At 38.7% G+C, this 288,358-nt stretch overlaps 2 protein-coding genes across 3 annotated transcripts; both read right to left on the reverse strand.

Moving 5' to 3' along the window:
* Positions 1 to 1,007: 1,007 nt before the first annotated feature.
* On the reverse strand, positions 1,008 to 24,385 carry MGP (matrix Gla protein). 2 transcript variants are annotated; one of them, XM_053721075.1, is made up of 5 exons: positions 24,237 to 24,385; positions 16,701 to 16,818; positions 10,056 to 10,091; positions 7,131 to 7,203; positions 1,008 to 1,359 (listed from the first exon to the last, which is right to left on the reverse strand). In XM_053721075.1, exons 2-5 carry the CDS (start codon positions 16,759 to 16,761, stop codon positions 1,218 to 1,220), a joined length of 312 nt encoding a protein of 103 aa, XP_053577050.1. In that variant the 5' UTR covers positions 16,762 to 16,818; positions 24,237 to 24,385; the 3' UTR covers positions 1,008 to 1,217. The 2 variants fall into 2 exon arrangements, with proteins under 2 accessions (XP_053577050.1, XP_053577051.1); XM_053721076.1 differs by lacking the exon at positions 24,237 to 24,385 and adding an exon at positions 19,896 to 20,046.
* Positions 24,386 to 69,133: 44,748 nt separating this feature from the next.
* ERP27 (endoplasmic reticulum protein 27) lies at positions 69,134 to 197,924 on the reverse strand. Its single transcript, XM_053689003.1, has 7 exons — positions 197,731 to 197,924; positions 156,601 to 156,692; positions 146,205 to 146,342; positions 133,652 to 133,768; positions 115,028 to 115,153; positions 104,323 to 104,520; positions 69,134 to 69,248 (listed from the first exon to the last, which is right to left on the reverse strand). The coding sequence occupies exons 1-7, from the start codon at positions 197,828 to 197,830 to the stop codon at positions 69,207 to 69,209; spliced, it is 813 nt and encodes a 270-aa protein (XP_053544978.1). The 5' UTR covers positions 197,831 to 197,924; the 3' UTR covers positions 69,134 to 69,206.
* Positions 197,925 to 288,358: the final 90,434 nt, after the last annotated feature.

Here is a 288,358-nt window from a genome sequence, read left to right on the forward strand (position 1 = left end):
TTCCAAAGGGCACAAGAGAATTGTGGGGTATTAACAGAAGTGCAGTGAATGAGGTTGAGCGGTTTATGTGGGAAAGATTTTGGGAGTGTCAGTTGGGGTTGTGAGTAAAGGGAGGAAGAGGATGAACCTGTGTTAGGCAAGACATCGCCAGCTGCAAGGAGAAGAAAGATGGTAAGAGAAAGGAGATGAAAGTGTGTCTTATGTGAGTGTCTCATCTTAGTATTAGTGGAGCATGATTTGCTGAGTGATGTAAGATATGAATAGATAGCATGTGTGTTGTAGAGGGGGAAAGGTAGAAGAGAAGGAGATATATGAATAGTCTGAGTGCTGTTTGTGAAAGGAAAATCTTTGACTTTAAGGAGAAGAGAGGAGAAGTTAAAGGCAGGCAGGCAGGAGAAAATATTGCATGTTTAACAAGGGAAAGTTGGGGAGATTAGAAATAAGTACCTGTTTAGAATGTTGTCCACTACTTTGTCCAACTCTGTGTATAACTCCAAAACACACGTATAAACCCCACACATAGGGTTGCAACCTTGGCCATGTTTTCCTGGACAGCTATGAGTTACACATACTGCAGGGAGGAACATGACTAGTTCTGTCCAGGGTCACTATTTGTGTGCTCTCCACAGGTGCAATGCCTGTTCCCTTAAGCACACCCTGCAACATGTGTAACTCATAAATGTCCAGGAAAACATGACTGAGGTGGCACATGCTGAAAATTACATATGCAATAACAAGCTAACTCTAACAAGCTAGAGCAGTTACATGATCATAATTAGCATAGGTTATAAATTAGGGCTGGAAGAACACAAGGCCTAAGCAAACAATATTGATTTATTCATATGTATTTAATGCAATTAATTGTAGAAATGTTACTATTCCTGATATTTTTATCAAAAAAACAAAAAACTTTATTGTATACCTGCCAAATAACCAAAAATGTAATTAGTTTAATTGCCAAACTTGTTATGCTATTATGCTGCAGTAAAGTCAAACAAAAGAAAAAATAGACAATAATTATTTTATTTCTTAAGACAGAGAACAGTTTTATTAGGACAAGTTACAGAGGACACTAAATTCTGAGATAAAACAGAATAACAAAAAGCTACTATTATCTGATGTTGCAGAGCTGTAATATGTAATTGAGAATGTTATCTTATAAGTCAAAGACTTAGCAAGCGTTATGACTTTAAAGCCCTTCTGAAGAGTTTTCTGCCTTATTTTTCAGCACGACTTTGACCAAAGAAACGTTTGTAAGCAGCATTGAATCCATAACGCATGGCATAGCGTTCACAGGGATCGTAATCCTCGCAGGTTTCTCTCTGGCGTTCCCGAGGACTCTTAACACGCTCACGCATTCTACAAGAGATAACATATTGTGACGGTTGTGAATTTATATATCCTTAATATTTCGCAAATACAGTCTTGTCTTGTATAAACAAATAAATGAATTAAAACTTAACATGCTTAATTAAAGAGACAGCTTTATAAAATTGTTTTTCTCTTAATGAGTTTTCAGTGAGAGCAGACACCCTAATCTCTATTTCTATACACAAGTCTCCTTATCATAACTCTCTCTGTTTACACAAAAACAATACTTAGAGGGAGCAATTGAAAATTAACATTGTAATACCTATCTATCTACCCCCCCCGCCCCCCCACTCGGAGTGTACTTTCTTTGGCTGCTTTTTTGTTTACATAGCTTTTCTATAACTACTTGTACTTAAATTTCAGTATAGGTGGGTATACAACTGGAAAAAGCAGCTTTTTCAAATGACAAAATAATAGTAAAAGGAGCTGTAGGTTATCAATTTAATACACTCAAGCAAGTAAACCTGGTCACTGGAAACAAATTAAAGGGATAGAAAGGTCATTATTTAAATGTGCATAAATGCATTTTGATTCAAAATAGAAGCATTTTTGCAATATACTTCCTTCAGCTAAAATGCTTCTAGTAACAGATATTACTGTTTTTCCTGCAGCATACGCACATATCCTAAGAGGGCCTGGGCACCAGTATTCAAGCTCAGAGAGATCCATCTTTAGACATGTATACCTATGTATATTAATGTTAAAGCCCTTTGCCTGTTTTTTTTTTTTTTCTAACACCTGAAACCTCATATCTTTGAGCCTTAATAACTTTTTTGAGCAATATTTTTTAAAAATATTTTTTATTAGATAATGTGAGTGTAAGTGTACTTTGTAATGTATTTTTATGTGTTTTTTTATTTTATTTTTGTTTTTGAAACAGTTAAAGGGACAGTCCACTCAAACATTGTTTTTTGTTTTAAAAGATAGATAATCCCTTTTTTACCCATTCCCCAGTTTTGCATAACCAACACAGTTATATTAATCTACTTTTTTACCTCTGTGATTGCCTTGTATCTAAGCCTTTTCTGACAGCCTTCTGATCACTTGACTTTACTAACTATTGACTTGCATTTTAGCCAATTAGTGCAGTGTCTGCCACAACCCACGAGTGTTAGCACAATGTTATCTATATGGTTTACATGAACTAGCACTCCCCTGTTGTGAAAAGCTAATAAAAAAGCATGTTAAAGAGGCTGTCTGTAGTGGGTTAGAAACATGAAGAAATGTAGAGGTTTAAATGTTATAAACATAATAATATAACAATGTTGGTTGTGCAAAGCTGGGGAATGGGTAGGAAAGGCGTTATCTATCTTTTTAAACAATAACAATTTTGGTGTTGAGTGTCCCTTTAACCAGAGCTCTGAGGTCGTGCTAACCTGACTTGCTTTAACTTCAACTGTGTTCAAGCGATCACGTTTACTTTCAACTTGTCATACGAGAAGAAAACCGATGCGTACAAACAGCCATGATAAACCCCTTATCGCTTGCGCATAACTGCTAATGCGCCACCCGTAATCTGGCCCCAAGAAAACCTTGTGAATTATTTGTCTGAGCCAAGAAGCCAAAGATACAGCAGTATCTTTCTGATCTTTAACAGCACCAGAATGGTCAACAAACAGGCTTGAACTTTGTCTAAAGTCTTTAGTTACCTGAAGATAACATTTTAATGCTGTAACCCCATCCAAATTATAAAGGAGTTATAAAGGATTAGAAGAATCAGGACACAGTGAAGGAACAACAATTTCCTAGTTAAAGGAACATGAAACCCACATTTTTTTTTTATGATTAAGAAAGAGCATGTCATTTTAAACAGCTTTCCAAATTACTTCTATTATCTAGTTTGTTTTGTTCTCTTGACATTCTTAGCTGAAAACGATCTCTAGATAGGCTCAGGAGCTTCTGTTTAGTGGCTGCACTTATATGTTTCATGTTATTGGCTCACCCAATGCATTAACTAGCTTCCAGTAATGCTTCTTCAATAAAGGATACCAAGAGAATGAAGCAAATTTGATAATAGAAGGTAAATTGAAAAGTTGTTTAAAAGGTGTATTCTCTATAAGAATTCTGAAAGAAAAAATTTGGGTTTCATGTCACTTAAATGTTTTTTGAGAAAACAACCTTGTGGAGAAAATCATACTTAGTTTTGAGAACTGCCTTATGTTTATGAAAAACTCAAAATGGAGATTCACAAGATAATGCAGAAAGTTCAGATTCTCTCTTAGCTGAGGAAATGACTAAAAGAAAAACAAATGAGCGGCCAGTAACTCACACACACCAAGTGGGATCAGGAGGGTTCTGACTAATACAGTCTCCTTTCCTACTGGTAAAAAATATTAGATTTAGTCATAAAAAAATGTAAGGAATTGTATGTGATTTATTTGATTACCGGCCTCAAATCTCAACTATTTCAATATATAGCAAAACATCCTAGAAATAGGAACAGAAAGAGGCGCCCAATAGGATAATAACGTTAAGGCCAATAACACAACTGTAGAGTACTCCTATATACTCACAAAATGAGTTGCACATCCAGTGCTATATTCAGCAGACCGAGGCTTCAGTCCTTGGACCTTTTTGAATTGGTTTGGCAGACACTTGGAGGAAACTGCTTGCGAGTGTTCAGAGGAGATCGAGTTCAAGTCAGCCGAGCGGCTCTGAAGCCTCGGTCTGCTGAATATTGCACTGGATGGGCAACTCATTTGGTGAGTATATAGGAGTACTCTACAGTAGGGATGGGCGAATGTTTCTAAAAATTCGAAATTTAAAACGAATTTTGATACATTCGTTCGTTCGAATGGAATTTCGAATGTTTATATAACATTCTAACATTCTATTTTTGAATTTTCGTTTTTGAATTTTTCAATAAAATTCGAAAATATTTGTTCGAATAATAGAATGTTTAGCTATGTATTCATTCAATTTTGAAATAGTATTTCTAGTCTAATACTGTGTTTTAAATGTGATATTCGATTTGAATGTGATATTCGATTTGAATGTGACATTCGAATTCGAAATAGTATTTGTAGTCTAATACTGTGTTTTAAATGTGATATTCGATTTGAATGTGATATTCGATTTGAATGTGACATTCGAATTCGAAATAGTATTTGTAGTCTAATACTGTGTTTTATAAATGTAATATTCGAATTTGAATGTGGCATTTGAAAACTGTAAATAACATTCGAAAATCGAATTTTTAAGAATATTCGTTCTTATCAACATTCTATTATGTAAATTGAATTTCTACAATAACATTCCTTCTAAGATTCGAATTCGGATATAAACACATTCGCCCATCCCTACTCTACAGTTGTGTTATTGGCCTTAACGTTATTATCCTATTGGGCGCCTCTTTCTGTTCCTATTTCTAGGATGTTTTGCTGCTTCTGATCCTTTTTGAAGAGAGCTGCCCCGTTGTGTGAACACTGGTCTTCCAAAGAGAACGTATAATTATACCAGTAAACTATCACGTTGTTTTTTTGATTAACTTTTGCATCAAAGTTTTCAAGTTTCACATTCTATTAATTTAGACACTTGTTTGGACACTTTTTTAATAATACATGGGCACATTGATGAATTATTTACTAAAGCAGGAATTGGATGAATTGTATTATCTTATATAGAGCCACAAATTATTCACTTATATTAATTATCAATTATTTTATCAACTATATTATAGATTGTATTGATTTTCACGTTAGATGGCGCACCCTTATATCACTCTGTTTGGTTCGGGTTTTTATATATACTTCAATAAATATGAAGAAATAAGTACTTTCTTTTGAAAATGTACCTTTTGGAGCATTTTAACGATTTGTTGAAGACCCTAATCCTACAATGACCAAATATTTTAGTGTGCGGAAGAAAATATTTTTAATTCAGAGAACACATCATGAGGTCGACCATAATCTTATAGAAACGCAAATTGAATGATTTTAATCAGAAAAACACAATTCATTGTATGGGAATTTTTGTAGCTAAATTATTTGAAAAGCTTTTCTAAAGGAATGTGATTGACCCCCATAGCTTTAGATCATCTGGGGAGGGGGTGACAAGAAAAAAAATATGGATCATAAAGAGGTATTTTGAATTTTTACCATCAATATTCTTTACTCCTATGGGAGGAATAAATAATTACATGTGAATTTATTTGTTTTGTTTTTATTGCTTTGTCTTACAGTAATTTTCATGGAAAAAACGATAACCTGTAAAGGATTATGGGAGATTTAAAGGATCCTATTTCCCAAATGTTTAATCACTTGAAAGTGATTCAGCAAATCTGTAAAAAGCTGACTAGAAAATATCACATGAACCTCTCTATGTAGAAAGAAAAATATTGTACCCTAAAATTAAAGTGTTACCTCAGCACTGATGATGCTGATTGCCTGTATTTTCCCCATCATGCAGACATATTGAATTGTAAAACCAGTTACATTACATAATACTAATACATCTCTGTAGCTCCAATATAGATCTGTTGCTAAATATCCCTAAATAGTATTGCTTCAGGATTATTAAAGGGACATGAAACCCAACATTTTTCCTTCTTGATTCAGAAAGAACATACAATTTTAAACAGCTTTGAAATTGACTTCTATTACCAAATTTTATTAATTTACTTGTCATCCTTTGTTGAACAGCAGTAAGGTAAGTTTATGAGCATACATGTGTCTTTAGCACTATGTGGCAGCAATGTTATACATTAGCAAGAGCACTAGAGCGCAGCACTGTTTCCTGTCATGTGGTGCTCAAACATGTGCACTCTACCTATCTAGATATTTCTTCAATAAAGAATAACAAGAGAATGAAGCAAACCTGATAATAGAAGTGAATTGGTAACTTTTTTTAAATTGTATTCTCTATCGGAATCATGAAAGAAAATGTTTTGGTTTCATGTCCCTTTAAGTGAATGTATTAGGGATGGGCGAATGTTTCGCAATATTCAAAAAATGTAACGAATTTTAACACATTCGTTCAAATCGAATTTTAAATGTTTACATCACATTCTAACATTCGATTTTGAATGTTCGGTTTTGAATTTTACGATTACATTTGAAAATATTTGTTAAGAAAAATTTGAATTTATATTTCTAATAGTATTTCTAATGCTTTCTTTAAATGTAATATTCGAATTATGCAATATTAGAATTTGAAAATTTTTAATTTATATGTTTGTAATAGTATTTCTAATGATTCTTTAAAAGTAATATTCAAATTATGCAATATTCTATATAGAAACATTTGAAATTATATATTTGTATCTATTATGTATCAATTTACTAGATACCCTCCCTACCACATGAACTATTGAACTTCTGAATAGTATTTGTTAAATAAAATGTTCAATTTGAAATTTCGAATGTGGACATTTGATCTAATTAAAACATTTGAATTCAAAAGTGACATTCGAAAACTGTAAATTGCATTTCATTATAGAATTTTTAAGAATATTCGTTCATATCAACATTCGGATTTGTAATTCGAATTTCGGTAATAACATTCCTTCTAACGTTCGAATTCGGAAATTTACACATTCACCCATTCCTAGAATGTATTATGGTTGAGATACACTTAGCAAAATTCCATTTACAAGTTCAAGGGAATCTATGAGAAATATAATTAGAAATCAAACACATATACACAGTTACTTAAAACAAGATGTAAGGGAGATGATTGTTGACAAGGACTTAGTGCTACCAACTGTAATAAGTATCAATAACAGTATATTGAAAGTGAATATTATGTAATACATTTCCTACCTTTCATTCATACGCTGATTTCTTCTCTGGGAATTCATAAATGAGTTGGCGTTCCTTGAGTTAACAAATGGATCTAAAATTTAATATAAAAAGAGAGCTCATCTTTTGCTTGTACCCCAACGGAAAAACAATACAAAATGATACCTGCACATAGAGGGTGCTGTGGGCTACCAAGTCTAGTCTAGGAAGGTCTTTTGTCCCAGATGATAAAACTTCAGGAGATGTAAGCTGATTACTATGCAATTGATTTAAAGGATATTCTTTATATAAACCTGTACTACAAAATGATTTATTCTATAGATCTGTAACCTCTCCTCATATTACACATTATTATATTATACAGTATATACCAGACATCCCAACTCTCCCTGAAGTTCAGGGAGTCTCCCTCATTGTAATAGCGGCTCCCTGATGCCCGCAAATGAAATGCAATCTCCATGAAACTACAAGTACCATGATCCAATGTGGCCCAAATCCAGTGTTTCTTAAAGGAATGCTTTGTCATCTAGCAGGAAGGCATTGTCACAGCAAGTCTGTCTTTAATTTCAGCGTATTGTGTGTCTGCCACCCTCCCTCTTGCTGTTTAGAGGCGGTGATAAGGCTCTTGGGGGAGAAGAATCAGCAGCAGGCAACAGCGGCTGCTGCATAGGCCAAGCGAGAACTGAGAAAGAGGGCAAAGAGTATGTACCCCTGTGAGGTAGAGATAGACACCCCTGCTGTCAGGTCATTATAAAACTGACTCTACTGTGAGTACAAAGCATAATAACAAATAGCCTCTCAAACTCAGCATGCAGTGCAGTAGCCGGTGAAGCCACCTCCATGAAATGAGTTTTTGCAGGTTGGGATGTCTGTATATACTAAACTGGAACACTTGATATACAGCTATAGTTTGCAATTTGGTATTGCATTTATTGCACAGTATAAAGGTGAAGCACATTGCATAGCAGTATTATTCCATTATATTCACTTAGATATTCACTTATCCACATTAGAAAATACCTCACTTAAAAGTGACACTAAACAATAAATAAAAAAAGGTTAGTAATAACATGTAGATGCATTTTTTTACAGTTTCCTTAGTGGTTTAAATATTGTGAAAATAAGTGTAAAGTTTTAGGGGCCGATTTATTAATGTGTGGACGGACATCGATAAATGCTGACAGCATACTCTGTCAGCATTTATCATTGCACATGCATTTCTAGTGAAATGCTTGTGCAATACCGCCCCCTGCACATTCGTGGCCAATCGGCCGCAAGCAGGGGGTGTCAATGAACCCAATCGTATCCGATTGGGCTGATTGCTGTCCACTGCCTCAGAGGTGGCAGACGAGTTAAGGAGCAGCGTTCCTGAAGGCTTGTGCCGAAACAGATGCATAGCATTAAATACTATTGTTTAATAGTGTCTATAAAACAATGGGAGCTGCCATGTTGTAACTTAGGTAACCTTCTCTGCAGTTATAAATAGGTCACTGGAGTGTACAGGAAATGGCTGTGTGGAATTTAACAGTGTTTTGCACTTCTATTTCTCACAGCAAAGTTTGTTTATTTATACATTTTATCATTTTATATTATCATCTCATAGAGTTTAATGTCAAATAACATAGTCTTAAATTTCCTGAGAAGATTTGTAGAAAAGGTTTAGTACACCAGCATGTTTATGGTTTTACAGTAAAGATGGGTTTAGGTCGTCTCTTGTGAAGAGATTTTTACCATCTGTATTTAGGGTTGCCATCTAGCCGTTATTTTACCAACACGCACAATATTTATATATGTATAAAATAAAGAATAAGGTCCTATCATGGTGAAACTTAGTATAAGTGTGTTTGAATCTAATTATAAACAAAGGAGTATTTAAAATCAGTCCTAGGAGCTTTCGATTCTGAGTTATGCTGTATAATGAATTATGCTAATGAGCACGGAAGGTATTTATTTTTGAGAAAGGTGGCAACTCTGCCTATATGTCCCGTGTCCTTGCCTACTTTTAATACTGTGTAGTGATGCTTATAGGCAACAAACAGACCTCACAATTGCTTGTTACCTATTAGGCTCACTACGCACTAATAAAAGTTACTAATCAACATGTTGGCCCTTCAACCTGTGATGTAACTGATACAAATAGATTATATTTTGTTGATAATCTTGCACATATAATTTTTTAACACTTTGATGACAGGTTCAATCTGTCTACATCGGAACAAGGTTTCGATGTAGACACATTTAAATCTTGAGATTGTGCATTTTATCGCAAGATTTTAATTATGTGATTGGGTCAGGGGGTGTCCCTTTAACGCTAGGCACTCTCCCAAGACTGCAATCCCATCCTGGAAGCACCGTTGGCTTCAGGACAGCCAAACAGCTAGGATGTTCTATTCCACCCTAACGGCGCTAAAGTCCGGCCCTGTTAGGATGGAATAGAACATGGTAATGTGTCTTTGTTTGTCTTTGTGATGTGCGTTTATGTGTGTGTCTGTGTGTGTGTGTTTGTGCGTGTGGTGTGCCTGTGTGTGTGTGTGTTTGTGATGTGCGTTTGTGTGTGTGTCCGTGTGTGTGTGGTGTGCCTGTGTGTGTGTGTGTTTGTGATGTGCATTTGTGTGTGTGTGTTTGTGTGTGTGGTGTGCCTGTGTGTGTTTTTGTATGTGTAAGTATGTGTTAATGTGTGCGTGTAAGTGTGTATTTTGTGTATGTGTGTGACAGAGCAAAGTGGAGAGAGTGCAGTTGTAGATGATACTAAGTTATATGCGTTTTTAAGATTTAATATATATTTTCTCCTGCCCCAATTAAAAGTAATGTGGCCAAGTGTTACATACAGCCCTCAATGCTAGAGTTTACTTTATTGCAGTAGTGTTACTTTACTTTTATATAAAGTATCTGTAAAGTATTACAACATATGTTACTGGTTAGAACTTGAAATAGAAATTGTCTTACCGTATCTCTCAAAGGACTCTTGGCTCTCGAATGAGTCTGTGCAGAAAAACAATTTTTTCTTTAAAAAAATGGAATTTACAAATGTACTTGTTTGTGTGATTTTGTTAAAAAAAGTTACAGTTAAATAAATTTTTTCTAAACTACATATTATCTAGTTAAGTTATTTACATATTCTCAAACAAATTGTCTGAAATTAACTTTGTCCTTGCTTTCCAAAACATTTCAAAACATACCAAACAATCTAAAATCCTGTCTAACTTACATACAGGTTTCCAGGTCATTAATATTTTCTATTTTGCAGTTTATGATATTGTCATGGCCTTTTTCAGGCTTTCCCAGAAGGAAGTTTTTACAAGCTAATCTACAATACTGTACCCTTTATGTTAAGTTTATGTTAATTGGATGAAAAATTACAGACAAACACAGACAATTGATAATATGCAAATATGGAGAAAATGGCTAAGCAGTTAATTAGGAAGGCTAAATCTTAGTCAGCGAGACACGAGGGACAAGAATATATAGATAAATATATCAGCAAAAGAAGAAAAACTAAGGTTGGAAGAATAAAAACAAAAACAGTTGATGGTAGAATTGGAGAAGGAGATAAGCAAATTGCAGTCTGTCTCAATGATTACTTCTGTTCTGTCTTCACGAAAGATTGTGAAGATAGAACTACATTAAGGGATGAAACTAAAAATGGAAATGGGCTTAGCACTAATCTTTTGAGGTTTTATTGGCATTATAAAAAATTAAGGTAAAAAAAGTCAGTGGGTCCTAATAATAGTAATCCAAGGGTTTTAAATTAACTTCGATCTGTGCTAGTTGCCCCATTAACTGATCTGTATAATCGGTCACTATTGACAGGATTTGTTCCAGATGATTGGAGAATTGAAAATGTAGTACTTCATCATAAAAAGGGCAGTAGGGAAGAATCTGGTAACTACAGGCCAGTCAGTTTAACTTAGGTGCTAAGAAAATTAATTGAAACACTCTGAAAACAAAGAATTATAACGTAGATAAAACCACCATTTTAGATGATCAAAACATGGTTTTACTTCAGGAACATCATGTGAGACTTATTTGAATATGTAACTAAATCGTTAGACCAGGTGAAGCAGTAGATGTACCACATCTAGATTCCAGGAAAACATTTGACACTGTCCCACAAAACAAACTGTAGGTTTTTGATCTTGATTAAAAATTAAAAGCAGAGAGGACAGTTACTAGTGGTGTTCACTTAAAGGGACATTATACACTCATTTTTTCTTTGCATAAATGTTTTGTAGATGATCTGTTTATATAGCCCATAAAGTTTTTTTGTTTTTGTTTTTTAAATATAGTTTTGCTTATTTTTAAATAACATTGCTCTGATTTTCAGACTCCTAACCAAGCCCAAAAGTTTTTGGAGAATACTGACAGATACCTACTCCAGCTTGCTCCTGTTTATGTAAAGGGTCTTTTCATATGCAAAAGAAGGGGAAGGGGGAGTGTCTTATTTCCCACTTGCAGTGGGCTTTCCAGCTACCTTTCAACAGAGCTAAACTGAGAGCTTCTAAGTAACTTTTTAAACAGTTTTATACTTTATTTTTTATATCAGTATCTGTGCATCTTATTCTTTATAGTAGTGTCTATTACATGCAGTTATATGAAAATTGGTGTATACTGTCCCTTTAAGAGCCCTAACATACTTATGAGTGATATTAGCAAAAGGTTACACATGACAGTATGCCTGTTTACAAATGAAAATGATAGAGTCTATGTTCCAGGTGGGGGTGGGACAAATGAGAAGTGATAACAAAAAATGAGCTTATGGCCAGATGTGTGGGATATAAAGCTTAACATCACAAAGTGCAAAATTATGCATCCAGAAAAGAAAAATCCAAAATGGGTGATAAAAAAAAAATGCCTGAAAATGAGTGGAGGTAAATACAGATGTCACAGAACAAAAAACGGTAATGATTGGTATTAATTGTTTTTATGAATTTGATGGCTCAAATCGTTTTAATGTTGAACATAACTATAACAGCATTCCAGTGGTGTATACATTTGAAAAACAGATCAGGAAAAATTTAGTGTACAGTGACAGTAAAGCAGCTAGTTTATGTTAAAATAACAGAAACTGTTTATTAGGATGTTTTCGGTGAAGAAAGCTCACTTTGGGGTAGATTAGCAGGAGCTTTCATTCATCCCAAAGAGATCAGGATGATTTCAATTTGCCACCTAAAAGGTGGGGGACAGGTTGGAGCAGCAGTTCTACAACCGCTGCTATTAAACTTACGTTTCAGGCGAGCCTGAAATAATGGCCTCCGAAGCAGCATCCACTGCTTAAAGGGACACTGCACCCAAATTTTTTTCTCTCGTAATTCAGATAGAGCATGCGATTTTAAGCAGCTTTCTAATTTACTACTATTATACATTTTTCTTCATCTTTTGCTATCTTTTTTTGAAAAAGAAGGCATCTAAGCTAAGGAGCCGATATTTTTTGATTCAGAACTCTGACTGGCACTTGAATTAATCCACCAATCAGCAAGAACAACCCAGGTTGATCACCAAAAATAGGCCGGCATCTAAACTTACATTCTTGCTTTTCAAATAAAGATACCAAGAGAATGAAGAACATTTGATAATAGGAGTAAATTAGAAAGTTGTTTAAAATTGCATGCTCTATCTGAATCACAAAAGAAAAAAATGGGGTTCAGTGTCCCTTTAATAAATGGAGCCCATTCTCTTTCTTTTAAAGATAAATATTTTTTATTTATAAATTCAATTGTTTGCAAACTTTCTAAATTGGTATAGACAAAAGCAATATCAGTGTTAAAGGATGGATGGAATGTCTAGGCACATTGGGCAACAAGCCCATGAGGCCCATTTATCAAGCTCTGTATGGAGCTTGTGGGCCCGTGTTTCTGGTGAGTCTTCAGACTCGCCAGAAACAGCAGTTATGAAGCAGCGGTCTAAAGACCGCTGCTCGATAACACTGTCGGCCTGCTCTGAGCAGGCGGACAGGAATCGACACAATTCACCCCCATCGAGTACGATCAGGTTGATTGACAAATCCCTGCTGGTGGCCCATTGGCCGCGAGTATGCAGGGGGTGGCTTTTCACCAGCAGCTCTTGTGAGCTGCTGGTGAAATGCTGAATACGGAGAGCGTATTGCTCTCCGCATTCAGCGAGGTCTTGCGGACGTGATCCGCACTGTTGGATCAGGTCTGCAAGACCGTTGTTAAATAGGCCTTCATGATTAGTTTCACCTACCACCCTTAGGGTGATATTATGCATACAGAAAGAAAGAGAAGCCCGCAGGACTGAACATTGGCTCATTAGCTTGTTCTAAGTCACCACCAGGGAACATAATCTTTTAACTCAATTTAGCTTTTAAGGAGGAGAATCTTTCTGAAATATGTCAGTCTCATCCAATCTAAAAAAATAAACAAGAGGATCCATCCCAAAACACCCAGCAATACTCTTGTGAACAAGTAAACATGACAACCCCAATAACCGCCGACTGTACCTGTAGCCCTCTTCACTGACAAATTTACACACAAAAAAAAGAGCTGCTGGTGCAATGCCGCCCACTGCAGACTCGCGGCCAATAGGCCGCCAGCAGGGGGGTGTCAATCAACCCGATCGTACTCGATCGGGTTGTATTGTTGCGATGTCTGTCCACCTGCTCAGAGCAGGCGGACAGGTTATGGAGCAGCGATCTTTGTGACCGCTGCTTCATAACTGCTGTTTCTGGCGAGTCTGATGACTTGCCAGAAACACGGGGCATCAAGCTCCATACGGAGCTTGATACATATGCCCCATTGTCTGTAAAAGTATCTTTATATTGATCTTGTATGTAAATTTACATTTTTATTATTAACAATTAAGGGCTAGATTACAAATGGAGCGCTAAATTATCTTGTGCCCATGAATGGGCAAATGTGTTCATTTGCAGATGCACAATAATTAATCAACTATTACAAGTATCTGTTTATTGCCCCAAATGGCCCCTAAATACTGTATAGTGTATTTTATTGAAAAATAAAGATGGCAGCATCTTAATTTTTTTAATAAAATGATTGCACTAGGCAGCATTTTGGGGTTAAAGTTGGTGGAAGTGGGGTGTTAAAAAAAGGCACTGAAAAGTGCCTTTGCATTGCGGTCTATGGAAACTTTGTGTTCCCAGTAAATATATATGTTTTTTCTTATATACATATATATTTTTATATACACATATTAACATATACACACACACATATATATATATATATATATATATATATATATATATATATGTGTGTGTGTGTGTGTGTGTGTAACACATAAGGAAAACCCTGCACTCACCAGCAAGCTCACAGTTAAGATTTAAAGCAAAAATGGAAAGGTTAGTTACCGCAAATCTTAGCTTGCTGGTGAGTGCAGTGTTTTCCCTATGTGTTGTGTTAATTTGTTTTGTAATTCCCCTATGGTTCTTGCACCCACTCCTGTCTGGGGTTAACTGCCTATGACTCTGGTGACAGCACAGCTTTTTGTGAGTGCCACTGAGCCCCCAGGGCTGAGCATGTTGCTGGGTCATGGGATGTGTACCCGGTCCGGTCTTGGAGTGCAGTCCCCTTCCATGTTTTGTACATTTCTGGGTGATTACATATGCTTGTGCACCCCTCCCTTGTTCCCAGTTTGTTTGGATTTGAGAGCTTGCATTGTGTGGCTGTGCTAGGGTCTCAGGTATTGGAAAGGACCTTGACGTGGTACCTGGGCTTGTCCCATTTGGCCAAATGCGGTAACTAACCTTTCCATTTTTGCTTTTAAATCCTAATTGTGAGCTTGCTGGTGAGTGCAGGGTTTTCCCTATGTGTTGTATTAATTTGTTTTGTAATTCCCCTATGGTTCTTGCACCCACTCCTGTCTGGGGTTAACTGCCTGTGACTCTGGTGACAGCACAGCTTTTTGTGAGTGCCACTGAGCACCCAGGGCTGAGCATGTTGCTCTGTAATGGGATGTGTACCCGGTCCGGTCTTGGAGTGCAGTCCCCTTCCTTGTTTTGTGTATATATATATATATATATATATATATATATATATATATATATATATATATATACAGTATATATATATATACACAGTATATTAGCATGTACATAAATATTTATAATTGCTGCCATTGATGCGCGACTTACCCCCATCGCTGGCGCTGAAGTTCTGATGCCATCTCTGACGGCATCAGAATGAGGCTCCCCTAGGAGCCTATGGAAGAGCACTCTCGTGAGCGCAATGTTTTCCAGCACTGCGAATGAGAGATCATGTTCACATTGCTGTGAACTTGTAATACCAGCGCACATTAGCATGCGCTGGTATTACACAGTGGAGCGCAACTATCGATTTCATTAAAGCGATATTTAGTGCTCTACTTTTAATCTGGCCCTAAGTCGTTGTTTTTCTATTAGTAGCAGAAGTTTAGCGAACCAAGTTTTTTATATATGTAACAATGACTTTTATAATATATTTGTGGTTTTACAGATTTGGATTAATCATACATGGAAAATGCATAGTAGAGTACTAATACTTCTAAAACTTATCTGGCTGTCCCTGCTTAATAAATCAGACCTACAAAATAAACGAAAGGCAGATAGTGCTGCGTATGTACAGTATTTGGTATATATGTACTGTTATAACCTATAAATAGAAAACATAGAAAACTAACCAACAAATTGAGCCTTTTCATACTCACATTATAAGTTTAAACCATAACATTTACAGTATCCAGTATAATCTAAATCACAGGTAAAACCCCACTTAAAGGACAAATGATAATACACAAATAATTAGTTAGTCCCTTGATGTTCATTACAAAGTCTTCAGATACTTGTTGAAAGGGCTTCTCTCCAAAGAGTTACACCAGTCATCTCCCAAACAGCTCTGGACTGGAGACATTTCATATTGTTATCTACTATGAAACACAAAATTTGGAGAGCCACAAAGCATATCTTGAGAGTTTCAAAAGAACTTTCAATATCCTGATATGTCTCAAAAGCACCTTCAATATCCTGAGATGTTTTTTAAAAACATCTTCAATAGCCTGAGATGTTTTAAAAACATCTTCAATATCCTGAGATGTCTCAAAAGCACCTTCAATATCCTGAGATGTTTTCAAAAACATCTTCAATATCCTTGAGATGTCTCAAAAGCACCTTCAATATCCCGAGATTTCTCAAAAGCACCTTCAATATTCTGAGATGTCTCAAAAGCATCTTCAATATCATGAGAAGTCAAAAAAGCACCTTCAATATCCTGAGATGTCTCAAAATGCCCCCTTAAATATCCTGAGATGTCTCAAAAGCATCTTCAATATCACGAGAAGTCAAAAAAGCACCTTCAATATCCTATGAAGTCTCAAAAGCACCTTCAATATTATGAGAAGTCTCAAAAGCACCTTCAATATCCTCTGAGGTCTCAAAAGTACCTTTGATATACTGAGATGTCTCAAAAGCACTTTCAACTACTTGAAGGTGCTTTTGGGATATCTCAGGATATGTTAATTGGTGTCACCAATTATTTTTCAGACTGTTTACATATATCACCACATGAAAAAACTGATCTATCTTATGTCAAATAATTATAAATATTATCTATTGCTTTTAAAAATAAAATAAATTATTCTTACCGTAAGCAATGGCTACTGCAACAATCAAGCCTAGAAGCAAAAGGACTTGTAGGGACTTCATGCTGACTGGTACGTTGTCTTCCTCTTCGTCTACTTACTTTGGAAGCAAACAATGTAGCTGGAAAAAAAAAAGAACCACAGTTATAATGTTCCAAAGAGTAGTGTTTAGTAGTAAACCTAGCATCTGGGGTGGGTGGTACCTGGAATTCTACGAGTTATGTATTGGCACTTGTATACTAAAAGAAAAAAGAGGGTAGAGTTTAGCAAGAAAGAGAGAGTTGTAATTTAAGGAAGAGAGAGCAAACATTATTTTAAAGACAAAGGAAATAGTTCCTAAATTTCTTGGAAGTGTTTTAATGTTTTCACAGTTGAGCATTTTAGATGTAGTTTAAATTATATTTGCATATGTATTGAAATGATTTAAAACCATTGGAATGCATTTTTGGCTTTCATTCATTGGTACCTGAATGGTGTGGTCAATTTGTTCTTACATATCAAGCTAATACTTGGACTGCATTTTTTGATAATATTCTGTTGAAGCAACATGTTAATTGAATCAGCATACAGTTAACTTCTTATTTACTGCAACTCTGATTAACTTTAAATGTTGATCAAGCTCTAAGGTTTGATTTAGTCTGTTGGCAAAATAGTCAAGTCTTTCATAAAACATGCAGCTGTGCTTATTTTGAAAAAAAGCATATGATGGAATGTAATCGGTCATACACTGAGACTAATTTGAAGGTTATAATTAGTTAAATATAGGGATATAACACAGTGTTATTCTCTTCACTCTCTCTCTCTCTCTCTCTCTCTCTCTCACACACACACACACACATACATAAACACAAACACACACACACACATACACAAACACACACAGACACACACATACATAAACAAACACACAGACACACACACACATACATAAACACACACAGATACACACACATACATAAACAAACAAACACACAGACACACACACAAACATAAACACACACAGATGCACACACATACATAAACACAAACACACACTCATAAACAAACACACGCAGACACACACGCATACATAAACAAACACACACACATATACACACACACAGACACATACATAAACACACACAGATACACACACATACATAAACACAAACACACACACATACATACACAAACACACAGACACACACAAATACATAAACACAGACACACACATATATCAACACAAATACACACACATATTTATATATAAATATATACACACTCACACACACACACACACACACACATATATATATATATATATATATATATATATACAGACACACACACACATTAGATTAAATCCCTAAAAGGCACATAGATGAATTACATCTTTGAATAGAAACAATTTATTTTACAATATACAGGTAGCCCTCAGTTTACGCCGGGGTTAGGTTCCAGAAGGAATGGTTGTAAATCGAAACCGTTGTAAATTGAAACCCAGTTTATAATGTAAGTCAATGGGAAATGAGGGAGATAGGTTCCAGGCCCCTCTCAAAATTGTCATAAGTAACACCTAATACATTATTTTTAAAAAGCATTATAAACCTAATAAAATAATCACACAACACAGAATATATAATTAAACTAAGTTAAATGAACAAAAATGTTTGCTAAACAGCATTATAAACCTAATACAATAATCACACAACACAGACTTCACTTGCATTTTTCTGCAAACAGTTCTTTCTATGCATTCCGATCTGGACTGATTTATAGACAGGAAGATCTTGTTCCTTTGAAATCTGCTCGATAGCTCAGGTCTGGTTAAACTGATTAATTTCAGCTTGCTTGGCTTTGCTGCAACACAAGCGGACAGCTCCACCTACTGGCTATTTTAATAGATGCACTGCTTCTCAATGCTTTTCAATAGCAGTCACATGACTGGAAAAAAAGGTTGTTATTCTGAAACTGTGTAAATTGAACCGTTGTAAAACGAGGGCCACCTGTACTTGCATTTGAAAACATGCTTCTAGTAAAAGGTATCACTGTTTTAGTGTTAACATTTTTCTCTGCAGGTGCATGTGAAGCATAACTAGATATTCTCAGTCTACTCGCATTTTAAATAGTGCAGCTTCTTTGTATCATATCAGCAATTAACAAATTGAGTCATTAACAGATGGTACAAGCACCTTAGGCTCTCTATGCAAGTGCTGTTTTTCAACTACTGGTGCACGGTGCATACTTAAATACACTCCTGAAACAGCTAGAGCTTTTATTAGATGCATTTTTGCTAAAACATGTATATGACAAAAATACTAATATTTAAAACTGAAATGCATTCATGTGGATTCCAATTTTAGTTGGATGGCCCTTTAAAAAAAAACATGCTCTAATTTGTTAGAGGATGTAATTTTAAACTAGCGACCTTGCACTTTTATGTGTTTTACAGCCGCAAATGGGTTAAACACTCAGTGGAAGTACTGCTCAAGACCTGTAGATCCGCAGTTTGTCTTAAATTGAAGCAACAGATGATCCAATCAGCAATCCTAGTTACACAGCTGAGTTGTGTGACTAGCGCTGCTGATTGGATTAGTGGAAGTTTACGCTCGGGGCCAGCAGTGCTCTACAAGTCGTGAGTTCTACTTCTACTATGTGTTTAACTCCTTTGCTGGGGTTAAACACATAGTAGTACAGCATGGCTAGTCATAACCAATTAGAGCATGTCATTTTTCAAATGTTATGGCCTTTTAAGTTTAATACTCATTGCCCATACAAAACTAGTCTTTAAAAATGTACCCTTTCAATACAACCCATAATGATAAAATAATAAAGGGAAATTAGATCTGCTGTTTTTCTCCCACAAATGTGTTCCTTGTTTTATACGAATCAGGCAGATGTTTGGCTGACTTTACATTCTGTTAGATCCATTATTTCCTTCTAGGAAATTGCATTAGGGAGGTTTATATAACATTTCAGTGCTTAGGATACAGAAGGTTTGCTATCTGTCTGTGCTACTTGTGTATGTTTGAGAATTCCCATCAGAATCCACAATATCTGCTGCTTATTGCATTATGTGTATAATGAGCAGGGAGGTCCCTCCTCATTAGTTATGTCCTCAGAAAGAATCAATGTGCAGTTATGCCTTTGTACCCATACACAGTGATTTCACATACATTGTCAATGTGCAGTTATGTTTTTTTACCCATAAACTCTTACTTAGAAGCTCCCATTTTAGCACTGTTGTTGAGGTTAGGCTGGGAAACCCACTGAAAGGGGCTGAGAAAACCGGAACAGCAGACACCCCTCCCCCTTTCCCTGTATATGAAAAGACCCATTACACAAGCAGGAATCTGTAGACATCAGTATGCATCTAAAACTTTGGGGTTTGGCTAGAAACCTGAAAAACAGCACAATGTTAATAAAAAATAAACAAAACTATTTATTGTTACAGAAACACTCCCAGATGGTTAATATAAAAGTATTATCTAAAAAATGTATGCAAAGAAAAATCAAGTGTGCAATGTCCCTTTAAGGAACAACATAGCCCAAAAAACGAGACCTTAAACCAATTAAAACTCTGAAGCTATCCCTTTAAATAGCAACATTCCTGGCTGCTAATGCTTTGTCTAGTATACTGTGTGAGATATGAGAAACTCAAATTACATATTTGTTATATAATGAATAACACAAAAATGTTAATGGACTCAGATTTACATTTAGAAAAGGTTACAGGTTGTAGGGAAAATCCTCCCTACACTAACAGATCCCCAAAAATAAAGCCATTACCAAATAAATAATCACATGGTAAAATGAATTTGCCAAAACAGTAGTTCTGACTCTTATAGTCAACAGCCATAACTAGACTATTACCAGGGCTACCACTATATAGATTACATGAGGACACAAGTAGATCCGCTGAGTAATTATCTGGTTTAAGTGGTAGAACCCAAGCAAACAAATCTATATGCACCAGGACCTCTAAACCACAAAATGGGGCACTAAATGAGCTACATAGTTACCTGTTTATAGGGATATGAAACCTCATTTTTTTTTCTTTCATAAATTAAGATAAAGGATGCAATTTTAAGCAACTTTCTAATTTACTCCTATTATCACATTTTCTTTGTTCTCTTAGTATCTTTATTTGAAAATGCAAAAATGTAAGCTTAGGAGGTGGCCCATTTTTGGTTTAGCACCCTGTGTAGCGCTTGCTGATTGGTGGCCACATTTAGCCACGAATCAGCGAGCCCTACCCAGGTGGTGACCAACTTAGAGGGCCCCACACTACTGAGAAACCTTACTGGGTGGAGTTTGGCTATTGAAACACAATTGCTGCAAACATGATTTTATTAACATTTAGAATTGGCTGATATATTATTCTATCACCACATAACAGAAAGCTCTAGTAATTGCAAGGTGTTTACTGTCCCTTTAAGTAAACAACTAGTTTTTTTTTTAAATATGATAGGTTTAATTATACATAGTAAAAGAAGCTTAGCAATATACTTTCATTATTTATTTTGCCCCCTTTTCATTTAATTTAGCTCTGAAAATCGTGGCTAATTCTAATTAAAGTGAAAAAGCCCACTGCAGACGTATTAAGGCTAATCCTACTACATACTGTCTCTATCTCTGGTTTTATCAGATAAGAACTGAACTTTAAGGTAATATTTTTGGCTGTGGCTAGCCTTAAACATTTTTAGACTCGGCTGATATCTATTACAAGAAAACAGTGTCTTGTAATTAGATTGAATATACATATTTGACATTTTGAATCTAACAAATACTATTCAAAAGTTCAATAGTTCATGTGGTAGGGAATTTAGTAAATAAATGCATAATAGATACAAATATATCAATTAGAATTTTTCTATTTCGAATATTGCATAATTTGAATATCACATTTAAAGAGAGCATTAGAAATAATATTACAAATATATCAAGTACATTTTTTCTAATTTGAATATTGCATGATTTGATTTGAATCATGCATTATTCGAATTAGAAAAACATATCAAATGATTTATCTACAAAAATATCCATAGACTTTAATGATGTTTTTTTCTGTTGAAAACCATCTGATGCATTTGTCTAAAAAAATTGTGATCAACCTCTTAGTTTTCTTTAAAAAAAATAAATAGGACTCAATATACATTTACAGATAAAACAGGGGTAAAACACTTGGAAAATGTGCCCAAAGAACACCCCTGTTTAAAGTGAAGGTAAACTTTGGTGAATGAAAGCCCGTTTTTTAAAAATGCTATTAAAAACAGGGGCACTACTTTCATTCATCAAAGTTTACAAAGCAGCCGTTTTGATTAAAAACTTACCTTTTTTTCACAGCCAGAACAGCTTCCCCCTCCTGGAAATCCTCTCTTCACACGTCAGCAATGACTAATCCGGCTTCCTCCAATCACAGCATGGCCTCAGGCAATGACTACCCTGGGGGGAAAGCCGTGTTTGGAGGAAGTTGGATTAGTCATTGCTGACGTGTGAAGAAAGAATTTTCAGGAGGGGAAGCTGCTCCGGCTGTGAAAAGAAGAGAGGTATGTTTTTAATCAAAACGACTGCTTTGTAAACTTTGATGAATGAAAGTGCCCCTGTTTTTAATAGTATTTTAAAAAAACAGGCTTTCATTCACCAAAGTTTACCTTCACTTTAACACATTGACACATTGACAGGAGTGATTTAACATTAGGGAAAAAAAATACATAAAAAAAGAAAAAAACATATATATATATATATACACACGTGTGTGTAATTCAATAATGCCTAATATGCTAGAAATCATTATTTACTTTACTTTCTAAAGCACTTATGGTTTTGTTTCAGGCTGAATAAATTTGTGGCAAATGTTAATTTGGACAAAATATGAATATAAAACAGAAATGTATGTGACCATTGTTTTGCATAGTACATGAAACCCAAATGTTTTACTTTATGATGCAGATAGAGCAGGCAATTTTAAACAACTTTCTAATTTACTTCTATTATCATTTTTTTAATTCTCTTGGTATCTTTTGTTGAAAAGCAGGGATGTAGAAGTTTAAACATTTGCAAGAGCACTAGAAGGCAGCACTATTTCCTGTCATGTAGTGCACCAGATACCTACCTAGGTATCTCTTCAAAAAAGAATACCATGGGAATGAAGCAAATTTGATAATAGAAAAAAATCGGAAGCTTTTTTTTATTAAATGGTAGGCTCTTTCTCAAAAGAACATGTTTGGCTTTCATACCCCTTTAAAGGGACAGTATACTGTAAAATAGTTTTTTTTCCCTTAATGTGTTTACAATTGCTTTTTTTACCAACTGCAGAGACAAAAATATATGAAAATTTGCTTTTTAAGTTTTTTTTGTGTATATTAAAGCTCTGATTTTGTGTTTTGAAGCCACAACCTAATAAAATGGGTTGAACTTGTAGGTATAATCAGATCTCATTACTGTATCACATTGTGCACATATACCTGCTTCTTTATCTTATATCTGTCCATAAAACAATCACCAGTACTTGGAGAGAACAATGGAAAATCAGCATTTTATTACCTTATCTCTGCTATATCCCACTGGGAGTGTAATTTCTTCTGCTGGCTGTGTTTACAAAGCTTATCTATAGTTTGAACCAGCAGCCACAAACTTTCAGAATAGGTGGGGATACCACATGCTAAATCAACTATTTAAAATACCAATATAAGGGTAAAGGAGCTATTTGTAAACAATGTAATACACTCCAGCAGGTAAAGTGGATCATTGGGAACAAATTAAAGAGGAGAACATTTTTTAGTAAACTGTCCCTTTAATAAAGTGTAGAAAATGTTAATGATCTATATATCTAACTGTGATCACTGCAATTAGCATTTACATGTCTCATCAACTTATTTAGGATAATATATTAGGATCACTAAATACAGTAAATTTGCATAATCAACAAGTGCAAAATAAAGAGACAACGCAGTAGCACTTACTCTGAATTTCATATGAGCAGTAGATTATTTTTTCTGATACATTTATTTTTTCCCCATTTGCAGGACCCCTGTATCATGTGACAGCCATCAGTCAATCACAGACTAGAATGTGCATACCCTATGAACTTTTGCACATGCTCAGTAAGAGCTGGTGCCTCAAAAAGTGTGTATATAAAAAGAATGTGCAAATGATGATAATAGAATTGAATTAAAAAGTCTCTAAAACTGTATGCTCTATGTAAATCATAAAATTGTAATTTTGACTTAAGTTTCCCTTTAAAGTCTACATTCAACATGCTAGAATAGAAAATAAACATTTTTTTTAAAAAAATATGTTATTACCTTTATCTTTTCTGTAGTTATGAAATATTGTTAATAGTTACATTTCTACGTAGGTAATCCACATAGACATAATACTTATATATGTTATGTTTATGTGCATTGAAACCTAAGTGTGGTCTATAATCTATTTACTGGTACTATCCAATGTGAATATAAATATGTGTGAATATCTTGTAGAATACGTATATGTGTGTATGTTTGAGGTACTATCATGAGGTCAAATATAAAGAAATAGATTTTAAGTGATACTCACCATCAAACAATATCTTCAGTTCTTTCTCTGAGAAGATCTGGAGATCTTATCAAGGTGGACATGCCTATATATATATTCAAGAACATTTACACTCCTCCACTTGTTTTTTCCTCTTCCTTATTAGTTTCACCAGTGGGTATAAACGCATCCTTTCCTCCAACAGGAAATCACAAACCACACAAAAACATGGACAACATGTGTTTGATGTCTATTTTAGAGCAAGTCAGGATGGCATGGAAATTAAATCCAAAGTGTAGTCACCCACATTTATCACAGCTAGGAAATCCCCTTATTAATAATGACTTTGTAAGTCTAAGAATTGTATTTTTAGTTTAATGCATTTTATAAATTGAATAACATTCTTACTTTGTTTCTTATATAAACTACTGAGAAATGTTTTATTTAAATGTAAGTTGAACCTATAACATATGAAAATATTTATGGAAAATTATTGTAATGTAAACATACCATGTGGATGACTGCAAACTCCTAACATACAGTATTGAGAAATCTCTTTTGATAGCTGAACAAAATTGCATAATGAAAAATAGTTTTCTTTAAAGCTATAGCAAATGGATCCCAGTATTTCAAAAACAACCTTCTGTGTTTTACAATTCCTAAAAACAACTCTTCACTAAATGAATGATGTTCATTTCAAGCTTTTGGCCATACTGAAATTAAAAGTTTAGGCAGAGCTTACATTGGGGTTTTTATTAAAGGAATAGTCTAGTCAAAATTAAACTTTAATGATTCAGATAGAGCAGCAATTTTAGACAACTTTCTAATTTAAAAATCCTATTATCAATGTTTCTTCGTTCTCTTGGTATCTTTATTAGAATGTAAGCTTAGGAGCCGGACCATTTTTGGTTCAGCACCTGGGTAGTGCTTGCTAATTGGTGGCGGCTACATTTAGACACCAATCAAAAAGTGCTACCCAGGTGCTGAACCAAAGATGGGCCGACTCCTAAACTTACATTCCACATTCCTGCATTTTTAATTAAAGATACCAAGAGAACAAAGAAAAATTGACAACATGAGTAAATTAGAAAGTTGCTTAAATGTGCATGCTCTATCTGAATCATGAAAGAATAAAATTTGGGTTCAGTATTCCTTTAATATAACTGTGTTGGTTATGCAAAATTGGGAAATTGGTAATGTCACAGATACCAGGCTGCCAAGGCTACCTCCACCCCCCTCCTACTTGAATTACTGTAATTTGTCCTGTTTTCTGGCCCATTGTGGATTACTGTGAGCCCCAAACGCCCTCCCTCTTGTGTTCTCACTGCTTATACTTCATCTTGAAAAGAGCTGATCTCTTGCCGCTTGGCTCCTTCCAGGCTGGCCGGATTTATGGCACTACTAGCCGGCCGGACTACACAGGAATCCTTTGTTGTGCCTTTGGTGGACAAGGGTTGGGGTGATTGCCGAGGGGGACCTCACCTGGGAACTGGGGGTTTTGGACACCCCCACCTCAATAACTTTGCCAGGCTGCCGCTCAGGTCCCCAGAAATGAATCATGTTGCTGTTTAGACTGCCACATCCGGGTACAGAATGCTCTCCTATGACACCTTGGAATGGCTGCCCCTCCTCCTGGATCACCCTGAAACTGCAACCTAGATCTTGTGGGGTTTCTAGGGACCTATGGCTCCCATGGGGGTGCCAGTATGTCTGGAGGGGCGGGAAGGGCGGGGGATCCTGGGAATAGATAAGACTCTGATCAAGATGAGAATGGGTGTTTAAGCTGTGTGGTTTTCCCAATAAAGTGTGGTCGTGTTTCACCTTAATACTGGTCTTGTCTGGTTATTTGGGTGGGCTCTTGCTAAAATCACTTTCTCAACTCTACAGCTACAGGTTCCAGGTACAGGAAGGACCCTTTTGGCGGAGCTACCCAGTCGGGGTAGCTGGAGTCTGTCACAGGTAATAAAGGGATTATCTATCTTTTAAACAATATAAAATCTGGAGTAGACTGTCCCTTTAACATTGCCCAAATACAATCAATACTGTTTCTATTTCAAGTCTAAAGGGATTTTTTTTATCACTTGAGCGGTATTCTAGTGTGTACTAACATCTGCATGATAGTGCTAGTATGTTTAGTCCCTCACATAATATACTTGTATGGTGACGCACAGTAAAATTCATATAACATATCACTCGAACACTAAGCCGATAGTGTGAAAAATCTGCTTGTGTAGTTATGTGCTACACTGCCTTTAATGAAAGTTAAATATAAAACACCTCACACATAAATACATACACACATATACATTATATGGACAAAAGTATGTGGACACCCCTACTAATTAACAAGTGTGTTTCAGACACACCCATTGCTATTAGGTGCATAAACTCCAGCATATGAAATCTCCATTGACAAACATTGACACAATAATTGGTCATATTGTAAGAGCTCTTTTACCTATCTAGGACAAAATCCCAGCCGCAGTGGTAGACTACACAAACTCACTGAGTGCTGAAACGCGTAGCACATAAAAATCACCTATAATATGTCTCATCACTCACTACAGAGTTCCAAACTGCCTCTGGAAGCAACATGAGTCTCATGAAATGAGTTTTCATTGCCAAGCCTCATCTCAACATTGCCAAGCGTATAATACACTTCACTATCTGGCAGTCTGATGGAATTTGGGTGTGGTGAATGCCAAGAGAATGCATAGTGCCTATTTTAAAACTTGAAGTAGGAGGGATAATGGTCAAAGATTATTTGGGATACAAAGGTATTTAACATGATTAGGTGCTTCCAAGTTTATGGCCAGCACAGAGCCCTGACTTGAACCCCACTGAACACCTTTGGGATAAATTGGAACACTGATTGCAAGCCAGACCTTCTTGTCCAACATCAGTGCCTAACCTGACAAATGCTCTTATAGCTGAATGGGCACAAATTTCTACAGACACAATCCAAAATATCTTGGAAAGCTTTTCCAGAAGAGTCTTGGCTGTTATAGCTGCAAGGGGGTTGGTGGACAACTCAATATTAAAGGCCATGGTTTTAAATGGAATATATTTTTTTTTGCTTCAAAATATTGTTTTGACACAGCGATCCTTTTAACAGGATTATTACATTATTATGGAACTCATCAGTAGGAGATAGATTTCTGGTTGCTGCATTGGTAAAGCTATTTTCATGGATAAACCAAAATTCATTAAAATTATGGGGAGAGATAAAAAACTGAAATTAAAATCCTCCATGTCTCAAAATTAAATCAATGTAAATATTTGCATAGGAAATTAGCACATCTAGGCAAGTATCAAATCTAGGCGGGGATACTTGCCTAGATGTGCTAATTTCCTATGCAAATATTTACATTGATTTAATTTTGAGACATGGAAGATTTTAATTTCAGTTTTTTATCTTCCCCCATAATTTTAATTAATTTTGGTGTGTATATATATATATATATATATATATATATATATATATGCATTAATGTGTTTATATCTGTATATATGTCTGTAAATTTATATATACACATATAAATACAAAATTACATATGCACACACATACAAACATATATATATATATATATATATATATATATATATATATATATATATATATAGTGTTTTGTGCAACGTTTTATTCAAGTCTAACAGTTAACCAGAGCTCTTAGGTCATTCTATCCTGACACTTGTTAAATTCAGTTGTGTGAACGTGTTTACTTTCAACTTGTAATAGAAACATAGAAACATAGATATTGACGGCAGATAAGAGCCATAGGCCCAGCAAGTCTGCCCGACCTTACCTAACAGTATAAACTTATGTAGTTCGTAGGATAGCCTTATGCTTGTCCCATGCATTTTTAAAGTCCCCCACAGTGTTTGTTGCTACTACCTCTTGAGAAAGTTTATTCCATAAATCAATCACTCTTTCTGTAATAGGCCTGCTACTTCCGATACGCAGACACCAGATATAAATCCCTTATCACTTTTGTGCAACTGTTAGCGCCACACTCATAATCTTACCCATAGTCTGTACAAGTCACAATTCTTAATACACTGCTGTATACAAAATATGTATGCATGACAACACAAAATAGTATGTAAAAGTTTAAATGTAATTCAACTCTGTAATAAAAAGGACAAGACCTGTCTGAAGTACAATAAAATACAAAGTGTAAAAAAACAAAAAAATATTTTTGCCATATTGCACTGCACTTGTTTCTCCTGAACTCCTTCACTTCCAGAGGTGATGGGATATTCAAAAATAATTATAATAGAAAAATTCCCGTTAGATAATACATTTGAAGAAGGGACAGACTACGAGTGGCGCGTTAACTGTTACGTGCAAGCGATAAGGGGTTTATTGCGGATGTTTGCGTGCATCAGAAGTATCACGCTTATTATAAGTATAAAGTAAATGCATTCACTCGAGAGTAATTGAATTTAACGTACGTTGGGTTATTGCGACCTCTGCGCTCTGGTTTACTGTTTCGCTCGAATTAAAAGTGTAAAAAAAACATCAAAAATACATTAAAAAGTACAGTTACACTCATAAAAACACAGATACAAATTATTTTAAAAAATTGCATTAAAAGGTTATAAGGGCTCAAAAATATGAGGTCTTAGGTGTTAGAAAAAAAGGCAGGCAAAGATCTTTAACATATGAATAAATATGTATATGTATGTATAGATGTATAGATATGTGCACATATGTAATGATGTGTGTATGTATTATATATATAAATATATATATATTTAATAATAAAAAGTGCATTCATTTCTATGTGAAGAACATAGGAATGTAAAATATGCATAACGCACATCGCGTTTTTCAATTTAGATCTTAACAAGGTCAGGTTAGCGCACATGAGAACTTAATATAATACTTAAAGGGAGATTAAACCCAAAATTTTTCTTTCATGACTTAGAAAGAGCATGCAATTTTAAACAACTTTCTAATTTACTTCTATTATCTAATTTGCTTCATTCTCTTGATATACTTTGCTGAAAAGCATATCTAGATAGGCTCAGTAGCTGCTGATTGGTTGCTGCACATAGATGACTCGTGTGATTGGCTCACCCATGTGCATTGCTATTTCTTCAACAAAGGATAGCTAAATAATGAAGCAAATTAGATAATAGAAGTAAATTGGAATGTTGTTTAAAATTGCATTCAATACTTGAATCATGAAATATTTTTTTGGTGTTTAGTGTCCCTTTAATTATTACAAATAAATAAACTTCCTAGGGCAGGGTATAAAGACATATTTCATAATGTTATGCCCTTCCCCCATATCTCTGGATTGTAAACCCCCCTCTCCCCATAAGTGATCAAAAAATTCTAAAATGAAGAGGATAGCGTTTTAACGGTGATGCAATTTAGTGCTGTATAATTAATTCAATGCCTCATGTTAAAATCTTTCTTGGAAACACCTGTCTCAGCTGGAGAGGAAAATAACCTAATAAACTCCTTGATGAGGTTTTCGTTTATGTATTTTCCATAGCGTTTGTTTCAACCTGAAATAAAAAACTAAGGGCCAGATTACAAGTGAAGCGCTATTTAATGCTCCCACTTGAGCGTTAATTGTGCTAGAAGTAAGCTTTTGGTGAGTGTCGGGTTGCGTTTGTATTGCGCTCAGTTGAAAGTAAACTGTTTTCACTCTCATGCTAAACCGGCGCGTGCAAAAAGCCAAAGTTAGAATATTGCGTGTGCATTCATGTATTCCCCCCTAGAAGTCAAAGGACAAAAAAAAAGGGAAAAACACCCAATTTGAGCGTAAACCCAATTGCATATTCTCAAGTGTGCTAACCCGACATGAAAATATAAATATTTCACATTCCAATGTTCTTCAAATAGCAGAATATGTTCTATTTATTCATAAATACACATTTCTACATATATCTGATGGTATTGTGGTACAATATGTATCTATACCTATATATATATATATATATATATATATATATATATACACACACATGATTATATATAAGTATAGATATATACAGATATATAGGAATATCTGTTTATAAATAAATAGAACATATTCTGGTTTGGCAGAACATTGGAATGTTAAATATTTACAGTAAATACACAGTATTAAATATAAATATTGAATAAATATGTTTTTATTTATTTTCATCTACTTAATTACAAAGGGCTCCACTGCACTTATACAGTATATGTCTATTTATGTGTACATATGTATTTATGTATCTGTTTATATGTCTATATATGTCTGTAAATACATACAGTATATACAGTACACATATATAGACATATATATATATATGTATACATCCGTCTTTAGACCTATGTACATATGTATGTATCTCAATGTTAAAGCCCTTTGCCTGCCTTTTTTATCACCTGAGATCTCATATCTTTGAGCCTTTATATTTTTTTTGTGCAATATTTTTTTTATATATATATATTTTTACGATGGCGTTATTATACTATAGATGGTGTTATTATACTTGGTAATGTATTGTTGATGCGTTTTCTGCAACTTTTTTGTTTCGCAAAACAGTTAACCAGAGCTCTGAGGACGTGGTAATCATTCTAGCGTAAATCATGATTGCGCTTAAGCAATCACATTTACTTTCAACTAGTAATACCTGCAGTTAGCCCGATCAGCTCTAACACCCGGGATAAACCCCTTAAGGGCAAGAATTCTCCCCAATCTCCATCAACCGAATCAAAACCCTCTTATACAACTGATCGACTTTGGATTTCCTCAGCCACAAATCCACCATCCCATCTTTCAAACTGACATGCTACAAATGCAAACCACCCGAATCCCACCTATTCTTCCCCACCAATTCCGAAAACCTAAAAGCCTAAAAAAATGCTAAAATAAAAGCTGTCCTTAAAAGTAAAACTCCAACCAACAAACTTGCTAAACAAATCACCACACTCTTCAAAATGATAAATGTAACTGATTTCCTCCCACCCAACTGCACCCTACCACTGTACAAACCCCAACCGACATTCTAACAAAAACAACCCATCAGCTGAAAAAGAAAGGCTAAAGCTGCTAATTTCCTCTTCTGCAAGAGAAAGCCTTTTTTCTGCCTACTCCCATTCAAGTGTAACAGAACCTACCCCTTGTACCCTTTTTCCCCAAATACACAACTTCTAGACTTGTGCATGGCCGAAAAATTTGTTTTGGTTCGGTTCCGATCGATTCGGATGTTTTCGAATTTCGGTTTGGATCAATTCGAATTCGGAAAAATTCGAAAGAATTCATTTTGGATTCGTTTCGAATTCATTCGGATTCGAATAAATTCGGCTGGATTCGGCTCGGTTTGGAAATTCGGAATTTCGGTATGTGTTAGGTGGGATGTGCTGTGTATTACACTAGTATTATGTACTGTATATTAGGTGTAACCCATAGCAGAGTGATATAACCTAATATACTGTACAATACTAGTGTAATCTATGGCCATCCAAATGTAACAAATAAATCCGAACTAATTCGGATTTATTCGGTAAATTTGGTAACACCATAATTCTGAAATTCAAATCGATCCTAATCTCTGAGTTTAACAAATTCGTCCGAATTTCGATTTGTTCCGAATTGAAACGCACATGTCTAACAACTTCCATCTGTCAAAGAACACCAACTTACCCATACCTGAGCATAAGCCCTCCACATAGCTGGAGCTAAAGCTCTTTTAACCAGTCCTCCCCAAACAGACAAATGGTCTCCACAACACGTCGTCCAGAACTTTTAATGTATTTCCAGCTACTGCAGCAACCCCCGCTAACACACACAATGCCCCTTTAACCCTCACCACTCCCATCTAGCCAGCGCCACCACTACTCAGCACAGCCTCACACTCTCCACTGTCCTCCCACCCACTCTCCTACCTTCCCTGATCCCGCAACCCCTAGACATCCCCTTCCTATTCTCCCCTTCTACTTATTATTATTATCATTTATTTGTATAGCGCCGCCAAATTCCGTAGCGCTGAGTACAATGATAGGGGTATACAATGACAAAGATTTGTGATACAATACAAAACATAACAAGACTAAACAAATCTAGCACAGGAGGAAGAGGGCCCTGCTCCGGAGAGCTCACAGTCTATAGGTTTAGGGTGCAGAGACATAAGGTTGGGGTAGCTTGTTACATCGGTTGTATTTGCAGCAGTGAGTTAAGCAGTTCATGTACATGTATTAGCTTGGTTCAGATGTGGGATGGAGGAAAGATGGTAAGCCTCTCTGAACTCTCTGAATAGGTGGGTTTTCAAGGATCTTCTGAAGCTATACAAGGTTGGAGACAGTCTTATGGAGCGGGATAGAGAGTTCCAGAGGACAGGAGCAGCACGTGCGAAGTCTTGGAGGCGGGAGTGGGATGTAGAAATAACAGGAGTGTAGAGACGTAGGTCAGAGGTTGATCGAAGAGGACGGGATTTCACGATGAGAGAGGAAATATAGTTGGGAGTTAGACTGTTGAGTGCTTTGTAGGTTAGGGCTAATACTTTAAATTGTATTCTGGAGTGTATGGGGAGCCAGTGTAGAGACTGGCAGAGCGGAGCAGCTGATGTAGATCGTAGACTTAGGTGGATGAGTCTAGCAGAAGCATTCATAATAGTTTGGAGGGAGGAGAGGCGGTGTTTTGGAAGGCCATTTAAGAGTAGATCGCAATAATCAATGCTTGACAGGATGAGGGAATGAATAAGTATTTTTGTAGTTTTTTGAGTAAGGAAGGGACGAATTCTGGAAATGTTGCATAGGTGTGAACGGCAGGATTTGGTAAGCGTTTGTATATGTGGGTTGAATGTGAGTTCTGAGTATAGTGTGACCCCAAGGCAGCGGACCTGGGGTGAGGTGTTGAGAATAGAGTCTCCAATCATCAGAGAAATGTCAGGTGTCGGATGTCTCGAAGAGGGGGGAATAAGAAGCAGCTCAGTTTTGGACAGATTGAGTTGGAGGTAGTGTGAAGACATCCAAGAGAAAATTGCAGAGAGGCAGTAAGAAATCTGGTTGAGTAAAGAGGGAGAGATATCAGTAGAGGAAAGATAGATTTGGGTATCATCAGCATATAGGTGGTACTGGAATCCAAAGGATGCTATAAGTTTCCCAAGGCAGGATGTATAAAGAGAGAAAAGCAAGGGACCCAAGACAGAGCCTTGTGGTACTCCAACTGAGAGAGGCATAGGATCACAAGATATGTTGTTAAAGGAAACTGAAAACGAGCGGTTTGAAAGATATGATGCAAACCAGGAGAGGGCTGTGTCTCGGATGCCAAATGAATGTAGTATTTTTAGGAGGAGAGGATGGTCAACTGTGTCTAAAGCTGCGGACAGGTCAAGAAGAATTAGTAAGGAGTAATGGCCTTTTGCTTTGGCTGATAACAGGTCATTTGTTAATTTAGCAAGAGCGGTTTCTGTTGAGTGTTTAGGACGGAAACCAGATTGTAGTGGATCAAGTAAGGAGTTAGTTGTGAGAAATTGAGTTAGCCGATTATAGACTAGTCATTCCAATAATTTTGAAGCAAAGGGAAGTAAGGAGACTGGTCGATAGTTAGAAGGTGTGGAGGGGTCAAGCGAGGGCTTTTTTAGGATTCGTATGATTGACGCATGCTTTAATGTGTCAGGAAATGTGCCAGCAGTGAGGGATTGGTTAAAGAGATGAGTTAGGGTAGGGGTTAGTGAAGCAGAGAGAGAGGGAATAAGTCGTGAAGGAATAGGGTCAAGTGGGCAGGTTGTGAGATGAGCCGAGGATAGGAGTGATCAGCAATAATTGGAGCAGTGAGGTTGGTAGTGGGCGGGGGGGGCAGACGGACGTAGAATGGAGTTAAAAGTTGAGAACAGTTTTCTGGGGTTGGATGCGTGAGATGACGCGAGGGAGGAGAAATAGACTTGTTTTGCCAGGCTGAGCGCAGAGTTGTAGGACTTAAGGGTGAATTTATAATGTTGGAAATCAGCAAAGGTGCGTGATTTCCTCCACTGCCGTTCAGCGGCCCGTGAGCATCGCTGAAGATATCTGGTCTGTTTAGTGTGCCACGGTTGCCGTCGAGTGATTGATGTACGTCGAAGAGTGGAGGGTGCAGTTTTGTCAAGTGTTGATTTTAGTGCCGAATTATACTGTTGAGTCACGAGGTTTGGACAAGAGAGGGATGAAATGTCAGAGAGCAGAGGACTCAGTTGAGTGGAAAAGTCTGTGAGATCCAAGTCATTTAAATTCCTGCGAGGTAGCAGTTTTTTGGGGGCTTGCAAAGATGTAGCAGGTAGAGTGAGAGAGAAAGTTAATAGATGGTGGTCAGAGAGAGGAAAGGGGAAGTTAAGGGAGTTGGAAACAGCACAGAGATTTGTGAAGACCAGGTCTATGGAGTTGCCTTCACAGTGTGTTGGAGATGTTGTCCACTGGGACAGGCCTAAAGAGGTGGTAAGGGATAGAAGTTTAGAGGCAGCAGGCGTGTTAGGCTTATCAAGGGGTATGTTGAAGTCCCCTAAGATTAGAGAAGGGACATTAGAAGAGAGAAAATGTGGAAGCCAGGCTTCAAAGTGGTCCAGAAATTGTGATGCTGGGCCAGGGGACCGATAGATAACTGCAACACGAAGAGCTATAGGGGAGAAGAGGCGGATAGCATGAACTTCAAAAGATGAGAAGGAAAGAGAGGGGGGTGAAGGAATGCAGTGAAAGGTACAGTGTGGAGACAGGAGAAATCCTACTCCTCCTCCTTGTTTGTCTCCAGGCCTGGGAGTGTTACTGAAGTGCAGGCCGCCATAGGACAGAGAGGCTACAGCATTTGTGTTAGAGGAGGAGAGCCAAGTTTCAGTGAGGGCTAACAGGTTGTGAACGTGAAATAAATAGGTTGTGAATAGATGTAAGCTTATTGCATACCGAGCGTGCATTCCAAAGGGCACACGAGAATTGGGGTGTAGTAATAGGTGCAGTTAATGAGGTTCAGAGGGTTACGTGTTCAAGGTTTATGAGGTGTCATTTGGGGTAGTGATCTGAGGGAAGCAGAGGGTGGACCTGGGTTAGGCGAGACATCCCCAGCTGCAAGAAGAAGAAAGATGTTGAGTGAAAGGAGATGAGAATGTGTCTTATGTGAGTGTTTAAGTTTAGGATCAGTAAAGCATGGCTGGCTGAGGGATGTGAGATAGGAATAAAGTTCATGTGTGTTGTAGAGGGGGGGAGGTAGAAGAGAAGGAGAAATATGAATGTTCTGAGTGCTGTTTGTGAATGGAAGAGCTGTGACTTTAAAGAGAAGAGAGGAAAAGGTTAAAGCAGATATTAGAAAGTGTAGCATGTTTGCATTTAATTGTTGGAATTTGAAAGTACTTATCTCTGTTGTCCACTCCTTTGTCTAACTCCGTTGTTATAACTCTCTCTACACTTATGAACTAGCACACTTAGGGAACTACACACATGCAGTGCTGCAATGATCTAACAAGCTAAGCTTGCGGATTTAATGACTGTAAAAGCTGGGCAGAGATGTAATTAAGAGGCGGCCTTCAATAGCTTAGAAATTAGCATATTAGCCTACCTAGGTTTAGCTTTCAACTAAGAATAACAAGAGAACAAAGATAATTTGATGATAAAAGTAAACTAGAAAGATGTTTAAAATTGCATGTCCTTTGGACTTTACTATCCCTTTAAGTGAATAATTTTCAAATTTAGACAAAATCCTAACACAATTTAAAAGTTTTTACTATATGAATGAGGGAAATATTCACCAACAATAAATTATTATTCACTCATGGGTTTTGTTTTTAAATGTATATTCCATGATGTGATATTCCCTTAATGTTAGTGGTATTAATCAAACAGAATAATTAAGTGCTTCTTTGTATGAGTTTAAAAATAATGGGGTTAATCGTTTGACTTCGTGTAGACTGTTGCTGGTGCTGGGTACCATTATTCTTTTCCATATGTGCATTGCCTCTGACGAAGCGAGGAGGAGCCTCGTGAAACGCATTAGGCCACGCCCACTTTACGCAACGTAGGGCGTACTCTGACGAGTGTGTTAGTACCTGGACTGGAGCCGGCTAATTGCAGTACATCGTCTATCGCATGAGAGCAGAGAGGGTCCGTTTTTCATGAGAGGATTTACCCGCTGGCTATCGAATATCTTGGGAGAGAGAGAGGAAAAGACCTGCAGTGGGACATACACTCTTCTTATTTTATGATGTGCTGACATACCTCATATGTTTGAGGGCTACTATGTGAGTTTGCAATCATTTGTTTGGATGTTCTTACATGTATTATTACCATTAAAATCGTTTTAAATCTACACTTAGATCATCCGTGTACTGTTTGGTGCACGGAGTTGCGCTCCTGTCTTCTTGTGTCTTTTGACAGGGATTCTCTTCAGTTTTACTACCACGGATTCTACACCAGTGGAATATAAGGAGCAATTACAAGCAAAGAGTGTGCAAGCTGTAAATAAGTGTATGTCAGATTTGCCAACCTCCTGATTGCTTCGTTCACCACCTGAGCAATCGATTAGGGTATCTAAAAAGTAACAAAGTTTTTTTATTGATCTGGTCAACTGTACATTCCAATGCATTTTATTAATGAAGTTTTATATTTAGACACCGGTGTCCTTATAAAGTGACAGATTGAAGTTTTATTTTATTTTATTTTTTTATTTCTTGTATGATTGCGATTTTCCATTATATCAATAAATTGTATTTTATATTGTGTTAACTTTCAGCTGTAGCAATTTGCTTTATTTATATACCGAAGTCTTCATTTATATACCAAAGTCTTAGTAAGCTACATTTTTTTATATTCCCAATAGTCAGAGAGCCTTGATTGGCGCCACTTCCAAAACTTTGTTACTTTTTTGAATATAAGGAGCAGCAGGACAGTGTGGAGGAAAATTGTGAACATTTTTGTCTGAACTACCATTACAAAATTATCAGTTTTTTATCAGCCTTTGTTGAACATATATTTGGTAAGAGTTTGTTTATTCCTTTTTTTCAGGATTAAGTCTTAATGTATATGTGCATTATTTATCTTTGAGTAATAGACCCTATGATCTTATAGTGTTTATTTTAACTCTGAATTTTTTAAAATAGTGGGTCTATCTGACTTCTTTGTTGGCGCTTTTGGGAATTTGTTCCTTAATCCTTTGTAGGCAGCTGTTAGTCATTAAAATTACGGTCAATAAAAATAACACTTAATGTAGTTTACAAAACTGACTGTTATTTACTTGCCAAATTACATCAGAGGAAGGCTATTTTTTTAATCTCATTCTTGTCTACAGGAGATAAAAACTGAACTTTTGCATGCAATTTCCATTAAGTTCAGTAATGACCACAAGCTTCTTGTATCCAGCCATTAATGGCATAACATGTTGACAGCCTTTCCTAAGTGTAAACTGCATAAAATGTCCTTTAAAACTAGTATTTCAAAATGCGAAAGACATTGAAAATATGTGAAAGGCACAGATATTCAATAAAATCATATGAACAATTAAAAATTATCTGACTCTAATATTTTATATATAAAAGTTACCTATAAATATGAATAATACATTTCTAGGGACAGTCCTGGATTTTGTTGTATGTCTCTGAATTTTTTTGTTGTCCCTGGAAATGCTAATTCTTATGCCAAACATTCTATGTGTGCTTTGATAGACATAGAGAGATAGTATATTATTTAAATATAATTAAATCTAACTCGACTATTGTTATTATTATTTATTTCAAATGCTTTCACCCTTTTATCAATTACCGAAAACTGGCTATCTTCTTCTGACACTGTTTCAATTGCTGCAGTCACAAATGGTCATCTCCACTTTAGCCATACCCTGAAGCCAGGTGAGAAACATGGTGGCGGTGCTGGGATCCTGCTCTCCCCCTCCTGCACTTTTCAGTACCTACCTCCAATCCCCTATCTCTCCTTCTCCTCTTTTGAAGTCCACTGTATTTGCCTGTTCTCCCCCCACTCCCTCAGAGTGTCATTCATCTATTGCCCTCCTGGACCAACTTCCTAATTCCTTGAAAACTTTGCCGCCTGGCTTCCTCACTTTCTCTCTACAAATATTCTATACCAACACTAATTCTTGTGGACTTCAACATTCCCATTCACAACCCATCTGCCCCTGCTGCCTCTAAACTTCTTTCACTCACATCCTCCTTCGGTCTCTCACAATCCACCCTACTCACAGTGACAGACACTCCATTGACCTGGTATTTTCCTACCTCTGCTCTATATCTGACCTCACCTGTCGCCTTTTCCGATTTCAGACCATCACCTGATCACCTACAATATTAATGCAACCGCTAAACCCACTTCTCCATAACACCCTCACACTTGTAGAAATCTACATGCTGTGGAGCCGCTCCAATTTACAAAAATCATTCAAGATCCTCTCCCTCACACTTCCACTATAACCTGCCCTGATCTCGCTACAGCCCACTATAACAAAACTCTCTCCTCTGCACTAGACACACTTGCTCCTCCTCAACAATGCAAAACTTCACACTGTCAGTTACAGCCCTGGTACTCTACTTGCAAAAATACTCTCGTACTGCTCAGTGTGTCTGGAGGAAAACTCACTCTGAACCTGATTTCATCCACTATAAGTTTATTCTTCGTTCATACACATCTGCCCTTCACTTAGCCAAGCAAAACTACTTCTCTTCACTCATATCTACTCTTTCCTCAAACCCTAAACAACTATTCTCCACCTTTAACTCTCTCCTCTACCCACCTGCTCCATCCCCTCCATCTGTCCTTTGTGCTCAAGATCTGGCAGAATACATGTTAAACAAAACATGTACTATCTGAAGCTACATCCCAACACCAACCTGCAATCTTCCAACTACAGGCCCAGTTACTCCCTCTACCACACTCTGCATCTCCCATCCAGCCACTGAGAATTAAATTTGTTCTTTACTATCTTCCTCAAGCCTCACTACCTGCACGCTTGACCCTATCCCTTCCTATCTAATACCCTTCCTGTCTTCCCCCCACTCCTGCTCTTGCTCACATCTTCAACCTATCTCTCTCTACCGGTTTATTCCCATCTTCTTTCAAACATGCAAAGGTCACTCCCATACTCAAAAACCCTCCCTTGTCCCAAATTCTCATGATAGCTACCGCCCGATATCACTGCTTCCACTAACATCAAAACTCCTGGAAAAACTAGCTTACAACCGCCTGACCCACTTTCTGTCATCCAACTCCTTACTTGACCTTCTGCAATCTGGATTCCGCCCCAAACACTCAACTAAGACTGGACTTACCAAGGTTACTAACGATCTTCTTTCTGCTAAAAGTAATGGCTACCACTCTATATTTATCTTACTTGACCTCTTAGCTGCCTTCGACACAGTTGACCACCCCCTCCTCCTACAGACCCTTAGCTCTCTTGGCCTTTGTGACACTTCTCTCTCTTGGATTCACTCTTATCTTTCTCACGGGTCTTTTCCTGTGTCATTTGCCGGTGACTCCTTCTCTCCAATGCCTCTGTTGGGAGTACCTCAAGGATCTGTTCTGGGTCCTCTAATTTTCTCCATTAAGACTTCTTCACTAGGTAAACTTAACAGCTATAGCTTCAAATATCACCTCTATGCTGATGACACCCAAGTCTACCTCTCCACCCCTGCTCTCTCTCCCTCTGTCCTTTCTCATGTCAGCGACTGCTTATGTGGCATTTCTTCTGGGATGACCTCTCACCACCTAAAGATTAACATGTCTAAGATTGAGCTCCTTACAATCCCCCCTCTAGCTCTACGCCGACTTCTGACTTTTTTTTATCCCTGTTGACGGCATCACCATCTCTTTATCACCCCAAGTCTGCTTCCTCAGAGTTACACTTGACTCAAACCTATCCTTCATCCCCCACATCCAATCGCTGTCTTCATCCTGCCGCATTCACCTACACAATGTTTCCAAAATTTGCCTTTTTATTAGTGCTAACACCACAGAGCAAATAATCCACTCCCTTGTTATTTCCCAACTTGACTTCTGCAATAACCTACTAACTGGCCTTCCACTTTCCCGCCTCACCCCCCTTTAATCCATCCTAAATGCCTCTGCCAGGCTAATCCACCTTTCCTGTGGCTCCTTATCTTCTGCACCTTTCTGCGAGTCCCTTCATTTGCTCCCCATTAACAGCAGAATTAAATCCAAAATCCTCACCCTTAAATACAAAGCTCTCAACAATGCTGCTCCCCTCTACCTATCCTCTCTACCTATCCTCTCTTAAGTGTACTCCAGCCCACCAACAAAGATTCAACAATGACCAGCTCCTTCCTTTTTCGACTATCACCTCTTCCAATGCCAGACTACAGGACTTCTGTCGTGCAGCACCTACCCTTTGGAACACTCTACCTTGTGCTGTTAGGCTTTCCCCTAATATTTCTTCTTTTAAATGCTCACTGAAGACTTTTTTTTTCAGAGAAGCCTACCACTCAACTCAGTAATGAATTACGTCCACTTACCTAACATTTCCCTCATCCTCACCTCCTTTTTCTCAACCTCCTACCCTTTTTGATTGTAAGTTCCCACAGGAATAGGACCCTGCTTTCCTCCTGCATGTGTTCATCAAATTTTGTCCTGTCTCTTACAAGTTTTACATCATCGTTTTATTTAAATGAATTGCACCCATGGACAGCACTGCTGAATATGTTGGTGCTTCATAAATAAAGTATAATAATAATAATAATACGTATTAAATGAGTTCACATATTATTTGTCTGTGTAATTTATTTTGTTGTAAGAATAACCATATGCCAAAAATGTTTTTCAAAGATTGGTATTGTCAATTTTATGGGGTAGTTATAAGAGCTTGGTGCTGCAATCTGTATAATAAGCTATGGATGTCTAAATTATATGATTACTATCAAATGGGTGTGTTTTGATCATAGAACTGAGTGGACAGAGCAGCGAACAGTAGATCAATAATATTAGGTACACCTGTTCAATTGTTTGGTAATACATGGCAGCAACTCAATGCATTTAGGCATCTAGACGTGGTGAAGACGACTTGCTGAAGTTCAAACCGAGCATCAGAATAAGGAAGAAAAGGGATTTAAGTGACTTTGAACGTGGCATGGTTGTTGGTGCCAGATGGGCTGGTCTGAGTATTTAAAAAACTGCTGATCTACTGGGATTTTCACGCACACCCATCTCTAGGGTCTACAGAGAATGGTCAGAAAAAGAGAAAATATCCAGTGAGCGGCAGTTGTGTGGACAAAAATGTTGTTTGGATGTCAGAGGAGAATGGGCAGACTGGTTTGAGATTATAGAAAGTAACTTAAATAACCACTCGTTACAACCAAGGTATGCAGAATACCATCTCTGAATGCACAACACGTCGAACCTTCAAGCAGATGGGCTACAGCAGCAGAAGACCACACCGGGTGCCAATCCTGTCAGCTAAGAACAGGAAACTGAGGCTATAATTCGCACAAAATTGGACAATAGAAGATTGGAAAAATGTTTCCTGGTCTGATGAGTCTCGATTTTAGCTGTGACATTCAGATGGTAGGGTCAGAATTTGGCATAAACAACATGAAAGCATGGATCCATCCTGTCTCGTATTAACGGTTCAGGCTGGTGGTGGTGGTGTAATGGTGTGGGGGATATTTACTTGGCACACTTTGGGCCCCTTAGTACCAACTGAGCATCTTTTAAATGCCATGGCCTACCTGAGTATTGTTGCTGACCATGTCCATCCATTTATGACTACAGTGTATCCATCTTCTGATGGCTACTTCCAGCAGGATAATGCACCATGTCACAAAGCTCAAATAATCTCAAACTGGTTTCTTGAACATGACAATGAGTTCACTGTACTCCAATGGCCTCCACATTCACCAGATCTCAATCCAATACAGCACATTTGGGATGTGGTGGAACTGGAGATTTGCATCAAGGATGTGCAGTCGACAAATCTGCAGCAACTGCGTGATGCTACCATGTAAATATGGACCAAAATCTGAATGTTTCCAACACCTTGTTGAATCTATGCCATGAAGAATTAAGGCAGTACTGAAGGCAAAAGGGGGTCCAACCCGGTACTAGCAAGGTGTACCTAATAAAGTGGCTGGTGAGTGTGTATATATATATACAATATATATATATATATATATATATATATATATATATATATATATATATATACACATATATATATATATCAACACAAAAACAGGTTTTGGCGCACATCCAAGCACTTAAGTCCACATTATAACATATTTATATATACTTCAAACAATATATTTGACTGCTAAATATTCTTTAAATTGTTAAAATAAAATTGGGATCATTGTCTCATAATATTATTAACATATATTTATGCTGCAAAAAGTTTTGCCTTTTAAATATGCTTTTAAATAAAAATGGGATCATATACAGAATTCCAACATTGCAGTACTATGTATCAAACCATGTCTGCTCAGAATGAAAGTCCCTAGCATTATATATATATATACACCACAATCACATTATCTGGAACACACCTGGGCTGGGTGGTGTGCTTTAACCAAAGGGAAGGGATTTGGTCAGCTCCCTATTTAATACAATAACAGAGGAGGGGTTTGGTTAAGCACACCACCTGATAGAAAAAAAGGCCTTTTATATATTAGCACACATATTGTGGGAGTGCTGCCAAAGTGACCAAAATAACAAAACAACACAAAAGCAGGTTTTGGCGCACATCCAAGCACTTAAGTCCACATTATAACATATTTATATATACTTCAAACAATATATTTGACTGCTAAATATTCTTTAAATTGTTAAAATAAAATTGGGACCTTTGTCTCCCAATATTATTAACATATATTTATGCTGCAAAAAGTTTTGCCTTTTAAATATGCTTTTAAATAAAAATGGGATCTTAGTCACACAATATGGCCATATTCTGCTAAGCCAGTCACCACTTAAAAGGTGTCCCAAAATAGACTGGTCCTAACACTAATCAGTTTAGCTTTGCTGGGCTGAGTCATTCAATTCTAATATCCATATAGAATTCCAACATTGCAGTACTATGTCTCAAACCATGTCTGCTAAGTGGTGACTGGCTTAGCAGAATATGGCCATATTGTGTGACTAAGATCCCATTTTTATTTAAAAGCATATTTAAAAGGCAAAACTTTTTGCAGCATAAATATATGTTAAAGGGACAGTCAAGTCCAAAAAAAACTTTCATGATTTAAATAGGGTATGCAATTTTAAACAACTTCCCAATTTACTTTTATCACCAATTTTGCTTTGTTCTCTTGGTATTCTTAGTTTAAATCTAAAACTAGGAGGTTCATATGCTAATTTCTTAGACCTTGAAGACTGCCTCTAATCTGAATACATTTTGACCACTAGAGGGCATTAGTTCACATGTTTCATATAGATAACATTGAGCTCATGCACGTAAACTGACCTAGGACTGAGCACTGATTGGCTAAACTGCATGCCTGTCAAAAGAACTGAAATAAGGGGGCAGTCAGCAGAAGCTTAGGTACAAGATAATTACAGAGGTAAAAAGTATATTAATATAACTGTGTTGGTTGTGCAAAAATGGGAAATGGGTAATAAAGGGATTATCTTTCTTTTTAAATAACAAAAATTCTGGTGTTGACTGTCCCTTTAATAATATTGTGAGACAATGATCCCAATTTTATTTTAACAATCTAAACAACATTTAGCAGTCAAATATATTGTTTGAAGTATATATAAATATATTATAATGTGGACTTAAGTGCTTGGATGTGCGCCAAAACCTGTTTTTGTGTTGTTTTGTTATTTTGGTCACTTTGGCAGCACTCCCACAATATGTGTGCTAATATATAAAAGGCCTTTTTTTTTCTATCAGGTGGTGTGCTTAACCAAACCCCTCCTCTGTTATTTTATATATATATATATATATATCTATATATATATATATATATATATAGGTAAAGATATATATTGTACCAAAATACCATCAGCTGTACGTAGAAATATGTATTTCTGAATAAATAGAACATATTCTGCTATATTGACATCTATGTGGGAATGTTATAGCGTGTGTGATATTCTAAGTTCATTTCTTTATATATACATAGAGTTTTGTTTCACTATACAAGTAAATGATAATAATAATATTTACTTAAAGGAAATTACAAAGACCTGTGACAATATGGTGTTAATTCTCAGTTTGTTTAAAAGTATGCATTGTGTAGATGCTTGGTTAGGGACGCAGTAGGGGAGATACCTTGACGTGGTCCTGGGCTTATACCTTATACCTTTTACCTTTGTCAAATGCAACTGACTCTCCAAATTTTGCTTTTAAATATTACTGTGTGCTTGCTAGTGAGTGCCAGGTTTTCTGTGTGTTGTGTGTATATTTATATATATATATATATATATATTTATATATATATATATATATATATATATATATATATATATACAGGGAGTGCAGAATTATTAGGCAAATTAGTATTTTGACCACATCATCCTCTTTATGCATGTTGTCTTACTCCAAGCTGTATAGGCTCGAAAGCCTACTACCAATTTAGCATATTAGGTGATGTGCATCTCTGTAATGAGAAGGGGTGTGGTCTAATGACATCAACACCCTATATCAGGTGTGCATAATTATTAGGCAACTTCCTTTCCTTTGGCAAAATGGGTCAAAAGAAGGACTTGACAGGCTCAGAAAAGTCAAAAATAGTGAGATATCTTGCAGAGGGATGCAGCACTCTTAAAATTGCAAAGCTTCTGAAGCGTGATCATCGAACAATCAAGCGTTTCATTCAAAATAGTCAACAGGGTCGGAAGAAGCGTGTGGAAAAACCAAGGCGCAAAATAACTGCCCATGAACTGAGAAAAGTCAAGCGTGCAGCTGCCAAGATGCCACTTGCCACCAGTTTGGCCATATTTCAGAGCTGCAACATTTTTTGGAGTGCCCAAAAGCACAAGGTGTGCAATACTCAGAGACATGGCCAAGGTAAGAAAGGCTGAAAGACGACCACCACTGAACAAGACACACAAGCTGAAACGTCAAGACTGGGCCAAGAAATATCTCAAGACTGATTTTTCTAAGGTTTTATGGACTGATAAAATGAGAGTGAGTCTTGATGGGCCAGATGGATGGGCCCGTGGCTGGATTGGTAAAGGGCAGAGAGCTCCAGTCCGACTCAGACGCAAGCAAGGTGGAGGTGGAGTACTGGTTTGGGCTGGTATCATCAAAGATGAGCTTGTGGGGCCTTTTCGGGTTGAGGATGGAGTCAAGCTCAACTCCCAGTCCTACTGCCAGTTTCTGGAAGACACCTTCTTCAAGCAGTGGTACAGGAAGAATTCTGCATCCTTCAAGAAAAACATTATTTTCATGCAGGACAATGCTCCATCACACGCGTCCAAGTACTCCACAGCGTGGCTGGCAAGAAAGGGTATAAAAGAAGAAAATCTAATGACATGACCTCCTTGTTCACCTGATCTGAACCCCATTGAGAACCTGTGGTCCATCATCAAATGTGAGATTTACAAGGAGGGAAAACAGTACACCTCTCTGAACAGTGTCTGGGAGGCTGTGGTTGCTGCTGCACGCAATGTTGATGGTGAACAGATCAAAACACTGACAGAATCCATGGATGGCAGGCTTTTGAGTGTCCTTGCAAAGAAAGGTGGCTATATTGGTCACTGATTTGTTTTTGTTTTGTTTTTGAATGTCAGAAATGTATATTTGTGAATGTTGAGATGTTATATTGGTTTCACTGGTAAAAATAAATAATTGAAATGGTTATATATTTGTTTTTTGTTAAGTTGCCTAATAATTATGCACAGTAATAGTCACCTGCACACACAGATATCCCCCTAAAATAGGTATAACTAAAAACAAACTAAAAACTACTTCCAAAACTATTCAGCTTTGATATTAATGAGTTTTTTGGGTTCATTGAGAACATGGTTGTTGTTCAATAATAAAATTAATCCTCAAAAATACAACTTGCCTAATAATTCTGCACTCCCTGTATATATATATATATATATATATATATATATATATATACAGGTATATATATATATATATATATATATATATATATATATATATATAATACTCCTCCGCAGGGCTCTGCACACACTTTTTTTCTTTTCAGCTGCCCAGGGTACATTTAAATTGAGAATCCAGCACACAAAGATAGAAAGCACTCACCGGGTCTTAAGAAATAAACATTCAATTTATTTAATCATAACAGTGACGTTTTGAGGATATTATCCCCATCTTCAGACACAGAGCACATACCTTACTCCTTTATACCCCACCACCAAACACCTCTTCCGTGAAACCGGAAGTACCCGGCATCCTGGCCTCACCACTGCTAAGGCCCGGCCCGTTGCCATGGCTACCGGATGCGGCGTGTCTAAAATAAAACAAATAGAGACACCGAACAACATTATACATCTTTGGGCACCACAAAGTGCTTCACCATACGTCATATATATAACAATAAGTCTGCTTATTACTACTATATCAATATCATGTACTTTATGAAAAAGCTGTACTAGCGCAAACATATTCTTTGTTAAACAGCATGATCTTTACAAAAAACATGACAATCAATATTTATATCTGCAGCAGGGAGACTAATGAACTCAATGCACTATATTATATATTGGTGTACAGCACACAATCCAATATCTTTAGGCTATATATCTCATTGATTGCCACAACCCTTAATATGAACAATTAGAGAATAATAAACTATGCATAACTAAAATCCTAAATGCAGTGTAATATAGGAAGAAGAGGACAAAACAGCTAGGATAAACTTTTTACAAACCACCCTATATAATAATAACAAGAAACTTGACCTAACCTTAAAAGAGCTCCGTATTCAACAGCCAACACAATGGATTATATTCCAATTCAGCAAGAACTATGCAGTTAGAGAAAACAGTGCCAGCCAAGGTATGTATTCAAACCCCTGGGCACCAGAGTCCCCAGATTAAATATCCACCTTGACTCGCACTGCAACAACATCTTACCTCTGTCCGCCACTCTAACAGGGCCGGACTGGGAAATCGGGCCGGACTGGGAAATCAGACCGGCCCTGGAAATTTGTTTAGACTGGCCCAGCCACGTCCCCTCCAAACCAGCCATGAGACCTCCAACCCAACCCATACAAATTCTGAAACTTGCCACTCAGAAATAATGCTGCAGTGCTCCCCTCCCTGTTTTATTAAAACAGACAATGACATAGCGCAGGGGGCATCAGGTAATGCAACAGGCAGGGGGGTAAATAACAGCATTTACAGATCTCAATCTGGAAAATGCATTTTATTCTTTTAGTTTACTGTTTTATTCACACAGACACAGTATGTGTCATATGCAGTGCTAGTACAATCAGAGTAATTGAGTGGCGACTGGCGAGCCAAGCTACTACTAAGACGTTTCTTGTATGTTCACTCTTTACAGTTCACACAATAATAATAATTAAAATAAATAATACAAGTGTACATACATTATCGATTCGTCTGATCGATTCATAGTTGAACTGACTGGTCTCTGACTGTGCCTGCCTCCCTGAGCTGCCTCTGAGTTGCTGGCCTGGCTGCCAGAAGTCAAGTGCACTGCCAAGCTGTGAGTGTGACCGTGGACCGTGTGGATGTCACGTGGTGTGTGAGAACTTGAAGTTGAACGGAACTTCCGGAAGAAGAGGATAGAGTCAGACAGTCAGTCAACTCACTCACCTCAGTAGTGATGTAAGCAGCCGCCGGCCTGGCCCATGATTATAAAATAATTCCTCAACCCGGTCAGACCCAGTGACATGCATCTGACTCGGTGACAGACAGACTGTAGACTGAGCCTGTGACTGTGAGTGACAAACAGACACAGACTCAGTCACAGTCTGAGTGATTCCAATTTCTATCTTCCACAATAATTTTTTGGCAGTAGTTTAGTTGTGGAAAAACCGGTAAGGTTAAAACTTGCGGAGGGGTTAAGTAGACAGTGCACTGTCTGTGCAGGCCACTCAGTCACAGAAAGTGAGTGTAAAACATAAGATACCGGAGCAATTATTATCGCAACTTTGCAAGACAAGAGCAATAATAATACTAAATATAATCGCATAACAGCAGCAGCCAGCCTGAGGCAGGCTGAGCTCTCAGCCCAGCAGCCCAGCTGAGCTGCCGGCCGGCGCCCACCGGGATTTTTCCTGGTATCCCAGCTGGCCAATCCAGCCCTGCTAACTGGAGGGGGGATTTGATCTATGATCACGTACCTCAAATTCAGACACTGTATGGCCACTCAGTGCAAAATACCGAGCCACAAGTTGTTTGGACTCTTGATTTTTTATGGCAGCTCTAACTGAGGGACAGTTATTGGCCATATGCATCCGGAGGTCATCCATCATTTTTCCAACAAAGAATAACCCACACGGACAGTGTAACAAATACACAATAAAAGTTGTAGTGCAGGTTACTCTATGTTGGATTGATCATTTACGATTGGTACCTGGATGGTTAAAAAATGTGGTGGTTAATAGACCGTTGCAGGTGGTGCATCCAGCACATCTATAACAGCCAGGTTTCACTTGTTGAAAATTATTGAGATGTTGTTGGATGTGTTTTTCTCTGTAACCTCTTTGCAGAATTCTGTTTTTCATTTCTAACAGCTGTTCCTGGGCTTGGGACATCGGTTATTACGCACCACCCTTTTGAATTGGGGGATTGGCAGAGCATTTTTTAGGGATGGAGGGTGACAGCTGGTCGCATTCAATAAGGAATTTCTATCCATCTCTTTTCTGAATAGAGTTGTGCAGGGTTTACCATCCTTCATATACACTCTCAAATCTAGAAAGTCAGCGGTCTTGTCGTGCAATGTCATCTTGAAATGCAGAGACAGGATGGCTTCATTAAGTGCTGTAAACCAATTCTGCAATTTAACCTCTGTGTCACTCCAGAGTAGGAACAAATCATCGATGCATCTCTTGAAGTATTTTATTTGATAATGTTTAAATAGATCTGTATCCCACTCTTTGAATTGAGCCATGTACAGGTTGGCATACGATGGGGCCATGTTTGACCCCATCGCTGTTCCCATGAGCTGTAGGTAAAAGGATTTTTCAAATTTGAAATAGTTCCTCGTTAGGCACATCACAAGTAACTCAAGAATGAGTTCCGCTGGAGGTCCCACATAGGGATAACGATTGAATTGCTTACGAATAGCCATGAGCCCCTGTTCATGGGGTATCATGGTGTGCAAGCTCACCACTTCAAGTGTCACCAAAATCAATGGTTCTTCAATTTTTGGAAGAAGTTTCATCTCCTTAATCAGACTCATCAAGTTCGAATAGGAAAGATGGCATATTCTGTACCAGTGGTTGAAGAATCTTATCAAGGTATGTGGCAATTGGTTGTAAGACTGAACCAATAGAACATGGCCCCATCGTATGCCAACCTGTACATGGCTCAATTCGAAGAGTGGGATACAGATTTATTTAAACATCATCAAATAAAATACTTCAAGAGACACATCAATGATTTGTTCCTACTCTGGAGTGGCACAGAGATTGAATTGTAGAATTGGTTTACAGCACTTAATGAAGCCATCCTGTCTCTGCAATTCAAGATGACATTGCGCAACAAGACCGTTGACTTTCTAAATTTGAGAGTGTATATGAAGGATGGTAAACTCTGCACAACTCTATTCAGAAAAGAGACGGATAGAAATTCCTTATTGAATGCGACCAGCTGTCACCCTCCATCCCTAAAAAAATGCTCTGTCAATCTCCCAATTCAAAAGGGTGGTGAGTAATAACAGCGAGATATCCCAATCCCAGGATCAGCTGTTAGAAATGAAAAACAGATTTCTGCAAAGGGGTTACAGAGAAAAACACATCCAACAACATCTCAATAATTTTCAGAATATGAAACAAGAAACGTCCCTCAGGACATCTGAATGACAGCAACAAGAAGAGAGAATGATCCTTACTACAGCCTACACAGCGGGTAAAAGAGAACTTCCTCAGCTATTGAAACAGGACTGGCATATTGTAGAGTCTAACAAAAACTTGACATTTAAAAAGATGCAACACCCTAAAGTGGGTTATAGAAGATTCCAAGTTATAAGGGACATCCTGGTGAAGGTGGATCCGGTACATAGATATAAGACTGCCACTTGGTTACAACAAGTGAAACCTGGCTGTTATAGATGTGCTGGATGCACCACCTATAAGTGTCTATTAACCACCAAATTTTTTACCCATCCAGGTATCAATCGTAAATTCTCAATCCAACATAGAGTAACCTGCACTACAACTTTTATTGTGTTTTTGTTGCACTGTCCATGTGGGTTATTCAATGTTGGAAATGCGGAAGATGACCTCCGGACGCGTATGGCCAATCACTGTACTTCAATCAGCGCTGCCATAAAAAATCAAGAGTTCAAACAACCTGTGGCTCAGCATTTTGCGCTGAGTGGCCATACAGTGTCTGATTTGAGGTACGTGATCATAGATCACATCCCCCTGCAGTTAGAGGGGGGATAGAGGTAAGATTTTGTTGCAGTGCGAGTCAAGGTGGATATTTAATCTGGGGACTCTGGTGCCCAGGGGTTTGAATACACACCTTGACTGGCACTGTTTTCTCTAACTGCATAGTTCTTGCTGAATTGGAATATAATCCATTGTATTGGCTGTTGAATACGGAGCTCTTTTAAGGTTAGGTCAAGTTTCTTGTTAATATTATATAGGGTGGTTTGTAAAAAGTTTATCCTAGCTGTTTTTGTCCTCTTCTGCCTATATTGCACTGCATTTAGGATTTTAGTTATGCATAGTTTATTATTCTCTAATGGTTCATATTAAGGGTTGTGGCAATCAATGAGATTTATAGCCTGAAGATATTGGATTATGTGCTGTACACCAATATATAATATAGTGCATTGAGTTTGTTAGTCTCCCTGCTGCAGATATAAATATTAATTGTCATGTTTTTTGTAAAGATCATGTTGTTTAACAAAGAATATGTTTGCGCTAGTACAGCTTTTTCGTAAAGTACATGATATTGATATAGTAGTAATAAGCAGACTTATTGTTATAAATATATGACGTATGGTGAAGCACTTTGTGGTGCCCAAAGATGTATAATGTTGTCCGGTGTCTCTATTTGTATTTTTTATAGACACGCCGCGTCCGGTAGCCATGGCAACCGGCTGTGCCTGGCGCAGTGGTGCGGCCAGGAAGCCGGGGTACTTCTGGTTTTGCGGCAGAGGTGTTTGGTGAAGGGGTATAAAGGAGTAAGGTATGTGCTCTGTTATTTTTTATGTAGTCTGAAGACGGGGATACTATCCTCGAAACATCACTGTTATGATTAAGTAAATTGAATGTTTATTTCTTAAGACCTGGTGAGTGCTTTCTATCTCTGTGCGCTATATATATATATATATATTTATATATACCTTGCTTTGCAGCGAGATTGCGAGAAAGGCGACTGGCGCCATTGTTTATGCATGTTTCAGCCTGTTTACATCATTGCAGTGGAGTGTGTATCAGTGTCGTAATCTGTCAAAATTGACTTCTGTATTATTACTGTTTTACAAGTATTGTACCGTTTTTATTGAATATTAATTAAATACTATACTGTACGGAGCTAGCGTTATTGCACACCTAATATAAGTTAGTTCAAATGTTTTCAAGTTTTAAACACACTGCCTGGCAAGTGAAATAAAAGCTAAAACTGCCTTGCTCCACTTTATGGAAGCTTTCACTTTACAGAGGTGCTCTGATCCCTAACCTGCTGTATTAGCATTGTATATATATTGTGTATATATATATATATATATATATATATATATATATTTATATATATATATATATATATATATATATATAGAAGAAAAGGAAAAAGAGCTCCCAGCAGCTAAAGTGCCAATGATAATGATAAATTTGACAGTATTGTAAACTTGAATTCAACACAATGCACAGCACTGTTTGAAAGTCAAATCATTTATTAATACTTGTTAAAAAGTCAAAACTTTGAGAAAGCGCCTGTTTGGCGTGAAACGCGTCAGATGACGTCATCACTGTTTTTGATCCTGTGTCTGTAAGCAAGCCGTGAGTTTTCCATTTACACGTTTCAAGTGTGGACTTTTTAACAAGTATTAATAAATGATTTGACTTTCAAACAGTGCTGTGCATAGTGTTGAATTCAAGTTTACAATACTGTCAAATTTATCATTATCATTGGCACTTTAGCTGCTGGGAGCTCTTTTTCCTTTTCTTCTGACTTAAACAGCGACCTGCTTAGAGGCCAGACCTACACGCTGAGTGCCGGAACTCCGGAAGCATTACCTGTTACCACGCTGTGAGGACGACAGCGGTCGGATCTCCCCAAGCTAAGTACCCAACCTCTAGACTCTCCTTTGCATTTGTTTGTGTATATATATATATATATATATATATATATACAGTATATAGAATTTTAATCCAAATTAGATAACCTTCAGCACTTTGTTTATAAAAATCTTACAGAGTGATGGTGCAGGTAGATAGAAAAAAATATTAATATAATTAGAAAGAGAAATTAGGAAATTTGCTTTAACCAAAGCAATCCCCTCAGTCTATCTTAGTCCTCACTGGTTATTCAAATAAAATGTAAACAACCACAGTTAAAGGACACCAACTGAACAATTCACAAAGAACAATTGATTTATTAAGCTATCAATTATGTATCCTATACAATGAATTAATTTTCTACAATCACCACCAAAATGTGAAAAGATGCTCCTCCAAAGGGAGTCTAAATGGATTTATACCCTAGATACATTGGTTCCTAAGGGCCTCAATACTAATTTTGACCTACATTGTTTTTTTGTAAGCATTTTTGAGACATTGTAGTATTGGAGATATTTAGGTGCCTCCTGGATACTTTAATATGGTCTATATTCTCATCAACCCACCAGACATACATGCTATAGAGTTTGTTTTCTCTAGGTAGCCTTATTTATGGATAGTTGGTGTGCCCATTTATAAGTATAGTGGTTAATTTTGTATACTCTGCCTGTAGATCTCACCTAATGATCACGTATAACAGATAGTGACATACCCAGAGTAAGTATTTTTGTATATAATTGTGATATATGTACTTAGCTTTTGATATATATGCTTCTTTCTGGCTAGTATCAGTATTTTCATATTAGCAAGAGTAAAATAATCCCCTTGCTTCCAGTATAGTTATGTGAATTAATATATGGTCCCTTTAGTTATTCATCTGGCAGTTGGTATGCCCTATCCTCTCTTTTTGTGTAACCAGTACATATTAGCGAGGTATATGCTCTTTGAGCTTAGATGTTTAATACACACTCTTTTTTACAGCAGGGCTTATGTATCATACCTGTTAGAAGTATTTAAACATGACCGTGTATATTGTATTATCTGCTTAGCGATAACTATCACTTTTGTATTGTATATTGGTTTTAATAGTTTGCTTTTTTACGTTGGCCCAGGTGGCGCTCCATAGTCCAGCCGGCGCATGCGCAGTTGCACCGTTTGAGCTCTGCGGGGTTCCGGATGTGGCAGAGCGGATCACTTGGGGATGAGTCTGGTTGCACATATAAGGGTGGTAAGTAAATATACAATGTATATCTGAGGACGGGCGGATGCCCGAAAACTCTCTACCAGGAACGAACAACAGCTCATCAGCTAGTTCTATGGCGATTTACCACCCAGGAGCAGCTTCTTTTAGACCAGTGTGCTTTTCACAAAGGAAAACTTTCCTGAAGTTTATCAGTCTGATCCCGCCAAGTAAGGTCAGTCCAGCCCCGAAATACCAGGCAATTCTCCTCTGAACAAGGAACATGACAACCCCCAGATGATCGTTTCGGCCTCCTATGGGCCTCATCAGTGAGGTGCAGCCATATTCCTCTAAGCACTCTGGGCAAGGAGTCCACGTCTGGTTTCCCCCATCACCCATAGGGAGACTTCCCCAGGGTCATACATATATATGCATACAAAGAGAGAAGTGCTCTACCAGGAACGAACAACAGCTCATCAGCTAGTTCTATGGTGATTTACCACCCAGGAGCAGCCTCTTTTAGACCAGTGTGCTTTTCACAGAGGAAAACTTTCCAGAAGTATCAGTCTGATCCCGCCAAGTAAGGTCAATCCAGCCACAAAATACCAGACAATTCTCCTCTGAACAAGGAACATGGCAACCCCAGACGATCGTTTCGGCCTTGTCAGTGAGGTGCAGCCACATTCCTCTAAGCACACTGGGCAAGGAGCCCATGTCTGGTTTCCCCATCACCCATAGGGAGACTTCCCAAGGGTCATATTCATTTGCATACAAAGATAGAAGCGCTCTACCAGGAATGAACAACAGCTCATCAGCTAGTTCTATGTCGATTTACCACTCAAGAGCAGCCTCTTTTAGACCAGTGTGCTTTTCACAGAGGAAAACTTTCCTGAAGTATATCAGTCTGATCCCGCCAAGTAAGGTCAGTCCAGCCCCGAAATACCAGGCAATTCTCACTGACGAGGCCTATAGGAGGCCGAAACAATCATCTGGGGTTGTCATGTTCCTTGTTCAGAGGAGAATTGCCTGGTATTTCGGGGCTGGACTGACCTTACTTGGCGGGATCAGACTGATATACTTCAGGAAAGTTTTCCTCTGTGAAAAGCACACTGGTCTAAAAGAGGCTGCTCCTGGGTGGTAAATCACCATAGAACTAGCTGATGAGCTGTTGTTCGTTCCTGGTAGAGCGCTTCTCTCTTTGTATGCAAATATATACAGTATATATATATATATATATAAATGTAACAGCGGGTGTTCCAGCACTCCGACATTGGTAAGTAGTCCAGTACCTGGGTGCAGTCCTCAAACAATATGCAAAACAAAGTTCAGAAATGAAGGGCACTCTCAGGGTTTGTATATATTTATATACACACACTTTGGGAATGGCTTTAAAGTAGACTGGTCTGCTTCTACTGCAAAATATACCCAAATGATTGTGAGTCCATAGGAATACAGAATACAGCAAGCTGAAGGGAAGTCTCGACTGTAAGTACTTTTTCATTTGTATTGGTGTGCATCTAAAAACTTGGAGTCTATATATGGAAACAGATTCAAAATCTTTACTTATTACATATTACATATTATCATGCACCACTCTGATTAATTGTGTCTTTAAAACAGTGGTCTCAAAGTACAGGCCCTGGGGCCAGATGCGGCCCTCAAGGTAAATTAATCTGGCCCTCCCTTGTTTATTAGGTAAATTATTAATTTGTGCCCATTTTTTTTTTGAGTTCTAAGAGGTGTAACAAGTTGATCTATATAGGCACTCAAAAGATAAATGTATATACAGACAATCATGCATTGTCCAGTGTAGACTCTCATTATTTACTGCTTGGATAAATGTTAATTTTATTCAGTTCCAGAATGATCACTTGTGACTCACAACGTCCTACCCTGCACTACTGCTTGGTAAATGTCATTTCCAGTTTCGAGTATATCCAGCTCCAAAGTACTTTGTTCAAGTGGCCACCATGGGAGAAGAACACTTGGCCAGTGGCCCCCGGATACTATGAGCTTGATACCCCTGCTTTAAAAAAACCTGGAAACTAAATGCAGTTAGGCCTGACTTGCCCCATAAGGAAAGTCTTTTCAGATAAGGAACACCTGTAAGGACATTGGTTATTACATTACTAAACTTGGACAATATTGCTTTGTAGGGGCTTACATTGATAAGGTTTATTTACCTTTTTTTTCTTTCTTTTTTTATAATGCCATATTTTCTGTTGTGTTTTTTTGCTAACTTCAATTAAAATAGTTTATTTTTCTCCCTCAATATGTGTTATGCACCGTTTCTGTATTTTGTGTGGCCCAAGTTCAGCCTGGTAACCATACAGACAATACATTATGTAGAAATAGAGTTTCTTATTGGGCAATGTTATGTTAGTTCATAAACAGTATTTGCATTTCTGTTTTGTTCATTGTTTTATCTTGTATTTAAAACTTGTTTTGACCCACTTAAAGGGCCACTGTAAGTAAATATTTTCTATGCCTGTTACTAACTAACTACCCCAAATACGCTTTTTATCAATAGCATTTCATTAGCATATCTCTACCGTATATCAGAAATCTTGTCTGCAAATTTAATTGTTTTCCAAACCCACTCCGTGGGTATCCTTTGCTCTGTACCAATCAGTTTACAATACCTAGGTTTCAAAATGGCGCTTTAAACACAAAGTTATTGGTTTAAGTATTTTGAACACTCAGTGCTGAAAATAGTGGGCAGGATAACGTGACATCATCGGCGAATAAAAGATATAACTTTTAGAACGTTATGAAACTTCGTTTTGGAGAAAATATAGGTCAGTAGGTTTTAATTAATGTTTATTAACTTTAATATGTTAGTTGTTTAGCTTAAAAATTATAACAGAAAGTAATCCTTTAACCTTTCCCGATTTTCAGTTTTTTGCCCCACCTCTACTTAATATGTATAACTGAGAGATTTTTGGAGAGGAGGAGGGATTAAAATTCTAGTATGTAGGGCAGTGTTAATTTTGACGACAAATTTCGATTTAGTCTTAGTTTTAGTCTTTTGACTAAAATGTCTTTTTCGTTTTAGTCGTATTTTAGTCATCTGAATTGTTTTAGTTTTAGTCTAGTTTTAGTCGACTGAATCTCCAGTAGATTTTAGTCGACTGAATCTCCAGTAGATTTTAGTTGACTAAAATCTAAGGGGTTTAGTTAAAGTGCAATGCATTATTTAAACATTTCTCTATAATTTGCAAACTGATTATATACTCCAGGAGTAAACATAACACCTGTTATTATTTATGGTATTAAGGTTTAAACATGCAATACAGACACAGATTTAGCCTTTGTGATATATAACATCTTTATTAAACTTAAAATTAAATAAAACCAAGTTTCATAAACAAACAGAAGTGCAACTTTAAAATATAAAAAAAAAAAAAAACTGTAAACTGTATTGGCTGTATTGCACATATTACCCAATATAAAAACTTTAACAGTTCTCTGTTAATAATTAATACAAATATCAAGTAACTCAACACAACAAAAAGTATCTGCAGCTAGCACAGGCACAGCATAACTTAAACCCATACTTGTGGGTTATGCTTATTTTTCGGCAACGATATTAGCACTGCTCTAGAACTTCTAAACTCATTATATACTCCTGAAGTAAAGGTTTATTAACCTGTTTTTATTTATGGTATTAAGGTTTGAACATGCAATACAAATGTAACAGATTTAACTGTTGTGGTATATAACATGTCTTTATCTCAAAATTTAATAAAATTAAGTTTTGTAAATTTGACAAAAGAGCAGTAATTAAATATGGATTGATTATAACACCTTGCATAAAATGTTTTTGTCAGCAAATTTTGATTTAGTTTTAGTCATAGTCTTTCGACTAAAATGTCATTTTGATTTAGTTTTAGTCATAGTCTTTTGACTAAAATGTCATTTTAGTTTTAGTCGTATTTTAGTCATCAGAATTTCTTTAGTTTAATACTCATTTTAGTCTAGTTTTAGTCAACGAAATTAACACTGATGTAGGGTTGTTTGTGCCTCCTCCTAGTGGACTGTAGTGTAATTACACGTGATATCTCGTGGACTCTCAATATCATTAAAGAAATTAGTATGTCTGGTAAGCATACATTGTGTTTTTGTTTTGTAGTAATCTATTAATTATGTAACTAAATAGCTAGTTCAAATGGTCATCAATTGAAAGCAACTTTAATGGCAATATCTATATGTTTTCATATATAAATACATTTAAAAAAAAATAACAAAGGCTCTAATTCTGTTTAAACTGAGTGATAACAAAAATGTTAAAAACTGCCTGTTATTTTGTGCATGTTTTGTTCTGCAATTTCTATTCTTTAAACGGTTACGGGCCAGATTACAAGTGGAGCGGTATTTAACAAGTTGAAAGTAAACTGTTTTTGTTTGCGCGTAAAAAGGTTAAACTTAGAATATTGCGTGCGCGATAAGCAAGAAAATTTAAAAAAACACCCTACTCACGCGCAAACCTGATCGCATATTCTCAAATGCACAAACAACATGAAAATATGAATAATTCCCATCCCAATGTTCTTCACATAGCAGAATATGTTCTATTTATTCTTAAATACATATTTCTACATATATCTGATGGTATTTTGGGACAATATATATCTATACCTACATGATTATATATAAGTATAGATATTACACATAGAACATTGGAATGTGAAATATTTACAGTAAATACACAGTATAACACTTTATTAAATATGAATATTGCATAAACATGATTTTCCATGTTTTTATCTAGTTGACTGCAAAGGGCTTCAATGCCTTTATATATACATTATGTCTATATTTGTATACATATGTATTTATGTGTATATATTTGTATTAATATGATATATTATTATTATTCTTCTTTATTTATAAAGCGCCAACAGATTCCGCAGCGCTGCCCATGGGTACAAGGATAGCAGTACAGTGGAGAAACAATACAATAAAAGACAAAATTTTACAGACAAATACAGGGGGAATTGAGGGCCCTATTCCCGTGGGAAGTTACAATCTAGATGGGTAGGAGGATGGGAAACAGGATGTGGGGACTGCAAAGGAGAGAATGATATTAGTGAGGAGATAGAGGGCAAATGTTAGTTAAGTGAAGTTAGTTTGTTAATAAGTCGGGTGATAAGCTTCCCTGAACAGAAAGGTCTTTAGGGAACGTTTAAAGGAGGAGAGGTTGGGGGCAAGTCTGACAGCATGAGGAAGTGCGTTCCAGAGGGTTGGTGCCGCACGAGAGAAGTCCTGTAGTCTAGCATATATCTTTAAGAAAAAGTGTATATATGTGTGTAATACTTTATTTCAATGTGTTTTACATGTATTTTGTGCAAGTTTTTTTTAACCTTATTCTAGCACAGTTTCAGCTTTCACTCAAGTGCAAACTATTACTTTCAACTTGTAATATGAGTGCAATTTCATATTGCATCCCACGCTATTATTAGCTCGCCACTTGCAATCTGTCCTATATTCATTACAAAAAGTGTTTTATTATTAGAAATAATCTTAGTGAGTCTTGTGTTACTTGGTATATGTTTCTTCATGAGATTTTCTTCACCTTCTTGTCACCTTCCTGGGCATTTAATAACACATTCACAGACAGACTTCCTTCATCCTTTTCGCTCACGACAAGTGTGTTAGGTTTCACAAATTATAAAATACATATTCCAAAATATTAATAGCAAAAAAAAACATAGACGTCATCAAACGCCCACTTTAGCCCTGCAGGTAAAAGAGCTGGTTTATCATGCAGTTTTTAATAGGAACAACATGCAATAATATCCTTAAGCTATAAATATAAATAGTTTATTCTGTGATTAATACATTGCCTGAATTTTCACCCGGTCCCCACATTTACTGAGCCTCCACTTTGAGGAAAAGCACGCCCACACTTTAACAATGATGCAAACATTAGTCTATTTGGCTTGGAATGATTCTGAGAGCCTTCCATCAAGGTCTGGCATAAATTCCAGTTCCTGAAGGTAGCAGACAGCCCTATAACAGAAAGCTCTTTATAGCCCTTAAGGAAACTTCAACAAATCCACCCACATCACTTATTTCTTGGATTAAGATATTGCTGTGGAGTTCTCAGATGGAACACATTAGAGGCCATATGTGGATGTCTGTTTACCAAGCCTCGGAATCAAATAAAATGCATTTCTTTTAGTCCTTGCACAGTGAGCGGACATCTCAAAGATGGTAAAATCTATACTGGAGATTTTAAAGGGACATTTTACAGAGATTTAACCTGTTATGATAGCAACCGTCTTGTTTCTCCTTCATGGTAATGCAAATAGAGATAGAAAGGTAAAAACTGAAATGTAAGTGAGTGTATTAAATAGAATCATTTTTGTAATATACTTCCACTAGCAAAAATGCTTCTAGTACAAGTTAATACTGTATTTTAGCAGCATATGCACATATGCTGTAAGGGCCCGTGCACCACCAATCAAGCACTACACCTTCTCATAGAGTCAGCAGTGGCTTCTATGACACAAATTAATTTTTTTAACAGGCACAATACACAACATCTCTCTGAGCTTGAATACTAATGCATAGGGGGGCCTATCTATGAAGCTCCGAAAGGAGCTTGAAGGTCTGTGTTTCTGGCAAGTCTTCAGACTCGCCAGAAACAGCAGTTATGAAGCAGCGGTCACAAAGACCGCTGCTCCATAACCGGACAGACATCGCCGGAAATCAACCTGGTCGAGTACGATCGGGTTGATTGACACCCCCCTGCTGGCCGCCCATTGGCAGCGAGTCAAGAGCTGCTGGTGCAATGCTGAATACGGAGCGCGTATTGCTCTCCGTATTCAGCGAGGTCTGGCGGACCTGATCCGCACTATCAAATCAGGTCCGCCAGATCTTGTTAAATAGAGGCCGTAGGCTCTCACAGCATATGTGTGTATGCCATTAAAAACCACTAATAACGTCTACTAGAATTTTTCTAATGGAAATATATTGAAAAAATGCTAGTGAAATAAACAGATGCACCTTTGAATTATGAATTTTCTATCCCTTTAATGGCACAATTATTACTTCACTAAAACTATAAATCTCACTGCCTCAAGCAGATCACTATAGTAATTCATCAAAAATTAAGATTGTTTCTTCTTTCATGGTTCAGATAAAGCATACAATTTATTTTAAACAACTTTTTAATTTACTTTCATTATCAAATTTTCTTTGAGACATGAGACATATGCGTAGGAGCATGCTCCTTTTTGGAGCAATATATGGCAGCAATTTTGCAAGAATGTTATCCATTTGCAAGAGCACTAAAGGGACAGTATATCCTGCCATGAAGTTCTCCAGAAACCTACCTAGGTATCTCTTGAACAAAGTTTACCATGAAAATGAAGCAAATTTGATAATAGAAGCCAACTGGAGAGTTTTTAAAATTGTATGCTCTGTCTGAATTCACAAAAGAATATTTTTTATGTTTCATGTCCCTTTAAGGGTAAATAAGACAATTCAAGGTCTTCACTTAAAAATTCATGAAAACCCAAATAGAAAAAGTATATGATAGCTTAGTATTAAATTAAAATTCTAATACAAAAAGTTAATCATTTTAAACTGATACTTATGGAATAAAAAAAAAGCCACTACAAACCGCCTCTTATCTCAGTGCATTTTATTAGCTATTCACAGCCAGACAATGCTAATTCATGCGTGTCATAATGATAATATTACATAGTAACTTAGTTACATAATAACATAGTAGATGAGGTTGAAAAAAACTCATCTACTATGTATCTAGGGTATTGGCATTCACTACATCCTTTGGTAATGAGTTCTACAATTTTATTGCTCTTACGGTGAAAAAACGTTTCCGTTGCAGGAAATTAAATCTCCTTTCCTCCAACCTTAAATTGTGACCACTTGTCACAAACAATATTCTTGGAATAAACAGAGCTTCTGCCATCTCTGTATATGGGCCTTGAATATATTTATATAAAGTAATCATGTCACCTAATGACCTTACTTAACTTAGTATCATCTGCAAAAATAGAGATGTCACTATTTAATCCTTGCTCCAAGTAATTAATACAAATATTAAAAAGAACAGGGCCCAGTACTGATTACCTTTGTCCAATCTGAGTATGATCCATTCACTACTACTCGTTGCTCCCTATCTTTTATCCAGTTATTTATCCATGAGCTAACATTTTCAGCTATTCCCAGTCCCTTAATTTTTTTGCATTTTTGCATTAATCTCTCATGTGGCACTGTATCAAACACCTTGGCTAAATCTAAGTAGATCACATCAACTGATTCCCCTTTATCTATATTTTTACTTCCTTCCTCATAGAATCTAATTAGATTAGTTTGACATGATCTATTTCTCATAAAACCATGCTGATTTGAACTCATAATCTTGTTTACATGAATATGCTCATCAGTATAATCTCATATAATCCCTTCAAATATCTTTCCCACTATTTATGTCAGACTAATTGGTCTATATCTTCCTGGATCATCCCTGCTTCCCTTTTTTGAAGAGTGGCACCACATCAGCTTTACAACAATCCGGGAGTACTATGCCTAAGAATAATGAGTCTTGAAAAATTAAGAGTAGAGGTTTGTCTATAACAGTGCTAAATTCCCGTAAAACCCTTGGATGTATTCCATCTGGGCCTGGAGTTTTATTTACCTTAATATTATCCAGTGTTTCTTGATATCCTCTAGACATAACCCAGTTAATGGTATCGGCTGGCATGTTCTAGTTTGTTCCAAAGTATCCTCTATTGGTTCCTCTCTTGTGTATACTGAAGAAAAGAACTGGTTGAGTACCTCAGCCTTCTCCCTGTCACAGTTAATCATGCTACCCTCCATGCATTTTAATGTACCTATATTGCCCTTCTTAGATTTTTTTGTAATTCATGTACTTAAAGAACCTTTTAGGGTTAGACTTAAAATCCTTTGCAATTAATCTTTCATTTTTAATTTTCGCTAATTTGATTGCCTTTTTGCATGCTTTGTTACATTCCTTATAAATATGGTATGTTGAGTCTGTACTATTTTCCTTGAATAATTTAAATGCCCTAAGTTTTTTCCTGATTTCTCTTAACACATTTTTATTTAGCCACATTGGCTTGGATTTTATATTTTTATTTGTTGTTATGTATATTTATTTAACAAAATTTTAATTGTTATCCATTTATCCTCTGTATTTTTATTAGAGAATATTTTAACCCAGTTGATGTTATTTAAATATTGTGCTCACTCCTGTGGGGTTATTCATAAGTCAGCACTGATTGACTAAAATGCTAATTTGTAAATAGCACTGAGATAAGGGGGCAATCTGCAGAGGGTTAGATACAAGGTAATCACAGAGGTAAAAAGGTTATTAATATAACCGTGTTAGTTATAAAAAAGTGGGGAATGGGTAATAAAGGGATTATCTATCTTTTTAAACAATAAACTGTCCCTTTAACCATGGGTACATCTTCAGACGTACAAAATATAAAATGATACATGTTTAAAATTACATGCCCTATCTGAATCATGAAAGTTTATTTTTGACTAGACTGTCCCTTTAACGCATGGCTTGCTTTGCTCTGCAGTAAAAGATATACTCTGCAAGTACAGTCATACGGCTAGATTACGAGTTGTGCGTTAAGGATAAAAAGCAGCGTTAACAGGTCCTAACGCTGCTTTTTTACGCCCGCTGGTATTACGAGTCTTGCAGGTATAGGTGTACCGCACACTTGTTTGGCCTTGTTTGGTGCTAAAAAGTACACTAGCACCCATAAACTACCTATTAACCCCTAAACCGAGGCCCTCCCGTATCGCAAACACTAAAATAAATTTTTTAACCCCTAATCTGCCGCCCCGGACATCACCGCCACTAGAATAAACATATTAACCCCTAAACCGCCACACTCCCGCCTCACAAATACTAGTTAAATATTATTAACCCCTAATCTGCCACCCCTAACATCGCCGCCACTTACATTATACTTATTAACCCATAATCTTCCGGTCCGGACATCACCACAACTTACATTATATTTATTAACCCCTAATCTGCTGCCCCCAACATCGCTGCCACCTACCTACATTTATTAACCCCTAATCTGCCGCCCCCAACATCGCCGCCACTATATTAAATGTATTAACCCCTATATCTGTCTAACCCTAACCCTAACATCCCCTTACTTAAATATAATTTAAATAAATCTAAATACAATTCCTATCATTAACTAAATAATTCCCATTTAAAACTAAATACTTACCTATAAAATAAACCCCAAGCTTGCTACAATATAACTAATAGTTACATTGTATCTAGCTTAGGGTTTATTTTTATTTTACAGGCAAGTTTGTATTTATTTTAACAAGGTAGAATAGTTACTAAATAGTTATTAACTATTTAATAACTACCTAGCTAAAATAAATACAAATTGACCTGTAAAATAAAACCTAACCTATGTTACAATAACACCTAACACTACACTACAATTAAATCAATTCCCTACATTAAATACAATTAAAAATATTAAATTAAATTACCTAAATCACAAAAAAACACTAAATTACAGAAAATAAAAAACAAATTACAAGATCTTTAAACTAATTATACCTAATCTAATAGCCCTATCAAAAAAAAAAAAAGCCCACCCAAAATAAAAAAAAAACCCTAGCCTAAACTAAACTATCAATAGCCCTTAAAAGCGCCTTTTGCGGGGCATTGCCCCAAAGAAATCAGCTCTTTTACCTGTAAAAAAAAATACAAACAACCCCCCCCAACAGTAAAACCCACCACCCACACAACCAACCCCCCAAACAAAAGCCTAACTAAAAAAAACCTAAGCTCCCCATTGCCCTGAAAAGGGCATTTGGATGGGCATTGCCCTTTAAAGGGCATTAAGCTCTATTGCTGCCCAAAACCCTAACCTAAAAAAATAAACCCACCCAATACACCCTTAAAAAATCCTAACACTAACCCCCGAAGATTCACTTACCGGGAGAAGTCTTCATCCAAGCGGCAAGATGTCCCCAACGAAGCCGGCAGAAGTGGTCCTCCAGACGGGCAGAAGTGGTCCTCCAAATGGGCAGAAGTCTTCATCCAGACGGCATCTTCTATCTTCATCCTTCCGACGTGGAGCGGCTCCATCTTCAAGACATCTGTCGCGGAGCATTCTCTTCAAACGACGGCTTCTTTGGAATGAATGTACCTTTAAGTGACGTCATCCAAGATGGTGTCCCTTAGATTACGATTGGCTGATAGAATTCTATCAGCCAATCGGAATTAAGGTAGAAAAAATCCTATTGGCTGATGCAATCAGCCAATAGGATTGAGCTTGCATTCTATTAGCTGATTGGAAAAGCCAATAGAATGCCAGCTCAATCATATTGGCTGATTGCATCAGCCAATAGGATTTTTCCTACCTTAATTCCGATTGGCTGATAGAATTCTATCAGCCAATTGGAATCTAAGGGATGCCATCTTGGATGATGTCAATTAAAGAAACATTCATTCTGAAGAAGCCGTGGATTGAAGAGGATGCTCCGCGCCGGATATCTTGAAGATGGAACCGCTCTGCATCGGAAGGATGAAGATAGAAGATGCCATCTGGATGAAGACTTCTGCCCGTCTGGAGGACCGCTTCTGCCCATCTGTAGGACCACTTCTGCCGTCTTCGTTGATGACATCTTGTCGCTTGGATGAAGACTTCTCCCGGTAAGTGAATCTTCGGGAGTTAGTGTTAGTGTTTTTAAGGGTGTATTGGGTGGGTTTATTTTTTAGGTTAGTGCTTTAGCAATAGAGTTAAATGACCTTTTAAGGGCAATGCCCATCCAAATGTCCTTTTCAGGGCAATGGGGAGCTTAGGTTTTTTTAGTTAGGGTTTTATTTGGGGGGTTGGTTGTGTGGGTGGTGTGTTTTACTGTTTAAAGATCTTGTAATTTGTTTTTTATTTTCTGTAATTAAGTGGTTTTTTGTGATTTAGCTAATTTAATTTAATTTATTTAATTGTATTTAATGTAGGGAATTTATTTAATTGTAGTGTAGTGTTAGGTGTTAGTGTAGCTTAGGTTAGGTTTTATTTTACAGGTCAATTTGTATTTATTTTAGCTAGGTAGTTATTAAATAGTTAATAACTATTTAGTAACTATTCTACCTAGTTAAAATAAATACAAACTTGCCTGTAAAATAAAAATAAACCCTAAGCTAGCTACAATGTAACTATTAGTTATATTGTAGCTAGTTTAGGGTTTATTTTATAGGTAAGTATTTAGTTTTAAATAGGAATTATTTAGGTAATGATAGGAATTTTATTTAGATTTATTTAAATTATATTTAAGTTAGGGGGTGTTAGGGTTAGTGTTAGACTTAGATTTAGGGGTTAATAAATTTAATATAGTGGCAGTGACGTTGGGGGCGGCAGATTAGGGGTTAATAAGTGTAGGTAGGTTGCAGCGACATTGGGGGCGGGAGATTAGGGGTTAATAAATATAATGTAGGTATCGGCGATGTTGGGGGCAGCAGATTAGGGGTTAATAAGTATATGTAGGTGGCGGCGGTGTCCGGAGCTGCAGATTAGGGGTTAATAATTATAATGTAGGTGTCGGCGATGTCGGGGGCGGTAGATTAGGGGTTAGTAAGTGTAAGATTTGGGGTGTTTAGACTCAGGGTTCATGTTAGGGTGTTAGGTGTAAACATAACTTTAGTTTCCCCATAGGAATCAATGGGGCTGCGTTACTGAGTTTTACGCTGCTTTTTTTGCAGGTGTTAGACTTTTTCTCAGCTGGCTCTCCCCATTGATGTCTATGGGGAAATCGTGCACGAGCACGTACAACCAGCTCACCGCACACTTAAGCAGCGCTGGTATTGGAGTGCAGTGTGGAGCTCAATGTTGTTCTACGCTCACTTCTTGCCTGTTAACGGCGGGTTTGTAAAAACCTGTAATACCAGCGCTGTAGGAAAGTGAGCAGTGAGAATAAACTGCACGTTAGCACCGCACAGCTTATTTATTTATTTATTAAAATATTCTCACCCAAAGAAATTGACCACCTGATTTTTTCTTTTAGAAACACGGAAATAGTCTTGCTGGGTATTTGGTAGACTGGAAGGGTGGGAGAGAGGGGGGATACTATGGATATGGTATTAATTCTTTTTCTTCTCCTCAGCAAAGTGAGGAACTAAATAGCTTTAAAGTTTATAATTATTTTCAGTGAAATAGGGATATCTACCCCAACTCTCCAATCTTATTCAACTACGCCTCCCCCACACTTCCATGATATCCTGCCCTGACCTTGCTATAACCCACTATAACAATACTCTCTCTACTGCACTTGACACTCTCGCTCCACCCCAACCTCGCAAAGCCCCACGTCGTCAGCCCCAACCCTGGCACTCCCAACAAACACGTCACCTACAAAAATGCTCCTGCACTGCTGAACGTGTCTGGAGGAAATCCCGCTCTGAACATGATTTCATGCACTATAAGTTCATTCTCTACTCTTACACCTCTGCCCTTTGCTTAGCTAAGCAAACCTACTTCTCCTCTCTTATATCCACTCTATCCTCAAACCCTAAAAGACTCTTCTCTATTTTCAACTCTCTCCTCTACCCACCTGCACCACCCCCCTCATCTGCATTCAGTGCTCAAGACCTTGCTGACTATTTTCTCAATAAAACACTTGCAATCCGAGGAAACATCCCAACACAAACCTGCAATCTCCCAACTCTGCTCCCAGTCACCCCCTCTGCCACTCTCTGTGCCCTCCTCCCAACCACTGAGAGTGAAGTGGCTTCCCTTTTGTCTTCCTCACACCTCACTACCTGCCCACTTGACCCTATTTCTTCACATCTAATCCCTCCTCTGTCTACCACCCTCAGTCCGGCTCTTACATATTTAACCTATGCCTTTCTACCGGCTCATTCCCTGCCACCTTCAAACATGCGAAGGTCACCCCCATCCTCAAAAAACTCTCCCTCGACCCTAACTCCCCTGCAAACTACTGCCCCATATCACTGCTCCCACTAGCTTCAAAACTCCTTGAAAAACTAGTTTTCAATCGCCTAACCCACTTCCTGTCCTCCAACTCATTGCTCGACCCCCTGCAATCTGGCTTCCGTCCCCAACACTCAACTGAGACTGCCCTCACCAAGGTTACTAACGATCTCCTTTCTGCTAAAAACAAAGGCTACTACTCTATACTCATCTTACTTGACCTATCTGCTGCCTTTGACACTGTTGACCATCCCCTTCTCCTACGGTCTCTCAGTTCTCTTGGTCTCTGTGACACTGCCCTCTCCTGGATTCACTCTTATCTCTCTAACAGATCCTTCTCCGTCTCTTTTGCTGGTGACTCCTCCCCTCTATTGCCCCTGTCTGTTGGAGTACCTCAAGGCTCTGTCCTGGGTCTTCTACTCTTCTCTACTTACACTTCTTCACTGGGTAAACTTATCAACAGCTATGGCTTCAGCTATAACCCCTCCCCTAAGATCCAACAACGACCTGCTTCTTGCGTCCTCTACCATCACCTCCTCTCATTCTAGACTACAGGACTTCTCTCGTGCGGCACCAACCCTCTGGAACGCACTTCCTCGAGATGTCAGACTTGCCCCTAACCTCTCCTCCTTTAAACATTCCCTAAAGACCTTTCTGTTCAAGGAAGCTTATCACCCGACTTATTAACAATCTAACTTCAATTAACTAAAAGTTGCCCTCTATCTCCTCACTAATATCATTCTCACCTCTGCAGTCCCCACCTCCTGTTTCCAATCCTCCTACCCGTCTAGATTGTAAATTCCCACGGGAATAGGGCCCTCAATTCCCCCTGTATTTGTCTGTAAAATTTTGTGTCTTATCGTATTGTTTCTCCACTGTACTGCTATCCTTGTACCCATGGGCAGCGCTGCGGAATCTGTCAGCGCTTTATAAATAAAGAATAATAATAATAATATCTTATTAGTTTTTATAACAATGTGCTATCACTCAACTTTTTCTCTTAGGAGTGTTGAGGAATAACAATCCCTAATTTTTATTTCCCTGTAAGGCAGGTTGACGGTTTTTGTGCTACCAGGTTATCTGTAGAAAATCACCAACAGTGTGCCAAGGAACCTTTAAGCAAAGGAAACTTAGTTTTAGCATTCAATTTATAATTATGCAATGTTGACTTACACTGAAATGTAATTGAATACCTATGGTGCCTTTTTTAGGTACCAATATGTGTATTGTTTTTCTTTTTCTTTTCTTCATTTTTCTTGTTTTTCTTGTTTTATATTGTTTATGGCACATTTTTGGTATAAAATATAAATAAAAAAAATAAAATAAAATAAAATAAAAAAAGAGAAAAATAAAATAAAAAATTACATGCTCTGTCTGAATAATGAAAGAAGAAGTTTGTGTTTCATATCCCTTTAAGTTAAAAAGTTAATTTCATTTATTTCATGTTTAAAATTATGGGTAAATATAATAATACAAGATTTCCATAATGTGAAAAATGTTTTATTGTAAATACAAGTTTTAATGGGACAAATACATTATAGAACACAGTATAATTCATTACAATTCAGTCTTCAATTCTTCCTGCTCTGATTCTTCTTCCTGTAAAAATAAAATTTGATAAAAATATAATAAATAAATAATTTATACAAAGTTTCAATATTATGTATATTGTTATAATGTTAAGCCTATATAAACTCTTAAAAGGACAAAAACATTTATCATCATTCAGATAGAGAATATAATTTAAAAAAAAGTTTCCAATTTACTTAAAGGAACAGTCAACACCAGAATTTTTGTTGTTTTATAAGACAGATAATACCTTAATTACCTATTCCCCAGTTTTGCATAACCAACACAGTTATAATAATAAATGTTTTACCTCTGTAATTACCTTATATCTAAGCCTCTGCAGACTGCCCCCTTATTCCAGTTCTTTTGACTGACTTGCATTCTAGCCAATCAGTGCTCACTCCTCAGTAAATTTACGTGCATGAGCTCAATGTTATCTATATGAAACACATGAACTTACGCCCTCTAGTGGTAAAAAACTGTCAAAATGCATTTATATTAGAGGCAGCCTACAAGGTCTAAGAAATTAGCATATGAACCTCCTAGGTTTAGCTTTCAACTAAGAATACCAAGAGAACAAAGCTAAATTGGTGATAAAAGTAAATTGAAAAGTTGTTTAAAATTACATGCACTATTCGAATCATGAATGTCTTTTTTGGACTTGACTGTACCTTTAAATTATCAAATTTGCTTAATTTTCTTGTTATTCTTTGTTGAAGAGATATCTAGATAGGTAGCGTGCACGTCTGGAGCTTTATATGACAGGAAATAGTGCTGCCATCTAGTGCTCTTGCTAATGATTGTTGCACAATTACTGCCATATAGTGCTGCACACTCCTAAACTTACCTTACTGCTTTTCAACAATGGATAACAAGAAAACAAAGACAATTTGATAATAGAAGTAAAAAGTTGTTCAAAATTGGATGTTATATCTGAATCATGTGGTTTTAGGTCCCTTTAAAGGGACATAAAACCCCAAAAAATGATTTCATGATTCAGATAGAGAATACAATTTTAAACATCTTTCTAATTTACTTTTATTATCTAATCTGTTACATTCTCCTGGTATCATTTGTTGAAGGAGCGGTAATGCACTAATGGTTTCTAACTGAACACATGGATGAGCCAATCACAATCAATATATATATTCAGCCACCAATCAACAGCTAGAACTTAGGCTCTCTGCTGCTCCTGAACTTGCCTAGATAGATCTTTCAGCAAACGATAACAAGCGAAGGAAGCAAATTAAATAATAGAAGTAAATTGGAAAGTTGTTTAACCCCTTAATGACTGAGGACGTGCAGGGTACGTCCTCTGTGGCCCTCTCTGCACCGGAGATCGGTGGCTTTCCTCGTTGGTGGGTGGGAGCCGGACCGGGAGGCGGGTGGCGGCCATCGTTGGCACTAGTGATGTGGAGGGGGGCGGGATTGTGGGCGGGGATGTCCGGGGGCACGCGCGTGTGCACGGGAGGGAGCGGGTGGGAAACGCTACACTACAGCAAAAAGTTTAATAAAATGCTAAAAAAAGGGGAATACAAGTTTTAAAAAAATCAATCTATCAAGGTGTGGGGGTTGGTCTGTGGGGGTAGGGAAGCTACACTACAGAAAAAAAAAACCCAGAAACAAAAAAAAACATTTTTTTCTGCAAGTTGGGTACTGGCAGACAGCTGCCAGTACCCAAGATGGCCCCCAATAATGCAGAGGGGGAGGGTTAGAGAGCTGTTTTGGGGGGGATCAGGGAGGTTGGGGGCTAAGGGGGGATCCCACACAGCAGCATATGTAAATATGCTATAAAAAAAAAATAAACAAAAAATAAAAAACCTTTTATTTTAGTACTAGCAGACTTTCTGCCAGTACTTAAGATGGCGGGGACAATTGTGGGGTGGGGGAGGGAAGGGAGCTGTTTGGGAGGGATCAGGGGGTGGGATGTGTCAGGTGGGAGGCTGATGTCTACACTAAAGCTAAAATTAACCCTGCAAGCTCCCTACAAACTACCTAATTAACCCCTTCACTGCTAGCCATAATACACGTGTGATGTGCAGCAGTATTTAGCGGCCTTCTAATTACCAAAAAGCAACGCCAAAGTCATATATGTCTGCTATTTCTGAACAAAGGGGATCCCAGAGAAGCATTTACAACCATTTGTGCCATAATTGCACAAGCTGTTTGTAAATAATTTCAGTGAGAAACCTAAAATTGTGAAAAATTTAGCATTTTTTTTTTATTTGATCGCATTTGGCGGTGAAATGGTGGCAAGAAATATACCAAAATGGGCCTAGATCAATACTTTGGGATGTCTTCTAAAAAAAAAATATATACATGTCAATGGATATTCAGGGATTCCTGAAAGATATCAGTGTTCCAATGTAACTAGCGCTAACACAACTCTCAAGCTAAAATGTGCCTTTCTAAACTATAAGCGGAATCTCTCAGTACTGACGAGACTTCTTAGATAATCTCGCCAGACCAGAGAGCTTTAGATCATCGTGCCTTAAAGGGACATGAAACCCAAAATTCTTCTTTCATGATTCAGATAGAGAATACAATTTTAACCCCTTAATGACCACAGCACTTTTCCATTTTCTGTCCGTTTGGGACCAGGGCTATTTTGACATTTTTGCGGTGTTTGTGCTTAGCTATAATTTTCCTCTTACTCATTTACTGTACCCACACATATTATATACCGTTTTTCTCGCCATTAAATGGACTTTCTAAAGATACCATTATTTTCATCATATCTTATAATTTACTATAAAAAAAATTATAAAATATGAGGAAAAAATGAAAAAAAAAACACACTTTTTTAACTTTGACCCCCAAATTCTCTTACACATCTACAACCACCAAAAAAAAAAACCATGCTAAACGGTTTCTAAATTTGTCCTGAGTTTAGAAATACCCAATGTTTACATGTTCTTTGCTTTTTTTGCAAGTTATAGGGCACTAAATAAAAGTAGCACTTTGCTATTTCCAAATCACTTTTTTTCACCCCTATGTGAATGAAACACATACAATAAACTTCTCCAAAAAAAGCCCCCAAAGGTTTTACATTATTTCTCTCCATACTGACAAGTATTTGATCACTAAGCTCTAACAGGCCCATTTATCAAGCTCCGTATGGAGCTTGAAGGGCCGTGTTTCTGGCGAGTCTTCAGACTCGCCAGAAACACAACTTATGAAGCAGCGGTCAAAAGACCGCTGCTCCATAACCCTGTCCGCCTGCTCTGAACAGGCGGACAGGAATCGCCAGACATCAACCCGATCGAATACGATCGGGTTGATTGACAGCTCCCTGCTGGCGGCCGATTGGCCGCGAGTCAGCAGGGGGCGGCGTTGCACCAGCAGCTCTTGTGAGCTGCTGGTGCAATGTTAAATGCGGAGAGCGTATTGCTCTCCGCATTTAGCGAGGTCTTGCGGACCTGATCCGCAGTGTCGGATCAGGTCCGCAAGACCTTTGATAAATGGGCCTGTTAGAGTTACACATAAAAGAAAAAGCTAGAAAAACATTTAAAGGTACACTGTATTTCTTTTATTACATTAAAGGGACATGAAACCCAAATGTTTTCTTTTATGATTCAGATAGAGCATACACTTGTAAACAATTTTCTGCTATTTTTCTATTATCAAATTTTCTTCAATCACTTGGTATCTTTTGTTAAAATGCAGGGATGTAAGCTCAGCAGCAGCTTTACAAGAATGCTATACAATTGGAAGAGCACTAGACGGCAGCACTATTTCCTGTCATGTTGAGCTTCAAACACCTATCTAGGTAGCTCTTCAGCAAAGAATATCTTGGGAATGAAGCAAATTTGATAATAGAAGTAAAGAGGATTTTTCTTTTTAATTATATGTTCTGTTTGTACATGTTTTCTCACAAAAAAAATGTAGGGTTTTTATATCCCTTTAATAACATATTTCATAAAAGGGGATGCAAGATTTTTGTTTTATTCAGGCAGCCAATAATGACATTTTATAAAAATAGCTAATATATAGCTTATATTTTCACTCTATTGTGAGATAGGAAAATATATATTGAAATCCTTTCACGATCATATTTATTATGAAAATACAATATACCAATGACATTATTATCTTACAACAGTGTCAACATGACATCCTCTAGCAATGCAGAAACATCCTATATAATTAAAGGCCAGGTGATTTTGTCAGAGGCAGTCATGTGGAGTAGAGACCGCAAGGACAAACATACCTGGCCTTAACATTCAAATCATCAGTCTCTGCATTTGTGGAGCGTGTCTGCAGCAAGGTCAGCGGAGCGTTTGAGGTCTGGCGCTTGAGGATCAATGGAGCATGTGAGTTGAAAAAGAAAGGATGTGATGGGGATGTGGCCGGGCGGGAGCGCCATGATGTAGGCATGGCCAGGCAGGCCATTTTGGGGGCGTGGCTGAGTGGGAATGGGCATGGTTCGGTGGAGTAGGCGTGGTCGTGAGAGAGAGCAAAAGAGAGAGGGAGAGAGAGAGCAAAAGAGAGGGAGAGAGAGCAAAATAGAGGGGGAGAGATAGCAAAAGAGGGGGGGAGAAAGAGCAAAAAAGAGGGGAGAGAGAGCAAAAGAGAGGGGGGAGAGAGAGCAAAAGAGGGGGGAGAGAGAGCAAAAGAGGGGAATAGAGAGCAAAAGAGAGGGGGAGAAAGCAAAAAAGAGGGGGGAGAGAGCAAAAGAGAGGGGAGAGAGAGCAAAAGAGAGGGGGAGAGAGAGAAAAGAGAGGGGGAGAGAGAAAGCAAAAGTGAGGGGGGAGAGAGAGCAAAAGAGAGAGGGAGAGAGAGCAAAAGAGAGGGGAGAGAGAGTGCAAAATAGAGGGGGGGAGCAAAAGAGAGGGGGATAGAGAGCAAAAAATAGGGGGAGAGAAAGCAAAAAAGAGGGGGGGAGAGAGCAAATGACAGGGGGAGAGAGAGCAAATGACAGGGGGAGAGAGAGCAAAAGACAGGGGGAGAGAAAGCAAAAGAGAGGGGGGAGAGAAAGAGCAAAAGAGAGGGTGGAGAGAGAGCAAAAGAGAGAGGGGGAAAAGAGAGAGCAAAAGATAGGGGGAGAGAGAGAGCAAAATAGAGGGGGAGAGAGCAAAGAGAGGGGGGAGAGAAAGCAAAAGAGAGGGGGGAGAGAGAGAGCAAAAGAGAGGGGAGAGAGAGATAGCAAAAGAGAGGGGAAGAGAGAGCAAAAGAGAGGGGGAGAGAGAGAACAAAAAAGAGGAGGAGAGAGGGAGCAAAAGAGAAGGGAGAGAGAGCAAAAGAGAGGGGGGAGGTAGAGCAAAAGAGAGGGGGGAGCAAAAGATGGGGAGAGAGAGAAAACAAAAGAGAGGGGGAGAGAGAGCACAAAAGAGAGGGGAAGAGAGAGAGAGAGCAAGAGAGGGGGAGAGAGAGAACAAAAGAGAGGAGGAGAGAGAGCAAGAGAGGGGGAGAGAGAGCAAAAGAGGGGGAGAAAGAGAGCAAAAGATAGGGGGAAAGAGAGAGAGCAAAGAGAGGGGGGGAGAGAGAGCAAAAGAGAGGGAGAGAGAGAGATCAAAAGAGAGGGGGAGAGAGAGAGAGCAAAACAGAGGGGGGGAGAGAGAGCAAAAGAGAGGGGGAGAGAGAGAGAGCAAAAGAGAGGGGGAAGGAGAGAGCAAAAGAGAGGGAGAGAAAGAGAGCAAAAGAGAGGGGGAGAAAGAGTGCAAAAGAGAGGGGGGAGAGAGAGCAAAAGAGAGGGGGAGAGAGAGAGAGAGCAAAAGAGGGGAGTGAGAGAGAAAGCAAAAAACGGCCCATGTACACAGGCTTTTGGACAAGTAGTATATAAATAAATTTTCAGACATTCGTTTCCCTGAATATTCGTTGGCTGCACTATTCGGTATTCGTTTAGTTTAAAATGAAATGAATACTGAATTTTCATTAACATTTAAATTAGTTTTCATTCAAAAGAATGTAAATGTTCAAAGCTACAGGTGAAAAGTTAACCTGTAGCTAGAATGCTTACCTTAACAGCGCGCTAACACGATCCTCTTCTTGCCAGAGCCTCGGCCACATTAACAGCAGGCTTAACACGCTCGGTTCCCAGGATCTGCACTAACTTTATTGCAGGTCCTGGTAGCTGAGCGAGCTAAGCCTCATGGTAATCGCGGCCTGGACTCTGGCAAAAATAGGAACAGTTTAGCACGCTCTCCAGAGTACGTTAAGGTAAGTATTAACCCCTTTAATAAATTATGGTAAACAAAGTATACCTTAAAAACCTAACCCTTTAACGCAATAAATCATAAACTTAGATTCTATTTTAAGCAAACCTAGGCCCTTTTTAAAGTTATCTACCATATTGGCAATCACTGCAAACTGGATATCAAATTTCCTTTTCTCTAGCCTTAAAGTGTGACCTCTTTTTGCTTGCAATTGTCTTAAAGTAAACGGTGTTCATACAGAGAGGGGTAGTTATCAAGCCGTCTACTTTACCTGCCTTCGCCGGTCCAATACGCCTGCCTAAGCTCGCCTTCCATCGCCGCCGCGGACCTGAATACGTTCGCCTAAGTTATCAAAAAATCTGTCAAAACGCTGCGCACCAAGTATGGGGCAATGAGCAGCGGATTGTGATAGTTATCACACATCCGATCTCGCTGCTCTTTGGCTTTTTGACAGCTTTATTGGCAAGCTGTCACTAAGCACCCACACTAACTACACTGTTCTACCCCCTATACCGGTGCCCCCGGAGCCCCCCGCAACTCAATAAAGTTACTAACCCCTAAACCGCCGCTCCTAGACCCCGCCGCAACTATTATAAATGTATTAACCCCTAAACCGCCGCTCCCGGACACCGCCGCCACCTACATTATACCTAGTAACCCCTATCCTGCCCCCCTATACCGTCGCCACCTATAATAAAGTTATTAACCCCTACCCTGCGGATCCCGGACCTCGCCGCAACTAAATAAATAGTTTAACCCCTAAACCGCTGCTCCCGGACCCCGCCGCAACCTATATTAAACTTATTAAACCCTAATCTGCCCCCCCTACACCGTCGCCACCTATAATACATTTATTAACCGCTATCGTGCCCCCCTACACCGCCGCCACTGTAATAAAATTATTAACCCCTAAACCTAAGTCTAACCCTAACACCCCCCTAACTTAAATATTAATTAAATAAATATAAATAATATTTCTCTTATTAACTAAATTAATCCTATTTAAAACTAAATACTTACCTATAAAATAAACCCTAATATAGCTACAATATAAATAATAATTATAGTGTAGCTATCTTAGGATTTATTTTTATTTTACAGGCAACTTTCAATTTATTTTAACTAGGTACAATAGCTATTAAATAGTTATTAACTATTTAATAGCTACCTAGTCAAAATAAAGAGAAATTAACCTATAAAATAAAAACTAACCTAAGTTACAATTACACCTAACACTACACTATACTTTAATAAATTATTCCTATTTAAAACTAAAAACTTACTTGTAAAATAAACCCTAAGATAGCTACAATATAATTAATAATTACATTGTAGCTATTTTAGGATTTATATTTATTTTACAGGTAACTTTGTATTTATTGTATTTATTTTAGCTAGTTAGAATAGTTATTAAATAGTTATTAACTATTTAAAAACTACCTATCTAAAAGAAATACAAAATTACCTGTAAAATAAATCCTAACCTAAGTTACAATTAAACCTAACACTACACTATCAATAAATTAATTAAATAAATTACCTACAAATAACTACAATTAAATACAATTAAATAAACTAACTATAGTACAAAAAAAGCTAAGTTACAAAAAAAAAAAAAATTACAAACATTTAAAAAAAAATTACAACAATTTTAAGCTACTTTCATCTAATCTAAGCCCCCTAATAAAATAACAAAGCCCCCCAAAATAAAAAAATGCCCTACCCTATTCTAAATTAAAAAGTTACCAGCTCTTTTACCTTACCAGCCCTTTTGCTAGGCATGTCCCAAAGAATTCTGCTCTTTTGCCTGTCAAATAAAAATACAACCCCCCCACATTAAAACCCACCACCCACATACCCCTAATCTAACCCAACCCCCCCTTAAATAAACCTAACACTACCCCCCTGAAGATCATCCTACCTTGAGTCGTCTTCAGCCAGCTGACCACCGATGGAACCGAAGAGGAGATCCGGAGCGGCAGAAGTCATCATTCAAGGGGCGCTGAAGAAGTCTTCCATCCGATGAAGTCATTATCCAGGCAGTGCTGAAGAAGTCTTCCATCGGGGAAATGTCATCTTCCAAGCGGCGCCTTCAATCTTCTTTCTTCCGGATCCATCTTCATCCCGCCGACGCGGAACATCCTTCTTTCCCGACGGCCGACGACTGAATGAAGGTTCCTTTAAGGGACGTCATCCAAGATGGCGTCCCTTCAATTCTGATTGGCTGATAGGATTCTATCAGCCAATAGGAATTAAGGTAGGAAAAATCTGGTTGGCTGATTGAATCAGCCAATCAGATTGAAGTTCAATCCGATTGGCTGATGCAATCAGCCAATCAGATTGAGCACGCATTCTATTGGCTGATCGGACATCGCCCGGATGGAAGACTTCTTCAGCGCCACCTGGATTATGACTTCATCGGATGGAAGACTTCTTCAGCGCCACCTGGATGATGACTTCTGCTGCTCCGGATCTCTTCTTCAGTTCCATCGGTGGGTCGGTTGGCTGAAGACGACTCAAGGTAGGATGATCTTCAGGGGGGTAGTGTTAAGTTTATTTAAGGGGGGGTTTGGGTTAGATTAGGGGTATGTGGGTGGTGGGTTTTAATGTTGGGGGGGTTGTATTTTTATTTTACAGGCAAAAGAGCAGAATTCTTGGGGCATGCCCCGCAAAAGGCCCTTTTAAGGGCTGGTAAGGTAAAAGAGCTAGGAGTAGAGGAGACAAGGCCGCTGCAGAGCGTGACGTGGAGGGGAGAGTCCTATTGCCGCCCAGCTGTAGGGTAAGTTTCACACAGCCCCGTGAGGTGCAAGTCAAACGCGGCCGAGCGCAAGCCGCAGTAATTCAAAATAGAAAGAAAAAGCAGCACTCGTGGGACACCGACTATAATAAAAAATCCAAATTTTATTCCATAAATTAAAAAGTGAGGTAGGATCAGGGAATTAACCCCTTACGCGTTTCGTACTCCAACTGAGCACTTAGTCATAGGGATAGTTGCTTAGACCGGACATGGCCTATTTAAAGGCACAGTGTCCAATCAGGCGATTTACAGAAAGATTAAAAAAACAATAAATTAAAAACATGTTAACACAAAACATGATCATTTAACAATATGTATGCATGAAGTTGCCAAACATCAGATAATATAAATGTGAAAATATGCAATTTTGTTACCCCATCATAATCCCGTTACTTTCATTTTAAGAAACTTTCTGTATCAAAAGCATGAGGGATTTAAATGCAAAAATAGTGACATCAATATGCTAAGGACACCCTAGATATGGAAAATCTTGGTTTAATGCCTATGGCTAACCTAGTACGTTTGCAATATGTAAGTACTGAAATGATTGACATTTTGTTTAGTTAAAAAAGGGTTGATTTTTTGTAACATATCACATAATGCTGAACATGGTTAGTAATGACATTTAAGTTGTCTTCATTTAAATAATAAGGGATTAATCCATATGGCATGATATGATATGATGAAATATCTATGATAGATTAATATCAGTCTATAAATAGACTCATATCCCACTCTTTATTTAAACCTTCAGGGGTTACTGTTCTTAATTTATATATCCAAAACATTTAATAAAAATAATTTATTGGCTAAGGTGGGCGCCTTTCTGGGAACAAACTTGCACTTATCTATAATCCCACCTAATATCTCATCTTGTTGTAAGAGATGTAAATTTTTCTTTAAAATACCACATACTTGGTTATATTGGTTAGAGTATTCTGTAGAAAATACAACAGGGAAATCTTTGAAATCCCTGTTGTCTTTCTTTTGTTTCATCAATAGGTCCTGCTGTGTATTAGCACTAACTTGTTGGATACTGTTATCCAAAAGTTTATTGTTATACCCTCTTTTAATGAGCCTGTCTTTGAGCATTACTGCCTGTTTCTCAAAGAGTTCATCAGAGTTTGTGTTTGTTCCCAGAAAGGCGCCCACCTTAGCCAATAAATTATCACCCAGCTTAGTGTCCTCTAAAAAACAGAAAACAGGTACATGGCTGCATAAGAAAGGTACTTTTAAATGTGGTACTGGTCCATGTTCCACATGTGATATCATAGGTAGAGGGGAAACTTTCTCAAGTAATGTCACTAAAGAAAGCTACAATATTGGCTTTTATGCAAATTGTAGGAGTCATTATGTTGTGTACTTATTAGAGTGCAATCTGTGTCACATGCAATACACAGGTCAGACCAGTAGAGAACTATGATCTCGCATGAGAGAACATATTTATGACACTAAAATGTATAATAAGAGTTCAGCAATTGCACGGCACCATTTTACCATGCATATGACGAATAAATTTAATATGACAGTTAAAGTCATAGATAAAATTTATCCACCAACCAGAGGGGGAAACAGGAATAAAATGTTACTCAAACAAGAAATGTTTTGGATATATAAATTAAGAACAGTAACCCCTGAAGGTTTAAATAAAGAGTGGGATATGAGTCTATTTATAGACTGATATTAATCTATCATAGATATTTCATCATATCATATCATGCCATATGGATTAATCCCTTATTATTTAAATGAAGACAACTTAAATGTCATTACTAACCATGTTCAGCATTATGTGATATGTTACAAAAAATCAACCCTTTTTTAACTAAACAAAATGTCAATCATTTCAGTACTTACATATTGCAAACGTACTAGGTTAGCCATAGGCATTAAACCAAGATTTTCCATATCTAGGGTGTCCTTAGCATATTGATGTCACTATTTTTGCATTTAAATCCCTCATGCTTTTGATACAGAAAGTTTCTTAAAATGAAAGTAACGGGATTATGATGGGGTAACAAAATTGCATATTTTCACATTTATATTATCTGGTGTTTGGCAACTTCATGCATACATATTGTTAAATGATCATGTTTTGTGTTAACATGTTTTTAATTTATTGTTTTTTTAATCTTTCTGTAAATCGCCTGATTGGACACTGTGCCTTTAAATAGGCCATGTCCGGTCTAAGCAACTATCCCTATGACTAAGTGCTCAGTTGGAGTACGAAACGCGTAAGGGGTTAATTCCCTGATCCTACCTCACTTTTTAATTTATGGAATAAAATTTGGATTTTTTATTATAGTCGGTGTCCCACGAGTGCTGCTTTTTCTTTCTATAAGGTAAAAGAGCTGGTAACTTTTTAATTTAGAATAGGGTAGGGCATTTTTTTATTTTGGGGGGCTTTGTTATTTTTTTAGGGGGCTTAGATTAGGTGTAAGTAGCTTAAAATTGTTGTAATATTTTTTAAATGTTTGTAACTTATTTTTTTATTTTTTGTAACTTAGCTTTTTTTATTTTTGTACTTTAGTTAGTTAATTTAATTTAATTGTAGTTATTTGTAGGTAATTTATTTAATTAATTTAATGAAAGTGTAGTGTTAGGTTTAATTGTAACTTAGGTTAGGATTTATTTTACAGGTAATTTTGTATTTCTTTTAGCTAGGTAGTTATTAAATAGTTAATGACTATTTAATAATTATTCTAACTACTTCCGGTGGATGGGCAAGAAGTAAGCAGCTCACTTCAGAGCTCCGCTACCACACAGGAGCCTTCTGAAGTATAAAAGTGACTTTATCCACAACAATTTGGACCCAAGCATACTGGTCATTGGTAGGACCGTGCCTAGACGATTTTTTTGCTGGAGAACTCCATCTCTCCCCCACGGAAGAATAACCTGAATATCGAATAAGGAACGGAGGTGCATATAGCCGGCGGCCATATTAGCGCGCAAACAGGGAGCAAGCGTCTCTGGCAGAGTGCGAGGACCTGAAACCGCAACGAGATGCAGTGGTGACCGGAGGGGACAAAGAACCGGAAAACCCGCATTGCATGGGCAACCTACCCCGACTACCCTGACTTCCAACCTCCCGGCATAAGTGAGGAGGCGAACGCCGTGAACTGAATCACACCATCCAGGGCCTCGCACCGCTTCCTGCCCGTGACCGGAACATCTCACAGGTAAAAGTGGACTTACCTTACAGAGGACCGGATTTCTTTGGGTGCAGCCGACAGCCGTTGTGGGGAGGCAAGTAGAACAGTCAGGGCACATTGCCAATTCTCACCGCATCACTAACGGAGGAGCCCCGACACCTGCAGCACCATCTTGAGCAGCAGGGATTCCCCTATTACTACCAATAGGGCACAGCGCAGCAACTCCTGCAGGTTGAGGTAAAGGGAAGTAGAGGCTGTGTGGAAGGGCTGGACACCTGGGAATCAGCTGGGACACAACGGAGCTGGTAAGACACTCACCATTTAACTCCAGTGCCATACCACGCACACCTAGCTCACACAGGCCAGTATCAAGCCACTGGGACTCACTGATGCTTATATCTATATATTACAATCTGACCTCTTGTGAGTCGTGTGGTGTGGGGCACAGTTGGATCAGCCTCTGCTGTGGACTGCCTTATTGGGATTCACTGTAGGGGGGCCCTGAGAGGAGAGACATTTGGCTAGAAGGAGCAAAGGAAAATAATCCCACGCCATGACACATGTTATGTCCTGTGGCAACATTTGCTTGACCTAATAGCCTCCTCATATAATACTCTGCTCCACTAATAGACATTGACTCAGCCGCATCCAGAGTGCTGCAACTACTCCTGATACCTCATGATATGCAGCAAAAATTGTTATAAGTGTATGTAATATTTGCCCCTGACTGTGCCTGTGAATATTATACTGATAACTGTAAGATCAACATTCAGTGAAACCCCTATGTTGCACATGGGTTATGTACTTATATCAGTGCTATCTATGCAAAGCTGCAGTATATAGTTTTTGAAAATATATGAGTAACTTGAATCTGTGACTTATTGCACAAATCTGTTTATCACCCAGGTTATAAGCCTATACCAACTGTGCCAATCCTGGGGACTGACAACTAATGTAATATTTAACTCTACACATTAACAAATCTTGCAGACAATAAGCCAGCTATAGCTCTTCCACTAGGCCCTTGTGCCCACCGCGCTTGTTTTTTTTTTTTCTCCCTATTTTTTTTTTTTTTTTTTTTTGTTTAGACACATGCGCCACACATACCTCTCTCCTTTATATGGATAAATTCTTAGAACCCTCAAAAATGTCTAGTAGAGGCAAAACAGGCGACAAAAAACAAAAAAACAATGTAGAGAACACATCTGTCCTCACGCCCAAGCAGGCTGACACTTTACCTGAAATTACTGTACCGCACACCATAGTACAACAACTTACTTCACTCTTTATGCCCAAAATGGACAGTATTCAAAGAGGGGTAGATACCTTGGCAGGAGAGGTCAAGCAGATAACAGCTAGATTTAATGAAGTAGAAGAGAGAGTCTCAGAGTTAGAGGACTTTAATGTCTCACACACTAGGAAGGTAGAGGACCTAACACACCAGAACCAAATCTTGTTCCAACGCCTGGAAGATTTAGAAAACAGGTCCAGGCGGAATAATGTCCGCCTTCTAGGCCTGCCTGAAACTATTAAGCCCTCTGACATAATACACTTCATTGAACATGACCTGGCATCTTTGCTAGGTATCGCTACAGGCACCATGAGGGGCAGTGTCGAAAGGGCGCATAGAGTAGGCCCAGAGAGACAAAACCTTAGAGAGGGCCAGCCCCCCAGACAAATAATGATAAAATTTTTGCATTTCCAGATAAAGGTACAGGTGCTACGAGCGTATCGTAGACTTCCCTCCTTGATGTTTGAAAACTCTGAACTCCTGCTTTTCCTGGACTACTCTGCTGAGTTGATGCGGAAAAGGAGGGAATTCTCTGCGTTATGCTCTTCTCTAAACAGGGAAGGCCGGAAAGTCTACCTATTATACCCGGCGAGACTGAAACTAATCACAGACAATGGCCCTAGGTTCTTTGATTCGCCAGCGGAAGCACAGGCCTTCCTGGGGGAAAATCTGAGGCAACCTGGTAACTCCCGCAGGGGCGCAATACAGGTAGACCCTGAATGAGAGAGGGTGTAAATTGGTGGATGATAGAGTGCTTGATTACAGTATTAATGGGTTATTTCACAACTGTTATATGTTTCATTTATTTTATGTTGGGTACTGCCCTGAGCGACACTCAGACACAAGCGGGGATAGCACTAGCCGAAAAGAACTTACTCCCTGGTGTTGTTTTGGTGTCGCTTTCACGGCAATACAATGCTACTAGAAACATGCAGAAAAAAAGAGTTTTGATGAACTATGCACTCATATCTGTCAGCCTTCGGTGCTTAGCATTTACATTTTTGGAAATGGTTCTCCTTAAATGGGAAACTAGAGCAGAAGTTTGGACAGCATCAATCCTCCATAGTAAATGGCTGTTGAATTGTTTAATGTTAGCCTTTGTAAAGATCTTAGCATGTTTAATGCCTCTACTCTTGATATTAAACCCTGTGCTGGGGTGGAGGACTAACTGTCGCTGCTGCGCAGAACATGTCCCGGACTGCCACATTACTCAGAATACAAGTTTTTGTCTCTCAGATGCACTGGCTTATTGGCCGGCAGTAATGGGTAATCCACCTGAGTGGAAGATGGGACGGTTCGGACATCCCGCTATCATATATATCACCCTATGTTCACCAAGGCTGAAAACCTCTCCTATGTTCCTTGCATGTAATACAAGTTCTAATAATTCTAATTGTTGTGGGGAATGTTCACCAGGATTGAAAATTTGTTCTATTTATTTCTTGTTGTTGCTTTGTTCATATGCTGCTATTTTTAGCAACTCAATTTGCTGTGGGAAATGGTGGGCTACAGTCCCTGGAGGCTGTATATCTTTTTTTCTTAATCTGAATTTTTTTTTTTTCCTCTCACAAAACACAGAAATACCTTGCCCCTGACTCGGTGGAAGCCTGTGGGGGCCCAACCCGATACTAAAGACCATTGGACATTTGATGCATTGCATCAACACTCTTTTAAGATATTTTTTCTTTTCTCTTTCAACATATGGATGGAATTAATACACCAATGGTTGAACGTAGACAAGGAACCCTCCCTATTGAAGGAACAGAGGCTGGTTTCAGAAAGGGAAACTGGAAATTTTTCTTTTTTTTATATTTATATATATATTTATTTATTTTTTTTCTCCTCCTCCTCCTTCTCTCCTGGACCTACCTCCCCTTCCCCCCTTTATTTTGCCAACCCAACTGTGCATGGTTCGGAAGAGAAGCTTAAATGATAGCTAAATTTGTTTCTTGGAATGTGGGTGGAATCCACTCACCCATCAAGAGAAAAGCTATACTCACACATCTTCGTAGGCTACACACTGATGTGGCTCTCTTACAGGAGACACACCTGACTGACTCTGAACACGAGAAGCTAAAAACAGATTGGGTGGGTAGAGTAGCATTTGTTTCGCACACTAGCTCTAGTAGAGGACTGATCATTCTCTTTGGGAAAAAGTCTGACACAGAAATTCTTAAAACTCACAAGGACCCAGAGGGTCGCTACCTCATAGTTCAAATTAAACTGGACAAGCAGCTCTACACTTTGTGCAACTTGTATGCCCCCAATCAAAAAAGTGCAGGCTTCTGGACTCAGCTCACTAGAATACTTACACCATACCTAGATACAAAGCTCATACTGGGGGGGGACTTTAATCTTGCACCTGACCAAATGTGTGACAGAATGCGAGCTCCGGGACTCCCGTCCGAAAATAATCGGCCTAAATATCTGGGATGATTTGAGAGGAAAAATTTTTCTAATCTAGAAAAAGAGCTAGGGTTATGCGACATATGGCGACTACGCCACCCAGAGGGTAGAGATTACTCTTGTATTTCCAAGGCCAAGGCATCCTTATCAAAGATAGACCTCTTCATGATCTCTGAATCGGTTGTTTCGCTGGTTCAACAAGCCAAGATACATGATATTCTAATATCTGACCATGCGCCGGTTGAGCTTACGCTCCAAATCCGCAGATGCCCTGCCAACAGAAACACTTTGAGATTCCCAAGCTACTTAATTAATTCAATGCCTTTCAAACAGTTCCTAACACATGCCTGGAATGATTTCTACACTGACAATTTAGCTCACGTTGCTAATCCTCAGCTTATGTGGGAGACAGCTAAGGTAGTGTTGGCAGGCAACATTATCTCGTACCTGGCGGACCTCCGGCGGAAAACTCAGCTTCATTATGTTACGTTGGAAAAAAACCTGGTGAAGGCCTAAGGTAGTTATTGCAATAACAGAAACAGGGAACGGTATGATGAGTATGTCACCGCGAAAGAAAACCTAGATACGTTCATATCCCAGCAGGCAGCGACAGGGTTGATCAAAACGGCATCTAAATTTTACAGATTTGGAAATCGATCAGGGAAACTGTTGGCCTCTTTAACCAAGGGGCACACAGCAAAAAAGGATGTTGCCTCATTGAAACATAAAGGGAGGGTACTCACAACGCCCGTGGATATTGCCAGGGGGTTTGCAGAGTATTATGCCGAGCTATACACAAAGCAGCCGGAATGCTCCCCAGAGGTGAAGAATTCTTTCTGGTCCTCTGTGAATCTGCCAAGGCTTAGCCAAGATCAGACTGATCAACTAAACTCTCCCATCACGGCGGAGGAAGTTGATAGAGCCATACAAAGCATGGCCCTGGGTAAAGCACCGGGCCCGGACGGCTTACCTGTTGAATTTTATCGACTACTACAACCTAATATAGCTACAACACTAGGAAAATTTGCGCAGACTATCCGGAACATATACTCGAGACCAATAGCCAGAGTTCTGACAAATGGTATGTTCTCCCCAGACATTGTTCTGCAGCGAGGCACGAGACAGGGATGTCCCTTGTCCCCTCTGCTCTTCGACCTGGCGCTGGAGCCATTGGCTATTAAACTCCGACAGACCTTCCCGGGCATCAAAGTACATGGCAGAGCGCAACAACTAGCCCTCTATGCTGATGACATGCTGCTATTTGTTGAGGATCCTGCAGAGCATGTCCCTATTATCCTTAAGATCATTCAAAACATTGGAAGCTTTTCCGGCTACAAAGTCAATACTGGAAAATCGGAGATACTGTGGCTGAATAAGCATTCAGCTAGCAAAGGAACATACCCCTTTACTGAAGTTGGAAATGGACTAACTTACTTAGGCATCCAACTGCATAGAAACCCCTTCAAGCTATATGACTTGAATCTTTCAAGCCAATGTGCCAACCTGTGTAAACAGTTACAGCAGTGGAGCTCACTGCCCTTGTCGGTCACGGGGCGAATCAGCCTTGTCAAAATGGTCACATTACCGAGGCTACTATACCCCATGCTTATGTTGCCCTTCTTATTGAAGAAGAAAGACCTGAGCTCTTTGAACACAGCGGTCAAAAAATTTGTGTGGAGAGGTGGTAAACCTCGCATAGCTGCGGCGCATCTGCAGCAACCGTTCGCCTATGGGGGCCTAGGTCTCCCAAACTTTAGAATCTATAACTGGGCGGCCTTGATCAGACTGGTCCTTGACTGGCAATTGGGTACCTCTCACTTCTGCGATATAGAACTAGAAAACGCTACACTGAAACCTATAGATCTTGCGTATCTGCCACATTTAAAGGTGGCAGACACCCCCCCGCACATCAAAGCATCTATCCTCTATAGAGGACCATTGGCTGCCTGGCGTATGGCTCATAGATACTTGGGTCCACGGTCCCCATCCGCTAAATTACTGCCCATTGTGGGCAACCTCGACTTCCCAGCTGGCACTGACTCGGCGCCCTTCCGCCACTGGAGGGACAAGGGAATAAAAACAATCGGAGACTTACTAGACCCCTTGACACATACGGTTAAGACCTTTACGGACCTGAGCATGAGATATGATATCCCTAACACGCAATTCTATGCGTATCTCCAAATACGCCATTATGTTGATGATCTTAAACAAAAAGACCCAGACTTCTGGAGTACTCCGTTGTTTGCCATTTCGCAAACTTCATTCAAGGTGGGGAACTTCTCGTTGTCTAGTATATACAAGACACTGATGCATAAGTCATCAACTAAATGTCAAAAAATCACTCTAGACAAATGGAAATCGAGGGGGGGAGAGGATATCACCAACGTAGACATCCAGAAAAGTCTAGAGCTCACTAAAAAGGCAACACTGAGCATGCCCTTGCGTGAGTCTCAGGTGAGAATGTTGCACTTTGATTACATTACTCCTAATAGGATATCCAAATGGAATCCACAACTCCCAAACAAGTGTGGCAAGTGTGGAGCTGCGGCCCCTGATGTCCCACATTACTTCTTTCACTGCCCCTTGGTGAGACAGTTTTGGGCGAGACTTCAACACTGGCTCAAAGGCGTCATAGCCGCTTCAATCACCCTACAGCTAGAACAGATATGCTTTTTTAGATGGCACGACACTCCTCACAAATATCACCCAATGTTGACACTGACGATGCTGATTGCCAGAAATTGTATACTATGCTTATGGACAGATAGGAAGCCGCCGACTATAGGACAATTCAAACGCAAATTATTCAAACATCTATTCATTGAACAATTTGATGTCAGGCTGGACACTGCCCATAGATTAAGACCCTTCTTGACCAAATGGGGACCTTTTTTGGAAAAACAGACTCCCACAATACAAAGACAGGTGCTAGGCACATTTTCTCATACGGAGATTCTTTTAGAGGCGTCCTTGAGAGGTGAATGGACAGCACTCTATGATACCGATGTACCAGTAGTAGATGACAGACAGGGTGAGATCCTAATTTCACAAATTCTATAGACTGAAAAATGGAGAATCGGGTTAAACCCCGTGGTTGGGGGGGAGGGGAGGGGAGAGGACCATTGGAGTGCTGTGTTTTTTTTTTTTTTTTTTCTCTTTTTCTTTCCCACCCTGATATGGGAGGGTCCCACCGGATCCCACAGCACCTCAGGAATCACCCCCGGGTGAGGTTACTTTTTGTTTTGATGTAATGTAATATGATAAGTTATAATTGTTTAAAAAAAAGTAAAAACAGGAGAAATGTTAGGGGAAAAGGGAACAACAGAACTCGGATGACTATCAAAATAAAATATTCTGGTCAATGGTAAGATATAAATGATCTGAAGTGGCGCTGTTAAGTTAAATCCATGTTGAAGGTGTCAGCATTGAGATATTACACCTGATATGTTATCTGTATACCTATGGACAAATTGTAACTGTCTCTGATCTCCTATTCTCTTCAATAAAAAGAATTTAAAAAAAAAAAAAAAAATTATTCTAACTAGCTAAAATAAATACAAAATTACCTGAAAAATAAATATAAATCCTAAAATAGCTACAATGTAATTATTAATTATATTGTAGCTATCTTAGGGTTTATTTTACAGGTAAGTATTTAGTTTTAAATAGGAATAATTTATTAAAGTATAGTGTAGTGTTAGGTGTAATTGTAACTTAGGTTAGTTTTTATTTTACAGGTAAATTTCTCTTTATTTTAGCTAGGTAGCTATTAAATAGTTAATAACTATTTAATAGCTATTGTACCTAGTTAAAATAAATTGAAAGATGCCTGTAAAATAAAAATAGATCCTAAGATAGCTACAATATAATTATTATTTATATTGTAGCTATATTAGGGTTTATTTTAAAGGTAAGTATTAAGTTTTAAATAGGATTAATTTAGTTAATAAGAGAAATATTATTTAGATTTATTTAATTAATATTTGTTAGGGGGGGTGTTAGGGTTAGTGTTAGACTTAGGTTTAGGGGTTAATAATTTTATTACAGTGGCGGCGGTGTAGGGGGGCAGGATAGGGGTTAATAAATGTATTATAGGTGGTGACGGTGTAGGGGGGGCAGATTAGGGGTTAATAAGTTTAATATAGGTTGCGGCGGGGTCCGAGAGCGGCGGTTTAGGGGTTAAACTATTTATTTAGTTGCGGCAAAGTCCGGGATCCGCAGGATAGGGGTTAATAACTTTATTATAGTTGGCGATGGTATAGGGGGGGCAGGATAGGGGTTAATAGGTATTATGTAGGTGGCGGTGGGCTCCGGGAGCGGCGGTTTAGGGAGTAATAACTTTATTATAGTGGCGGCGGTGTAGGGGGGCAGAATAGGGGTTAATAGGTATAATGTAGGTGGCGGCGGGGTCCGGGAGAGGCGGTTTAGGGGTTAATACATACATTATAGTTGCGACGGGCACCGGGAGCTGCCGTTTAGGGGTTAATACATATATTAAAGTTGCGGCGGGCACCGGGAGCGGCGGTTTAGGGGTTAATACATATATTATAGTTGCGGCGGGCACCGGGAGCGGCGGTTTAGGGGTTAACATATTTAGTATAGCTTGCGGTGGGGTCCGGGAGCGGCGGTTTAGGGGGTAATACATTTATTTAGTTGCGGCGGTGTAGAGGGGACAGATTAGGGGTGTTTAGACTCGGGGTACATGTTAGGGTGTTAGGTGTAGACAGCTCCCATAGGAATCAATGGGATATCGGGCAGCAGCGAACATGAGCTTTCGCTATGGTCAGACTCCCATTGATTCCTATGGGATCCGCCGCCTCCAGGGCGGCGGTTTGAAAACCAGGTACGCTGGGCCGGAAAAGTGCCGAGCGTACCTGCTAGTTTTTTGATAACTAGCAAAAGTAGTCAGATTGTGCCGAACTTGTGTGCGGAACATCTGTAGTGACGTAAGAATCGATCTGTGTCGGACTGAGTCCGGCAGATCGAAGCTTACGTCACTAAATTCTACTTTTGCCAGTATCTAGGGCTTGATTACTAAGGCGAATCAGCCTCGCCTCAAATACACTGCGGAATTCCAGCGTATTTGAGGTAGACACGTTGATAACTAGAGGCCTAAGTCTCTATATGGGATGTGCACACAATAATAAAAAAATCATCATATCCCCTCTGTATGGGCTATAAAAAAAGTATATAAAATGATCATATCATCTCTCATGTGCTATTGCATTGCTGTTTTATTTGTTAAAGGGACAGCCTAGTGAAACTTAAACTTTCATGATTCAAATAGGGCTTGCATTTTTAAACAACTTTCCAATTTACTTTTATCATCAAATGTGCTTTGTTCTCTTGGTATTCTTTGTTGAAAGCTAAACCTAGGTAAGCTCATATGCTAATTTCTTATCTTGTGAAAGCTGACTCTTATCTGAATGCATTGACAGTTTTTCACAGCTAGAGGGAGTTAGTTTATGTGTGCCATAAAGATAGCATTGTGCTCATGTCTGGGGAGTTACTTATGAGATGGCACTGACTGGCTAAAATGCATGTCTCTCAAAAGAAAGGGGCAGTCTCCAGAGGCTTAGATACAGGGTAATAACAGTGGTAAAAAAGTATATTAATAAACTGTGTTGGTTATGCAAAAGTGGGGAATGGGTAATAAAGGGATTATGGGGTCAATTTTTTAATGTGCGATCGGACATGATACAATGTAGCGTATCATGTCTGCTGCACATCGATAAATGCAGACAGCAGACGCTGTGAACTGCTGGTGCAATGCCGCCCCCTGCAGATTTGCGGGCCGCTAGCAAGGGGTGTCAATAAACCCTATCATATTCGATCAGGTTGATTTCTGTCCGCAGCCTCAGAGCAGGTGGACAGGTTATGGAGCAGTGGTCTTTAGACCTCTGCTTCAAAACTTCTGTTTCTGGTGAGCCTGCAGGCTCGCTGGAAACACGGGGCATCAAGCTCCATTTGGAGCTTGATAAATGGGCCTCAAAGAGTGAACATGATTTGTATTAGTTCTGCATTTAAAGTTGCATAGTCCAGTAAAGGACCATTCATGACAAAGCTAACTTTTTATAAGGGGAACTAGACATACTGCTAAATTTATCTGAAACAATACAAATTCTGGAGTATCCATTTAAACTCTTCAATCTCCTTATTACACTTGTGGTGCTTCTATGAACTGTCTCTAGTTCTGCAGTGTCCTATTAAATCATTGGTCCCCAAAAATCTACTTAGTACTCAAGATGATTTGTATAGGGGAGGATTATGCTTTCTTCGATTGTACCCATGACACTTTTTTAAACATGCTAATATTTTATTTACCAAACTAATATTTACCTTTTGTTTACAAAAACTCCTGAATATGTTTTCCTCTAATTAGGTAGAGTGCTTATTTTTATCTTTCAAAATGTATAATTTTACATTTATCAGTGTTAAATCTCATTAAACACTTTGGGATGGTAATATCAAATGAAAAATCATATATATAAAAAAACCTCTGCAATATACTTTAATTATTTATTCTGTCCACTTTTCCTGCATTGCCATTCTGAAATTGTGAGCTTTTCAGTTCCTTTTAGAAATGGAAGTGCAGAACACTGTTAAATCCAGCACAACCATTGGCTGCACACTCTAGTGACCTATTTATAACTGCCCCTAATTGGCCACAGCAGAGAAGGTAACACAAGTTACAACATGGCAGCTCCCATTGTTTTATAAACAATACAACTTTCCACTTATTTTGTCAATATTTAAACAGCTAATGAAACTTTAAAAAATACATCTACATGTTATTCTCAAACTAATCTTTTCTTTGAATGCATAATTCTACCTAACATCTACTTAGTGTTTAATGTCCTTTTAATTAAAGGAACACCAGGCTTGTTATACAAGTCAATAGGCGACGAATATTTCAGCATACACCCATAGAAGTCAGATATTTAGCGCATATGCACTTTCCGACATCCAGATGTTATATTGGCACTTGAGGGAAAGTCTAGGATGCACTATTACTTTCAACTTGTAAAAGGAGCGCATAGATAAGTACTATTGATTTAACTATAGCTTTGTTATCTCACAATAGTGATACTATTTTTGGCTACAGTTATAATCTAGCCCTAAGCCATGGAAGAGCAAAACTATATTATCAGGATAACTTAAATCTGGTGGGACTACAGATGTAACTGAATAAAAAACAGAGGATTATATATTTTCTTTACCAGGGATAGAAGTGAGAAAATATACGTATGATGATACAGGTTATATAGAGACGTAGGTTAAAATAAAGAGTATAGATAAAAATATATATATTTTATAAACATGCTAAAATCATATCAATATACACTAAACTATATGTACATATAGAACCAGCTTAAAAGAAAGTTTTATTGTGAAATAAATCCGATTTAACGTATATTTTCATAGGCAGTGTTCCATGAGCCTAAACAAGAATTGTAATTTAAAAAAGGGTAAATTCTTATGGTTTACCGGAATCTTTTAACACAAATTAGAAAAATGTGTTCTTTAAAAAAAGAAAAACAAAAAAAAAACTGAAAATAGAGAACATTTATATAAATATACGTCTCTGCACACACCTGCTGGAGATGAAAGTTAAAGAAGTAAATCCAAGCAGATGTGGGTGATTAAAATCTTGTTATGAGAAATAACAAACATAAGTACATAAAATATGGTTCTGGATCACCCATAGAAAAAAAAAAATAGAAAGTTGCACTCAACCGAGAATGAACAGCTCAAAAACGTCTTGCTCGTTCAACAGGTCAATGTCACTCAGGTACAGTCTTTTTTTAGCTTACTATGCCTTGAGGAGAAATGGCCTGTAGTATTACAATCTCATTGTGCCAAAAAGAGACTCAATCCCAAAAACACCAGCCAATTCTCTACTGAACAAAAGAAAGCAATGCACACCAGACATACATTTCATCCTGTCTGGACCTTGCTAGTGAGGTGCAGTTGCATCTCTTTAGAGCGTGTGAGCAAGGAATCCAAGCCTGGCTTCCCCTTCTTACTCTTAAAGGGACACTAAACTCAATTTTTTTCTTTCATGATTTAGAAAGAACATTCCAATTTACTTCTATTATCTAATTTGCTTCAATCTCTTGCTATCCTTTGTTGGAAAGCATATCTAAATATGCTCAGTAGCTGATGATTGGTGGCTGCCCATAGATACCACGTGTGATTGGCTCACCCATGTGCGTTGCTATTTGTTCAACAAAGAATATCTAAATAATGGAGCAAATTAGATAATAGAAGTAAATTGGAATGTAGTTAAAAATTATTTTCTCTATCTGAATCATTAAAGAAAAAATTTGGTTTTCATGGCCCTTTAAGGTGAGCCCAAAGTAATATGAAAAATAGATATTTACACCATTCCATAGTGCTTGAAATAAGTTTAGGGGAAAAACCCTTATCAAGCCTCTAGAATGTCCCAGAATGCCCACGTCCAGGTGCAAGATACGCCTCTTAATCTCAGCAGTGAGACCCTGATACATATATGGGAATATTATTTTACAGCATTGCTAGCTTTTCTCCTTTGCTGTGTGAGATATTATTGGGGCACATGACACTATTACTGACACAACTATACACGCTAATGGAAGGAACGGCTGCCAATAAAGAGCTAGAAAAGATAGGTGAAACAAGACTCTATAACTTTTGAACATTATCCCCCTTTAACAATGGCGCCTCTCAGCAGGCTAATGGGAATCCATCAATCTAGACCCTTGTGAGGTTTTAGGTGGGTGGAACTCAAGTACAGGAATAAACACAAAGGAAGACAAAATAATTTAAAAGCTTTAATAAAACTAGATAAACTGAAACCAAGAATAGGCCGATGTCAGGTACCAGGAGATCAGTCCAGCAACAAGGAGGAGGAGATAGCAACAGGAGAGCACTGGCAATGCAGCCGATGAAGGCAACACAGATTACCAGTCAGCTTCAGTTGGTACAGCAGCATTCAGGTAACCCAGCAGGTACAGGTGGAGAAGCTGGTGCAGTATAACAGGTACAGCAGGATTTAGGTAAGTTGCCACTGTTACAGAAGGTACAGGAGGCTCAGCAGGCACAGGAAACTCAGCAGGTACAGATGGTAAGGCTGGTACTGGATACCAGGTAAGTGCAGCTGGCACAGCAGGATTCAGGTAAGTTGCAATAAGAAATTAAGGTAGGTACAAGGTAGGTTTGCAACACAGGATACAAGGTGAGCCGAATAGCAGGTCACAGGCAGGCTCAAGATGAACTCATGCCTAGGGAAAGCAGCAGCCACTGCAGAAGACAGGCTTTGTCATTCCACGTGGAGGTACAGTGAAGCAGGAGCCCATCACTGGAGCTAGTTAAGGTAAGTACCTGACAACCATTGACATTCATCACATTATTGTCCATCAAAGGTAGAAGACACAATTGTTATATTAGTACACAATTATGTGCAAGTTGTATTTTTGAGGATTGATTTCATTATTGAACAACTACAGTGCTCTCTGTCAATCCAAAATGTTAATAAACATCAAACCTGAATATTTAAGTAACAGTGAGGTTTTGACTTTCTTAGGACAATATCTATGTATGCACAATTATTGGGCAACTATTAGTGTGCAAAATTATTTGAAAAACAAAAAAATTCCCATCTCACTTGTTTATTTCCATCTGTTAAAGTGAGAATAATAAACAAATAACTCAAAATTAAAAAAATAAACATTTGTGACCTTTCAAAAAAAAAAAAAATTCAGTGACCAATATAGCCACCCTTCTTTTCAATAACAGTCCATTTCATTTATGGAGTCTATCAGTAAATTTCCCCATTAAGAAGGGCCCACAATTCTCAATATGGTTAAGGTCAAGTAAGGAAGGGGGCATGTCATTATTCTTTCATCTTTAAGGCCTTTACAGGCTAGCCACACAATGGAGTACTTCGATGCATGCGATGGAGCATTGTCCTGCATAAATATCATGGTCTTCTTGAAAGATGCATACTTTTTTCCTGCACCACTACTTGAAGAAAGTGTCTTCTACAAAATGGCAGTAGGTTTGGGAGTTGATTTTGATTCCATCTTCAACCCGAAAAGGGCAAACTAGCCCATCTTTAATAATACCAGCCCATACCAGTACCCCACCTCCACCTTGCTGGTGTCTGAGTCGAAGTGGAGCTCTGTGCCCATTACTGATCAAGCCACGGGCTCATTCATCTGGTGAGTCAAGAGTCACTCTCATCTCATCAGTCCATAAAACCTTTGAAATATTAGTCTTCAGATATTTCTTGGCCCAGCCTTGGCGTTTCAACTTATGTGTCTTGTTCAGTGGTGGTCGGGTTTCAGCCTTCTTTGCATTGGCCATGTCTCTGAGCACTGCACACTTTGTACTTCTGGGCACTCCAGGTAGGTTGCAGTTCTGGAATATGACAGCACGGGAGGATAATGGGTTCTTGGAAACTTCACATTTTATTCTTCTAAAATCTTTGGCAGTTAATTTGCATCTTTTTTTCTCAACACGTTTTTTTTGCGATCCTGTTTACTATTTGCAACAAAACATTTATGGTTCTGTGATCACCCCCCAATATCTTAGCAATTTCAAGCTGCATCCCTCTGAAATACTTTTTTACAATTTTTGACTTTTCAGTCAGTTAAATCCTTTTTTGACCCATTTTGCCTGAGGAAAAGAAACTGCCTAATAATTATGCACGCCTTGATATAGGGTGTTGATCTCATAAGGCCCCATCCTCCCTCATTACACAAACACACATCATCTGATATGCTTTAATCCAATAAGCATTCAAGTTTATACAGCTTGGAGTTGGGCAATATGCATAAAATGATGATTTGGTCAAAATACTCACTAATAATTGTGCACACAGTGTAGAGCAGAAAAAAACAAATATGGGAATGACAAAAAGTCTCTGTAGACAGTAGTTATTGTTGTATTGTGTGACAAACTCCTAAGGTCCCACATCACCAAAAACTAGAAACGTCCTGCAGACGTTCTGATTAGCAGTGCCAACCGTGTCCTCTGGTCCTTATCTACTAACTTGTCTGACTGACAAGCAACCTTTAGGATATCTGAATGCTCTCTTTCTGCCAATATAGTGGGCACCAGCAGTGGCCTGGCAGGTTCAGCAGCAGTCTGTGAGAGTACAGCCAGGGCAGTCTTTACAAAGACATTACTTGCTGGAGAGTCAAGCGATGTAACTGAAAGATATCCTAAGACATTTTTACATCAGATCCCACAAACTCAACCTGTGCCTATGTTGTGAAATCAGTATATATACTTTTTGAACCCCACACACCTTTATACAGAGCCTATCTCATTATCCCAGTTCATATGCATGCCAAAGATTTGTAAAACAGTTAAACAAATACAACCCCTTACAAAGATTTTCAATTTGTTCTTTTGATGGAAGATAAGGAGTCAAGATCAGGTGCCAGAGAGTCTGTTAGAATGAATTACACATCTGCAATAAAGACCCCTGGAATGAAGCAACATCACCTCCAGTATACAGAGAATTCCACAAATTATTACTATAATAATGTTTATGTAATAAGATAGCCATCACATGTTTTTATTTTTCTATGTTCTTATTTTTCAAGATGGAAAGGTGGTGTTATGTTTATAATAACTGTCTTTATTGTCGTATGTAACTTCCTTTACCTTATTATTATTATTATTATTATCGGTTATTTGTAGAGCGCCAACAGATTCAGCAGCACTGTAAACAGAGGGTAGTACAACAAAACAATTAAAGGGATCAAATGGGTAGAGGGCCCTGCCAAGAGTTGCACTGTTGTAATCAGCTCTTAAGAAGTTGATCTACAAACAGCTGGACTTAAGGGGGTACAGGGGATAGCAATGGAGGAGTGGAACTGGTATAAAGTGAGGTTAGCATAGGTTGTATGCATCCTTGAACAGTAGAGTCTTTAGGGAGCGCTTGAAGCTTTCAAAACTAGGGGAGAGTTTTGTGGGGCGAGGCAGAGAGTTCCACAAGATGGGAGCCAGTCTGGAGAAGTCCTATAAACGGGAGTGCGATGAGGTAACCAGAGAGGAGGAAAGTAGGAGGTCATGAGCAGAGCGAAGGGGACGGGAGGGAGAGTATCTGGAGACAAGGTCTGAGATATAGGGGGGAGCAGTGCAGTTGAGGGCTTTGTATGTCAGCGTGAGAATGGATTGTAAAGGAGCTAGGTGGCAGGTGGGGAGACCAGAGAGGACAGAGTTGCAGTAATCAAGGCGGGAAAGAATGAGAGAGTGGATTAAAATCTTAGTTGTGTCTTGTGTAAGGAAGTGTCTAATTTTGGAGATGTTTTTAAGGTGGAAGCGGCAAGCTTTAGCCAAGGACTGAATGTGAGGAGTGAAGGAAAGATCTGAGTCAAATGTGACCCCGAGACATCGGGCATGCGGGGTACGGGTAATGATGAAGTTGTCGACAGTTATAGAGATATTGGGAGTGGAGATTTTGAAAGAAGGGGGGAAATGAGGAGCTCAGTTTTGGAGAGATTTAGCTTGAGGCAGTGAGAGGACATCCAGGAAGAGATGTGAGAAAGACAGTTAGTGACACGGGTTAGCAAGGAAGGAGATAGGTCTGGTGCAGAGAAGTAGATTTGGGTGTCATCGGCATACAAATGATATTGGAAACCGTGGGACTTAATTAGGGAACCTAGTGATGACGTATAGATTGAGAAGAGAAGGGGACCGAGGACAGAGCCTTGCGTTACTCCGACAGAAAGTGGTGACGGGGCAGAGGAGGCCCCAGAGAAGGCTACACTAAAGGTATGGTTTGACAGGTAGGAAGAAAGCCACGAAAGGGCTGTGTCACAGATGCCGAAGGATTGGAAGGTTTGGAGCAAAAGAGGGTGGTCGACAGTGTCAAAGGCTGCGGACAGATCAAGGAGGATAAGCAGAGAGAAGTGGTCTTTTGATTTTGCTGTAAGTAGGTCATTGGTGACCTTAACAATAGCTGTCTCTGTGGAGTGATAGGGACGAAATCCAGATTGCAGCGGGTCAAGAAGGGAGTTTAATGTAAGGAAATGGGATAGGCGTGCATATACTAGTTTTTGAGAAGCTTTGAGGCAAGAGGGAGGAGGGAAATAGGGCAGTAGTTGGATGGGGAGGTAGGTTCAAGGGAAGGTTTTTTGAGGATAGGTGTGACCAGTGCATGTTTCATCGATGAGGGAAATATACCAGTGCTGAGGGAGAGGTTGAAAATGTGTGTTAATATAGGGGTAAGGGTAGCAGAGAGGGAGGGGAGTAGCTGTGAGGGGATAGGGTCAAGGGGACAGGTAGTGAGGTGAGAGTGCAGTTTAGGTGCTGAAACTTCTTCCTCAGTAACAGGGGAGAATGAACTAAGTTTCAGGTTATGAGGGTTGTGGTTGAGTGAGAGCATTTGAGGGGGAGAGAGAATGGAATTATGTTGAGAGCTGATTCCATTTCTGATGGAGTCAATTTTGTTAATGAAGTGACTGGCAAAGTCTTGAGCTGACAGAGAAGTTGTATTAGGAAGTGGGGAGGGCGGAGGAGAGTATTGAAAGTGGAGAACAGACGTTTTGGGTTTGAAGAAAGATTAGAGATAAGAGTAGAGAAGTAGTGTTGCTTGTGGAGATTAAGGGCAGAATAGTAGAAGTTCAAGATGAATTTGTAATGAAGAAAATTAGCTGAACTCCGTGATTTTCTCCAGTGCCGTTCAGCAGTATGGCAACATCTGCGTAGGTACCATGTCAGAAGAGTATGCCAGGGCTGAGGATGAGTGTGTGATTTCCGAGCAATGGTAAGAGGGGCGAGATTGTCAAGGATGGATATAATGGTGGATTTATAGTGGCAGATAGATTGTTCAGGGCAGGAAAAGGAGGAGAAGTATGAGAGGAGTGGTTTAAGGGAATAAGCAAGTTGTTGCTGATCTAAAGACATAATGCTTCTGTGAAGTTTGGTGTGAGGAGTAGAAGGAGGGAGAGTTGTAGGAAGGGATGATATGATGCAAGTAAGGAGATGGTGATCAGAAAGAGGAAAAGGGGAGTTTGAGAAGTTTGAGAGAGCTAAAGATCAGATCAAGAGAGTGACCGTCTTTGTGAGTGGGAGAATCAGTCCATTGTGACAGACTGAAAGAGGAAGTGAGTTGCAGAAGTTGTTTAGCAGATGAGGCAGTGGGATTGTTAAGGGGGATGTTGAGGTCGCCAAGAATGAGGGCAGGGGTGTCTGAGGAAAGGAAATAAGGCAGCCAAGTGATCTAGAAATTGAGTTGAGGAGCCAGGGGGTCGGTAAATGACTGCAACATGTACAGAGAGAGGGGAGAATAAGCGAATCATGTGGGTTTCGAATGAGGGAAAAGTGAGGGAAGAGATGGGATGTATTTGTTGAAAGGTGCAACGAGAGGAAAGTAAAATACCTACACCACCTCCTTGTCTATTACCAGACCTAGGAGTGTGGCTGAAGTGGAGACCCCAATGTGACAGAGCAGCAGTGGATGCTGTGTCTAGGGGAAAGAGCCAGGTTTCTGTTAGGGCCAGAAGGTTGAGGGAGTGGGAGATGATGAGGTCATGTATAGAAGTGAGCTTGTTGCAAACAGAGCGAGAGTTCCAGAGTGCACAATTGAAAGGGGTAGCGGCTTTTGATGCAAGAGGAATGTGAGTAAGGTGTGCAGAGTTTTGTTTTCTGAATCTATAGGATGGTACACATGGGTGTGCATGGCTTGTCAGTGGTTGGGGACCAGGATTAGGGGAGATGTCACCAGCAGTAAGTAGAAGCAAGAGGGAGAGTGACATGAGATGAGATACAGATTTGCAGTAGTGAGACTGCTTTTGAGATGAGCTGCAGGGGGGAGAGAGAGTGTTTAGGAATAGGTAAAGTTCATGAGTACAAAAGTAAGGTGAGTTTAAGAGAGGTGGGCTAATGAACAGTGCAGGTGGAGAGGGATAAGGAGTAATTGAATAGTGTAGTTTGTTATAGAGACAAAGGGTAGCAAAAAGGGATATGAATATATTGAGCATTTTTACAAAATTGGGAACCAGTTAAAAACATAAGACACAGAATTACTGTAACAATTGCATAAGGGAACTAAAGGTATATGAAACATAATATTACAAAAGTACTGTGTATTCTATAGGTTTAAGGGAATGGAAGGATGTGCTGATCAGTGTTTGCACTTGTCATTTCAGGAGAGTGAAAGATGTGTGGGAGACTATCTATAAATGAGGAAATGAGCTTGGGGTGGGGTGAGGGGTAGGGTGGGAGGGAAGCTGTTTTCCAGAAGGCTACCTGTTGTAAGTTAGCAGAGGGCAGTTGAAACAGCTGAGTGTAAAAATCTTTGTATTTTCTGTGAGTTCTGGGAGAGGATATATTTCAAATCAGGCTGTTGTAAGTTAGCAGAGGGCGGTTGAAACAGCTGAGTGTAAAAATCTTTGTATTTTCTGTGAGTTCTGGGAGAATATATATATATATATATATATATATATATATATATATATATATATATATATATATATATAACCTTTAAAAGTGAGAGAAAAATGGAAGTGTGGATTGGAGAATAGTGAATGGAGTACCTCTTCATAAAAAGGGCAGTAGGGAAGAATCTGGTAACTACAGGCCAGTCAGTTTAACTTCAGTAGAAGAAAAATTAAAGGAAATTCTCTTAAAAAAAAGATTTATGACTTATAAAAAGACAAACAATTTAGAAGACCAAAATCAGGATGTTTTACTTTGGGGAAATAATGTCATTTCAGATTAATTTAATTTACTTCTTTGATTATGTAACTAAAGTATTAGACCAGCGTGGATCAGTTGATGTTGCATATCTAGATTTCAGTAAAGCATTTGATACCTTCCCACACTTAAACTGTAGTTCATAAACTGTATCTCTTTGGTTTAGAATAAAAAATTAGGAATTAGGTAGAATGCTTGCTTAAAGACAAACAACAGAGTGTCTTAGTAAATTAAGTGCATTTAGTAGAGGGGCAGTTACTATTGTTGTTACTAAGGGGGTAGTTCTGGGGCCTGTTTTGTTTAATATATTTATCATCAGTGATATCAGTAAAGGGTTACAGGGGAAGGTAAGGTATGTCTGTTTGTAAATGATGCAAAACATTCTAATAGAGTTGATATTCCAGGAACTTTGGACTAAGTGATATAAAAAAAATTGGATTACCTCTGTGATTCCCTTGTATCTAAGCCTCTGCAGACTGCCCCTTATCTCAGTTCTTTTGAAAGAATTGTATTTTAGGCAATTAATGCTGACTACTAAATAACTCCACAGGAGTGAGCACAATGTTATCTATATGGCACACCTGGACTAGCACTGTCTATGTGTGAAAAGCTAATAAAATGCACTGATATATTAGGCGGCCTTCAAGGGCTTAGAGAACAGCCTATGAGCCTACCTAGGTTTAGCTTCAACAAAAAATACCAAGAGAACAAAGCAAATTTGATGATAAAAGTAAATTGGAAATGACGTGCCCTATCGCAATCACGAAAGTTTAATTAATATTTTTTTCTAGCAAATTAAAGGGACGGTCTACACCAGAATTTTTATTGTTTTAAAAGATAGATAATCCCTTTATTACCCATTTCCCAGTTTTGCATAACCAACACAGTTATAATAATAAACTTTTAACCTCTGTGATTATCTTGTATCTAAGCCTCTGCAAACAGCCCCTTTTTTCAGTTCTTTTGACAGACTTGCAGTCTAGCCAATCAGTGCCTGCTCCCAGATAACTTCTCGTGCACAAGCACAGTGTTATCTATATGAAATACGTGAACTAACACCCTCTAGTGGTGAAAAACTGTTAAAATGCAATCTGAAAGAGGTGGGCTTCAGGTGGGTCTAAGAAATTAGCATATGAACCTCCTAGGTTAAGCTTTCAACTAAGAATCAAGAGAACAAAGCAAAATTGGTGATAAAAGTAAATTGGAAAATTGTTTAAAATTACATGCTGTATCTGAATCATGAAAGTTTATTTTGGCCTAGACTGTCCCTTTAAGTAAAAGAGAATTGCATACACACAGAAAGGTACAGACAAGTCCAAGTGTACATGAGACCAAAAAGAAAAAAGCCAAAATTGAGACAACAGTTGAGTACATGGTTTTGGAAATAAAAATAGGTAGTATAGTAGTATGGAAAGTGGAAGTAATGGCAAGTTAAAAAGCAGTGGGAGTCACATAGCTATAGGTTGTGCAGTTCTTATATATATTTACAAATGAGATCATTATAAGGTTAAAGGGCCATAATACCCAAATGTTTAAACACTTGAAAGTGATGCAGCATAGCTGTAAAAAGCTGACTAGAAAATATCACCTGAACATCTCTATGTAAAAAAGAAAGATATTTTACCTCAAAAGTTCCTCAGTAGCCACCTCCCATTGTAAAGGATTTCTAAGCAACATTTTAGTATGTCTGTCCCAGGACAGCTGAAAGGATGAGCCTCGTGAACTCTCATATTATTTCACCAATCAGGTAAAGGAAGTTAAGTCAAATCTCATGAGATCACAGTAAGAGTTCATGATTGGCTGCTGTTCATTTCTTCTTTTTTTTTTTTTTTTACCTGCAGCTGGGAGCAGGTGAAGTATAACTTTTTACACAGAACTTACTCTGCTGAGCTGAGGAGATTGTGAGGTAAAATAACTTCCTTTTTTACATAGAGATGCTCAGGTGATATTTTCCTGTCAGCTTTTTACAGTTATACTGCATCAGTTTCAAGTGATTTAGCATATGAGTAGTATGTCCCTTTAAAGGATACACTTAACACTAAGGGGCATCTTTATCAAGCTCCGTATGGAGCTTGATGCACCACAAACACAAGTTATCAAGCAGCAGTCTAAATCGCCAAAAATTAACCCGATCGAATACGATCAGGTTGATTGACATCCCCTGCTAGGGGCGAATCTGCAGGGGGCGGCATTGCAAGAACTGCTGGTGCAATGATAAATGCCGAGAGCTTATGCTGTCGGCATTTATCGATGTGCACGGGACATGATCCGCAATATCGAATCATGTCCGCTCTCACAATGATAATTCGGGTTGGATTACGAGTGGAGCACTATCGTGTGCGCGCGAATGATATTGGGTTTTCGAGGCCGTTTCTGCTCAAGTTAAATTCCGCTCGTATTACAAGTTGAAAGTAAATGCAAATGCATGTCAGCAATCACGATTTACGCTAGAATGATTACAGTGATCTCAGAGCTCTGTTTAACTGTTAGGCTTGAGAAAAAAGTGTCACAAAACACATCAAAAATACATTTAAAAGTACAGTTACACTCAAATAACACCATCTAATAAAAAAGTTATAAGGGCTCAAAGATATAAGGTCTCAGGTGTAAGAAAAAAAAGGCAGGCAAAGGGCTTTAACATAGAGAAACATACATATATATATATATGCATTGGAGCCCTTTGCAGTCAAGTAGATGAAAACATGAAAAATCATATTTATGCTATATTCATTTCTAAAAATGTGTTTAACTATGTATTTACTGTATTTATATATATATTTAAATATCTATTTGAGAATAAATACAACATATTCTGCTACGCGCAGAACATTGGAATATGCAATATTATCTGCTTATGTTGCGCTTTTAAATAAACGAGATCGTGTTTGCGAGACTTGTGGGTTTTAGTTTTTTTCCAGCTCCATTTAAGTCTATGGGGTAGGTTTATTATATGCCGGACGGACATAATTCGCTGAAGCGAATCATGTCTGACCGGCATTGCAAAATGCCGACAGCATATGCTGTCGACATTTAACATTGCACAAGCATTTCTTCTGAAATGCTTGTGCAATACCGCCCCCTGCACATTCGCGTCCGCTAGAAGGGGTGACAATATTTCCGATCATATAAAAGGTGGCGGACAAATTAAGGAGCAGCGGTTTTATGACTGCTGCTTCTTATCTTTAGTTTCCAGCGAGCCGGGAAACTTCGGGCGGAGACAGCAGCATCCTCTGCTTGTTAAATCCGACCCTATGAGGGAATGCGATTTTGCATTCGCAATTTCTTAAAGTCTATTTGTTACCGCGACTTTGCAAACTCGAGAGCGCAAACCTTTTACTTTCAACTCGTAATGCGAGCGTGAAACGTCGAGTGCAAAAAAAAATCCTTCTAGCAGTGTTAACGCTCTAACATGGGCGCAAACTACCGCTCCACTCGTAATCTAACCCTAAATATATTTCATGCACCTCCTCTAATTATGGATGCTACCCATTTAGAACTTAGTTTACACTGCAGGTATCTGAAGGAGAGTAACTGCAAATCACATCACTTAGATGTAATATCGAAAAGATTGTCAAAATGATTCATTGTCCTTTATCATATGACTCACCATGTTTTCCCCAGACAGGAATCTGTAACAGAAATCTGTCAGCTGTTTAGCATTTATATCGCCCGTATTCATTACTTTTTTGCTTTCATCTTCCGAGTTATAAATTGCTACTTTTGGCAAATCATTTCTCCTCAGCCCAAAATAGAACATAACTTTCTCGTTGCCTTTTAAAGTTACATCCACTGATATAAACAGAACCTGAAAAAAACAACAAAAAGTATAGGTTAGACATGAAAAAAATACACAGGAAATTACAGTGGAAAAATGACATGCTCTAATTCATGCTGCACACCTAGTGCTGCTGATTGGGCAAGCAGCATTTTTTGCTCAGGAATAGCAGTGCTCTGTGGTTCCAGAGCAGTACTTTATCTATGTGTTTAATCCAATGGTGGTTAAACACAAATCATTGCAGGATCTCTAGATTTAAAATAACATGCATTTTTACACTATAATTCAACTTAAATAATAATTTGAAGCCTGCCATTTATTGGTTTTGTTTATTGTATTCCCATTTTCTTTCTCTACACTTTTTAAGGTATTAAAGGGACACTAGATATTGCAGAACTAGAAAAAGATATTGCAGAACTAGAAAAAGTTCAGAGAAGGGCCACAAAGCTAATAAGGGGATTGGAGAATTTAACCTATGAGGAGAGGCTAGTCAAACTGAGTCTGTTTTCTTTATTAAAAAGGCGCTTGAGAGGTGACATGATTACTTTATATAAATATATTCAAGGCCCATATTCAGAGATGGCAGAAGCTCTGTTTATTCCTAGAAAATTGTTTCTGACAAGAGGTCACCATTTAAGGTTGGAGGAAAGGAGATTTAATCTCCTGCAACGGAAACATTTTTTTCACTGTAAGAGCAATACAATTGTGGAACTCATTACCAAAGGAGGTAGTGAATGCCAATACCCTAGATACATTTAAAAATAGTCTGGATACATTTCTGTGTATAAACAAAATTCATGGATATGATTGCTAGTATTAAATGAGTCACCTTTTAGTGGGGTTATTTAAGCTTAACTGGAGCTTTTTGTAAGTATTTTAGATTTGTATAGGTTGAACTCAATGGTCTTTTTTCAACCTTATCTACTATGTTACTATGTTACTCAAGTCAAAATAAACTTTTTCAGGAAGAGCATGCATTTTTTATATTCACACTTTTTGGGAAACAAGATCCTACTGAGCATGTGCACAAGCTCACAGGGTATATGTATAGTAGTCTGTGATTGGCTGTCTGTCACATGATACAGGGCCTGGAAAATTGGAGAAAAATAAATTTTTCAGATAAAAATCTACTGCTTGTTTGAAATTCAGAATAGGTGTCATTGCATTGTCTTTTTATTGTGCACTTGTTAATTATGCAATTATACTGCATTGAGTGGTCCTTTAACTAACAAAGAAATATTTCTTAAATGCTATACTATTTCAAAATGTTCCATTGGAGGAATTAATAACAAATTATAACCAGTGGGAATTAGCATCACTTTATTGAAACCCACATTAAAAACAATAGAGAAAAGTGTGTGAGACTCTTATTTCCTCATTAACCAAATCAGTATTTAATCTCACATTAAAGGGACTGTCTACTCCAAAAACAAAAAAACATTTTTAAAAAGATAAATAACGCCTTTACTTCCTATTCCCCAGTTTTGCACAACCAACATTGTTAGATTAATATACTTTATAACATTTACACCTCTAAATTTCTGCCTGTCTCTAAGCCACTACAAACTGCCTCTTATCTCAATGCATTTTATTTGCTTTTCACAGCGAAACACTGCTAGTTCATGTGAGCCATATATATATATATATATATATATATATATATATATACACAGTATATATATATATATATATATATATATATATTATTTTGCTCACCCTCGTGGAGTTATTCATGAGTCAGCACTGATTGGCTAAAATGCAAGTCTGTAAATAGCAATGAGATAAGGGGACAAACTGCAGAGCGCTCTGTGGAGCTGAAGTTCAACCTCCAAGGATTTTGAAACAGTGCTGTAATCATCGTGAGATTGCTAGAAAAGTGAATGGCACCATTTTGTTATGCTAAGTTCACTCTGTTTACAGCATTACAGTGCAATCTGTGACTCAGAGTTATAGTCTGGCAAATTGTACTACAGTAATTGTCACTATTTTACAGGTACAGTATTTATTGAATACTGTGCTGTGCTAGTGTTAAACTAAATGTAGCACTATTGCACACCTAATATATGTTAGTTCAAACATGTTTTCAAGTTTTTAAACACACTGGCAAGTGAAAAGAAAGCTAAAACTGTCTTGTTTCACTTTAAGGCGGTTTTCACTTTACAGCGGGGCTCCGGTCCCTAACCCGCTGTATGAGCGGGGTATACCTGTAATCACAGAGGCAAAAAGTATATTAATATAATTGTGTTGGTTATTCAAAACTGGGGAATGGGTAATAAAGGGATTATCTATCTTTTTAAACAGAAAAACATTTTGGAGTAGACTGTCCCTTTAAAAATACTTAAAAGGGGGGCGGAGCCTGGAGGAGTTTGGAGACGGCTGCTTAACATACCAGCTCTGTGCCGATAAAAGAGCAAAGGAGCTGTTAAAAAAGGCAAAACCACAATAGAACACTCCAAAAGAGACCCAGCAATGTACTGAGCACCGGAATATTAGAAGCAAAACTCAGAGCGGTTTCGGAGCACCTATCTAGCCGTTTCGCAAACTAAGGAGCCCAAACGCACAGAGAGTGCGGTTACCATCTTGAGAAGCCATGCGGTCGAAACGACGGAGGTAAAGGGAGCTCATAAAGAGATTGGGGCCTGCTGAAGATGCAAGTTGCAGAAAGAATCTCCCCAATGAAGAAGTGAGTACTTAGATATACATAAAGTGCGAGTGATGAACAGGATAAACTCACTGTACAGACCGATATACGTAAACAGAGAATCCTGGTGGAGCCTTATACTAAGACATTCAGAGGAGTGCTCTATTTCTAAACTGGAGATACCAGACAGATTTGTCTTAAAAATAACACTACCGGGGTGGTCACACACAACTAAGGCATATATCATGCAGCATCATTGGGGAAACACAAAGCGGGCGACATAATGCTTTTACAGCCACGCAGCTCACAGTACAACACTTCTAAATGAGACAAGAGCCATATCACCACATCAATGAACAGAACTGGGACACATGAAGGAAAAACCTAGATGCAACTTATACACTAAGGGTAAACCTACCATATGAACCTGACTATCAGAAACTTTAACACATAATTTCTCATTCTGGCACCCTGTCTGGCACATCAAATGTTTATATTATTACAAGTAATACTGAGAGCAGAATTCATATAGACTTAATCTATGTACACTTCACCTAAATAGTAATTGTCATGGATACCGGGCTGCAGGGGTTAAACTCCTTCCCCCCTACCCCTAACCCCCCCCCCCCTATTGTTTCTCAGTGGTTTTGGACTCCTCAGAGCAACTGCGAGCTCCCGGAACTTTGGTTACCCTTGTTTTCATCTGTCCACCTGATCTTGAAAGAGCTGGTCTCTGACCGACCTGTCCCTCTCCGGCTGGCCGGGCTCCTGGAACTACTGGCTGGTGGCCACATCCAGCACCCTCCGGGCACCTTTACCTCCGGCCGCCTCAGAGGCCCTTTGTCCCAGAGCTCTGTTCTCTTGGGGATGGCAACCCCTTGGGGAGGGCAAGAGATGGGCCAGTTGCCGGAGGTGAGCTTCAGTGAGACCTGGGGTTTCCAAGACCTATTCAACAGACCGCCCTTCAGCTGGCCAGCCCCATGTAACCACCGGCCGGCCGCATCAGATCGGATTCCCGGTCTCCTTTAACCAAAGTTGCTTCAGCTGTACATTGCCACAGAGCTCCGCTCTTTTGGGAAATAGTTCCCCATGGGAAGGGCAAGAGACAGGGTGATTGCCGGAAGGGAGCTCCCTTGGGAACCGAGGGTCCCCAACCTCCTCCCTCAAACCACACCTTTTCCAGTGGCCTTCCCTGTGTAAGTTTGTTTGCCTATAAATTTCGAGCCACGCCATGGACCAAGACGCTTTTTGGAATGTAACAGCTTGAGACACAGAGCTTTCCAACAACACCCTGGAAGTGTCACCGCTCCCCCGGGATCACCCCAAATGCATCATCTTTATACCGCTGGACAATGGGGGTCCTTGGACATTATGGAGGTGCCAGCCTGTCTGGAGGGGCGGGAATGGCGGGAGATGTGAGGGACTGATAAGGCTCTTATCAAGATCAGTTTTTGTATAAATGTTGTGTGTTTTTACCAATATAGTGTACTTCGTGTTTTCACCTGAATGCTAGTCTGTCTAGTTATTTGGGTGGGCTCTGCTATAATCACTTTCTCCACTACATAGCAGCAGGTTCCAGGCATCGGGCGGATACATTGGCGGAGCTACCCAGTCGGGGTAGCCAGAATCCGTTACAGTGGTAGCAGCGATGGGATGCTTCCGATTACCTGGAACGTCCAAACCACCACCTGAAGTCCTTGCCGGATGGAAAAAATATGAAAGGCTCCGGAAGGATGAACTACAGAGCTTACTGCAAGCCAGAGGAGGAGTAGCTGGTTCCAAGACAAAGACTGCACTCGTAGCCGAGCTGATGGAAGGTGATCAGGCTAACGAGCCGGCGGGTGGGTCAGAGGACAACCAAGACAGTAGCCGGCCCAGTACCATCTTTACCCTGGAGACTACCATATCAAATCTCCAGAGACAGATCCAGTGGCGACTGGACCTCTATGGATCTAACCCCCCCGAGGAGATTGCTACTCGGGACACCACTAAGGTACATTTGATTGAGCTACAGAACTCTATGGGGGGAGTTATACTGGATCCCCTGGTTTCTATAACCTGACCCAAGAAGCTACCCCATGCTGCCTTCTGGGCTTTCCAGGATGATGGGGCGGAGGAGATCGATCGCTACCTTCAGATTTTTGAGACACAGTGTAGTAGTGTAGTGTAGTGCAGGGGGTCGCCGATGCCGACCAAGTCACTATCCTGCTCCCGAAACTGATTGGTCGGGCTTTGGAGGCTTTCCACACCATCCCCTCCAAAGACCAAGTCAATTACAACTGGGTGAGGGAACGCATCCTTGCCCGCTATGGACTCATGCCGGAGGCACACAGGCTAAAATTCTGGGAGCTTCAGAGACAAGGGGGGAAACCATACACTGAGTTTTCCCACCGGTTAGCCCGGTCCCTGGACTCTTGGATCACTGGTTGCCATATAACCACCCTGTCAGAGGCGGTACAGCTCATCCTTCTGGAGCAGTTCTACAACAGTGCTCCGACAGAGCTACGGGACTGGGTGAAGGACAAAAGACCCACCACAGTGGACCAAGCAGCCACCCTGGTCGACCAGTATGTAGATGCCCGGTGCCAGGCTGGCCCAGGACCACAGCCTGTAACTCGCTCTGCTTCCACCCCTACATGACCCCCAACAGCTCTTTGGCAGTCTCAGGACCGGTCAACCCCTGCCTCCCTGGTCAGGGGCCAGCAATTCCCGGGGATACTATGGGTGTGGGTGCTCCAGCAACTTCAAAAGGAACTGTCCAGCACAACAAAGAAACCCTCCAGCACCACATCCAAGAAACCCCTCCCTGGCCCAGTGGGGGAGCACTCCAACCAGGTCCTACCAAGCCTACAACCACTGCATGTATGCCGTGGGTCCTGCCAAATATGCAGAATTGAGAGATGAAGAGGTTTGCATCCTGCTGGAGGTTGGCCTTGTAACCAAAGATAATCGCCAGCACCATCAGCAGGACGTCAGGGTCAATGGGCAGGTGGCCCAGAGATTGAGGGACACTGGAGCCACTGTCTCCCTGATCCAACCCCACCTAGTCCCCTCCTCTGGAAAAACAGGGAGAACACTTGCTGTCCGGGTAGCCAGAGGTACCATCCTGGAGGTCCCCACAGCCTGGGTACACTTAAACTGGAAAGCCGGCTCCCATGATGTGGAGGTGGGCGTTATGCAGCAGCTCCCTGCCGAGGTCCTATTGGGAAATTACCTTGGTCACCTTTTCTCAGCCTTCATGGGGAATACCTCCCCGGATACCTGCCCAGGGACCACCCACCAGCAGGCCAGATGCCAAGCCATCACACCAACTCTGGGGACCCCGGTGAGACATTCTGCTCTGACTCCTACCATACCCCGACCTTCCACCCGACTACCCCCTAGCCCCCGACCGACCCTCCTGGGTGTTCCACTCCGACTTTGCCCAGGAGACCCTGAATGACCCGACCTTAGCCTCCTACTGAGATCGGGGTGGGTACTATCCCCTAGGGCCCCCAGGGGAAGAGCAGTTCCAATGGGAAAGGGGACTCCTGTACCAGATCTTCGAGAAGAGAAAGGGACCAGTGCTTAAACGTCAGCTGGTTGTACTGAAGAAGTTTTGGTCTGACCTACTGAAACTAGGACACGACATTCCCCTAGCTGGTCACTTAGGAAATTCCCCTAGCTGGTCACTTAGGAAAGGCCAGGACTCACCACTGCTTGACCCAAACCTTTTTCTGGCTGGAATTGCAGTAGATATTAGAGAATACTGTAAATCTTGCAAGGTGTGCCAGAAAGTAGGAAAAACAGGGGACCATACTAAAGCCCCCCTACACCCTCTGCCTATTATTGATGAACCTTCAGTAAACATAGTGGGGCCATTAGCCCGGCTCAGCCCCTTAGGGAAAAAGGTACATCCTTACAGTAGTGGACTATGCCACTCGATACCAGGAGTCAATCCCCTTGGCTAATTTTCAAGCGGAGACTGTAGCAGATTTAATGCGCCGGATATTCACAAGGGTAGGCTTCCCCTGGGAATTGATTTCCGATCAGGGAACACAGTTCCCTGCAGAAATCACTCTGCAGTTATGGAGATTGTGTGGGATCAAACCCCTGCACAGTGCCCCCAACCATCCCCAGACGAATGGGCTATGTGAGTGGTTCAACGGGACCCTAAAGCAGCTGCTTAGGACTTTCTCGACCACAAAGACTGGGAAGGATTCCTGCTGCACCTCCTCTTTGCATTTAGAGAGCCCCAGGAATTCACAGGCTTCTCTCCCTTTGAATTAGTGTATGGCCGGAAGATAAGGGGACCCCTTGACTTAGTAAGAGCCCACTGAGAAGGGACTACCAGGGGGGGAAGAACACTCCATTGTTGAGTATGTTCTCCAACTCAGGGACCGATTGAAAGATCTCGCTGACCAGGTGCTAGAGAACCTTCAGGTCGCCCAGTGTAAACAAAAGAGGTTGGACGTCCGCTGGTATCTGACACCACAGCGTCTTAGATACATTTATCCGACCACTTCCTCAGCATGCTGGAGGCGCTGTGGTGGGACAGGCAGTTTAACTCACATATGGTGGGATTGCCCACTTCTGACGGAATTCTGGTCACATATTCGATTCGATAAAATACTAGGAACAAATATCTCTCTCAATAGTAAACATATTATGCTCAATATCCTTCCACCAATACATTGTATCTACCGCACGAAACTTCTCCAACTGATGCTAACAAGTGCAAAAAGATTAATTCCTCGTCTATGGAAGAGCCAAGACATACCCACTCAAACACAATGGTTAGCTGAGACGGACCATATTGTAACACTAGAAAAACATCACTACACCTATACCGGCAAACACGACTTTATTAATGATTTACTCTTTATTTGGGAACATGGTAAATCATCCCTAGTTTAACATACATTCAGATTAGACATACACTAGTGAGAACTGGATACACTTTCTTATTCTTTCCCTTTTCTACCCTCCCCCATCTTCCCCACATACTATTGCCTTTCTTTATAACCTTTAAAGATAGAACAATACAGATAACAGATAATAATGTGGTGGCTTAAAAAGTTTGTGAAATAAAGGATCTAGAGAATCTAGATATGTTATTTACTTGAATGCCATATACCGCAGATGTTTTTTTTTTTTTCTTTTTTTTGTTATTTGTATGAACCGTATTTATCTACTTGTTGTATTGTTTTGAAAAAATTGAAAACTAATAAAAATTATTGGAATTTAAAAAAAGAGGTTGGACGACCGGAATGCTCATACCAACACCCTGTCAGTAGGACAGAAGGTCCTTGCACTGAAGCCTGTCAAAATTGACAAGCTACAGGCCTCCTGGCAAAGACCCTACCGGATAGTGGAACAACTGAACGACACCACCTACCTGGAAGCCAAATGCTCAGATGACAGGGTCCACCGGACCTTTCATGTGAACATGTTGAAGGCATATGTAGAGAGGGCCAAGGATGTGGCTGCTATCTGTGCTCCGGCAGTGGAGAACTCTGAGAGTCTTCCAATGCTGGAGCTTCCCGGACCCACTGATGCCCCCCAAGGAGTGGCCGACATACCCCTAGACGAGAGGTTAGGGACTGAGCAGAAAAAGCAAGTCTGGTAACTCCTGGAAAAGTCTGTAGAAAGAAAGTGCCACCCCTCCAATCTGCCACCCTAGGCCCGTGCCTTGTCGGCTTAGGCCATAATACGCCTCTGCCTCACAGGCACCAAAACGCCTTCTCTGCTCCTGTCTCTAGATGCAGTGAAGGCATTCGATAGGGTGGACTAGACATATATAACTACAATCTTGTCAGAAATGGGATTTGAAGAGGTTTTTATGAGGGTTATAAAGGGAATATATTTGCAAACCAGAGGAACAGCAATAAGGACAGTATGTGCTCCCACATAAGCAAACCTGATTGTGGGACTACAATGAGGTATTCTCTAAGGTAAATACCCTATTTACAAACCATATTCCTTTGTGTTTAAAGGGACAGTCTACACCAGAATTGTTATTGTTTTAAAAGATAGATAATCCCTTTATTACCCATCCCCCAGTTTTGCATAACCATATCAGATATCTGGTTAATTTTATATATCTGCCCCAAATGGCCTCAAAATACAGTCTAGTGTATTTTATTAAAAAATAAAGATGGCAGCATCTTTTTTAAATAAAATTACTGTACTAGGCAGTATTTTGGGGTTAAAATCGGTGGGAGTGGGGTGTCACTGAAAAGTGCCTTTACACTGCGGTCTACAGGAACTGTGTGATCCCAGTAAATATATATGTATATAATCATATACTTATATACACACATATATTTATATTTGCTGCCATTGCTGTGCTACTTACCCCCTTCACTGGTGCTGAAACGAGGCTCCCATAGGAGCTTGTCGTGAGTGCAATACTTCCCAATGATGCAAACGCGAGGTTGTGTTCGCATTGCTGAAAACTTGTAATGTGAGCGCACATTATTGTGCGCTGGTATTACACAGAAGAGTGCAACTATTGCTTTTATCAAAGAGATATTTACTGCTCCACTTGTAATCTGGCACATTTTTAGTAAATTCGATTATGATGGATCGAGAACCATGGGTCACTTTCTACCAGCTCATGTGTAATTAGCACCTGCTCAATCTGTGACCATGTGCTAAAATAGTGAAACCCCCCACAAATTCAAACTGATATATATTACAATACAAAAGGGGTCATATATGCACTCAAGTGAAAATGCAATTTAACCTATGTAGGCAAGAGCTCTTGTAAACTTAGAATTACATTGGAAGAACATTTAAGGAATATAAAAAATGTGGTGGAAGATAAGACACGTGGTAAGAGTATCACAAGTGCAGCAGCCCATTTCTTAAGATATCATCAGGGAAGAGAATTAGATTTGAAATGCTTTAGTATACAAAAAGTCTCCTTAGGGATAAGAGGAGTAGACATGGAGATTAGTACTGTTGAGGGCAGACAGTTGTTGGAAATATTTATTGAATACAGTACAACCATAAGTCATTTTTATGTTTATAATAAAATGGGGTAGGATATGTGAGATTTGTCAGCATCGAAATGTGGATGGAAGGTGGCTGCTTGTGGTGATCAACTGTTTTTGGAGCCAGATTCTTTCTTGCAAAGTGCAACACTCTAAGATCTGGATTTCCACAGATGTGAGTGTGTTGTACTTTCACAAGATATAACCCATATATATGAACGCTATCAAACTTACTACAATGTTGTAGTATTAAAGTTGTCCCTCTCGCCTAGTCCAAATTGTGTTATGCCATCATCTTGGAGAATGATGCCTGTGATACAAAGGAGATTGTATACGGACTAGGACATAAAAACTTGCCAGAGCGGTAGCACCTCTCCTTTTGAAGAAGATATATATACAGCAAAACATCTCAAGGAAGGGTTGGGGAGGTAAATCAGACTTCCAAAGTATTTTTAATTAAGTGTTGCAGTTGACATAGTACTAATATTACTTTAATTTGAGCAACATATTCAAGTATAATGTGGTTTTAATGGTCTACCCATATTTTATGAGTCAATATGCAATACATTTTCTTTCAATTTACGGATGAATAAGTTAATAATATTCAAAGACACCTAGCATTATGATATAAATATAATTACACAAGGGTTGTCCCATTTCATATAGGTGAGGTGGTGTCACTGGTCATATTTAAGTTTCGGTGTGAACTATTGGGATTTATTTATTTTTTATCGACTACATATGTTTATATTTTATTTAATTGTTCCCATGTTTTCTGAGGCTGCTATTGATATGTGTGTACAAGTTATGATTTTACATGAATCTGTTGTGCATATGTTTTGTAAATAAAATATTTTTGGGATATATGTTGGGTGTGTAATGTATGCCTGCGTTAGTATTCAGTAAATTATTTACTGACCTTCCCTCTTAAATCTTCTGCTGCTTTTCGGAAGTCCATTAGAGTCTCTTCTTGCTTCTCAAATCCTTTCTCCATGAACAAAAGTAAATGAATTTTAACTTGACTCTCAAAGATGCCAATTGCTGTCTGATTTGAAATAGAAAGAAAAAAAAAGTAAAAAACACAATATTTAAAAATGATTTACAACATACACTGTACCATACAGTATTAGTATGTGTTGAAGCATATTAAGTATTATCAAGAATAAGTATATTCTGGTTATCATAGAATATACAGTCTATGATATATTATTCAACCTCTAAGCTGATGTACACAAGCTTATATTTATCCTTCGCCAACTCTCCTGCTTTTGTATTTAATCACAACATTTTTAAATGTAAGCAGGTAAGGGTTAAAGGACCAGTCAACACATTAGATTTGCATAATCAACAAATGCAAGATAACAAGACAATGCAAAAGCACTTAGCCTGAACTTCAAATGAGTAGTAGTTTTTTTTATAACAAATTTCAAAGTTATGTACATTTCCACTCCCTTTGTACCATGTGATAGCAATCAGCCAATCACAAATGCATATATGTATAGTCTGTGAATTCTTGCACATGCTCAGTAGGATCTGGTGACTCAAAAAGTGTAAATATAAAAGACTGTGCACATTTTTTTTAATGGAAGTAAATTGGAAAGTTGTTTCAAATTACATGCTGTATCTGAATCATGAAAATTTTATTTAACCTGAGTGTCCCTTCAATGCACAGACCCATTTAAAACATGTAAAATAACAAATTCTAGCAGCACAATAATTTTCAATTCTCTTTATTGCCAGGAAAAATCAATATAGGCATTGTTTGGATAATTGTTATGTGTAAAAAGAAAGAAGTGTCGCGCTAACTATGCACTCACAGCCTATCCTGGGAAACCCTTTCCACAGGGAAAACCAATAACAAATATATAAGAAGAAAAGTAGGATGGTGCTAAAAGCAGTGTGTACAAGAAAAATTATAAATCAATAAATAGCTAAATAAATATAAGAATAGTGTTTCCAAGATGTATAAAAGTGTCTCCAAAAATAAGAAATGTGTGAAAATAAAAGTGATCAAAACAAAAGTGTCTGGGTCTATATAAGACAGTGAAAGCATTAATGTGCTAAATAGCTGCATGTGTGTTGATCGCTACAGATATCAACTGATTAGAATAAAAAAGGGAAATATGCTGTTGGAGTCGCTAAGGGGATAATATTGAAGAAGGACCAAAAACATAAAAATGTATAGTAACTAAAAATATTTATTTAGTATTTCATGCATATATATATGACTAAAATAAAAACATCAAATTACTCTAATAGCGATGATACCATATATGTAGGAGTAATATTCTCTGGTAGAAATTATTACAAAAGCACATAGGTAAAACTAGCATATAATATATCGACTCCGACAGTATATTTAGCACAATCATGCTTTCACTGTTTTAAATAGACCCTAACACTGTTGTAGAGACCCATTAACTTGTAGCTATTTAGCACATTTATATTTTGACTGTTTTATATAGACCCAGACACTTTTGTTTTGATCACTTTTATTTTCAAACATTTCTTATCTTTGGAGACACTTTTATAAATCTTGGAAACACTATTCTTATATTTATTTAGCTATTTATTGATTTATATTTTTTCTTGTACACACTCTGCTTTTAGCGCCATCCTACTTTTCTTCTTAGATAATTGTTATCCTAGACAGATATTAAGAGATTTTAAAACAACTAGCAGATACTAATAATTGTGTTCCTTTTAATTAATAATAATCAATGTACTATAATAGATAAAGAGTTATAGAAAAAGACCTCTTACTAATGGTATTATAAATAAAGAAATAGGATAATATTGACTTTTTACAAAAATGTGTGTGTCTAGTAATTGCCCCATAGAAGAGCATTTTATTTAATCTGGATATTGTATGTTTTTATTCCAGTATCAGGCATGAAAATGACTTATGAAAATGACTTAGGAGCCCTTAACAGGACCTTGGCCACAAGTGGTATTTTTACAAATTAACATGGGGAATTTCTGCTTGACTTACTAAGAATTGTGCTATATTGCAATTACATTTTATTTCAGGGCATTTTTTCTTACAAAAACAAGGAAGAGCTATGGGGGCATATGTATCAAGCTCCGAATGAAGCAGCGGTCACAAAGACTGAGCAGGCGGACAGACATCACCACAATACAACCCGATCGAGTACGATCAGGTTGATTGACACCCCCCTGCTGGCGGCCTATTGGCCGCGAGTCTGCAGGGGGCGGCGTTGCACCAGCAGCTCTTGTGAGTTGCTGGTGCAATGCTGAATACGGCGAGCGTATTGGTCGCCGTATTCAGCGAGGTCTGGCGGACCTGATCCGCAGTGTCGGATCAGGTCCACCAGACCTTGATATATATGCCCCATGGGATCTAATGTTGTACCCACCTATGCAAATTGCAAATATATTTATCAATAATCATTTTGTTTTATGAGAGTAGATGTTTTTGCAGATTGGTGGCACTTGGTAGCAATATATAGGTTGAATGATATTAGAGCCCTTGATGCATTTTTGCTGACAATATTTTAGAAGGACTTTACCCCTGAAAATGTTCTGTAATTTATTTTTTAATTTAGCCATGCCATTCTAATTTCCCGGGCTCCAGCCACCCACTTCAAAAGTATTTATTTTTTGTCACCTAACTGTTTTTACTGTTCTCCTATCTGGTGCTCTAGCTGCAAAAAAAATATTGTGTGAGCGCCGTATGGCTAGAGCACGGATTGGAGTCAAAGCTGTTAGCTCACAAAAAAAAAAAGATAGAATTTAAAGTGGGCAGCAGGAGCGCAGGGTATCAGAATGGCACAATTAGATTAAAAAGTAAGTTACAGCACATCTTCATTACACGTGATCAATTAAAGTCCCTCTAAAATATTGCTTTGATTCCGGACTTGTTTTTAAAATATGTCAAGTTTACCATCGCTTTAATTATACATTAAACTGAAGTGAGGTATCCATATACATTAAATTTACTAAAAGGGCGAGGGACAGATATTTATTTATTCATTTACAGGTATACCCCGCTCATACAGCGGGTTAGGGACCGGAGCCCCGCTGTAAAGTGAAAACCGACTTAAAGTGAGTCAATGCATTTTTTACTTGTTTTTCAAGCTTAAAAACATGTTTGAAATAACATATATAGGTGTGCAATAGTGCTAAGTTTAGTTTAATAACAACAAAAGACAGTACACTACTGTATTCAGTTATGCAGACAGTAGAAAGGGATACATATACTGTATACAGGTACTGTACAGTACAACATTGGCCAAAAAATACTGCTTATGAAGAACTAGACTTGTGTGTACGGTACAATTACTGTATGGATTTAACAAATAATCCTGTACAGTACTGTACCTTTAATTGTACAAAAAATACTGTAATGCTTATGAAGACCGGTATACTGTACTGGACTTACCAAATTACAGTATCTGGTACAGTACAATACTGTACTGCACAGTTTTAGCAACCCTAAAGTCTTTCCAATGTACTCTGTAAAACCGCATGCAATTTTTCTCCTTACTCCTTGTCTAAGTCCTAAGCTGTGCCGCGCTGAGAAACTACTTCCGGGTTTGCTGCGGCGACGTATTAGCGAAACGACGTAAAGCGAATCGACGTAAAGCGGGGTATACCTGTATATATTTAGAAAGCTGATCGTAATGGCTTCTTACATTTCTCTACTGCACATCCTCCATCTATGCTAAAATATTTACCTTATAGTCAACTCTCGAGGGTTAAGAGAATAGTTATAGATGACACCTTGGTAAAGGGGAGGGTTATAGAGATGGGGCAATTATTTCTTGATAGAGGTTATCTTGCAGGAAATAAAAAAGTACACAAAATTCCAAGGCATGATATACTATGTAAGACCAAAAAGAGTAGAGTACATCAATCAGTTAGTATTTATGTTAGGCTTTAAATAGTTGAGTGATAAGTTATTAAATATTATTAGAAAACACTGGTTTCTATTAAGACACTTTAACCCTAATATCAATGCATTTCATCATTATCCCACATGCTTTCATATACCACTGTAATTTGAAAAATAAATTAGTGAGAACAGATATAGGGTCTATTAATGGAACTCAACAAAGTTATTTATCAACCCAAAGAAAATGATGTTATCCTTGTTTGTGTTGTTTTACATGCTATAATATGATTACATATGTAAGATACCTTATTAAATTCCTATGTGGGATTATCTATATTGGAGGGACTGTATGCCCAGTAAAGGAAAGATTAATCAGAACATTTCTAACAAAAAATGTAGGGATTACATGGCACCTGTAGAATACCATTTTCTCTCTACAGGACAAAGCTTATCTCAACTATAGTTTGAGATAATTGACAACATTCTTCCTCCATGGAAGGGTGGGAATAGAGAACTACTACTTAAAAAATAGCAGGCATTGTGGATTCAAATGAATGAATAGAGAACTAGACAGGGAACTATTTTTATAATGCTTTAAACTAGGCATGGCAAATATTTATTATGTACATATTACTAACAGCTGAATTAGCTTCTGCAATTTTTGAACATTAGGTTAATGCTTAATTTCTTTGTATATGTGTGCTTTAACTTATAATAGATAGGGCATTTCTGATAACCAAATCTTTGCAGGCTGATCTCCAAAATCTTGAACCAAACTGTCTCTGTCTGAGACAATGTATGTAAGTACACTACGAAGACATACAATGATAAAGAGTTAATAGAGTGCCTGAACAGTAGGAATGCCAGGAAGGGGTACTATGTGAGTCATCACAGAAGTCCACCACCACCCAAATTACTAAATTGCTGTTTTTCATAAAGTCCCTGGCCAAATGGGTCCAAGGCTGGGGTGATGGAGGAAGTGGTTGCAACATATTTGTAGTAGCTTGCCTAGGATTTTTATAAGCATTTTAAATAGTACACGAAAAGACATGAGCTTGAACCTCAGTTAGCATGTTAGGCCACCATATGTGTTATTTTAATCTCTCCAAAGATTATTTTACCCCGGGTGATAATAATGCTTGTTATCAAGGGCACAGGCTAGGATTTTGGTTTGTAAGGGTGAAGTCAGAAGTTGGTATTTGGAGTCCAGATGCAAAAGACACTGGTACGTACAAGTAAAGATTATTAACTGAAACACTAGGCTAAGTGTTAGGCCAGGCAGCAAGGATACATAGCCCAAAATACTAGGCAAAAGGACAGGGGAGGCAGCAAAGGTTCAAAGTGAAAATACAAGGCCAAGGGTCATGGCTGGCAGCCAAGATTCCTAGTCAGAAATAATAGGCTATTTTTAGGGAGCCATAGAGGTGTAGGTACATAAAGATAGTGAGGAGGTAGGTGAACATATTTAGGAATCTTCATTTGAGCATGTTTTAACTCACCAAGAACTATGGTGGAGGGGTTGGCAATATTCTCTTAGAATGAAAAATAAAGGCAGGATAGATTGATATAGAATCTTTAGGTAAAACTATTCAAATAGGGCATCAGCCTTCATGTTTTTTGATCCTGTGATATAGGATAATAAAAAGCTGGAGAAAAACAAGGCCCATTACAACAGCCTCAAATTCAGCTGTCTAGCTGCTTGTATATAAAACAGATTTTTATGGTCAGTAAAAATAATGAAGCATATCTTCCAGTAAGTAACACCATTCCTCCAGAACCAGCTTAATAGCTAAAAGTACATTATTGCTCACATAATACAGATGTTTAGATAAGTACATTTTGTTTGGAAAATGTGGATCTGTGAGGTTGTAGGGTTCCTTTATGACAACACTGCTCCAGCTCCCAAATGCCAGAGGTGTCCATTTCAAGTATAAATTGATATCCCGGATTTGGATGTTGTAGTATGGGGGCTAAACAGAAGAACTACTTGAGCCTTTGAGGGACACAGGAATAGGTTTTGGCTGAAAAGCCCGAAGCGTATCCAAATTCATCTCAAAGCCAGCAGGTGCAAATGGCATATCCCAAAAAATAGAATCCAAGTTTTATGTAAATAGAGCTTCAATCGCGCAAATATATGATCCTCTCTAAGATGTTGGAGAACAAGACATACATGTCTGTAATGATCTTCCAAAGAAGGGGGAACAAATTTAAAATGTCAGCAAGATAAATCATGACGGTACTTGACCTTTCGCCATTTTCTGGAATCTGCTCTTGTTTGCCACCTCAGTACCTATTTGTTAGACTGATCTCATTGTACCTGACCTTTGGCCTGTTCCTGGACTCTGTTCTTGTTTAACCTTTTGATATTGTCCAATTCTTAGTTTTTATTTCTCTTGATTTATTAAAGTAGTTTAAAAGACTTTTGGTTTCCTGGACATCTATTTCCTGCATATTAAGTTCCATTCACCCTATCTACAATCCACACCTCCAACCCCAGCTGTTAATTCCTCAGAAGAACTTATGCAAATAAGAATTGTCCGAGGTCCTCTCTCTGAATCCAAAAAACAAAGAAGGAGGTATTTGAATTTGTGCCTCTGCTGCCACATATAGCTTGAGCATGAATAGCTAAGCCCAAGTCTCCTAGAGATAACCCACCTCTTCCTTTCATGTCTAGTAAACAGATGCCTAGATATTCAAAATTTCACCTATTCATACCTATCTTGTTGCAATGGGATACAAATCCAGTCAGTTTGCCTGTCTTGATTGACTCTCTTCTTAGATACCAAATTAGCCTAAAGATTACAGATACCCCATCACACAGTTTATATTCAACGGATAGATGAATCACCTCTAAAGACTGGACCCAGCCTAGAGGACACTATTTCTTTACTAGTCAATGTAGGGTCTGGACATCAAGAGACTTTTATCTTTGATTTGGAGTTAAAACCTATATTTTCTTTGGTTCTTGGTCTCCACTGGTTACGGAAGCCTAATTCCCTTATTAATTGAGAAACTGGTCAAATTTAGATCCCAGTTTTGTCTTCACCATTGTGTGGCTCTTCACATCCATCCCACTCTTCAAACAGAATCACCATTCAGTACTAAACTACATCTTTCTGAGATGTACCAAGATTTTTAAGATGTCTTTAAATAGAAACAGGATGTTGAACCAAGAGTCCGTAATCCTGACCAGGATTAAAGAAGAAAGCACTATCTAATATTTTTAAGAATAAATTATTATTTATTATCTACTATTTATTGTTTTCTATTTGATGTACTCCAAATAAATATCTATATCTTAGTAGTGACTCCTAAATATCTGGACTTATAGGGGTCTATTTATTAAACCCTGGGCAGACATGATTCATGATTATGTCTTTGTGTGTTTTCTGAGGCTGTCTCTGTGGGTGTTTTTCACATCTTTCTACAGACTCTGAGACTAATGAGACCTTTACAGAAGTCGCCAATCCACCACTTAACTTTTAAATTATTGTTTAGGCAGTTCAGGACCCTTCCTTTCAGCCACTGCATGCTGTTGTCATCATATAGTTGTCATCTTCCTTGACAAAAAGATAATTAGAGCCCCATATTATGCCTTGTAAATCTCCTTTTTTGACAAAACTGTAGTCTACCTTATTACTTTTCAGGTCAATGTAAATAAGTGCTGTATGGGTGTCTGTGTCTGAGTGTTTGTGTGTGTTTCTTTGCATGTCTGCTAGAGTGTCTATATGTGAATCCTTATGTGTGACTGTGTGTGTGTGTGTGTGTGTGTGTGTATGAGTGTGTCTGTATGTTTCTGTATTTGTGTGTTACTACCTTTACAACATTTCCAAGTTTGACTACACTTAAGAATAAAGTGCATATATGTTTTAATCACTTGGTCAAAAATTGCATATGTCAAAGGGGGGGGGGCTGATCAATGGTTAAGCAAATATAGTACAATCTATCACATCCAGGAGCACATAAAGTAACACCTATACTTGGGCAGTGATAGATCACACTAGAGACATTTAAATAGGCGCATGATTGGCGCCACAGTGTGAGACCGGCATCAGAGAGTGAGAGCGTGCGGCGATGACGTCAGTGTCGCACGCATCCAGACCCGACACAGCCCTAGGCAACGAGCAAGGAAGGAGACGCCGTGCCCCTAGCAACAACACGTTCACCCATTGGGATGGCACGTACAGAAGCTCTATGACGATCTGCAAACCTCTTATATCTATAGACAGCTGTACGTAACTGAGAGCGAATACGTTGCTAATGAGTGGTGAGTCTAGTGATGTGTTGGTCTGCAGCAAGAACCCCAGTGGACTGGGCAGAAAGAGGGAAGACACGAGGTTGATACCCTGCTGCGGCTTGAAAAGGAGATCATCGAAGAGAAGAGTGCCAATTAGTGTTTCTTGCCAGCTCAGCTAGGGGTAACAACAGTTGGTGTGGCGAGCGTTGACAAAGGCTCTAAGGTAGGTTTCAAGATCCTTGTTTGCTCTCTCAGTTAGGCCGTTGGTTTGAGGGTGGTAGCCAGAAAACAAAGAAACAGTGGTTCCAATCAACTTACAAAAGGCTCTCCAAAAGACAGAGATGAACTGTGGACCTCTGTCAGAAACAATATTCACAGGGATGCCATGAAGTCGTACCACATGCAAGAGAAAGAGAGAAGACAATTCCTGGGCAGAAGGCAGTTTGGTTAGGGGTACGAAATGAGCCAGTCTGGAAAAATGATCCACCATAACCCAAATAACTGTATGGTGGTCAGAAGGAGGAAGGTCCACAATGAAATCCATTGTTATGTGTGTCCATGGTTGTTTGGGAATGGACAATGGTTGGAGCAAGCCAGGAGGCAAAGATCGGGGAGTCTTATTGGCAGCACAATCCTGAGCATCAGTCTTCATAGTAGGCCACCATACATGTTGGGAAAGATGCTTGAAAGTCATAGTTGAACCAGGATGTCCTGAGAGTTTGCTATCATGAGCCCAGGCCAGCACAGGGATGAGTAGGTTCAGAGATACAAAGAGGCTATTGGAGGTCATGGGGGTTCCAGGAGGTTTACTAGATTGGGCACGTTGCAGTCTTTGCAGAAGGGTGGTGTTTAGTTGAGCAACCACACAGGAGGGGGGTATGATGTTTTCAATAGGGGCTTATGAAGAATCACTTGAGTGAGGAAACTGATGGGAAAAGGCGTCTGCCTTCTGGTTCTTAGTCCCAGGAAGATAAGAGACCACAAAGTTAAAATGGGAAAAAGAACAAGGCCCACCTGGCCTGTCGAGGATTGAGTCGATGAGCAGTCTCTAGGTAAGTCAAATTCTTGTGGTCGGTGAGAATCTGAATGGGATTAGCGGTACCCTCTAACCAGTGACGCCATTCGGTTAAAGCCATTTTAATGGCTAAGAGTTCACGATTACCCACATTGTAGTTCCTCTCAGCAGGAGCAAAGCATTTAGAGAAAAAGGCTACAGGGTGTGACTTGGAAGTCAAAGGATCTCTTTGGTTAAGAACTGCTCCAGCCCCTATCTTGGAGGCATCAACCTCTAAAGTGAACTGTAGGTTAGGGTCAGGATGACGGAGCACAGAAGCTGAACAGAAAGCCTTTTTTAGACTAGAGAAGGCATGTATGGCTTTGAGAGCCCAATGTTTACAGTCTTTGTTCCGTTTTGTTAATTCAGTGAGAGGAGCGACTGTTTGAGAAAAGTTTTTTATAAACTTGCGGTAATAATTGGAGAACCCCAAGAACCTCTGTAATTCCTTTAGAGAAGTAGGTTGAGGCCATTCCATAACTGCGGTGAGTTTAGCAGGATCCATGGCAAAACCCTGCTTTGAGATGACATAACCAAGGAATTAGATCTGAACTTGATCAAACTCACATTTTTCTAATTTGGCTACCAGAGAATTGTCTCTGAGACGTAGAAACACCTGTCTAACGTGTTTATGATGTTCCTCCAAATTGGAAGAAAAAACAATGATGTCATCCAGATAGACGATGACAGTATGGTTGAGGAGGTCATGGAAGACATTGTTGACAAATGCCTGGAAGACTGCAGGGGCGTTACACAGCCCAAAGGGCATTACAAGGTATTCGTAATGCCCAGATCTTGTGTTGAAGGCGGTCTTCCATTCATGGCCGGGAGAGATAAGAATCAGATTGTATGCCCCAAGTAAATCCAATTTGGTTAAAAAGAGTGCATCCTGGAGTGAGTCATACAGTTCAGTGATTAATGGTATGGGATAGTGATTCTTGATGGTTATGTTGTTCAAAGCCCTGTAGTCAATGCTGGGTCTGAGCCCACCATCCTTCTTACTAACAAAAAGAAACCTGCCCCAGCAGGAGAGGAGGAAGGGCGAATGAAACCTTTAGCTAGGTTCTCTTGGATGTACTCCTCCATGGATTTGGTTTCCGCTTTGGAGAGTGGATAGGTCCTCCCTTTAGGAAGTGGGGCTCCGGGAAAGAGATCGATCTTGCAGTCATAAGGACGGTAGGGTGGCAGCACATCGGCTGCTTTTTTCTCAAACACATCTGCAAAGTCCGTGTATACTGAAGGAAGGTTTGAAGGAGTCTGTATACTGGCTATGGGAATACTGGGCAGAGGAGTGACTTTAGCAAGGCAGGAGTGGAAAAAGGAGGTACCCCAGGAGGCCAGTTGTCCCTCAGCCCAGTCGAACTGTGGATTGCGTAGCCAAAGCCAAGGAAGACCAAGGATGACAGGCTGTCCTGGGGAATAAATTACCTCAAACTGCAGCTGTTCAGTGTGAAGGTCTCCCATAGTCAGGGTCAAAGGTGCTGACTCGAAATGGATCAAGACTGAACAAAGGGGGGTGCCATTCAGGGTAGTTATTTTGAGACAATGTCTTTTCTGCAAAAGAGGCAAGCCAGCTTGAATCATGAAACAGTGATCCAGGAAGTTCCCAGCTGCCCCTGAATCAATGAAAGCTTGGATGTGGACAGTATTCTGAAGTAAGGTTAGGGTAACAGGTACCAGGATCCGAGAGGAGTGAGGAGATTAAGTAGAGATCATGCTTAGAGGTACCCCTGTGTTATCCCCTAAGCATTGGCTTTTCCCGGCCGAATGTCACAGTCTTTTAGTTGTTGGGAGTTAGATCCACAATAAAAGCATAGTCTCAGTCTCCTTCTTCTCTGTCTTTCAGACTTTGAAGGTTTGAAGGAGGAAAGATCCATGGGTTCCTCCGCTGAGGTAACTGGAGCTGTTGAAGGGGTAGCGGATGCTGCCGAAACTGGGCGAACAGGAGGACGGGAGGGAAGGACCCTCCTTTTTCTGTCTCTCTCAGCTTGTCTTTACTGAAAGCAAGAGTATAGACTGATAGAAAGTGTAATAAATGCATCCAAAGAAGAAGGAACATCACGATAAGTGAGTTAATCTTTGATGCGTTCATGAAGACCCCTCCTAAAGGCTGCCTTAAGAGCACTGCCATCCCAAGTGGTTTCAAGTGCCAAGGTGCGAAACTCGATAGCAAATTGTGCAACAGTTCACAGCCCTGGCGGAGATCCAGGAGAGAATATTACGCAGCAGAGGTACGGCCAGAAGCCCCAAACACAGACGATAAAGCAGAAATGAACTCATCAGCATCATGCAGGAGTGTAGCGTTCTGTTCCAAAAGGGGAGAGACCCAGGCTAGGGCCTTGTCCTTCAGCAAGGAAATGATAAAGGTGACCCTTGACTGATGAGACTGAGAGGTGTGAGAATCCCTATGGAAGTGCACCCTGCATTGGTTTAGAATGCCCCTGCAATTAGTAGTACCTTCATACTTGTCAGGCAATGGTATCTGGGGTATACTTCCAGAAGCAGAGGAAGAAGCCACAGTACTAGGAGTAGGGGTTGGTGGTGTAACAACAGGCGCAGCATACCTTGCTGCAACTAGTAAGGAGAGTGAAGAGGTGATAGCCTCTAGCTTGAAATCCATATTCTGCAACTGTGTGGTATGAGTTCCCAACATCTGTTCCTGAAGATAAACAGCTCCTGCTACCTCATCTGGCTGCATGGCCCAAGTATAATGTAATGCTCGTGGGATATTCCCCTATCAGACCGAACTCGGCCAGTAGTATTGTTATCCCGGCGTCGAGACGGAAAGATAGGGAATGTCCGAGAGCAGAGAAAGTTAGTAAGATGAGGAAGGTGGCACTCACCACAGGCAGGGCAGTCCCCAGAGACAATGGCAGAGCGGTCCAAGGGCAAACAAGTAGAATGGTCAGGCAGGCGGGATTCGCCAACAGAAAAGCAGTCCAAGGGCACACAACTAGAATGGTCAGGCAGGCAGGGTTTGGCAACAAAGAGGCAATCCAGAATAACAGGGGTTAATAAGCAGAGCAGTCAGACAGGCAGGGTTCAGCAACAGTATATCAATCCAGGAGTTAGGGGTTAAGAGGCAGAGTAGTCAGGATTGGCGCCACAGAGTGAGACCGGCATCAGAGAGGGAGAGAACATGCGGTGATGACTTTAGCGCCGCACGCATCCAGACCCGACACAGCCCTAGGCAACGAGCAAGGAAGAAGACGCCGTGCCCCTAGCAAAGGCTAGAGCGGTGCGGCATGACACTAGATGTTATATATAAATATATATTTATACATACGAAGAGAGAAGCGCTCTACCAGGAACGAACAACAGCTCATCAGCTAGTTCTATGGCGATTTACCACCCGGAAGCAGCCTCTTTTAGACCAGTGTGCTTTTCACAGAGGAAAACTTTCCTGAAGTATATCAGTCTGATCCCACCAAGTAAGGTCAGTCCAGCCCTGAAATACCATGCAATTCTCCTCTGAACAAGGAACATGACAACCCCAGACAATCCAGCCTCCTATGGGCCTTGGCAGTGAGGTGCAGCCACATTCATCTAAGCACACTGGGCAAGGAGTCCAACGTCTGGTTTCCCCCATCACCCATAGGAAGACTTCCCCAGGGGTCATATAAATTTTTATATGAAGAGAGAAGCGCTCTACCAGGAATGAACAACAGCTCATCAGCTAGTTCTATGGTAATTTACCACGGGAAGCAGCCTCTTTTAGACCAGTGTGCTTTTCACAGAGGAAAACTTTCCTGAAGTATATCAGTCCGATCTTGCCAAGTAAGGTCAGTCCAGCCCCAAAATACCAGGCAATTCTCATCTGAATAAGGAACATGACAACCCCAGACGATTGTTTCGGCATCCTATGGGCCTCGTCAGTGAAGTGCAGCTACATTACTCTAAGCACACTGGGCAAGGAGTCCACGTCTGGTTTCCCCCATCACCCATAGATATAAACACATAAATACATATAAATACATATAAACACATATACTGTATATAAGTGCATTGGAGCCCTTTGCAGTGAAGTAGCTAAAAACTTGAAAACCATATTTATGCAATATTAATATTTAATAAAGTGTTACAGTTTGTATTTACTGTAAATATTTAAATAAATAGATATTTTTTTATATTTAAAACATTTGAAACATTTGTATTTGCATGCTCCTTGAGTTTGTTTGATTACACATGATATTGATCCCATTTACGGTGGGGTAAGAGATCATTGAGCCTTGCTGTCTCTGCTGGTTGAGCGGTTTGTGAAGTGGAGTGCCCTGCTGTATGTGGAAAGGATTTTCTCTACCTCAGATGTTACAGCCTTACCTCATATGATTGAGGGTTGTTCTTGTGAGTATTTTGGGCATACAAAGTATCATGTGGGAATACGAATCAACTTTGTCATATTATATTAACGTTATGGATTTGTAACAAGTTTATATGGACTTTGATTTACCATTGTGTATTTGTGTATTTGATACATTTTCTTTTCCACATTTCCTATCTACTCTGTATTTGATTTATTCAGATATTATATTTGTTTATTTATTTATTGCCATATACATATGTACTTTATTTTTAATAAATATCATGGGTTTTTTTGAGCTCTTAGGTTTTGTATAGCGCAGGACATGATTGTATTACCTTGTCTTTCTATATATATATTAATATAGTAAGACTGGCACCAGAAACAGTAGGGAAAGAGTTCCGGTCAATACCCACCTGCTTACAATTAAGAAATATGCAGGTGAGCAGTGCTCAGGGGTGATAAATATATTAAATTAAATCAGAGAAAGAATTTATGTGGCAGGATGGCAGGGTAAAAAAACTCCCTGACACCTCTATCACACAAAGTACACCCTTACCGGCACAGGACCATGAATACTAAAATATTAAATCAGATACAGATCACAACTAATTGCAAGAAAAAATATATATATTTAATAACAAAGTAAATTAGAACCAAACACAACAATATCTAAATATGCCAAACAGTAAGAAATACCACTATAGCGATGAAAATAAATAAAATAATAATGTCCAAAGCGGAGGAATAAGTAACAAGTATAAAACTTCTCCAAGGATTCCTGTTAGTAGGAAGTTGCTGAAAAAAATAGCAGTATATCCCAATTGCGGTAAATTAAAGTCCCAAATTTGCAACATTCAGGTATAAGAAGATAGATAATCCCTTAGTATTCTTGTAGGAATATCTTTAACAAGCACAAAACACAGCTGTCATGATTGCACAGTGATAGATAAACAAAGCAATAGTCAGAAAGCAAGAAGCAAACAGTGCAGTCTCCCCCAGTAGTGTTATAACAGTCCTTGCAAAGCAGATGCTAGTATAGGCAGGGTTAGTGTAAGAAGATTGAAAGTTCTCACCCTTTAATATCCAGGATACGATATCCCTCAAATGATGCCGCTCGATAACAGTGCTGATGGATTACTTACCCAACCCTCCTGACAATATCACAACTAGCTCTTACTTCTGGGAGGCCGGTTGCCTGTTGCTGAAACACGTGACGTGCTAATCCGTTTACCGTGTATTGGACTTTGTAGCTGGTTGTTGCAAAGTAGTACCGCAGTATTTGGCAGGCTCCCTGGAGGTCTCAATCAAAGTAAGCTCCGTTTGGATAATCGTAGCTGCCTCTCCTGCTCGCAGGAGCTTACTTTGATTGAGACCTCCAGGGAGCCTGCCAAATACTGCGGTACTACTTTGCAACAACCAGCTACAAAGTCCAATACACGGTAAACGGATTAGCACGTCACGTGTTTCAGCAACAGGCAACCGGCCTCCCAGAAGTAAGAGCTAGTTGTGATATTGTCAGGAGGGTTGGGTAAGTAATCCATCAGCACTGTTATCGAGCGGCATCATTTGAGGGATATCGTATCCTGGATATTAAAGGGTGAGAACTTTCAATCTTCTTACACTAACCCTGCCTATACTAGCATCTGCTTTGCAAGGACTGTTATAACACTACTGGGGGAGACTGCACTGTTTGCTTCTTGCTTTCTGACTATTGCTTTGTTTATCTATCACTGTGCAACCATGACAGCTGTGTTTTGTGCTTGTTAAAGATATTCCTACAAGAATACTAAGGGATTATCTATCTTCTTATACCTGAATGTTGCAAATTTGGGACTTTAATTTACCGCAATTGGGATATACTGCTATTTTTTTCAGCAACTTCCTACTAACAGGAATCCTTGGAGAAGTTTTATACTTGTTACTTATTCCTCCGCTATGGACATTATTATTTTATTTATTTTCATCGCTATAGTGGTATTTCTTACTATTTGGCATATTTAGATATTGTTGTGTTTGGTTCTAATTTACTTTGTTATTAAATATATATATTTTTTCTTGCAATTAGTTGTGATCTGTATCTGATTTAATATTTTAGTATTCATGGTCCTGTGCCGGTAAGGGTGTATTTTGTGTGATAGAGGTGTCAGGGAGTTTTTTTACCCTGCACTCCTGCCACATAAATTCTTTCTCTGATTTAATATATATATATATATATATATATATATATATATATATATATATATATATATATATATATATATATATATATATATATATATATATATATATATATATTGTATATGTTAATGTTACACCAGATAGGAGTGGTGGCACTGAGCGAGTAGGCACAGTATATGCTGTGAGCCTGACACACAGGCTGGCAGTGGCAGGCAGGCAACTGCTATTAGATTACACTAGCAGACTGATGTAAAAGGTTTTTTTTTTAATTTACACTACTGTTACACCAGATATGACTGGTGGTGGCACTGAGCAAGTAGGCACAGTATATGCTGTGAGCCTGACACACAGGCTGGCAGTGGCAGGCTGGCCTGGCAACTGAAATTAGATTACACTAGCAGACTGATGTAAAAGTTTTTTTTTTTAAATTTACACTAATGTTACACTAGTTATGAGTGGTGGCACTGAGCGAGTAGGCACAGTATATGCTGTGAGCCTGACACACAGGCTGGCAGTGGCAGGCAGGCAACTGCTATTAGATTACACTAGCAGACTGATGTAAAAGTTTTTTTAAAAAAAAATTACACTACTGTTACACCAGATATGACTGGTGGTGGCACTGAGCAAATAGGCACAGTATATGCTGTGAGCCTGACACACAGGCTGGCAGTGGCAGGCTGGCCTGGCATTTGGCAACTGAAATTAGATTACACTAGCAGACTGATGTAAAAGTTTTTGTTTTTTTAATTTACACTAATGTTACACCAGATATGAGTGGTGGCACTGAGCAATTAGGCACAGTATATGCTGTGAGCCTGACACACACTGAAAAGCAGGCAAATGCAATTAGATTACAAAGAAAAAAAAAAAAAAACACTGATGTTCTAGCCCTAAAAAGGGCTTTTTTGGGTGCTGTCCTTACAGCAGAGATCAGATGAGTCCTTCAGGACTGTAGTGGACACTGAATACACTAGCCTAGCTATCAATTTCCCTATAAAATCAGCAGCAGCATCACTATCCCTCCTCTCACTAAGAATGCAGGAACAGAATGAATCTAAAATGGCTGCTGCCCAGGAGCTGGGAGGGTCTGGGAGGGAGTGTCTGCTGCTGATTGGCTGAAATGTGTCTGCAGACTATGAGATATAGGGTCAAAGTTTACTCAATGATGACGAATAGGGGGCGGATCGAACATCGCATATGTTCAACCGCCGCAGCGAACGCGACCAAGCTATGTTCGCCGGGAACTGTTCTCCGGCAAACTGTTCGCGACATCACTATTGGGGGGTTGTTTGTATTTTTTTTTACAGGTAAAAGAGCTGATTTCTTTGGGGCAATGCCCTGCAAAAGGCCCTTTTAAGGGCTATTGGCAGTTTAGTTTAGGCTAGGGTTTTTTTATTTTGGGGGGGCTTTTTTATTTTGATAGGGCTATTAGATTAGGTGTAATTAGTTTAAATATTTGATAATTTCTTTTTTATTTTGTGTAATTTAGTGGGGGGGTTGTCATTTAGTTAATTGTATTGAATTAATGTAATTTATTTAATTGTAGTGTATTGTTAGGTGTTAGTGTAACTCAGGTTAGGTTTTATTTTACAGGTAAATTTGAATTTATTTTAACTAGGTAGCTAGTAATATTTAATAACTATTTACTAACTAGTCTACCTAGTTAAAATAAATACAAACTTGCCTGTGAAATAAAAATAAAACCTAAGCTAGCTACAATGTAACTATTAGTTATATTGTAGCTAGCTTAGGGTTTATTTTACAGGTAAGTATTTAGTTTTAAATAGGAATTATTTAGGTAATAATAGTAAGTTTTATTTAGATTTATTTTAATTATATTAAAGTTAGTGGGTGTTAGGGTTAGACTTAGGGTTTAATAACTGTAGTATAGTGGCGGCGATGTTGGGGCAGCAGATTAGGGGTTAATAAGTGTAGGTAGGTAGCGACGACATTGGGGACAGCAGATTAGGGGTTAATAAGTGTACTGTAGGTGGCGGCGATGTCGGGGGTGGCAGATTAGGGGTTAATAAGTGTAATGTAGGTTTCGGTGATGTCGGGGGCGGCAGATTAGGATGTGTTTAGACTTGGGATTTATGTTAGGGTGTTAGGTGTAAACATACATTTTCTTTCCCCATAGGAATAAATGGGGCTGCATTACGGAGCTTTACGCTCCTTTATTGCAGGTGTTAGGCTTTTTTTTAGCAGACTCTCCCCATTGATGCCTATGGGGAAATCGTGCACAAGCATGTAAAACCAGCTCAAAGCAGCGCTGGTGTTTGAGTGCGGTATGGAGCTCAATTTTGCTCAACGCTGCAATATTGCCTGCTAACGCTGGGTTTTTGCAAACCTGTAATAGCAGCGCTATAGGGAGGGGAGCGGTGGCAATAACTTGCAAGTTAGCACCAATCCGCTCATAACGCAAAACTCGTAATCTAACCGAGTGTTAGTCATGCAAAACTGGAGAATGGGTAATACATGGATTATCTATCTTTTTAAATAATAACAAATCTGGAGTAGACTGTCCCTTTAATAAACAAAAAAAGTTATTTACAGTTTCTTACATAGGAATTTAATTTTGTATCACTATTAGCATTGGTTTCTTCCCCTTGATCCAACTAAACATTCAGTTTTTTTACCTGAACTTGTTATAAAGATAAACTTTAGTATAATAAGCAATATTGAACTGTTACTATACATTGCTTTCAACTTATTTGTTAAATTGGATCTCTGAGGAAGCACATGTGCGCATGTGTGAAATGCGTTAGTTTAACTGAGTTCACTACTAAATTGTTTATTCTGATACAAATAAACTGTTGCTGCTGACTGGCTTTATGGACTCAGACCCTTTTCTCATTTTTGCTTATGTTAGATTGTACCTCAGTTGCTTTATGTGATAAAAAAATAAATAAAACTCACCATTGGATTATATTCTGTCACCAGCCTTAAATCATTTATAGTCAGGAAACGGTAGAGCTTCACAGTATTAATGTCTTTGACTTCATCCATTTCTAAGTCAATTCTCTTACTGTCCACCTGTAATCAATATATCTATATAAATATTTACTTATGTATAAGGAACACAAGATTATATAAAGATTTCATACACAAATATCATATTTTCTTTCATTATTGTTCTATTTGTTTTACTTTATGGTCGCCATTTATCAAGCAGCTTGAAGCCCTTTTCCAACCATTGCCTCCTCACCACCTCAGAGGCAGTAAAGTTAAAACACTGCAATCTCATTCATTCAGGGTGCTTGACAGTCCCTGTCAACATGGGAGGAGCCAGTGCACTAGGATTTTCTTTGTTGGAAACCTTGTCTGTCTGTAATTTGATAAATGGGGCCAATGTGTCAACTAGTATAAAGGGATAGTATAGTAAAAATTCAACGTTCATGATTCAGATAGAGCATGCAATTTTAAGCAATTTTCTCATTTACTCCTATTATCAATTTTTCTTCGTTCTCTTGATATCTTTATTTTAAAAAGCTGGAATGTAAGCTTAGAAGCCAGACCATTTTTGGTTCAGCACCTGGATAGCGCTTTCTGATTAGTGTCTAAATGTAGCCGTCCAATCAGTAAGCTCTACCAAGGTGCTGAATACAAAATGGGTCGGCTCCTAGACTTACTTTCCAGCTTTTTTAAATAAAGACACCAAGAGAACAAAGAAAAATTGATAATGGGAGTAAATTAGAAAGTTGCTTAAAATTGCATGCTCTGTCTGAATCATAGAAGTTTATTTTTGACTAGACTATCCCTTTAATGTTTTTATTTTCTTATTTTCAATGTGCTCATAGTTCTGTATCTGATCCATAGATCATATAGTTCATATAAGTTCTTTGTTTTAGTCATTTTTTCAATTTCAAGTTTTTCTTTCTCTCTCTCTCACACACATATATATATATATATATATATATATATATATATATATATACAAAACACGGAAGGGAACTGCACTCTCATACCGGACCGGGTACACATCTTATGACCCTGCAACATGCTCAGCCCTGGGTGCCACTGGCACTCACAGGAAGCTGTGCTGTCCCCAGAGCCACAAGCAGTTAACCCCAGACAGGTCTGGGTGCAAGAACCATAGGGAAAATTACAAAACAAATTAATACAACACACAGAGAAAACCCAGCACTCACTTACAAGCTCTCAGCTAAGATTTAAAAGCAAAACTGGAAAAGGTTAGTCACCGCATCTGGCCAAATGGGACAAGCTCAGGTACCACGTCAAGGTCCTTTCCAATACCTGAGACCCTAAAACAGCCACACAATGCAAGCTATCAAATCCAAACAAACTGAAAACAAAAAGAGGGTGCACAGGAATATGTAATAACCCTAGACATATACAAAACACGGAAGGGAACTGCACTCTCATAACGGACCGGGTACACATCCTATGACCCTCCAACATGCTCAGCCCTGGGTGCCACTGGCACTCACAGGAAGCTGTGCTGTCCCCAGAGCCACAAGCAGTTAACCCCAGACAGGTCTGGGTGCAAGAACCATAGGGAAAATTACAAAACAAATTAATACAACACACAGAGAAAACCCAGCACTTACTTACAAGCTCTCAGCTAAGATTTAAAAGCAAAACTGGAAAAGGTTAGTCACCGCATCTGGCCAAATGGGACAAGCTCAGGTACCACGTCAAGGTCCTTTCCAATACCTGAGACCCTAAAACAGCCACACAATGCAAGCTATCAAATCCAAACAAACTGAAAACAAAAAGAGGGTGCACAGGAATATGTAATAACCCTAGACATATACAAAACACGGAAGGGAACTGCACTCTCATAACGGACCGGGTACACATCCTATGACCCTCCAACATGCTCAGCCCTGGGTGCCACTGGCACTCACAGGAAGCTGTGCTGTCCCCAGAGCCACAAGCAGTTAACCCCAGACAGGTCTGGGTGCAAGAACCATAGGGAAAATTACAAAACAAATTAATACAACACACAGAGAAAACCCAGCACTTACTTACAAGCTCTCAGCTAAGATTTAAAAGCAAAACTGGAAAGGTTAGTCACCACATCTGGCCAAATGGGACAAGCTCAGGTACCAGGTCAAGGTCCTTTCCAATACCTGAGACCCTAAAACAGCCACACAATGCAAGCTTTCAAATCCAAACAAACTGAAAACAAAAAAAGGGTGCACAGGAATATGTAATCACCCTAGACATATACAAAACACGGAAGGGAACTGCACTCTCATACCGGACCGGGTACACATCCTATGACCCTGCAACATGCTCAGCCCTGGGTGCCACTGGCACTCACAGGAAGCTGTGCTGTCCCCAGAGCCACAAGCAGTTAACCCCAGACAGGTCTGGGTGCAAGAACCATAGGGAAAATTACAAAACAAATTAATACAACACACAGAGAAAACCCAGCACTCACTTACAAGCTCTCAGCTAAGATTTAAAAGCAAAACTGGAAAGGTTAGTCACCGCATCTGGCCAAATGGGACAAGCTCAGGTACCACGTCAAGGTCCTTTCCAATACCTGAGACCCTAAAACAGCCACACAATGCAAGCTATCAAATCCAAACAAACTGAAAACAAAAAAAGGGTGCACAGGAATATGTAATCACCCTAGACATATACAAAACACGGAAGGGAACTGCACTCTCATACCGGACCGAGTACACATCCTATGACCCTGCAACATGCTCAGCCCTGGGTGCCACTGGCACTCACAGGAAGCTGTGCTGTCCCCAGAGCCACAAGCAGTTAACCCCAGACAGGTCTGGGTGCAAGAACCATAGTTAAAATTACAAAACAAATTAATACAACACACAGAGAAAACCCAGCACTCACTTACAAGCTCTCAGCTAAGATTTAAAAGCAAAACTGGAAAGGTTAGTCACCACATCTGGCCAAATGGGACAAGCTCAGGTACCAGGTCAAGGTCCTTTCCAATACCTGAGACCCTAAAACAGCCACACAATGCAAGCTTTCAAATCCAAACAAACTGAAAACAAAAAAAAGGGTGCACAGGAATATGTAATCACCCTAGACATATACAAAACACGGAAGGGGACTGCACTCTCATACCGGACCAGGTACACATCCTATGACCCTGCAACATGCTCAGCCCTGGGTGCCACTGGCACTCACAGGAAGCTGTGCTGTCCCCGGAGCCACAAGCAGTTAACCCCAGACAGGTCTGGGTGCAAGAACCATAGGGAAAATTACAAAACAAATTAATACAACACACAGAGAAAACCCAGCACTCACTTACAAGCTCTCAGCAAAGGTTTTAAAGCAAAACTGGAAAGGTTAGTCACCGCATCTGGCCAAATGGGACAAGCTCAGGTACTACGTCAAGGTCCTTTCCAATACCTGAGACCCTAAAACAGACACACAATGCAAGCTTTCAAATCCAAACAAACTGAAAACCAAAAAAGGGTGCACAGGAATATGTAATCACCCTAGACATATACAAAACACGGAAGGGAACTGCACTCTCATACCGGACCGGGTACACATCCAATGATCCTGCAACATGCTCAGCCCTGGGTGCCACTGGCACTCACAGGAAGCTGTGCTGTCCCCAGAGCCACAAGCAGTTAACCCCAGACAGGTCTGGGTGCAAGAACCATAGGGAAAATTACAAAACAAATTAATACAACACACAGAGAAAACCCAGCACTCACTTACAAGCTCTCAGCTAAGATTTAAAAGCAAAACTGGAAAGGTTAGTCACCGCATCTGGCCAATGGGACAAGCTCAGGTACCACATCAAGGTCCTTTCCAATACCTGAGACCTTAAAACAGCCACACAATGCAATGCAAGGATGTGTACCCGGTCCGCTATGAGAGTGCAGTTCCCTTCCGTGTTTTGTATATGTCTAGGGTGATTACATATTCCTGTGCACCCTTTTTTTGTTTTCAGTTTGTTTGGATTTTATAGCTTGCATTGTGTGGCTGTTTTAGGGTCTCAGGTATTGGAAAGGACCTTGACGTGGTACCTGAGCTTGTCCCATTTGGCCAGATGCAGTGACTAACCTTTTCCAGTTTTGCTTTTAAATCTTAGCTTAGAGCTTGTAAGTGAGTGCTGGGTTTTCTCTGTGTGTTGTATTAATTTGTTTTGTAATTTTCCCTATGGTTCTTGCACCCAGACCTGTCTGGGGTTAACTGCTTGTGGCTCTGGGGACAGCACAGCTTCCTGTGAGTGCCAGTGGCACCCAGGGCTGAGCATGTTGCAGGGTCATAGGATGTGTACCCGGTCCGGTATGAGAGTGCAGTTCCCTTCCGTGTTTTGTATATGTCTAGGGTGATTACATATTCCTGTGCACCCTTTTTTTGTTTTCAGTTTGTTTGGATTTGAAAGCTTGCATTGTGTGGCTGTTTTAGGGTCTCAGGTATTGGAAAGGACCTTGACGTGGTACCTGAGCTTGTCCCATTTGGCCAGATGCGGTGACTAACCTTTCCAGTTTTGCTTTTAAATCTTAGCTGAGAGCTTGTAAGTGAGTGCTGGGTTATCTTTGTGTGTTGTATTAATTTGTTTTGTAATTTTCCCTATGGTTCTTGCACCCAGACCTGTCTGGGGTTAACTGCTTGTGGCTCTGGGGACAGCACAGCTTCCTGTGAGTGCCAGTGGCACCCAGGGCTGAGCATGTTGCAGGGTCATAGGATGTGTACCTGGTCCGGTATGAGAGTGCAGTTCCCTTCCATGTTTTGTATATGTCTAGGGTGATTACATATTCCTGTGCACCCTTTTTTTGTTTTCAGTTTGTTTGGATTTGAAAGCTTGCATTGTGTGGCTGTTTTAGGGTCTCAGGTATTGGAAAGGACCTTGACGTGGTACCTGAGCTTGTCCCATTTGGCCAGATGCGGTGACTAACCTTTCCAGTTTTGCTTTTAAATCTTAGCTGAGAGCTTGTAAGTGAGTGCTGGGTTTTCTCTGTGTGTTGTGTATATATATATATATATATATATATATATATATATATATATATGTGTGTGTATATATATATATGTGTATATATATATATATATATATATATATACAGTTAGGTCTGTAAATAATTGCAACCAAAATGCAATTGAAGTGCAGTCTTTCATCTTTAATTCAAGGGGTTGAAGAAAAATATTGTATGAAACATTTAGGAACTGCAACAGTTTTCATGCACAGTCCTTTTATTTCAGGGGCTCAAATGTAATTGGACAAATTAACACAATCATAAATAAAATGTTCATTTTTAATATTTCGAGAATCCTTTCTATGCTTGAAGTCTGGAAGGCATGGGCATCACCAAACGCTGGGTTTCCTCCTTTGTGATGCTTTGCCAGGCCGGCCTTTACTGCAGCTGTCTTCAGTTGTTGTTTGTGGGCAGGGCCGGACTGGGAAACCAGACTGGCCCTGGAAATGTCAGAAGACCAGCCCCCCCCCCCTTACTTTGGCATGCAGCTAATCAATAACACTACGCTGTCGCTGACCAAATGACTGGGACCGGTAGGAGATTAGAACACACAATGTTAAGGGCAGAAAACACAAATTAATATATATTTTTTTAATAGAAGTGAGAGGGGGAAGGTTGGTGGGCAAATGTCAATTTGAAAACACATTTGTTCTGAGAATTCCAGTGGGTGTGCAAAAAAGCTGATTCTATTATGTACAATTTTTATTTACAAAGTAGCAAAAGGCAGCAATACTTACGTTAGTAAAATAAAACTACCATTAAACCCACTTCAGAATAAAATGCACCTACAAACTATTTCTTTAATACAGCATGCTGCACCTGCAAATCAACTCTACTGTCCCTTTAACAGATGCCAAATACCCATTATGGTAAAATATGTAAGTACTCACATAACTTGCTGCCACACAATATACATTATTTTTTTTTATTTTTATTTTTTTTATTTTTTTTACAGATATAATTAAACAATTCTTTTTTTTTTATTTTTTTTTTTTAAATATTTTTTTATTGAGGGTAAAAGATTTACAAATAAACAGTTTGCTTGATTACACAGAGTAATATATAAAGTCAGGAGACTAGAGAAAAGAAATGAAAAACAAAAGAAACACATCCTCTTGCATCTGACTACTACTGGAAATACAAACATCACTTGGTTCAATATACATATACAAAAATATGGAGAGCAAACTGAAAAGCTACCTTCTAAGTTTGTCCCTCATAAACAATAGAGGCCACTTTTGGACCTCAAATAAAGCAACTCACTAAACTGAGGGTTTTATATGCGCTAGACCACTCTTGGGTCTATAATGGACAAGCGCACCTCCTATGCCTGCCAGGGCCTCAGAATTGCCCGAAAAGCTGTAGAAACAGATGAGGGCAAATAATCAATTATGTACAATAATAGGTTAGACAACTTATGCAGAAGTAAAAATTTTTAAAATCAACAACATCCATTGAAGAACAAGTGCCAGGAGGGGCACCATATCAGGATAACTGAAACTTGAAACTACTTCACCCATGTTATTGGCTAGGCTATATATGTGGTACCACCCCAGGACTGAAAATATATTTGAGTAGTTACATAATGAAACTTAGTGATAGGGGGCAGTGAAGTTACCAGGACCTCCCTTAGTCTCCTAAAGTATATTAGCTAGAAGAGAAGTGGCGTGGGTGGGGATCAATCATAAACATCTGAGAAATATAGCCCCTCTAGACCCCAATTGGGAATTACAAACAAGACTCTAAGGCCTAGCTTAGAAGTTTAGGGATTCTAAATATTGACCTAAAGGGAGGGGAAATAAACTAGATAAAGATAGGGGGTAAATGCTGGGGGGTACAGCAATAGGGTGGGATAATTAATCTCCCACTGTACTCTTGTGGGGTATTATAGGACCCCCCAGGGCCTCTAGTCACACGCATCTCCAAATTTGTCAGACATATAGTACCAAAAGTGTTAAAGTGACTTGATCTCCAAAGCTTAATTTTTAATTTTAGAAGCCACTGTCAGATGGCAAAGCCTATAGTAATGACTCTAAGGGAAAGATTGTTATTTTAAGCTCTCACAGCCCCCTCATGGGCCTCTAGGAATTGTACATGAGAACCTCGCAGTATTAAAACAGCTCATTGAGAAACGCAATTTCCCACCTACAACTGGACCTCAAGTAGTTCTCCCTAGCTGCTTAACAGAATACACATGCAAAGAACAAATATACCATTAAAGTATGACATTGAGTGGCGCAGGCAACCTGTACATAGCATATAACAAACTTTGATTATCCTCTTATGTACACTCTATGCAATTTCAATTATTCCAGGGTTATAAGAAACCTAGGCTACCTGCTTATCTATTACAACAACATATCAAGAAACTGTGGGGTACAAGAATTCAGCAGGGTAACTTATGTGTTGTCAGTCTGCAATGAAATTGATGCAGGGAAAAAGGAAGCATCATTATAGTGTGCGGGGCTAGACCCTATTAACCAGAGGTCAGTAACTATACACCCAGGGGGAGGTCCCTTGGTTATATAGGGGTTAATGTTATATTAAAGCTAAGGATTGGTACTGAACCAGCTATATTACAGCAATTTATCAACATAGCACAGCCAATAATCCCAAAACAGCAGGTTCTAGTTGTGAAGGTATAGGTATGTAAACAGACCAGCAATAATATGTAAAACAAAGCAATATTGTTCACAGCAATGCATAACACACTAATAAATATCTGAAATTTACAGCAATAAGCTGCTCTGAATATATAATTCCCCAAATAAACAACCTGGAATAGGATTGAGGAACCAAACACTGAACCTAGGTACTATTATTGGCAAGTCCTCATTTATACTGTTCATAGGGGAAACATCAAGGAGGTATAGTCCCGAAATCCACATGGTCCCAGACAATGATCTTCATGAATGTAGATTCTTCGGCTGCAACTAAAATAAAATTATTCAGTAAGTCCAAGAACTTGGCTTTAAGTAGCAGCACTTTTAAAAGGCAAGGTGGTATTGTGGGTACTTAGTAACCTCTGCAGTAGTAAGAATGTCACCCCACTCCAGGTTTTACGGTCATCCTATAGAGCCTAAATCCTTCACGCTGCAGGGTCATCCAAAGAAGGTTGGTATCCATAGGCCGACCCCATGCGCTGTACCAATCTAGGCCCCAGGTTAAGGAAATCTCCAAGGCAGTGCCGCAAAAGAAGGCCGACAGTGATCCACACATCTCAGCAGTGCCGCGCTCACGGAGACCGGTCACTCTCACATACACACTTGGCCCTACGGGAACAAATAGGAAACACCTCCAGGTGCCCCCATCTGCCTGACTCGCCATCTTGCCTACACCGGAGGGGAGCCCCCCAGTCTCACAGGTGTCTCTCACAGGGGTTAGCTCATTGTGATCCAGCAGGGGCAACTCTTCACAACCCCCGGTAAGACCTCCTGCACTTTCATCTTGCCGTTGCACACTCACAGGGAGATCAGGCCCCACGCAGAAGTCAGCACTCATCTGCATAGCTCCAGACCCCCCTCCAACAGCCTTCTCTCCCTCCTCACCTACACTGTTGCTTGTTACACGCACTGCTTCAATCTTTGTGAGCAGCACGTCAAATCTTTTGAGGATCCGCTGCTCGTATTCAGCCAGTAGGGTCTGTAATGTGGCGCCAATGCCTTTCTCCATAGTGAAAGAGAAGTTTGCGGCCCACTGTGTCCTTAAAAATAGCGATAGTCCAAAAGAATCACCTTATTCATTCAGGCCAGGAGTACTGCATGAGCCCCTTCAGATTCCTAGCAATAGTTCAGTGTCCAAAGACTAGTCCACAGAGGAAAAACTTAATAAACTTGACATAAATGCAGGAGCCTCCTAGATGCACGTCCTAATCCTTTGGATGCTGGCTCCGCCCCACCCCCAATATACATTATTTACATCTGACTAAAATAAGAAAAGCAATTTCAAAGAAGCACTAATTCCCACTTTATAAATAAGTACCCAGCCATTACTAGCAGTCTAACAAGTGTCATGTCCTGCCGCCTGAGTAGAGCCAGACATGGTCACTTACTGTGGTACTCGGCACTCTTTGTACCCTTGACAATATCACAGTAATGCCCAGAAGTTGAACCAACTGCCCCGGGGCTCACCCGCACCAGAATATACTTAAAGAACCCTTCCAGAATTATCTCCACCTTTTGACTTCGTAATGTTGCTTTACAGCATTTATCAGACGTAACTCATCTTTTTGGCCTCAGAACTGAACAACCAAATAATTAAAGCAATAAACCTAGCAATTATTTTGCAACTATTATAAACACCCTATGTTCCGACTGCTCTTTGTGTTCCTCCGCTTACTATGTCCTTCCCATATAGTGAGCTAATTCCCACCTCCTCGTTCTTCTCTCTTGGTGCCCGGCTTCAGCTTCTTCTCTATCAGCCCGCTGTGTGCATTACTTAGTCCTGCCAGTGAACATGTTGCTGATGCGGTCCCCTATGCACTGACTTGCCCTTTGGTGCAAAATACAGAGTTAGAAGTGGCGCATGCATGGTTTGTGAGCGTGCACGTCTCTCACAACTGTGCTTTGCTGCTCTGCTCTCTACACACTGCAGCTGCCCCTGCCGGCCCGCCAGCTGCCGGCCCACCGGGATTATTCCCAGTATCCCTGCGGCTTAATCCTGCCCTGTTTGTGGGTCTTTCTGCCTTTAGTTTTGTCTTCAGCAAGTGAAATGCATGCTCGATCAGGTTAAGATCAGGTGATTGACTCGGCCATTACAGAATATTCCACTTCTTTGCCTTAAACTCCTGGGTTGCTTTTGCAGTATGTTTTGGGTCATTGCCCATCTGTAAAGTGAAGCGCCGTCCAATCAACTTTGCTGAATTTTGATGAATCTGAAAATACAATATATCCCTATACACTTCAGAATTCATCCTGCTGCTTCTGCCTTCTGTCACATCATCAATAAACATTAGTGATACTGTGCCACTTGGAAGCCATGCATGCCCTTGCCCTCTCACTGCCTCCACCGTGTTTTACAGATGATGTACTATGCCTCGGATCATGAGGCGTTCCATGCATTCTCCAAACTTTTTTCTTCCCATCATTCTGGTACAGATTGATCTCAGTTTCATAGGCCCAAAGAATGCTGTTTCAGAACTGGGCTGGGTTTTTAAGATATTTTTTTGGCAAAGTCTAATCTGCTCTTTCTATTCTTTAAGGCTTATGAAAGGTTTGCACCTTGTGGTGAACCATCTGTTTTTTCTTTTGTAAAGTTGTCTCTTTATGGTAGACTTGGATAATGATATACCTACTTCCTGGAGAGTGTTCTTCACTTGGCTGGGTGTTGTGAAGGGGTTTTACTTTTGCAACAGAGACAATAATACTGCCACTATTTAACCCTCACTCACTATCTATTACAAAAAAAACGTGTGAGCTGCTGCTACAGGAAGATAGTTGCTTGTACAGTGCTAGACGCACTTCTTTTGTAAAGATTCCACTCTAACCGAGCAATTGAGGATCAGCTACAATACCCTTTCCACGTAACAAGGAATCCCCTTGTTTAGACAACAGTGATGTGGGTATTTGAATCACGACACTTTAATATATACTTCAGAAGGTACATCAGCAGATTTCTATACCCACTAAATGGTAGGAGATCACAGATTTGAGACCGACCTGAATCGGTTCTAAGGTCTTCTAACTCTACTCCATTTGAACTCCTTATAGCTATACACTGATACAAGGAAAAACTATGTTCGATAACATCTAATTTTTTCCCTTTTTTCTGGACAATTGTTTTTTAATGTAATTACGCTTTTTATAGACATATAGTGGATATCCCTAGCAGTATTATTTTTGAGATTGCGCACTTCTCATATATATTGGATATATTTTTTTTATTTTTTTTATTAGTATTTTTACTTGTGTATAAATAAACTTTACTGCTTTTTACTTTCACTCTTGTATTTGATTTTACACAGTTGATCTTATAAATACTGGTTTAATGTGATTATAGTTGTTTGAACTACTCCAACTTCTACAAGCGCCTGTTACATCTTTACACTTCCAGGCCTTTTTTATGTTGCAGAGCTCACCAGTGCGTTCTTTTTTCTCTGAATGTACCAAACTCTTGATTTGGCCACTCCTAGCATTGAGGGATTCTTTAAACACATGTTGTGGGTTCACAGCAACAGCTTCCAAATGCAAATGCTACACCTGGAATCAACTCCAGACCTTTTTCCTGCATAATTGATGATGAAATAACAAAGGAATAGCCCACACCTGTCCATTAAACAGCATTTGAGTCAAATGTCCAATAACTTTAGGTCCCTTGAAAAAGAGGGGGCTACATATTAATCATTAGCTTCAATTCCTAAACCCTTCCTCCAATTTGGATGTGAGTTCCCTCAAATTAAAGCTGAGAACTTGCACTTTATATATTCCATATTCATTGTTTAACTGTAACTTGAATTTATTTTGATAAACAGCCAAAATAACTAAACTTGTGTCAGTGTCCAATTATTTACAGCATCTATCAGTGATCAAGTGCCCTAGAGGCATGAAACGCGTCTGTTGTGGAGGGTCAAGGCACTCTTACTCTACCTATTCTTCTGTTGCTTTTATGGTACAATGTTGCGTGCCCTTTTTGATTTTAAACTTTGTCTCGAATAAAGATTTTTGGAATTTTACCTATGGTCTTGGATCTTTGAGTGACGGGATTTGGCAGTGCTGTACAATTATTTATGGACCTAACGGTATAGAGATATGATTGTATTAAATTGGTCAACTTTCTAATTATATTAAAAGTTCAACTGGCAGCTTCTTTATTGAGCATCTGTATAGGATGAACTTGATTGACTTGTCTTTCAACTAGACATGTGCACAGCGGAAAAATTTGTTTCGGTTTGTTTCAGACGATTCGTATTTTTTAGAATTTCGTTTCGGATCGATTCGAATTCGAATACATTCGATTGTATTTGTTTCAGATTCATTTGGATTCCAATAAATGTATTTATTTCAGATTCTATTCATAAATTCGGAAGTTTGGTAAGTGTTATGTTGATTCAGATAGCTCCAAGTTACACAAACAGAATTATTTCACTGTTCTATCTCACTAAATCTCACTAAATTTAATTTTTATACTGAATTGTGATTAGTCTATGGTCATTCGAATGTAACAAATAAATCCAAACTAATTCGGATTTATTCATTACAAATGCATTCAGATTAGTTTAGTTTCATTGCTACGGTAATTTGGAAATTCAAATCGAATTGAATCTCCAAATTTGGCAGATTCGCCCGAATTTCGATTCAGAACGTAACAAAACGCACATGTCTACTGTCAACCTCAACTACTATGTTACTATGTAATTAATTTACTCTGTATAATGTTTGTACCCTTTTAAATGTTGTATTCAAATTTGTATTTGTAAAACAAACCATATAAAACACTCCAGATTGTAACTACATAGTGGTTCCAAAGATTGAGAAAAAAAATTACACTGTATTTGCAATATGTTGTAAGACTCAATTTACTGCAAGACTAAGACTTACCTTTCGGAATATGGACAACGTGTTGCTTGTGATGTTGAAGTGATTCAAGACAGTTTTGCTGTAACTCACACCGTAGTCCCATTCTTTATTATCCTTTACAAGATTTTTAAAGTACTCTTCTTCTTTTGACTCTGAATCCTACAATTTAAAGAAGCACTGTTTAATGTTAAGGCTCTAAATGCTATTTAAAAATACTAATGTAATAATAATGATTTATATACTGTATATATCATATAAAATGATGTTTTATATATAGAAAAATCAGATAATGTAGACATTAAAAACATTCACCAAGATTACAAGTTTTGCGCTATACCGGGTGCGTAAATAACGCAAAAAAATAGCGTTATCGCACTTTCCATAGCACTGTCATTAAAAGTTACGGAAAAACCTTCTCTTGTTGTGCGGTATGGTGCGATAAGCTCCATACCACACAAAACCCAAGGCCTGACTTTACGTGCTCGAGCACGCTTTCCCCTATAGACATCAATGGGGGAAAAGTGTCAGAAAAAAACACCTGCGATCGCGGAATGGAGATTGCCGTAATGCACCCCCATTGATGTCTATGGTGAAAAGAAAGTTATGTTAAAACCTAACACCCTAACATAAACCCCTAGTCTAAATACCCGTAATCTGCCGCCCCCGACAATAATAATACCTATTAACCCCTAAACCGCCAGCCTGCCACATCGCAACTACTAAAATAAACTATCTATCTTTGGTAGAAAAGAAGATTTTAAGTCCTGCATCAGGGCAGAGTGGTCCCCTGGGTGTGACATAGATTGGTCCACTTTAGGAGAGCTATTTGCGTGTATCTCCACCACATGGCGGTTTTTCTTATCGGCCGTTTTTGCCCTGCCACTCATACCTTCAGAAAATCCAGTCGAGGTCTTGGGAAAATATTTATCGACTCTCATGAGAGTGTAGTAAAGATAGATTAGACTGTAAGGTGCAGTATAGCTGGCTGGTAATCCAGATCTATGTGACCCTCTCAAGATAATCATACACTGTGTAGCTTAGGTTATTTTTAGACATAGGCCTAGATTTGGAGTTTGGCGGTAGATGGGCTGTTAACGCTACGCGGGGTTTTTTCTGGCCGCACCATAAAATTAACTCTGGTATCGAGAGTTCAAAAAAATGCTGCGTTAGGCTCCAAAAAAGGAGCGTAGAGCATTTTTACTGCAAATGCAACTCTCGATACCAGAGTTGCTTACGGACGCGGCCAGCCTCAAAAACGTGCTCGTGCACGATTCCCCCATAGGAAACAATGGGGCTGTTTGAGCTGGAAAAAAAACTAACACCTGCAAAAAAGCAGCGTTCAGCTCCTAACGCAGCCCCATTGTTTCCTATGGGGAAACACTTCCTACATCTGCACCTAACACTCTAACATGTACCCCGAGTCTAAACACCCCTAACCTTACACTTATTAACCCCTAATCTGCCGCCCCCGCTATCGCTGACCCCTGCATTATATTATTAACCCCTAATCTTCCGCTCCGTAAACCGCCGCAACTTACATTATCCCTATGTACCCCTAATCTGCTGCCCCTAACACCGCCGACCCCTATATTATATTTATTAACCCCTAACCTGCCCCCCACAACGTCGCCGCCAGCTACTTAAATAATTAACCCCTAATCTGCCGACCGCAAAGCGCAGCCACCTACGTTATCCCTATGTACCCCTAATCTGCTGCCCCTAACACCGCCGACCCCTATATTATATTTATTAACCCCTAATCTGCCCCCTCAACGTCGCCGACACCTGCCTACACTTATTAACCCCTAATCTGCCGAGCGGACCTGAGCGCTACTATAATAAAGTTATTAACCCCTAATCCGCCTCACTAACCCTATCATAAATAGTATTAACCCCTAATCTGCCCTCCCTAACATCGCCGACACCTAACTTCAATTATTAACCCCTAATCTGCTGACCGGAGCTCACCGCTATTCTAATAAATGTATTAACCCCTAAAGCTAAGTCTAACCCTAACACTAACACCCCCTAAATTAAATATAATTTAAATCTAACGAAATTAATTATCTCTTATTAAATAAATTATTCCTATTTAAAGCTAAATACTTACCTGTAAAATTAATCCTAATATAGCTACACTATAAATTATAATTATATTGTAGCTATTTTAGGATTTATATTTATTTTACAGGTAACTTTGTATTTATTTTAACCAGGTACAATAGCTATTAAATAGTTAAGAACTATTTAATAGTTACCTAGTTAAAATAATAACAAAATTACCTGTAAAATAAGTCCTAACCTAAATTATAATTAAACCTAACACTACCCTATCAATAAATTAATTAAATAAAATACCTACAATTACCTAAAATAAAACCTAACACTACACTATCAATAAATAAATTAAATACAATTTCTACAAATAACTACAATTACATAAACTAACTAAAGTACAAAAAATAAAAAAGAACTAAGTTACAAAAAATAAAAAAATATTTACAAACATAAGAAAAATATTACAACAATTTTAAACTAATTACACCTACTCTAAGCCCCCTAATAAAATAACAAAGACCCCCAAAATAAAAAAAATGCCCTACCCTATTCTAAATTAATACATTTAAAAGCTCTTTTACCTTACCAGCCCTGAACAGGGCCCTTTGCGGGGCATGCCCCAAGAAATTCAGCTCTTATGCCTGTAAAAAAAACATACAATACCCCCCCCCAACATTACAACCCACCACCCACATACCCCTAATCTAACCCAAACCCCCCTTAAATAAACCTAACACTAAGCCCCTGAAGATCATCCTACCTTGTCTTCACCATACCAGGTTCACCGATCGGTCCAGAAGAGCTCCTCCGATGTCCTGATCCAAGCCCAAGCGGGGGGCTGAAGAGGTCCATGATCCGGCTGAAGTCTTCATCCAAGCGGGCCAGAAGAGGTCTTCCATCCGATTGAAGTCTTCATCCAAGCGGCATCCATCCGGAGCGAAGTGGCAGCATCCTGAAGACCTCCACCGCGGAACATCCATCCTGGCCGACGACTGAACGATGAATGACGGTTCCTTTAAATGACGTCACCCAAGATGGCGTCCCTCGAATTCCGATTGGCTGATAGGATTCTATCAGCCAATCGGAATTAAGGTAGGAATATTCTGATTGGCTGATGGAATCAGCCAATCAGAATCAAGTTCAATCCGATTGGCTGATCCAATCAGCCAATCAGATAGAGCTCGCATTCTATTGGCTGATCGGAACAGCCAATAGAATGCGAGCTCAATCTGATTGGCTGATTGGATCAGCCAATCGGATTGAACTTGATTCTGATTGGCTGATTCCATCAGCCAATCAGAATATTCCTACCTTAATTCCGATTGGCTGATAGAATCCCATCAGCCAATCGGAATTCGAGGGACGCCATCTTGGGTGACGTCATTTAAAGGAACCGTCATTCGTCGTTCAGTCGTCGGCCAGGATGGATGTTCCGCGGTGGAGGTCTTCAGGATGCTGCCGCTTCGCTCCGGATGGATGCCGCTTGGATGAAGACTTCAATCGGATGGAAGACCTCTTCTGGCCCGCTTGGATGAAGACTTCAGCCGGATCATGGACCTCTCAGCCCCCCGCTTGGGCTTGGATCAGGACATCGGAGGAGCTCTTCTGGACCGATCGGTGAACCTGGTATGGTGAAGACAAGGTAGGATGATCTTCAGGGGCTTAGTGTTAGGTTTATTTAAGGGGGGTTTGGGTTAGATTAGGGGTATGTGGGTGGTGGGTTGTAATGTTGGGGGGGGGTATTGTATGTTTTTTTTTACAGGCAAAAGAGCTGAATTTCTTGGGGCATGCCCCGCAAAGGGCCCTGTTCAGGGCTGGTAAGGTAAAAGAGCTTTTAAATTTATTAATTTAGAATAGGGTAGGGAATTTTTTTATTTTGGGGGTCTTTGTTATTTTATTAGGGGGCTTAGAGTAGGTGTAATTAGTTTAAAATTGTTGTAATATTTTTCTTATGTTTGTAAATATTTTTTTATTTTTTGTAACTTAGTTCTTTTTTATTTTTTGTACTTTAGTTAGTTTATGTAATTGTAGTTATTTGTAGAAATTGTATTTAATTTATTTATTGATAGTGTAGTGTTAGGTTTTATTGTAGGTAATTGTAGGTATTTTATTTAATTAATTTATTGATAGGGTAGTGTTAGGTTTAATTATAACTTAGGTTAGGACTTATTTTACAGGTAATTTTGTAATTATTTTAACTAGGTAACTATTAAATAGTTCTTAACTATTTAATAGCTATTGTACCTGGTTAAAATAATTACAAAGTTGCCTGTAAAATAAATATTAATCCTAAAATAGCTACAATATAATTATAATTTATAGTGTAGCTATATTAGGATTAATTTTACAGGTAAGTATTTAGCTTTAAATAGGAATAATTTATTTAATAAGAGTTAATTAATTTCGTTAGATTTAAATTATATTTAAGTTAGGGCGGTGTTAGTGTTAGGGTTAGACTTAGCTTTAGGGGTTAATCCATTTATTATAGTAGCGATGAGCTCCGGTCGTCAGATTAGGGGTTAATAATTGAAGTTAGGTGTCGGCGATGTTAGGGAGGGCAGATTAGGGGTTAATACTATTTATGATAGGGTTAGTGAGGCGGATTAGGGGTTAATAACTTTATTATAGTAGCGCTCAGGTCCGCTCGGCAGATTATGGGTTAATAAGTGTAGGCAGGTGTCGGCGACGTTGAGGGGGGCAGATTAGGGGTTAATAAATATAATATAGGGGTCGGCGGTGTTAGGGGCAGCAGATTAGGGGTACATAAGGATAACGTAGGTGGCGGCGCTTTGCGGTCGGCAGATTAGGGGTTAATTATTGTAAGTAGCTTGCGGCGACGTTGTGGGGGGCAGGTTAGGGGTTAATAAATATAATACAGGGGTCGGCGGGGTTAGGGGCAGCAGATTAGGGGTACATAAGTATAACGTAGGTGGCGGTCGGCAGATTAGGGGTTAAAAAATTTAATCGAGTTGCGGCGATGTGGGGGGACCTCGGTTTAGGGGTGCATAGGTAGTTTATGGGTGTTAGTGTACTTTAGAGCACAGTAGTTAAGAGCTTTATGAACCGGCGTTAGCCCAGAAAGCTCTTAACTCCTGCTTTTTTCCTGCGGCTGGAGTTTTGTCGTTAGAGCTCTAACGCTCACTTCAGAAACGACTCTAAATACCGGCGTTAGGAAGATCCCATTGAAAAGATAGGATACGCAATTGACGTAAGGGGATCTGCGGTATGGAAAAGTCGCAGCTGAAAAGTGAGCGTTAGACCCTATTTTGAGTGACTCCAAATACCGGCGGTAGCCTAAAACCAGCGTTAGGAGCCTCTAACGCTGGTTTTCACGGCTAACGCCGAACTCTAAATCTAGGCCATAGGTTTTTTATTTTGGGGGTTGGTTGGTGGGAGGTTTTACTTTTAGGGGGGACTTTGTAATTTTTTTTAAGGAAAAAGCTGATTGCTTCAGGGTAATACCATACAAAAGGCTCTTTTAAGGGCTATTGGTAGTTTATTGCTAGATTAGGGGGTGTTTTTATTTTGGGGGGCTTTTTTGTTTTTATAGGGGTATTAGATTAGGTTTAATTGTTATTATTTTGGATAATTTCGTTTATTATTTTTTGTAATCTTAGAGTTTTTTATTTTTTGTAGTTTTAGAGTTTTTATTTTTTTGGAATGTAATTTTTTTTCTCGTAGTGTTAGGATTTTTTAAATTTGTAATTTAGTTTTTTTTATTTTTCATTAATTTTATGGTTTTAAAATAGTAATGTTAGGTTACTTTATAGTTTAAACTTAGTTTTTTTTCACAGGTAAGTTTTTATTTATTTAAAGATAGTTATACTGTAAATTTAATTTAAAATTAGGGGTTAATAGTTTAATTTAGTGTGTTGCGATGTGGGGGGCTGGTGGTTTAGGGGTTAATAGGTTTATTTAGTGTCAGCGATGTCAGGGGCGGCTGATTAGGGGTATTTAGACTAGGGGTTTATGTTAGGGTGTTAGGTTTTAACATAACTTTCTTTTCCCCATAGACATCAATGGGGGTGCGTTATGGCAATCTCCATTCCGCAGTGGTATGTTAAGTTTCTCCAACCACGGTCGACTCTTAAATACGTTTTCTTACTCTCAAATGCTGATTTGTGCATGTACAATTTGAAACAGCTAACTAAAAAATATTAAACGGGCACTGATAAACTGTCATACAAGAAAACAGCTAACTGGACAAGAAGAAAGCTGTGGGCGGAGCTTGGCAGACACTTTCGGCTGCTATGATTTTTTTTAAAGTTTCATGTACTTCTTACAAGTTTATATTTAATGTTAGGTTACTTTATAGTTTAAACTTAGTTTTTTTTCACAGGTAAGTTTTTATTTATTTAAAGATAGTTATACTGTAAATGTAATTTAAAATTAGGGGTTAATAGTTTAATTTAGTGTGTTGCGATGTGGGGGGCTGGTGGTTTAGGGGTTAATAGGTTTATTTAGTGTCAGCGATGTCAGGGGCGGCTGATTAGGGGTATTTAGACTAGGGGTTTATGTTAGGGTGTTAGGTTTTAACATAACTTTCTTTTCCCCATAGACATCAATGGGGGTGCGTTATGGCAATCTCCATTCCGCAGTGGTATGTTAAGTTTCTCCAACCACGGTCGACTCTTAAATACGTTTTCTTACTCTCAAATGCTGATTTGTGCATGTACAATTTGAAACAGCTAACTAAAAAATATTAAACGGGCACTGATAAACTGTCATACAAGAAAACAGCTAACTGGACAAGAAGAAAGCTGTGGGCGGAGCTTGGCAGACACTTTCGGCTGCTATGATTTTTTTTAAAGTTTCATGTACTTCTTACAAGTTTATATATAACACTTATTTGTTCTTCTTTCTTCTCTAATGTACTATTATTCCTCTTTAGTGCACATCTCCATTGAGGGTCCTGTATAGCCCCTTCAATATATAGAAAAAAACAGCATCATTGACAGCACTGTTTCTTGCATAAAAAATACTTTATTGGAGTGACAAAAAACCTTAGCAATCTGCTACATATTGGGCTTACCTAGCCCTTACTCATGCTAAATTGTTTAGGTAACTTGCTGCTTAAATAGCACTAACACAGTATACTCTTTCATCTATATATGTGTTTGTGTGTCAATCTTCTATAGCACAGCCAAATAGTGGTCTCCCAGAAGAAAAATGTATATGGATTTGAAGCAAGTCACTAATGACCTAACTGCAATCTAACTGTAATCTACATAAATATTAAAAAAGATACATTATTCCAACTACATTTAAACATAAAAAATGTACTCAATATTTACAAAAATAAATGTAGATCATAGTCACAGTTTTATCAATTCAGATGCAATGTCCTTAGTGTTCTAATCCACCATACTTATATCCTTTTGAGCATTAGTTCACTATCATCACCCCTCCTCAATCTAGGGATGTGATCTATAATTTTAAACTTTAAAGAACTAGTAAATACAGTAGATTTTCATAATCAACAAATGCATGATAAAAATACAACGCAAGAGCACTTAACCTGAACTTCAAATTAATAGATATTTTTTTTCTTACAAATTTAAAAGTTATGTATTTTTTACACCTCCTGTATCATGTGAAAGCCATCAGCCAATCACAAATGCACAAACATATATTCTGTGTATTCTTGCACATGTAGGAGTAGGAGCTGGTGACTCAAAAATTGTAAATATAAAAAGACTGTGCACATTTTATTAATGGAAGTAAATTGGAAAGTTGTTTAAAATTGCATGCTCTATCTGAATCATAAAAGTTTAATTTTGACCTGAGTGTCCCTTTAACTGGCCTACATTGTGACCCTCTTAAGTAAAATGTGCAAATACAGGCAAAGATAAATCCATACTTTTTATAGAGGATTTATGGGCACTAATTATGTCCTTCACAGGGCATGTTGTTTCTCCAATATAGCCCCTCCCACATGGGAATTCCAACAACAAAAAATAACCAAATCAGTGTTACCTGTATAGAATCCTCTAATATCATGCTTCTTACCATCGTTAACCAGTGCTATAAATTTATCTATTATAATTGAGTTACACTGTGCACAATGTATCCACTGATAGGAGCCTTAGCTGTAGTAAAATAGTTAACTTCCTCTCTTTTATAAGTTCCTACATCTGCTCTAATAAACTATCTCTTAGATTCTTGGCCCTCTTAAAGTATTGAACAGGGGAGTGTCTGAACTCTTCTATGTCAGGATTAGATTTATGTAAAAGATACCAGTGCTTCTTAAAAAAATACCATAAATCTTCTCACTATTTAGGCCATATTCGAAGGTAAAGATAAGTCTCATTAGTGTCTTCACTTAGTTTTAGTCTATTCTCTCTAATATCCCCATGACATCTCTTCTACATCTATCTATAGTGCCAGTTGGATAGCACCTTTCTATACATGTTTCAGTCATTTGTTGTAAACTCTTATTACACCTCTCTTCTTCTTGTACAGATGGATGGTTTGCATTAATTGGCTACATGTAATTGAAGTAAAGACTCTCTTCAGGTATAAGATATCAAAATGCAATACCATATTACTGTATGTTTCCTTACTATATAAGTGTGAGTGGGTTAGGATGTGTGGAACTCAGAATGCTGGAACAGATACACAGAAGTATGAAAGTCTTTAAAATCTTTACTGATTAATAAACAAATGAACAGTTGGTAGTTCAAATTAAAGATCTTTATTGTAAAAATTATATCTTTACATATATCTATTGAATATATACAGGTATAGATATATACAGATATAAAAAAGGAATATATATTTAAAAATAAGAAAAATTTCCCCTATATAAAGAAAATTGGAATACAAAAAAATTACAGTAAATACACAGTAAAACACTGCAAAATATTATTATTGAATAAAAATAATTTTTATGGTTTAAGCTATTTGAGTGGAAAGGGATCAAAAATGCATATGTATATGTCTATATGTATATACATGTGTATATACAGTATGTGTTTTCTATGTGTATAAATGTATGAAACATATACACATGTATATACAGATAAATCTATCTATCTATCTATCTATCTATCTATCTATCTATCTATCTATATATACATACACATATCTAGACATTATTATAGCCCTTTGCAGCCAAATACATGGCTATATACCTTTGAACACTTATAAAATATTATTATGAATTAGTTCTCAGAAAATTAACGAGAGATCAGATCTCTGTTTAATTTTCTAAAAGTGCCCCAAATGCCGTCAAAATACAGGGCATTATAGTTTTTAATTTAAAAAAATGTTGCATTTTTTTTAAATAAAATACAACTGCACTAGGCACTTTTTAGGGTCTAAAGTTGGAAGGAGTTGGGTGTTAGAAAAAAAACACACACTCAAGTGCCTTTACATTGCGGTCTATGGGAACTGTGTGTTCCCATTAAATATATACTTTATGTATATGCTTATATACATATATATTTATGTGTTAATATGTGTTTATACATATATTAACACATTAATATATATGTATAAAGTCATATAAATATATGTTTAAAAATATGCTGACATCGCTGCGCTATTTACCCCTTCGCTGCACGAGGTTCTGATGCCATCTCTTACTGCATCAGAACGAGGCTCCTATTGGAACCTATGGAAGCGCCCTCTCTTGAGCACAATGCTTCCCAGCAATGCAAATGCAAGCTCACGTTCAATTTGTAATACATTAGCATGCGTTGGTATTACACAGTGGAGTACAAATATTGCTTTCACGAAAGCGATATTTAGAGCTCCACTTGTAATCTGACCCTTAGATGTTAATGCTTCTGTATGAGGTCAAAGTCACTAAATTAAAGAAAAAGATAGAAAACAGAGATAAGGTTCCCCTAGGGAAAACAAAAACTGTCATTTTGATTAGCTTTAACTTGTAGTAATCAATAACATTTGCTTTTTGTAATCATTCTTTTTTAGATTACTATTTTTGAACCATTATGTTAAATCTGTCCCCCATTCTCTGCTGCTAGTATAAATTATCCTCCAAATTACCCAAGTCACTACTGCTCCCTCTATACCAACACACATTTTCATCACAGTACAGTCTAGAACAATTAACATTGTTGAAAATATACAGATAAGTAAACAGTCAAGTTAAAAAACTGGTAGTTTTAGTGTCCCTTCTAAAAGTTTTGGGGACATTGGGACAGTGTATTTAAAAAAACAGGACACTCCAATTAAAAGTGGGACGTATGGCCACCCACTTCCATAAAAGCTCCTCCTTTCTGAATACAGAATGTACACGCTTTTTCAGTCTTTTGTAATACTGCACAGGATAATACAATCAAAATTGAAGTATTCCTTATATTTTAAAACTGTTTACTTGTTTTAAATGACATACCTGAAAAAATGCAATGACTGCTAATTCAGAAGAATCAATAAACGCAGTAGCTTCAGAGATATCATCAAAGACCTTAGCTTCATTATCAGGATCTAAATTTGAGAGGAAAAAAAAAAAAGTTAGAACAGATTGCATTTCAAATTTAAACCCAAACAAACATCAGATATAACTTTCTTCTTTTTATCATAATTAGTTGGTTTCTCAGACTCTACTATCTCAGACAACCACAACCAGAAACAAGAGAGCAGTCACCTAAATCAATCAAAATGAACATTAGAAACAAGAGAGCAGTCACCTAAATCAAAGCTCCATTATCCAGGTACCTGGGTGCCCATGGTGCCAAAAAATTAAGTCTAGCTCTTATATTTTAATGATGCCAATGTCCTCTATTTTCCCGCATTTATATAATGTCTCTTGCGGCAGCTCACTGCTTGCTTTAGCTGTGGTTGCACTGCCTACAGAAATGTGACTTGAGAGACTGCTGTTCCCAACATACTTTGTGTCAAGAGCCAACAAGTATGCATGATCATGCAGCAGAGAGAGGTAGGTAGGTGGGTGGATGGGTAGATGGTAGTGATGTCGCGAACTGTTCACCGGAGAACAGTTCCCGGCGATCTTAGCTTGTTCGCGTTCTCCGCGGCGTGCAAACATATGCGCTGTTCGATCCGCCCCTATTCGTCATCATTGAGGAAACTTTGACCCTGTATCTCACAGTCTGCAGACACATTTCAGCCAATCAGCTACAGACACTCCCTCACAGACCCTCCCAGCTCCTGGGCAGCAGCCATTTTAGATTCATTACGATCCTGCTTTCATCAGGCCTGTGTGTCAGGCACACATCATATACTGGGATTAATAGCTCTGTTTTCCACCACTTATATCTGGTGTAACATTAGTGTAAATTTAAAAAAAAAAACTTTTACATAAGTCTTCTAGTGTTATTTAATTTTAGTTGCCAGGCCAGCCTGGCTGCCACTAGTGCCAGCCTGTGTGTCAGGCTGCCAGCATATACTGTGCCTACTTCCATCCTCAGTGCCACCACTCCTATCTGTTGTAACATTAGTGTAACTTTTTTAAAAAAAAACTTTTACATCAGTCTGCTAGTGTTATTTAATTGCAGTTGCCTGTCTGCCAGCGTGTGTGCCAGGCCCACTTGCCAACTAGTGCCACAAATCATATTTGTTATAACAGTAGTGTAAATATTTAAAATAAAAACTTTTTTGACTGTGAATCATCAGTCTGCTAGTGCAATTGAATTGCAGTTGCCTGCCTGCCAGCGTGTGTGCCAGGCCCACTTGCCAACTAGTGCCACCAATCATATTTGTTATAACAGTATTGTAAATATTTAAAAAAAAACTTTTTTGACTGTGAAACATCAGTCAGCTAGTGTAATCTAATTGCAGTTGCCTGCCTGCCTGCCAGCGTGTGTGCCAGGCCCACTTGCCAACTAGTGCCACCAGTCATATTTGTTATAACAGTAGTGTAAATATTTTTAAAAAAAACTTTGACTGCGAATCATCAGTCTGCTAGTGTAATCTAATTGAAGTTGCCTGCCTCCCAGCGTGTGTGCCAGGCCCACTTGCCAACTAGTGCCACCAATCATATTTGTTATAACAGTATTGTAAATATTTAAAATAAAAACTTTTTTGACTGTGAATCATCAGTCTGCTAGTGCAATTGAATTGCAGTTGCCTGCCTGCCAGCGTGTGTGCCAACCCACTTGCCAACTAGTGCCACCATTCATATTTGTTATAACAGTATTGTAAATATTTGTTTTAAAAAAAATTTGACTGTGAAACATCAGTCAGCTAGTGTAATCTAATTGCAGTTGCCTGCCTCCCAGCGTGTGTGCCAGGCCCACTTGCCAACTAGTGCCACCAATCATATTTGTTATAACAGTAGTGTAAATATTTTAAAAAATAACTTTTTTGACTGTGAAACATCAGTCTGTTAGTGTAATCTAATTGAAGTTGCCTGCCTGCCAGCGTGTGTGCCAGGCCCACTTGCCAACTAGTGCCACCAATCATATTTGTTATAACAGTATTGTAAATATTTAAAATAAAAACTTTTTTGACTGTGAATCATCAGTCTCCTAGTGCAATTGAATTGCAGTTGCCTGCCTGCCAGCGTGTGTGCCAGGCCCACTTGCCAACTAGTGCCACCAATCATATTTGTTATAACAGTATTGTAAATATTTAAAAAAAAAACATTTTTGACTGTGAAACATCAGTCAGCTAGTGTAATCTAATTGCAGTTGCCTGCCTCCCAGCGTGTGTGCCAGGCCCACTTGCCAACTAGTGCCACCAATCATATTTGTTATAACAGTATTGTAAATATTAAAAAAAAATCTTTTTTGACTGTGAAACATCAGTCAGCTAGTGTAATCTAATTGCAGTTGCCTGCCTCCCAGCGTGTGTGCCAGGCCCACTTGCCAACTAGTGCCACCAATCATATTTGTTATAACAGTATTGTAAATCTTTAAAAAAAAAATTTGACTGTGAAACATCAGTCAGCTAGTGTAATCTAATTGCAGTTGCCTGCCTCCCAGCGTGTGTGCCAGGCCCACTTGCCAACTAGTGCCACCAATCATATTTGTTATAACAGTAGTGTAAATATTTTAAAAAATAACTTTTTTGACTGTGAAACATCAGTCTGCTAGTGTAATCTAATTGAAGTTGCCTGCCTGCCAGCGTGTGTGCCAGGCCCACTTGCCAACTAGTGCCACCAATCATATTTGTTATAACAGTAGTGTCAATATTTAAAAAAATAACTTTTTTGACTGTGAAACATCAGTCTGCTAGTATAATCTAATTGAAGTTGCCTGCCTGCCAGCGTGTGTGCCAGGCCCACTTGCCAACTAGTGCCACCAATCATATTTGTTATAACAGTATTGTAAATTTAAAAAAAAAAAACTTTTTAGACTGTGAAACATCAGTCAGCTAGTGTAATCTAATTGCAGTTGCCTGCCTCCCAGCGTGTGCCAGGCCCACTTGCCAACTAGTGCCACCAATCATATTTGTTATAACAGTATTGTAAGTATTAAAAAAAAAACTTTTTTGACTGTGAAACATCAGTCAGCTAGTGTAATCTAATTGCAGTTGCCTGCCTCCCAGCGTGTGTGCCAGGCCCACTTGCCAACTAGTGCCACCAATCATATTTGTTATAACAGTAGTGTCAATATTTTTAAAAAAAACTTTTTTGACTGTGAAACATCAGTTTGCTTGTGTAATCTAATTGAAGTTGCCTTCCAGCGTGTGTGCCAGGCCCACTTGCCAACTAGTGCCACCAATCATATTTGTTATAACAGTATTGTAAATATTTAAAATAAAAACTTTTTTGACTGTGAATCATCAGTCTGCTAGTGCAATTGAATTGCAGTTGCCTGCCTTCCAGCGTGTGTGCCAGGGCCAGTTGCCAACTAGTGCCACCAATCATATTTGTTATAACAGTATTGTAAATATTTAAAAAAAAAAACTTTTTTGACTGTGAAATATCAGTCTGCTAGTGTAATCTAATTGAAGTTGCCTGCCTGCCAGCGTGTGTGCCAGGCCCACTTGCCAACTAGTGCCACCAATCATATTTGTTATAACAGTAGTGTAAATATTTAATAAAAAAACTTTTTTGACTGTGAAACATCAGTCTGCTATTGTAATCTAATTGAAGTTGCCTGCCTGCCAGCATGTGTGCCAAGCTCCATTTGCCAAGTTAGTGGCACCACTCATATTTGTTGTAACAGTAGTGTAAATATTTCAAACAAAAATTTTTTGACTATGAAACATCAGTCAGCTAGTGCAATCTAATTGCAGTTGCCTGCCTGCCAGCGTGTGTGCCAGTCCCACTTGCCAACTAGTTCCACCACTCATATTTGTTATAACAGTAGTGTCAATATTTAATAAAAAAACTTTTTTGACTGTGAAACATCAGTCTACTATTGTAATCTAATTGAAGTTGCCTGCCTGCCTGCCAGCGTGTGTGCCAGGCCCACTTGCCAAGTTAGTGGCACCACTCATATTTGTTGTAACAGTACTTTTAATATTTAAAAAATAAAGATTTTTGACTTTGAAACATCAGTCTGCTTTTTTGTGCCAGGCTCACAGCATATACTCTGTCCACTTGCCCAGTGCCACCACTCATATCTTTTTTAATAGTAGTGTAAGTGTACATTTAAAAAAAAAAACTTTTTTGGATTGTGAAACATCAGTCTGCTTTTTTGTGTCCGGCTCACAGTGTATACTGTGCCCACTTGCCCAGTGCCACCACTTATATATTGTTTAATATTAGTGTAAGTGTACATTAAAAAAAAAAAAAATTTGGATTGTGAAACATCAGTCTGCTTTTTTGTGTCAGGCTCACAGCGTATACTGTGCCCACTTGCCCAGTTCCACTACTCACAATTTGTTTAATAGTAGTGTAAGTGTACATTTTTAAAAAAATGACAGGCAGAGGCAGGCCACCCCGCAGGTGCCGTCGTGGTCATGGTGCTGTGATTCCCTTAGACCCTACAACTATGCACAGTGTTCAGAGGCCACGTGCCATGGACGCGAAAATTTCTGAGGAGGACCTAGTTGAATGGCTAACACAGGACACCCAATCTTCTACAGCTTCCGCTCCTAACCTTGACGCACCATCCACCTTAGCTTAGCTTAGCTTCGGGCACCTCTCAAGTGACCAGTGCCACTCGCCCGCCTCCCGCCACCACCAACTCTAGCACCACAGCCGCTTCACTTGATCTGTCAGAGGAGTCATTCACACATCAGTTGGAAGAAATTAGTGATGCGCAACCATCATTGACAGAGGATGTAGATAACAGTGATATGTCTCAGTCAGGCAGCATTACAGACATGGACGTACGGTGTGATGATGATGATGTTGTACCCGCTGCTGCTTCCTTTGTTGATTTGTCGGATACAAGTGAAGCGGTTGATGATGATGTGTCCGTGGATGTCACGTGGGTGCCCGCTAGAAGAGAAGAAGAAGAGGGGGAAAGTTCAGATAGGGAGACAGAAAGGAGGAGGAGGAGACAAGTTGGAAGCAGGGGGAGGTCGTTGCAAGGAGATAGTGGCACAGTCAGACAGCATGCATCGGCACCCGGGGTCAGCCAGACAGCACGCCAATCAACGCATGCTGTTGCCACCACCAGAATGCCGTCATCGCAGAGCTCAGCAGTGTGGCATTTTTTTGTGTGTTTGCCTTACGTAGCAGTTCCTGGTCATCTGCCCACAGTCAGGTGTCTGTCAAGGACATGTTTGAGCGTAAGAAGCCAATTTCTCAAAGTCACCCCCTTGCCCGGCGTCTGACAGCTGGCTTATCTGAACTTTTAGCCCGCCAGCTTTTACCATACAAGCTGGTGGAGTCTGAGGCGTTCAAAAAATTTGTTGCTATTGGGACACCACAGTGGAAGGTACCCGGCCGAATTTTTTTTTCACAAAAGGCAATCCCCAACCTGTACTTGATTGTGCGAAAGGAAGTAATGGCATGTCTGGCACACAGCGTTGGGGCAAGGGTCCATCTGACCACTGATAGCTGGTCTGCAAAGCATGGTCAGGGCAGGTATATCACCTACACTGCGCATTGGGTAAACCTGCTGATGGCTGACAAGCATGGAATGCGTGGCTCTGTAGAGGAGTTGGTGACACCGCCACGACTTGCAGGCAGGCCTGCTGCTACCTCCACTACTCCTCCTACTCCATCCTCTTCCATAACCTCCTCCTCGGCTGAGTCCTCTTCTGCTGCTGTGTCTTGCTCCACATCAACGGAACCCCCCCAGCTCCCCAGGTACTATTCAACATCCCGGATACGGCAGTGTCACACCGTCTTGGGGTTGACTTGCCTGAAAGCCGAGAGTCACACTGCACCAGCACTCCTGTCCGCCCTGAACGCACAGGTGGATCAGTGGCTGACTCCGCACCAACTGGAGATTGGCAAAGTTGTTTCTGACAACGGAAGTAATTTGGTGGCGGCATTGAAATTGGGCAAGTTGACACATGTGCCGTGCATGGCACATGTGTGTAATTTGATTGTACAACGATTTGTGCATAAGGACCCAGGCTTACGGGACGTCCTGAAGCAGGCCAGGAAGGTGTGTGGCCATTTCAGGCATTCCTACACGGCCATGGCGCACTTGTCAGATATCCAGCGGCGACACAACCTGCCAGTGAGGCGCTTGATTTGCGACAGCCCGACACGGTGGAATTCAACACTCCTAATATTCGACCGCCTGCTCCAAAAAGAAAAAGCTGTTAACAAGTATTTGTATGACCGGGGTGCTAGGGCAGCCTCTGGGGAGCTGGGGATTTTTTTGCCACATTACTGGATGCTCATGCGCAATGCCTGTAGGCTCATGCGTTCTTTTGAGGAGGTGACAAACCTAGTCAGTCGCACCGAAGGCACCATCAGCGACATCATACCATTTGTTTTCTTCCTGGAGCGTGCCCTGTGAAGAGTGCTGGATCAGGCCGTAGATGAGCGTGAAGAGGAAGAGTTGTGGTGTCCATCACCACCAGAAACAGCCTTATCAGCATCGCTTGCTGGACCAGTGGCAATGCAGGAAGAGGATTGTGAGGAAGAGGAGTCAGAGGAGGAATGTGGCTTTGAGGAGGAGGAGGAAGACCAAGCACAACAGGCATCCCAGGGTGCTTGTTGTTGTCACCTATCTGGTTCCCGTGGTGTTGTACGTGGCTGGGGGGAAGAAGATAACTTCCGTGAGATCAGTGAGGACGAGGAACGGGACATGATTAGCTCGGCATCCAACCTTATGCAAATGGGGTCTTTCTTGCTGTTGTGCCTGTTGAGGGACCCTCGTATAAAAAATCTGAAGGAGAACGACCTGTACTGGGTGTCCACGCTACTAGACCCCCGGTATAAGCATAAAGTGACTGAAATGTTACCGAATTCCCACAAGTCGGAAAGGATGGAGCAGTTCAAATATAAATGAAAAAGTATGCTTTACACAGCGTATACGGGTTATGTCACAGCACAACGGGAATCTAACAGGGGAAGAGATGAAAGTAATCCTCCTCCCACGACCACAACGGCAAGGACAGGATACTTTGCAGATGTGTTGTTGATGGAGGACATGCGGACCTTATTAACTCCTATGCAAAGCCATAGCCCTTCGGGATCCAGCCTCAGAGAAAGACTCAACCGACAGGTAGCAGACTACCTCGCATTAACTGCGGATCTCGACACTCTGAGGAGCGATGGACCCCTTGACTACTGGGTGTGCAGGCTTGACCTGTGGCCTGATCTATCCCAATTTGTAATCGAACTTCTGGCCTGCCCCGCTTCAAGTGTCCTTTCAGAAAGGACCTTCAGTGCAGCAGGAGGTATTGTCACTGAGAAGAGAAGTCGCCTAGGTCAAAAAAGTCTTGATTATCTCACCTTTATTAAAATGAATGAGGGATGGATCCCGAAGGGACTGACATTGGAGTAAAAAAAGGCATGATGAGATGACGAGCTGCCTTGGGCTACAAATGGTACACACGCTGCTGTATTTTATCTTCGAATGCCGGATGACTTGCTTGACTTATCCGCCAACAACTAGATTTCAAGCCGCAATGTTTTAGGGCACTTTCTAACTGTCAAACAAACATCAATTTTTCTGGCCGCTGCTACAGCAGCAGCTGCAACAATACCTAATTTTTCAGGCATTTGTACATGCCTAATTTTTCTGGCCTCTGGTGCTGCACTGTGGCTACAAAACCCAAACCAAAAAAAAAAGGCACATAACAGTGATTAAACTGTTAAGAATAGTACTACTTAACACACCACTCATATCTGGTGGCACAGTAGATTGCACGCGCAGTGCCCCAAATTTGAAGTAGGAGGACCGACCAAGCATCTTTTTCCATCTCCCGGTTCCTTCCTAAAAATTATCTCCGGGTTCCTAAAATCGATGCCATACCTGTACTCGATTGTGCAAAAGGATGGCATATGTGGTGGTATTTCATGCTGTTGTGCCTGTTGAGGGTCGTGGGACCCTCGTATAACAAGGCTGAAGGAGAACGACCTGTACTGGGTGTCCAAGCATGTTTTTTGTTCAATTTCCCGGTTCCTAAAAATTATCTCCGGGTTCCTAAAATCGATGCCATACCTGTACTCTATTGTGCAAAAGGATGGCATATGTGGTATTTCATGCTGTTGTGCCTGTTGAGGGTCGTGGACCATCGTATTTAAAGGCTGAAGGAGAACGACCTGTACTGGGTGTCCAAGCATGTTTTTGTTCAATTTACTGGTTCATAAAAATTGTCTCTGGGTTCCTAAAATTGATGTCATACCTGTACTCTATTGTGAAAAGGATGGCATATGTGGTATTTCTGCTGTTGTGCCTGTTGAGGGTCGTGGACCCAAGTATAAAAAGGCTGAAGGAGAACAACCTGTACTGGGTGTCAAAGCATCTTTTTCCATCTCTAGGTTCCTTCCCAAAAATTGTCTCCAGGTTCCTAAAATCGATGCCATACCTGCACTCTATTGTGCAAAAGGATGGCATATGTGGTATTTCATACTGTTGTGTCTGTTGAGGGTCGTGGACCATCGTATAAAAAGGCTGAAGGAGAACAACCTGTACTGGGTGTCAAAGCATGTTTTTGTTCAATTTCCCGGTTCCTAAAAATTATTTCTGGGTTCCTAAAATCGATGCCATACCTGTACTCTATTGTGCAAAAAGGATGGCATGTGTGGTGTTTCATGCTGTTGTGCCTGTTGAGGGTCGTGGACCATCGTATAAAAAGGCTGAAGGAGAACGACCTGTACTGGGTGTCCAAGCATGTTTTTGTGTTCAATTTCCCGGTTCCTAAAAATTATCTCCCGGTTCCTAAAATCAATGCCATACCTGTACTCTATTGTGCAAAAGGATGGCATATGTGGTGTTTCATGCTGTTGTGCCTGTTGAGGGTTGTGGACCATCGTTTTAAAAGGCTGAAGGAGAACGACCTGTACTGGGTGTCCAAGCATCTTTTTTGTTCAATTTCCCGGTTCCTAAAAATTGTCTCCGGGTTCCTAAAATCGATGCCATACCTGTACTCTATTGTGCAAAAGGATGGCATATGTGGTGTTTCATGCTGTTGTGCCTGTTGATGGTCGTGGACCATCATATAAAAAGGCTGAAGGAGAACGACCTGTACTGGGTGTCCAAGCATGTTTTTTTGTTCAATTTCCGGGTTCCTAAAAATTATCTCCGGGTTCCTAAAATCGATGCCATACCTGTACTCTATTGTGCAAAAGGATGGCATATGTGGTGTTTCATGCTGTTGTGCCTGTTGAGGGTCGTGGACCATCGTATAAAAAGGCTGAAGGAGAACAGCCTGTACTGGGTGTCCAAGCATGTTTTTCTGTTCAATTTCCTGGTTCCTAAAAATTGTCTGCGGATTCCTAAAATCGATGCCATACCTGTACTCTATTGTGCAAAAGGATGGCATATGTGGGGTTTCATGCTGTTGTGCCAGTTGACGGTCGTGGACCATCGTATAAAAAGGCTGACCTGTACTGGGTGTCCAAGCATCTTTTTCCATCTCCCGGTTCCTAAAAATGATCTCCGGGTTCCTTAAATCGATGCCATACCTGTACTCTATTGTGCAAAAGGAAGTAACCTTACCATGGGTCCTAGACCGCATGTTTTATTGTTATACTTTGTCAGGGTAATCAGGCAGGCCATATAAACCTCCCTCGATAGGGGGAGTAACAGGGATTAAAGTGCTAAGAATAGTACTACTTAACACAACCTAGTTACCATGGGTCCCAGACCTGATGTTTTATTGTCATACTTTGTCAGGGTAATCATGCAGGCCATATAGACCTCCCCCGATATGGGGAGTAACAGGTATTAAACTGCTAAGAACAGTACTACTTAACACAACCTAGTTACCAGGGTCCCATCCCAGACCGCATGTCTTGTTGTTATACTTTGTCAGGGTAATCATGCAGGCCATATAGACCTCCCCCGATAGGAGGAGTAACAGGTATTAAACTGCTAAGAACTGTACTACTTAACACAACCTAGTTACCATGGGTCCCAGACCGCATGTCTTGTTGTTATACTTTGTCAGGGTAATCATGCAGGCCATATAGACCTCCCCCGATATGGGGAGTTACAGGGATTAAAGTGCTAAGAACAGTACTACTTAACACAACCTAGTTACCATGGGTCCCAGACCACATGTTTTGTTGTTATACTTTGTCAGGGTAATCATGCAGGCCATATAGACCTCCCCATATAGGGGGAGTAACAGGTATTAAACTGCTAAGAACAGTACTACTTAACACAACCTAGTTACCATGGGTCCCAGACCGCATGTCTTTTTGTTATACTTTGTCAGGGTAATCATGCAGGCCATATAGACCTCCCCCGATAAGGGGAGTTACAGGGATTAAAGTGCTAAGAAAAGTACTACTTAACACAACCTAGTTACCATGGGTCCCAGACCACATGTTTTGTTGTTATACTTTGTCAGGGTAATCATGCAGGCCATATAGACCTCCCCAGATAGGGGGAGTAACAGGTATTAAACTGCTAAGAACAGTACTACTTAACACAACCTAGTTACCATGGATCCCAGACCGCATGTCTTGTTGTTATACTTTGTCAGGGTAATCATGCAGGCCATATAGACCTCCCCAATATGGGGAGTTACAGGGATTAAAGTGCTAAGAACAGTACTACTTAACACAACCTAGTTACCATGGGTCCCAGACAACATGTTTTGTTGTTATACTTTGTCAGGTTAATCATGCAGGCCATATAGACCTCCCCAGATGGGGGAGTAACAGTTATTAAAGTGCTAAGAACAGTACTACTTAACACAACCTAGTTACCATGGGTCTCAGACCGCATGTCTTGTTGTTATACTTTGTCAGGGTAATCATGCAGGCCATATAGACCTCCCCTGATAGGGGGGTAACATGGATTAAAGTGCTAAGAATAGTACTAATATAAACACAACCTAGTTACCATTGGTCCCAGACTGCATGTTTTGTTGTTATACTTTGTCAGGGTAATCATGCAGGCCATATAGACCTCCCCCGATGGGGGAGTTACAGGGATTAAAGTGCTAAGAATAGTACTACTTTACACAACCTAGTTACCATGGGTCCCAGACCACATGTTTTGTTGTTATACTTTGTCGGTAATCATGCAGGCCATATAGAACTCCCCCGATAGGGGGAGTAACAGGTATTAAACTGCTAAGAACAGTACTACTTAACACAACCTAGTTACCATGGATCCCAGACCGCATGTCTTGTTGTTATACTTTGTCAGGGTAATCATGCAGGCCATATAGACCTCCCCGATATGGGGAGTTACAGGGATTAAAGTGCTAAGAACAGTACTACTTAACACAACCTAGTTACCATGGGTCCCAGACCACATGTTTTGTTGTTATACTTTGTCAGGTTAATCATGCAGGCCATATAGACCTCCCCAGATGGGGGAGTAACAGTTATTAAAGTGCTAAGAACAGTACTACTTAACACAACCTAGTTACCATGGGTCTCAGACCGCATGTCTTGTTGTTATACTTTGTCAGGGTAATCATGCAGGCCATATAGACCTCCCCTGATAGGGGGGTAACATGGATTAAAGTGCTAAGAATAGTACTAATATAAACACAACCTAGTTACCATTGGTCCCAGACCGCATGTTTTGTTGTTATACTTTGTCAGGGTAATCATGCAGGCCATATAGACCTCCCCCGATGGGGGAGTTACAGGGATTAAAGTGCTAAGAATAGTACTACTTTACACAACCTAGTTACCATGGGTCCCAGACCACATGTTTTGTTGTTATACTTTGTCTGTAATCATGCAGGCCATATAGAACTCCCCCGATAGGGGGAGTAACAGGTATTAAACTGCTAAGAACAGTACTACTTAACACAACCTAGTTACAATGGGTCCCAGACTGCATGTCTTATTGTTATACTTTGTCAGGGTAATCATGCAGGCCATATAGACCTCCCCCGATAGGGGGAGTAACAGGGATCAAAGTGCTAAGAATAGTACTACTTAACACAACCTAGTTACAATGGGTCCCAGACCACATGTTTTATTATTATACTTTGTCAGGGTAATTATATATCTATCAAATCGATCTATTTATCTTCTATCGATTCTATCTAACTATCAATCTATGTATATCTATCTTTCAAATCTATCTATCTCGTGGCCGGACTGATTTGAGACAGCCACTTGTGTTTAGGCCAAATTTGAAGTAGGAGGACAGACCAATCATCTTCTTCCATCTCCCTGTTCCAAAAATTCATATAGACCTCCCCTGATAGGGGGAGTAACAGGTAGTAAACTGCTAAGAATAGTACTACTTAACACACCACGGGTTCAAGACCGCATGTCTTATTGTTATACTCTGTCAGGGAAATTATATATCTATCAAATCTATCTATTTATCTATCGAATCTATCTAACTATCAATCGTATCTATCAAATATATATTGCATCTATTGTTCTATGTAATTTGTATCTATCAAATGTATATTGCATCTTTTGATCTATGTAATTCGTATCTATCAAATATATAGTGCATCTTTTGATCTATGTAATTCGTATCTATCAAATGTATATTGCATCTATTGATCTATGTAATTCGTATCTATCAAATGTATATTGCATCTATTGATCTAAGTAATTTGTATCTATCATATGTATATTGCATCTATTGATCTATGTAATCTATGTATCTATCTATCAAATCTATCTATCTTGTGGTTGTGCAAATGGACTGTTTGCGGTTGTTTGCGGTGCGTTACATGGGGAGTTTGGTCTGTCACTGTGAATAGGGCGTAACCCTTACACAACCTGATCGATACAACATCATACCTGATGTTTTAAAGCACGTTATTCAAAAGAAATTTAGGAATGTTAGGTGATTAAGGCCCTTTATGGGTTAAAACCAGACTATGCATCAACTATGTAATTTTCCGTGGGAGTTTTGCCATGGATTCCCCTCTGGCATGCCACAGTCCAGGTGTTAGTCCCCTTGAAACAACTTTTCCATCACTATTGTGGCCACAAAGAGTCCTTGTGGGTTTTAAAGTTCGCCTGCCTATTGAAGTCAATGGCGGTTCACCCAGTTCGCCGGTTCGCGAACAGTAGCGGAAGTTCGAGTCCGCCGTTCGCGAACCGAAATTTTAAGGTTCGCGACATCACTAGTAGATGGTAGATAGTAGATGGTAGATAGTAGGTGGTAGGTGGTAGGTATATGGAAGATAGTAGATGGATATAGTAGGTGGCAGATAGTAGATGGTAGATAATAGGTGGTAGATAGATGGTAGATAGATTGTATAAAGGTAGATAGATGGTAGAAAGATAGATAGATAATTAGATGGATGACACAGCTTACTGTAGAGGAAAGCAAGAGTAGTATTTTGCATTTTTTGCGGGTCTATTTAATTATTCATTAGATGCATTTAGGAGAGGTGTCCAAAAATACTTCAGGGAGATTGTGGTTGATGGAGGAAGACAGAACGATAAAATGTAGGAGAGCAAAGTTACTGCAAGTGCACTACTGTTCCTGATAATTTTCTGGATGAGACCACTCTGATCTTAGTAAGGAAAATGTGTTTGTAGCCAGGTAGCCCTAATGCAAGTGTGCTGTGTGCTCCTCTTCCCACTGTTTCTTGATGCCACACTGTAACCTATTCCTCTTGCTAAGTAGCATTTACTGTTCCCAGATGCTTCTTTGACTATATTGTACCCTACAAAAAAGAGGGTACCACAAAGGGCAGTACAGAATTGCAATGAGGGCTCCTATTACCAAACATTAAGTCCAAATTTTAGGAATCCTGGTGTAATTTGTCATTTCCTGGGCTAGTGCCTGCAATATTTAAAACATAAAAAAGTCTCCATACTCTTGCTCCCTCAATTAAGGTCACAATGGATTAAACTGATAATTCATAAATAAAAACAGCTGTAGATGATTCTGCAACAGCTGCAATGATTAAAGGGTCATAAAACCCCAAAAAATTTCTTTCATGATTTAGAAAGAGCATGTCATTTTAAACAACTTTCTAATTTACTTCTATTATCTAATTTGCTTCATTCGCTTGATATCCGTGGGAGTTTTGCCATGGATTCCCCTCTGGCATGCCACAGTCCAGGTGTTAGTCCCCTTGAAACAACTTTTCCATCACTATTGTGGCCACAAAGAGTCCTTGTGGGTTTTAAAGTTCGCCTGCCTATTGAAGTCAATGGCGGTTCACCCAGTTCGCCGGTTCGCGAACAGTAGCGGAAGTTCGAGTCCGCCGTTCGCGAACCGAAATTTTAAGGTTCGCGACATCACTAGTAGATGGTAGATAGTAGATGGTAGATAGTAGGTGGTAGGTGGTAGGTATATGGAAGATAGTAGATGGATATAGTAGGTGGCAGATAGTAGATGGTAGATAATAGGTGATAGATAGATGGTAGATAGATTGTATAAAGGTAGATAGATGGTAGAAAGATAGATAGATAATTAGATGGATGACACAGCTTACTGTAGAGGAAAGCAAGAGTAGTATTTTGCATTTTTTGCGGGTCTATTTAATTATTCATTAGATGCATTTAGGAGAGGTGTCCAAAAATACTTCAGGGAGATTGTGGTTGATGGAGGAAGACAGAACGATAAAATGTAGGAGAGCAAAGTTTCTGCAAGTGCACTACTGTTCCTGATAATTTTCTGGATGAGACCACTCTGATCTTAGTAAGGAAAATGTGTTTGTAGCCAGGTAGCCCTAATGCAAGTGTGCTGTGTGCTCCTCTTCCCACTGTTTCTTGATGCCACACTGTAACCTATTCCTCTTGCTAAGTAGCATTTACTGTTACCAGATGCTTCTTTGACTATATTGTACCCTACAAAAAAGAGGGTACCACAAAGGGCAGTACAGAATTGCAATGAGGGCTCCTATTACCAAACATTAAGTCCAAATTTTAGGAATCCTGGTGTAATTTGTCATTTCCTAGGCTAGTGCCTGCAATATTTAAAACATAAAAAAGTCTCCATACTCTTGCTCCCTCAATTAAGGTCACAATGGATTAAACTGATAATTCATAAATAAAAACAGCTGTAGATGATTCTGCAACAGCTGCAATGATTAAAGGGTCATAAAACCCCAAAAAAATTCTTTCATGATTTAGAAAGAGCATGTCATTTTAAACAACTTTCTAATTTACTTCTATTATCTAATTTGCTTCATTCGCTTGATATCCTTTGCTGAAAAGAATATATAGATAGGCTCAGTAGCTGCTGATTGGTGACTGCACATAGATGCCTCGTGTGTTTGGCTCACCCATGTGCATTGCTATTTTTCAACAAAGGATATCTAAAGAATGAAGCATATTACATAATAAAAGTAAACTGTAATGCTGTTTAAAATTGTATTTTCTACCTGAATCATGAAAAAAATATTTTGGGTTTAGAATCCCTTTAACAAAGATGTGGTCACTTGCAATCAGCAGAAATGCTGTGGCAGTGGGGTATCACATGCCATTCTCACAATGCCCCACACCACTATCTGCATTACAACCTACCTCTCAGCATCATTACAACATCAGAGCCTTTTGTTACATCCCCTTAAAGGGACAGTATACTATAAAATTGTTTTTTCGTTTAATGAGTTTCCAATTACTTTTTTACCAGCTGCAGAGTATAAAATGTATGAGATGTGCTTTTTTAAGGCTTATTTGTGTATATGAATTAGCTGATTTTGTGTTTTAAAGCCACAACCTAATAAAATGGGTTGACCTTGTAGGTATAATCAAATCTTATTATTTTATCACATTGTGTACATAAACCTGCTTCTTTATCTTATATCTGTCCATAAACCAATTACTAATACTTGAAGAGAACAATGAAAAATGAACATTTTATTACCTTATCTCTTCTATAACCCACTGGGAGTGTAATTTCTTCTACTGGCTGTGTTAACACAGCTTGGCCTCAAGGCCAAAAACTTTCAGGATGTGTGGGGATACCACAGGCTAAATAAACTATTTAAAATACTTGTAAACCATTTAATGCACTCCAGCATGTAAATTGGATCATTGGGAACACATTAAAGGGGAGAACATTTTTGAATAAACTGTCCCTTTAACACAGGGCCCAGAGCTACCTGAGCTTTTTATGCAGCAGTTCACAGTCCCCATGATTGCTTCATAGTCATACAATAACTGCCTGTTTCTAACATTCATATTTATTGTGGGTGTTTGCGCACGGTGGTTTTTTTGCTTGTAGTACAAGTTGAAAGTAAACACGATCACTTGAGCACGTGTGTGTGTTTACATATGTATTTATATGTGTACATATGTATTTACAGATATATATACACATATAAACACATAAATACATAGGTATAGATATATATATATATATATATATATATATATATATATATATATATACATATATTTAAAAAAAGTGCATTGGAGCCATTACCTCCTCACACTCCCGTTCACAGGACTTCTCCAGACTGGCTCCCATCTTATGGAACTATCTGCCTCACTCCACAAGACTCTCCCCTAGTTTTGAAAGCTTCAAGCGCTCCCTAAAGACTGTACTATTCAGGGATGCATACAACCTACTCTAACCTTCCTAACCCCATTGCTATCCCCTTGAACCCCTTAGAATGTAAACCTATGAGCCCAGCATTTTGAAGATCACCTTCATAAGAGCCGACTACAACAGTGCAACTCTCGGCAGGGCCCTCTACCCATTTGATCCCTATAAATGTTACCTTGTATACCGCCTATGTTTATAGCGCTGCGGAATCTGTTGGTGCTCTACAATACCTGATAATAATAATATTCCTATATATATTTATCTGTAAATATATATACCTATATATAATTATCTATATACATAGGTATAGATACATATTGTACCAAAATGCTATCAGATATATGTAGAAATATGTATTTATGGATAAATAGAACATATTATTTTATGTAAAGAACACTGGAATGGGAAATATTAATATTTTCATGTCGGGTTAGCGCACTTGAGAATATGCAATCAGGTTTGCGCACGAGTAGGGTCTTAGGATTTTTGTTCCACCTTTCTTGCTCGGCAGCAATATTCTAAGTTTGTTTTTTTTTTGCTTCCATCGGGTTAGCGCGTGAGCAAAACATTTTTGCTTTCAACTTGTTTTACGAGCGCAACCTGATGCGCGCAAGAAGCTTACTTCTACCACTCCACTCCTATGTGTCTCTTATTTCAAGATCCCTGTCTCAATATCTTGTTGTCTGAAGGATGAAAAGAGAAGGAGTAACATACAAAATGTTTTATAACACCTTCTAAATGCAAATTCTAGAGCTGATGCCTCCTGAGGGTCTTGTCAATGTTTCACACCTTCTGTCTCCCTTCTTGGCGGAAATGATGCACCTTAGGTATACATGGAGGAGGTAGACGCACAATACATGGAAATTTGGCAGCACAGAAGTTTCCAATTGAATTTTGTCATCAAATTTGCTTTCTTCTCTTGGTATTCTTTGTTGGAAGCTAAACCTAGGTAGGCTTGTATGCTAATTTCTTAGACCTTGAAGGCCGCCTCTTATCTGAATGAATTTGACAGTTTTTCATAGCTAGAGGCTGCTAGTTCATGTGTGCCTTATAGATAAAATTGTGATTTACTCTTGTGGAGTCATTTATGAGTCAGCACTGATTGGCTGAAATGCAAGTCTGTCAAAAGAACTGACATATACGGGGGGCCTTCTGCAGAGCCTTAGATACAAGGTAATTACGGAGGTATAAAGTGTATTAATATAGCAGTGTTGGTTATGCAAAACTGGGAAATTAGGTAAAGTGATTATCTATCTTTTTAAACAATAATAATTATCGAGTAGACTGTCCCTTTAACTGTCTGTGTTATCTTTAGTGAGTCATACAGTGAGAACATTTACAAAGTGTAAAAACAATTAATGAATAATGCATTTGTCTAATTAGAATTTGTATATTTTGTATATCGCTGGATGTTACCTTCTCATGTAATTTCTTCACTGGAGCTTTCATAGAAAAAAATGATTTTATATGTTAGACTCTGCTTATATTAGTTCCAGCTACTACAATTTTAATTGGGTGTGATGTTTTAATAGCGTAAGAACTGATATAATTTAGCACAAGAAAAAGACATCTACCCTGAAACATTGCTCTGCTTACTAAGCGCTGGATTACAAGTGGAGCACAAATTGTTTGCACATACGTAAACGTGCACGATAAATAACCAGCCATTACAAGTGGCTGGTAATGCTAGTATTTGTCTATGTTAGTGTGGGTCTGATTGTATGTTAGTGTCTCTGTGTCTGTAAGTCTTAGTGTGTGTCTGTTTTATTGTCATTGTGTGTCCCCATATTCAGCCAAGAGGGGCACACACCCGGGGCCCCACGCTTTGGGGGGGCCCCCACTTTCAGGGGTGAGGGTTTGAAAAGGTGCAATGTATATCCTGTATTTAATTAATAAAGAAGTGTTATGTATTATCAACTTTAATTCTTTATTACACTGAATGGTGGGACAGGGGTATGCTATACAGCATGCAGGGCATACATGGGGAAGGGAATAAGAGTGCTGTGCTGTGGGGCCCCATAAATTTGTATTGCCCAGGGCCCTGCAAATGCTAAGCGTGTCCCTGTCCATATGTATTTCTGTGTTTATGTGCCCACACATTTTAGTCACTTGACCAAATATTGCACGAGGATGGGGAGCCAGATCAATGGTTTAGTAACGGGCCCCAAATTTCTTGTGGCAGCTCTGACTTCAGTCAGACAGTGTACAATAACTTTACATACTACGAATTTTCATCAAAATGAATGAGCTCAAATACTTTGGTGAATGACTTTTTTATTTTAAATTGAATTAATGCTGTTCATGAGGCTGCTATATTGGCACAGCCTTCTCTCCTGCTAACCCCAAAGCACAACTATGAGGCAGTTAGTTTGACCAAGCAATATTTGAGATAAGCTTATTCCTCCATGTACTACTTAAAAAGTGAGGAGTGTTGGAATTACATTTAAATACGTAAGCCATTTGACAGTAAAACAGCTAATTTAAGGCTAGATTACAAGTGGAGCACTGTTGTTAACGCAATGAGGGTAAACGTGATAGCGAAATTGCTGTGGTTTTTTTATGCTTGAATCCATATTACAAGTGGCACGCTCTTTAAATTATCATGAATTTGTTTATGTGAACCCGAGATAATTTACGCTCCCCATATTTTCTATGCGCTGCATTCAGCAGCTGTGTCCAATCATATTATAAGTTGAAAGTAAATGCGATCACTCAAATGCAATAGAATTTAACGCTCAAACTTTTTACGTGATCTGAAAGTTTGTGTAAAGAGTTTGACCAAGGGAAACAGTTGCAGTAAACTACTCTATTAAAGGGACAGTCTAGGCCAAAATAAACTTTCATGATTCAGATAGAGCATGTAATTTTAAACAATTTTCCAATTTACTTTTATCACCAATTTTGCTTGTTCTCTTGGTATTCTTAGTTGAAAGCTTAACCTAGGAGGTTCATATGCTACTTTCTTAGACCTTGAAGGCCACCTCTTTTCAGAATGCATTTTAACAGTTTTTCACCACTAGAGGGTGTTAGTTCACGTATTTCATATAGATAACACTGTGCTTGTGCACGTAAAGTTATCTGGGAGCAGGCACTGATAGGCTAGACTGCAAGTCTGTCAAAAGAACTGAAATAAAGGGACAGTTTGCAGAGGCTTAAATACAAGATAATCACAGAGGTTAAAAGTATATTATTATAACTGTGTTGGTTATGCAAAACTGGGGAATGGGTAATAAAGGGATTATCTATCTTTTAAAATAATAAATATTCTGGTGTAGACTGTCCCTTTAAACCCTAAACCGCTACACCAAACTACCCCACTACACTATTAACCCCTAAACCACCACAACCCCAACACAAAGTACCTCACTACACTATTAACCCCTAAACCGTCACAAACACATTTCAAAATGCTCCTCTACACTATTAACCCCTAAACTGCAGCAACTCCCATCGCAAAATACCCACAAAGATCTAAACCCCTTACCAGCTAATCCCTCTAACCTAACACCCCCTAATTTACAAAAAACAAACCTAACATTACATGGAAAAAAACTAAACAAAAAAAACATGTTGTTTTATAAACAAAATATGCCAAGAAACTAATGCCTAGATTTAGAGTTCTGCGGCCAAAGGGGTGCATTAGCTACGCATGCTTTTTTTTCCCCCGCACCTTTTAAACAACACTGGTATTGAGAGTTCTCAGAAGGGCTGCGTTAGGCTCCAAAAAGGGAGCGTACAGGCATATTTACCGCCACTGCAACTCTCAATACCAGCGGTGCTTACGGACGCGGCCAGCTTCAAAAACGTGCTCGTGCACGATTCCCCATAGGAAACAATTGGGCAGTTTGAGCTGAAAAAAAAACTAACACCTGCAAAAAAGCAGCGTTCAGCTCCTAACGCAGCCCCATTGTTTCCTATGGGGAAACACTCTCTAAGTCTGCACCAAACACCCTAACATGTACCCCAAGTCTAAACACTCCTAGCCTTACACTTATTAACCCCTAATCTGCCGCCCCCGCTATCGCTGACCCCTGCATATTATTTTTAACCCCTAATGTTCCGCTCCGGACACCGCCGCAACCTACGTTATCCCTATGTACCCCTAATCTGCTGCCTCTAACACTGCCGACCCCTATATTATATTTATTAACCCCTAATCTGCCACCCCCAATGTCGCCGCCACCTACCTACAATTATTAACCCCTAATCTGCCGACCGGACCTCACCGCTACTCTAATAAATGTATTAACCCCTAAAGCTAAGTCTAACTCTAACCCTAACACCCCCCTAAATTAAATATAATTTTATTCTAACGAAATAAAATAATTCTTATTAAATAAATTAATCCTATTTAAAGCTAAATACTTACCTGTAAAATAAACCCTAATATAGCTACAATATAAATAATAATTATATTGTAGCTATTTTAGGATTAATATTTATTTTACAGGCAACTTTGTATTTATTTTAACCAGGTACAATAGCTATTAAATAGTTATTAACTATTTAATAGTTACCTAGTTAAAATAATTACAAAATTACCTGTAAAATAAATCCTAACCTAAGTTACAATTAAACCTAACACTACACTATCAATAAATTAATTAAATAAACTACCTACAATTATCTACAATTAAATCAACTAAACTAAATTACAAAAACAAACAAACACTAAATTACAAAAAAAAAAAACACTAAATTACAAAAAATAAAAAAAGATTACAAGAATTTTAAACTAATTACACCTACTCTCAGCCCCCTAAAAAAATAACAAAGCCCCCCAAAATAAAAAAATGCCCTACCCTATTCTAAAATAAAAAATTAACAGCTCTTTTACCTTACCAGCCCTTAAAAGGGCCTTTTGCGGGGCATTCCCCAAAGAAAACAGCTCTTTTGCATTTAAATAAACATACAATACCCCCCCCAACATTACAACCCACCACCCACATACCCCTAATCTAACCCAAACCCCCCTTAAAAAACCTAACACTAAGCCCCTGAAGATCTTCCTACCTTATCTTCACCACGCCGGGTATCACCGATCCATCCAGAAGAGGGTCCGAAGTCTTCCTCCTATCCGGCAAGAAGAGGTCCAGAAGAGGCTCCGAAGTCTTCATCCTATCCGCCAAGAAGAGGAGATCCGGACTGGCAAACATCTTCATCCAAGCGGCATCTTCTATCTTCTTCCATCCGGCGCGGAGCGGGACCATCTTGAAGCAGCCGACGCGGATCCATCCTCTTTTAACGACGTCCTAAGTCCGAATGAAGGTTCCTTTAAATGACGTCATCCAAGATGGCATCCCTCGAATTCCGATTGGCTGATAGGACTCAGCCAATCAGATTGAGCTCGCATTTTATTGGCTGATCGGAACAGCCAATAGAATGCGAGCTCAATCTGATTGGCTGATTGGATCAGCCAATCGGATTGAAATTGAATCTGATTGGCTGATTCAATCAGCCAATCAGATTTTTCCTACCTTAATTCCGATTGGCTGATAGAATCCTATCAGCCAATCGGAATTCGAGGGACGCCATCTTGGATGACGTAATTTAAAGGAACCTTCATTCGGACTTAGGACGTCGTTAGAAGAGGATGGACCCGCGTCGGCTGCTTCAAGATGGTCCCGCTCCACGCCGGATGGAAGAAGATAGAAGATGCCGCTTGAATGAAGATGTTTGCCGGTCCCGATCTCCTCTTCTTGCCAGATAGGATGAAGACTTCGGAGCCTCTTCTGGATGGATCGGTGATACCCGGCGTGGTGAAGACAAGGTAGGAAGATCTTCAGGGGCTTAGTGTTAGGTTTTTTAAGGGGGGTTTGGGTTAGATTAGGGGTATGTGGGTGGTGGGTTGTAATGTTGAGGGGGTATTGTATGTTTTTTTACAGGCAAAAGAGCTGTTTTCTTTGCATGCCCCGCAAAAGGCCCTTTTAAGGGCTGGTAAGGTAAAAGAGCTGTAAAATTTTTATTTTAGAATAGGGTAGAGCATTTTTTTTATTTTGGGGGGCTTTGTTATTTTTTTTAGGGGGCTGAGAATAGGTGTAATTAGTTTAAAATTCTTGTAATCTTTTTTTATTTTTTGTAATTTAGTGTTTGTTTTTTTGTAATTTAGTGTTTGTTTGTTTTTGTAATTTAGTTTAGTTGATTTAATTGTAGATAATTGTAGATAGTTTATTTAATTAATTTATTGATAGTGTAGTGTTAGGTTTAATTGTAACTTAGGTAAGGATTTATTTTATAGGTAATTTTGTAATTATTTTAAATAGGTAGCTATTAAATAGTTAGTAACTATTTAATAGCTATTGTACCTGGTTAAAATAAATACAAAGTTGCCTGTAAAATAAATATTAATCCTAAAATAGCTACAATATAATTATTATTTATATTGTAGCTATATTAGGGTTTATTTTACAGGTAAGTATTTAGCTTTAAATAGGATTAATTTATTTAATAAGATTTATTTTATTTCGTTATATTTAAATTATATTTAACTTAGGGGGGTGTTAGGTTTAGGGTTAGACTTAGCTTTAGGGGTTAATACATTTATTAGAGTAGCGGCGAGGTCTGGTCGGCAGATTAGGGGTTAATACTTGAAGTTAGGTGTCGGCGATGGTAGGGAGGGCAGATTAGGGGTTAATACTATTTATTATAGGGTTTTTGAGGCGGGAGTGAGGCGGATTAGTGGTTAATAACTTTATTAGAGTAGCGGTGCGGTCCGGTTGGCAGATTAGGGGTTAATAATTGTAGGTAGGTAGGTAGCGGCGACATTGGGGGGGCAGATTAGGGGGTAATAAATATTATGTAGGGGTCGGCGATGTTAGGGGCAGAAGATTAGGGGTACATAGGGATAATGTAGGTTGCGGCGCTGTGCCGTTGGCAGATTAGGGGTTAAAAAAATTTAATAGAGTGGCGGCGATGTGGGGGGCCTCGGTTTAGGGGTACATAGGTAGTTTATGGGTGTTAGTGTACTTTAGAGCACAGTAGAACTTTATGAACCGGCGTTAGCCCAGAAAGCTCTTAACTCCTGGCTTTTTTCTGCGGCTGGAGTCTTGTCGTTTGATTTCTAACGCTCACTTCAGCCAAGACTCTAAATACCGGCGTTAGAAAGATCCCATTGAAAAGATAGGATACGCAATTGGCGTAAGGGGATCTGCGGTATGGAAAAGTCGCGGCTGGAAAGTGAGCGTTAGACCCTTTCCTGACTGACTCTAAATACCAGCGGGCGGCCAAAACCAGCGTTAAGACCCCCTAACACTGGTTTTGACGGCTAACGCAGCACTCTAAATCTAGGCGTATCACTTTTATTAATGATTTGCAAAAGACACCATTTTACAGCAAAAGCACTCACCAGTAGTTCCAAATTCAATACCTTTTATCCATATTAGAAAAGGTTCGACAAACCTTAAAGGGATAGTCTAGTCAAAATTAAACTTTCATGATTCAGATAGAGCATGCAATTTTAACCAAAAATTGGCCGGCTCCTAAGCTTTCATTCCTGCTTTCTCAAAAAAATATACCAACAGAATGAAGAAAAATTGATTAAAGGAGTAAATTAGAAAGTTGCTTAAAATTGCATGCTCTCTCTGAATCATGAAAGAAAGAATTTGGGTTTAGTATCCCTTTAAAAAGTACATATTTATAGGGGGTGTGTTTAGGCGGCGGCCATGAATGGTCGCAATATCTGCGGCTCCTGCTGTGATATGCTTAATCCGTCGATTTTTGCAAGAATTCTGCTTTATCTTCTGCATCAGTCTCATTCCCCAACAGTTTGAGACACAAAACATTGAACCAAAGAGACTCAGAAGGGATCCAACCTACACCTAAAACCTAAGCATGGAGGCCTTAATCAGATGGGAAACCAAGCTGACGCAGCTCATAGACAACAATTTCCTGAGCCTAATAGCAGAACTATGAAATCTTCTACAAATCCCACAGTCTATAGCAAAGGCTCAACCAACCATAACTGACAAACCAGTGAAAGACAACGGTAATGAGCTCACATTACTAGTGATCGGTCAAACTGATAAAAAAACTACAGCGCCACTCTTACCGGATGGCCGATGCAGACCGCACATATAATGAGCACCTATCTAAGGTGGATCATCTCATAGAGGACCTCATGGCCATAGGTGCCTTGGTGAATGGCTCAGGGCCTTCGGCAGATCGTGAGAGGCTTATATCTCAAAGCGTGGTGAGAGATACCATTGCCGTACTGATATGTGTGGTGCTCTAACGGTAGACATCAAGGTACAGGATGGATCCTCAGGCGATACTGCACATAGATTTCTCCCAGCTTAACTGAGGCAGCAAAGAGGCTCATGAAAAAAAGACGACCATCAGAGCCTATTAGGTGAACAAGGCAGCGGAACTGTACAGGACTTTTCATCTCCAAGTGAATTCCTAAGACCTTGAGACTTGGAGTGGGTTAGAATCAAGATAGGAACCGGGACCGATGCTTCACTTAAATACTCAGTAACAGGATAAACTGTGCCAGATTCTCACACTCACTTACTGACATTTATGTGGATTTTAGCTCTAAAAGCCCAACAAAAACTCTTTAAGGGGACTTTCCCAAGACATCAGTATTAGATACAGGCTTTTCTCTTGCACCTAACCAGGCATCTAGTTACCACATACTCTTTTTATTTTACTGCTTTGGAGAAGTAAGGGACTCTGTGATTGGCCGACTATACAACAAGTCTATTGGGATAATTTAGAATGTCAACTACTTAAAGTGAAGGTAAACTTTGATGAATGAAAGCCCATTTTTAAAAAAAATACTATTAAAAACAGGGGCACTTTCATTCATCAAAGTTTACAAAGCAGCCGTTTTAATTAAAAAATTACCTTTTTTTTCTTTTCACAGTCAGAGCAGCTTCCCCCTCCTGGAAATCCTCTCTTCACATGTCAGCAATGACTAATCCGGCTTCCTCCAATCACAGCATGGCCTTAGGCAATGACTACCCTGGGGGGAAAGCCGTGATTTGAGGAAGCCGGATTAGTCATTTCTGACGTGTGAATAGAGGAATTCCAGAAGGGGGAAGCTGCTCTGGCTGTGAAAAGAAAAAAAGGTAAGTTTTTAATCAAAACGGCTGCTTTGTAAACTTTGATGAATGAAAGTGCCCCAGTTTTTAAAAGAATTTTTAAAAAACAGGCTTTCATTCACCAAAGTTTACCTTCACTTTAAGTCGTTAGTCAGAGGCGTATCCATACATCAGCTGTTAACATTCACTCACTGTCCAAGATACTATTATTCTTTAGGGGGATTTTTTTCAAGAAGTCAGAATTAGATACAAGCTTTTTTTCTTACCCCCCAACCGGGCATTTAGTTACCACACAGTTTTCTTATTTTTTTGCTTTGGAGTGGTAAGGGGCTTTAAAAAGAAAACTTACATGTTAACTGTTTAAACTAAATTTGCTGTGTTGTTTGGATGTTTTATGCTGCAATACTACTATGCGATAAGAGACTATACAACAAGTTTATTGAGATAATTCAAATGCCAACTACTTAAGCCGATAGTTTGGTGGGTATTCATATAACAACTGTTTACTACTCTTCTATAAAAGGGGCAGTATATTTAGGGGAGTTAGCTGGAGGCTTCATGACATGTTTACACTAATATCCTGAAATTATATTTGCCTATGAACTAACTTAGAACACATTTTACTCAGTAGGCATACTTTACTGTTTGCCTGCTTAATTAAATTATTTATAGGTGACCCAATTAGTGCCTTACACTGCTGGATATAACACTTAGAGCACTATATGTAACATGCAGAGTATGTTTCCAGGAAAACTGTTTAAGCAAATTAAGCCTAGGTGTCAAACCATATAATACCCCACCATCTCAACCTTCATTCCTCATATCATTTCTTACAGCTATCCTATAGCATCAGGGGTATGGAGAGATCCTAATTCTCTGTTTATATCTAACACCCTAAGCACTTATTTTAGTCTAACATGGTCTTATTCCAGTCAATAATTTTAAATGCTTTATCATTGTGCTACCTGCGACCGGGACAGTAGGGTACGCAGAATTGTGTAATATGTATGACTGGAAACATAATATTAAACAATAAATTAGACTGTAGACAAGATAAACTTTAAAAAAAAATGTAGTCTATTTTAAGAGCTCCTATCCACCTAGCCTTAGAGACAGGAGCACTTAACCCTAATGCATTGACACTCCTTATCAATTCTAGGACTCACTTACCCTATATTGGGAGATAATCAAGATTCTTATTATCCCAAACAGAAAGTTCCACCTATTTTTAATGCACTTCTTTTTTAAATCTCCTCACTTAGCGTTTTATACTAATTGAGTCCCTACTGTGAATGGTCTACCTCAACCTACTAAATTATGATTTGACATAACGGAAACTAAATACACTAACTGATTAGTAATCCCTGTTTTCATTAGTTTGACACTGGATCCTGCCTTACTTATTCTATTACATACTATGTTTAACCCCTTAATGACCACAGCACTTTTCCATTTTCTGTCCTTTTGGGACCAAGGCTATTTTTACATTTTTGAGGTGTTTGTGTTTAGCTGTAATTTTCCTCTTACTCATTTACTGTACCCACACATATTATATATTGTTTTTCTCGCCATTAAATTGACTTTCTAAAGATACCATTATTTTCATCATATCTTATAATTTACTGTAAAAAAAATTATAAAATATGAGGAAAAAATGGAAAAAAACACACTTTTTCTAACTTTGACCCCCAAAATCTGTTACACATCTACAACCACCAAAAAACACCCATGCTAAATAGTTTCTAAATTTTGTCCTGAGTTTAGAAATACCCAATGTTTACATGTTCTTTGCTTTTTTTGTAAACTATAGGGCCATAAATACAAGTAGCACTTTGCTATTTCCAAACCATTTCTTTTTTTTTTTTTTTTTTATATTTTTTTATTGTTTTATGGATTATTGTACAAATACATATGGTTTTATATGCAGGGCCAATCACATTCATCAACATAAATATAATACATCTTATAATAACATAATCTTTCTGGCCCCTCACGTCAAACCAACGTTTTACAAAATTTTCTGACGTCCCCCTTTGTTACATATATAACCTCAGAGGGTACAAACACTTAAACAAAAGAAGAAAAGAAAGCAAGAAATAAATCATCATATCAAAAACATACGAAAAAAAACCCCAAATGAACACAATTGTGGATTCCGATCTGCGTGTGACAAACCAATCAATTTCTAGTCAGTTACATAATTTCTGGTGTGCGGGGGGAGGGGGGCCGACAGCGAGCACCCCTACTGAGGTTCATTGCCACCTCCTATAGCAGTGTACTCCAAGCCCCTGGCAATTCCCCCCTAGCAATCATGGATCTAACTATTTTTGACTTAATTAGGGGTTTAACAATTTGGAGTTGAACACCCACTGCTTCAGTTTCTATTATGTTTAGCCATTTATGGAAAAACCTTTTTATATCTTTGTTTGAATCTGGATGGATGTCATATTGTTCCAAGACCATCTGATTCTTCATCCCTTTTACCAACTGAACAATGCTTGGTGCTTTTGAGGTTTTCCAGTTGCCCAGGATCAATGATCTGCCTAAGAGAATTGTCGTATTGATTAAACTTGGGTTTTCATGCCATTCTGTACACTGGTACAGAAATAGCACCATTTTATTGTTTATTTGGGTTTTTTGGTCTAGCCATTTATTTAGCCAAAATTGTACTTTATACCAGAACTGCCATATTTTTGGGCAGGCAAACAAACAATGTTCTAAGTCAGCTTCTTTCGCACCGCATTTATAACAGGCCGTGTCTAAATTCTTATACCATCTTGCCATTTTACTAGGTGTGACATATAGTTGATTAATTACTTTAAAATGTGATTCTCTCCAAGTGGTGACCTTAGTTGTCTTTAAGACAGTCTTGAGACTATCTATTAGCTCCTCCCTTGACACTATGACCTGTGCTATCCTCCATTTATCTCTCAATGACTGTAGCTGAATTTCTGTTTTATATTTCATTTGGAGATTATAGATCATCCTAATCGCATATTTCTTTTGCGCAAATGTTATGATAATTTTATCTAGTTCTCCTAGTGACCAGTCATTCCCATATTTAAAAGGATCCCTGTCAAAAGACACAAGAAAACAGGAGCGCAACTCCGTGCACCAAACAGTACACGGATGATCTAAGTGTAGATTTAAAACAGTTTTAATGATGATAATATATATAAAAACATCCAAACAAATGATTCCAAACTCACATAATAACCCTCAAACATATGAGGTATGTCAGCACACAAATGAGGGGAATATATGTCCCACTGCTGGGCTTTTCCTCTCTCTCTCCCAGATTATTCGATAGCCAGCGGGTAAACCCTCTCATGGAAAACGGACCCTCTCTGCTCACAATGCGGTAGACGCTGTACTGCAAATAGCCGGCTCCAGTCCAGGTCCTAACACAAACGTCAGAGTACGTCCTACGTAGCGTAAAGTGGGCGTGGCCTCACGCCCACTTTACGCTACGTAGGACGTACTCTGACGTCTACCGCATTGTGAGCAGAGAGGGTCCGTTTTCCATGAGAGGGTTTACCCGCTGGCTATCGAATAATCTGGGAGAGAGAGAGGAAAAGCCCAGCAGTGGGACATATATTCCCCTCATTTGTGTGCTGACATACCTCATATGTTTGAGGGTTATTATGTGAGTTTGGAATCATTTGTTTGGATGTTTTTATATATATTATCATCATTAAAACTGTTTTAAATCTACACTTAGATCATCCGTGTACTGTTTGGTGCACGGAGTTGCGCTCCTGTTTTCTTGTGTCTTTTGACAGGGATCCTTTTCAGTTTTGCTACCACGGATTTTACACCAGTGGAATATAAGGAGCAGCAGGACAGTGTGGAGGAAAATTGCGGACTTTTTTCTGAATTATCATTACAAAATACACAGTTTATATCTATCTTTGTTGCATATTAACTTGGTAAGAGTACATATTCTTTTTTCTTTCCAGGATTAATTATATATGTATATGTGAAATATTTATGATTAAGTATTAGACCCTGGGAATCTAAAGTGTTTATTTATTATTATTTTTTATCCTGCATCTTTAAATAGTGGGTCTATTTGACTCTTTTTTGCTGGCGCTCTTGGATCTTTGTTCTCTCATTCCCATATTTAGCCTGTAGTTCATTATGGAAGTGCCTAACCTGCAAATATGCATAGAAATCTGTATTTTTTAGCTGGAAATCGTCTTTTAATTCGTCAAATGTTTTAACTATATGTTTTGTGGTCTCCTCAATTTGTATCAGGTTGGCAATGCCCTTCCTACGCCATCTATGGAAAACTCCACTTTCGGTGCATCCTACTAGGAATTTCGGGTTCCCTAAAATCGTTAGAAACCTTGACTTGTAGATGTTTATTCCTATTCCTTTGCCCAATTTATGCCAGGCTATTATAATGTTGTTAAATGTTAACCGCTGTCTAATTTTTTTTGGGAGATTTTTAGGTTCGCAATGCAGGAGGGCTTTCAGTGCATAGGGAGCACATATCTCTGTTTCTAGCGGGCCATAGGAAACATAATTTCCCTCGATAATCCAATCTATCGCATATTTTGATAAAGCGGCTATATTATAAGCTTGGAGATTTGGTAGTGCCAGTCCCCCAGCCGTGAGGGGAAGAGTTATTGTTTCTGTAGCACATCTTACTTTCCCTCCTGCCCAAATAAACCTATTACACATCCTATTGTAATTATTGCAGTCTTTCTGAGTTAATATAATGGGTAGATTCTGCAGAAAATACAGAATTCGGGGGAAAATTATTGTTTTTATTAGCATAACTCTAGCCGACATACTAATAGGTAGATTACACCATCTTTTACAGTCTGCTATACATTTGTCCAGACATGGTGTAATGTTTTTGCCATACCATTGTTTCGGATTCCTGGTAATAGTTAAACCTAAATATTTAATCTGTTCCACTACCTTAAATGGACAGTCTTTACACTTCTGGCTTGATCCATATAGCCACATAATCTCCGATTTATCAACGTTAACTTTATAACCTGAAAATGCACTGAATTGCTTTATTATATCCAACAGTTTTTTAATGCTATCAGGGGTATTTGAGAGGAACAGGAGTAAGTCATCTGCAAAAAGTGAGAGCACGACCTTCTGCTGATGGATTTTGATACCTTCTAGCTCTTTTCTGAGCCTAATAGCTAATGGCTCTATTGATAAATTGAATAGCATGGGGGACAAGGGACAACCTTGTCTTGTACCCTTTTTGAGCACAATATCTGGAGTAGTTTCGCCGTTAATGATTAAGTTAGATGTTGGCTCTCTATATATAAGTTTTATAAAAGACTCGATATTCCCCTGTACTCCAAACTTCCCTAGTACTGTGAAAAGGTGATCCCAGGTTATAGCATCGAATGCTTTTTCCGCATCTATTGCTAACACCGCTAGGTCTGGGCGATCTTTTTTGGGGTTTAGCTTCGCATCTTGATAACATTGATCTAGTGTGACAAGAACTTTGCGGATATTTCTAGCTGGATTACGCCCCGTCATGAAGCCTACCTGGTCTATGTGTATTATTTTATGTAATATTTTTTTAAGTCTGTTTGCTATGATAGTGGTTAGTATCTTATAGTCACTGTTTAGCAGTGATATCGGTCTGTAAGATCCTGGATCTTCTGGGGCTCTGCCTTTTTTTAAGATTAATGTAATGGAGGAGGCCGCAAAATACTTGGAGTGCATTTCCCTTTTAAGAAAATAACTATTAAAAAGGTCAGTTAGCGTAGGTGTAATTTCACTATTTAGCATTTTGTAAAATTCAGCCGGGAGCATGTCGGGTCCCGGTGCTTTGTTACTTTTCAGTTGCCTAATAGTCTGGGTTACCTCTTCTTCTGTTATTGGTAAGTTTAACCCCTCTCTATCTGCCTCTTCCAATTTCCTAGTTTCTAGTTGTTCCCAGAACTCTGCTTTCTGCTGGGGATCCACTGCAGTCTTTGTATATAACTCTTCAAAATATTTAAACATTAACTGCTTCACTTCCTTTGTTGTATTTGCCCTCTCTGTCCCTACTTTAATCGTTGATATATAGTTTCTTTGTTTCTGCATTTTACTTAATCTGGCTATGTATTTAGCGGATCTTCCATAAATACCTCTGTACTTAGCTCTATCTTTTTCCTCTTGTTGCATAACCGTTTGTTTTATGAATATGTCTTTTTCTTGTTTACTATTTTGATACTTCAACCACGTCTGCGAGTTACCATTGCTTATATAGGCTCTGTATGTATTCTTAAGTTGGTTATTGAGTTGGCATTCTCGCTCCCTATTTTTCTTTTTCCATTTACACAGGTATGCTTTTACACTCCCTCTGATATATGCTTTGGCTGTTTCCCAATATATCTCCCATTTGCCACTATAGCTACTATTAAAAAATTTATATTCCTTCCATTTTTCCAAGATATAGTTCTTAAAATGTATATTGTGCGCTAGATATTTCGGGAAGCTAATTCTGCCAGTACCGCCCCCTGCTGGTATTACATTCTGGATTTCTAGGGTTATAATCGCATGGTCTGAGATGCATATATCCTTAATATCCGCTTTCATATTCAACCCCATCATATTTTCAGAACTTAAAAAAAGGTCAATTCTTGAGAGGGTCTTAAATGTTTTTGATACACATGTAAACTCACGTGAATCGGGATTTTGCTCTCTCCAGACATCCAGCACCCTCAACCCTTTCATAAATTTTTTCACAAGACTCCCTTCCTTTTTGATGTTCCTGGTTAAGCTGCACTTGAGTCTGTCTACTAAAGGTACCGGTGTCAAATTAAAGTCCCCCCCTATAATGATGTTCTTCCCTATGTATTTAATTAATTTCTTGCTCAGCCCCCACCAGAACTCCTCATCAATCTTATTTGGACCATATACATTGCATAGAACTACATTTAGATTATTAACTTGGGTGTCTAAAATTATATATCTTGCCTGTGTGTCTATCTCTTGGGCTAGTATTTTATATTCACAATTCTTGTTGAATAGAATCGCTACGCCTTTTCTCCTGCCACAATATGGTGTAGCTACTACATGCCCCACCCACTTACTTTTTAATTTCTCTGCCTCGGAAGGGTTTAGGTGCGTCTCTTGTATCATCGCCACACTCGGCTTAAATTGACCTAATTGTTTTAAAATTAACTTCCTTTTTATGGGTGTTGAGATGCCGCCTACATTCCAAGATATGAAGTTATTTTCTCCCGGCATCTTGCAGTTAGGGAACCTACATTACCTGTCTCCTTTAACTCGTCGCCCCCCTCCCCCAGCACACCAGACCCTCCCTTCGATAAAATCCACAGAACGTTATCAGAAAATAAAATCCACCTTATATTCAATTCTTTAAAATAAAAAACAACAACACAAAATATACTTTGCTTAGTCAACATCTTGCCCTAGTAAAGTTATCACTAGTTGGAAACAGGTCCCTATCGCAAGCCCTGTTCTAGACAGAAATCTTTAGCTTCAGTAGTTGTTAGAAGGGTCCTCACTGCACCGTTGATTTCCACGAGTATTTTAGCTGGATAAATCATTCGCGCTGGCCATTTAGCTTCAATCAACTTGGTGCAATAAGGAGCCATCTCACGTCTTTTACTGCTAGTCTCTACTGAGAAATCTTGGAAGAGATAGATACGGTTATTGGATATCGTGAATTCCTGGTGTTTACGGTATTGTCTTAGTAGAGAAACTTTATCCTGAAAGTTTAGCACTTTAATCATAATAGGCCTCCCTTTAATATGCTCTTGCTCTGCTCTCTTCATACCTATTCTGTGAGCTCTCTCTATTTTAATTGGAAGTTCTTCCACAGGTATGCCTAGCTGTTGTGGTAAAATTTGGGATGCAAATGTAATTAGATCTTTAAATTCGGTTGACTCTGGTAGCCCCACTATCTTAATGTTGTTCCTTCGGGCTCTGTCTTCTAGATCTTCTATTTTATTCTGCATGGCAATCAATTGTTTATTCTGAACAGATAGTGTTTGCTCTGCATTATATACCTGATCTTCAACATTAGAGATCCTGAGTTCTGCTTCATTTAATCTATTCGCATATTGTCTAATTTCAGTGGATAGTACCGCTATTTCTTGCTTTATATTATTGAATTGAGGTAGTATTAAGTCTGAGATTTGCTGCATGAGTGAGTGTGAGTCTGTCATATTCAAGTGAGACTCGTCTAGATTGATTTCTGCAACCTGCTCACTACTTTTACTTAATGTTTTTTTGTCTTTGGTTTTAGGAGGCATGGCTGGTGATCTGGTTTTGATAAATTTATCCATATATAATAAAAAAACAAAAAAAAAAAAAAAACGTGTGTTGCTAGTATCTGTGAAAGGGTACCCGCTCTGGATACTATTCCTCACTCCTGACGTGAGTGTGTCTGTGGGCAAGTTCAGCACACCTTATACTGTATTCTTTGTGGAAAAAAAAAGAAAAGGAAAAGTGATTCTAATCTATTATCCTAGTGCAAAGTGAAATATTCAAGAAGGTAGACTTCATATAAGAAGAAAAAAGTGCAAAAAGAATTTTTTTTTTTTTAAGTTTTACAAAAACACGTGCGTGTGTGATTTCTTAATCAGAGGAAAGTGACCTTTAATAGAACTTTATCTTGCCTCTACTAACCAGATACTAAGATTGCAGACCTTTACTCGCTTGTACCCTTAACTAACTTATAATCTCAGCACTTAGTATAATCTACCTCCCTTTAACCCACTGTAGATAGATTAACTTAACTTAGCTTGATCTCAGGAGCTCTCAGGAGCTCCAACTTATTTAACAGTTCTCAGAAAAAAAAATACAGAGAAAATACACACTATTTAGCACTTGTCGCCTCTCTATTTAGGCATTATTCATGAGACTTTCTAGGACATTAATAAGACTTCCTCTAGTAGCGTTTTCTTTTACTTGTTTAACCAGTTTTTAAATATAGCCTTCAAACATTTATACCTGCATCTGTCCTGCGCATACTTCAGATTTATATCACATTTATATACTTCAATATCTCTGTGAAAGCAAACTCAGATCCCCCTAAAAAAAGGAAAAACAACGCACAGATAGATAAGGTTTCACAGAGGGAGGGAAGAGCTGCACACCCTGATATAAGCATAACACAGTAGATTATATCCCACACAGTCCCTCTTTTCCTTCCTTTTGTAAGAGTTCCTTCTTTTTCCTTCACTTCCAAATTCCCTTGTTTTGATCTTTATAAGTTCCTTAAGAGTTTTAGGAATTTGTCCTGTACACAGACCCTGTATTTTGGGTGGGTATCACCTGTGAAGAGAGCAGACTTCCCAGCTCTGTGCTCGCCACCTAACAGGGACTGTTATTCTCTCTGCTTCCCAGGAGCAGTTTAGCACATACAGCAGACCATAGGTTAATCCATCAGCTGCCTATTCTAGAGAATCCTTACACAAGGCTTTAGCAGACCCGCACCCCCCTTAGAGTTATGTCCAGCTGGGCCACGCTCTATAAACATAGGCTACCACTATTATTATACACATTAAAGATAGTGGATTCTGGCCTTGCTTATTTGGCTTCTTTACTCCTCAGTCAATTAGCGCTTAACAATGTGGCTATACCCAGCATACAAATAGACAAAACACATGGCATCCAAATAAAGCGAATACTTGCGGTTGCTAAGGGGGGTGTTCCTGCGGGAGTTCAGATGTCGCCACCTCCGCTGTTGCTGTTATAGGCTATCAGATTCTTGCTGCCAGAAGCCTGCACAGCTTGCGCTTTGGGCCCTCGTGGTCTGCTCCGGAACTCCTGTCTTGGCCCTCCTTGCGATCGGGATAGTGGCCGTGCCTTCTTGGATGCAGCGGTCCTTCTGTTTACCTGGGCTCCTGTTGCCCCAAGCAAGTGGCCGTGGCGATATCGGCCCGACGCCTAGACTCTGGCTTCCAGCGCCCGCCAGCTACGAATGCTGGTATACACGCCCAGTTTGGTGTTGGTTGCCAAACAAGGGCAATGGGCGCCGCGGTGCTGGAAAATTGGCTCAGGTAGCTCCGACAGCGTCCACGCTGCCGTGTTCCATAAGCTCCGCCCCATTTCTTTTCAAAATTAGCGATAGTTACATTAGAGCACTGATATCTTTCAGGAATCTCTGAATATCCATTGACATGTATATATTTTTTTTTAGTAGACAACCCAAAGTATTGATCTAGGCCCATTTTGGTATATTTCATGCTACCATTTCACCGCCAAATGCAATCAAATACAAAAAATCATTCACTTTTCACAAATTTTTTCACAAACTTTTGGTTTCTAACTTAAATTATTTACAAACAGCTTGAGCAATTATGGCATAAATGGTTGTAAATTCTTCTCTGGGATCCCCTTTGTTCAGAAATAGCAGACATATATGACTTTGGTGTTGCTTTTTGGTAATTAGAAGGCCGCTAAATGCCACTGCGCACCACACGTGTATTATGCCCAGCAGTGAAGGGGTTAATTAGGGAGCATGTAGGGAGCTTTTTGGGGTAGTTTTAGCTTTAGTGTAGTGTAGTAGACAACCCCAAGTATTGATCTAGGCCAATTTTGGTATATTTCATGCCACCATTTCACCGCCAAATGCGATCAAATTAAAAAAAAACGTTAATTATTTTCTCAATTTTAGGTTTCTCACTGAAATTATTTACAAACAGCTTCTGCAATTAGGGCACAAATGGTTGTAAATGCTTCTCTGGGATCCCCTTTGTTCAGAAATAGCAGACATATATGGCTTTGGCATTGCTTTTTGGTAATTAGAAGGCCTCTAAATGCCGCTGCGCATCACACGTGTATTATGGCTAGCAGTGAAGGGGTTAATTATGTAGCTTGTAGGGAGCTTGCAGGGTTAATTTTAGCTTTAGTGTAGAGCTCAGCCTCCCACCTGAAACATCAGACCCCCTGATCCCTCCCAAACAGCTCTCTTCTCTCCCCCACCCCACAATTGTCCCCGCCATCTTAAGTACTGGCAGAAACTCTGCCAGTACTAAAATAAAAGGTATTTGGCCCTTTTTTTTTTTTTTTTAAAAGCATATTTACATATGCTGATGTGTAGGATCCCCCTTTAGACCCCAACCTTACTGATCCCCCACCAAACTGCTCTCTAACCCTTCCCCTCTGTAATAATGGGCGCCATCTTGGGTACTGGCAGCTGTCTGTCAGTACCCAGTTTTGTAACAAAATGTGCCTTTTTTTTAAAAAAAATTCCCTTTTCTGTAGTGTAGCCCCCCCCCCCCCCACCGAGACCAACCCCCAACCCCTTCCAGGACCCTTAGATTGCATTTTACTGTATTTCTGTTTTTAACTTTTAACTTTTTTTTTCTGTAGTGTAGCGGTTCCCACCCGCTCCACCCCCCGCGCCCGCCCACCACCCCCCGTGCACGTGCGCGCTCCCGTGCGCGCCCCCGTAGCTCCCGCCCCCGATCCCGCCCCCCTCCACTCCACATAGAGCACCGATGGCTGCCCACCCGCCTCCCACGTAAGCTCCCACCCACCAACGATACCGGCCATCGATATCCGGTGCAGAGAGGGCCACAGCTCTCTCTGCATCGGATGGCCAAGGGGGGTTAATTGCAGGATGCCTCCATATCGAGGCATCACTGCAATAACCGGAAAGCAGCTGGAAGCAAGCAGGATCGCTTCCAGCTGCTTTCCAGACCAAGGACGTACGCCACACGTCCTCGGTCATTAACTGCATTTTTTTTGAGGACGTGTGGCGTACGTCCTTGGTCGTTAAGGGGTTAAGGATCTACTATATGGCTTCTAGTTAGTTGTCTCCTAACCTAGAGCTGAAGATTTGTTTTACTACCTAGCATTATAATGGATGGTGATAGTAGTTCATTGTTATTGTGTTAAGATTTAAAAGTGACCCTATACTGATATAGGTTAAAAAAAACAGAAAACAAAGTTCACCTTTTGGGACTCAAAAGTGGTCCCCTCTTGTTCTATATTTCCTGCTATAGTCTCATACCCTATTATTATAGGAGGTCTCAAGTTATTAAGCAGGTTTCACGATTATTGGGGAAATCATTTGTTTACTAAAATGTTTATATTGTCCCATAGACATACAGTATAATGTATATTTTCCTTGACTTATACTGGATGTAAGACTTGTTATTATTCTTTACTGTATTTGATTTTTTTTCTTTTGACATTTAATATTTGTATGCCTTGATTTAAACCTTTTATTCTAGAAACCATTTGTTGTCCTTTTAAATGTAAATCTGCAAGAATGGATTATTATGTTTTCATTGACATTGGTAATATTTTTCACTGTATTTCAAAAGGACTTAAAGGGACATGGAACAAACATTTTTCTTTTATGATTCAGATAGAGAATACAATTTTAAAAATGTTCCCGATTTACTTCTATTTTCAATTTTGCTTTGTTTCCATGATTGAAGCCCTAGATGACAGGAAATAGTGCTACCATCTAGTGCTCTTGCTAATGTATAACATTAGTACTACATGACAGGAAATAGTGCTGCCACCTAATGCTCTTGCTAATGTATAACATTAGTACTACATGACAGGAAATAGTGCTGCCCTCTAGTGCTCTTGCTAATGTATAACATTAGTACTACATGACAGGAAATAGTGCTGCCATCTACTGCTCTTGCTAATGTATAACATTAGTACTACATGACAGGAAATAGTGCTGCCATCTAGTGCTCTTGCTAATGTATAACATTAGTACTATATGACAGGAAATAGTGCTGCCATCTAGTGCTCTTGCTAATGTATAACATTAGTACTACATGACAGGAAATAGTGCTGCCCTCTAGTGCTCTTGCTAATGTATAACATTAGTACTACATGACAGGAAATAGTGCTGCCACCTAGTGTTCTTGCTAATGTATAACATTAGTACTACATGACAGGAAATAGTGCTGCCCTCTAGTGCTCTTGCTAATGTATAACATTAGTACTACATGACAGGAAATAGTGCTGCCATCTAGTGCTCTTGCTAATGTATAACATTAGTACTACATGACAGGAAATAGTGCTGCCATCTAGTGCTCTTGCTAATGTATAACATTAGTACTACATGACAGGAAATAGTGCTGCCATCTAGTGCTCTTGCTAATGTATAACATTAGTACTACATGACAGGAAATAGTGCTGCCACCTAGTGCTCTTGCTAATGTATAACATTAGTACTACATGACAGGAAATAGTGCTGCCCTCTAGTGCTCTTGCTAATGTATAACATTAGTAAAACATGACAGGAAATAGTGCTGCCCTCTAGTGCTCTTGCTAATGTATAACATTAGTAAAACATGACAGGAAATAGTGCTGCCCTCTAGTGCTCTTGCTAATGTATAACATTAGTACTACATGACAGGAAATAGTGCTGCCATCTAGTGCTCTTGCTAATGTATAACATTAGTACTACATGACAGGAAATAGTGCTGCCACCTAGTGCTCTTGCTAATGTATAACATTAGTACTACATGACAGGAAATAGTGCTGCCCTCTAGTGCTCTTGTTAATGTATAACATTAGTACTACATGACAGGAAATAGTGCTGCCCTCTAGTGCTCTTGCTAATGTATAACATTAGTACTACATGACAGGAAATAGTGCTGCCATCTAGTGATCTTGCTAATGTATAACATTAGTACTACATGACAGGAAATAGTGCTGCCATCTAGTGCTCTTGCTAATGTATAACATTAGTACTACATGACAGGAAATAGTGCTGCCCTCTAGTGCTCTTGCTAATGTATAACATTAGTACTACATGACAGGAAATAGTGCTGCCATCTAGTGCTCTTGCTAATGTATAACATTAGTACTACATGACAGGAAATAGTGCTGCCATCTAGTGCTCTTGCTAATGTATAACATTAGTACTACATGACAGGAAATAGTGCTGCCATCTAGTGCTCTTGCTAATGTATAACATTAGTACTACATGACAGGAAATAGTGCTGCCCTCTAGTGCTCTTGCTAATGTATAACATTAGTACTACATGACATGAAATAGTGCTGCCATCTAGTGCTCTTGCTAATGTATAACATTAGTACTACATGACATGAAATAGTGCTGCCATCTAGTGCTCTTGCTAATGTATAACATTAGTACTACATGACAGGAAATAGTGCTGCCATCTAGTGCTCTTGCTAATGTATAACATTAGTACTACATGACAGGAAATAGTGCTGCCCTCTAGTGCTCTTGCTAATGTATAACATTAGTACTACATGACAGGAAATAGTGCTGCCATCTAGTGCTCTTGCTAATGTATAACATTAGTACTACATGACAGGAAATAGTGCTGCCATCTAGTGCTTTTGCTAATGTATAACATTAGTACTACATGACAGGAAATAGTGCTGCCCTCTAGTGCTCTTGTTAATGTATAACATTAGTACTACATGACATGAAATAGTGCTGCCCTCTAGTGCTCTTGCTAATGTATAACATTAGTACTACATGACATGAAATAGTGCTGCCATCTAGTGCTCTTGCTAATGTATAACATTAGTACTACATGACAGGAAATAGTGCTGCCATCTAGTGCTCTTGCTAATGTATAACATTAGTACTACATGACAGGAAATAGTGCTGCCATCTAGTGCTCTTGCTAATGTATAACATTGTTGCTAAACTGCTGCCATATAGTGCTGCAGACACATGCACACTCCTGAGCTTACCTCCATGCTTTTCAACAAAGGATAACAAGAAAACAAAGAAAATGTAATAATAGAAGTAAATTGGAAAGTTGTTTAAAATTGTATGTTCTATCTGAATCACAATTTTGGGGGTGGGGGGTTTATGTCCCTTTAAACTGTTATTTTATTTAATGTAAATGCTGTTAGTAGTAGCTTTACCATTTTAATGGTCTCTGAAGTAGCTGCTATGTCACCAGAACATCTACTAAACTGTTGCTATAAATCAGCAGCTAATGTGCGCTAGTATTATTTTTTTTTTTACAAGATTTTTTTACAAGATTGAGAATTAGACTATAGTAAATAATATTCTACTTTTTCTATCTTGTTCATTAAAGGGAGATGATACCCCAGAATTTCTATTCATGATTCAGATAGAGAATACAATTTTAAACAACTTTGCAATTTTATTTTTATTGCCATTTTTTCTTTTTTCTTTTCAAATCCTCAATTAAAGGAGCACCAATTCACTACTGGGATCTAGCAGAACACATCAGGAAGCCAATCATATGTGTGCAGCCACCAATAAGCAGCATGCTCTCAGCTCCTAAACCTATCTTAGTGTACTTTTCAACAAAGGATACCAAATTATATAATAGAAGTAAATTGGAAAGTTGTTTAAAAGTGTACACTCTATCTCAATCATGAAATAAATTTGTTAGTTTTCATGTCCCTTTAATGAGCAATTCCCTTAACACTTTCAAGATCACTTTAGAGAGAAAAAAAAAACGTTATTAATTTTATAACAGCTACAGTATATGTGACATTCACAAACTCAATACCACTGAAAGATGGAAAAGTAAGTTTGTTGCAGCACTTTTTTTATGTAAGGCCCTCTAGTTGTCAGAGAAGAGAAAAATAAATCTTAATTTTGTTTTTTCTTACCTTTAACAACATTGGTTATTGTGCTATTTTCACCATTCTGACCAGAAACAGTTCTTGCTAGAAGTAAAATTATCATAAAATTCCAAGAATACAGAGCCATTCTCCCAGTTCTGATTCCTTCTAGTGACTGAAAGCTGAGTAGTAACAACCTAAAAAATGCAAGTGAAACACCTGTTTGTTCATTTAACAGATAAGACAAGAACAGTCCCTGAGTGATGGGAAATCTCCACCTGCCTGCAAAGCTAAAGATAATATATTCCTGACTGAAGCATAAATATCCTTGTTCATGCTCCTATGATGTGACTTTTTGACCCAGAATACACCTCATTTCATAGATTGCTGAATTTTACATAATATTAAAATTTAAGACATTTAGTTTAAACTATGTTCAGATTATTTAAAGGGACATTAAACCCAAATTTTTTCTTCCATGATTAAGATAGAGAATGCAATTTTAAACAACATTCAAATTTACTTCTATTATCTAATTTGCTTCATTTGTTAGATATTCTTTGTTAAAGAAATTGCAATTCACATGGGTGAGCCAATCACATGAGGCAACTATGTTTAGCCACCAATAAGCAGCTACTGAACCTATCTAGATATGCTTTTTAGCAGAGGATATCAAGATAAATAAGCAAATCAGATAATATAAGTAAATTGGAATGCTGTTTAAAATTTCTCTACCTGAATCATGAAAAAAAAAATTGGGTTTAGTGTCCCCTTTAATCACTGCATAAAGTTTAAACAGCACATATGTTAAACCCTTTAAATGGATTTGCCATTGTACACAAATCTGCTATTTTTTTCTTTTTTCTTTCAACTCATATTACATAGTCATTTTTACAACAGACAAAGCACTTTTGTAAAATAAATTTCTTTGGACGAATGAGAGAAACATTCACCATACAAAATAATTATTCTGTGCCATTTTTCTATAGCTTACATGGTAAACAAAATAGTAGGAATAAATGATTTAGCTATAAAAATTATTAAAAAAAAACATTTTAAATTAACCAGTATTAATATTTCAGATGGTTGGCTGAACTCCTTTTAACAATATTAGCATGTGCCTAGTGTGTTCAAACTCATTTACCATCGAAAAATATAATTTTAAAAATACACCACACAAAATACTTTAGATTTTTACAAATATCACATACCTTTACACTTCTCTAACCCTCACGTATGTATTTTTTGTACCTTGGAGAACACCCACCATGTATGGTCACATGACAGCTATAGTTACCAAACATATCCAAACAATCAACCTATGAAGATTAAGATTTGTATGTAGGCTTATTTTATTTATTTATTTTTCTTTGCAATATGTCGCTAACATTATTTAGTAACTTAGCTTACTAGTAGGTCCATGAAAGGGTTGTGTTGGTGTGAGTAGGGATGGGCAAATGTGGCAAAAGTATAATTCATTTGGTAGAACGAATAGTCTTGTGGAGATCTGTTTTGGATAATTGAATGTTGAAAATCCATTTAAAATTAATTAAATATTATTTCCGGTTTTTGAATCTTACTTTAATTTTCAAATGTTCATAATTTAATCAAATATCCACATTCGAAATTTTGAATGTAACATTTGATTTAACAAATACTATTCATAAGTTCAATAGCTCATGTGGTGGAGAATTTAGTAAATTGATACATAATAGATACAAATATATATTTTTTCTATTTCAAATATTGCATTGCTATGAATACGGCCACTTAGGCTGAAACGCGTAAGCAACTTGTGCTGCACCACTTGTCAGTATGGATTTTTACTTGTTGCAATATCCTCGTTGTGGATTTTAATTGTCTACAATAAAAGAGTTTTGGATTTTAAACTAGTGTGGCGGATCTACCCATTTTTTTGTATGCTATAATTTGAATATTACATTTAAAGACAGCATTAGAAATAGTATTACAAATATATTGATTCAGATTTTTTTCAAATTTGATTATTACATAATTCGATTTATGCAATTATTATGCAATATTAGAATTAGAAAAATTCAAATCAAATATTAAATTTAAAATAGTATTAAATATACTATTACCTCAAAAGAATGTTAGTATGTTGTACAGGCATTCAAAATTCGAAACAAATGAACAAATGTGTTAAAAAATTAGTTTCATTTTTTGAATGTTGCAATACATTCGCCCTTCACTAGGTGGGAGGTTTACATGAGCCATTTTATCATAAGAGAAGTTCTATATGTTATGTAGATAACCAAAGTAGGGGGGCACTGTATAACCAGTGTAATATATAATATGTGATGAATTTACTAATTGGACCCACCCTTGATGTGGGCAGGTGAGCTAAGATGTGTTGGCCAAAATATAGTAATAAAACCTCTTTTTCATAAAATATTTCTTATAAATAATTCTGTTTTATGGTTTTGTGGTGGTTTGGAAAATCAGAAATGTTTTGTTTAGTTTTTTTCTCTTACACGTTTCCTGTACCAGCGTTTGAACTTCATTTGATTCAATTGGAGCTGAGAATGTTGATGACTGATTGGATTGGCAGAAAGGTCAAACAGTGCTAGCAGTAGGACTGGGGTGTTTCTAGGAAAATATATTTTTTAAAAAGGTCAGTTGTAAAGGTGGAATATAGACAAATATATCTGTTCATATTTTAAGTGATAAGGAAGCTATTTATTTTGACTTTATCGATTTGATTAATAAAATTTCTTATTTAAAGGGACAGTCTACCCCTTAGTCCAGTGGTCTCAAAGTACAGGCCCTCAAGATAGTTTGATCTGGCCTTCCCTTGTTTATTAGATAAATTATTAATTTGGCCCCATTTTATTTTTTAGAGTTCCTAGAGGTGGAACAAGTTGATCTATACCTCACAAGATAAATATAAAGACAAGCGTGCATTGTCCAGTGTAGACTCCCATTATGCACTGTTTAGATAAATGTCACTTTTTATTCAGTTCCAGAAGGATCACTTCACTTGGCACTCAAAAGATAAATATATACTGTGTATGTCTTTTGTGGACTAGAGCTTCAACCATGCACTTCTACTTGGGTAAATGTCACTTCAAGTTTCTAGTATATCCAGTTCATGAGCACTCACTCTGTTCAAGGGGGCACCATGGGAGAAGACCACTTGGTTAGTGGCCCCCAGATACAATAAGATTGATACCCCATGCCTTAGTCATTTTAAAGTCTTACTTTAGATTAAGCTGCAAATAGCCCCCTGCACCCTTTCAATATCATGCAGTAGGAACAGTAAAAAAATCAATATTGTTTCTGGCCACTTTGAAATGGCTGCCACGCTTCACCCACTGATTATATTACAATCTGGGCTGCCTCTAGGAACTCTGCTGAATAGCATTGAAAGTCTGTTAAATACAACTAGTGAGCCTTTTGTGATTGGACACCATATGCACCCCAGATTTTGATGTCATCAGTGGGCTGAGCCTGGTAGCCATTTCAAAGTGGCCAGAAACAATATTAATTTTAAAATAACTTTTTTTACTTTTCCTGCTGCATGATATAGAAAAGGTGCAGGAGGCTATTTGCAGCTTAATCTAAGGTAAGACATTAAAATGAATAAGGTGTAGACTGAAAATTGGCCCTTTTGCGAGTGCGGGATAATTTAGCGCTCCACTTGTAATCTAGCCCTTAATGTTTAATTAACAAGTTTTTATTAAGTATCTGCGCTGTCACTCACAAGCTAATATGCAGATGAGAACTAGAGGTGTGCGTAGGCAAAACATTTGACTCTGACAAATCTTTCGTAGCGAATATTCAAAATCCTTTGTATTTTGAATATTCATTCCCCATGCTATTCAGAATTAATCTCATTTTAAGGGAAAGTTAAGTCAAAATTAAACTGTCATGATTCCAATAGGACATGTGATTTTAAACAACTTTCCAATTTACTTTTATCATCAAATTTGGTTTGTTCCCTTGGTATTCTTTGTTGAAAGATATACCTAGGTAGGCTCATATGCTAAGCCCTTGAAGGCCACCTCTTATCTCAGTTCATTTTGATAGTTTTTCACATTTAGTTCATGTGTGTCATATAGGTAACATTCTATTCACTCCTGTGGATTTATTTATGAGTCAGCACTGATTGGCTAAAATGCAAGTCTGTCAAAAGAGCTGAGATAAGGGGGTAGTCTGCAGCGACTTAGATACAAGGTACTCACAGAGGTAAAAAGTATATTAATATAACCGTGTTGGTTATGCAAAACTGGTGAATGGGTAATAAAGAGATTCTCTACCTTTTTTAAACAATAAATGTGTTGATGTAGACTGTTTGTAGAACATTGTTGTAGAGCATTTACATTTGTTTTCATTAAGTAGATATAAATGTTTCTTTGCTAGAGGTGAAAAAGTACCTTCCTTTAGCGCTCTGGATTCTTCTCAGAGCTCCCGCCGCACTAAGGGCTGAATGGCTCCTGGTGCCCCTGTTTCCGTGCAAGTCTAAGACCGCTGCACCTTAACTCGTCCACCTGCTCTGAGGCTGCGGACATCAATAAGCCCGATCCTATACGATCGGGTTGATCAATGATGGATACCCCCTGCTAGCAGCTGATGAAGAGGAAGGTAAATAGCGTTACTTACAGGGGAGCTAAAGATAAAAAATGTAATTATTTAAACAAATAGATACTGACAAATTCATCATTGTTCAATTGTTTTCTTTAGATTTTGTGCTGCATTTATTTGGATATTCGTTTCATGAAAACAATATGAATATCTGTGCTTCCTTAAAGTGAAGCTAAACTTTGGTGAATGAAAGTCCTTTTTTAAAAAATACTATTAAAAACAGGGGCACTTTAATTCATCAAAGTTTACAATTCAGTCGTTTTGATTAAAAACTTACCTTGGTTTTTTTCACAGCCACAGCAGTTTCCCCTCCTGGAAATCCTTCAGATGCTCTACTAAAAACTGTGTAACAGGGTTTGGCATAGGCCCACAATTACCCCTGTGGGTCTTTACCCCAGCTACCTCCATGTGCTCTGCAGGCTGATCCTGAGTCTCCGCTACCTGGGAGTTGGGGTACATGACTGTGGCAGTGCCTCCACCTGACTGGGCATCCAGGGCAAGAATGGGTTTCCCAGACAGGAACATAATAAATAACTACAACACACACAGTAATAACAGTAAAACAGTATGAACGTGTATTAAAGGATTATGGCAAATAAAAAATAAGGCAAGAAATACAGTGGCTAACTAACACACCAACTCTCTCTAACCAGGCCCAGCACCCTCCCAAACCACCTGCGAACCCACCCTCAGGCTTCACCCTAATGGCTGATGGGTACCAGTTGATGCACAGAAATGTTGGGGCCCTTTAAGGTAATCCACATGCATTTAAACAGTTACAGCTCATAGGAAACTACAATCAACAGGAAGAGCTGTTTATAAGTTTCCGTGATGGACAGAATGCCCTGTCAGTATGACAAAGGGAGAGGATACTTCTTACCACTAAACAGGATTCATCTGCACAGGCTGAAAGAAAACTCCAAGGTCTGCCAGTCATTTACTTTGTCTGCATTCTTCTCCACAGCTCTCTCACAGGGTCAGACTGCAGCTGGCAGCATACACTAAATCAGCAGAGGAATGCTGTTACTTTACAAGATGAAGTCTGCAGCTCTCTCACAGCCAGGCCTCACACACACCTTCACTGCTCTGACATGTCTGCTTCCTCCTGTGTCTTACACTCCTCTTTCAGTTTCACTTGATCACATGATCAACCAGTCTAATAGTTACCTAGGCAACTTCTCCTGCAGACTGTATACAGGTGCAAAAGTTCAACAGGAAAATGTTCAACAGGAAGGGCTACATTCTCCCCCTCATAAAATCCTTGCCTTCCACTGGCAAGGTTCCACCAAGAGGTACATTGAAAAAACAAAACATATAAATAATAATAAATGCACTCAGTCCTATAAACACATGTTAACTATCTTACAGTTTACTCTAGTACAGAGGGGTTCCAACATTCATAATGTCCGCAACCGCATACAGAAAATCAACCATTTTAGACTGTACCTGGGGCATATGTACATAACTGGGTTCTCCGACTTGATCGTAAGTAAGAACCCTGGGAGGCTGTTGTATTCTAGTACCCAGTCTCTGTTCTCTCTGAGGAAGTCCAGAATGTGCCTGGGAATCTTCAGCTCTGGCCACTTGGGTGGGGAGGTCACCAGATGCTTGAGACCCTGGCTTTCCCATGATACAAGAGTCTCTTTTTGGGGTCCCAGGCACAAAGTTGGGGCTGTTGGGATTCAATGTAGAGGATGCTAAGGGAGGAGAGGAAGGAAAGTGCTGTGTTTGCTCAGCAGGAGGAGACCAGCATTGATCATCAGCACTAAGAGCTTCTGGGGTCTCTACTGCCTCATTTTCAGGACTCTCCGTTGTGCTTTTCTCCCATTCACTACTACTCCCTTCCTCTTCATCAATATAGGCTATTGGTAGTAGATGGTTCCTATGCCAAGCTTTGATCCGGCTTTCTGGGCCTTTTATATTATACACTGGCAGCCCCTTTAGCTTAGACACAACTTCAAATAGGGTATCCTGCCATCTGTCTGCTAATTTGTGTTTCCCAGGTACCCCTAGATTCCGGAGGAGAACCTTATCTCCCGCTTGGACTTCCCGATGCTTCACTTTGGTATCGTATCTTCTTTTGTTGCGTTCCTCCATTTTTGCCGCAACTGGAGTAGCCAACTCGTAGGCACTGTGAAGGTTTTGTCTGAGGGTCCTCACATACTGGAAGTGAGAGTCTGACTTTGTCCCATCTGGGGACACCCCCAACCGGACATCTATCGGTAGTCTGGCTTCCCTTCCAAACATTAGGAAATAGGGTGAGAATCCTGTAGACTCATGCCTTGTGCAATTATATGCATGGACCATGGCTTCTACATGCTTACTCCAGGACCACTTCTCCACTTGTTTCAGAGTCCCGAGCATGTCTAGGAGTGTCCTATTAAAACGCTCAGGCTGGGCATCACCCTCAGGGTGGTAGGGTGTTGTTCTGGACTTGTGAACCTGCAACATATCCAACAGTTCTTTGATCAGCTTACTCTCAAAGTCTCTACCTTGATCAGAATGTATTCGATTGGGCAGACCGTAGTGCACAAAATATTTCTGCCAGAGGACCTTCGCTACGGTCACAGCCTTCTGGTCTTTAGTGGCAAAAGCCTGAGCGTATCTGGTGAAATGGTCTGTTACTACCAGAACATTCCCAATTCCAGTAGTATCATTCTCAATACATAGATAGTCCATGCACACAAGATCCAGGGGTCCTATACTTCTCAGGTGGCCCATAGGGGCAGCTCTAACAGACAGAGTCTTTCTCTGAATACATCTTCTGCAGGTCTTCACATAATGTTCAACTTGTTCTCTCATGCGAGGCCAATAGAACCGGTCTTGTACCAGGCCATAGGTCTTGTCTACCCCAAGATGCCCATGTTGATCATGGAGGGCTCTCAGGACCATTCCCCGATATCTATGAGGTAACACTTGCTGCTTTCGACCAGGGTGGTCATGGTATTTTATAATTCTATAAAGGATTCCATCTTCTAGATGTAGTTTACTCCATTCTCTCCAGTACAAATCTCTTTGTCCAATGGGAAGGGAGCTCAGTAATTTAGGGTTCTTGGCTCTCATTGCCTTGAGGACTGTCCCTATATACCAGTCCTGTGACTGGGCTTTCTTCTTGTCTTCATTGGTTATGTGAGACCACTGTTGGAGCTCTGGTACAACTTCTGGGGAGTGACATATGGAGACTATGCCTCTGAGTTCAGAGAACTCATCCTTCCTCTCAGCCACTACATATGTTTGGCACAGGGCTCCTACCCCAGGCACAGGGATTTCTTCCCATTCCTCCTTTTCTTCATGCGGAGGAAGTCCAGGTCTGCAGGACAGAGCATCCGCACTGACATTCTTAGGGCCTGGCTTGTATTTAAGGCTGAAACTATAGTTTGACAATGCTGCCAGCCACCTATGCCCTGTGGCATCCAGCTTTGCTGTTGTTTGAATATAAATAAGCAGATTGTTATCCGTCCTTACCTCGAATGTTGCTCCATATAAATAGTCATGTAACTTGTCCACAATTGCCCACTTGAGCACCAAGAATTCTAGCTTATGGACCGGATAGTTTTTCTCTGCACCAGTTAGACTTCTACTTATGTAGGCCACTGGTCTTAACCCTTCCGGGTAGCTCTGATGCAATACGGCCTCTAGGCCTTCCATACTGCATCAACATGGAGCACATATGGTTTATCGGGATCTGCATATGCCAATACAGGAGCTTCTGTGAGTCTTTTCTTCAAGATTAAGAAGGCGTCTTCGCATCCTGAGGTCCATTTCTTTCCGAAGGAGTCTTTAGGACTTGGCGCCTTAACACCCTCTATATCACAGGTAGTCTTTAACAGGTTGTGTAGCTCTCGAGCAATCTTTGAATAGTCTTTCACAAACCTCCGGTAGTAACCGCAGAATCCAAGAAATGAGCACAGCTCACTGATGTTATCTGGCCTGGGCCAGTTCATCACCGCTTCAATTTTGGTCGGGTCAGTTGTCACACCTTGTGCGGAAACAATGTGACCTACATATGTAAAGAGGTGAGAATGGTGTGGGATAAGCGCTCAAGCAAAATAGAGCCAACCAGATTATTATATAGATAAAATGAAATAACAAGAGGACACAATGATACTAAAAAAGAATTTATATAGCAATTTAGATGAATGACTTGTTAACACATACAAAATATGTTAGTATATACACAATTACATAAGATGCCGGCATCAAAAACAGTAAAACATACTGATCATATTAAAAAACAGGAAAAAACGGCCGATATAAAATTTATAAAAATTCCCTGATTGTACCGTAAAAATATATGTGAACAAACTTGATAAAGGTAAAAGGCTCTTAGCACAGTAAACCTAACTCGGCTAAATGTTACCAGTATTTTGATTAAGCAATGAGATGTTTGGTCACAGTATTAGCTGGAGGCGTCTGATCTGTTTAGCCGTTAGGAGTAACTGTGAATGATGGATCGTGAGGTGTGACGTCACATCACCTGACTATTATATTTCCTCCAATCTCTGTAGTATGTTTAGACACAGCGAATTTGAAAAATGTATCCAATTTTATAGTTCTATCAAAGTGTAGTTGATTATGTGATAGTTAGTAGCAATACTTGCGAATGTCCAGTGTCCAATAATCTGTCCAGATTTTTTAGCAGGTTTGTTTTATCAGCAGCTCTGGATCCTATGAAATGTTAATCCGTCTTGTTTTATATCCGTTCTGGAACGTGAAACTTGTCTTTTTGAAGAAGCTCCTAAGCACTTAGTTGTTATCCCCACTTTTTGTGTTTAATAGGGCTATGGTGGGAGCAAAAAAGAAACAAAGGGGCACACAGGAATTATTCATACATCGATCTCAGTGTTGAATCAAGGAGATAGAAATTAACCTGTTTTTTGTGCCAATAGAACAATTCAGCAGTTCAATAGCCTTAGTGGATAATTGGTTACACACAGGAATTATTCATATGTCTTCTCTCTATATTTATCATAGAGATAGAGATGAACCTGTGGATTGTAACACTATCAATAATAAATTCTCAAATGACAGGAGTAAGCAAATCTACGCGTTTCGGCAGTGTTAGCTGCCTTTATCAAGATCATATGTAACAGAGTTCTGGGCAAACCAACATTTGTCTATTGATAATTTCAGACCCTCTGCTTGGAGTCGATCTAACACCTTCAGCAATCGCTGTTCGTGCTCTTCTGGTGTCCTTCCGAACACTATGAGGTCATCAAGATAGACTAGGCACTCTTTGGGATTCATATCCCCCACAGTCTTCTCCATCAGCCTTTGAAAGGTGACGGGAGCTCCAGTGACCCATTGGGGCATCCTGGTAAACTCATAGAATCCCAAGGGACAGATGAAAGCTGTCTTTTCCTGATCCTCCTTCTTCATGGGTACCTGATAATACCCAGATCTCAAGTCCAGGACGCTGAACCACTGGCTTCCAGAAAGGGCAGCTAGCAGATCTTCTATCCGTGGCAGAGTATATTGATCTTGCACAGTCCTTTTGTTTAAAGTCTGATAGTCTATGCAGAGCCGGACTGTGCCTTTCTTTTTCCTAACTACCACTATGAGTGAGGCATATGGACTTCTGGACTCTTTAATAATGCCAGATTCTTCCATCTGTTTGAGTATATCCCGGACATCTTCCACATCTCGAGGGGGTATTCTCCTTGATCTTTCTCTAAAAGGAGCCGGGTCAGAAAGTCTGATAGCATGTGTGGCACTCTTTGCACATCCCACATCCATTTCTTTCCTGGAGAAGACTTTCTATCAAGTAGCTCATTTGGATCGGAGGCTATCTCTCCACTTTTGTGGTAGAGGAGAATCTTCCAGTTCAAAAACTATAGGTCCTTCATGATCACCTCCCTGGTCTGCCTTTACAGACATTACTGAAGAGACTTGGTCCAACAAGTGAATCACACCAATCTTCTGGTGACAATCAATTCTGATCTCTGTGGGTGTTAAGTTTCTTATCATTATGGGAAAATCTTTACACCAGTGATTCCGCCAGTTTTTCACCTCAGGTATGAGAGTCCACCCTTTTTTTGCATCCTCCTCAGGCAAGGACTCAATGAGGTATTGCCTGGTTCATCCTGATATTTCATGGTGCATAGATGCTATGGCTCGTAGTGTCTTAGTCTCTCCAGGCCTTACAAATAAAGGTTCCTTCCCTGAGTAGTGGCATGATCCTGGTCTAGCTTGTAGGGCTAGTCAATGGCACTCTTTCCCTAGAACAGAGCTGACTTCCATCAGTCTGGTTAGAGATCCATCTCCCACTTCAGTTAGGTAGGCCCTGAACATGTCCTGCACCATTCTTGCGTTGGTACCCAAAATTATTGGGGCTCACATTGTTTTCTTCATGGAGCATACAAGAGCTTCCAATTCCATAGGGCAGATCATTCCTGTGTTTAACTGTGGGATGGTTATTGTCACTCTTATACATCCCTCTACAGGTTGGGCCCGAGATCCCACTCCCCACAACTGCAACTCTCCTGCTGGCTCGAGGGGAATATGTTTTAGATGATGGTCATAGAAGTCTCTATTAATGATGGTGACCTGGGATCCAGTATCTTACAAGGCAGAGGCATGAATATCTTCTATTTGTAACTGTATCAGAGATTTGGGCCCGATCTTGGCCCCCACAGATAACATGGGTGTGGTTTTTTTTTCTCTTTTCCTGAAAAGACTGGTAACTTGAGCCTCCTCCAGCTCAATAGCTAGCACTTCCACTCCTGTCTCTGATGAATTAGTGGGACACTCCCGCTTGAAATGCCCTGATTTTCCACACTTAAAACAGTTCCCTCGGGGGGACTGTTCCTCTGGGAATAACCTTCCTGTGGTCTCCCTGCGGTGCTGCCTCCTGGTGGGAGAATAATCTGTTCTTCTTTTTGGCGATTACTTAGACAATAATTCTAATTCAGCTACCTTTTTTTAAGGATGAACAGTTCCATATCCTCTTTCTCTGCGGCTTTAGAAGAATTTCCTTTTTGTGGAGGAGATGGGGACATTTGGTTCTCCGGTATTTTTGCTTTTCGGATCAGTGTGGAATAGGACAAGACTTGATCATCCAACTTAACTCTTAACATGATCATGACTGGATCATTGCTAAGGCCTCCCTTCTGAATTTGTTTGGATAGTCGAGCATCCAACTCAGATGCAGTGACTGCTCCACTATGAAACAGTTTTCCCAGTGGCAATTGTAATCGATTGATATAGTCTGAAGCTTTCTCATGTTCCTTCTGTTTAGTGGCTAGGAACTTGATTAATAGATCATCAGAGTCCTCTGATTTTCCATACGCATCCTGCAAAACTTTCAGGTAATCTTGTGCGGTAGCTTGTTCATTCACTCCCCTAAACAGCCTTATCATATTCATAGCTGGGAAACGAAGACTCTCCATTATCCTTTGTTTTTTTATGTTATCCGTACAAGACCATTCTTCCAATAATTGTACAGCTTTATCCTTCCAGGCCTTAAAGGGTTCCTCCCCGGCAGGAACAGGATGATTCCCAGAAAACACTTTCAGCTTACGGTAACTGTGGGTATGGGTAGCTGTTACTATGGCTTCTGAGAGTTTTTGCAGTATTTCAGATATGTTACTCTCTCCTGAACTTGTGGCTCTCAATAGGGAATCGCCTGGTTTTGGGGATGTTGGAGATGAGGGAACCACTAGATCTGGGGTCTTAGGGGCAGTTGTCCCTTGCACACTGGAAAAGTACAAAAGTAGAAATAGAAGGATGACTCCTCAAAAGTGTAGTCCAAAATACTTTAATAGGTACAGGTTCAGACAGTAAAAATCACAACGTTTCGGGGTCAATACCCCTTAGTCATGTGATAAAACATAACCTTAACACACCTGCTTAAATAGGCTAACAAATTAACCCTAAATGCACTTTGCAACTTTACTTTGGCATAATCATGTATTAGCACTGACCCCTGCAGGCCAGGTGTGAAAATGGCATGTAAATTTTAAAAACAAAATATCAGGAAGCCTCCAGTAACAATTTTTTTAAAAAAAGATACAAAACAATTGTTGTATATGGTCGCACAAATGAATATATACAAAGATATATCTGGTCACACAAATGAATATATACAAAGATATATCAGTTATTGAACAATTCTAGGTTGCATATCAAACGACCAACTGAATTAAAGTGGAATCATAAATGGCAGATATAAAGTGGCTTAATATTAGTAGATTAATGAATGATATTTCAGAAGGATCCAATGTAACCTATCATACATAGAAAAGTATTCCAATGTATATGAAAAGATGTTACATAATTCAAGGACTGTCATGCCTTATTAAGAATAGAGAAAGAAAACCTAGAGTGAAAACTCATAGCCTAATGTCTCTTTAATAACTTTTCAGAGAAATAGCTTAATAAAACACAGACCAGTCAATCTCCCTGTTCATCCCCTTCGGCTCCAGGGTATCTAATTTAAATATTCAATAAGATTCACGTGGTTTTAGTAGACGTGTTCTATTGCCACCACGTCTTGGAATCTTAATGTGGTCGATAACCTGGAACCGAAGTTGACTGACTTGGTGGCCAGCTGACAAGAAATGATGTGCCACTGGGGCAGTATACACCTTGCACCTGATGTTGCTCTTGTGCTCGGTGATACGGTCACCCACCCGTCTGGTGGACTCACCCACATAGGCACGCCCACACGGACATTTGATCAAATATATGACAAAGCTCGTATTGCAAGTATAATAGTCCTTGTGCTTAAATTTGTATCCTGTTTGAGGATGCACAAAGTATACAACAGGATACAAATTTAAGCATTTAATTAAAGTATTTTGGACTACGCTTTTGAGGAGTCATCCTTCTATTTCTACTTTTGTACTATTACGTTGGAGTGTGGCAGTCACTTTAAAAGGATTACACTCACCTCTTTGAGGATTTATGCTGTATGCTGGACTCTATTCAAATTTTCTACTTTACACTGGAAAAGTAGACATTTCGTTTGGGGATGGCCCCAGCCTCTACAGGGGTAACCGGTAATCTCCTGGCGGGTTTCTCTGACAAAGGGGACAGAATCTGGGAATAACTTGATACATTAAAGTCTATTTGGCCTATACTGGAGGGTTGCTGCAGTGTAACCCCTTCCTCCTTATCAGGGAGAGCGTACACTAAGCGACATCCTTCAGGAGCTGCTTCAAGAAGGTATAGACATGTAGGCCTATGACGGCCTCTCAAATCTGCATGGGAATATACTAACATGTAAGTTTGACCGTATGAATCATGCAGGATATCTCTGATGGTAGCCATCTCTATTCCCAGTACAATCTCTACGCACTTGGTGACATGTTTTATCTCACTATAGGGAGGTACCTGGCATATCATCACTGCATGATGCAATGGTACCTTCTGTTGCTGGGCCCAATCTGTTACAAATGGGAGTGTGGGCCAGGGAATTAATGTATCCTTACTGGGTGTACCCCAATTTATCTCAGCAGTACCACCAAATGTAACAGGGTTTGGCCTAGGCCCACAATTACCCCTGTGAGTCTTTACCCCGGCTACCTCCATGTGCTCTGCAGGCTGATCCTGAGTCTCCGCCACCTGTGATTTGGGGTACATGACTGTGGCAGTGCCTCCAACTGACTGGGCTTCCAGGGCAAGAATGGGTTTCCCAGACAGGAACATAATAAATAACTACAACACACACAGTAATAACAGTAAAACAGTATGTACATGTATTAAAGGATTATGGCAAATAAAAATAAGGCAAGAAATACAGTGGCTAACTAACACACCAACTCTCTCTAACCAGGCCCAGCACCCTCCCAAACCACCTGCGAACCCACCCTCAGGCTTCACCCTAATGGCTGATGGGTACCAGTTGGTGCACAGAAATGTTGGGGCCCTTTAAGGTAATCCACATGCATTTAAACAGTTACAACTCATAGGAAACTGCAATCCGCAGGAAGAGCTGTTTATAAGTTTGAGTGATGGACAGAATGCCCTCTCAGTATGACAAGGGGAGAGGATACTTCTTACCACTAAACAGGATTCATCTGCACAGGCTGAAAGAAAACTCCAAGGTCTGCCAGTCATTTACTTTGTCTGCATTCTTCTCCACAGCTCTCTCACAGGGTCAGACTGCAGCTGGCAGCATACACTAAATCAGCAAAGGAATGCTGTTACTTTACAAGATGAAGTCTGCAGCTCTCTCACAGCCAGGCCTCACACACACCTTCACTGATCTGACATGTCTGCTTCCTCCTGTGTCTTACACTCCTCTTTCAGTTTCACTTGCTCACATGATCAACCAGTCTAATAGTTACCTAGGCAACTTCTCCTGCAGACTGTATACAGGTGCAAAAGTTCAACAGGAAAATGTTCAACAGGAAGGGCTACAACTGTAAAGCCACTAATAAGGGTTCAGAATGTGACAGACGTGTTTACTCTCCAGTGTCCTAAAATTTCCCTCCATTTGAAAGTATATAAATATGTATTGTAATATACAACAATTATATGTTGTGCAAAAGCAAATAAACTAATAAATTACACATTTAAAATTTGCAAAACTTCAATACCAAATTATTAAATAAAAATTAAGTGCATTGGGCCTTATTTTTCACAAGATTTAATTTTATCACCATAACTCCCTGGTTCCAGAAATAAGAGAGCAGATGCCTTCCTGAAACTGATGTTCCTTTTTATGAGACATCTGACACTATCCTTGGTCAGGTGATTTCCTGGCTACTCAGACATCACTTACAGACAATCTATCCCAACTCTACCATTGCCTTTTGTGTCCTCTAATGGTCTGTTCTTCCTTAAAGGATTGGTTTATGTACCTCCTTCCTTCCATTTGTAGGTACTACAGGCTCACCATTACTCCCCATCTGCTGGGCTTAAGTTCCTCAAACAGTTTTTCATTTCTTTTGGCAGCCCAAGCTCTACTACTACTACTGAAGCTCATCAGATTGCCTCTTGGGGGCATATTTATCAAACTCCCTCACTTACAGTTTTTGGGACCAAGCATGGTTTTCTACAGCCAATAAGCTGGGTCCTATCTATGTGTACACCTTTACCATCATCCAGATTTTTAACCCTGTGGTTTATTTAAAGCTCCAAGGAATCACATCTATCCTACTATTGAAAATATAGATCTGAACTCTCCTATTGAAAATATTTTTGTTCAAACAGATGAAACATTTTATATTTCCGAATATGTTTAGCAATAATTCTATTAAAATGATACGATCCCTTATAGTCTAGATCTAACATCCCAATATGGTGCTGCCATTAGATACCAGATATACCCCATTGCAGCTACATTTTTAGTTTTCTAGGACTGTTTGTATATACATTTTGAATTGTCTAAGCTAATATATCAATGCTTGTAGATTTGCATAATCAACAAATGCATGATAAGAAGACAATGCAATAGCACTTAGTCTGAACTTCAAATGAGTAGTAGATTTTTGTTAAATTAATTGCAAAGTTATGTCTATTTCCACTCCCCCTGTATCATGTGACAGCCATCAGCCAATCACAAATGCATATACGTATATGCTGTGAATTCTTGCACATGCTCAGTAGGAGTTGGTGATTCAAAAAGTGTAAATATAAAAAGAGTGTGCACATTTTGTTAATGGAAGTAAATTGGAAAGTTGTTTAAAATTGCGTGCGTGAGTTTAATTTTGACTTGAGTGTCCCTTTAAGCTTTGAATGGTCAATAGTATTTTATTACAAACCATGTCTGATTGGATAGGGAGAGGGTGGGTTTGAATGGTTCTTTGTGATTGGTTACTTTGTATTTAAAAGCCAGAGCTTCCAATTCAGTAACAGATGCCTGATAAAACAGCTAGCACAGCTGAGAAACACTTTGCAATCTGTACTTTTTATTGATTTTTATTGATTTTATACACTTTGGGTGTGTGTATGCACCCTTAGTTTTTAACTTTTTTTGATTTTAATAAATTTATAATGACTATATTGGAAGCCTGAGCTAGTTTTTTCCTGCACTGGAGCTGACACTAGGAGTTTGTGTCTATCGATGATTCCTGGTCTGGGAACAGTGAGCTGGGACACTGAGAGATCCCAGTAGGTCTAACTCAACACAAGTGGGTGCTGACAATTTTGTGAGTATAATACCTACAAAATACATTTATATCTCTATTGCCCACCATGGTATTAAACTAGGAGGTGCCTTGTATTACTATCACTTTTAATAAATTCCAAACCTTGGATTTGGCTCTAGACCTGTGAGCAGTGAGCTGGAACATTGAAAATTTCCAGTAGGCCTGACTCAGCACAAGTAGGTGTTGCCTCTCTAGTGAGTATAAAACCTACCCAAGACACCTGTGTATATTTCTCCCTGTTATCACAGTATCACACTAGGAGGCGCCCTTTGTATTGTGATTTTTTTCACAGATTCTTCATCTTGGATTCAAATATTGTTGAAGAGGAGCAGCCTTGTTTCTTGTATTTGGAGCAGTCTCGATTCTGGATTTCCCTAACTCATTTTGGGACAATCTCTGTGACCATATTGATGGTCCCTATTTGGACTCAGATAAGACTTTGTTTTTCTATTTAATAAAATTTGTGTCTTATAGCATAAATGTGAAAAATAGTGGTTAAATTAAAAAGTTTGATTCCTTGACAAAGCTGCAAAGCGAAATGTACGTCGGAACTCTTTTCTCACCATTACGTCAAAACGTGCTAGTGACACCAAGGCGGAGTGATACCTAACCGGAACAGGATTGTGGTTGGTAAGCGGTTAAGCTTCTGCCCTCCATCTGTATCCATCCGGCTGTGTGGTTGGCTCTGGACTGTGACTGTGATAATCCTTGTATTGTCTCTCAGATCCCTTCCATTTATGTTATATTTGTTTCACTTTGTGGAATTATTTGTACATTTATTTTTTATTTGTGTCTTATAGATTTGGGTCAAACATTGTAGGTAATACATATGTTTTGTACACACGTTTCTTGCTATTTGGATACAATTTATCACAAATATATATTATATTTATCCTTTATACGCGCCCCCTAGAGTTGAACACGGGAGTGTTATCAACAGTTGTTTTTATTTCATATATCACAGTCGAAGCCGTTCACAAAGAACGTTTCCTTGATGACATCCTCCCCCAGTGGTCATTCAGGGTACGCAGCAATATGAGGTTGAAAGCATCCTAGGTCCATGCATCCATAGGGGACATCTCCGGTACCTGGTTCACTAGCAGGGTAGTAGCCCAGAGGAGCAGTCCTGGAATCCTGCTTCTCATATCCACATACCTGCCATGCTTTAAATCAGATCATCCAGCTCGTCCTGCTCCTTTTTGCACCCTGAGGTTGTGAGGGCTATTTAAGACCCCTAGCAAGCCTTTCTCCTTGAGCTGCATTAGAAATAGAACTAGAAGCAAACTTTCTAAGTGAATCTGTGAGCTGTGCTAATTATGTCTAATTAGTTAGTATTTTTTACATTAAAGTTTCTCTGCACATTGTAATGCTACTGTTAACATTCTGCCAGTGGAAGAGAACCCTCACCTCCCACAGTGAAGTGTAATAAAACTCTGCTTTGCAACCTCTCTGGACATATTCCAAGGAAAGAGTCTACAGACTTGAATATTTCTTTTAGGACTTTACTAAAAAAAAAAGATAACAAGGTGATACAAGCAGGACTGACTGGTGGAAAAGGTCATTCGCTTTATGAAAGTTTTCATATTTTTACATTGCATATACCTCTAAGGTCACACTTCTTTCACTTTTGTAGATTATGCTCAGTTACTGTGGGAGTGGGTCATGGATGGTGGCACAGTGGAAAACTCCAAACACAGCCTGCCCTCCCATACAACATCAGCCCCCTTTGCTGACACACAGATTAAAGTCCACAGCACCAACTGTTGCTTTTATATTAAAACTATCTTCTTTTATTGAAGCTTTATAATAAAAACATATACCTTGGGGTCAAAACTTTGCACTATGTTTTATCATAAAGCTTCAATAAAAGAAGAATGGTTTTAATATAAAAGCAACATGTGGTGCTGTAGACTTTCATCTTTTATACCTACATAGAGGTGATGCTACCACATGCATCAGACAAGTGAGTGTATTCTTACAAGACTGATTTGGCATTGCTAGGCTCACTTTTGGATATAGACTATTTGCTTGTTAGTCTCTGTGCCCACCCCCAAGGTGTGTGTATAAAGAGTGCTAAAGGTGTGATTGGCTCAGGACACTGATGGGGAGGTATAGTGGATGAGCTGTGTCTGAAACCTGTTATGATCTAGCAGTGTGACCCTGCAGAATCAGTGACACGAGAGAAGTGAAGGTGCACACTTGTCTTATACACACAGTGTATAGCGAGGTAGGGTATAGAAAAATTCAAGGTGGACTCCCATGGTGCCGTTTTTTTTTCCATTATAACCAATTGAAAATTGCAAAATAGGTGAGTAGCAACATTTTGGATATGGTTTGGGTTAAGTCAGGGTCCTGTCTAGTGTGTTAATAGTAGCTTGTGCCCATGATACGGAAGAATGCTCAAAATTGGTGCATTTCATCAGTGTAACATTGTTACCATGGTGATAATCATGGCCTCCACAAAAAAGTAAGGAGCTTTTTCTTATTTACACACAAATATTTTGAAAAAAAAATGCTTTTTGTAAGAGTTATCACACGTTTTGTGTGGTCATCAAGCATCTGGTGCATGCTGAACGGTGGTGATGTCACATTAGCACTTAGAACATGCATGAGCTTGGAATTAATGTGCATATTACTGTTATATGCCTGACTGGTCCCATGCATAATATGAGTTATCAGCAAAGTATGTACATTATATTGCAAAATATAGGAGTGAACACAATATACTATATGTGCTTGATCATACTTTTTATTTACTAGAAATTAATTTTTGACACTTTGAGATGGATTTTTTTCTGATCTGATTGTAAATATACAAGCAAATATGTGAATTGTTCATGGCAATTGTATTAAGGGAAAACTAACTTTTGTAATTGATTAATTTGTTAAAATCCAGAAAACATGTGGTCACTCAATTGGTTACGTTAAGTAAATCTCTTGTAAATCAGCTTAAAGCTTTTAGAGTATTTCAAATGGATAATGCAGCAGTTTGTTGGAGAACTAAATTAATCCAGTAGGTAAATTCATGCCAGCTGCCAGCACTTCAACTGGTAAGTAAATATCTATAAGAACATGTAAAATGTTGTAATTACTACCGACAATAGAAAAGAAAATGCTAAAATGTCTACTAGTATATTTCTTTAGTATATTACTACAAAGCCTAATAAAGGGCAAATTATTCATCATTGCACTGATTTTGTACTAACTACTGTTCTTATGTTTCAAGATAGATATTGAATGGTGTTGCTCTGTTTTAGGATTCTATTACAGGTACAAATACCCAAATCTGGAATTCCAAAATCCAGAATTATTCTGAAATTCAGACTTATTTTTATTAAAGGGATACTAAACCCAAATTTCATGATTCAGATAGAGCATGCAATTTTAAGCAACTTTCTAATTTACTCCGATTAGCAATTTTTCTTTGTTCTCTTGGTATCTTTATTTGAAACAGCAAGAAAATAAGATTAGCAAGCAGTCCCATTTTTGGTTCAGTACCCAGGATAGCACTTAGTAATTTGTGGGTACAATTCACCACCGATCAGCAACACAACCCAGGTACTGAACCAAAAATGTTTCATCTCCTAAGCTTTCATTTCTGCTTTTCAAATAAAGATACCAAGTGAACAAAGAAAAATTGCTAATAGGAGTACATTTTAAAAAATGCTTAAAATTGCACGCTCTATCTGAATCATAAAAGAAAAAAATGGGTTTAGTGTCCCTTTAATATTTTATTAGTTTTTCCCACCAGAAAGTCATAATCTTCTCTGCCTGCAACTTTGTTTTGGTTAGTGTACTCTAAAATGCAAAAGAAAGTTTATATTTATTTAAAACAATTATTAACTTTCTGATTACACTACTGTACTATCTTTCTGAGGGTACCATGTTTTCAAAAGTATTAATTTAGGTTGCATGTACAGACATCCCAACTCTCCCTGAAGTTCAGGGAGTCTCCCTGATTGTAATAGTGACTCCCTGATGCCAGCAAATGGAATGCAATCTCCCTGAAACTCCAAGTACCATGATCCAATGTGGCCCAAATCCGGAAAAGTGTATCTTTAAGGAATGCCTTTAGTTCCTGGGACGTTATAGAACCCTTAAAGCATGCATCAGTAACCAAAAAGCCCCCACTTATTCTAATAAAATAAAAACACAAATACCACCTTATTTACTGCACGTAATTAAACTTTGTATTCTAAAATATTTAAACATTCAACAAGCGTACGATCACTAGAAAATAGGTTTGTTGTATGTGGTTGTGCAATAAAGCTACTTTTTTAATGTGACTTTAGTGGGAAGCTACTTTAATGATAAGTCTCTATCTTATTTAGGGTTTCAAGGTGTCCAATATATAACTGGGGGGGGCGGCAAAGTAGCGGGTAAACCCACCTCCCTGAAATTAGTTTTTTGCAGGTTGGGATGTCTGCATGTATAAGCTGTATTGTGAAATGTAAATAGTGCATAAATTACATTAGATATTATTGTTTACACTTGGTCCTATCCCCTCTCCAAACTGTCCCATTTTACAAATGCAAATATACAGATATTCTAAAATCTATACTAGTCCAAAAAAATGCCAACCTTTTCTGGTCCCACGCAGTTTGGATAAAGGATTTTGTACCTGTATATATATGCACTTACATGAACACAAGGTTTTTGTGGTTATATCTTTTTATTTTTGGAGGTGCATTCTCCAAGATTTTATGTAAACGCTTAAATATGCTTAAACGACACAACAGTGCTCAGAATATATGTTTCTCGAAAGCTTGTTGTAGAATTGCATATAATTTATATATATATTTGAACTATTTACGTTAATTGTTGGTATTCCTGCATTTATTTTGCTTTTCTCATATTTTATATATATATATATATATATATATATATATATATATATATATATATATATTTATATTAATATATAGATATATAGATAGATACATACATACATAGATATAATGTTTACACTACTTTAATAGTGCATTAATTGTTGGTATTCCTGTTTTTATTTTGCTTTTCTCATTCTAGTACTGATTATTAGTAGTTTGTGACCTTTCTGCATTTTCTTCTTTTTCTTTTGTATTTAAAAAAAACATATAGAAAATGTAATTGCTTTTAGTTTATACATTTTAAATAGACTGAAACAGATTTCATGCTAATAAAGGTTATGTGGATATGGAGTTTTTATTGCATTTGAAAGTTATACTGATTTGATTTTATTAATGTCTTTAGTAATCACTTTTTCAGACTTGGGCAGCAGCAAAAAAATAGTTTTTTAGAATATTTGTTCTGCTGTACTATTCGTATTCTATTTATGTAAAACTAAACAAATACTGAATAATCAGGGAAAATTTACATTAGTTTTCGTTAAACAAATGTAAATGTTACTTTGCTACAGGTGAAAAAGTTTACCTGTAGAGTTATACATACTTATATGGATGCCATACATGCATTATTAGCTTATATGGATGCCATACATGCATTATTAGTTTATATGGATGCCATACATGCATTATTAGCTTATATGGATGCCATACATGCATTATTAGTTTATATGGATGCCATATATGCATTATTAGCTTATATAGATGCCTTACATGCATTATTAGCTTATATGGATGACATACATGCATTATTAGTTTATATGGATGCCATACATGCATTATTAGTTTATATGGATGCCATACATGCATTATTAGCTTATATGGATGCCATACATGCATTATTAGTTTATATGGATGCCATACATGCATTATTAGTTTATATGGATGCCATACATGCATTATTAGCTTATATGGATGCCATACATGCATTATTAGCTTATATGGATGTCATACATGGATTATTAGTGTGTACGGATTCCATACATGCATTATTAGCTTATATAGGTGGCATACATTCATAATTAGCTTATATGGATGCCATACATGCATTATTAGTTTATACGGATGCCATACATGCGTTATTAGTTTATATGGATGCCATACATGCATTATTAGTTTATATGGATGCCTTACATGCATTATTAGCTTATATGGATGCCATACATGCATTATTAGTTTATATGGATGCCATACATGCATTATTAGTTTTTATGGATGCCATACATGCATTATTAGCTTATATGGATGTCATACATGGATTATTAGTTTGTACGGATTCCATACATGCATTATTAGCTTATATAGGTGGCATACATTCATAATTAGCTTATATGGATGCCATACATGCATTATTAGTTTATACGGATGCCATACATGCGTTATTAGTTTATATGGATGCCATACATGCATTATTAGTTTATATGGATGCCTTACATGCATTATTAGCTTATATGGATGCCTTACATGCATTATTAGCTTATATGGATGCCATACATGCATTATTAGTTTATATGGATGCCATACATGCATTATTAGTTTATATGGACACCATACATGCATTATTAGCTTATATGGATGCCATATATGCATTATTAGTTTATACGGATTCCATACATGCATTATTAGCTTATATAGGTGGCATACATTCATAATTAGCTTATATGGATGCCATACATGCATTATTAGTTTATACGGATGCCATACATGCGTTATTAGTTTATATGGATGCCATACATGCATTATTAGTTTATATGGATGCCTTACATGCATTATTAGCTTATATGGATGCCATACATGCATTATTAGTTTATATGGATGCCATACATGCATTATTAGTTTATATGGATGTCATACATGCATTATTAGTTTATATGGATGCCATACATGCATTATTAGTTTATATGGATGTCATACATGCATTATTAGTTTATATGGATGCCATACATGCATTATTAGTTTATATGGATGTCATACATGCATTATTAGTTTATATGGATGCCATACATGCATTATTAGTTTATACGGATTCCATTTATGCATTACTAGTTTATACAGATACCATACATGCATTATTAGCTTATATAGGTGGCATACATTCATTATTAGTTTATATGGATACCATACATGCATTATTCATTTATACGGATGCCATACATGCATTATTAGTTTATATGGATGCCATACATGCATTATTAGTTTAAATGGATACCATACATGCATTATTCGTTTATACGGATGCCATACATGCATTATTAGTTTATATGGATGCCATACATGCATTATTAGTTTATATGGATGCCATACATGCATTATTAGTTTATATGGATGAAATACATGCATTGCTAGTTTATATGGATGCCATAAATGCATTATTAGCTTATATGGATGCCATACATGCATTATTAGTTTATATGGATGCCATACATGCATTATTAATTTTTACGGATTCCATACATGCATTATTAGTTTATACGGATTCCATACATGAATTATTAGCTTATATAGGTGGCATATATTCATTATTAGTTTATATGGATACCATACATGTATTATTCATTTATATGGATGCCATACATGCATTATTAGTTTATACTGATGCCATACATGCATAATTAGCTTATATGGATGCTATAGATGCATTATTAGCTTATACAGATGCCATACATTCATTATTAGCATATATGGATGCCAGAAATGCATTATTAGTTTATACGGATGCCATACATGCATTATTAGCTTATACAGATGCCATACATTCATTATTAGCATATATGGATGCCAGAAATGCATTATTAGTTTATACCGATGCCATACATGCATTATTAGTTTATATGGATGCCTTTTATACATTATTATCTTATACGGATGCCATACATCCATTATTAGATTATATGCATGCCATACAAGCATTATTAGTTTATACGGATGCCATACATGCATTATTAGCTTATACAGATGCTATATATGCATTATTAGTTTATACTGATGCCATACATGTATTATTAGCTTATACAGATGCCATACATGCATTATTAGTTTATATGGATGCCATTTATGCATTATTGACTTATACGGATGCCATACATGTATTATTAGTTTATACGGATGCCATACATGCATTATTAGTTTATACGGATGCCATATATGCATTATTCGTTTATACGGATGCCATACATGCATTATTAGTTTATACGGATGCCATACATGCATTATTAGTTTATACGGATGCCATATATGCATTATTAGTTTATACGGATGCCATACGTGCATTATTAGTTTATACGGATGCCATACATGCATTATTAGTTTATACGGATGCCATATATGCATTATTAGTTTATACGGATGCCATACGTGCATTATTAGCTCATACAGATGCTATACATGCATGAATAATTTATATGCATGCCATACATGCATTATTAGTTTATATGGATGCCATTTATGCATTATTAGCTTATATGGATGCCAGACATGCATTATTATTTTATACGGATGCCATACATGCGTTATTAGTTTATATGGATGTTATACATGCATTATTAGCTTATATGGATGCCATACATGCATTATTAGTTTATACGGATGCCATACATTCATTATTAGCTTATATAGATGCCATACATGCATTATTAGTTTATACGGATTCCATACATGAATTATTAGCTTATATAGGTGGCATATATTCATTATTAGTTTATATGGATACCATACATGTATTATTCATTTATATGGATGCCATACATGCATTATTAGTTTATACTGATGCCATACATGCATAATTAGCTTATATGGATGCTATAGATGCATTATTAGCTTATACAGATGCCATACATTCATTATTAGCATATATGGATGCCAGAAATGCATTATTAGTTTATACGGATGCCATACATGCATTATTAGCTTATACAGATTCCATACATTCATTATTAGCATATATGGATGCCAGAAATGCATTATTAGTTTATACCGATGCCATACATGCATTATTAGTTTATATGGATGCCTTTTATACATTATTATCTTATACGGATGCCATACATCCATTATTAGATTATATGCATGCCATACAAGCATTATTAGTTTATATGGATGCCATACATGCATTATTAGCTTATACAGATGCTATATATGCATTATTAGTTTATACTGATGCCATACATGTATTAATAGCTTATACAGATGCCATACATGCATTATTAGTTTATATGGATGCCATTTATGCATTATTGACTTATACGGATGCCATACATGTATTATTAGTTTATACGGATGCCATACATGCATTATTAGTTTATACGGATGCCATATATGCATTATTCGTTTATACGGATGCCATACATGCATTATTAGTTTATACGGATGCCATATATGCATTATTAGTTTATACGGATGCCATACGTGCATTATTAGCTCATACAGATGCTATACATGCATGAATAATTTATATGCATGCCATACATGCATTATTAGTTTATATGGATGCCATTTATGCATTATTAGCTTATATGGATGCCAGACATGCATTATTATTTTATACGGATGCCATACATGCGTTATTAGTTTATATGGATGTTATACATGCATTATTAGTTTATACGGATGCCATACATTCATTATTAGCTTATATAGATGCCATACATGCATTATTAGCTTATATAGATGCCATACATGCGTTATTAGTTTATATGGATGCCATACATGCATTATTAGCTTATATGGATGCCATACATGCATTATTAGTTTATACGGATGCCATACATGCGTTATTAGTTTATATGGATGCCATACATGCATTATTAGTTTATATGGATGCCTTACATGCATTATTAGCTTATATGGATGCCTTACATGCATTATTAGCTTATATGGATGCCATACATGCATTATTAGTTTATATGGATGCCATACATGCATTATTAGTTTATATGGACACCATACATGCATTATTAGCTTATATGGATGCCATATATGCATTATTAGTTTATACGGATTCCATACATGCATTATTAGCTTATATAGGTGGCATACATTCATAATTAGCTTATATGGATGCCATACATGCATTATTAGTTTATACGGATGCCATACATGTGTTATTAGTTTATATGGATGCCATACATGCATTATTAGTTTATATGGATGCCTTACATGCATTATTAGCTTATATGGATGCCATACATGCATTATTAGTTTATATGGATGCCATACATGCATTATTAGTTTATATGGATGTCATACATGCATTATTAGTTTATATGGATGCCATACATGCATTATTAGTTTATATGGATGTCATACATGCATTATTAGTTTATATGGATGCCATACATGCATTATTAGTTTATACGGATTCCATTTATGCATTACTAGTTTATACAGATTCCATACATGCATTATTAGCTTATATAGGTGGCATACATTCATTATTAGTTTATATGGATACCATACGTGCATTATTCATTTATACGGATGCCATACATGCATTATTAGTTTATATGGATGCCATACATGCATTATTAGTTTAAATGGATACCATACATGCATTATTCGTTTATACGGATGCCATACATGCATTATTAGTTTATATGGATGCCATACATGCATTATTAGTTTATATGGATGCCATACATGCATTATTAGTTTATATGGATGAAATACATGCATTGCTAGTTTATATGGATGCCATAAATGCATTATTAGCTTATATGGATGCCATACATGCATTATTAGTTTATATGGATGCCATACATGCATTATTAATTTTTACGGATTCCATACATGCATTATTAGTTTATACGGATTCCATACATGAATTATTAGCTTATATAGGTGGCATATATTCATTATTAGTTTATATGGATACCATACATGTATTATTCATTTATATGGATGCCATACATGCATTATTAGTTTATACTGATGCCATACATGCATTATTAGCTTATATGGATGCTATAGATGCATTATTAGCTTATACAGATGCCATACATTCATTATTAGCATATATGGATGCCAGAAATGCATTATTAGTTTATACGGATGCCATACATGCATTATTAGCTTATACAGATGCCATACATTCATTATTAGCATATATGGATGCCAGAAATGCATTATTAGTTTATACCGATGCCATACATGCATTATTAGTTTATATGGATGCCTTTTATACATTATTATCTTATACGGATGCCATACATCCATTATTAGATTATATGCATGCCATACAAGCATTATTAGTTTATACGGATGCCATACATGCATTATTAGCTTATACAGATGCTATATATGCATTATTAGTTTATACTGATGCCATACATGTATTATTAGCTTATACAGATGCCATACATGCATTATTAGTTTATATGGATGCCATTTATGCATTATTGACTTATACGGATGCCATACATGTATTATTAGTTTATACGGATGCCATACATGCATTATTAGTTTATACGGATGCCATATATGCATTATTCGTTTATACGGATGCCATACATGCATTATTAGTTTATACGGATGCCATACATGCATTATTAGTTTATACGGATGCCATATATGCATTATTAGTTTATACGGATGCCATACGTGCATTATTAGCTCATACAGATGCTATACATGCATGAATAATTTATATGCATGCCATACATGCATTATTAGTTTATATGGATGCCATTTATGCATTATTAGCTTATATGGATGCCAGACATGCATTATTATTTTATACGGATGCCATACATGCGTTATTAGTTTATATGGATGTTATACATGCATTATTAGCTTATATGGATGCCATACATGCATTATTAGTTTATACGGATGCCATACATTCATTATTAGCTTATATAGATGCCATACATGCATTATTAGTTTATACGGATTCCATACATGAATTATTAGCTTATATAGGTGGCATATATTCATTATTAGTTTATATGGATACCATACATGTATTATTCATTTATATGGATGCCATACATGCATTATTAGTTTATACTGATGCCATACATGCATAATTAGCTTATATGGATGCTATAGATGCATTATTAGCTTATACAGATGCCATACATTCATTATTAGCATATATGGATGCCAGAAATGCATTATTAGTTTATACGGATGCCATACATGCATTATTAGCTTATACAGATTCCATACATTCATTATTAGCATATATGGATGCCAGAAATGCATTATTAGTTTATACCGATGCCATACATGCATTATTAGTTTATATGGATGCCTTTTATACATTATTATCTTATACGGATGCCATACATCCATTATTAGATTATATGCATGCCATACAAGCATTATTAGTTTATATGGATGCCATACATGCATTATTAGCTTATACAGATGCTATATATGCATTATTAGTTTATACTGATGCCATACATGTATTAATAGCTTATACAGATGCCATACATGCATTATTAGTTTATATGGATGCCATTTATGCATTATTGACTTATACGGATGCCATACATGTATTATTAGTTTATACGGATGCCATACATGCATTATTAGTTTATACGGATGCCATATATGCATTATTCGTTTATACGGATGCCATACATGCATTATTAGTTTATACGGATGCCATACATGCATTATTAGTTTATACGGATGCCATATATGCATTATTAGTTTATACGGATGCCATACGTGCATTATTAGCTCATACAGATGCTATACATGCATGAATAATTTATATGCATGCCATACATGCATTATTAGTTTATATGGATGCCATTTATGCATTATTAGCTTATATGGATGCCAGACATGCATTATTATTTTATACGGATGCCATACATGCGTTATTAGTTTATATGGATGTTATACATGCATTATTAGTTTATACGGATGCCATACATTCATTATTAGCTTATATAGATGCCATACATGCATTATTAGCTTATATAGATGCCATACATGCATTTTTAGCTTATATAGATGCAATACATGCATTATTAGCTTATACGGATGCCATACAGGGGCAAAACTACAGGGGGTGCAGAGGTTTCAATTGCGACTGGGCCCCTGAGGGTGAGGGCCCAGCTTTAAAAAAAAAAAAAAATGTTGACCTGCCACTGCCTGCACTGATATCATGTGAGTGTGACATGATGCTTCACTAGTGTCTCTGACTACAGGGGTTAGTGTTTCTGTTTTACCCATTGCTGTTTGTGTGTGTGTATGTATGTATGTATGTGACTGTGTGTGTATTTATGCATGTATGTGTGTGTATGTATCTGACTGTGTGTGTATTTATGCATGTATGTGTGTATGTATGTATGTGACTGTGTGTGTATTTATGCATGTATGTGTGTGTGTGTATGTATGTGACTGTGTGTGTATTTATGCATGTATGTGTGTGTGTGTGTGTGTGTGTGTATGTATGTGACTGTGTGTGTATTTATGCATGTATGTGTGTATGTATGTGACTGTCTGTGTATTTATGCATGTATGTGTGTGTGTGTGTCTGTGTGTGTATGTTTGTGGAACCAGCAAATTACAGACCTTTTTACTACAGCATGGGGGGGCAGGGGATAAACAGTGTCACTATACAGTACCACTATATACAGTTAGGGTTGCCACCTCAGCCATATTTTCCTGGACACTTATGAGTTACACATGCTGCAGGGTGTGCAGGGTGGAACATGTATTGTGTTTCTAGACAGCACTATTCATATTCCTCACTACACACCCTGCAGCATGTGTAACTTATAAGTGTTCTGCATTTTAAGGGATGGGTGGCAACCCTAAATACAGTACGGGGGGGCTGGACCATGTCACTGACTACTGTGGTCACTTTATAAAGTACTGGGGCGGGTAGGGTTAGGCCAGCCATTTCACCGTCAGATTACATACTGTGTCACTAACTTACTTTATACAGTACTGGTGGGTTAAACAGTGTCACTATATACAGCAATAGGGGGTCAGACCATCTCACAGACTGTGGGCACAGGGTACCTCCTTTTGCAGACGTAATCTGATTCACAGGTTTTTATTCTGTATTAATTTTTTTTAAAAAAGATATGTATCAAATTCACTTTTTTTTTGGGGGGGGGGGGGGGGGTAGGGGGCCCTTCTTAGATTCTTGCACCTGGGCCCAGTTTCTAGTTATGCCTCTGGTGCCATATATGCATTATTAGATTATATGGATGTCATACATGCATTATAAGTTTATACGGATGCCATTCATGCATTATTAGTTTATATGGATGCCATACATGCATTATTAGTTTATACGGATGCCATACATGCATTATTAGCTTATACAGATGCCATATATGCATTATTAGTTTATACGGATGCCATACATGCATTATTAGCTTATACAGATGCTATACATGCATTATTAATTTATATGCATGCCAGACATGCATTATTAGTTTATATGGATGCCATTTATGCATTATTAGCTTACATGGATGCCATTTATGCATTATTAGTTTATATGGATGCCATTTATGCATTATTAGTTTATACGGATGCAAGACATGCATTATTAGTTTATATGGATGCCATTTATGCATTATTAGTTTATACGGATGCAAGACATGCATTATTAGTTTATATGGATGCCATACATCCATTTTGCTGTACTCTCAATCATATTTAGAATACCTTTGCTTCTAAGCAATCTGTTGTTACAGTTTCTTTTTTATGAAGATATTACAAGTATAGGAGTTTCTAGATGCTGGATAAGATTTACGATTCATTCACCAATTTCTATAGCTATTACAATTATGTTGTTGAGCTTTGTTCATCTCATTTAAAGTCCTAGTTGATTTCCATTTACTTTCTTGTTTTAACAAGGCAATCTTAGGCTTGGTGTATTGCAAATTTCTGCTAAGATGCAAATAAACTGATCTTCTCTGCAAGAGTGCACAGCAGCCATGCAGCATTTCCTGCTATGGAGATTTAGCCACAGTTACTATTTACGCTGTTATATTTTTGCCTCTTGTAGAGTGGTATTGTTTAGCAATATATGTAGTGTAAATGACAGTAAGAGTTTGGATGTTTCATGTAAACTATGCCATGCTAAATACTGTTTTCTAAGAATGTAGGTAGCCAATTGTGCCGTTAGGATCTTTTCTTAGCCTGATTTATCCGAGTAAAAGATCATGATTAAGGACTAGGTGTCCGAAACGTGACCACAGTTTGTATTAAAGGTAATTTTTCCCTGAAAAGTGCAGCTGATTATTGGTATATGGATTGGAGGATATTGCAGTATCCTGGAATTAGCGTGCAGGTGCTGTGGTTTTGGTGATTTTTAGTAAAAGATCCGCACACTAAGATCCAGGTACGAAAAGATCCAAACGGCACGAGCAGCCACCTACTTCCACATTTAGATCCTCACAAAGGATCTGAATGCAAATCTCTATGACCTTCCTTAAATTACAAACAGTAGTATCATGATGAGAGGATCAAGTGTGTATGTTTGTGTTCTATAAAAAGGAGGTTCACTCAAATAAGTTTACTGATGGCATACAGTATATACATCATCATTGTTCTATGTACATTTTATATCTATATACATCTATGTCGCTATTCATGATATGTTATTGTAATGCTTGTTATATATTTGTCTGCAGTAACTTTATTTTAAAACTCAAAAATATAAATGGCAATAACTTGCACCACCACTTAACAGGTCTCTCGTCGTAAGGGGTTTCTGAGATGTCACAGCACCACACGCATCTGTCCGCAGCCAGCGACTCTCCTTGCAGTTGCAGAGTGGTGGTCCCCAGGATCTGTATGAGAAGGGGGGCCCCCCACGATGATATTATGTCATCATCTGTTCTGGAGGGGTAGTTGCACATGACTACAGCATGTTATAATGTACACCAAGTAATTAATAAATATAATAATCTCCTAGATTAGTAAATTGGAAAACTAAAATAACATCAATTTTTATTTTAACTTATGAATATAATTAAGACACTTTAAAGCTGTTCATTTAAAAATATGCAAAGTGCTTAGAAATTAACTGTTCATATGTCATCAATTAATATGATGGCTATATATACTGTATGTATATGTGTATATGTATATATATATATATATATATATATATATATATATACATATATATGTGTATATATATATATATATATATATATATATACAAATATCCAGACAGGTGCACTCACTGTGACATAAGACATCCGCCGGGGTGCTGCGTTGAAAACATATAGCAATATCCGTTCAACCCCTCAAGGTAGAAAAACGCTTCACTCTCCGGTCTCTTTCAAAATCCTTTATTAAGTATCCAGCATCAAATGACAAAATTCCCAAACGTTTCGATACCAGTTGGTATCTTTTTCAATGGGTAATCAGAACATATCTATCCCAAAAGAAGATTCCTAATACTAACCACAAACCACTCACCTATATACACCTGTAAAGCCTCTCTGTCACTTCCGGTACCTCAGAAAACCGCCCCACCATGCGCATGCGTCCAGGAGTTAGCCAACCGCATGGCTAATTTGCATATTCAATAACGTAATGACGTTTGCGTTCCAACCACGCATAGTTACTCCTTACTGTTTTAGCAGCTAATGTGCATGCCCAGGTGGCTGAAGTTCTAATGATACCGGACTAACTCTTACAAGTATAACTACTCTAAAGTGTAAAAAAACTATCTATACCAAGTTAAAATCTATAATATGACTACCTGAGTTCTCAGAACAGACTTTATTCCTTATATTTATAGAATATTAAGTAAGATACTTAGCATTTTTATATACAGTTTGCTAAGCTAATCACAGCCCCCTTAATTATCTTATCCACAATCTCCAAACCGTCTATTATCTAGTTAAAGTATGTTATACTATAATTATCAATATAACATATAGCTTCTATGCCAATTGGAGTGCAGTGAGAGACTTAGTTGTGGCTACCGCAATACACTAAACACCATATCTTCAGAGACTTTGTGAACCCATATAATCTGGACCAGTCCATCTTCCTGGGTGTTGATGACCTAGACCGATAAATCATGGACATTTCACTTAAAGGAAGACACCAAAGTCCATCTGTACATTCAGACCCTTGGGAGCCACTGTGTCTAAACGATAAATCCAGGAGGTCTCAACTTGGAGTAGTTTCGTGTTCCTATCTCCACCCCTTCGTAAGGGGGGCACATGATCAATCAACATAGTCCTTAAACTTGCCGCTGTGTGCCCAGCTTGAAGGAAATGTCTGGCGACCGGTTGATCAGATGTTTTCTTGTCAATCGCTTGTCTAATCGCATGGCGATGATTGGCCATTCTATCTCGAAATGTAGTAGAGGTCTTCCCCACATAGACAAGCGAACATGGACACATTAGTATGTATACAACATACGTACTCATACATGACAATCTGTGTAGAATCTTGTATTTTCTCCCAGTGTGTGGGTGGTGAAAGAACATCCCTGTTAACATACTATTGCACGTAGTGCAGTCCCCACATCTATAGCAGCCAACTTTTTTCCTGCTGTCCAGCCAAGTACCTTTTTCATAGCACTTCACAGGGTCATTATGGACAAGTAAATCCTTCAAATTGGGTGCTCTCTTATAAGCCATCCGTGGGGCTGATGTGTGCAGGAATGGTAGTGATTTGTCAGTATTGATAATGTCCCAGTTCTTCTTGACCGATTCAGACAATATCTTGGACACGGGGTTGAACGTGGTAACAAAGTTAATGATATCGCTATTGTTTTCTACTTTATCAGTAGGATCATGTGGTTGTAGCAGAGATATTTGATCATCCCCGGCCAGGTTGGTTTGCACCTGTGTTATCAGTTTTCTTGCATATCCTCGTTGCTCCAATTTCTTAATCATTTCATCCTCCTGTATTCTTCTAGTCTCTCTTAGTGTGTTATTGCGGGCCACCCGCGTGAGTTGAGAGGATACCACACTCTTTTTTTGATGTTCAGGGTGAAAACTTGTGGATAGCAACAATGAGTTTCTATCCGTCGGTTTTGAATATAAGGAGGTAGAAAATTTGTAACAATCATCTTCTGTATAAACAGATATGTTTAGATCTAGGAATGGTATGCTCACCCTATTATGGGCCACTTTAAATTGAATAGTTGACTCAAGCTGATTTAAGCTGTCAACCCACTGTTCTAGGGATTCCTCTGACCCTCTCCATACCAAAAACACATCGTCAATATACCTGACGTACAGTTTAATTTTATCAATTGTGCAAATGTGCATGACCATAGTCTCATACCAAGACATATACAGATTGGCGTATGCGGGAGCCATATTTGAACCCATTGCAGTTCCTGATATTTGTAAGAAGAATTCCTTCTCAAATTTGAAAAAGTTTTTTTCCAGACAAAACCTCAACAATTCCAATAGGAACTCAATGGGTGGTCCCGCATACACCAATGACTCACTTAACATGGATCTGACCGCCTGTACACCACCATCATGCGGGATGACAGTGTACAAGCTGTCAACATCCATTGTAACAAGTAGGTCATCTGGGCCAAGTTCATTCCAGGCAAGTAACCTCCGAATGAGTGAGGGAGAATCCAGTATAAAGGAATATGACTCCTTTACAACTGGCTGTAGGTGATGATCTATAAAAATGGCCACATTAGAACACAAAGAATCCCTGGCAGACACAATAGGTCTGCCAGGCGGTTTAATCAGAGTCTTGTGTACTTTGGGCAATAGGTATAGTACCGGAATAACCGGAAATGCAGTAGTCATATATTCAAATTCATTTTCATCAATCATACCTGATTCTAGCCCATATTTCAATATAAGATCCAATTCCTTCTTAAATGTATTTATTGGATTTCCTCTTAGTTTACAATAGATGCGATTATCAGTCAGCTGTCTATAGGCTTCCTCTCTATAGTCAACATAATTTTGAACCACTATAGAGCCTCCTTTATCCGCCGCATGAATAATGATCGTGGTGTCATTTTTTAAACTCTTTAGAGCCTCCTTTTCCCCTTTAGTGAGGTTAGGGAACAAATTTTCTACTTTTGCTCGTTCACACGTATCATTAATCATGCGTGAAAAACTACGGATAGAAGGGTTTAAGTTGATTGGATCAAACTTGCTCTGACTTTTGAACTTGTTGACACTCTCTTGTTCACTATTTTTAAAAAAATCCTTAATCCTAAGCTGTCTCTGTAATTTGTAGGTTTCAACATTCATTTTGAATTTGTCTATAGCTGGAGTGGGGACAAAGGACAGGCCCTTATTTAGCAAACTTTTCTCATCTAAACTTAGAGCTCTATCACTTAAATTGTAGATAATATCTACTTTTTCTTGCCTGTTTTTTTCTTTGAATCCTCCCCTCCTCGTGTGCGGTCTTGCTCGTTTTGCTTTGCTGGAAGCGGAGGTTTTTTGGAGGATCTGGTGCTCACCCCACCTAAAGGGTGACCAGCATTAACATTTGGGTTGGACTCATCATTATCTGGCCCAGATGAATCACCTCCACTACTGTCAACAGTGTCAGCAATGTTTCTATTATTAAAGCGTCTCCTTCATCTAAATTGTGGTCTATTGTCCTCCTTCCCATAGAGCCACCTGTACACTCTTCTCTCCCTGTAATCAGTCTCTACAGTCATTAATTTGTTGTTCTTAAAGGTTAACAAATCGTTTTTATATTTGTTAACTTGTCCCTGTAATTTGTTAATCCAATCTTCCCCTGTATCTTCCGTTAGGATCTGGTAGCTCGTCTCTTTAACCTCATTGATTTCCACTCTAATTAGATGTAATAATCTATTGGATTCCTCAATTACCAATAAAATGAGGTCATATGAGCACTTGTTTAAGATTGAGCACCACTTCCTACAGAATTCAGGGTTTGCCCTACCTATCGTGGGTGTATTCTTAATACGAAAACCCCTTGGTATATTTTTATTGCGATGGTAATTGGACAAGTACACAGTATGTAGATGGTGATCTACCTCTCTTTTCTGTAAATTCAACAATTTATGATAAACATCAAGAGGTGTCTCCCCTCTCAACTCACGCAAGTCTGTACTTGCAAGGATGCGCTCTGCATCTGCTTCTGTAAATATGAAGGATTCCCTATTGACAGTGTCATCACCAATATTAGGAGTGTCAGTAGCAGCGGATCCACTCACTTCCATGTCGGTTGATAAAATAATTGTATCCGCTTATAGGTTCAGCCTGTCCTTAATAGGTTAACCGGTCTATTTAAAAACCCAGGTAGTATTCACAACACCATGTGATTTAAAAACAAACACAGCAGTAAACTTAAAGTCAGTATAACTGCAAGTGAAGAAATGGCACTTCACAGGGATACCTTAAGCATAAGTAGTAATGTAGTTGATAGTAGTAATCATAGTCACTTATTTTCAGTCAAACAGAATTCACAATGTGCAGGGTGCAAACCAAATTAACAATATACAAATATCCAGACAGGTGCACTCACTGTGACATAAGACATCCGCCGGGGTGCTGCGTTGAAAACATATAGCAATATCCGTTCAACCCCTCAAGGTAGAAAAACGCTTCACTCTCCGGTCTCTTTCAAAATCCTTTATTAAGTATCCAGCATCAAATGACAAAATTCCCAAACGTTTCGATACCAGTTGGTATCTTTTTCAATGGGTAATCAGAACATATCTATCCCAAAAGAAGATTCCTAATACTAACCACAAACCACTCACCTATATACACCTGTAAAGCCTCTCTGTCACTTCCGGTACCTCAGAAAACCGCCCCACCATGCGCATGCGTCCAGGAGTTAGCCAACCGCATGGCTAATTTGCATATTCAATAACGTAATGACGTTTGCGTTCCAACCACGCATAGTTACTCCTTACTGTTTTAGCAGCTAATGCGCATGCCCAGGTGGCTGAAGTTCTAATGATACCGGACTAACTCTTACAAGTATAACTACTCTAAAGTGTAAAAAAACTATCTATACCAAGTTAAAATCTATAATATGACTACCTGAGTTCTCAGAACAGACTTTATTCCTTATATTTATAGAATATTAAGTAAGATACTTAGCATTTTTATATACAGTTTGCTAAGCTAATCACAGCCCCCTTAATTATCTTATCCACAATCTCCAAACCGTCTATTATCTAGTTAAAGTATGTTATACTATAATTATCAATATAACATATAGCTTCTATGCCAATTGGAGTGCAGTGAGAGACTTAGTTGTGGCTACCGCAATACACTAAACACCATATCTTCAGAGACTTTGTGAACCCATATAATCTGGACCAGTCCATCTTCCTGGGTGTTGATGACCTAGACCGATAAATCATGGACATTTCACTTAAAGGAAGACACCAAAGTCCATCTGTACATTCAGACCCTTGGGAGCCACTGTGTCTAAACGATAAATCCAGGAGGTCTCAACTTGGAGTAGTTTCGTGTTCCTATCTCCACCCCTTCGTAAGGGGGGCACATGATCAATCAACATAGTCCTTAAACTTGCCGCTGTGTGCCCAGCTTGAAGGAAATGTCTGGCGACCGGTTGATCAGATGTTTTCTTGTCAATCGCTTGTCTAATCGCATGGCGATGATTGGCCATTCTATCTCGAAATGTAGTAGAGGTCTTCCCCACATAGACAAGCGAACATGGACACATTAGTATGTATACAACATACGTACTCATACATGACAATCTGTGTAGAATCTTGTATTTTCTCCCAGTGTGTGGGTGGTGAAAGAACATCCCTGTTAACATACTATTGCACGTAGTGCAGTCCCCACATCTATAGCAGCCAACTTTTTTCCTGCTGTCCAGCCAAGTACCTTTTTCATAGCACTTCACAGGGTCATTATGGACAAAGTGCTATGAAAAAGGTACTTGGCTGGACAGCAGGAAAAAAGTTGGCTGCTATAGATGTGGGGACTGCACTACGTGCAATAGTATGTTAACAGGGATGTTCTTTCACCACCCACACACTGGGAGAAAATACAAGATTCTACACAGATTGTCATGTATGAGTACGTATGTTGTATACATACTAATGTGTCCATGTTCGCTTGTCTATGTGGGGAAGACCTCTACTACATTTCGAGATAGAATGGCCAATCATCGCCATGCGATTAGACAAGCGATTGACAAGAAAACATCTGATCAACCGGTCGCCAGACATTTCCTTCAAGCTGGGCACACAGCGGCAAGTTTAAGGACTATGTTGATTGATCATGTGCCCCCCTTACGAAGGGGTGGAGATAGGAACACGAAACTACTCCAAGTTGAGACCTCCTGGATTTATCGTTTAGACACAGTGGCTCCCAAGGGTCTGAATGTACAGATGGACTTTGGTGTCTTCCTTTAAGTGAAATGTCCATGATTTATCGGTCTAGGTCATCAACACCCAGGAAGATGGACTGGTCCAGAATATATGGGTTCACAAAGTCTCTGAAGATATGGTGTTTAGTGTATTGCGGTAGCCACAACTAAGTCTCTCACTGCACTCCAATTGGCATAGAAGCTATATGTTATATTGATAATTATAGTATAACATACTTTAACTAGATAATAGACGGTTTGGAGATTGTGGATAAGATAATTAAGGGGGCTGTGATTAGCTTAGCAAACTGTATATAAAAATGCTAAGTATCTTACTTAATATTCTATAAATATAAGGAATAAAGTCTGTTCTGAGAACTCAGGTAGTCATATTATAGATTTTAACTTGGTATAGATAGTTTTTTTACACTTTAGAGTAGTTATACTTGTAAGAGTTAGTCCGGTATCATTAGAACTTCAGCCACCTGGGCATGCGCATTAGCTGCTAAAACAGTAAGGAGTAACTATGCGTGGTTGGAACGCAAACGTCATTACGTTATTGAATATGCAAATTAGCCATGCGGTTGGCTAACTCCTGGACGCATGCGCATGGTGGGGCGGTTTTCTGAGGTACCGGAAGTGACAGAGAGGCTTTACAGGTGTATATAGGTGAGTGGTTTGTGGTTAGTATTAGGAATCTTCTTTTGGGATAGATATGTTCTGATTACCCATTGAAAAAGATACCAACTGGTATCGAAACGTTTGGGAATTTTGTCATTTGATGCTGGATACTTAATAAAGGATTTTGAAAGAGACCGGAGAGTGAAGCGTTTTTCTACCTTGAGGGGTTGAACGGATATTGCTATATGTTTTCAACGCAGCACCCCGGCAGATGTCTTATGTCACAGTGAGTGCACCTGTCTGGATATTTGTATATTGTTAATTTGGTTTGCACCCTGCACATTGTGAATTCTGTTTGACTGAAAATAAGTGACTATGATTACTACTATCAACTACATTACTACTTATGCTTAAGGTATCCCTGTGAAGTGCCATTTCTTCACTTGCAGTTATACTGACTTTAAGTTTACTGCTGTGTTTGTTTTTAAATCACATGGTGTTGTGAATACTACCTGGGTTTTTAAATAGACCGGTTAACCTATTAAGGACAGGCTGAACCTATAAGCGGATACAATTATTTTATCAACCGACATGGAAGTGAGTGGATCCGCTGCTACTGACACTCCTAATATTGGTGATGACACTGTCAATAGGGAATCCTTCATATTTACAGAAGCAGATGCAGAGCGCATCCTTGCAAGTACAGACTTGCGTGAGTTGAGAGGGGAGACACCTCTTGATGTTTATCATAAATTGTTGAATTTACAGAAAAGAGAGGTAGATCACCATCTACATACTGTGTACTTGTCCAATTACCATCGCAATAAAAATATACCAAGGGGTTTTCGTATTAAGAATACACCCACGATAGGTAGGGCAAACCCTGAATTCTGTAGGAAGTGGTGCTCAATCTTAAACAAGTGCTCATATGACCTCATTTTATTGGTAATTGAGGAATCCAATAGATTATTACATCTAATTAGAGTGGAAATCAATGAGGTTAAAGAGACGAGCTACCAGATCCTAACGGAAGATACAGGGGAAGATTGGATTAACAAATTACAGGGACAAGTTAACAAATATAAAAACGATTTGTTAACCTTTAAGAACAACAAATTAATGACTGTAGAGACTGATTACAGGGAGAGAAGAGTGTACAGGTGGCTCTATGGGAAGGAGGACAATAGACCACAATTTAGACGAAGGAGACGCTTTAATAATAGAAACATTGCTGACACTGTTGACAGTAGTGGAGGTGATTCATCTGGGCCAGATAATGATGAGTCCAACCCAAATGTTAATGCTGGTCACCCTTTAGGTGGGGTGAGCACCAGATCCTCCAAAAAACCTCCGCTTCCAGCAAAGCAAAATGAGCAAGACCGCACACAAGGAGGGGAGGATTCAAAGAAAAAAACAGGCAAGAAAAAGTAGATATTATCTACAATTTAAGTGATAGAGCTCTAAGTTTAGATGAGAAAAGTTTGCTAAATAAGGGCCTGTCCTTTGTCCCCACTCCAGCTATAGACAAATTCAAAATGAATGTTGAAACCTACAAATTACAGAGACAGCTTAGGATTAAGGATTTTTTTAAAAATAGTGAACAAGAGAGTGTCAACAAGTTCAAAAGTCAGAGCAAGTTTGATCCAATCAACTTAAACCCTTCTATCCGTAGTTTTTCACGCATGATTAATGATACGTGTGAACGAGCAAAAGTAGAAAATTTGTTCCCTAACCTCACTAAAGGGGAAAAGGAGGCTCTAAAGAGTTTAAAAAATGACACCACGATCATTATTCATGCGGCGGATAAAGGAGGCTCTATAGTGGTTCAAAATTATGTTGACTATAGAGAGGAAGCCTATAGACAGCTGACTGATAATCGCATCTATTGTAAACTAAGAGGAAATCCAATAAATACATTTAAGAAGGAATTGGATCTTATATTGAAATATGGGCTAGAATCAGGTATGATTGATGAAAATGAATTTGAATATATGACTACTGCATTTCCGGTTATTCCGGTACTATACCTATTGCCCAAAGTACACAAGACTCTGATTAAACCGCCTGGCAGACCTATTGTGTCTGCCAGGGATTCTTTGTGTTCTAATGTGGCCATTTTTATAGATCATCACCTACAGCCAGTTGTAAAGGAGTCATATTCCTTTATACTGGATTCTCCCTCACTCATTCGGAGGTTACTTGCCTGGAATGAACTTGGCCCAGATGACCTACTTGTTACAATGGATGTTGACAGCTTGTACACTGTCATCCCGCATGATGGTGGTGTACAGGCGGTCAGATCCATGTTAAGTGAGTCATTGGCGTATGCGGGACCACCCATTGAGTTCCTATTGGAATTGTTGAGGTTTTGTCTGGAAAAAAACTTTTTCAAATTTGAGAAGGAATTCTTCTTACAAATATCAGGAACTGCAATGGGTTCAAATATGGCTCCCGCATACGCCAATCTGTATATGTCTTGGTATGAGACTATGGTCATGCACATTCGCACAATTGATAAAATTAAACTGTACGTCAGGTATATTGACGATGTGTTTTTGGTATGGAGAGGGTCAGAGGAATCCCTAGAACAGTGGGTTGACAGCTTAAATCAGCTTGAGTCAACTATTCGATTTAAAGTGGCCCATAACAGGGTGAGCATACCATTCCTAGATCTAAACATATCTGTTTATACAGAAGATGATTGTTACAAATTTTCTACCTCCTTATATTCAAAACCGACGGATAGAAACTCATTGTTGCTATCCACAAGTTTTCACCCTGAACATCAAAAAAAGAGTGTGGTATCCTCTCAACTCACGCGGGTGGCCCGCAATAACACACTAAGAGAGACTAGAAGAATACAGGAGGATGAAATGATTAAGAAATTGGAGCAACGAGGATATGCAAGAAAACTGATAACACAGGTGCAAACCAACCTGGCCGGGGATGGCGGGCCAACCACATGATCCTACTGATAAAGTAGAAAACAATAGCGATATCATTAACTTTGTTACCACGTTCAACCCCGTGTCCAAGATATTGTCTGAATCGGTCAAGAAGAACTGGGACATTATCAATACTGACAAATCACTACCATTCCTGCACACATCAGCCCCACGGATGGCTTATAAGAGAGCACCCAATTTGAAGGATTTACTTGTCCATAATGACCCTGTGAAGTGCTATGAAAAAGGTACTTGGCTGGACAGCAGGAAAAAAGTTGGCTGCTATAGATGTGGGGACTGCACTACGTGCAATAGTATGTTAACAGGGATGTTCTTTCACCACCCACACACTGGGAGAAAATACAAGATTCTACACAGATTGTCATGTATGAGTACGTATGTTGTATACATACTAATGTGTCCATGTTCGCTTGTCTATGTGGGGAAGACCTCTACTACATTTCGAGATAGAATGGCCAATCATCGCCATGCGATTAGACAAGCGATTGACAAGAAAACATCTGATCAACCGGTCGCCAGACATTTCCTTCAAGCTGGGCACACAGCGGCAAGTTTAAGGACTATGTTGATTGATCATGTGCCCCCCTTACGAAGGGGTGGAGATAGGAACACGAAACTACTCCAAGTTGAGACCTCCTGGATTTATCGTTTAGACACAGTGGCTCCCAAGGGTCTGAATGTACAGATGGACTTTGGTGTCTTCCTTTAAGTGAAATGTCCATGATTTATCGGTCTAGGTCATCAACACCCAGGAAGATGGACTGGTCCAGAATATATGGGTTCACAAAGTCTCTGAAGATATGGTGTTTAGTGTATTGCGGTAGCCACAACTAAGTCTCTCACTGCACTCCAATTGGCATAGAAGCTATATGTTATATTGATAATTATAGTATAACATACTTTAACTAGATAATAGACGGTTTGGAGATTGTGGATAAGATAATTAAGGGGGCTGTGATTAGCTTAGCAAACTGTATATAAAAATGCTAAGTATCTTACTTAATATTCTATAAATATAAGGAATAAAGTCTGTTCTGAGAACTCAGGTAGTCATATTATAGATTTTAACTTGGTATAGATAGTTTTTTTACACTTTAGAGTAGTTATACTTGTAAGAGTTAGTCCGGTATCATTAGAACTTCAGCCACCTGGGCATGCGCATTAGCTGCTAAAACAGTAAGGAGTAACTATGCGTGGTTGGAACGCAAACGTCATTACGTTATTGAATATGCAAATTAGCCATGCGGTTGGCTAACTCCTGGACGCATGCGCATGGTGGGGCGGTTTTCTGAGGTACCGGAAGTGACAGAGAGGCTTTACAGGTGTATATAGGTGAGTGGTTTGTGGTTAGTATTAGGAATCTTCTTTTGGGATAGATATGTTCTGATTACCCATTGAAAAAGATACCAACTGGTATCGAAACGTTTGGGAATTTTGTCATTTGATGCTGGATACTTAATAAAGGATTTTGAAAGAGACCGGAGAGTGAAGCGTTTTTCTACCTTGAGGGGTTGAACGGATATTGCTATATATATATATATATATATATATATATATATATATATATATATATATACACTGTATATACTGTGTTTTTTTTAAAATACTTACCTTTTTCTTTAGGAAACCCAGACCGGCATTACTCCGCCTGCAGCTCCTCTGTACTTACCTCAGCAATGATCAAACCGGCTTCCTCCAATCACAGCGTAGCCTCACAAGATGGACGCTCCACGGTGCATGCCATGATTGGAGAAAGCCGGTTTCGTTATTGTTGAGGTAAGTACAGAGGAGCTGCGGGTGGAGTAATGCCGGTCTGGGTTTTCTAAAGAAAAAGGTAAGTATTTTAAAAAAAACGCTGCAATGTAAAATTGAATTAAAGGGACAGTCTACACCAGAATTTTTATTGTTTTAAAAGATAGATAATCCCTTTATTACCCATTTCCCAGTTTTGCATAACCAACACAGTTATAATAATATACTTTTAACCTCTGTGATTATCTTGTATCTAAGCCTCTGCAAACTGCCCCTTTTTTCATTTCTTTTGACAGACTTGCAGTCTAGCCAATCAGTGCCTGCTCCCAGATTACTTCACGTGCACGAGCACAGTGTTATCTATATGAAATATGTGAACTAACACCCTCTAGTGGTGAAAAACTGTTAAAATGCAATCTGAAAGAGGTGGGCTTCAAGGTCTAAGAAATTAGCATATGAACCTCCTAGGTTAAGCTTTTAACTAAGAATACCAAAAGAACAAAGCAAAATTGGTGATAAAAGTAAATTGGAAAATTGTTTAAAATTACATGCTCTATCTGAATCATGAAAGTTTATTTTGGCCTAGACTGTCCCTTTAATGAAAGCGCCCCTGTTTTTAAAAGTATTATTCAGTCAACTCTACATTCACTTTAATATATGCTTTTCTATTGTTTTTTTTGTTTTTTTCTTTGCTGTTTCTATACGCTCACACCTGTTGGTTAAGTATAACAATTCTATGTTCTATTCAATTCATTTAAGTTCAATTTCGACTTTACTGTCCCTTTAATTTTAAATTTTAATTTAAAATTTGAAATTTAATTTTTAAATTTTCAGGTACGCAATTTTTACATTAATTCAAGGGGCTCTTGATAACGTAGACAGACTGGAAAATCCCCTATGACCAGAAAATGTTATGACATTTTCATAACAACATTTATTATATATATATATATATATATCCAATCTGAAAAATAAGCGCACAAAGAAACTTCTCAAAGCATAGTCTGTTTAATAAAATTTGATAATAAAAACACTTCCAAAAACCTCTTCAGGGTGTGTACTCACACAGAAGACCTCAATCAATATGAGGTAAGTAGAATGCGTGTCCACCACAGAGGTGTAATCAAACAGTACACTGCAGAGCTGGAAACAAGCTTGCTGTGTCCGTTGTGAGATGATCTTCCTTGAGTAACTCTAAACTGCAGCCAATCAATGTGGCAGATGGACAAAGGAGTCGTATACAAAAGAGCTGGTACAAATAGTAGCAAGTAACAGAACTTAATACAACATTTACCCAAGGGAGATCATCTCACAACAAAGTAACACAGCAAGTTTGTTTCCAGCTCTGCAGTGTACTGTTTGATTACACTTCTGTGGTGGACACGCATTCTACTTACCTCATATTGATTGAGGTCTTCTGTGTGAGTACCCACCCTGAAGGGGTTTTTGGAAGTGTTTTTATTATCAAATTTTATTAAACAGACTATGCTATGAGAAGTTTCTTTGTGTGCTTATTTTTCAGATTGGACACGTTTTTCTTTTGAGTTCCAAAGCAGGTATTGGAGGATTCACCTATAAGCTGACGTTTCTTCTCGTGCCAATAGAAGACTGGATCAGAACATTTTTAGATAAAACTGTTTACATTTGTGCTCTCATTCTAGAAGAACGCTCTAATCCTATTCACTTAATTACAGTGCTAAATTTGTTTTTCTTGTGTGCGCAGTTTAGATTTTTGGTGTGTTTCATACACTTACTATATATATATATATATATATATATATATAACAGAAAGAAATCAGAAAAATACTGCTTCTATAGGCTAAAGTGGCAAGTATTTAGTGTAATCTCCCCTTACACTTGAGCAATAGCAGGAACCTGGCTCTCGTAAACCTTATTGGAATAGAACCCTAATTAATGTCATTGTTAACACCTTTATTTGTCCTACTATTTCATGTCAAAATGACTGCTGGGAAAAAGGTCTATTACATCAGGCTTGTGCAAGACATGCTTGAGCATTACATACACATGGAGTATGAGTTTAATTAATTGGAAGCTTGCTAAAACAACCAACTTTCAATCACATCATTCCATTCAAAATGCCAAAGACCACAGAATTTGACAGACATAAAGTCATACTTTTGCATCAGCAAGGTCACTCTCAAAGGGAAATCAGCAAACAAACTGGATACTCAAGATGTGGTATTCCAGCTGTTATAAAGAAATTTGAAGAATCAGGAACGGTCAAGGACAAAAAAAAGGACTGGTAGGCCAAGAAAATTTTCAAAATCTGTTAAGAAGTTTCTCAGAGTTTTTTCTTTAAGAGACCAGAAGAAGTCCAGCAACGACCTGGCTCAGCATCTGGCAGTGGCAACTTCATTGGGATGCCAAGTTGACCCTTCTACAGTCGCTTGATCAGGAATCGTCTTTGTGGAAGGGTAGAAGTCAAGAAAAAACTTTTTCGGAAGGGGAACATTTATTTTTTGGAATAAAGATCAGTGGAAAAGAGTATTATGGAGTGACAAATCCAAGTTTAACATTTTTGGCTCCAATTGTCGACAATATGTGAGAAGAAGAGATGGAGAGAGATGGAAGAATGATTTTCTGTGGCCTTCAGTGAAACATGGGGGAGGGTCTATCCTGGTTTGGGGCTGCATTTCTGCCAGTGGTGTTGGCGATATCATCCAAATTGATGGGATCATGAATGCTGAAAAGTACAGACAGGTTTTAATTCATTATGTCATTCCTTCTGCAAAGTGCCAGATTGGGAATGGTTTTATTTTCCAGCATGATAACGATCCTAAGCACACTGCTAATGCAGTAAAATCTTGTTTGGAGAGAAAAACAGATCTTAAAACACTGACAGTCATGGACTGGCCTCCACAGAGTCCAGAACTGAATATTATAGAGGCAGTATGGGATCATCTGGACAGAGAAAGAAATAAAAGACAACCTAAATCTAAAGAAGAACTCTGGGAAGTGCTGAAAGAAGCCTGGTATAATATACCAGAAGATTACTTAATACAACTTCATGACATTCTCCCCAAGAGCTCAAGATGTTCTTAGTGCCAAGGGAGGTCACACTAAATAATGACTTTCACCTGAAGAAGCTATTTTGTTCTGAAAATGATGGGGGGGTTATACTTTGTGTACATTTTTCCTGTATTTTCTGTTTGTATCTTAATAAAGAGACCGACAAATAAATACATGGGCGTCCACAAGAGGGGACAATAGGGGACATCTGCCCCCCCCCCCTGGGTATTCCTCCTCACTAGGAGTAAAACTGCAGGAAGAAAAAGAAAATTGAATGTCCGTTTTTATGTCTTTTAATCCTCTTAATGTAATTCAGTTTTATAGGAATAAGCACAGCATTCTAGGAGTTACAAAGCATTCTGGAATGTATAGTTATTTCATGTTTGAACTCTGTTGAGAGGGAACACTGCATTGCAAATAGATGATATGTAAGCCTGTTCTTATAAAGTGTAAGCCTGTTCTTATAAAGTGTAAGCCTGTTCTTATTAAGTGTAAGCCTGTTCTTATATAGTGTAAGCCTGTTCTTATAAAGTGTAAGCTTGTTCTTATATAGTGTAAGCCTGTTCTTATATAAAATCACTGACCATGTTGCTCTTTACTTATAAATACATTTCTGAGATATTGCTGGTAATAAGCATAAATAAGACAAGCTATATATACTGGTCTGTATGTAAGAAACAGGCTTTACTGATTAGTGTTTCTTGTCTTTCTATTTGCTTTTTAATAGTAATCTTGTGCTGCACTTGGCTTGTTAACTGCTTCACACCTCTGCTCATGCACACATGAATGTTCATGTGGGGAAAAAACAACCCCCTCATAAGCAGCCAGCACTGGTGAAAGTCAGATCATTTCATAGTTACAGCTACATATTTTGTAGGGTTTTTTTTCTCATTGCACCCTTGCTGTATCTGTACATTTTTACTAGTTATACAATCAGGAGCAGCAACATTCAGCAATGCTGATTGACACCAATGAACAAGCAAAGTATTGCTAAATCCTGCTGATACCTGTGTAACTAGTATTAATAAACTCCAACCGGGGAGCACAGTGTGTACAAAGTAGAAAAAGAATGGCAGGCAGCTTGCTAGAGGAAGGGATAGGAAACCAGGGCAGGAAGCTAAGTCTGCCTAGTATGGCACCTTTTGAATCCACCATTCTGTGTGTGCATTATCATATAACCACTCCTTAGACTAAACAATTTTGCATGTGCATGCTCATTTAAAGGGACAGTACACTGTAAAATGGGTTTTCCTTTAGTTTGTTTCCAATTACTTTTTTTACCAACTGCAGAGTATACGATGTATGAGATTTAGCTTTTAAAGGTGTTTTTTTGTGTGTATATTAAATAACTGATTTTGTGTTTTGAAGCCACGACCTAATAAAATGGGTTTAGCTTATAGGTATAAGCAGATCTCATTACTTTATCACATTGTGTACATATACATGCTTCTTTATCTTATCTGTTCGTAAACCAAAGACCAATACTTGGAGAGAACAATGGAAAATTAACATTATATTACGTTATCTCTTCTATACGCCACTAGGAGTTTAATTTCTTCTGCTGGCTATGTTTACACAGCTTTTCTATAGCTTGTATTTAAGGCCAGAATCTTTCAGAATAGGTGGGGATACCACAGGCTAAATCAACTATTTCAAATGCCAATATAATGGTAAAGGAAATACTTCTAAACAAATTAATACACTCCAGCAGGTAAAGTGGATCATTTGGAACAAATTAAAGGGGAGACATTTTTTGAGTAAACTGTCCCTTTAACTACTCCTTAGACCCTAGTTTATCAACAGCCAGGCCGTTACAGTCCTGCTGGTGGGCCGCGGACTGACATGCCCTCACTGCGCATTCTGATAGGCTCAACGCTGTCATTTATAGTATGTAGAAAGACCAGCACTCCTGATAACTCTTGATGCCCGGGGTGCAACAAAAAGAATAATATGCAGTTAGTAATGAAGTGTACTTACCAGGTCTTGTTGAAATATTTATTGCCAAATTGTGAACGTTTTCAGGGGGGTTAGCCCCTTCCTCAGACATACAGCAAAACTTGTTTTTCTCACTTGCTGTATGTCTGAGGAAGTGGCTAACCCCCCGAAAACGTTCACAATTTGGTATATATACAATCATATATATATATATATATAATACAATGGACCCAGCACTCACGCCTTATCTGTTTATTTATTAGTGACATTTTGTTTTTATTAGTGAACAACCTTCCACCTCCTCAGAACCTATATATATACATATATATATATATATATATATATATATATATATATAATGTTAGAAGATACAAGCTTATCCTGTCCAGCACTGACCAATCCCTGTCAATATAATTGGATATGCATTATCAGAAGTGTCAAACCTTATAGTGGCATAAGCAGTAAAATAATTCTATAAATCAGTCTTGTACTAGACCAAAAGGAGCATTGAAGGAGCGTTTATTAGAGACAACATGAGAAAATTTTGCATAACAGCCTGCAGGATTCTCTAACAATGCCTATCATAGTGCACTATGAATATATCTACCAGCTGGGAAAATCATATAGTATTTATAATCATAATACTCATAACATGTTATAACCGTAAACATAAAAAACAACAAGAATTAGCCTGTTAGTAATCACAGGATAGTTAAAGAGTCCCAGTCGGTAGTGTAGAAGAGAGATCCTTACTGGTCCTTATCTTATCTGATCTTAATAAGCCGTGTGGAAAGTGGGCCACAAATAGTTAATTTGTAAATATCATTTGATGCTGGTAAACAACCTGCAGATTGGGTTACAAGTCATAAAAGTTAGTACCGCCCTAGCGATAAATGTAGACCAATCCTTAGCTTCAGGACACTGTGTACAGAAACGTATTCCGCCGTAGCGGTAAACATTAACCAGTTCTTGGTAATCAGCAATTTCCAATATCGTGTTTCGCCGTAGCGGTAAGTATTAACCAGTTCTTGGCTTAATAGTAATCTTGATAACAAACACTGTGTCTGAAAGTGTGGTCCGCCGTAGCGGTTATACTTGCGGTTTGTTTGAGAGTCCCACTATTGCGGCGCTGCACCTCCTGTGTTCCTTCTGTCAATGCTGTAAGAAAGGTAGATCCTGGGGTGCTCCTCTCAAATACTTCGTAACCCTTTATATCTGCGGTTGTATTGCGGCCTCCAAATCACATCAATCTTGGTGAACGGACAGTAATTCTTTGGTCTCACTGTGTTCCAACAAACACTCCAGCCAGCTATGCGCGTTTCACCCCTAAGAGGTCACCACCTCTCTCTCTGAGGTCTATTTTTTGCAGGCCTCTAAATTTTAATTCATGTTTATTGCTATTATGAAAAAGGAAAAAAAATGTTGTGCTACACACTACTAGTATCAATCAGTTTGTTCTTTATATCTCTCTTGTGTTCCTTTATTCTCTCCTTTAACTCTCTGTACGTTTTACCAACATAATTGTCACGGATATCAGACGGCTAAGGCTACCCCCCACCCCCCTACAACCTCACCCCTGTTGTTTCTCAGTGGTTTTGGGCTCCTCAGAGCAACCACCATCTCTGGAAGCTGTTTGTTTGCTTTGTGTTGGCTTGTTTTTGTGTTCAGAGAAAAGTTGGTGTATGACCAGGAAAATCCTCCTAGGCTGGCCGTCCCAGTCGGCCACCTTACAACGGACACCCGCCTAACCCCTTTCCGGCTGGCCAGGCTCCTGGGACTCCCGGTCGGCCACAGGACAGCAGAACACCCGCAAAATTTAACCCAGGTCGCTCCAGCAACCATGTGCCCCAGAGCTCCGCTCTTTTGGGGATTAGTAGCCCCTGGGAGTACAAGGGGTGGGGGAATTGCTGGAGGGGCGCTCCTTTGGGAACCTGGGGTTTTGGACACCCCTAACCCCATAACTTCATAGGACTGTAACTCCGGTCCCCAGTAAAGTATCATGCTGATTTTTGGACTGTGAAATCTGGGGACCGAGAGCTTTAAAATGAAGTGCTGTCGCTCCACCGGGATCACCCCAAAATCGCCACCCATATGTATTGGGATTATGTGGGACTGTGGATCCTATGGAGGTGCCGGGCTGTCTGGAGGGGCGGGAATGGTGGGGAAATAGTGGGATTGTCCAGGGTCTTTTTAAGATGAGCTGACTGTATAAAAGGAGTGTGTGTTTTCAATAAAATCAGTTCCTGTTAAACCTGAATGCTAGGCTGTCTAGTTATTTGGGTTTGCTCCAGCTAAAATCACTTTTCCTGGGCTACATAGCAGCCTGTTCCAGGCAGAGGAAGGACACTCTGACAGAGCTACCTAGTCTGGTAGCTGGAGTCTGCTACAGGGTGGGACCCTGAGTACTGGTGCTGTCAGGCATCAAGGGTGGCTACAGGCTGTGGTCACTTGCCTGCTACATAGCTGCAATCGGCAGGGAGGAAGCAGGACCCGTTTGGTGGAACTACCCAGTCGGGGTAGCCGGGGGGATCCGTCACAGTAATAACAAGGGCAGTTACAGTAACTAAATATACTACTCCTTCACTTGTGCAGTTTATGTGTCCCTGGATGTACCACTGTTTGCCAAATTTATCAATGAATTTATTCCCGATGGTCATATTCGGACAGACTGGACATTTTTAACATTTAAAATTACCATCCTTAGTTTTGTATTGTGACAACCAGTTACCAGGCTTATTCATACAAAAATGGCTTCTAACAAGTTTGTCTTTAAGATTGGGGGCTTTTTTAGCTATCATTTGGGGAGTATTGCCGATTTGCTTCACTATAGAATTATCTAAAGTTAAAATGTGCCAGCAGAATTGCTCTAATTTTTGTTTTTCTATAAGCCTGTTTTAGGCCGTTTTGAGAATACCCTCTTTCTTTAAATCTTTTTTGTAAATCACTAGCCTCCATTTTAAATGCTTCAATTTGTGTACAGTTCCTCCTATGTCTTAAATATTGGCCATGTGGTATGTTAAATAATAGGTGTGTTGGATGATGGCTGTCAGCACGTAGTAATGTATTGCTAGGTGTAAGTTTTCTATGAGTTGATGTTATGATAGTTTGATTTACATTAGTGATATTTAAATCTAAGAAGCTTATTTCTGTTTGGCTGCTTGTATATGTAAATTTCAAATTGAAACTATTTTGATTCAAAAATTCCATAAATTGAGTTAATTCTTCTTCTGATCCCTCCCATAATAATAGGGCATCATCTATGAAGCGTATCCATAGTCCTATATTATCCTTATAGTTGCCATCCCAGATTACTTCTTTCTCCCAAAATCCTAGGTACAGACATGCGTAAGTTGGTGCACAACAGGTACCCATGGCTGTACCTAGTGTTTGTACATAAATTTTTTGATTAAATGTGAAATAATTATGTCGCAGCAGAAAATCCAGGAGCGTTAATACAAAATTTGAATGTTCAGTGTATTCTTTCCCCCTCTGTTCCAAAAAGTATCTACAGGTTTCGACTCCTTTGATGTGAGGGATTGAAGAGTATAACCCTTCTACATCAATCGTTACTAAAAATGTATCTTTTTGGACTGTTAGGCCTTCAAGTTTTTTAAGAACATCTAATGAGTCTTTTACAAAGGATGGGAGATTGTCAAGGAATGGTCTTAAGTTATAATCAACATATTCAGAGATTTTTTCGGTCAGGGACCCTATCCCCGAAATTATTGGTCTACCGGGGGGCGGTAGTCTCCCCTTATGTAAATTTGGGTATAGTGTAAAAGGTTGGTATGATTGGAAACTTAACTTAAGATAGTCAAACTCACGTTTATTAATAATGCCTTCTTTTAGTGCTTCTGGTAAGATTTGATCTAATTCAGAAGAGTATTGTTCAGTAGGGTCATTTTTAATATTTTTATAATGAGTTTTATCTTGAACTTGGAGAATACATTCTTTTAGATAATCTTTTGTGTTTAAAACTACAACTTTTCCGCCTTTATCTGACAGTTTAATAGTAATGTCAGGGTTCTTTTGTTTTTATCACTTTTCTGTTTTGAAAATGATTGTTCAACTTGAAAGGAACATACTCTCATGATTCTAATAGAAAATGTAATATTAAACAACTTTCCAATTTACTTCTATTGTTTAATTTGTTTTGTTCTCTTGGTATCCTTTATTGAAAAGGATACCTAGGTAGGCTAAAGAACTGCTGATTGGTGGCTGCACATAAACTCTTAATGTTATAGGATATCCTGAGGTGTTCAGCAAACTCCCCCTAGTGCATTGCTGTTTCTTCAACAAAGGATACAGAATGAAGTTAATTAGCTAATACAAGTAAACTTGAAAGTTGTATACAATTGTATTCTCTATCTGAATTATGAAAGAACAATTTGGGTTTTTATGTCCCTTGAAGAAATACTTATTGTCATTGTCATTAAAATTCTATGTGAAACTTTAATGTTTGGAAATATATGTATTACCTTGTTCTCTAAATTGTATGTAAGATAGCAGTGATTGTCATTTCTGGTGTTAGAAAAAAGTTTTATACAAACTGCCTCTTCACAAAGATCAGCAGCATTAAAGGGACAGTCTACTCCAGCATTATTATTGTTTAAAAAAGATAATCCCTTTATTACCCATTCCCCAGTTTTGCATAACCAACACAGTTATAATAATATACTTTTACCTCTGTGCTTACCTTCTATTTAAGCCTCTGCAGACTGCCCCCTATATCAGTTCTTTTGACAAACATGCATTTTAGCCAGTTAGTTCTGACTCTTAAATAAATCCACAGCAGTGAGCACAATGTTATCTATCTTGCACACATGAACTAGCACTCTCTTACTGTCAAAAACTGTCAAAATGTACTGAGATAAGAGGCAGTTCAATGGCTTAGAAATTAGCATATGAGCCTACCTAGGTTTAGCGTTTCATAAAGAATACCAACGCCTAGATTTGGAGTTCTGCGTTAGGGTTAAAAAGCAGCGTTAAGGGGTCTTAACGCTGCTTTTTAACGCCCACTGGTATTACGAGTCATGCAGGAAAGGGTCTACCGCTCACTTTCTTTCCGCGACTCGAGGCTACCGCAAATCCCCTTACGTCAATTGCGTATCCTATCTTTTCTATGGGATTTGCCTAACGCTCGTATTACGAGTCTTGGAAGAAGTGAGCGGTAGACCTTCTACCGACAAGACTCCAACCGCAAAAAAAAAGGCTTAGATTAGGTGTAATTAGTTTAAACTTCTTGTAATTTTTTTTTTTTCTGTAATTTAGTGTTTGTTTGTTTTTGTACTATAGTTTAGTTTATTGAATTGTATTTTAGTTTAGATAATTGTAAGTAATTTATTTAATTAATTTATTGATAGTGTAGTGTTAGGTGTATTTGTAACTTAGGTTAGGATTTATTTTACAGATCATTTTGTAATTATTTTAACTAGGTAGCTATTAAATAGTTATTAACTATTTAATAGCTATTGTAGCTAGTTAAAATAAATAACGTTGCCTGTAAAATAAATATAAATCCTAAAATAGCTACAATGTAACTATTAGTTATATTGTAGCTATATTAGGGTTTATTTTATAGGTAAGTATTTAGTTTTAAATAGGTACAATTTATTTAATGATAGTAAATTTATTTTGTTTAATGTAAATTATATTTAAGTTAGGGGGGTGTTAGGGTTAGACTTAGGTTTAGGGGTTAATAACTTTATTATAGTAGCGGTGACGTTGGGGGCGGGAGATTAGGGGTTAATAATTGTAGGTAGGTGGTGGCGATATTAGGGAGGGCAGATTAGGGGTTAATAAAATGTATTATAGTGTTTGAGAGGTGGGAGTGTGGCGGTTTAGGGATTAATACATTTATTATAGTGGCGGTGAGGTCCGGTCAGCAGATTAGGGGTTAATAAGTGTAGGTAGGTGGCGGCGACATTCGGGGGGGGGGCAGATTAGGGGGTAATAAATATAATATAGTTGTCGGCAATGTTAGGGGCAGCAGATTAGGGGTTCATAGCTATAATGTAGGTGGCAGCGATGTCCGGTCGGAAGATTAGGGTTTGCGATGTGGGGGGGGCCTCGGTTTAGGGGTTCATAGGTAGTTTATGGGTGTTAGTGTACTTTTTAGCACAGTAGTTAAGAGCTTTATGTTCCCGCGTTAGCCCATAAAACTCTTAACTACTGACTTTTTTTTGCGGTTGGAGTCTTGTCGGTAGAGGGTCTACCGCTCACTTCTTCCAAGACTCGTAATACCAGCCTTAGGCAAATCCCATAGAAAAGATAGGATACGCAATTGACGTAAAGGGATTTGCGGTAGCCTCGAGTTGCGGAAAGAAAGTGAGCGGTAGACCCTTTCCTGCGGCGATTTAGGGGTTAATGCATTTATTATAGTGGCGGCGAGGTCCAGTCGGCAAATTAGGGGTTAATAAGTGTAGGTAGGTGGCAGTAATGTTGGGGGGGCAGATTAGGGGTTAATAAATATAATATAGGTGTTGGCGATGTTAGGGACAGCAGATTAGGGGTTCATAGCTATAATGTAGGTTGCGGCGGTGTCCAGAGCAGCAGATTAGGGGTTAATAATATAATGTAGGTGTCATCGATAGCGGGGGCAGCAGATTAGGGGTTAATAAGTGTAAGGTTAGGGGTGTTTAGACTCGGGGTTCATGTTAGGGTGTTAGGTGTAGACTTAGAGAGTGTTTCCCCATAGGAAACAATGGGGCTGCGTTAGGAGCTGAACGCTGCTTTTTTGCAGGTGTTAGGTTTTTTTCAGCCAGCACAGCCCCATTGTTTCCTATGGGGATATTGTGTACAAGCACGTTTTTCCAGCTTACCGCTACCGTAAGCAGCGCTGGTATTAAGGGTTGAAGTGGAGCTAAATTAGGCTCAACGCTCGCTTTTCTGAGGCTAACGCAACCATTCAGACAACTCGTAATACCAGCATTGTCTTAAGGGTGCGCTGGAAAAAAAAGGCTTGTTAGCACCGCGGGTCTTTACCGACAGCGCTGGTATTAAGGGTTGAAGTGGAGCTAAATTAGGCTCAACGCTCGCTTTTCTGAGGCTAACGCAACCATTCAGACAACTCGTAATACCAGCATTGTCTTAAGGGTGCGCTGGAAAAAAAAGGCTTGTTAGCACCGCGGGTCTTTACCGACAAAACTCCAAATCTAGGCGAAAGAGAGCAAAGCAAATTTGATGATAAAAGTAAATTGGAAAGTTGTATAAAATTGCATGCCCTATCTGAATTATGAAAGTTTTTACCTATTTTGTAGCACTTTTAGGATAGAATCTTACTCATTTATAACTTTAGTATTTTGTACAAGAAAGTAATCTGAATCTCAGTTGATTCAATTGATGTCCCAAATAGCCAAGAAAAAAATACTTTAAAGGGACAGTTAACATCCTGTAATTACAATACACATATGATGTGCTGCTATAGAATAACTTATCAGCCAAATCTTAATGTTTTTAAATCAAATTGGCATCCTTTTTACTGCAATTAGTTTTCAATAACCAAACTACAGCCACCAATTGCCTTATATGGAGGAGCCAATCATGGTTTCAGTCTGCAAACAACCAGGCAAGCCACTATCATAATGTCAGTATAAAGTACTTGGTTTTGCCATTGTTATCAGTTAAAGTCAGTTAGTAAAATATATGTAGAAGGGTTAGCCTTGAGAAGTCAGCAAGGTGCTTTTCATGTTTTCATGAAAAGGGGGCAAAATAAATTAGAAAAATATATTGCAAAGATGTTTTATTATACATAACAAAAATGTTTGTATAAAACATCTCAAGGTATTTACTGTCCCTTTAAAATGGTGTTAAGGGTTTTCTGGAGTTTTATCTGTATGTTCAAAGTCAAATTTTTTTTTTTTTTTAGATCAAATTGTGCCAATAGCTCGAAAAGTTGATTCAGTATTAAGATCTTCAGTTATCCTTCTTGATCTACACAACACATTATAGAACCCTTCATTAGATCAGTATTGAGCCAAATAGAACTATGTTTTATATTGTTAATGGGGTTAAGAGGACAAAAGCATAAATATATAACTCCAGGGCCAAAGAGTGCCACTACACCAGCTCCTGAATGCAAAATCTCCCGATCAGATCTTAAGAGGTTAAACAAATATTATAGGCTGAAAGGAGCGCTTAGATCCCCTAAATGGAATCTTAGCTGTGTATAGTCAGAGGGGTAGTCAAGGAATGAACTGATAATAAGATTAAAATGTATACATATTTATTTCACAGAAGATAAAAGTAATTATTCAGATAAAATCACAAAATCTTGAGATAAAAATGGGGCCCTAACTAAGTAATAAGAATCTTCCTTTATCTCAAGGAAATGCTAAAAACAGACCTTAAAAACATCCAATATAACAATAATAATAATAACAGTCTTCCTTAAAATATATATAGAGATCTTAAAAGTAGAAAAAGTCGATTGTGCTGATGCCCGCTAGAATAATGCTAAGTGATGATATAAACTTTGAAATGCTAGACAATGTTAAATAATAAGAAACAAATGGGTATCGATACCTAAAAAATATAACCTTAAAAATATCTGTGTTGAATAAAAATCGGTGAAAAAATGTGTATATAAAAAAATGTGTATAAAAATGTGTATGTAAAAAATAAAAAAACACAGTGAAACAATTGCTGAAAATTCCAAAAATTGTGTAAAAGTAAGACCTTAAGGTGTTCACCTTTTTCAAAAGGTTCTGATGTCAATAATCCACATGTGACGTGAAGGTGAAGAAAAAAGTTGTAAAAAATGTGAAAAATATAAATAGATAAATAAATATAGTGATAATGTCTTAAATAAGGTGAAAGTTAGTGTCTTTGGAAAAATATCCTTATGAAATGTATCTTGATAAAAAGTTGTCCAACTGTTCTTCAGATAGCACAATTATAATCCAATTTTGCTTAAGATATTTACTCCAGATAAGGTGTATCCATATATCTTCAAAACCTAAGTGAAAAAATTTAAACAAACATAGTGCAATATGCTTTTCAAAAAGTGGCTAAATAGGTATTAAACTCACCAAATAGGGACCTGAGCCGTGAATATCAGTAACAATCTACGCGTTTCAATCCTCCTGGATCTTTTTCAAGACTGATATTGGCTCTAGTATTCCCCTACCTTAAATAGGCTGTATAGTTTCAATTGAGAACTGCCAAAAATGAGGCGCCAAAACCACGCTTCTTCCGTTGGTCACCTTTTACCCGGATGGGTCCCTACTAGTGTATCTCTGTTTGTCTTCAAGGATGTCAGGAGTTGTTGCGCGAAACCGGAAGTAGCACTCCACCCGGGATCGTCACTGCAAGCCTGTATATCCGCTCTTCAGTGTGGAAGTCTAAGATGCGAAACCGGAAGTGATGCTTTGCATATGACGTCACTTCCGCGGTTTCGCTTTCGTTCCGAGCATGCATTACTCCAATGGGTTCTAATGGTTACAAAAAACAATTCGGAAATATTCACTCTCAAATCCCTTAATCGTGAGTTCCTATACCTTTACATAATATAGCCAATACTGCTTATGACAATTGTCCAAAACTAAATAATTAGATTTGCTAATAATGTTTAATACTGTTAAGTTAAAAGTCCATCAGACATGTTTATATCATAAATACCTGGGTGGGGTTATTGAAAAACACATATTCCCTAACCAGCATTCTTTTTATTTTAACATATAACTATTTTCATAATGGAGGAAAATTCTACAACCAGATTTGCGGTACAGCCATGGGGACCAGGTTTGCGCCCAGCTACGCAAACCTTTATATGGGCAAATGGGAGAACCTGTTCTGGGAATCCTGCCCAGCGGGCGCAGACCTGGTCCTCTTCAAAAGGATATAGACGACATCCTAATAGTGTGGAAGGGAAGCACTGAAGATCTGGAACACACTATATACGTGATGAATAAGAACACCGTAAATTTAAGGTTCACACATGAGAAAAGTAAAAGGAATATTCATTTTTTGGCTTTAGATATTAATGTAGAGAAAGGAAAAATCTCCACCTCAACCTATTTCAAGGAAGTAGACTGCTGCAACTATATTCATCAAACTAGTTGCCACCTTCAAAGATGGAAGGCTAATATCCCCAAAGGCCAACTAATGAGAATCAGAAAAAACTGCTTCGATGTTAACAAATGGAAGGAACAATCAAAGATCCTGAAGAAGAGGTTCTTAGATAGGGGATATGAAGAGGACACTATAGATAAGACCATAAAAGAAATTGAAACCATGGACAGAGGACCTATGTTACACTATAAAGATAAAGAAAAAACACGCAAGGATGGCACAGGATTGGAGGTACCTTTCATAACCGAATACAGCGAGAATCGATTCATAATCGAAAAGATCATAAGGAAAAATTGGCATTTCCTAAAGGAGGACAGCATCATCGGAAAGGATCTAAATGAAACACCAAGGTTTATCTATCGGAAAACAAGAAACTTGAAAAGTATTCTTGCGCCAAGTGTTCCAAAAATTCCGAAGAAGAAAACAAATGATGTCCTAGGCCAACAATTAAAAGGGTTCTTTCCATGCTACTCGTGTAAAGCGTGTAAACACGGCAAAAAAGCACGGACTTTCAAATCCAAAATAACAGGAGAAATTTTTAATATGAATGATGTGATAAAATGTCAGGATAGTGGCATTATATATCTGATAGAGTGTGGTTGTGGACTTCAGTATATAGGCCAAACCTCCAGGAAACTTAAAGACAGGATAAGGGAACACCTGTTACAAATTAAATGGAAGAAGGAGGATTTCCCCCTATATAAGCACTTTAAAGAAGTCCATGACAGTAACACTAAAACTCTCAGATATATGGGTATAAGTAAATTAAAGAAGAATTGGAGAGGAGGGGACTTTGAGAAGTCACTTTTGAGAGAAGAGTCCAAATGGATCTTCAACTTAGACTGCGTATTCCCCAAAGGTTTCAATGGTAATATAGAAATATTACATCTACTATAGAAAAAGGGAAAACCTTTTCAAAAACCCTCCCATTCTATCCTTTAATCATACCAATTTTAACCCATTACAATTTATTTTACTTTTAATGTTCCTTTTTTGTCCAATTTTTATTTGTGAATTTTCCTCCAAAAACGCTTTCGATAAGAGACCTCTCTGGGTCGTACTTCACTACAGTCTTTGGAAAACAGGATATAGATTGAAAACAAATGAAGTCAATCATCCAATTATCACACCCAATTTTGTGTTTAGCAGTGTATTGGGGGCCACATTAACCAAACGTGGCCCCCATGACTTCATTAATTTCTTTTCCATTGAAACAGTTATTTATATTAAAACTGTAATATACATATGATAAAAGGAAGGTTTGAGGCAGATGAGGCTATTTACCAAGAATTATAGATACTGCCATAGCCCACACTCAGCCTAACCACTATATATTTCACCTCGAATTTATCTGTATACTTAGATGTACATGAGGTTTGGTTAGGGAATATGTGTTTTTCAATAACCCCACCCAGGTATTTATGATATAAACATGTCTGATGGACTTTTAACTTAACAGTATTAAACATTATTAGCAAATCTAATTATTTAGTTTTGGACAATTGTCATAAGCAGTATTGGCTATATTATGTAAAGGTATAGGAACTCATGATTAAGGGATTTGAGAGTGAATATTTTCCAATTGTTTTTTGTAACCATTAGAACCCATTGGAGTAATGCACGCTCGGAACGAAAGCGAAACTGCGGAAGTGACGTCATATGCAAAGCGTCACTTCCGGTTTCGCGTCTTAGACTTCCACACTGAAGAGTGGATATACAGGCTTGCAGTGATGATCCCGGGTGGAGTGCTACTTCCGGTTTCGCGCAACAACTCCTGACATCCTTGAAGACAAACAGAGATACACTAGTAGGGACCCATCCGGGTCAAAGGTGACCAACGGAAGAAGCGTGGTTTTGGCGCCTCATTTTTGGCGGTTCTCAATTGAGACTATACAGCCTATTTAAGGTAGGGGAATACTAGAGCCAATATCAGTCTTGAAAAAGATCCAGGAGGATCGAAACGCGTAGATTGTTACTGATATTCACGGCTCAGGTCCCTATTTGGTGAGTTTAATACCTATTTAGCCACTTTTTGAAAAGCATATTGCACTATGTTTGTTTATATTTTTTCACTTAGGTTTTGAAGATATATGGATACACCTTATCTGGAGTAAATATCTTAAGCAAAATTGGATTATAATTGTGCTATCTGAAGAACAGTTGGACAACTTTTAATCAAGATACATTTCATAAGGATATTTTTCCAAAGACACTAACTTTCACCTTATTTAAGACATTATCACTATATTTATTTATCTATTTATATTTTTCGCATTTTTTACAACTTTTTTCTTCACCTTCACGTCACATGTGGATTATTGACATCAGAACCTTTTGAAAAAGGTGAACACCTTAAGGTCTTACTTTTACACAATTTTTGGAATTTTCAGCAATTGTTTCACTGTGTTTTTTTATTTTTTACATACACATTTTTATACACATTTTTTATATACACATTTTTTCACCGATTTTTATTCAACACAGATATTTTTAAGGTTATATTTTTTAGGTATCGATACCCATTTGTTTCTTATTATTTAACATTGTCTAGCATTTCAAAGTTTATATCATCACTTAGCATTATTCTAGCGGACATCAGCACAATCGACTTTTTCTACTTTTAAGATCTCTATATATATTTTAAGGAAGACTGTTATTATTATTATTGTTACATTGGATGTTTTTAAGGTCTGTTTTTAGCATTTCCTTGAGATAAAGGAAGATTCTTATTACTTAGTTAGGGCCCCATTTTTATCTCAAGATTTTGTGATTTTATCTGAATAATTACTTTTATCTTCTGTGAAATAAATATGTATACATTTTAATCTTATTATCAGTTCATTCCTTGACTACCCCTCTGACTATACACAGCTAAGATTCCATTTAGGGGATCTAAGCGCTTCTTTCAGCCTATAATATTTGTTATATTGTTAATGGGACATGAAACCCAAAATTTTGCTTTCATGATTCAGATAGAGAATACAATTTCAAACAACTTTCCAATTTACTTCTATTATTTAATTTGCTTCCTTCTCTTGTTATCCTTTGCTGAAAGGTTTATCTAGCCAAGTTCAGGAGCAGCAGAGAACCTAGGTTCTAGCTGTTGATTGGTGGCTGCATATATATACCGATTGTGACTGGCTCCCCCATGTGTATAGTTAGAAACGATTAGTGCATTGCTGCTCCTTCAACAAATGATACCAAGAGAATAAAACAGATTAGATAATAGAAGTAAATTAGAAAGTTGTTTAAAATTGTATTCTCTATCTGAATCATGGAAGAACATTTTTGAGTTTCATGTCCCTTTAATATGTTATGTTAATATGTTATATATACACTCACTGGCCACTTTATTAGGTACATCTTGCTAGTAACGGGTTGGGCCCCCTTTTGCCTTCAGAACTGCCTTAATTCTTTGTGGCATAGATTCAACAAGGTGTTGGAAACATTCCTCAAACATTTTGGTCCATATTGACATGATAGCATCAAACAGTTGCTGCAGATCTGTCCACTGCACATCCATGATGCAAATCTCCCATTCCACCACATGAAGGTTATTGAAGTACAATGAACTCATTGTCATATTCAAGAAACCAGTTTGAGATGATTTGAGCTTTGTGACATGGTGCATTATCCTGCTAGAAGTAGCAATCAGAAGATGGGTACACTGTAGTCATAAAGGGATTCCCCTCTGACTACTGACATCAACAAGGCATTGTCATCCCCACAACTGCCGCTCACTGGATATTTTCTCTTTTTCAGATCCTTCTCTGTAAACCCTAGAGATGTTTGTGCATGAAAAACCCAGTAGATCAGCAGTTTTTGAAATACTCAGACCAGCCTGTCTGGCACTAACAACCATGACACGTTCAAAGTTACTTAAATCCCCTTTTTTCCCCATTCTGATGCTCGGTTTGAACTTCAGCAAGTCGTCTTTACCATGTCTAGATGCCTAAATGCATTGAGTTGCTGCCATGTGATTGGCTGATTAGCAATTTGTTTTACCAAGCAATTGAACAGGTGTACCTAAAAAAGTGGCCGATGAATGTATTTATCAGAAAGTGGTTTTAATGTAAGTTTGGCAATAGGATTTTTTAAAAATTCCCATTGCTGTGTAGAGAAAAAAAAAAGTCCATAAAGCTTTTGAATGACTTCAAAAAATATCTACATTGATGCATGTAATTTTTGCAGCAACATTAAAGGGACAGTAGAGACAAAATTAAACTTTCATGATTCAGATAGAGTTGCAATTTTATACAACTTTCCAATTTACTTCTGTTATCAAATTTTCTTTGTTCTCATAGGGGTCAATTTATTATTGGCCGAATTGGGCCAAATTACCCTGTTTCCGCGCGAGCCTTCAGGCTCGCCGGTAACATGAGTTAAGAAGCAGCAGTTTATAGTAGACATGTGTGTTTCGATTCGGAACGAATCGAAATTCAGACAAATTTCTTAAATTCGGAGATTCGGATCGATTCGGATTTGTGAATTACGGTAGTACCGAATCTACCAAATAAATCCGAATTAGTTCGGATTTATTCGTTACATTCGGATGGCCATGGATTACACTAGTATTGTACAGTATATTAGGTTATATCACTCTGCTATGGGTTACACCTAATATACAGTACATAATACTAGTCTAATACACAGCCCATCCCACCTAACACATACCGAAAAATTCAGAAATTACGAATTTCCGAATCGAACCGAACAGAATCCAGCCGAATTTATTTGAATCCGAATTAATCCGAAACAAATCCGAAACAAATTAATTCAAATTTTTCCGAATTAGAATCTATCCAAGCAGAAACTAATCTATAGACCTCTGCTCCTTAACTCATACGCCACCTCTGAGGCTGCGTACAGCAATCCGCCCGATCGGGCTGATTGACACCCCCTGCTAGCGGCCAATTGGCCTCGAATCTGCAGGGGGTGGTATTACACAAGCAGTTCACTAGAACTGCTTGTGCAGTGCTGAATACGGACAGCATATGCTGTCTGCATTCAGCGATGTCTGGCGAGCATGATACGTTACAGCGTATCATGTCCGCCAGACTTTAATAAATTGACCCCTTAGTATCTTTTATTTAAGATTACAACTAGGTAGGCTCATAAGAGCTCAGGAGTGTGCACATGTCTTTAGTACTCTATGGCAGCAGTGTTTTGCAACATAGTAACAAAGCTACAAATAATGTTGCAAAACACTGCTGCCATAAAGTACTAAAGACATGTGCACACTCCTGAGCTCTTATGAGCCCCCTAGTTTTACTCTTCAATAAAAGATACTAAGAGAACAAATAAAATTTGATATCAGAAGTAAATTGGAAAGTTGCTTAAAATTGCACGCTCTACCTGAAGCATGAACGTTTATATTTGACTTTACTGTCCGTTTAATTCGAAAATGAGTACTACATTGAACAGAAAAATACTTGAGGATTAATATCTATATTTTTTTGTTGCAATCTGTAATGCTTTCCCTTCATATTTGCTCCATTGTCCTATCCTTGTCTATGTATGTCATGAATGTTAATAGGGTATTTTAAAAAAAAAATTGATCTAGCCCTTCCAAGGTTGTATCTGATAAAGGTAAAAAAATCCAGGAAATGTTCTTTAACTTTTACAAATTTTTCCCATGTGACTTACATTACAGGTGAAACCAAGAATAATGCCATAGTATTTTGTCACATTCAGTATTTGTAGAAGGCCATCTATATGTCCATGACACATTGGAGACAGCAATGTGGATGGAAGCTTCTTGGTCCATTTCCTTCATCCCAGTTTGCCTCAGTCTGTAGCAATATATAGTAAGCAAGGAGTTATAGGTTTGTTTTTCCATGAGTTATATAAAAGCTGAGCAGGAAAAAAAATTCTAACTTAGATCACTGGTTTTCACACCTGTCCTCAGGTTTCCATAACAGGCCACATTTTGAGGATATCTGTACTAGAGCACAGGACAAATAATCAGCTGATTAGTAAACATAGTTATTTTACCTGCTCTAACCCAAGGTAATCCTGAAAATCTGGCCTGTTGGGGAGACCTGACAACAGGTTTGATAACCAGTGACTTAGGGGTAGATTTATATAAGAAGTGGATGCCAGTGACGTGCAGTGACGTCAGAGGCTGGTGAGGCAGTGGCTAGGATACGCCTTCATTCTTTAGATATCCTTTGTTGAAGAAATAGCAATGCACATGGGTGAGCCAATCACATGAGGTATCTATGTGCAGCCACCAATCAGCAGCTACTGAGCATATTTAGATATGATTTTCAACAAAGGATATGAAAAGAATGAAGAAAATTAGATTTTAGATGTAAATTGGAAAGTTATTTAAAATTGCATGCTCTTTCTAAATCATGAAAGAAAACATATGGGTTTCATGTCCCTTTAAATGGTTTCTTGGAAAACTGGTCAACTTAGTAAACATCTGATTTTAGTCTAAAGGATTGTAACAGAAACACTTGCCAGATAACAAAATGCTAGCTCTGATTATGAGATATAGAAATCCATGCCCATTAACCCTTTGGCTGCTAAGCCATTTCCCACCTGGGTGCTAATATTTTATTTATTTATTTTTATTTTTGAAATTTTTGAAAACATTTTTTAAACTTTTTTATTTCTTACAGACCCCCAATACTTACACTTTTGGACAGGTTAGGCGATTACCTTTCCAACAATGGGTCTTGGGGGTCTTTATCTGCTTAGATGCCTGAGATACGGGCTTCTAAGCAGCATGCCCCCTCCTCCTATACTTAACATTGTTAAGTATAAATAAAGTTGCGCGGTGACGTCATCACGTAATTGCGCGTGATGTCACCGCGCATCATGTGAAGCCCCGTCAATGCCTGTCACTCTACAGGCACGATCGCTGGGGTAGGATCAGTAAGGAGCCCCCAGATCTCCCTCAAGGTGGGAGAGTGCTCATGACGGCTCTGAGCCGTCATTAGCACCAGAGTGAGAAACTCTGTGACGGCTCAGAGCCGTCATTAGCACTCAAAGGGTTAAAATATGTTTAAAACATACTTTTTACTTTAATGCTGCAAATTATGCTTATAGATTCTATCATTATTCAGTAAATATAAAAATGTCTTGATCCAGTGGCGGCTGGTGAAATTTAAAGATGGTGGGGTGCTTGACCCCACCCCTTTAAATAAAGCCACACCATCAGATGGCACTACAAATTCATTAATTAAATAAATAAAAGGTAGACAGAAACACAGAAAATCACTCAGGGGGAGAGGGAGAGAGAGATGGAGGAGAGACACACAGAGGGTTAGAGAGAGAGACACAATCACACACAGAGGGTGAGAGTGAGAGAGAGAGACAGACAATCAAAAACAGAGGGTTAGAGAGACACATAAGGGAATAGAGAGTCAGAGGGGGAGGAAGAGAGACAGAGAGAGAAAGAGACCATGGGGGAAAACAACACATAAGAAGAGAGATGGATAGATAGATAAACACACACACACACAAGGGTGGGGGGGGGATAGGGACCATTGCATTTTTAAGTAATAAAACAGCAGAGCTACAGAGAGTTCAGAAAGTAAGACTATAAATCAGTACAGAGGCAAGCTGCTAAGTTAGTGGGTGTAAAGTTTGAGGAAACAAAATACAAAAATGATCCTTTGTTGTAAAACAGTAAAAAAAACAACACAAAACACTAAACCACATTCATTAAATTATAATTTTCACTAACAGAATCCCTTTCAGTGAAATCTAAGGCTGAAGAACTTACTAAGATGTGGCTAAAACACTACTCATTGACTGCATCTCTCTTCCTGCTCTGCCTCTGTCTGTATTCAGGAAGTGACAGTGGAACATTCCACTGCACTTAGAGGGGAAATACAGAACTCTCTTTTTCACTTTAGCAAAAGCTGGCAGCTTCACAGGACAGCAACAAAATAAATTAAAGTTGTTTTTTTCCGTTTTTGTTTTGTTTTATATGATTTAACATCCAGCCCCAACCCTAAGTTCCACTTACTAATGCCTCTCACTGGATTGGTTCAGCCCAAATAGGACTGCCTCAAATAAAGCACTTATGGGCCATGCAATGATCTTAACCACTTTCATCCAGTAGATGGCGCAGCATGTTGTGTAATGGTGGGCAGACCTGATTGTGCCTCTCCATTGCACAACATGTAGCTGTGAAAAAAAAATGCTGGGGAAAAAAAATTGCAAGTTTTATTTTTTTTATTTTTTAAAGCCAATAAAAAAAATATATATTTTTGCCCATATGAGAGGTGAAGCACTGCCTCACCTGCCTCTAGTGACTGCACATCACTGGTGGATGCTGCTATCTAACCCTGTAGTTTACGGCTCGCTGCAGCGCTCATCTGCCACCTCTAAAGGTGGCGGACTGCAATCATCAGGATCAGGATGATTGACACCCCCGGCTAGCGGCTGATTGGCCGCGAATGTGCAGGAGGCGGCTTTGCAAAATCATTTCACCAGTGTACGCTGTTGGCATTTAGCAATGCAGGGCGGACATGATTCGCTATAGAGAATCATGTCCGCCTGGGGTATGATAAATCTACCCCACAGAGTCATTTGTTAAGTGGATGACTACTGCACTTAGGCCAAAACATGTTTTGTCTGCTCAGTTATAATAAATATGCCTATCTAGTATGTAATGTTTTATCCATTTGTAATTAATTCCCTTTACATTTAGCTGTTGGACAGCCTATAAGAAGCATTTAAATACATAATAGATTATTTTACCTTGTTGTGTCCCTCCTACACTGGAAGCTGGCATTGTGCACATAGAACAGATAAAGTACTGTACAAAACGTCAAAAGTTATTTAATTTTAGTAAGTTGTGGTATAGAAATACATTTAACAGATCATGGACTTAGTTTGCTAATAGCACACATATAAAGTCGAAGATCCTAAAATGTTACATCTTCCGGTTCATAGTATTTGAATAATTACACATATCAACCTAAAAATCCAGTTATATGGCTCATATATTCAGTATAGGGACATGCTCAGTATTCCTGCTGGCTCTTGAATATGAAATCCATTGTGATCTGGGGAACAGGCCTCATATCAGTTTGATTTACTGAAGCTTAGTGTGACCAGGGGAACAGACCTCAGTAGTAGTAGGATCTACTGAACCATAGTGTGATCTACAAAACAGGTCTCACATAGAGCATCACACTGGAAGGGAAGCAGTAAAACTATGAGGGTAAGGCTTATTTTAAGATTTTTTTTTGTCATATATGAATATGACAAAGCAGGATAACATAAGATTGCTTTAATGTTCACTGGTTGGATTTTGTTATGTCCTGGCACTGGGAAAAGCTCAAACTCACTATAGTACTGAAAAAGGGACCTGGCACACGAGAATGCAGTAAAATAATAACAGTGTTTATTATGAACTTATTGCAATAACACAAATCAGTAATTATCTTGTAAATGGATTTAAACATAATGGTTACACTAAGCAGGGATTAAACTATAAGCTCATTACTTATCTTCAGGTTTTGAATAAGGCATTAATAGCAACATACAGTGGCACACAAGCAGGTCATCATGATAGCATCTGAGAGTTATCATAATTCAGTAGAATACAGGCAGTTAATATCACAGATGCTGTATGAAGCTTCTCTCCCAGATATTACCTAGCAGACTTCCTAGCCCCCTTTAGCAATTCTAATAATTAAACCTATATATTTCGCCAGCATGTCTAGCTTTATGTCAATCATATTATTTCATTTAGCAGGCATTTTAATTAGCTAAGAGTATTCTTTTTTCATAACAAACGAATATTCTCACACTAGCATAGCACTATATATATATATATATATATATATATATATATATATATATATATACAAAATCAGAAACAGACCTTGCACTCGCTGGATTTTTTAACAAACTTTTTTACTTGGCAAAATTAGTGACGTTTCGGGGACAGTGTATCCCCTTCCTCAGACAGTGAATGCTTCAAACTTTGGTGAATTTATACAAACAAATAAATAACCCCTCCCCCCAATTAGCAAAAAAAATGCCAAAAGTGTTGCTATGGTGACCATATGTCACAAAGTGAACATCGTATATAAATTATAATATAAGCAATCAATGCTATGACAGTGAAGATGATCAAATTAAAAGACCTGTAGCAAAATGAACATGGTAAACAACTTAACATTTCACAGTACTGGTAATCTTAACATACCCCTAATGTCCGTTATTATCCGGGGAGCCAGCCAATATTGGAAGCCTTATATGTTGTTACCTAGGTGGTCAGGCATAAAGTACACACTCAAAACCTACCATGATGGGAAAACAAACAAAGTTCTAATGTAGATCGCCGTGTACCACGCCACCGTAACTGCACCCGCACTAGGTAGAACAGACAAACCCGGAAGTGCATCAGCCGATCACGTGTGTGGCCCTGCACCAATCACTCGGGTTGCGGTTGGGGTTGTCATGGCAATGGGTCACAACGATCCAAATAGCAACAAAGAAGCATGTCAAACAAATCAGCTACTAAGCATAACATTGTAATAGTACACATCAATCGATACTTGTAATAAGCGCTGCTACATTGGCTATACCACTGCCGTAAATATAACCAATAAATAATATATATAGCAATCTTGCCGTATTCTAATGGGGGTATAATAATATCATACATATCATAGTGGACGCTGCTACAGGGACTATACCACTAATGTACATTTACTATCCAATATACACAGTGTACCATGATAGAGAGTATGTACAAATTTTATTCACGTTAATATCACCCATTAAAGAAGGTGAACAGAGATACCCTGCTAATTATTTGGAGGGGTACAGCTACAGAGTTGGAAAGATGGTTTGAAGAATTGAATTCACTCAATCATCCAGTGAAACTCAAACTCAAACATGATTTGGAAAGTATTGAGTTCCTGGACCTAAACATTTTCAAAACAGAGAGTGGTTATTTGGGTACCTCGTTGTTTAGGAAACCCACGGACAGGAATTCTATCCTACACGCCACAAGTAACCATCCGACTGCACTCCTCAGGGCTATTCCGAAAGCCCAACTGCAGCGGGCCGCAAGAAATAATAGTGATGAGACCAGAAGACACCAGCAACTTGATGAGATGCAGCAACGATTTGTACAACGAGGATATAATCCGCACCTTGTTAAACAAAGTAGAATGGGAGTGGAAAGTGATACCACGATGTCTACCCGAACCGATCCTAAAGACGAGCAGCGGATGACCTTTACCACGGTATATAGTCCTTCAACTAGAGCCTTAGGCATAACACTAAGAGAACACTGGCACATCGTACAAGGTGACCCCTCTCTTCCATTCAGCAAGTGGCAACGACCGAGAGTGGGTTACAAACGTGACAAAAATTTAAAAGATCTGTTGATGCTCACGGACCCCACACATTGCTACAACCCTGAGACATGGTTGACACAGAGAAAGAAACCAGGATGCTATAGGTGTGTGGGATGTACCACCTGTAATGCCATGATTCCAGGACCAACGTTTGGACATCCCCACCGCAATCAGAGGTTCAAGATTAGGCATGTGCTAACGTGCACCACCTCTCATGTGGTATACCTACTAAATTGCAGCTGTGGGCGGTTCTATGTGGGAAAAACAACTGACGACGCCCGGACCAGGTTCGCTAACCACAGATCATCCATCAGAACGGCCCTTAAGAAGGGCTCTAGTGACCAACCTGTGGCCCGGCACTTTGTGGAGAAAGGCCATGGACTCCATGATCTGAGATTCACCTTAATTGATCATGTCCCCCCATTAAGGCGGGGTGGTGATAGGGATACACTTCTCCTGCAAGTTGAGGCCAAATGGATTTTTCGTTTGAATACCCTGCAACCACATGGACTTAATACTATGTTTGACTGGCATTGTTTCTTGTAAATTAGACCCAGCTCTTATGGAGATTTGCCTTACTTACCATGGGAGTCCATGTTATCCAGATTTTTTCTACTTGAGAGTCCACACTCTATTCTCATTTTTATTTTTATTTTTATTTTTATTTTATTTTATTATTATTTGTATTTTTATATTTATTTTTATTCTTATTATTTTTATTTATCTTTTCGGTTTCCCCCCCCCCCTTTTTTTTCACTAACATTTTTTCACATTCTTTTCCCAATTTTTATTGTCTGTTTGGTTTACCTTGTATTTATGTATAGGTGGGGTTTATTTTGGTTTATTCTTTTCTTCGGGGCGTTTGGTACTCTCTCTTGGGAGGTTCATGGGTCATGCCATCTCTGTTCACCTTCTTTAATGGGTGATATTAACGTGTATAAAATTTGTACATACTCTCCATCATGGTACACTGTGTATATTGGATAGTAAATGTACATTAGTGGTATAGTCCCTGTAGCAGCGTCCACTATGATATGTATGATATTATTATACCCCCATTAGAATACGGCTAAATTGCTATATATATTATTTATTGGTTATATTTACGGCAGTGGTATAGCCAATGTAGCAGCGCTTATTACAAGTATCGATTGATGTGTACTATTACAATGTTATGCTTAGTAGCTGATTTGTTTGACATGCTTCTTTGTTGCTATTTGGATCGTTGTGACCCATTGCCATGACAACTCCAACCGCAACCCGAGTGATTGGTGCAGGGCCACACACGTGATCGGCCGATGCACTTCCGGGTTTGTCTGTTCTACCTAGTGCGGGTGCAGTTGCGGTGGCGTGGTACACGGCGATCTACATTAGAACTTTGTTTGTTTTCCCATCATGGTAGGTTTTGAGTGTGTACTTTATGCCTGACCACCTAGGTAACAACATATAAGGCTTCCAATATTGGCTGGCTCCCCGGATAATAACGGACATTAGGGGTATGTTAAGATTACCAGTACTGTGAAATGTTAAGTTGTTTACCATGTTCATTTTGCTACAGGTCTTTTAATTTGATCATCTTCACTGTCATAGCATTGATTGCTTATATTATAATCAGGGATAGGCACAGACAAGGACTGTGGCGGACATTTTCCAAAGTACAAACCATAGTGAAGGACACTAAGTTACATTTGAAATTAAAAACATTAATTTATAGTGCTTGGTGTTATTATACTGATGCAGATACCACTGATCCAATAAGCAGCCCTCCTCTGGCTATAGAGAGTAAGTTTGCAGCTGCAACAGCTCACGGAGTACACAGCACAGATCCGTCCCGGGCATATGACGTCATCCACCTTAGCGGCAGCGTGATCCTCCAGCAGATAGACCCTCAATCCTGGCAAGGTGCGGAGCTCTGGGGTGCGGGAACCATCCGCCCAAAGTAGTACCAAAGATTAGAAGAGCCGCACACAGTTTAGATGTCCAACTTCGCAAATTTATTGCAAAAAGTGAAAATTACCAATACAAACACAGAAACAAGGTGCCTTGTTTCTGTGTTTGTATTGGTAATTTTCACTTTTCGCAATAAATTTGCGAAGTTGGACATTTAAACTGTGTGCGGCTCTTCTATTCTTTGGTACTCCTCTGGCTATACCCATGTGCCAGTGTCTCTACTGTGTCATTATATAATGCTTGGTGTTATTATACTGATGCAGATACCACTGATACTATAACCAGCCCTCCTCTGGCTATACCCATGTGCCAGTGTCACTACTGTGTCATTATATAGTGCTGGGTGTTATTATACTGATGCAGATACCACTGATTCTATAGCCAGCCCTCCTCTGGCTATACCCATGTGCCAGTGTCACTACTGTGTTATTATATAGCGCTGGGTGTTATTATACTGATACAAATACCACTGACCCTATAACCAGCCCTTGTCTGGCTATACACATGTGCTAGTGTCAATACTGTGTCTTTGTATAGAGCTGAGTGTTGTTATACAGATACATATCCAGTATTTCACTCAGGCTTTATTTATTCCATAACTTATCACCCAATATCGCCACTAACTTTATTCACACTACATATTTTTTTTAATTCCTATTATTTAATCAGATTGAAACTATATACTAAGGTTGTGGCGGACACTGCAAGGGCTAGTCACGGACACCAGTGTCTGTGTACGGACACCTTGCCTATCCCTGATTATAATTTATATACGATGTTCACTTTGTGACATATGGTCACCATAGCAACACTTTTGGCGTTTTTTTTTTGCTAATTGGGGGGAGGGGTTATTTATTTGTTTGTATAAATTCACCAAAGTTTGAAGCATTCACTGTCTGAGGAAGGGGATACACTGTCCCCGAAACGTCACTAATTTTGCCAAGTAAAAAAGTTTGTTAAAAAATCCAGCGAGTGCAAGGTCTGTTTCTGATTTTGTATCTAATTTCACTAGCACCCTGGTTGTTGCATATAAGTGAGAGTGCACATCTTTGCTAAACGTATATATATATATATATATATATATATATATATATGCATTATATCTAGGTATAGCTATATTTTGTACTAAAAATCATATATATGTAGAAATATATATTTATGAATAAATTGTAATACGAGCGCTACCCAATGTGCTCAATAAGCTTACTTCTAGTGAAATTACAGCACGAGCGGAAGCGTTAAATACTGATCTGGCCCAAATTGTTTGATTCATTATTTGTGCATGGAATTATGAAACGTTTCCAATCCCTTTCATAGGATGAGGAACAGTTCAATTGGTGGAAATTCTTCTACAAGGTAGAATTTTTTTTTTTATTCAATACATAAACTTAAAAAAACAAAACAGTAACACATTTAAAAAGGCACTATGTTGGATGGATTATTAAAAAACAAAGTAAAACTTTCCTTTTAATCATATTAATTAAGAGTATTTGTTGATCTTAAAGGGACAGTGTAATGTTAAATGAGTCCCCTTTAATGTTCTCCCAGTGAACCATTTAATCTGCTCTAGTGTATTCACTTGTTAAATAGCTTCTCTATCTTGCCATTTGAAATAGCTACTTTTGCCTATTGTATTCCCAATATTCTGAAAATGTCAGTACTGCAGAATTGTCTATAGAAAAGCTATGTAAACAAGAGGCAACAAAGATGTGGCCTCTCATCAACAGCATATCAACCACCAGGTTGCTTGCCGGGAAAAGTCAATCACTGTCTGGCAATCTCTTGCAATCACACAGCTAGATTAGAAGAACAATGGAAGGGTTGCCAGAATTTCTATGTGTTATGTTAATATTTTTGCTTGGTAATTTTTCCTATGGCATTTGCACCCGGGCTTGTTTGTGGCTAACTGCCTGAGTCATTGAAAGGTGTGCAGTTGTCTGTGAGTGCTAGTAAGCACTCAGGGCTGTGAGTTTTTCTGTGACATGGGATGTGTACTCCAGGGACGTGCAGTCAGGTTAGGCTTCACTGCACATACAGTGAGAGAGGGAGCAACAAGCTCAGACTTCTTTGATTGCGCAACCAATTAGATGGTGCTGGATGGAGCATCGACCCACTGTCTGACAGGTCAGGTGTCACAAATATGTAGTGTAAGTGAGCGCTGGATGTACCACCAAACTCCTGATAAAACCTTAATGTCCCTCACATAGGTAAACCAATAATAATACACAAGAAAAGCAGGAGCGCTGTAGCTAAAGGTGGAAATATAAATGGTGGTCTATTATTACCAAAAAGACATAAAGAAAAGGAATAAGTATACATAAATAAATGGCTATGCCACATTTGAGGGGTTCTGAGCTAGAACTAAAGAAGATGTTCACTGATATGAATGACAATGATAGAGGCCTTAATTTCACCTTTAACTATAGTAAGGAGAATATTGTATTTTTAGATCTAGAAATCATGGTGATCAACAACTCTTTGGAAACTAAGACCCATTTTAAGGAAGTTGATTCCAATAGTTTTATACATGCCGAGAGTTAGTTGTCACCTTACTTAGAAAATGGAAGGAGAATATCCCTGTGGGGCAGAGTTTGAGGATAAGGAAAAACTGCTCCAGACTTTGAGAACCAAATTGGAGTCTTGGTTGAGAAATTTAAAGATAGGGGATATAAGGAAGAACTTGTTAACAAAGCAGTAGTAAGGGCAAGGGAGACTGATAAAAAAAAAGTCTCTCCTTTCATACAAACAAAAAAACACTGATAATGATCAAAATCTAATTAATGTACCCTTTATTACTGACTTTAGTATTGATCATGGCCTAATGAGGAGGATACTAAATAAACATTGGTCCATACTTAAAGGGACATAATACTCATATGCTAAATCACTTGAAACTGATGCAGTGTAACTGTAAAAAGCTGACAGGAAAATATCACCTGAGCATCTCTATGTAAAAAAGGAAGATATTTTATCTCACAATTTCCTCAGCTCAGCAGAGTAAGTTATGTGTAAAAAGTTATACTCAACTGCTCCCAGCTGCAGGTAAAAAAAAATAAAAAAAATGAAGAAATGAACAGCAGCCAATCAGCATCAGCAGTGCTGAGGTCATGAACTTTTACTGTGATCTCATGAGATTTGACTTGACTCATGAGATTTCATTGTAAACTTCCTTTACCTGATTGGTGAAATAAGATGAGAGTGCACAATGCTCATCCCTTCAGATGTCCTAGGACAGACACACTAAAATGCTGCTTAGAAATCCTTTACAATGGGAGGTGAAAACTGAGGAATTTTGAGGTAAAATATCTTTCTTTTTTACATAGAGATGTTCAGGTGATGTTTTCTAGTCAGCTTTTTACAGCTGTGCTGCATCACTTTCAAGTGTTTAAACATTTGGGTATTATGGCCCTTTAAAGCAGACCCTGTGATAGAGGATGTACTTCCACATAAGCCTAGATTAATATTTAGAAAGTCTAGAAATCTAAAATCTATGTTGGCACCGAGTGTGTTTAACGATAAGAAGAAACAGTGTCATATTCAACAAAATTTATATGGAGATAGGATATCAGGTTTTTTCCCCTGTTATTCCTGCAAAGCCTGTCAGCACAGTGACAAAAGATGCCTCCTGAATGTACATACTACAGGAGAGGATATTGTGATAAAGGACTGCATTAGATGCACCACTAAAGGAGTCATCTATGTTTTGAAGTGTACTTGTAATTTGATATATTTTGGAGAAACAAAGAGGATGATCAGAGATATAAGGGAACATCTCCTCTGTATTGAAAAAGGATTAGATGATATGAGGCTCTACAAACATTACAAAGAGGTGCACAATGGGAGGACTAAAGATCTTAAATATTGGGGGATATTGCACGTGAAACAAAATTGGAGGGGTGGTAATATAGATAAGTATCTATGATTAAAGGAGGCTGAATACATTTATAAATATGATACTCTGTTTCCGACTGGCCTAAACTCAGAGCTAGATATTTCACCTTTCTTATTAGATTAAGTAATTATTAACATTATCACTTTTTTAGGTAATCACCATTTTCTATGTATAGATAGATGATTTATGATGTACTGCAAGCCAATGTGTTTCACTTATTAAGGCCTAGATTTGGAGTTTGGCGTTAGCCGTGAAAACCAGCGTTAGAGGCTCCTAACGCTGGTTTTAGGCTAACTCCGGTATTTGGAGTCACTCAAAAAAGGGTCTAACTCTCACTTTTCAGCCGCGACTTTTCCATACCGCAGATCCCCTTACGTCAATTGCGTATCCTATCTTTTCAATGGGATCTTTCTAACTCCGGTATTTAGAGTCGTGTCTGAAGTGAGCGTTAGAAATCTAACAACAAAACTCCAGCCGCAGAAAAAAGTCAGTAGTTAAGAGCTTTTTGGGCTAACGCCGGTTCATAAAGCTCTTAACTACTGTACTCTAAAGTACACTAACACCCATAAACTACCTATGTACCCCTAAACCGAGGCCCCCCCACATCGCCGCCACTCGATTAATTTTTTTTAACCCCTAATCTGCCGACCACCACCTACGTTATACTTATGTACCCCTAATCTGCTGCCCCTAACACCGCCGACCCCTGTATTATATTTATTAACCCCTAATCTGCCCCCCACAACATCGCCGCCAGCTACCTACAATAATTAACCCCTAATCTGCCGACTGCAAAGCGCCGCCACCTACATTATAGCTATGTACCCCTAATCTGCTGCCCCTAACACCGCCGACCCCTATATTATATTTATTAACCCCTAATCTGCCCCCCTCAACGTCGCCTCCACCTGCCTACACTTATTAACCCCTAATCTGCCGAGCGGACCGCACCGCTACTATAATAAAGTTATTAACCCCTAATCCGCCTCACTAACCCTATAATAAATAGTATTAACCCCTAATCTGCCCACCCTAACATCGCCGACACCTAACTTCAATTATTAACCCCTAATCTGCCGACCGGAGCTCACCGCTATTCTAATAAATGTATTAACCCCTAAAGCTAAGTCTAACCCTAACACTAACACCCCCCTAAATTAAATATAATTTTAATCTAACGAAATAAATTAACTCTTATTAAATAAATTATTCCTATTTAAAGCTAAATACTTACCTGTAAAATAAATCCTAATATAGCTACAATATAAATTATAATTACATTGTAGCTATTTTAGGATTAATATTTATTTTACAGGCAACTTTGTAATTATTTTAACCAGGTACAATAGCTATTAAATAGTTAAGAACTATTTAATAGCTACCTAGTTAAAATAATTACAACATTACCTGTAAAATAAATCCTAACCTAAGTTACAATTAAACCTAACACTATACTATCAATAAATTAATTAAATAAAATACCTATAATTACCTACAATTAAACCTAACACTACACTATCAATACATTAATTAAATACAATATCTACAAATAACTACAATGAAATAAACTAACTAAAGTACAAAAAATAAAAAAGAACTAAGTTACAAAAAAATAAAAAAATATTTACAAACATAAAAAAAATTACAACAATTTTAAACTAATTACACCTACTCTAAGCCCCCTAATAAAATAACAAAGACCCCCAAAATAAAAAATGCCCTACCCTATTCTAAATTACTAAAGTTCAAAGCTCTTTTACCTTACCAGCCCTGAACAGGGCCCTTTGCGGGGCATGCCCCAAGAAGTTCAGCTCTTTTGCCTGTAAAAAAAAACATACAATACCCCTCCCAACATTACAACCCACCACCCACAAACCCCTAATCTAACCCAAACCCCCCTTAAATAAACCTAACACTAAGCCCCTGAAGATCATCCTACCTTGTCTTCACCTCACCAGGTATCACCGATCCGTCCTGGCTCCAAAATCTTCATCCAACCCAAGCGGGGGCTGGCGATCCATCATCCGGTGGCTGAAGAGGTCCAGAAGAGGCTCCAAAGTCTTCATCCTATCCGGGAAGAAGAGGCGATCCGGACCGGCAACCATCTTGATCCAAGCGGCATCTTATATCTTCATCCGATGATGACCGGCTCCATCCTGAAGACCTCCACCGCGGACCCATCTTCTTCCGGCGACGTCCAACTGAAGAATGACGGTTCCTTTAAGGGACGTCATCCAAGATGGCGTCCCTCGAATTCCGATTGGCTGATAGGATTCTATCAGCCAATCGGAATTAAGGTAGGAATATTCTGATTGGCTGATGGAATCAGCCAATCAGAATCAAGTTCAATCCGATTGGCTGATCCAATCAGCCAATCAGATTGAGCTCGCATTCTATTGGCTGATCGGAACAGCCAATAGAATGCAAGCTCAATCTGATTGGCTGATTGGATCAGCCAATCGGATTGAACTTGATTCTGATTGGCTGATTCCATCAGCCAATCAGAATATTCCTACCTTAATTCCGATTGGCTGATAGAATCCTATCAGCCAATCGGAATTCGAGGGACGCCATCTTGGATGACGTCCCTTAAAGGAACCGTCATTCTTCAGTTGGACGTCGCCGGAAGAAGATGGGTCAGCGGTGGAGGTCTTCAGGATGGAGCCGGTCATCATCGGATGAAGATAGAAGATGCCGCTTGGATCAAGATGGTTGCCGGTCCGGATCGCCTCTTCTTCCCGGATAGGATGAAGACTTTGGAGCCTCTTCTGGACCTCTTCAGCCACCGGATGATGGATCTCCAGCCCCCGCTTGGGTTGGATGAAGATTTTGGAGCCAGGATGGATCGGTGATACCTGGTGAGGTGAAGACAAGGTAGGATGATCTTCAGGGGCTTAGTGTTAGGTTTATTTAAGGGGGGTTTGGGTAAGAATAGGGGTATGTGGGTGGTGGATTGTAATGTTAGGGGGGGGGGTATTGTATGTTTTTTTACAGGCAAAAGAGCTGAACTTCTTGGGGCATGCCCCGCAAAGGGCCCTGTTCAGGGCTGGTAAGGTAAAAGAGCTTTGAACTTTAGTAATTTAGAATATGGTAGGGCATTTTTTATTTTGGGAGTCTTTGTTATTTTATTAGGGGGCTTAGAGTAGGTGTAATTAGTTTAAAATTGTTGTAATATTTTTCTTATGTTTGTAAATATTTTTTTTATTTTTTGTAACAGTTCTTTTTTATTTTTTGTACTTTAGTTAGTTTATTTCATTGTAGTTATTTGTAGGAATTGTATTTAATTTATTTATTGATAGTGTAGTGTTAGGTTTAATTGTAGGTAATTGTAGGTATTTTATTTAATTAATTTAATGATAGTATAGTGTTAGGTTTAATTCTAACTTAGGTTAGGATTTATTTTACAGGTAATTTTGTAATTATTTTAACTAGGTAACTATTAAATAGTTCTTAACTATTTAATAGCTATTGTACATGGTTAAAATAATTACAAAGTTGCCTGTAAAATAAATATTAATCCTAAAATAGCTACAATATAATTATAATTTATATTGTAGCTATATTAGGGTTTATTTTACAGGTAAGTATTTAGCTTTAAATAGGAATAATTTATTTAATAAGAGATAATTAATTTCGTTAGATGTAAATTATATTTAACTTAGGGGGGTGTTAGTGTTAGGGTTAGACTTAGCTTTAGGGGTTAATACATTTATTAGAATAGCGGTGAGCTCCAGTCGGCAGATTAGGGGTTAATAATTGAAGTTAGGTGTCGGCGATGTTAGGGAGGGCAGATTAGGGGTTAATACTATTTATTATAGGGTTAGTGAGGCGGATTAGGGGTTAATAACTTTATTATAGTAGCGCTCAGGTCGGCTCGGCAGATTAGGGGTTAATAAGTGTAGGCAGGTGGAGGCGACGTTGTGGGGGGCAGATTAGGGGTTAATAAATATAATATAGGGGTCGGCGATGTTAGGGCAGCAGATTAGGGGTACATAGGGATAATGTAAGTAGCGGCGGTTTACGGAGCGGCAGATAAGGGGTTAATAATAATATGCAGGGGTCAGCGATAGCGGGGGCGGCAGATTAGGGGTTAATAAGTGTAAGGTTAGGGGTGTTTAGACTCGGGGTACATGTTAGAGTGTTAGGTGCAGACGTAGGAAGTGTTGCCGCATAGCAAACAATGGGGCTGCGTTAGGAGCTGAACGCAGCTTTTTTGCAGGTGTTAGGTTTTTTTTCAGCTCAAACAGCCCCATTGTTTCCTATGGGGGAATCGTGCACAAGCACGTTTTTGAGGCTGGCCGCTTGCGTAAGCAACTCTGGTATCGAGAGTTGAAGCTGCGTTAAATATGCTCTACGCTCCTTTTTTGGAGCCTAACGCAGCCTTTATGCGGACTCTCAATACCAGAGTTATTTTTATGGTGCGGCCAGAAAAAAAGCCGGCGTTAGCTTTTCGGGTCGTTACCGACAAAACTCTAAATCTAGCCGTTAGTTTTTTAAGTTTGTTATTTTTACACGTTATATAAAATTCACAGATTCATTTATTCACTTTATGACATTAGTAGTTGTATGTTTTTATATATATTTCTTGTTTTTTGGTTGCCCTAATACCACAGTGTTGCCAAACACCACTACAATATGTTATACCACCTTTAATGAACACTAATTCAGCTTGACCAATAGGGAAGCAGGATAACCCTTTAAATAGGTTCCAATGCTGCAACAACTTCATCTTGAGAAAGCCCTGTATAGGGAGAAACGCGTTGATGTGTTAAGTTGCAGTATACTATGCAGAATTCGTTTGTCAACTTTTATCTGTATTGACACAATACTACCGCATTACAGCCGTGGTACTTATAAATCTTGTCGGAAGAATTTTGGGATACCTGACAAGCCACTACTACTAATCATTGCACCTGGCTCTCCTTGTTTCGTCAGACCAAGTGTGCGGCGCTGTGTTTCCGAACCTAGATTGCCACCTGTGCCGTCCCTACACATTCTTAACAGCAAGTATCCTGCATGCTATCAGGCACTTAAGAGCGGATATTTTGTATATCTTAGATTCGGCATCTAAATTTTCTTTTCTTCGGTGGACCGGAATGGACCAAAAGGATTGAATCTTTGGGACAGCTCCCACACAAGTGACGTCACCCGGTCACGTCTGTAAGCATCTACGGAGGTGCTAGAGCTACAAACCACTCAAACCTGGAACTGCCACTCGGAGGACACTAGGTAACAATAGTGCTTATCTGGATTCACTCTTTATTTGCACCTTACTCAAGTTATCAATGACTGATTTTTAATTTATTTTATGTGGTGGCAACATTTCTTTTTTTTTTTCTGTGTAGACGGAGACGTCCGTTTTTTAGCTTTTAGATAGTTTTATGAGGTCAGGTGTCATATGATATAATTAGACCAATCACAAAATGCCCTGTATCTGCCGCATGGGGGGGCGTGTCTTGAGCCAGTGTTAGTGTAAGAGAAGCAAGCTCTCTGACAATCTGTGGGCAAGAACTACTTATAAGAGGGAACTCTGGGCAACAGACTCACAAGGGAGAATTGCAGGAGCTACTAGCTTATTGATCCTGCCACTACCAGTACCCACACTGCCTTGTCTGCGTACTTCTGGTCTCTCAAGCCCTGTGGGCAAGCTTCAGCCTTCACTCAGTCTACTACGCACTGCTTTGGCCCCTGGGGACTTCTCCCTCCCTGCCCCACTCTCCAGACCATCTCCCCATCCTTCACTCTCTCTCTCTCTCCCCCTCTCTCTCTCTCTCTCTCTCTCTCTCAGGAATAGAAAGGCCATCAGTGCTGCACTATTTACCCCTAGGGGTCCGGGAAAGGCACTGACAGTGAGTGACATGGCTTATGTTTCATGAGGCATGTCACTCACTGTCACTGCTTGTCCCGGACCGGAATACAGACCAGTGGTAAATACCACAGCACTGCTGGCCTTTCTAATCCTGAGGGAGAAAGAGGGAGTGAGGCCTGATCTCTGCTCTCCTGCACCACCTACTTTTACGACTGGTAACTGACTGTCACAGGGGGTTCTTCTTGTCATCAGTTTTCCCACTCGCTTTCTCATAATTTTACTTAGGTGGTGTGGAAATTTTTAAAGGGAATTATTTTTTTACATGGCTGCAGTCTGCACTGCTGCCTGCTTCTAGCATATTAAACTTTATCCTAAAAAGGTTTATGTGTTAAATAAATATTTTGTATTAGTGCGCCATCATTAAATAAAGAAAAGCCAATAAAAATACCCACATGCCAGCACTTTACTGTAGGTGTCAGTGACAGAAGAACCGAGGATGTACTCGTCCCCTCTCCCCTGGCCCAGCCCAGGACAAGTGCATTCAATGCTTACATGAAATGCTTATGCATATATATAAAAATGCCCATTAAAACCATGTTTATATTAATGCTAGGCATAATTTGCAATGGACTGCGTATGCTGTCCACTCCCAGCAAGGTTTAATTGACATGATTCGCTACCATGAGCCCTATGTGTTCATTGTTAGCTGATTCACTAAAACATAAAGTTGGTTCTTTAAGGTTTTTAAAGGGACACTCAATTCAAAATAAACTTTAAGAATTCAGAAAGAGCAACAGTTTTAAGACACTTTCCAATTTACTTCCATTATTACATTTTGCACAGTCTTTTTATATTCACATTTTGTGGGGAACTGAGCATGTGCACAAGCTCAAAGGTATATGAATACTAGTCTGCGATTGGCTGATGTCAGTCACATGATATAGGGGGCGGAAAATGGGAGAAAAAATAAATTTGTCAGAAATTTTTTTTACTGCTTATTTGAAATTCAGAGTAGGGGCCGAATTATCATTATCTGGCGGACATGATACACTGCAGCGTATCATGTCTGCCTGACATCTCTGAATACCAACTGTTGGCATTTAAAATTGCACAAGCAGTTCTGGTGAACTGCTTGTGCAATCCCACCCCCTGCAGATTCATGGCCAATAGGCCGCTAGCAGGAGGTGTCAATCAGCCCTGATCGCATAGGATTGGACGGATTGATTTCCACAGTCTCATAGGCAGCGGACCGGTTAAGGAGCAGCGGTCTTAAGACCAAATTTTCATAACTGCTGTTTTTGGCAAGCCTGAAGGCTCACGCGGAAACAGGGGCATCAGGGGCCATTCGGCCCTTGATAAATTGGCCTCTAGGTGTTAAATTATTGTCTTTTTACTATGCACGTGTTAATTATGCAATTCTACTGCACAGAGTGGTTCTTTAAGTAAATACAGTTTTGGTATGCACAATAACTAGCTGAATTGTTCTGTTCCAGGTTTCAAAGGTTGTATCAGCAAATCCTAGAAATAGTCAGATAGGTTAAACATTTTTAATGTAAAAAAATCAGACATTGTATTAGGGGTTTTTGTAACAAATCTACCAAATTATAAAGATCAATGATTATGGATCAGATGTATTTTAAAATAAAAAGTAAAATTTGGGTCTTAAAATGTTCAAAACAATAGGAAGAGGCATATTCATTATTTATCTAATACTTTAATCTCTTTAAAGAATTTTATTTTTGGAAGGTAATTTTCTATGAGATTGACCTGGCCATCACTGTGGGACATTCCAGTCAAAATTTAAATGCATATACAGGGAGTGCAGAATTATTAGGCAAATGAGTATTTTGACCACATCATCCTCTTTATGCATGTTGTCTTACTCCAAGCTGTATAGGCTCGAAAGCCTACTACCAATTAAGCATATTAGGTTATGTGCATCTCTGTAATGAGAAGGGGTGTGGTCTAATGACATCAACACCCTATATCAGGTGTGCATAATTATTAGGCAACTTCCTTTCCTTTGGCAAAATGGGTCAAAAGAAGGACTTGACAGGCTCAGAAAAGTCAAAAATAGTGAGATATCTTGCAGAGGGATGCAGCACTCTTAAAATTGCAAAGCTTCTGAAGTGTGATCATCGAACAATCAAGCGTTTCATTCAAAATAGTCAACAGGGTCGCAAGAAGCGTGTGGAAAAACCAAGGCGCAAAATAACTGCCCATGAACTGAGAAAAGTCAAGCGTGCAGCTGCCAAGATGCCACTTGCCACCAGTTTGGCCATATTTCAGAGCTGCAACATCACTGGAGTGCCCAAAAGCACAAGGTGTGCAATACTCAGAGACATGGCCAAGGTAAGAAAGGCTGAAAGACGACCACCACTGAACAAGACACACAAGCTGAAACGTCAAGACTGGGCCAAGAAATATCTCAAGACTGATTTTTCTAAGGTTTTATGGACTGATGAAATGAGAGTGAGTCTTGATGGGCCAGATGGATGGGCCCGTGGCTGGATTGGTAAAGGGCAGAGAGCTCCAGTCCGACTCAGACGCCAGCAAGGTGGAGGTGGAGTACTGGTTTGAGCTGGTATCATCAAAGATGAGCTTGTGGGGCCTTTTTGGGTTGAGGATGGAGTCAAGCTCAACTCCCAGTCCTACTGCCAGTTTCTGGAAGACACCTTCTTCAAGCAGTGGTACAGGAAGATGTCTGCATCCTTCAAGAAAAACATGATTTTCATGCAGGACAATGTTCCATCACACGCGTCCAAGTACTCCACAGCGTGGCTGGCAAGAAAGGGTATAAAAGAAGAAAATCTAATGACATGGCCTCCTTGTTCACCTGATCTGAACCCCATTGAGAACCTGTGGTCCATCATCAAATGTGAGATTTACAAGGAGGGAAAACAGTACACCTCTCTGAACAGTGTCTGGGAGGCTGTGGTTGCTGCTGCACGCAATGTTGATGGTGAACAGATCAAAACACTGACAGAATCCATGGATGGCAGGCTTTTGAGTGTCCTTGCAAAGAAAGGTGGCTATATTGGTCACTGATTTGTTTTTGTTTTGTTTTTGAATGTCAGAAATGTATATTTGTGAATGTTGAGATGTTATATTGGTTTCACTGGTAAAAATAAATAATTGAAATGGGTATATATTTGTTTTTTGTTAAGTTGCCTAATAATTATGCACAGTAATAGTCACCTGCACACACAGATATCCCCCTAAAATAGCTATAACTAAAAACAAACTAAAAACTACTTCCAAAACTATTCAGCTTTGATATTAATGAGTTTTTTGGGTTCATTGAGAACATGGTTGTTGTTCAATAATAAAATTAATCCTCAAAAATACAACTTGCCTAATAATTCTGCACTCCCTGTAGATGAATTACATCTTTAATTAGAACAGTTAATTTTGACAGCAAATTTCAATTTAGTCTTAGTTTTAGTCATTTGACAAAAATGCCATTTTAGTTTTTAGTCTAGTTTTAGTCATGTGAATTGTTTTAGTCGGCTTAATCTCTAGTAGATTTTCATTATATTTTAGTCTACTAAAATCTAAGGGGTTTAGTTAAAGTGTAAAACATTATTTAAGCATTTCTCTATAATTTCCAAACTCATTATATACTCCAGAAGTAAACATAACACCTATTCGGCTAGATTACGAGTTTTGCGTTATGAGTGAAAAAGCCTCATAACGCTGTTTTTTCACTACCACTGGTATTACGAGTTTTGCAGCTATATCTGTACCGCACACTTTTTTGGCCGTAACGCAACGTAACTACCGCAGCTTTCAAAAAGTTATTTTTCAATGGGACTTCCATAGCACCGGTATTACGAGTTTGCCTGTCCGTAATACAGTAAGTGGTACACCCTATACCGTCAAGATCCATACCGTAAACTGAAAGTCAGTAGTTATGGGTTTTACACCACAAAGCTGTAATATAAAACTTATAACTAAAGTGCTAAAAAATACACTAACACATATAAACTACCTATTAACCCCTAAACCGAGGCCCTCCCGCATCGCAAACACTAAAATAAAACTATTAATCCCTAATCTGCCGCTTTGGACATCACCGTCACTATAATAAACATATTAACCCCTAAACCCCCGCACTCCCACATAGCAAACACTAGTTAAATATTATTAACCCCTAATCTGCTGTCCCTAACTTCGCCGCAACCTACATTACTGTTATTAACCCCTAATCTGCTGCCCCCAAAATCGCTGCCACTATACTAAAGTTATTAACCCCTAAACCTAACCCGAAGTTTAACCCTAACACCCACTAACTTTAACATAATTAAAAAAAATCTAAATAAAAATTAATACCTAAATAATTCCAATTTAAAACTAAATACTTACCTGTAAAATAAACCCTAAGAGAGCTACAAAATAACTAATAGTTACATTGTAGCTATCTTATTTTTATTTCACAGCTAAGTTTGTATTTATTTTAACTAGGTAGAATAGTTACTAAATAGTTATTAACTATTTAATAACTACCTAGTTAAAATAAATACAAAGTTACCTGTAAAATAAAACCTAACCTGAACTAAATTACACACAAAATAAACACTACATTACACAAAATAAAAAAGAAATTATCAATTATTTAAACTAATTACATCTAATCTAATAGCCCTATCAAAATTAACCCCCCCCCCATAAAATAAAAAAAACCCTAGCCTAAACTAAACTGCCAATAGCCCTTAAAAGGGCCTTTTGCAGGGCATTACCCCAAATAAATCTGCTCTTTTACCTGTAAAAAATACAAACAACCCCCAACATTAAAACCCACCACCCACACAACCAAACGTCCCAAATAAAATCCTATCTAAAAAAAACTTAAGCTCCCCATTGCCCTGAAAAGGGCATTTGGGTGGGCATTGCCCTTAAAAGGGCATTTAGCTCTTTTTCAGCCCAAACCCTAAGCTAAAAAAAAAAACACACAATAAACCCCTAAAAACCGAACACTAACCCACGAGGATCCACTTACAGTTTTTGAAGACCGGACATCCATCCTCAACGAAGCCGGGAGAAGTCTTCATCCAAGCAGCAAGAAGTCCTCAACGAAGTCGGGAGAATTCTTCATCCAAGCTGCAAGAAGTCATCCTCCAGACGGGCAGAAGTCTTCATCCAGACGGCATCTTCTATCTTCATCCTTCCGAAACGGAGCGGCTCCATCTTCAAGACATCCGGCGCGGAGCATCCTCTTCTGTTGACGTCTACTGAAGAAAGAAGGTTCCTTTAAGGGACGTCATCCAAGATGGCGTCTCTTGAATTCCGATTGGCTGATAGAATTCTAGCAGCCAATCGGTATTAAAGGTAAAAAAATCCTATTGGCTGATGCAATCAGCCAATAGGATTGAGCTTCAATCCTATTGGCTGATCCAATCAGCCAATAGGATTGAGCTTGCATTCTATTGGCTGTTCCAGTCAGCCAATAAAATGCAAGCTCAATACTATTGGCTGATTGGATTAGCCAAAATGATTGAAGCTCAATTCTATTGGCTGATTGCATCAGCCAATAGGATTTTTTCACCTTTAATTCTGATTGGCTGATAGAATTCTATCAGCCAATCGGAATTCAAGGAACGCCATCTTGGATGATGTCCCTTAAAGGAACCTTCATTCTTGAAGAGCCATCAAACTAAGAGGATGCTCCGCGCCGGATGTCTTGAAGATGGAGCCGCTCCGCATTGGAAGGATGAAAATAGAAGATGCTGTCTGGATGAAGAGTTCTGCCCATCTGGAGGACCACTTCTTGCCGATTGGATGAAGACTTCTCCTGGCTTCGTTGAGGACTTCTTGCTGCTTGGATGAAGACTTCTCCCGGCTTCGTTGAGGATGGATGTCCGGTCTTCAAAAACTGTAAGTGGAATGTCGGGGGTTAGTGTTAGGTTTTTTTAGGGGTTTATTGGGTGGGTTTTATTTTTAGCTTAGGGTTTGGGCTCTGAAAAAATAGCTAAATTCCCTTTTAAGGGCAATGCCCATCCAAATGCCCTTTTCAGGGCAATGGGGAGCTTAGTTTTTTTTTTAGATAGGATTTTATTTGGGGGGTTTGGATGTGTTGGTGGTGGATTTTACTGTTGGGGGGTTGTTTGTATTTTTTTACAGGTAAGAGCGGATTTCTTTGGGGCAATGCCCTGCAAAAGGCCCTTTTAAGGGCTATTGAAAGTTTAGTTTAGGATAGGGTTTTTTTATTTTGGGGGGCTTTTTTATTTTGATAGGGCTATTAGATTAGGTGTAATTAGTTTAAATATTTGATCATTTCTTTTTTATTTTGTGTAATTTAGTGTTTATTTTTTTGTAATTTAGTTAATTGTATTTAATTAATGTAATTTATTTAATTTTAGTGTAAAGTTGGGTTTTAGTGTAACTCAGGTTAAGTTTCATTTTACAGGTAAATGTGTATTTATTTTAACTAGGTAGTTAGTAAATAGTTAATAACTATTTACTAACTAGTCTACCTAGTTAAAATAAATACAAACTTAGCTGTGAAATAAAAATAAAACCGAAGATACTACAATGTAACTATTAGTTATATTGTAGCTATCTTAGGGTTTATTTTACAGGTAAGTATTTAGTTTTAAATAGGAATTATTTAGGTATTAATAGTAATTTTTATTTAGATTTATTTTAATTATGTTAAATTTAATGGGTGTTAGGGTTAGACTTAGGGTTAGGTTTAGGGGTTAATAACTTTAGTATAGTGGCGGCGACATTGGGGGCGGGGCAGCAGATTAGGGGTTAATAGGTGTAGGTAGGTGGCGGCGATGTTGGGGGCGGCAGATTAGGGGTTAATAACTGTAATGTAGGTGGCAGCAACATTGGGGGTGGCAGATTAGGGGTTAATAAGTGTAGGTAGGTAGCGGCGGTGTTGGGGGTGGCAGATTAGGGGTTAATAAGTGTAATGTAGGTGTCGGCGATGTCGGGGGCGGCAGATTAGGGGTGTTTAGACTCAGGGTTTATGTTAGGGTGTTAGGTGTAAACATAACTTTTCTTTCCCCATGGGAATCAATGGGGCTGCATTACAGAGCTTTACGATCCTTTATTGCAGGTGTTAGGCTTTTTTTTTTAGCCAGCTTTCCCCATTCATGTCTATGGGGAAATCGTGCACAAGCACGTAAAACCAGCTCAAAGCAGCGCTGGTATTTGTTTGTAGTATGGAGCTCAATTTTGCTCAACGCTGACATATTGCCTGCTAATGTTGAGTTTTTGCAAACCTGTAATAGCAGCGCTATAGGGAGGTGAGCGGTGGAAATAATTTGCAAGTTAGTACCGAGCTGCTCATAACGCAAAACTCGTAATCTAGCCGATTATTATTTATGGTATTAAGGTTTAAACATGCAATACAGACACGTTTCATAAACAAACAGAAGTGCAACTTTAAAATATAAAAAAACTAATTGTAAACTGTATTGGCTGTAACGCCATTGCACATATTACCTGAATATACTGTATAACACTGCTCTAGAACTTCCAAACTCATTATATACTCCTGGTATTAACCTGTTTTTATCTATGGTATCAAGGTTTGAACATGCAATACAGATTTAACAGATTTAACTGTTGTGCTTTATAACATGTCTTTATCTTAAAATTAAATAAAACCAAGTTTCATAAATAAACAAAAAGATTTGCTTTTTCTTTTTTTACAAAAGAGCAGTAATTAAATATGAATTGACTATAACACCTTGCATAAAGTGGTAATTTTAACAGCAAATTTTGATTTAGTTTTAGTCATAGGCCTCTAGCTATCAAGCCTCAACCGCAAATACGCTGGAATTCCGCAGCGTATTTGTGGCGAGGCTGATTCACCTTAGTTATCAAGCCCTACTGCCCGGCAAAAGTAGAATATAGTGACATAACCTACGATCCGCCGGACTCAGTCTGACACAGATCGATGGTTACGTCACTACAGATGTTCCGAACGCAAGTTTGGCACAATCTGACTACTTTTGGTAGTTATCAAACTACTACCAGGTACGCTTGCCACTATTCCGGGCCAGCCTACCTGGATTTCAATCCGCCGCCCTGGAGGCGGCGGATCCCATAGGAATCAATGGGAGTCTGACCAAAGCGAAAGCTCATGTTCGCTGCTGCCCGATATCCCATTGATTTCTATGGGAGATGTCTGCATCTAGCACCCTAACATGTACCCCGAGTCTAAACACCCCTAATCCGCCCCCCCTACACCGCCGCAACTAAATAAACTTATTAACCCCTAAACCGCTGCTCCCAGACCTGTGCAGCACCTGTTATTATCATTGACAATAACCAAGCTTCTCCTTTCTGTTATTGCATATTTGAATGTTGATGGCATTTTGAGCGTTAATAAATATTGGCTTAACGTTTGAGTTAACAACATAGATCCTCATGATAGTATCATGACAACATATCCCTTATATATTATTTTGGGGTTGACTTGTCATCTGATAGAGGTGTTGTTAGTTTTCTCTAATT

Source organism: Bombina bombina, chromosome 7, assembly GCF_027579735.1.
Source record: "Bombina bombina isolate aBomBom1 chromosome 7, aBomBom1.pri, whole genome shotgun sequence".
Taxonomy (NCBI): Eukaryota; Metazoa; Chordata; class Amphibia; order Anura; family Bombinatoridae; genus Bombina; species Bombina bombina.

Bases quoted from the DNA above. Each gene is read 5' to 3' on its own strand.
- MGP (XM_053721075.1), bottom strand. From the start codon at position 16,761: ATGAAGTCCCTACAAGTCCTTTTGCTTCTAGGCTTGATTGTTGCAGTA. The intron at 10,092-16,700 runs GTAAGAATAATT...TTTTCTGCACAG, and splicing joins TGCAGTAGCCATTGCTTACG to ACTCATTCGAGAGCCAAGAG. The intron at 1,360-7,130 runs GTAGGAAATGTA...TATCTCTTGTAG, and splicing joins AATCAGCGTATGAATGAAAG to AATGCGTGAGCGTGTTAAGA.
- ERP27 (XM_053689003.1), bottom strand. From the start codon at position 197,830: ATGGCTCTGTATTCTTGGAATTTTATGATAATTTTACTTCTAGCAAGA. The intron at 115,154-133,651 runs GTGAGTTTTATT...ATTTCAAATCAG, and splicing joins TGACAGAATATAATCCAATG to ACAGCAATTGGCATCTTTGA. The intron at 69,249-104,322 runs GTGAGTCATATG...TTATTTTTACAG, and splicing joins TCCTGTCTGGGGAAAACATG to GAAGAAGAATCAGAGCAGGA.